Source organism: Scleropages formosus, chromosome 3 (genome assembly GCF_900964775.1).
Source record: "Scleropages formosus chromosome 3, fSclFor1.1, whole genome shotgun sequence".
Classification (NCBI taxonomy): domain Eukaryota; kingdom Metazoa; phylum Chordata; class Actinopteri; order Osteoglossiformes; family Osteoglossidae; genus Scleropages; species Scleropages formosus.
Window position 1 is genome coordinate 27077571 of NC_041808.1, and position 288358 is coordinate 27365928.

Sequence of the window (288358 nt, forward strand, 5' to 3'; positions counted from 1 at the left end):
AGCCTCAGCAGCACAGAGCCGCAGCTTTGGCGGCATGCTGAGCGAGCGCACGCGTGGCCCCTGGTTCGAGCTGGACGGAGACTGCCATTTGCTGGCAGTGGGTCCGGTCTCTCTGGTTTCAGCGGTCCTGACTTCTCAGATGACTTCTGAGCAGCTGCAAACTCTACCACTGCACCCCTTGTGAATCTCCTTCGAAGATTTTTACTTGCGAACAAATCAATTTTCTGCAGAGGAGTCCCTGCAGACTCATGTGTATGAAGGTTTTTATTTAATTAATTTCTTCATTCTTTCTTTAATTTTTTTTTCTTTTTTTTTTTTTTTTTCGCTTCCACTGACATATTTTTTAGTTTATGGTATAATTGGGTGATCTTAAGCAGATCGTAACTGACAGCTCCAAAACATCATGATCTTATGGAAAATGAAATATATATTTACCCCACCCGTGGCCCACAAGTGGAATTGAGGGGGACATTTTACGTGCCATGATGTTTGCCAGTATGAAATGAAAGAAACATTTCGAGATCAAATCCCTGGGTGTACATTTTATGAATAGTGCACACTGTGTTGGTTGGTTCACTTTGTTTTATTCTATTTTATCTTTGTACAGAGCAACCAAACAGGGTGATTCAAAACTACATTGTAAATAATACACTAAATATGCGGGATTTAAGTAGATCATGTGTACTTTTATGTAGATATTTATATTTTCTATATATTAGAAGTACATAAGTTATACTCAGTTTTACATTTGCTCATTTTGGCATCTTCATCACTTCAGCTGTTGTTCAGCTGTTATCGTTGGGGGCTGAAGAACCACTGCTTTACTGAGGACGCCACGACTAACCCCCGAGGGTAACGGTAAAATGAGTAAGTTTTGTGGAGACAGGGAGGCTCAGGGTAGCGGCAGCGGAGGCTCAAGAAGCGCCGCGCTCGTCGGGTGGTCCTCAGATGCGCATCATTCGTCACAGTGGAAGTGTCGCCCGTGGATGACCCCCAAATTATCACCAACGGCGGTGCACACGCTCATCGGACTCTGGGGGGAGGGGGTGGTGGGGGGGGTCACCAGCTTCTCAGCCGAGAAAGGGGGCTTGTTTTTGTAGGATTTGGCAGGAAGAAGGTGCGGGGCGAGCAGCGAGTGCGAGAGAGCAGCGAGACGCACCTGGTTGACGCGCGTCAAGCGGCGTTGCGTAAAACATCGCGCCGTCGGCGGCGTTTTAAAACCGGGAGCGCGCGCGGCGCGCGACGTCCCTCCCCCCATTTCTGCGCGCCGCGGCTCGTTGGTAGGGTCCTCGGCGGTTGGCACATGTGTGGCTGTCACATCTCCGCATCGCCCAAATCTCCCCTTTCCCCCCCTGGAGTCCTCCTCGCTGTCTGTTTTTGTTTTGAAGCGCGCCGGGTCGCGTCCACGCGTTTTTGCGCACCGCTGCCCGCGTGCACCTTAACGCACACGTTTGCGGAGCTCTTCCTCCGCCCTCCCCCTCCTCCGTCCTTGGTCCGCGAGCAGTTCTCTGGCCCCCACCAACTAAGAAGTGAAGCCTGTGCCCTGCGCTGCGGGGAAAAGTCCGCTCGGCTGCAGAACATCGGCTGAGAAGCGCTTTTCGTGCTTGAAAGAAGTTGGAGCCGCTGCCGTGAAGTTGTGGCAGGACCGGGAGCTGGAATGCTCAACGCCACCGCGTAAGGTAGGGAACTGGGAAGGAAGGGAAGGGCCCTCCGCTGGAACGCGAACCACTTTTTACCACATTTATATTTACGTGCCACACTGTTGCATTGTTACATGGGATGTTACACTGTCACTGTGTTACGGCGCTTTGCGGCGCAAACCTGGCTCACGTCGGAAATTCGGAATTCAGTTCAATTTTATTATTCCCCGGCGGCACCGCGAGCACTTCAGTTATTTTTGAGCTCTGTCTGTGGAATAAAGTTTATTGTGATTTTTGGAGCTGCTCGCTTCCATACTGGCGGTGAAGCCGTACGCGGTAAATCATGAATGACTGCAGCCGCAGATCGCGAAGCAGATGCCGTGGCATGATGATGATGATCATCATCATGATGTTGGGGGAATTTCGTTAATATTCATCATGATTCTCCCGTCCCGGTGCCGGCGTCGGGCGAAGTTTGGGTGACGAGGTCGTGTGAGGAAGAGGAGTGCCGTGGAGTCGCGTGTGACACATGTCCACGCTGGTCCTCCGCGAGATGGACAATTCATTTTGTGTTCGTGATCCAACGCGCGCGAAGTAAGGTCGGGCGGCGGAAACTTAGTTAGGGAGAAAAAGTGCGAAGCGCTGCGCCGCGCGTCGGAAGAGCCACGCTCGCTGACTGACCCTCCTCCTGAACGGGACACAATTCGTTCCTTCCTTCGCCGCGAAACGAAACAAGCGCCTCTTTTTTTTTTTTTTTCCCCGTACAGCGCGTACAGCGCGTACAGCCGCGACAGCATCTTCGCGGGAAAGAAAGCAAGGGCCGCGATTCCCATCCATTTTGGGTGGGTTAGGGTTTAGTCCGCGGGAAGGTGCCGCCTCGATCACGCGATAATAAAATGTACCATAGTAACGACTTTCGGCGGCGCGGTACAAGAAGAAGTCAGGTGGCGATTTCGACAGCGGCGCCAACAAGGGCATGTGGGCACTAGTAGATTATATGTCACATATATATATATTATATGTACAGTAACAAGCAGAAAAGCTATTTATGTGGGAGAGTTTGCTGACCAGCAATAATAATAATACTAATAATAATAATTGATAATACTGTCTGTGCACCACGCATATTCACTGTCGGAAGGACTTTTGCACGCGAAGAAACGGAGTAGTTTTCGGGAAAATGTGGTGCTGATGGTTACAGTTAAATGAAAATAATAAGGTAACACGAAGCACTAGGTCGCTCGACCGATGGTTACGTGTGTTGACACCGTTGAACAGGCTGTTTGTTTTCATAAGTATATTGTTACGTAAATTATATTTAGGAGCATATTCTGTATATACTTATATTATTAGCTGGAGTCTCAGCCAGATGCGAAATAATAAATCATGGCAGTTTGGTTGAAGTTGCGCCACTCGTGGGTACAAGAGAAGGACTCCCGTGGAGCAGAGGTGCCTTTTCTTTCACTACTACTGCAGTAATTTGTTGTATTATTATGACTTGTAGCGGTTCCTTCCATGCCAGCTGACAGCATATGGTGTGAGAATATTTATGCACGTGTTTGACAGGGATGCTTTTTGTGCGTGTGTTTGCTCTTATAACTGGAAATATAATTTTAGGTATGAAAGAAAGACACTGACAATTGAATTTCACAAAACGTTTGAATGCGGTTCTCAAAATGCTCTTTAAGTAGCTGGCCATATATTTTTTTTTTTGCTTAAAATATTATGATGCTTTCAGGTTATTGTTTCCTCACACCCAAAGCTGTTAAACCATTCAGTTAACAACTGAGTGTAATTTTAGTGTAATTTTCCCAAAAGATAACCTTGAGGTTTTATCTTGAAAGGTAACTGAAACTTTACAAATGTGCTTTTGTAACTTAACTTGCAAGACAAAGAAATGAACGATAGTAAGATTTCATCTACGGCACAAGGATGCTTGTTTAAAACATGATAGTCTTCTTTTAATCGTAATAGTCTTCTTAGAATAATCGAATTGCAAAGGGTGTGTGCGTTAAAGCTGAAGAGTGGCGCTTGCTCTCAGTGCTTTTCGTGCAGGGGTCCGCTACACCACTTCTAGCCCATTTTCGGTGGGTTACACAACTCCTGACCTTGATAGATTCCATCGTTCCAGGCTGTTTGTCTTTCAGCGTAGCATTCAACCTCTTGGCATCTGCATTACTGTCATCAAGGGGGATAAATAAAAACACAGCATGTCAAATTTGCAACCATATACCATATTGGTTGACATGCAAAATACGCCTGTCATTTAGGTGTAGATGGATGATTTAAAAGGGCTGTTAGTTTTAATAGCTAGTAGAACTATTTTAAAAAGCTATTAGATGTACCGAAAAATTAGGGTGTTAAGTTTCAAAGCAGTGTGGGGGAGCAAGTCTGTAGGGAAATGAAGCACCAAATATAGTGTTTCTTTGTTACATTTTTACATATGATTAATACAGCACTGTATGAAATCTGTCACATTTCTGTATAAAACATTACAATTATGAAGTTCTCAAAACTGAGATGAATGCTCCCGTGTGAATAAATGGAGGGTGCGATTTATTTTTAGTGCAGCAGAAATCAATTTCTCTTGTTGCCTTGCACTGGGGCTGTGTAATTTTGAATGAACTTATTGATGAGTGATAGGACCTCTTTAGGCCTGGAAAGTCATTTGTTTCACAATAGGAACAGTGAGTTCTGGCCCAGACCTTTGTCAAAATGAAAAAAAACGGAGGCAGGATCATTTATTTATAAGTGCATGCAAGCAACCTTCCGGTATTTTCACTTAGAAATGGTTCACAGGTGCGAACAGGTTGGATAATTTGTATACTCATAGCATTGAACCGTTTTGCTGCCTTTCTGCATTTTAGTAGCATCTACACTAGAATCAGCATCCTGAGGTACAGGCATTGACTCTCAGTTAACATGCAGCGATATTCATATTCATGCAATTATCAAACCCTCTGGGTTGTGGTGTTGCTATGAAGTAATGGGAAATAGATGTTATCGAAACCATGTAACCAAGATACATTTTCTTAAACTAATGCAACCATTAAACCAATGCAGACCAACCATTTGTTTTACCATCATGAATTATAGTGTTTTTTTTCTACGCCAACTGGCAATAATTAGGCAAATATTAAATTTTTAGCATGTAGATTTATATGAAGAGGCATTGTGAAAGCTAAGCTACTGTGCTTGGTTTTTTGGCTGCTATGATGGAGCTTTGGAATCTTATTATGCAAATGAACTTATTGGTTTGTATGTCAGATATAGTGTATGAATAATAGTCCAAAACGTTGCACTGAAAATGTCCTCTGTGAAAATAAAAAATGCAGTTTCTGGAGATTGCACGCAGTTGGTTCTTTTCGGTCAACAACATGGTAATATAACCCGAGAGCATGAATCAAACTAAAGAGTAACAACACAAAAATCAATACTTTGAATGCACAAAACAGATAAAAGAGACGGTTTGGGCATGATGAAAATGATCAGTAACTCAAGTCTAAATGCAGAGAAGGACTGAATTGTACCTGTGATATTACATAAACTGGATGAAACTTTGCAGTGACTCTTTTTTTCTTTCTCTGAATTTCAGATGTGAAAATATGTTTATATTCTGGGTTTTTAGTTACTAGTAAAATATTTGGTGGGGCGATCCCTTAACTTTATTTTGCTTTTTCCCGAAGCTCTGTTAAACAGTTTCCACCCTTTAATGCAGGTTGTAGAACTGACCTTGAAACCGATCTCTGTTCTACATTATTTATTTTCCATTGTATCATTCAACTTCTCCAATCATTAGGTGGGCTAAATAAAGACATTTTGTGAATAGCTCATTAAAATGAAAGAAAAAACCATGGTATTTTTCGCCACATGTAGATTCATATTTCAGAAGAAAAATTGATTTATACTCTATTGTACAGTTCAGTGCAAGTTTTGATGGAATTGTTGAAAAATGTGCACATACAGTAGAGTAAATAAATGGAAATTGTAATCTGTAACCTCAGAGCCAGCTATTGCAGATATGGGTTGATCGTTTTATTTGCATACTTCCCTTCCTTGTATGTGGTTCTTATGCCCTCAAATTAATTCGGCAGCGTGGGGAAAAAACTGGCAAACTGAGATTCGGTGCCTGGGGAAGCAGAGACTGCAGTTTCCAGTAATAACATTTTTATTTCACTATGGAAAAAAATCAATTAACTGACAGTAAAATGTCATGGTGAGTTCGTATACAATTAGTCTACAATAAAAGCATTGGAATCTTGACTTTGCCTCAGATGCAACACATTTAAAATATAAATACATCTAGTGTTGAACATTTTCTTGCTATTTTTTAAGATTTTGAAAGAGCTGAGCAACAGCTGTAATACTATACTCTCACTACTACTACCGTTACTATTACTTCTGTTATTAGTAGTAGTGGTAGTAATAATAATAATAATAATAATAATAATAATAAAAATAATAATAATAAAGTATTATTGTTATTATATGAACAATCATTAAAAAAATTACAATAAAGACATTTTTTTAAAAATCCAGAGGTAAAACTCCTATGTACTGAAAGTCCATTGTGGCAGAGTGAAGCTAGTAGAACATTTCTTACCTTTTAACGAAAGTGGTGTGGTAAAATTCAGAGTGACGTCAGGCACGTAAGAAGTTACATGACCAAGGTGTGATTCTAAGGTTGTGAAAGCAAGGGTTCTGGAATGTAACAGGCTGCCATCTTGGCTTTATTGAAAAAATATGTTCACCATCAGCTGGTGTTCATCCAGTAATTGGTCCACAAGTCCAGGGACCTTGGGAAGAGTCTGTCAAATCCTGGGGCTGACAGCGATGGGTAATAAATGACCGCACAGTGGTATTCCCAGGGGGGCACTGGATTGGCTGCGAACAGAACAGAAGGATCCACGCGCGGGTGGAAGCGAGGAGGTGTGCTGGCCCCGGCAAAGCCTGTGTGATACCTGTATTTCCAGTAGCTGGCAGTGGAGCTTTTTCCATCGGAGTAGATGGGATCGGACCTAGGACTGTACCAGTGGAGAAATGGCATGTTGAAAACTGAATGAATAGAACTAGCTTATTAGTGTGACTGAAGTTAAGGCAGCAGTAACTGTGGTTTTGGGAAGACTGAGCTCTGGCTGCTTAAAAGTGGAGTACAAGGCAGAGACTTGTCATAAAGGCTGAATGTCATGATCTCAGTGACCCGGTTAGCTTAAAGGCTAGCAGTTACTAGCAGACCTATATTCTTGTGGAGAAGAGGTTAAATGTGTTTATGAGAGTATATAGCCTGTGCACAAGCTGGAGGATTTTTATTGAAGCTGTGGATTGTCTGTTAAGCAAAGCCTTGCATTAGTCTCTACTGTTGTGCATCTTTCATAGCAACATTGTATTTTGAGTTTACATAAAACCTCTTTAGCCCGTTGTTGATAATTACCCTTAATTTTACAGTTAATGAATGCATATGAACATATGTCAACTAGCAATAATACAATGTAAATATAATTATTGACAGCCATCCTTAATGGGCTAGTTTTCAATTAAAGTCAGTCTAAGAGGAGAAAATTAACTAGTCTAGTGGTTTGGACCAACAGTAAAGAAAATTGTATTGTTGCAGTGGGTGACTGAGTAGCTAGTGCAGAATAGTTCCCACAAGTGATGGGGCACGGTACTCCAATTAGTGCCTATTGTTAATTTTATTTCTATTCAAGCGTTCCTTGAATGATGAAGGCTCTTTTTATGAGAATTCTGAGTTAAGAGCAAATGTAATTTCTACCATAAACTTACCATACCAAGCTGTTAGGTTATCGTAATAATAAATGCCTCATCAGAAGAGAAATTTTCATTCAAAATACACGCCTTGGTGACGTTGACTGCAACACAGGGTGAGCACCCCCCACTCAGAATATTTCTCTTCCTGCGCATCTCCATTGTCAAGTACCCATGGTGGCTCAAAAGCATCTCAGAAATGTCATGACTCCTTATAACTATAACGAGGCATAAAGCAAAAAACACTTGAAGTGATAAAACGTGAAAAGGCAAAGAAAAGCCTCATATAAAACCTGACAAAACACATTGCATTCTCTTTAAAGTCATCATCATTATTATTGACTTCATGCGATTTTATTTGCTAATTTATCGTAAATGATGCTTTACTATACTTCAGCATAGAGGGGATATGCACATTACGAGTGGTTACAGCAACATCACGAGTATTGCTAGAATGTCCTATTTCGGTAGTGTTGTAATAATAATAAAATGTAAATATATATACTATATATAATGGAAAAAATATAAATAACAACACAGCACATAAAAAGCAACTTATCAAAGTACTTAATAAAGAAGACAACTGGATACAGCTCTAACGCAGTTTACAATACATATCAGAATAAAAAGAAGGGCAAAATAAAAGAACAACAAAAAACAAATAAATAGAATTATTAAAGAAGAACAGATTCCATCTTTTATTAATAACCGCTTGACCAGTGCAGGGCTGTTGTTGTTCGGAAGCATAGAGCCTGAGGCAGGGTACACCCTGGAAAGGATGGCAGTCCACAGATTTGAATTCACACACACAGACACACAGGTACACATTCTCACACTCGTTCAGTCGCACACTGAGGGAAATTTAGAGTCACCGATCCACCCGAAACACGTTTTTGGACTTTTGGCGGAAAAAAAACACACAGATCAAAACCTGTCTCTGAACCTGCCACTATCCCACCATGTTATGGAACGTCAATAAAATGAAACATTAAAATAATAAATGAAACTAATCGACTAATAATAGAAAGAGGGAAAGGGGATAAGAAAGAGCATTCAGGTGTCTTATGTTATGTGATTTTGACTGTCATCCAACCCAACAATGGAATGTATTAGGGCAGTGTTTTTGCTCAGAATATGTGTTTCTGAAGTATACATAATTTATTTTTTTTTTAAATTATGAAAATGTACATGAATATTCACATATATGTGTTCCTAAAAAAGCCCAAATAAATAAAATAAAATTAAATTAAAAAACCCAATGTATATCAGGCGCTGCAAAACACATGCAAACAAGAGCCTGCTTTAGTAACTTTGGAAGGGGGAAACACTTGAGTGTGAGTCATGTTCTAGGCCTGCACCGATTGGATGATGTAACATGAGCTGTGATTTTGGGAAGACTGAGCTCTGGCTGCTACCTAAACATGTAAATCTTCTGAAGGTGCGTTTTGCAAATGTTCGCTTGCACATGCAGGTATGTGGGTATGTGCATTACAATGTATGTGTGTATGCATGATTAAAATAGTTTCTAAATTGTCATTTTTTTGTGTGTGTTTTTTTATATTTTAATTTTTAAATTAGGATTTATCTATTTATTTATTTATGTGCTTCTATGTTTATGAAAAATTTAAAAGAATTTTTTTCTCTACAGCCTTTATCTGTTCCAAAAAATTCGTTGTACTGCTGTATGTTGTTCCATGGATGCGCTGTAGGTGGATCTTAAAGCTGGATTTTAAGGTGCCCAGAGTAGTTCTAATATGTCATTTTTTGCCTTTGTCCCTTTTCTTTTAACAAATACTTGTATGGGGCTCCTATTAGTCAGTACAGACAGAAGGAGTGGCTTTCTCCAGTGCAGCCCTGTTTTTGTATCCATATTTGGTTTGGTTGAAAAAGAGCATTCATTTTTTTGCAGCAATATGTTTTGAATAGGACATGTTATATAATTTATGCATAATTAAATACAATTATATGTAGTTGATGAAGATCACTGGAAATGGGGTCTGGCAGCACAGACTGAATTTCTTACTGTACAATGAAATAAATAAACTAACTTTCATTAAGGTAAATGATATTTACGATTTTGAGACATAATTAAAATGGATTAACTGACTGTATCCTGTTTTCTGCACACACAGTATGTCACAAAATGATTTATAGGTGTTAATATGGAATTTGTAGTTGACTCACATATTAAAATGGCAAGTCTTTTTTTTGGTTGAATGAATATAACTCTTCATCTGTAAAGTTAATTGTATCCATGGACTCTTAAAAGTAATGTATATGGAGCTCTGCTTCTGTGAGACAGTCTGATCACTCGTAGAACATGTAACAGTCTAATTTAGAGTTACTTTAGTGTGTGTGTGTGTGTGTGTGTGTGTGTGTGTGTGTGTGTGTGTGAAAGAGGGAGAGAAAAAGAGAGATGGAATTACTCTGCTGCACCATCCTCTGTCCTTTGTAGAGTATTTTAGAAATCTGAAAGATATGTACTGTGTATGATTAGTAACAAAGAGCTATAGGACACATGAGGCAATTCCATTTTATATTTGCTGTTTGAGAGTTAAGAAAGACATTTGCATACAGATATTCTTTGCTTATTATAGGATATTATAATCTTATAATCTATATCATATCACTTAGTTTATCATGTTTCATTTCCACAGAATGTAAAGTGTGATGATTACAGCAAATAAAAGTTTTCCCCATATTTATAAATAGGATTTCCAAGAGATACTTATAAAATTATACTCTAACGGCAACGTTTTACCCAGTGAGTCCAATGGTCATGATATAAATAAAGAAACTAAGTAACAAATAAACAAATATTTTCTGTGATATTCATTCTTTGTTGGTTGCCTAAATTACACATAATTTTTCTGTTACTATGGTGCTTTGCAGAGCTGCCTTGATTGATTGCGATCAGTTTGCTGCAATAAATTTTATTTGGCAAACAGTTTTGTAATTACACTGATTGAAACATGAGTTTCATTATTTTCATTTTCCTCAGTTATAACTAACAACTGTAAAATTAATTTTATCAAAGGAATAAATGGTTTATAGGATATTTATCTATTTTTTAACCCTGCTAATATGTAACAGTTAAACTACTGTTTTCATGGTCAGTGTTACAACTCTTTGTGACATTATTAATATACACTGTCCTTATTAAGCTTTGGTTGAGTATTTGTATATTTAATGTTCTTTAAATATTAATTCATCTTTAGATGCTTCAGATTTTCTTATGGGTGTTTGAAAGGTACATTATTCCTGATATAAGCAGAAATGAGCAAACTTCAGTTTGATAAGGAAATAAAATGTGTGAGTGAATGTGGAGCTAACAGTATGCTGATCAAGACCACCCACTGCTCGTTTATGGAGAGGTTTATAGAGAAGGTTGGGGGTAAGGGCTAAAACATACTTCTGTAGAACTTGCAGTTTTTCGCTGCAAGCAAACAGCTTCCATTGCATTTTTATGTGTAATTTTGGCTTTCATATGAGCATATCTGCAATTTTGCTTTTTAATGTTCAGACTGTGACCTTTAGGTAACTTTTCAACATTACCATGTTATGGATGAAAAATATTTTCACTGAAGCAGCATTACAAAATCATGTTTTTCTTCTTCTCCTCATGTTGACTTACCTTATTAAATAGACGAATTAGATAAAGCCTTTACTCTTGAGATCAGCTTCTCTTGCATATGACTGGAAATGATACAGCGTGATACATATGTTACTTCCCTATGAATACCTGGCTATGCTGTTTTTTGTTCAGCTAAGGTAATAATTGTGTTGACTGAGAAAGTATTTCTATAGGGTGTTGAATTCAAATCAGTGAAACTAAATGTGTTAGTTGAAAAAATTTCCATCACGTTAAATAGAATTAATGTTGAGGAACATCCGTTTTAGTGAAGGCAATTGAAAACTGCTGCAGGTGCATTCATGTTAATAAATAATTTATTTGAACATTTCTGAAAATTACATTGGATAAATTAGTATTGAACTTACATAAAGGACTGATTAATCTAAATCATACAACACATTCATTTCATTTTACAAGGCAAAAAAGAAATATAAACATATTTCCCATTTCTGTTTATCATTCGTAAAGGCAAATTATAGCAAGCTCTCAGGTCACACTTTTAATCTGACATGTTTGAATCCTTGCACTCATTCTATGAGCAGCTCAGTGGAGAAAAGTCTGAACAAAATTCAGTATACACATGTTGTCTCAGGGTTGGAAGAACTGTTGTCTTATCCACATACAAAGGGATATCTTTACCTGAAATCCTTTTCCAATTTAAATGTATATATATTTCCCACTTTTACATGTTTAATGCATATGAAATATCCATCTTCCCTAGTAAATGTGCACATTTTCTACTTTCGCACATTTTATACATAGGAAGTATACATATAAAATAAGGTAATGTAGCTACATTTACACAGTATAATCTACCTGTTTTGTGTGTCATCATTCCCTACAAAAGTACTGTCCATTGAAGAGATACTGTCATATTTTAGGGAGAGATACTGGAGTAAATAGAGTATAGATTTAATGCGGCCAAGTGAGAGGAATGTATAAGTAAGGAGACCAGCATCCACATAGCCCGTGTGGAATGGAGTCCGACACCCCTGGGTTATATGGTTTGGTCTGATAGAGCAAACATCAAAGAGGGAATACCAATATGTTTTTAAAGGTAGCAAGCAGCACACTGCATTCTCCATGAAATGCTCCAGTAACTGTGCTGTGATTGACAGCGGCGGGAAGGCTCCGGCCAGTGTGACGGCTAAATGAGGTCCCTTGATCGCACTGAAGGCGACGTAAGGGTTCTGCGCCTCCCAGCGATGGCACGGGCACTTGACCCCCCTGTGCCACAGCACTGACACGTGTACGGCAGTCAGGAAACACCGCAGGAAGCATAGCACTGCAGCCTATTTAACTTCGCCATTCACAGCTTTGGGGAAGAATGATATACGATGTCTCTGTCTGAGTCTGGGAGGGTGGAAAATCTTGAATTGCTTGCAACTTGTACCCTGAAGTTAGTGGAAGATTCTGTTGTTACACATGTTGCAGCATGTGTTTCGGAAATTACTGCTGGGTACTCGTACTTTTGATTTAGCCATACTCACTCACTCACTCACTCACTCACTCACTCACTTTCGTTAACTGCTTGTCCTTGCCAGGGTCATGGTGGCCTGGAGCCTGTCCCAGATTCACTGGGTACTGGGCCAAGAGAGGTGCGACCTGGATGTGACGCCAGTCCATCACAGGTTCAGCAGTACTGTCCAAATAATAAGTATGTTATATTCAATAGTCATAGTTGACTGTCAGTTATTTTTACTATGTTTCAGTTTTTTTTTTAAGTGGAAGACATATAAAGGGAAAAAAGTTGATACACTGAAAGGACCCTGGTTTGAATCTCACTAATATAGGTTTAGTACTGTAGTTCTGCTGTAGTACCCTTTAATGAAGGTACTTACCCTGAATTGGTACAGCAAAAATTACCCAGCTGTATAAATGTGTAAATCACTGTAAGTAGCTCAAAAATGTAAGTTACTTTGGAAAAAAGCATCAGCTCAACAAATGAATATAAATGCAATAGGATGTTCGTAATGAATGATTATAAACACATTGAAAACATTTATTGAAAGTTTGAATATCTGACTGATGTAGAAAAATAGGTAAATATATTTAATTCCTTCCTTTCACAACATTAGTATGTTCCATTAGTTTTTTTTGTTTCACGGGAGGGAAATTTTTTAATACTGGAAGAGATTGTATGTATTGTCAAGAGAAAAATCTTATTGGATTCCTATACTCCAATATTTCTCAACCACTATACTTAGCTGACAGTTTCAAAAATCACTTTAAAGGCTTAATGTATTTAATCCATTGGTCTTCTTCCACATATGTTTTGCTCAAATGTAGCTAATTTAGATTGCAAAGATTTTTTTTGTGTGTGTTCCTTCGCATTTGCCAGCCGTAGCATTTTGGGCTTCTGTTCATCTAGCTACTGAGAATTTGCTTAAATGACCCTGGTGAATATAGAATGTCTGCCATAAGCATAACTCTTAACGTGATCAATGCTCGATTAAGTATTTATTGGAAACCCAGCTGTGCAGTTTCCTGGATGTGAACACAGTAGACTTTGTTAACATATGAAAACCAGATGATTTGGGGTTCTGTTGGGAATCTGTATTGGGAAATTAGGTTTGTGAAATTAAAGAAATCATTTAATTGTTTACAGCCATCACTGAAATGTCTGTGCCCATAGTGACATGGAGAAATATATTGAGTAGAACCGCACACATTGTGTGCCTGCGTTTTTATACTTAGCATGATGCAGCTTCACGACAGCGTAAATAAGCCATCAGAAAGATTGATGGGCCTTCAGTTGGACAACTTTTCTGACTCACTCATCCATTACGAGATTGACAGGAACATCTCAGAAGAACAGTCAAGGACCCCTCTAAGTCAGTCATTATTGCTACCTATGATATCTGTGTCAAGATTTTGATATGGAAGCAGTGTTATGATACAGAAGGCAGGAGATTTCATCTCTTGTGGCCTGTTTTATGTAGAGCAGTGTGTGCAGCTCTGGTTTTAACGTGGTAGTCCAGCTGAAATATATGTTTCGCTTGTCCCTTCTACTTGAATCTGAATGTTTTGGTCACAAGTTTACTTCCTAGGCTTCTGCTTTTCCAGAATAACGTTGTGTGACATGTGAGCTTTTTCACGCACGTTTGCATGTATAAGAATGTCATTCTTTTTATCAGCATGGAACACTGGCAGGTTCTGTACTCTGAATAACAGTAATGATAATGATGAAGGTTATAAATTAAGATGGATGCTAGCAGATGTACAGTATCTCAGGGTTTACCTTCATTGATTTCATTATTATTTTAATATTTCTATTACTGGGGTGCAGCAGGTTTGGCCGGGGCTTGCTGTGTGGCGGGTTTGGGGTTCAAGTCCTGCTTTGGGTGCCTTCCGGCAGACTGGCATCCTGTCCGGGATGTGTCCCCTCCAGCCTCGTGTCCTGTGTTGCCGGGTTAGGCTCCAGTTTGCCGTGACCCCGCTCGGGATAAGCGGTTGTACACATTGTGTGTGTGCATTTCCATTATTTGCCCCATTTTTGGAATATAAACACATTGTAGTATTTTGTTCACTTTTAGATTGCTGGAGTAAGTGCAGCTATAGTTCAGAAAAAACACTCAATTTTTTAATATATATATATTTTAGTTTTGTTGGAGAATTGTGAATTTGATCTTTTGAAATTATTGGATCAGTGCATAAGTGCCATAAATCACTCAGTAGTAACCTGTCAGACATGTTATATATTACATTTTAAATATGGTTTTCTTCACTTTAAGGGGAAATAACCAGAAAAGCAATTGAAAAAGTGTCTAATTAAAGAAAAGTGCAGTTCTTTTTTATTTTCACTGATACTGAACTAATGCCAGTGTCACGGTGGTGTTGCTAATTCAGCCACGCTCTTGATTACAAAGATGAAAACAACATATCTGACCCCTCCAGGGTGAGTATTTTCACGATTCCGGGAAGAGGGTCTTGGGCATTAAAGCTAAAAAATAGGCCAGAAAATAACCAACACCACTTCTTGACTTCAAAACCACACAAGAGAAGGCATGGCCTGCTTGGGAAGTGTACAGTATACATGAAAGCTGTAAATGGTACTGTGCTTATGCTTATTTATTGGGGGGGCAGTGTTCTTCCGGAACAATCACATCCTACAACAGAGTTTATGTAGGCATTGAGAGAAGGCTATCTGTTACGCTTCTTTCCTCTCATCCTTTCCTTGCTTTTATTTTGTCCCTGCAATTATTTTATTTAATTAATTGATCAAACTATACAGTTTACGTTTCTCAAGTGTGGGATTCGTTATAGCAGCAGTGCATGAGTACTAGAACAGTCTTGCAAGGATATTTATTTAAGTCTTTTCTTTTGGATGGTTTCTGTTTACCCCAACAGTTACACATTTTACAGTCGTTAAAATTATAGTCTTAGATGAGATTTAATGGATACTGTGTGTATGAGTAGATTCTGGCAAAATGAAAATCAATATTGATGCTGGAAATAAAGAAGGATATTCTATGGTATTTTGGAGTCTGTTGGGAAATTTCAGTTAAATATTTCAGGTTCTTTGCTTGTTTATTTATTGTTTTATTTGCTTAGCTTTTTATGTGATGCTTCATAGTAGTTTTGGTGTCATTTGTTATCTGTGTATATAAAATAAGCTCCTTCTTAATTTTTCTCCAAATCATTTAATTAAATCAAGCTTTTTCTCATTATAAAGAAATATTTGAGAGGTAGAAGTTCCATTGTGTATGCACTTGAATTTTACAGCGTTGAAACACAAGTTAAGGTCACGTTTATATACTTTTGAAAGAGTATGCAATTTGCACACTGAATAGTTCAGCCAGTCTAAATTATAGAAACAAGTAATTAAAAAAGCAAACTTTTCTTTTTAAGTGCTTCTTTTCGTTTCAGTGTTCCGAGATGCCTGTCTTTCATGCTCCCTCAGTCTTGGTTTGAGACACTGGGACAAAACAGGCCCACCTTGCTCACAATGGCCCTGAATGGTTTCCAGTGTCTTTATTGAACATTTTGATAAGGTCATGGCTCAGAATTAGTTCTGGCAGCAGTGCCGCGGATGTTTGGCTGCCTGTTTGTGCCCCTTTGTGCACGTCCATCATTGATCCCCAAGCTGAAAGGTTGCTGTAAACATGCTCTTTGTTTGAAGTCGCAGGCAGGCGCAGAATGCACACATTTAAGCGCCCAGTTTTCTACTCTCCTTGGCCCTTTGAAAATCCATCATCCTCCTCAAGCTCACATTCAGCTTGACGGTCGAGGCAGAATTAATATAGATGAAAGAGAAATGTAAGCACCGGTTATACTTTGGAAAACAGTCTTATTCATTATTTAAAACTCAAGTTGATGAATAAACCACAATGTTAGTGATGGTATGACAACTGGACATTATCCAACTGTACACAGGTAAATTCACCAGCATAGTATTTTTACATACAATTTAAATTTTGAAAGATCTCTTTGTGAGGAAAATATATACCCTTTGGGAATCTTTGTTGGGCAGAACACAGGGCCACGTTACGAAATCTCGGCAGGGGACAGCATGTGGCAGTATGGGGCACTGACAGAAAATCCGTTTAAAACCCAGGCCATTGTCCACACGTTCAATCGCTATCAAACGGCGAGCTTTTTAGGATTTAACAGTCCTCAAGAAGCAGACACATGAGTGGGAGGATGAGTGGGAAAGCCTAACATAGAATTGAGACAAAGAGAAACCACAGACTGCGACAGCAACATGAATTATGTTTGTAATCACTGCCTATTGTTCTAAATAACCTCTTAACTATTGTTATTGGCCAAATAAAAATCAGAATAAAGGAAGTCATTTGAGATCTTAGTTAAAATTGCTAAAAGTCGTCTTCTCAGCTAATCCTTATTTTGTGTCTTTATAATTTAGTCTGCAACAATATTCCAGATATATATCTGTCTACATTTATTATGTATATAGAATATTCAGATATTTTATCTATTTTTTTTCCCTTGAGGTATTCCAAGTTTGGCTTTTTTTTTTTTTTTTTTTTTACTTTTTAAACACTGCTTTTCTATACTGAGCACTTAAACATTTTGAAACAGTTTTGATTTTCACAGCTCTTGTTTTGACTGTAATGTGTAAGGGTGACTCCAGTGAAGCACCTGAGCTCTTGTTGCATTTCGTTGGAAATTTGGAAACCTTGTTACACAATGATTGAGTTTGCATGAGTTATCAGTTAAGTTATTATCATGTAGTTACAAACAAAAAACTAACATAAACACTGACCCTGATTCTTTATACCATATACCTCACATTTATATAGTTACAGGATTTTAATGTAACATGTATATAATATATGTATATACACACGCACACATATACATTCATACAGTGTCATACTTCTTGGGCTTCCATTTGAAGCATGCAGGTTTGAATCCCTTGTACTTAAGCTGAACTGGAAAAAAATGTGAGCTTTGTAGAAGGTTGTTACATAAATGAATAAATGTAAATGTAGACACGAAGAAAGAGTAACTGACCCAGCTAGCCCAAATAAATGCTATTGACAAGTGATATTGTGCTGATCAAATGCTGGGTGAAATGGCGATGGTGACTGAGCATTTGCTGATTTGACTGAGCACCAACATATACATGTAATAAATAATGGAAGAAGCCAATCAGTTAACTGGATATTGAAAAATGTCAAGTATAAAAAAATCTGATTGTGTTGAGTCAGAATAAATGTAAATCTGCTGGAGATGATCCAGTTCTGCAGGGTTTATACATTATTATACAGACACTATGCATACATATATATGTATACATGTAGTATATATTTTTTTCTTGTAAACTCTGTTTTCTGTTGGCTCTAGGTTCATGACAGAACAGAGTGCATAATCATAAATTTGTGTGATTGCGACAAGTTTCAACCTCCTGCTTGTGCAACATCCCGCAGGAGCCTGGGTGAGCAAGATGCACAAGGTGCTACCATCAGTGTAGGAGTGGTGTTTCTGAAGTGGGGGCGTAATGGATATTCTGCAGGAGGTGTGCAAGTCTCATTTAAAAAAAAACACAATCTGCTACTGCTTGTAGAAACAATTTAAAATTGGGAAAATGGCATTGAGCATACAGTTTATACACTGCAAGCTGAATAGATATTCCTGTTTGGACAAAGTAGTTTCAATGATAATTCATTTTAAAATATTTTTTTCTGTTACCGTAGATGTTTTATTTTTAATTTTTTTTTAAAATCCTTTTTCCCATTTCTGGCATTTAATTGCTTATTTTTCTCCATGGGTTGTTTTTCTATTTTGTGAAACCAGTAGTTGGGAAAATTTGAAAAAATGTCTTCTTGGTTCATTATTGTTACTCCATTATCAAATAAAAGAAAACCTATTTTAAATAAGAAAATATTTGCTCATAACTTTTTCAGAAATCAATGATTTCTTATTTAAGTGGTGTATCAGCTTCACAAACTGAATGTTACTACGAAAGACAAATTTTATAATGCAAGATTTTAAAATATTAGTAAAGGTTTTTAAAAAACTCTGTCAAAATTACTATGTAACTACTCTGAAATTCTGGGTCCACTACATCAGTCTGCTCTGTGAAGCTCTAGATCATCACCTGACTTCTTGGCAAATCGGCCTGGTATCCCTGGCCATGAATTTTAAAGGGCGAAACATGGTTGTTATGATTGGTTGGACCTAACCGACACCCGTATCATGCCCAGAAATAATTAGCTTGCTGTGTGTTTGATGAAATTAACTCTAGCATGTCTAATTTTGAAGCTCAAAGTGTTTTGAGCTGCTGCTGCTAAGGTTGCTTTTTGTTAAAATATTAGTTCTTTGCATATCGTTTACAGTACAGTACACTGGAGTCAACGGGGATTTTTTTGTTAATGACAGGAAAAATATTAATCCCACACTATGATTCCATGCCCCTTGAATAGTGGATTTCTGAGTTTTTGATTTAATTTATGTACTTTTTTGATTTCCTGGTTGTTTTTATGTTCATCCCAGAAAGAAGGAACTAATTATCTAAGACATTTGAAAAGATCTGACCGAAGAGTGACACCAGCATAGTTTCTGCTCATATTTTTCTTTCTCATGTATAAACAATATCTTTGAGGATTTTTTTTGAATATTTTTGAAATTAATTGAATCACAAAAAAAGTAGTCTAATCTGTTACTGAAATACAACCCATCAGTTGTACTTAAAACAATGACCCACAAGTGGCCAATGTTTTGAACTCTTAGACAGATGTAAATTAGCAAAAACATGGCTGTTCGACAGCCTCCAATGTTTAATTCATGTTTGAAGCATTGGGTTTTTTTTTTTTTTTTTTTTTTTTTTTGAAAAATGTAAGGCTATCTTTTCCTTCCTTTGATGCTTGTAATCATGCTGTCCCAGTCAAGGCTTCATTCCATGTTCAAAGTAAATTTTTCATCCTATAATTAGGCTCTTCTTTGTATGGTTCACACAGAAAATGAATTCATCATTTGTTTCTTGGAGGAATGGTTATACGATTATACGAACCATCCCAGAAGGTTGTCTTCTGCAGCCAGAGGCATCAGCCACGTTTTGACTGATATGGACCCTTAGGGAAGGTGTGTCGTTCCATCCGGGAGCAGGAAGTGCAACAGGAATCCGTGCTTCCTTCACTCTGGGCATTCTTCTAATCCAACCAAATTTGTAGAGTAAATAAACAAATGAATATATATTGCTTCATGCAAGGAGGCAAAGTGTAGTGGTTGGGGCTATTGCTTCGTATTATGAAGGGGTGCTCCTTCAAATCCCACTTTTCTTGCTGAAGTAATATTGATCAAGCTACTTATCCAAATGTTGTAAGAATAGCCATCTCTCACAAAATAGGGTTAGTTCCTTTCCTGAAATCACCCTGTTAGGGAACGTCCTATTTCCTTAATGGGAAAAACTTATCGGACACAAGCTCACATTTATCCATTTGACAAATAATATGTGACCTAAAATTAATTAAAATCAAAAGTTGTGTTTTAACAAAATCGCTATTTCTATCTTGCATTGATTCACTCAGCTGACGCTTTCGTGCAAAACGACTTATAATGTTAAGCTTACAATTATTACAAGCTCACAGCTATTTACCCATTTATAGAGCTGGGTGATTTTTACTGGGGAATTTATGGTAAGTATCTTGCTCAAGGCAAAAACAGCAGGAGATTGGACCTGAAGCCTTTGGACCCAAAGGCAGTAGCTGTAGCCACTGCACCACCAGCTGTCATTTTCATTCCCTTCTCTTCTCTTCTAAATCTTCTATTTCACCATTATATTTTCATTCATTCATTCATTCAGCTTCCTGTTCAGTGCAAGGTTGAGGTTGTAGGGGTATGAGACATGCCATGCCCTAGACAGGGACATTCTGATAATTTGGGTTATGGATGTTAGTAATATAAAGAGATAAAGTTCACAGAATCACTGTCTCATGTTTTTAATTGTGCAAAACAAATGTCTGATGTTGGATGATCTTTGTTTGTTTGTTCAAGACTTTATTTACACTACTGTAAGCGTATTCTTGTTATTAAAGCCATTTCTGTGACTGAAGCAGTTAATGAATATAGATTTACAATTTCTTTCTCTAAAGACTGAAAGGTCACAGTTTCAAATACCTCTCTGCTGTAGAACCCTTTATCAAGATACTTACCCATAATTCCTCCAACAAAAATTATCAATCTGTATAAATTAATAAATAATTGTAAGAATCTTAAAATTTTGTTTTGGAAAGCCGAGTGAGAAAAATTAAATAATAATAATAATAGTACTTTTGGTGCTAATTCTGGTAGTTTATTCAAAAACTTAGACAATGCACAATGGAAAAAGTAATTATTAAAAATGATTTACGTGAGGTGGTGGCGCAGCGGCGCAGTGGGTTGGACCGGGTCCTGCTCTCAGGTGGGTCTGGGGTTCGAGTCCCGCTTGGGGTGCCTTGTGATGGACTGGCGTCCCATCCTGGGTGTGTCCTCTCCCCCTCCGGCCTTACGCCCTGTGTTACTGGGTTAGGCTCCGGTTCCCCGCAACCCCGTATGGGACAAGCGGTTCTGAAGATGTGTGTGTGTGTGATTTACGTGAGTATGCTGATGGTACTAATAAATAAATCAGAATTTTTGTCTTTTCACTTCCACTTCATGGTTGGATGAAAAGTCTGCAATGTTTTGCCCAGGTATGCTCTCTCTTTCTGTTTAGCCATACTTTGTAAAAATTTCTTCGTTTTAGAAGAGTCTGTGACCTTTCACAACTTTCGCAATACTGTTGGAAAGTTAAGAGCATAATAATGTGTAACAGTTATGATTTTTTCTAAGAATGCAGTTATGTGCCCTTGACGCCTAGTTCTCATTTTGGTATGTTTGTATAATTTATATGACAGTTATACAGCATACAGAGCACTGATCGTTTGGAATTGCTGAATATATTTACATTAATATATGCTGGCTTCCTGTACCAACTGTACTAGGCCTTGTGTAGTCAGGCTGGAAAACTATGCTTTTTGAAGTTTCTAATGTTAGACTTGTCGTTTCAAAAGTGCAATATAAAAAAAGTGAATTTCATATATTGTATGTACAATACAGGGGAACTGTCCCTTGTACAATACTCCATCAAAGTTAAGTAGAGGCTCAGTGCAGACAAAGATTTATGCCCGACTATTTCTAAGTGAGTGCTCTATAAGCGGTCATCCTCTTATAATTGACAAAACATTTGCAATTTATATCCATAACGTACCATTTATACAGCAAAAGTGAACCAAGAAAATCTTTTAGATCAGCTTTGGAATTTAGTCTTTTTTTCAATCTCATTTGCACCCTTTTGAAACATGAATAAATAAGTGAATGGATCATAAAGCGTGGTTGACAGTAAGGGAATTTGTCTTTGTGTAAGAGACCATTTTGTTGTTGGATGTACGCAGTCTTTTGTTGTGCTCATTTTCACTTAGTTCTCTTTTCTTTCGTTTATTTACTGGCAATCAACTTTTTAACCTTTATATCACAGCGGAGTCAATGTTCTGTCAGTTCTTATAATGTCATTTACTAGAAATCTCTGCCTTTAATCCATTTTTGTGAAAATAAGCTATCTTCTGTACTTGCCTGTGGACCTGGGTCTTTTCATGGGCCATAATCAAAGCTGTCATTAACTGATCAACATTTTTGTTGAATTAATCATGAAAATGTGTGTCATTATTATATTCATTATGTTGTCTTCATCTATTTCCTCCCCTCAGTATAGTGTAGAGAAACAAATGTGCTCTTATTTCCAGAAACTAAATGAAAGGCTGGCTCATGGGCAACTCTGGAGAATAAGGAGGCACCTGAGAATCAGACTTGCTGACAGCATTTAGGTAATTTAATCTGACCATCTGGATGAAAACAAACTTTTTTTAATGCTAGTGAAAAATGGAATGCGCTCATGGGCACTTCTGGAGGCTGGAATATGAGTTTGTCGCAGTCGTCCTTACACCGATTGAAATGAGCTGCGGTCTTGTGGATACTCTATGAAGTGCTGAAGTACTGTGAGATCGCGCTTGACCGGCAGCTTCGTGTTTTCGTGGTCCACACACTGTTCCAAGTGGGTGGATTTTTATTTTTTATTTCTTTTTGTATGGCCTAGAACATGTATAATGCAAATATTTGACTCACTCACAGTCCATGGCATTTTCTCCCTCAATATGGCATTACCGGTAAAACGGAGCGTAAGATAATTATATTTGAGTTTGTTTTTTTTAAATAACTAAATATATTGTGAATTGAGGAATTCAAGGGTTTATTGAGGAAATTGCATGGTGTACACACCAATGTGTCGTAATTATACGTGTAATGAATACCATAATTGTTGGAGCCATGCAAAGGATTTTCAGAGCGCTGCACTCTCACTAATGAGTTGCTAAGTAATTAATTGAGAACCTCATTAGAATATTGTTTTGTAATTATATACTTTATCTGTCATGATGGATAGCGTCTTTGAAGTATAAAGGCAACATGCATATTGTTATGCACTAAAAGATCTTGATGATCAGCATGACTTGATCTGAATTGCAGTATAACATTTGAGCTGGCTTGTTTGCTGTATGCCATTAAGTATTTGTTTGCAATCCAACTTTGGACGTTACAAAATAGATTAAAAAGTCAGAGCAATATAACCTCCAGGCACTGAGAATATATACTCTTTAGGGGCTGTTTTACTCTGGCATGTACTTGAAAATGTTCATTTGTCATACCTTCAAAGTTAAACTTTCTGTGTACTATTCGAAAGCAGAAAAAAAAGAAAGGGTTCTCATTATGAGATGTCTATGCTTTAAAAAAGTCATGGTATTACACTCCCCAGGGTCCGTGCAGCATTCTGCTCTATTCTCCTCTTCTGGCATCCGTATTCTTGTATCCGGTGCCTGACAGTGGTGTATAACGCAGACAGGGGTGTCCTGAATATCTGTGCCTTCTTCATCATTTGTGTACCAGGCAGGGAAGGATTAGTCCTCCGTACTCGGGTGCGTTCCGTCAGTACTGCCTGTTTCCAGTTTACATCAGCGCACTGTTCCAGCCTCCCACAATGCCAAGCTCCATCGGTAATGTGGGCTGTTTCTTTACCATACACACTACAAAACAACTCGACTTCAAAAATGCCCAGGTTGGAGCAGGTTGCATAGAGGATAGAACTGCTGCCATCCACTGGTTTTAATCCTCCATCTAGCTGTAGTACCCTTGATCATGGTACTTACCCTTAATAGATACAGTAAAAATTTCCCAGCTGCATAAATGAGTAAATCATTAACGATAAAGCTTAGCATTTAACTTGCTTTGCTTAAAAGTGTCAGATGAAAAAGTAAATGTCCTAATGCGAATAAATACATGTTGTTTGTCCAGGTGTCGGCTCAATTTAGGGAGCTGTAAGAGTTAAACCTGAAAGTTAAAGAAGACATTAGTCTGATGTAGCATGTTGCAGACGTTGTCCTTTTGATGTCGTCGGTGATTTTCGTGATTATGTTGAATGGTTCAGTACATTAATTTCACTTGATATGTGTCACATTTCAGAAGTGATGGTGTGAAACTCAAATATGCGAACAGCATATTTATGTTGCTATAACTTCCTTTGCACTTATGACGGCTGGATAAACAATGACATGTCTGATGTTAGTCACAGGCTCTTCTTGTTTCTCCCCCAGAGTTTTGGTTAAACGTACATGAGAACTTCTGCTCGGTCAGGCGGAAAGAGATGCACTACTGAGTAAAAGGGTGAAGGTTAAACCCTCTTTACCAGCCAGAATCACCATGTACAAGTCCCCTGATGGAGGTAGTGGTTGTACGTCATTTAAATAACATGCATGTTGCTCACTGTCTCTTGCCATGGACATACAGTACGAGCACTTTATAGTTGCGTGATAGACACGCGATTTAATTCTGACCAAAGGAGAGCAACGGTATTCAGTCCCCGTCGCCAATTGTTTTGCTGATTTATTTAATCTACGTGTTCAAAAATCAAAATGCTTAACACATGTGCTGGAAACCGACTCACTTGTGTGCTTGACATGTCCATGCCTGACATTAATTGTTTGTGTTTGGTTGTCCACAGGAAGGTACGTTTTACATTTAAACTGTCTAATTAAATTCTGCACCTGTCCAATTATGGAAAATATCAGAAAGACAAAAATAAAAAAATGTCTGAGTTAGAATACCCTCGTAAATTGCAAAATGAGGCAATCAGTATCATGTGCAAGGAAGTGCTACTTATAAAGAAGCTCTGCCATAAAGTCATTACCCAAAGTAGGAAGTTATTGGGGATCTTTTGTATTTATGACAAATCTCGGTTCTTTCTAGCAAGTAGGGGTTTTCAAGATGAAATTGCTGATGAGTTTGTGAAGTTGCACACTTTCTTTATAATGATGGCCGTCATTTCTTAATATTTTACCTTAATTTACTGTCCACCCGTCCGTTGGACAGGTATCAGAACAATTCTGCCGTTCGAATATGAAAGTTTAATTAAAAAATTAATTATTCTGCCTTGGAAAGTAGGTTGATATCAAGCCCTGTTTGCCTTCCCTGTTGTTGATGTAGCAGAAGTTAAAAAAAAAAATGAAAAGCTTTTTTGCTTCAGTCACTGAGCAACAAGGTATAGCAGCAGCTCCTGTAGGAGTCACATTTTGAGTGGTTCTTGGTCAACGGTTGAACACATTGAAGCTGTTTGAAGGCACCTCTTTTAGCATTCATAGCTTCAGCCCTGCGTGATCACCTGAGAGAGGGATACACCCACTGGTCTAGCAGTTTCTGCACCAGAGGCCTTTTTTGGAGGGGAAAGAAATGGACCTTTTGGAGCACCCGGGGCCTGGCAAGACCCAGCCTGAGCCTATTTTATGAGGCACAGTTTATTGTCTCGGCCCAGTTCTTCATTCCACTCCTTGTTCTTTCTGCTCAAGGGTACAGGAGTTGTGCCAGGTTGTAAAAGAATTCACAAACGTCCCTTTTTTACACGAACCACACTGAAATTAAGATCAGATTATAACTGGAACAACTTTCCCGAAGCTCCTGAGCCGAACCCCCTGCCTCTCTCCCCTTCACTCTCTCTCACTCTCTTTCTCGAACCATGGCAAAAGCCGGTTCTAAGGAGGCTGCTTTAATTTTCAGAGACCTTCTGGGGCCCCTTGCAAATTCCCCTGGTGGTCCCTAGAAAGCCAGGTGTCTGGGATTGTCTGCAAAGGCCTCTCTCCCCTTTCCTAACAAGCTCCCCAGGCTTTGCTGTGGCGCTCTCCAGCGCTGCCGCTGCCATAATGCCATTTCATTACCTCTCAGCTGGAGCGCACAAGTGATTTGGAGCGAGCTGCGCTTTTGTGAAAACATTTTATTAGACACCATTCACCAATCAGCTAATCAGGATTTTTTTCTCCCCTTCTTTCTTTTTGCTGTATGTTTGAATATCCGCTCTCGCCTAGTTGAACTTCTAAGATGACATGCAGACAGAATGTACCTTTTTTTTTTACCAGAAGACTATGGAGTTTGCCGGTGGTGTTAGTGGAAAATGAAGTGTGTTTTGCGGTATTCCGTTTTGCTTTGATACTCAGGAATTCACACAGCTGGTTCCTTGGGTTGCTGCAATAAGAAGAAAAGATTCCATGAACATTAATTAATTTTTTAGCAGAAGTGACTGCCTGTAGGCATTATTTTTAATGAGCAGAAGCTTACTATACTATACTCTGCTGTGGAACTTGCTGTACAAATTTGTCAAACGTTTTTGCATGAAACACTGATGATATGCAGTTCTATTTTTGAAAACGAAACCATCTAACCATAATTTACAAATCTGGTTCATCTGAGATGCATGGCTATGTTGCATTTGTCAGATATGAATTGTATTTTGAATCATTAATTTAATGAGCAGAAACTAACTTTTGTCTGCTATGGAACTTACTGCATGGATTTCATTTCATGAAACACTGATTATGTAAGAGTTGTGTCGCTGGATATGAACCAATGCAACCAGAATATTTTTAATGTGGTCCATGGTCTGACACCAACAGATATTGAATTTTGAAGCATATATTTACTGAACAGAAGCTAACTGTCTTCTGCTATGAAGTTCATTGCATAAATTTATAGAAATTTACTGTATTCTTTTAATTTGAAGATTCACAGCAATTACGTAGTGGAGTTATGTTCTGCTTTTGAAAATAAACTCATCAAACCAGGACTTATTGATCTGGTCCATGGTCTGAAACCTACAGATACGTTGCATTTGTCAAATATACATTATATTCTGAAGTATTTATTTATTTATTTTTTTTATTGACAATAGACATTTATTAAGTGAAGCTTGTCAGAAGCAAGACACCATATTTTGGAACACATTTGGATGGCGATAGTGGATTGGTTCTCACTGCAGCTTCTGTTCGAGCCGAGGATAAATCAAGGTGGGAAAACCTTTTCCCTTCAAGTAATTTCCCTGGACAATACGCGCAAGTCTGCAAGGCTCACAAATTTTTCATTCACTCTGTACACGTATCGATTCTTTTGTGGGCTTGTTTCATTCACTGAATCACAAGGCGCATCATTTAGGAGCAGCGAGTTTCCGCGTTTGATCGAGGGCAAATAATAGCATCCTGACTCGGGCGCCCAGGGTCCTCTCAGGGCTGCTGGTTTTAATCTGGGCTTCGCTCACCTTTGTAGCTTCTGGAACCTGCTTTGAGCTGTTGACTTAATTAAACAGGATGTTCCAAATAACTTCTTTTATCTGCTGCTGGACAAGAATCCAAATGAGTAAATCTAGAGGTTTCTGCGGGAAAGAGGTGCACAGTACTGGGTCGGGATGGTGTAACCACTGCTTTGTGAGTGTTTCACATTTAAGGAGCACCTGATGTAAGAAAGACCAAATATAACTTCATATCAGTCATAGGTTGATTTGAATATATATGTGCTTTGAGAGTTTTGATTCTTTACGATCCCCATTGCGAGACAGAAATAGCTGACTGTATGTAAAATATGTCAACTACTGTGACAAGATGTCATTTTTACATTTATTTGACACTGTTCTCCAAAACACGTTACGGTGGTAAGCTACTTAGAGATTTACTCATTTATAAAGCAAGGGTGCTACAACAAGAGGTGGGATTTTAACCTTCAAGGTGAAAGGTAACAGCACTAACCACTACAGTCCCTGCTGTCCTTGTGAAGCACATTGACACCTTAACCATGCTCATGTAAAGCAGGATTACCGTTACAGTTCTAATGGTGGTGCCTGTACTTGTAGAACATCATGACTGTTATATTTCATACAGATGTAGCATGTTGGAAATACATGTCATGCATTTATATTGTAACATACAGATGTGAGGGAGTGCAGTGAAGACGCCACAACTTTCAGGTCCAGGCAACGTAAGTGCTGATTTAATATTTCCAGTTTTTTTTTCTTTATTTCCTCACAGTAATAAAGGGCCAAACCAGCAAGGCAGTTATAAAATCTACAAACCCTGTTATGTATGATTTGACTAAATGTATTAATGTTATTTACTCAGTAGGGTTATAATGATATATTTCTCTGGATACAATGAGCAAAGATAACTGAAGATTCATTGGATCTTTATACAAAGATGAGAATATGTATTTAATAATATTTTAAAACATTACTAGAATTTAAAACAATAAATTAATAATAATATTAGGAATTCAAAAGGAATTGGAGCCAATTTTTACCACATTTCTTTCTTAAGTGCAACATAGACTTATATTTACAATTTATGTTCGTTCTGCATTGCATCAACATCCAAAGCACACATATCCAACTCTACTGCTCACATTTATTTTTAATATTCTTATCCATGTCAATACCACTGAATATTCGTTACTGTGGCTGATGGTCAAAGGAGCCCAAGAATGAATGAACACTAACAAATTTTTTTTTTACCTACATCATCAGTGTAGTTTTATTTTTTGCTTAAGACTTGTGGATGATCCTCATTTTACTTACATTTACATACATTTATTCATTTAGCAGATGCTTTTCTCCAAAGCAACATACATCTCAGAGAAATACAATTTCGGCATTACATTAGGAGAAAGAACCGTAGCGATTCTTAAATAAACTTGGTTTCTTTCTTTCAACTTTATGCACCAGTGTTCATCGCACAAGTAGGTGCATAAAACTCAGAATAGACAATATAGTTAAATAAAATTTGAGAAAACAACAAAAAAAGAAAAATTTGTTGAGGCGCTTACTTTTTCTGTTTTACGATAGAATCAACTAAAATGTCAATGTTTAGCATATTAATATGAACAGCTGTTTTGCCTTCTTTAGTCTGAAGATAAAAATTAGTTTGGGTGTTTTATAACTCGTGTTTAAGCAGTTATTTCACATTCATTAATTTTTCACTAGGTTATGACTGTATTTTTTAAAATTCATCACACAACATTAATTGCATTAAACTGAATGCATTAATTGACTAAATGTTTTCAACTAAAACAGATTTTCATAAAAAAGCCATTAGAGATATAACGGTGTTACATTACAAGTTGTGTAAAATATGTTCATTTTATTTTATCTGGAAACCTCAAACAGAACAGTAAATTATTTGCTTCGATACTCAATTTTTCAAGGTTGAAGAGCACAAAGTTTTAGTTATTTGAGATTACTTATGAATTTCAGGGGAAAAAATAACAGTGTATTCTGTATTCATAAGAACCAAGGTTGCTCTGATTTAATATTTACTGAAATAATTTCAAAATAAGCCCATTTAACTTGAACTGCAATCCTATGACTGATGATGAACCAAATCAAATTGCTAGTACACCATTAAATAATAAAAAATTAACTACAGGGATGTAAATTTTTCTAAGCATTTATTTGTTCAGCTGACGATTACCTCTAAATCAGCTTACAGTGTTAAGCTCCCTACAGTTACTTACCGATTCAAATAGGTGAGTAATGTTATGGGAGCAACTTAGAGTAACCATGTTGCTCAACACTACTTCAGAAGTTCTCAGAAATTAAACCTGTAACTTCTTGTTCTGAAGGTAACAGCTCTGAACCACTAGACTGTCACGTTTCCTAGGTAACAAGGTAACATTTTTTAAAGTCTCATGAATGGATATAATGAATGTAATCATGATAAATAAGAATGCAGATCAGTTATCAAACAATAAATGTTTGCATTTCTGACATGCAGTAGACTACACTCATACACAGATATTACACAGATTACATTACACAGATATTACTTTGATATTACAGAATATGCATTCATCATGAACCACTTACAGTACCCATGTAGGGCTCTGATATGGTCACTGTTCCAGAGAATTGCGGTTAATGAAAGTAATCTGAGGAATCAGAGACAAAATGAACTCTCGTACAGCTGATTTAACACAAGGGGTCTTATGTTGAGAGTGTGTAAGCTACTGTACCCCCAGGGTGTTACTCAAATCCTTCCGAAGGCTGACGCACATTCGCAGAGCTCATTCGCACATGAAGGCAAGTTCAGAGTCTCCAGTTGTGGAAGGAAACCAGAGTAAAGACACTTGCAAACATGGATGACATACAATCTCTGCACACAGGCCTAGGACCAGATTCAAACTTGTAACGATGCTTCACTGAGACTGCAGCAGGTGGCGTAGCGGTTAGCACTTTTGGCTTGCATTTAGGGACCCGCATTTGAATCCCACCTCCTGCTGTCGTACCCTCAGCCAAGGCACTTACCCTGAATAAAAGTTATCCAGCTGTATAAATGGATAAAAAATTGTGAGTAGCTTAACATTATGAGTCGCTTTGGAGAAACGTATTGAGTAAATATTTATACTACTCTACTGTTTCCCTTGTTATTTAAAGCTGGTTGTTTCTGTGAGCTTCAGGGTATTTTTGCTGCAAAAGAATCCAAATGTGTAGACATTAATTTTCGTAAGAAAGCTATATGAAGGTCAGTTCACTAGTTCAAGTTATTCACATGCAGCAATGCATCTGGTCACATACTGCCCACAATTAATTTTTCATTTCTCAATTAATTTTTCACTTGAAAGTGATGCATCGCAGGCTTTCTCTTATTAATACACTTGAGTAAATGAACATTTCTGCTCTATATGTCGCTGCTTTTATTTTCATTACAGGTAGTAGACTTAAGGATGTATGTAAAGGTATACAATGAGTGTACTGGGACATCTGGTACATTCGTGCAGGGAAAAAGAATAAATAAGGAATGATGTTAATACTAGTGGTTACTTAAAGGAATGAAAGTGAACTGAAAAAATGAGGAGGCTTGAATAGAACGGATGGCCTACATCTTTGAGGCAAAACATAATGTTCTAGTGGGAGATGAATCCCACACAGGGTGCGACACGACTCCACCCCAGTCTTCAAAACAAACGCTCTGATCGCAGCCAAAAAAAGCACATATTCCCAACCAAACGTGCTGTAAGTTAAAACTTCCGTCTATTGTCTCTGATTTGCTAGCTGTGGGGAGGCTATTATTTCGCCGGTTTTTCAGAGAATTGCCCAGAATCAAGGCTTTTGTTACACTTTGTATCAATTCAAAGGGTTTAAATTAAAAATAGCGTGCCATCGGAAGGCTAATTTGTGACTGACTTTCACTCGGCGTTTGTGATCCTTTGCCACTGATTGCCTCGGTTCCAGATACACGCAAAAATGCCAGAAAAAGCGGCCATCTTTCCCACCCGAGCCGCCAACCTTCGGATCATAATGAGCGTTTGCTCTGCACCAGCCCTGCTTTGCTGCATCCTTGCTTTCTGAGCAATTTGGGAGCCTCAGACTGAGAGCAGAGTTAGTTTTGATTGCTTTTTATTTTATGATATGCATGGAGCGCTCTGGATGTGGATAAACCTGAGTGCAAATTGAATCTTAGGCATGGCGAAAGTTAGTCATTTAGAGAGAAGCGCACAAATTTGAATATTGGCAAGCCAGTCCTGTCCTTTTAGTCATATGGAAAACTGTATATTATTTCTTAATGAAACAAGTTTCTTCATTCTTTTTTTGTGTATGACCTCCAATTTCCTCATAAAGAAAACTCTCTTTATTGTAGTCACATATTAAGCAACACTGACAGTAGCATCACATCACACTGCAGTGTCAAGCTGGGGCTTTTGACTTTGGTTTGTGCACCTGCAGAGCTGCACAACAAACAGCAGGTGGAGTAGCAGTTAGAGCTACTACCTTCGGGCTCAAAGGACCCAACAAGAAATCCCACTCCTCTTTTAGTACCCTTGTATATTAAGTTATTACAATCAATATGCTGAATAGATTGTAATAACTTAATATACAAATAAATGTAAGTTAGGGCCTCATCTCTGTGCTTTAAATGTCTGTATGTAAAGCTCTTTCTGTTATGTTGCACTTTTATTTACCCTGAACTTTTCGTTGCTTGGGAGAAAGTCATCTGCTAAATGAGCAACCATAAAATGTAATTGCAGGGCATTTTGCGCTGCTGCAACTTTTTTGTGCCCTTAGAACTCAAAGAATGAAAAAGGATGTGTGTCAGTGTTGAACACTCAATCTACACTGTGAAACAAATGTTTTAGGGTTATTGGTCAGTAACTCATTTAATTTCTTGCATGTATTTTTCAAGAAATAGGGCTTTTAAAGTCAGTACACAGTAAAATATTTTTAATCCAAAAACCTACATTCATAAAAGCACTTACAAAGTCCATCTGATTATGGCAGCTCTCTGTGCTTCACAATAAATAAGTAGTGTATGCTATCGAAATGGATTTTGGACAAAACCATAGATGATCATATTGGGCTGGTTAGGCAGAGGAAAGGGTTATAATGGGATAGAAAGCAAAGTTTGAGATGCCAGTTTTACAGTGACAATTGAGTGCAGTAAAAATGTGGTCAGTAAGTGGTAAAACCAGAGGTTTAGTTTATCAGCTGACCTACATATGGAGAATGTGAGACAGCATTGCCTTCAGCTACAAAATATCTGTTCTTTTCCATAGACAGGAAATTGCGAACAAAGCATGTTCAAGGACACACAACGGTCTCTGGACAAGAATAACTTTTAAGTGTTGCAAAAAATTACATAAATTTGATTGTCATTATAATATGTAAGATTTTTACCCTGCAGCATCTAGGTTCACAACAGTTCTTGTGTTTGAAAGTTTGAAATTCTGAGTGGTTTAATATAGATGTACAATATGTGCACAGCCTTTCTAAACAGCTTGCCTGTACAGTTATTCGGAGAGTAATTAAAAAAAGATGAATGTTTGAGATTTTGCCCTATTGAGGAGTTTATCGGGTCACTGTCTAGACATGGAGCTTGCTCCATTTTGTTTTTTGGACCTAAAAGGAGCACTTCTTGTTTAAGAATAATGTCAAGTGATATCCCAGAATGCATAGTGTTGATGCCCTGGATGTGTATGAATCTGAGCAAGATGCTATAACCACCAGTGTTTCTTTTTTTTTTCCCCCCCTTGGTCTCAGTCATTTTGAAAAATTGGTCTAGGATGTATGCTATTATTTATTCATTCATGGTTTTCTTTAAAGCAAGTTAGAGTGTTACGTTTCTATACTAAGCTACTTATAGTAACAGTATTTACCCATTTATATAGCTGGCTTTTTTTGCTGGAGTGATTCAGGGAAAGTACCTCGATCAAGGGTTCGAACCTTGGTGTCTCAAGTCCAAAGCACAAGGTTCTTGGCTTATTCACTGATGAAATTTGAACGTATTTATGATTGCTTCATTTTTTTATTTCTTTGCCACTCCGTTCAGGGAATTGACATTAGTTACACTTTAAGTGACTGCTAATGATGCTTTTGTGTAAACAAGTCATCTGTTTATGTTCCAATTCCTGGGTGGGACTATTGCTTCTTCATAATCCATGATACTTTCCAGTCTATTCCCTGGACCTAAATAGCAGATCTTCCTGGTATTTCCTTTTTTGTTTTCAAGGCAGTATCCATTTAATCTCCTCTCATGTTGTCTTTGGTTTAAGTTTGGTTTGGGGTTAAAACTTTTAGCCTTGCCTGTCGACACACCCAGTGTCCCTACTTTTTTGTTTCTTGTTGACCGTGAAGCTCAGGTGTCCAGGAAATTCAGAAAGGGCCTTTTCTCCATCGTCATCATTACCATAAAAGTAGTTTATTTTTCGAAATAACTGTGTATTTTTTGTAATCAATATGCAGTATTTATGGGGGAATATGCATGACCTTTGGTGAGGGACTTGATTTAATCATTTTTAAATTTCATGAGCACTCACATTCTGACATTCTTCAAAGACATGCTTAAAAAAACAAAAACATAAGATTAACATCTGAAAGATCGGATCTGTTTCTCATGCAGATACCTTCTCCAATGTTGTAACTTTTATTTTTGGGAGCACGACAAATGTTTGTTGCGTTAAGGTCACCAAATGTGGCGTTTAATTGAAACTGGATTTAAAATCTATTTGAAAAACAAGCTCTTGCTTTATTCAATGTCCAGACATTCCCAGCTGTCAGTAAATATGCCACTCATCTCAGAAAATATTCCAGCAATCTGTTAAGTGCTTTTAACTAGTGAGCACTTCATTTTCTAAATAATTACATTTATTTTTCCGCAGCATTTACAATGTGTCACTGTTCTTTGACATAGACTATAACATTTAAATTCACTTACATGTAAAATATAATTTACATTCTTAACGCACAAAAAGCGTTCAGTGTGTGTTTCGTAGTAAAAGGTTTTTAAAATTACTTATAGCTCTTCCACACATTACTGGACCTCAGGTTTCAGGACATTGCAATCACCGGACACTTCAGTGCATATTATTTAAAAAATTGTCTTATTAATTATTGTCTTATTTTGTGATGTTTTTTTTATTTTCTTAAACTAAAACAAAAATTATGCATATGTAACAAAATCACTATTGTCTCAGAATAATTTTAAAACATTAACATATATGATACTTGGAATGACTGGCCAGTGGCATGGTTGGGCCTGTCTCCCCCCCAACATTTGTCTAGCCATGCGAGAATGGACTGTAGTAAAATGTAACTGCTGGTAAATTTGAAAAATGGAGGTGTGGCCCTTAATATGTAGGATGTGAATGCTCTGCATGTACATAAGGCACATTTTTTCTTTCCTACTGGGTGACGAAAGCAGCCAATGATGTAGATTAAGTCCATGTGCTAAAAACCTCAGTTGAAGGATTCATAAGGAGGTGCGAATGCTATACTTGGCACTTGGATTTGGGAGTGTTCCCATTATCAGCTGTCGAGCTTGAGTGAAAAGCCTTTTGTTTCAACACATATGTGCAAAGTATCAGAGGAATAGTGAAAACATTGAAAGTGTGTTGAGAGGAGAGTGTGGGCTCACATCTCGAGAGCTCACCTCCGCCATGCAGTCTGTAATGTAAAGAGGGCCCTCTCAAGAAGGTGGCGAAGGCCACATCTTGGGCTGTCCAATTAAGAAAAAAATGGTCCAAAGCTCGATTTCAAGTGCATCAAAGCTGGGGAATCTTGCTGGCATTGTGAGATTAGTGCTGCTGTTTTTGAGATGGAGAACAAAGCAGGAATTTCCTGGTGTCCTTCAGTGGGATATCCCGCTTTAGTGGAAAAGAAGGACTTGGAGCTCAGGCCTCCGAGCTGTGTACTTATGGTAAACCGCAATCAGACAGTGAGACCCTGCTGAGATGCACTGCATGGCCTTTCCGTTCAGAGTAACGTACGCTGGAGATCGCTGTGTCCCAGCCTTGTGTGGTTCTCTATTAAGCAGTAGAACATTAGGCAACGATAGGCAGTTTCCTTTTTAAGAAGTCAACCTTTTGAGTGCATATGGTATGTAAGTATTCAGAATTTGTGTTTGTCTTAAAAAATACATTGACATTTATTCGTTAAGCAGAGGTTTTTGTCCAAAGCAACATACAGTTCTGACCAAATAGCAGATGAAGAGTTTTAGATGAAGTCACTCAATTGTCAAAACATAGTCAGGTTGTCCAATACATACAGTATGTAAATATAAATGTTATTGTAAATGGCCAATTCTCCATTTTATGTCAGTACACCTTACACTAGTAGCTGTATATAGAACTTATAAGAAATACACGTGGTACCTGAGTTACAATCGGATTACATTGGCAAAACCCATTGTAAATCAAAAATATTGTGAGTTTTAAATGCATTTAATACAGCTAACATATACCTCTGTGTGGTGGACTGGGAGGTGCGGATTTCTGCCACTGCACAGCATCACAAGAGAGTATTGTTCTTCATATTGCTTGCCCAGAGAAAAATCAAAATTCAAAATTTGAAGTATGCTTTCTACTGAATGTCTGTCGCGAGCTCACCATCGTAAAGCCAAAAAATTGTAAGTCGAAACACCCTAAATCAAGGACCACCTGTACAGAGGTGATCGTGACAGATGGTGTATGTTTATGGAGCAGTTAGGACATCAAGAGAGACGTGGATGTTACAGAAGGGGGTTTTTATATTAACATTTATTAATTTAGCGATTTCTTTTCTCCAAAGCGACTTACATTGTTAAGCTAATGCGAATTATTTACCTATTTATACATACACACACACATTGTCTGAACCGCTTGTCCCATGCGGGGTCGCAGGGAGCCAGAGCCCAACCTGGCAACACAGGGCATAAGGCTGGAGGGGGAGGGGACACACCCAGGACGGGACACCAGTCCGTCGCAAGGCACCCCAAGCAGGACTCAAACCCCACACCCACTGGAGAGCAGGACTCAGTCCAACCCACTGCACCACTGCGCCCCCCCCATATATACGGCCGGGTAATTTTTACTGGAGCTATTTAGGGTAAGTACTTTGTTCAAGGGCACTACAGCTGGAGGTGGGATTGAAACCTGCTTCATTTCGGGCCAGCTGGTTTAGTCACCAACTTGGCTTTAAGACCTTTCTCGAATGTTGAAAGGGGTTCAAAAGCTCTGGACAGAGGGAGCTCATTCCACAACATCAGAGCCAAAACAAAGGAACCTACAGATTTTCAGTTGGTTACCTTCAATTCTGAGATGGTTCTTGAAAGTTAAAAGGGACTCTGTAGCTCATTCTGCCACAGAGTGAAAAACTGAGTGAAAAAAATGAAGCCTACAGACTTTTAAATTTAGACTCCTTGTGAGTGAAATCACCAAGTAGCCAGAAGTGGAGGAGCTCAGCACCCTTGCTTGGGTGTAGGGAGTTATCAGATCCTGTACATATCAGCTCTTTTGACCACCTCGTAGGTTATAACCAAAGTCTTGATATTATTCACTGACAAAGTGATAATAAATAGCTTAAACAGCGTGTAAATTGTGTATTTTCTGACAAATATATTTTGGGGATCTGTAGCAAACACTATTTAATTATAGCTGTGTCAAACAGAATTTGGAACTCAAGATCTAATATCATTTTTTTCATGAAGATAAAACCCTTTTTTTAAGCTTCTGATTAATGACAAAAGTATTGATTTAAGATGAAAAGGAATAATATTTAATCTGTCTTTCTTCCTAAATTATATGAGAAATGAATAGGACCTCAGCGACAAGAAGGGTAGTTAGTTATGACAGCTGGTTGGTTTGTGTGAGAAGGCATTTAGAAGATGGAGATGGAAAGTACGGCTTACATCGCCTTACCTCAGACTACGTAACATCACCTTCTGTTACACGGAACACATAGTCTGTCTCTTCTCAATGAGCTGTATAGCCACAGTCATTGTCAGCTACAGAAGTGTGCTGGAATCTTACCTTCACTTCTGCCTACGAGTCCTCCAACAATAAGCTGATAGTCTACCTTGGTCAGATGTTCCCTCAGCACAAAGGGTATTCACTGCTGCCCATGCTGTTGTGAAGAACAATAGCCAGGAATTATGTAATATATTACCTTTTATTTAGATAAAAATCAATTTTACGTAGAATAGGCCATTCAGAGGATGGAATATTGGAAACATTTTATAGTAATATGTCAGAGCAGCATCTGTCTATGATGTTAACTATTTGCATTTGATTCATAGCTATGCTGTGCTTTTTCTTTTTACATTCTGTTGTGTTTTTTAGTAGTTATAAACGATTCCTCCAAACCAGTTTTTTGCCTTTTTTTTTCTTTTTTCTCAGCGTACAGAACAGTAATGTCCCAAATGGCACATGTGAAAAACAGGTGATAACAATAATTGTGTTTTCAGAGAAAAAAGAAGTGTGGAACACCAAGGAGTTTCTTTGAAGCACTGGACTCCCTTTGTCTGATCATGTTACAACACTTAGAGTATATACATGGAGACCACTACCCTGCGTTTTTATACACCTTTCTACTCTTGAAGTCCAGTAAATGCTGTTGCAGTGCTTTACTTGAGTTGTGTAAAAGGCATTTTACACTGCGATACCACAGTAGGTGGCATAGTGCTTAGAGTCACTGCCTTTATACTCAAAGGAGCCAGGTTTGAATCTAACCTCCGTCTCTAGTGTCCTTGATCAAGATACTTACCCTGAACTTATTCAATAAAAATTGACAGGATGTAAAAATGGGAAAAAATAGTGAGGAGCTTATAAGTATAATTTACTTTAGAAAGGGTAAATATGCATACTGTGTATATATGTAATAAATCATATAAATCATGCATTTATATAAATTTATATATATAAGTTGTGTGTATATATGTTATATATACATACACACACACACACACACACACACACACACACATAAATATATATACACACACACACACACACACACACACACACTGCACTATATATGTATACATACATATGTAGTGAAATTAAACATGTCAGTCATTTGTAATAAAGAATTGAAAAAGACAGGATGTTCCAACCTGGAATTAAATGTACAACCTCCATCAGCATGATTTAGCCAAAATATTGCAAGTTTTAGGCACTCAGTTGTCTGCAAAGAACTATTTTTGTGCTCTTTTCTTTTTAGCCTACTGGTCCCAAGGGAGCCGTGCATTAAGCACAGTGCTTCTCAAATGACCTGTGCAGGTGTGCTTCAGAAGGGGGGGTCGCACGTCGACAATTCCCCGCGTGGCTTTAACAGCGCCCTCCCCAGAATTTCACTTCAGAAGGAGTTTGATAATTGAACAGGATTCCATTTAATTTCCTTGGGAACAGATTGCGGCCAATTTGCCTTGATTGCACCCCATTCGCCGCGCGATTTTCTTGGACCTTTCACGTCGTGCCGAGCGCATTGTAATGTGGCACATGTGTGAGGAGTGTGATTGCGCGGCGATGATCAATTACCAATCATGCAATCATGCCGTACCCTGGGTCGGGGGGTTGTAACCCCAGCGATATTAACTGGTAAATGACGTGCAGGTTTTGGCTCAAGAAGTTCTTACTTGGTAGTCGGTAGGTATTTTGTAAGCCGTGTGAGTCTCCCAAATAGTCCTCGTAAGACCTTACCTTCTTGAGAAATTTTTTGTCAGACCAAAGGTCAAAAATATCTATCTGCTGAAACTTCTTCTCTTTACAAAATGTGTAATTTGGGTAAAATAATTGGAGAAAAATCCAAAAAACTCAAAGTATGGACCTTTTTAAAGTAACTTTAATGGTCAAGTACATTTGCATGTATAAGGAATTTGACATGGAGGATGCGCCTTCAATGTGCAGAGCAATACTAAAATGGTTGGGTCATGTTAGAGTCACAAATTTTGAAGGTCCAGTAAATAAATAATATAGAATCAGCGTAAATGCTCTTACTCATTATCATTAACTTCTTGTCGAAGTCAGGGGCACAGTGGTGCAGAGCCTATCCTGGAAGTACAAGGCGCAAGCAGTGCAATATAATTACTAATAGGAATGTGAATGAGCATATCTAAGTGAAATGGAATAAAAATACAGCAGTACTGTGTGTCTGATACTGAAGAGTGTTTTTCAGGTTTAAAGCCGATTCTGTTTGGATCGCCTGAAAAAAAAACCACTAACACGAAAACAACTACAGAAACAAACGAAACAGATCAGAGTGACAAACGGTAGCTGTCGTTCGGGGTGCCGTCTTAATGTCACACTGTGCCAAATATTGGTATGATGAAGGCTGGTTTGTTTTGTCACGCTTTAATAATGCGCTCAAATGATTCTACTCCTTTTATTTATTTATTTTGTTAAGCTGGTTGCTTTCTGTCAACCTCTGCTCCTCTGTTCTTCATTACTCCACCTCCCGTGGCATAGGAGGGACCCTCTTGAGATCCGTGTAGCACTGCTTGTCTGTTTTGGTGCATTTACAGATGATGTTTATTTTTGTCCTACAGATTAGTCTGCCAGTCATGGCCTGTGTAAACATCAACATGGGGGAATTTCTGACTGCAGTATTTACGTGGTGCCACGGTGATTTATTTGGTTGGCTAGAGGTCAACCAAAAGAAGAAAAAAAGGGACACTTGTTATCCATCTGTATGCAATTGCCAGTACTTAGTGCCTTGAATAAATATGGCACGAGAAAATATGTAGCAAAGATGTCAGGTATTTTGGCACAAATATAAAACAGACAGAGTGGATTTTGAAAAGTTAAACTTACTGGGAATGAAAAGAGCAGAAAGTAGAATTTTTGAAAATGTTTTTTTTATTTAGGGAATCATTCATTGGAGGCATTGGTTGACGGTTAAATTTGCTGAAACTTTCCAGTGCTCAGTTTTGTTATGATTTCATGAAGTAATAGATAATAGACAACATATCAAATTTTTTCATCTTAGCCAAAAAGCACTTGAGATACTTTTTACTCAGATGATGTTTGCCTTTCCTGTATTAAAAGTGCATGTAGTTTATCATCACAATATGATGTTTCATGACATTAGAACATCTATTATCTTCTTTATTATCATAAGCTTTTGAGTAAAATTACATTTACGTTCATTTGTTGAGGTGAAATTGTCTACAAAGCAGTTTACAGTGATTATCCATTTATACAGCTGCATAACTTGTAGTGTATCAATTCATGGAAAGTACCATGATTAAGGGTAGTACTGAAGGAGGTGGGATTCGAACCTGAGTCCTTCAAGTCTTTTGCGTGATGGAATTTTATCATATGAATAATTTATTCACTGTTCTGGTTTCCAACCCACCTTCTACACCTAACAAAGGACTCTTGAAACACACTTCACCTAGCACAGCATTGTGCTACACTAAATGCAGGACATTTACATGAATTTAACTGAATTCAGGAATTTGCATTATATTAAATTGTCAAGTGCTGGAAAACCAGAATGTGGGAGTTACAAACATACATCCATCCGCTGTCAACAAGTGCTTGCCCCGAACGGGGTCACGGAAAACCGGAGCCTTACCTGGCAACACAGGGTGCAGGGCTGAGGAGGGAGGAGACACACCCAGGACAGCATGCCAGTCTGTCGCCAGGCACTCCAAGCAGGGCTTGAACCCCAAACCCACTACACAGCAGGCATAGTCCAAACTCCCCACACCACTGCACCCCCTTACAAACATGCAAATTCATATTTAAGCAAACAGAGAAGCACCAGATGAGTTATTAGAGCTGCTGCCTTTAGATTTGGAGATCCCAGGATTGAATCCCACTTCGTACTGTACTACCCTTGATCAAGACACATACCCTGAACTGACACAGTAAAAATTACCCTGCTGTAAAAATGGATAAACTCCTCTCAGTTGTGTAATGCTGCTTTGGAGAAATTTATTAGCTGAGTGAGTCAACTTAGGACATGATGATCCATTGGTCAGCACTGATTTATCAAATACCTGCACTTTGTCCTTCTGCTGTATTGCTGTAATTGAGAAGTGAAGAACGCATGTCATCTACATGAACCACAGCTATAATGTGGCTGAGGTGGTGAGTGGGTGCGCGCTGTTCTTGCTTCCACAGACATGAGGGCAGAAGTCACTCCAGTTTCAGGAGAGCATCCCGTGAAAACCCCAAGCGGAGCAGGAAGGCAGCCATGCATACTGTATGGGCCATGGCTTTCGCTATGGCTGCTCATGTAATTAGGCCAGGAAGAGCAAATCGCACTCACTTTCTGTCTATTTTCTCTTTTCCACCTCCTTAAAATGCCTCCTACCTCTCTGACTGGCCCCAACCGTGCCAAGACCGGTGGATGCTGCCCAGCTGGCAGAGAATAGCTCTTTCTGAGCAAAACGTGCTCGTACAGATGTTCACCAGCATATAAAGGTTACACTCCCAGTTTGGGGTGCAGGAAAAAAGACAAGAGGAGTCTTTTCAAAATGTACTCACCTTTCTTCATTTGATTAACAGTTTATGACCTGGTAAACACAGCCTTTCCTTTATTGATGTAGCCAACACTTTTCTTGAAAGCAACATGCAGTTATTATTCACTATTTCTTACTTTTAAAGGGGCAGCTGGCATAACAGCTATAGCTGCTGGTTTGTTTTCCAGGAACTGGGCTTTGAATCGCACGTCCTCCCGTAGTACGCTTGAGCAAGGTATTTACGGGGAGCTAATAAAGTAAAAATTAGGGCTGTCACTATTTTGGTAATCGAGTAATTGGACAATTCTTTTGGCGAATAATCGAGTCTTACTTTCGATTATTTTGGTAATCAAGTAATCAGACAATAATTTTGGCGAGTACTTGAGTAATTGTTTTTTATTCGCAATAAAAATAGAATCAAGTGAACAATAACATATCATGCTTTGCATTTCAAAATTGAAAATTAAACCATGGTTAGCTTTTGTAAGGGTTATAATTCCTTGATTTGTGTGATTAGTAACCATCAAACGTGCTAACCCAAGCGGGAGTTTATGAGTTATGAAATCGCGATGAAAAATAATGTGAACATTTTGAAACATGGATATATTTACGTCTTAACTTCACATTTCGTCAGAGTTTATTATCATCTACATTCCATTAAATTGTGCTCTCTGACGGGTGTTTAAGTGGTGAAACTCTTTATAATGCAAATATATCATACATATATCATGTTCGGTCTTGTGTTTAAAACGGCGTGCAAATTAAGAGTATTCAAAATGATTAAAGTAAAGCTAGTAGTGAACTTACCGTGCTGGCGGAGCATCTGTTATGCCTGGATGTCGCCTTTTCAGGTGCTGTAGCATTGCAGATGTGCTGTTATTGTATTTAGGTTGCTTTTTGCATAGACCGCAGGCAACTATGTTATTCTTCTAAGTACTTCTAACATGAAGTGCTCCCACACCGTTGACATTTTTTGCCTTTTTTTGCACGGAACCTCGTCTGTTCACCGCCGCCTTTCCGCCATTTTGCCGAGTACTCGACATGGCAAATTGTACTCGAGGGTTTTTTTAAACCGGGTACTCGAAATTAATCGAGTAATCGTGACAGCCCTAGTAAAAATTACCCAACTGTACAAACGTGTAATTAAGTGTAACAGTTCCCTTTGATGAAAAAAGCATCTGGTTGGTAAATAAATGGAAATTATTAATTGGTATCTATCTGATACCTTTTGTCCAAGGTGACCTACCATTCTAAATATACTAAATTACCAACTGTCATTCATTAATTTACGCACAGCAGTGTAGCACACACACCAGGGGCAATTTAGAGTTACCAGTACACCTCGCAGTTGGAGGAAACATCTGGAGGATACCCACACAAACATGGAGAGAACATGCAAACTCCACACAGACTGAGCCGCATTCAAGAACAGCTCGTACCCTCAGCCCAGTAGCTGTATGGCACCAGCACTACCCACCGTGTCCCCACCGTGCCCCCGTTTTGCCCCTCCTTAGTGCAGCTACTTTATCGTGCAGTCGGAGGACAAGGAAGACATGCCTGTATTGACGTAGAAGGGATACGAGCAGAAACTGGAGGCGGGACGTGCCGACCGTCGCACATGTAGCAGTGTGCAGGGAGGCAGACCTTCGGTGTGGCTTGAAACATGACACACGAGAAGTGTGCTGTGGCTGTACTATGGGCGCGGTGCCTCTTAGTGACTTTAAATGATTTTCCTCGTGCTTTAAACGGGTTTCCGCGAAGAGTTGCATGCGCAGCTATTTTGCCCTATTTACTTATCCCACCCGACTCGCTACCCCCAGCCCCTCGGTGCTCCTGCAGTGTGTTTGTGCACCTCGCTGGGAGTGTTATAGGCTTAGCTCCTCACTTCCACCCCTGCTGTGGCCGCGGCGGGCCCGCGATTAGCCACAGGCTAGCAGCTCGCTGACCAGGCCCCAGGGACTTCTGGGACCTGTTTCTGGGACTGAAAGATTTTCACATACGGTCCTCCCAGGGGTCTGTGCCAATGCTATCTTGACTGCCCCACCCCAGACACGCACACACACCCACACACACACACACGCAGTCCCAGGCCAACAATGCACTGTTGAAATGATTCGGCCACCTGCAAGGCGATCCCACCAAAGGACTATACTCACAGGCCGACACCGTTAAGAAACTAAGACAATGGCTTTCAGAAAAGTGCACCGACTCTCACACGCGGTGCCTCTGTTTTGGCGAGGCCCATTGTGTTCCCCCTCGGCGCAGCGGGACGCTGGGGGAGGCGCTCACAAGAGCCGGGCTACGTGCGGAGATGAAACTGTTTGACGATTGGCTTAGATAATCGAAATGACACAGGCAGCGCAGTGCGAAAGCAGGGGCCATGGCTGGCGGGAGCAGTCCACGGTGCCCCCCACTGCTCCTGAGCGCTCCTGGGACACAAGCGTGTGCCCGCCCTGCACACATGGTACTCGGTTTCGCCTCGAATGTGGGAGGGGCAAGAATAAAATAGATGCGGGTTTCACCTACAGAAATCCTTTCGCCAATTTGTGCAGCAGAGGGTTCTTATAAAATAAGCAATAAAATAAAGTTGCCGACCTGGAGGGGTGAAAAGGTGCTGCTGGATGAAACAGGCTGTTTTAAAGCAGTTGCATGACTCTGTGAGACAGTACCTTGATTATTCACACAGGATGCTGGTTGGACTTGGGTTTGTCGAACTCGGTATCAGGCTTTATTTTCCAGAATGCAGAACTGAAAGGTGGAAGGGCAAACAAGAATTGAGCTGTGGTCTCTAGTTGCTCTATTTCCCTGTCTAGATCAATCAGCACCTTCTCGCAGTGCACTGGGCGAATAATAAGAAATAGGAGTCATAGGAAGTCATGATAGCTGTGCATTTGTTTAGTGCCACTTGTTTTATTTAAAAGTAAATAACACAAGCGAGTTAAAGATATAGTAAACAAAATCTATTGGAACCCTTCCATGAAAAAGAACTTCAGTACAAGAAATAACAAGGTAACCGGTGTGGTAACCACGTGTAAGTGTTGGTGTGTGTTCATGTGTGTTTATGTGTATTTGTGTTTTACCGCATCATCATTCCACCACATGAGATGCACTTGTTACAGTAATGGTAACCCTAGGGCTGCTTGCTAAGCGAAGTCACTACGCTGGCAACAGCTGCACATGGCGACTCCACTCCATGATTGCCTCCTGAGCATCAGCCCCTCCGAACCACGTGGCTCACCGGATTCCGCGTTCATATTTTCTAGCCATGAATTAAAAAAGCACGCTGTATCAGTATTGCAGGAATTTCAGATTAATGTTTCTTTAATAAGGCCTGTGACCCCTGTTTATTCAAATACCATGCTCCCCTGACCTAGATTTGCCTCGGAGCTGCTGACACCAGAAAAACAGGGAGCCTCCAGCAAAATTTAATTCAGACCATGTCGTTTTTTAAGTGAACAATAATGCACATTGCACTTCTTTCAGTAAAAAGCAGACATCAGATTTTGGTTAAATGTGCATGTGCATGCTGTGTTTATTTGTCCAGAATATGGCTCAGAACAAAGAAGCCGTGAGAGCGAAATCAAACACCCTCTGAAGTTCATGCAGCAGTTTGTAGACCATATTACATGTCATAATATTTTCTTAAATTAAATACATCCGATAAGAGAGCAATCATGTTTGCTCACAATTGGCTTGACACAAAAAACTTGTTGGTACATTTTAAAATTCTTTTTCTAGAATTTTTATACATAAAATTAAATTTGATGCCCTAACAGCAATAATAAACTAAAATTAAAAGCCACTTTTTACGTTCATGTGTACCATGTAAAATTTGACATTTACTCATTCAGTTAACCCTTCTCCAAAGAAACTTATGATGTTAGGATACTTACAGTTATCTACTCACTTATACAGCTGAGTAATTGTACTGGAGCAATTTAGGGTTCCTTATTCAAGCGTACAGCTTGAGGTGAGACTCAGACCTTCAATCTGTAGATCCAAAGGCAGTAGCTCTAACCACTACGCTACCAGCTGACAGAACCAGGCAGTGTGTTCTCTGGCATTTAAAAGAGACTTCCTAGTGGTGGCGCTCTCCCAAGCTGGAACACTGATGTTTGCCATGCTTCTATTTGAAAAGCTCTCACAATCCCCCACGACTGGAAATAGATGCTTTAAGGCTGGGTGTCTTGCTTTTCTCTAATGGCTCCTGGCTTATGGGTTCGAATCCAGATCGCATGTTCTCCTCATGTTAGCGTGGGTTTCCACCAGGTGCTGGGTTTCCTCCCATGTTACAAAGACGTATCTGAGGTGAATTGGTGACTCCGAGTTGCCTACAGAGTCAGTGTGTGTTTCAGTGCTCTGCTATGTAGATGTGTGACAGACTGCAGGCAGTTCAGTGCAGTGAATCCAGCACTGTAAACTCCTTTGGGCAAAAGTGTCAGCTAAATATTCGTTAGTAATCATTGTATGCCACCTTGGAGAAAAGTATCTCATCAATGATGAAATGTGAATGTCTGCAAAACAAATCTATGCTGGATCTCCATTTGCCTCAGAAAAAGGCCGCTGGTGTCCATATAGCCCAGCTGTAGACACAAGACACATCTGGGATATACCATCCAGTTGTGTCACAGATGCTGAAACCCTGCTACTCACATGCTGGCCTTCTGGCACCAACCTTTAGGAGAACTGGTAGTGTGGTGGTTCGAGCTCCTGCCTTTAGACACAAAGGTTGCAGCTTGGAATCCTGCCTTCTCCTGCAGTACCCTTTCGCAGGTGTATAAATGGGTAAAGAAGTTTAAATAACTTCGCATTACAAGTCACCTTGGAGAAAAGCATCAGCTCAATGAATACATGTAAGTTAACTATAGGACTAGAGAAGGAGGTCCAGAAGACGAAATCTTCTTGGTCTGTGGGGGGGGGTTACCCAAAACAGGCTGATGTAGGCCCCCTGTCCCTTCATACGAGTTGGCATGCTGCTTTCTCCTCATGAGTGAACTCCAGACGTCCTTCTCGGAGTGCGCTGCACAATTGCACAGTCACCAGAATAATACGGGTCAAGTGTGCTTTGCTTGTCTCTTATAGCACAGCCACCTTGGGTCTAGGGTCCCTAGCGCAGAGTGGTGCCGGTTGTCAGTGCGCGCCGCAATTCGGATGTTGAAGAGGAGCGCGAGGCACAGGTAGATGGGGAAAGAGGCAACAGCAGAGACACTTCTCTGCTGCGTGTCGACTGGTAACACAAAGTGCTTTTGTCATGACTGCTGTCAAGTGGTGCTGCTCTCTCGAATTTAAATATGGCCTTCAAACTGCGTACTTATAACTGTTTCAGGTTATTTGCCATAGTTCGGGGAGGGAGTGCTGTGACTGAGCAGGTTTGTTATTGACAGCCCAGCTTCCACAATTGAGACTTTATTGTTCTGGATGTTTCTGAGTGCCACTGAGCCAGTGTTGGCTTTTTGTGCCCACACAGTGTGTCTCCAGAAACGTCTGTCTTCCACTCGTGTCCTTAGTCCATCTTTCCCAACCATTAGTCTTTTCAGTCCACTCTTTGCATGATGTGTCCAAAGTATGAAAACCTCAGTCTCATCATTCGTGCTTCTAATGAGAGTTCCAACCTGATTTGATCCAGCAGCCATCTGTTTGTGGTCCTGGCTGTCAGTAGTGTTTTTAAGTCTCCTCCTGCACTACAGGTGAGTTCACAATTTTCCTATCCTGCTTTTTAGTGTTAACTTTCACGCCTGTTATTGTTATCGAAAGTACCATTAACTTGACAGCACTCACTTGTGTTCTTGTGAACATGTTGGCACCTTTGAAGACCTTCTCTAGGTCTGTCACTGCAGTTCTGCCAAGTGCTAGTCTTCATTGTGTCTCTTGATTATGGATCCCTTGTTTATTGTTGATCCCAAGAGGCAGAACAATATGGCTATGTTGTTATTGACATGGCAAACAGAGGACACAGAGGAGGCTGGACCCAAGTGCAAGATCGTTTATCCGGTACCAACAGACTAGGCTTGTTCTCGTGGTCGGATAAATGGTCAGTCGATTGGCGAACTGGACAGAGGCGAGGAACTGATGTTGTGGTCGAGGGACAAGGCGAGCAGTTGCAACCAAGGAGATATGAGACAGGACTTGGGATAAGGAAAACAAGGCAGGTTTGAAAGCGCGGAAGGACCAGTTGTCTCAAGTGAGATTCCGGAAGTGGTAGAGTGGTGCTTTTTATAGCCAGGTGCTTCTGGTTGAGGTGTGGGCGTGGTCATGACAGTTATTATAATTACTATATTAACTGCTATTATTGTTTCAGCTTTTAGTTTTTATAGCTGACGCCTTTATCCAATGTGCCTTACTCAATAGGTAGTACAAGCCAAAACGGTGCTTACAAGGTCGCAAAATCACTGACAGATGACAGTCCAGGGTGAAATTATGTTTATAACAACAAAATCAGTCAGTCTGGCGCAGAAGGTGTCATTAGACAATTCAATACATATTTCAAATGGTATTCATTACTGCATAACACACCGTAGTCAGCATGGTGGAAAAAACTAAAGGCAGCTGCTAATAATTTACACTGAAATAAGCCATCTGGCTACTGAGGAAACGAAAACAAAAAGACTTGCTGACCAAGGAAAAAAGAGAAGCTGCAGTGAATTTTGTCCAGTATTTTAGTCCTGAATTGAACCGTGGTGGAATCGTGACCCATGTTTGACCCTACACTGTGGAAACCTAATACTCTCCCACTATCTGCTGTTCAAATGCTGTATCGGATAACCACATCTACAAGAAACACCAAACCACTGTTTCACATTTAGTGCAGTTCCTGTTGTTATCCTGGAAAACAATATCAGTGATTGATTTCACTGCTACCCTGTTGGAAACGGCATTCTTCACAGCAGTCAGTAGCCATCAAGTCAGGCAAATTGAACTTTTGGCCAATTAAGAAATTTGATAATATAAAGATTAATGAACATCCCTGACATTAAGCTTAAATTAATTATTTTTCTAGCCTGATCACACCAGGGGGAGGACAATAAAGCCTGTTATGTATTTTTTAATCTGTCGGTCTATCATTCAGTCAGTACCACTGGTGAATGAGAATTTCCAGCTGATAGGCAAATGTTTATTGACTCTTATTCCCCCTTTAACTCAGAGCAGTGCAGGGACCAGAAGTAAGGCACTGCTGTCTGCAAGATATAAGTAACCTACTTTCCTGTTGGTTAGATTTATTTATTTAACTTTTTTAAAGAAACAAGTTTAATGCATGTGAGTTCTGGCTCACACATTTCGATATGAAAATGTCAGTTTATTGACTTCACTAACGATAATGACTAGACAGAAAACAGAATTATTTTTATAAAGTAACTGTGATGAGGCTTTGCGTAGTTAATTTTTCTACTATGGGAGATGCATTATAAGGGGGGTGCGGTGGCGCAGCAGGTCCTCCGGCGGGTCTGGGGTTCAAGTCTTGGTTGGGGTGCTTTGCGGCAGACTGGCGTCCCGTCCTTTGTGTGTCCCCTCCTCTTCCACTCTTGCTCCCTGTGTTGCTGGGTTAGGCTCCAGTTTGCTGCAATCCTGCTAGGGATAAGCGGTTTCAGACAGCGTGTGTCTGAAGATGCATAGTTATTATAACTGGAGGTGAAAAAGTTATTCTTAATCCAAGATTACCAGATTTTACAACACATCCAGAACTGGGATGATCCAACCAAAATTCAGTTTTCCAGTGGATTAGCTTCATGTTCATTGTCATTGAAATGACTAATGACCTGATGGCATTGTCTCGGTTTCTTGCGATACACATCAGGCGATGTGGTCATACCCCAGACCAGTAGGAGAACAAGGAACAGAGCTTGTTAAGCATGACTGAAATTATTAAATCGCCCTGAGTTGTTTGTTTTTTGACATAGATAATTTGAGAAAGGAAATTCCATCCGTTCCATGCCATGTTTCTTTAAGCTTCAGGTGCTTTATTTATAAAGGGAGAATGGAGAGCAGTGAGGATGTCCTGCCCTGCAGCAAGCTGCTTCTCTCCTATTAGCTTGTTAAAAGTCTGGTTTGCTGACACCTGTAAGGGAGGGTAATGGAGGAAAGCAGCAGCAGAGTCTCTCCATTGGTCCACCCATGGGCCTGCGGTATTCACTGCAGTGTCTTGGTGATGAGATCTTGACTGTACCGCAGGGAGCTCATGAACCACAGAGTATGCTGGATTTTTGCCATATTTCAGCTCTTAATTGCTTAGTCGAAGTAATTATTTGGATAGAGGATCACTTCGGCTGGGGTTTCAGGTGCAGATCAGGCCTTAATTGAAATTTATTCTCTAAAACCTACAGGGTTTGGGCTCTTGGGGACCGGGTTGGTCTTGCCTTCTGCACATACTCATTGACCAGCTGAAGGGTAAATCAGAGTAAGAAGCTTTGTATAAGTGGGTAAATCAGTGTAAGTCGTTTTGGAGAAAGGCATTGGCTAAATGAATTAATAACTAGCATTTACTCTGCTTACCGTTACCTTCACCAGTGCCACGGAGTACACCAACAAGTGGCCATTTCCACCTGAAACACCACACAAAGTCTGCAAAACACCGACCCGTTTTCCACACTGAAGTGATGTTAAGTGATTTATGGGCACAAGACGGGTCTGCTAATTAAATAAAGCCATATGATGGATTGTGTTTTGTTGTCCTTAAATGAACGCCGATAATGAATGCCAGCAAAACCGTACATAGAGCAAAGTAACTCCACTGGATTCTTGATTTTTTTGTGCAGGAAGTGTGGAACTTAGGGTTTTATTTTTTTTATTTTATTTTTTTTTTTGGGTGGTAGGCCTTCGTAAACAGGGAGTGTCTCAGCCATCTGGAAACAACTTGTGCTCCAAGGTCTCCATCTGACTGTAAGTTAGAAGATTGAAGGCCAGTTTATTGTGGCCTTGTGCAACGTGCCAGAGTGTCTTGTTTCCAGACAAATGGAGCTGGATCATCAGCAGAAGGACCAAGGGGCCCATGAGGCCAAGGAAGACTGGGATAGAATAGAGCGATTCGCTGACCGGGCAATATGACTACATGGGGTTCTGTTGCGATCTGGGGAAGACCAGGGACATTCATTTGTCACAGAGTAATACTGCAGCCACTCACACAGGTCCACTTTGCTGTCCATTCTGTCATTTAAAGAACACTGAGATGTTCAACTTGAACCTTTCTGAGAACCTCGCTGTCCCATGTGATACTTTGAGTTTTATTTAAAATTTTTGTTTAAAGAATTAGAGCTTATATTTACATCTACTACATTTACTCACTTTGTACACAAACGTTCATTTCATAGCAGGCAAAGAGCTTTGGACGCAGACAAGGGATTGCTGAAGCACAATTTATTTGTCCAATACCACTGTTTTGCTGATGCAAATTACACGAGTATGTATTTGGAAACAGAGAGGTGATTGTGACAAATGACAAATTTTGTGATGCAAGTTTATGGAATAGATAGGAGGTGAGGAGTGAGATGAGTCTCTTGTGATGGGTTTTGAGACCTTTCTTGAATGTTGAAAGGGATTCAGCAGATCTGATGAACAGATGGAGCTTATTTCAACAAATTGGAGCCATAGTTGAAGACCATCATGCTTTCAAATTTGGGCCATTGTGAGTAGGCCCACCAAGCACCCAAATGATGTGTGGGAGCACATCATTCTTGCTGGGGAGTAGAGAGTGATCAGGTCCTGTAGGTGTCAGGTTGCAGATTCTTTCTTTGTCCTGTAGGCCATAACCAAAGTGTTGAACTTGAAACATGTTAAAACAGGAAGAAAATGGAGAAGGAAAAGGAGGTAGATTTAAAAAAAAAAGAATAAAAAAAAGGAATAAAAAAAATCACAATTTGGTTAGCTTTTTTTATTCCTTTGAACGGAAAGCGCACATTTAAAAATTATTGTAAAAGAATGAGAGATGCAAGTTTTTGTGTTTAAATTTTTGTGTACATTTGCCAGGAAAACATTGACCTTTCATTGAAATTAATGTAAAAGCTTTATTGGTCAGTGATAGACGCAGAAATGATGACTTGTGACACTACAGCATTATTGAGGAAATGTAACACTGGCATCCATATCAATGTTGAAACCCAAAAATTTCCTTTATAAATACAAATTCATCAGCCAATGTCGTTTTAATGTTTCGACTGCATACTCTTGGTATTTTGCTCAATGCAGATTAAAAGAGGAGATTCGTGTTGACGAAACAACAGATATGCTGGCTTTAGTTTTGGCCAGATAATATAGGCACTGATCCACTTCTGTTACAAGTTCCTCTTTTATAAGCCACAGGGAAAGTCTCAATGCCTTTGGATATCATTTGAATGTGTTATACGGTGGGTGGTCAGCAGTGTTTACATTTTACTGGGAACATTTTTTGTGTCTGAGTCAATTTCTCTGATCTGTGTAAACAATTTATGTGCCTTTTCTGTTTTTTTTCTCTGCAATGCCTCATGTTTATGTATATTTATTGCACGTTTATCCAGTGCAACACCCATAAACATGCATGTACATTTTAGTCATGTGTTATGCATCAAGGTTAATGGCTCACAAAACTAGTGTGTGTGGACCCCAAAGGTGGGGCATGGAGATGTAAATAAAGCTGTATTTTTATGATGCTTTTAATCCTTCGTAAAATCAAATAAAATTCATTAAGTGACTGGTGAGATAAATACGGAAGTTTCCAATGACTGCATTAAGGAAACTCTTCCGAGAAAGAAGTTGCCCTAATGTGGTTGATGCTCACAAACTGAAGTGGTTTAAGTGGTTTAGACAGAATTTACTTTCTTTGGTGGTATTGACTTGCATGCAGAGTCTATTTTTTTAAGCCTAATCCAAGTTGATCTGCTGAATGCCGGATGAGCTCACGTGACGTGCATTGGCTGCCCGCTGTATTCTGCGTTTGGGTGGATTGAGGCCCAATAGGGTGTCAGAATGGATCAAGTCCTTTACAACACAGTACACAAACACGGTCAGTGTTTCAGTGAAAATGTTCCTGTGCTTGTGCTTTCTGATCCACAGTTTCGAAGAAAAAGAAAAAAAAAAACACCATTTTTGTTTTTAACAAAAAATAAGAAAAACCCATCAACTAGCTCTGGTAATGAATGTGAATAAATAAAAAAGTAAAAAGTGATTTGATCCCCAGTTCATAGCTGTGCCTGTGACGATGGGGTGCTGGAAACAAATGTGTTGTCGAGTCAAGATTTGCGTGGGACAATGGGGTGTGTATTCTCTGAGCCTGGTGTCAGGGTGCAAAAGGCATCGGCTAATGAAAAAAAGATGTCCTCCACCCCGCACACAACTGCCACCCCCCCAACCGGCGTTACCGACAACTCAGAACAACAGGCGAGCCCAGTGTGGTGAATTATTCAGCACCATGAAAGCCTGCTATTGTTGGAGGTGGTGGCAGCGCCGCCACAGACACGTTCGAGCCGCCGTGCGATTTCACCTCGGCTGATCTCTCCAGGAGCCCGCCTGGGTCCGAACCCCACAGCAAGGCTGGCACGGGCTGGGGAGGGCGCGACCGCAGCATGCCATCTGATCGCAGCGGACTTTTGCTTTCACCACCTCTGTTTACGTGCACTGCGGCCAGAGTGGGTCTCCGGGTAATGTTTAGAGCTCGTCTTCAGAAATCTAATTACCCGAAAAAGAATCGCGACGCGGAAGATCTGCAGTTTCAGCAGGTAAATCTCCAGTGGGAGGTTCTTCCGCAAAATGCACAATTCATGTCGAAGAATATGGGTCACTTCATTTGGGGTGGGGGCTGCTCAGCTTGAAAGGAGTCTTTTGTCTGCAAGTGGTTGGAAGTCTGAAGGACCGGTGTCGTCACGTCGGTTTGATCAATCTGTCCAGCAAGTCACAGTGGTGCTTGTCCTCCTCCGGATTGGACCATCCTTTCTTGTATTATAGTTATTGATGAATGTGAATCATGAATGAAATCAATTATTTCTGCCTGAGCAGAGCACTAATTCCTCGATGACCTCTCGGTACAGAGTAGCGGAGCTCTTTTTCTACATTGCAAATGAGAGCCACAAACTGCCTTCTGTGGAAATGAGAATGAAGCAGCAGAACAAAATAAATAAAAAAAAAAACATTCTGAGCGCTTTGATGTCCTGCCTCCGTAGAGCTCGAAACTGGGTGAAAATAGTCCGCAGCTGAATAAGGAAACACATACGTACAAATTTTCATAAAAAGGCGAAGCCTAAAGTGTAATATATAATATTTACCATTATACGTGTCCTGTGTTTACTGTTGTATCTTTGGTTTCTATGTTGTTGATTAAAAATAAATTCAGTAAAAATAATATTTGGAAATATCAGTTTTAGGAATTTCCATCGAAGTTGTGTATCAGATCTGGGCTGTGCGTTTTTTTTTTTTTTTTTTCTTTTCTTGTAAGAACGGGAAATGGCTGCTGAGGTAGTGCTGGTCTTTTGCAGTCTATCCATGAGGTTATCCAGGGCCCGAATGAAGACCGCAGGGGGGTGGTGACCCACCGCTTGACCAGGTAGCAGGACTAATCAGGCCGAGTAGCTAAGAGCTGCGGCTGTGGACCAGCCAGGGCCGCCACCCCACCAAGTGGAACTTTTCTGCCTGACTTACCCCCCGATGGATCTCAGCGCATCCAGCCACTGTCACTTCTGCAGCTCTTGCTTTTAATACGTTTCACGGGTGACTGGGCCCTTGAGTAGCCCGTGCTATTTCAGGAGAGAGGGCGGCTCCGTTCACTCAGATTGCAGCTCAGGGCTGATAGAAAAGCATACAGGCAAGAGGCGGCAGCTGGTCCTGCCTGCGTATCATGGGTCACGTACACTCCTGTGTGACACGGCATCATTTTTTTGAGCAGATGCAGTTTTACTTCACCAGATGAAATCTTTCCCCACATTTAATTACTGTTACTCCATCAAACTCCGATTTAGATGCTATAAAATAGGGTCCTTTAAAGAGGTTCAAAAATAACAGACCGTTAGATATTTGTTTTTCGAGAGGAGAAAAGAACACGCAAGCATTAAAGCTGAGCAGAGGGAAAAAAGTGATTTTTACTGAAACGTTTAAATGGTTTAGACAGAATATGCTGCAGTCAAACTGCTTTTTCGGTGAGTCATGTAGAGTTATTAATTATGAGAAATGTGCAGCGATTTTTGAGTGTTTCTGTAAGAATGTGTCCTTTGATTTTTACGTAGGCTTAATAGAACATTTTATTATTGTTGCTGTTCTTTTATTAGGTTTTTTTGTTATGTAGTAGGCCAAATATCTATCTATCTATCTATCTATCTATCTATCTATCTATCTATCTATCTATCTGTCTCTGTTTGTATTTTATATTCCACTACTTTTTTTCTTAATGGTCCTTGAAACTCGAAACATTCTTTTGTTTCACTCGATCCTACTGGTAATATGCTGTATGAATGTGGAAGGCGACTGGAACTGGCCCTCTGTCCATTAGTCCTACGTGTGTAATGTCGCTCCTGACAGGTCGCCTGCTTCACACGCTAATCTTATTTCCGCATAAGCACTTCTCACAGCTGGGGCGATTCGCACTCGCCAGGCCTCAACAGCTCCTGTAAATGTTTACAAGCCTGTGAAGAGAGGGGGCAGCTTCCGGGGGTTATAGCTGATCAGGGTTGTGCCAGAGGGGGGGCGCGGTGTTTGGATAGAAAATAAATAAAGAAGGAATGGAATGCGTGGGTATGTCTGGAGTCGGGGCTTGAATCCGAGGCTACCACGGCATCATAAACCCATTAACGCATGTGCTGTAGCTATGAAGGGGCCTGAGGCCGACACACGCCACTTTATCACTGTAGTGTGATTGCCCTACAGCAGTGCGGCTGCCCTGCAGCGCTGTTTTTTTCTTCTGGGTCACTTTCAAGTCCGACCAAAAAAATATGCCTGCAACGGACCTGTCTTTTCTCATTTCTGTAAAATATCATTCGCATCTCTCCAAAGAGTTTGGGGGAGTTGGACTTGCCTGTACCTTTATGTAATGCACATGGAATTTAGCCCCCGCAGGAAGCATTTAAGAACGCTACTTCAAAGCCCGCTATTGCTAATACTACTATTAAGTGCAGATGTTGTAAAACACTGATAAAAAGTGAGCTAGAAAGGGAATGATTTTTGTGGTTGCTGCTGATTTTATTGTTCATGTTATCGATGCTTGTATGTTACAACAGTTGGTGCGGTAGGCTATACATTCCCCCACGAGCCGAGGCTACGTTAGCATTAGAAAAGCTACATGAAAGGACCTCAAAGTTTCAATATTCTTCTTTCTTTCTTTCTTTCTTTCTTTCTTTCTTTCTTTTTCTTTCTTTATCTTAAGTGTTCTTTCTTTCTACTGCTGCTGTTCTGAGGGCCGCCACACAAAATTTCGTTGTATTGCATACAATGACATTAAAGTATCTAATCATCATCATTACATTGTAAAGCATTTAAGAGCATTATTACCAGATGAGTGCTACTTCAGAGCCTGCTGTTGGACGTGATACTATTAAGTGCAGATATTATAGAATTTTTCTTATTTATCGTAGATGTATCATTATTGCTGAATTTATTAGTGATGTTATTGTTTTTATTTTGCTCCATTATAAAGATATTGGATGTTGAAGACTTTGAGAGCTATCCATTTTGTTGCATGTCATATCAGTCATTTCTTTCCTGTGAAATTAAAAATAATAATTTAAAAAAAACAGAGTAAAACTGTGGTGTCTGTCCACCTCGGGATTTCAGTCTTTTGAACACTTGCACATATGTCTCCAGAGGGATTTGTGAATCCTTGAAGATTAAGTGCCCAGATTAGTGCTATCTGACCGCCGCCTGCTTTCTGTTTGACCAGGTAGACCCCTGAGCGGAGCGAGCAGCAGGCGGAGCCTCCAGTGAGCCCCAGAGCGCCCTTGACCACAGCATGAACGCAGCATGGACGTGAAAGAGCGCAGGCCCTACTGCTCACTGACAAAGAGCCGGCGGGACAAGGAGCGCCGTTACACGAGCTCATCAGCCGAGAGCGACGAGTGCCGCGTCCCCACGCAGAAATCCTACAGCTCTAGCGAGACTCTCAAAGCCTTCGATCATGACTCCTCACGCCTCCTCTATAGCAGCCGCGTGAAGGAGATGGTTCACAGGGAGGCGGACGAGTACAGCCGGCAAGGTGAGTGCTCTGGTCCCGAATTCACGTGCCACTTTCTCTGACCACGCTGTATCCCTGACCTATATTCTCACATCTTTATTCAAAGCAAACTGAAAAAAAAAAAAAAAAAATTATAGCGACTCAGGTTATTTATTTGTCCATGTATTTCAGTTACAGTGAGAATTATGTTTTTTTTTTGCCTTCCTTTTTTGCCCCTGAACGAGCTGAATGAATTATAGGAATATATAATACGGCAGGTAGAATGTTAGAAAGGGATTATGTGCAGCCTGCTGTATAAAAGTCTTTCATTCATGCTGAAGCTCTGCTTAATGGGGGCAGCCAGTTTTGTCTGATGGAGGGAGGGGGATCCCTCTTCTTTTTGAGAGCTCGCCCCTTTATTCTTTTTAGTTCCTTTACTCTTACTGATACTAAACGAATATGTTCGGCCTCGGAAAGCTCATATTATACATTCAGAGATTACTTTACTCTCGCTGATAGTATGCATATACATTGAATTTCATAATACTGATATTATACATTCATTCTCCAAATATTTTACACAGTGATATACAGATAAATCCAGTATCTGAATAATTTTCACTCTATGATATTATAAATATGCTTTCAGCCTCTGAATAGTTTACCCTCAGTGATATTATACATACACATTAAGAATACTGTCTGACATATTATTATGACTAATTGATAAACCTGATTATTATTTGACTCAAGTTAATTGCAGCTCTTTGAGTTATGTCTCAGCCTTAAAAGCTGTGAAAAATATAAACCTACTTGTATTTCAAAGTTAATATGCTGTCACTTTTAAGATGCAGATGTGCACATCTGCACTTCAGTTCTGGTTTGGTGTCAGTTTTTTTTTTTTTTTTTTTTTTTACAAGCATCATTTCACATGTATTTCATTGGAAAAAGTCTACTTACAGAATACTGAACTGAAAGCATTTAAAACTAAGATATTCAGCATTTAAGAGTAATTATCTTTTTGTGAGACAATGCTGTGCTATCTGAAGTCAAGGAAGCTTTAATAACTTATGAAGATGTAGGGAGAAGTTGGGGTCATATCACTGAATGTATGCTTTACCAACAGTAATTAAAAGTGGAATTATACAACCAGCTTTCTGTTAGTTCAGAATTATTCATACTTTTCCACAAATTGTTTTTACAAAGTACATATAATTATGGTATTATGTTTACATGAAACCTAATGTTATCCTTACTTAAACACTCTATACAGTATATACAAAATAATATGGATATGGGTTCATTTTACTAGTTGGGAGAAATCGATTTTGCATTTGATTTTGCATCTGGCCTAGGAAATGTCGTAAAAGATTAATTTAATAATTTTAATCCCTTTCTGTTATGGAGTACTTTGCAGTTTCTTCTTCTTGTGTTAAAGATAAATTTGGGATTAGGCTTTTAAAATATATTATTATTATTATTATTATTATTATTATACATGCTATTATTTTATTCTGTTATTTTACTGTTAATTTTAAGCCTGGACAAACCACTAGAAATCCCTTTATTATTGGGTGAATAGAGTGAAAATAATAAAAATAATTGTGAATTTCAATCTTCCTATAATTATAAGCTAACAGAAGCGCTTTAACGGCTTCTTAATGTAACCTGGTGAATGTCATGTAACATAATGATTTATGACCACGATTAACAAACTTTTAGTAAAAAGAAGATATATTTAAGGAGTATATAACTAAATTCAACAATATGAGTTGTATACACAATTTTGCTATGTGCTATAATTTTGAATATAAACTAAATTTAAAAGTGAGATATTTCAGTAATTAACAATTACATTAACTCTTATAATTATAAGTTATAAATTATATTATAACTTACAATTACTGTGTTAGTAACAGTAATAAACCAGGGTCATCATATTTTTAGAATTATAAGGGGAAACAATTTTTATGTCAGTTCTAATAAGATTTTATTTAGAAGCATTTGTAAAAGTACTGAATTCTCTTTACAAAGGCTCAATTTAAAATTTTGGCATTTCAGATATTTTTACTATCACATGACTATGTTGAATGTAATTTCTATGATTATGGTTATGGTTGCTCTTCTAACTGATAATGGTATTACCAATACTGGTATTATTGCTTTTGTGTATTTTGAGTCAGAATATATTTCAGAACATTCATGTTGCATGACAATGTACAACCATACCTATAAAACATATCTTTCCATTTGAAAACATTTTTTCAAAACAATGAAGAGCCTCAAAGCAAAGATGTGTTTCTGAAAACATTAAATAAACACAAATGAATAAACCAGCAGCCTTACATTATTGTTGGCACTCAGTTTTGAGTTGAAGGCCATTTTTACCTCCTGCACAATGTGATGCTCTGGAGTGTGTCACACGGCTGTGTGTTTGCATTATTTATGGTTCAGTACAGTTAGTTGTATTGTTTGGAAAAATTCTACTATTTAACATAAATAAGTAATTTTACTTTCTTCTTTAAAAATTTTGAATACGAAATTCAGGCATAATCTTTTATGCAAACGTGTTAAATGCCAGCGTTTGCCACAGTGCTGCAGCGAGAACTCCTGCCTGAATGGACTTCATTTGTCTTTCTTCAAATAAGCTGCACAAAATCATCACGATGAGTCATGGAGTGCTTTAAACATCTTCCTGAAGCATTTTTTATTTTTTTTTTTTACCTTGAGCTCCTTTGAAGAAGACACTGAACTTTCACGTAACCTATGCATTTTTTTTTAATAATAATTAAATAATATTGTAATTATTTTAACGCTCAGCAGACACAAATCTGGTTTTAAAAGAAAGAAAGAAATGTTCTAAATGTACTGTACAAAGTGAATTCATTGGCTTTGTGTTTTGTATTCTTTGTAGGGTTTCTCTCCAAAGTGCAAAAACAGGTGATGAAAAGACATGTAATCCGTAGCAGAGTGCAAGAATCTCTCTTTTTGAAATTACCAGTGTTAAAACGGAACGGGGCTTTTCTCTCGCAGGGACAATGACGACTCACCCAGGTATTCAGATGTCTGTCTTTCTCAAAGCCTCTTTTCTTCTGCCTCTACAAGAGTCATTACGTTGGAATTCTGTTTACAGAAGCTGGGCCTCCACTTCAGTTTTCGGCCTAGTTGAGATAATCCGGGAAAATTGGAAGGTCTATCAGTTTACAACTCCGCTGCAACGCGAGGATTTTCTCATCAGTGGAAACTCAAAAGAATAATATGCTGTTGCCCCATTTACCTGTCAACTTGCATTTTTCAACAACTCAAGCGGATTTTGTAAATAGCTAACAAATCAGGGTGGCTTGCCGTGCACGTTGACAAAGGTTAGTCTGAGACGATGAAAAAAGGCCATTGGGGGATCTGTGTTGTTTCTTTCCTCGAACCATCAGAATATTGAGCAGCATGTGATCACCACACCCCTCAGAGGAAGCACTACTGCATTTTCATGAGCAGAATGCCTTTGCAGCATCTGCCTTTTTACATTTATTCTCAAATCACATTACAGTGACACTTATTTATAATACATGCATCATGTATGAACCACAATAGCTGTAGTGTGTTCTAAGGACCTCAGTATACATATTATGACCAACTGAGTGAAGGCTGGCACTACCTCAGAGGTGAGTGACTGACTGGTGTCATCTTATTTGGGTTTGTTATTATACCTAAATTGGTATCTCTATGTGCGAACTGTGGTTACTATGTGGCGTGGCAGTAGGCTAACTAATGTCACACTTGATCTTGCACAAACTATATTTTGTTTCTGCTGTTCACCCATGTGTAGGGAAATGACAATAAACATCGAGATATATGGATATAGACAAGCGCCAAAAATGTGGAAAATTAACTTCCTGCACGTTGGATCTTGCAGTAAATTTACTTCTGCTTAGCTGATTGTTTTCTCCAAAGCGACTTACAGTGCCAAGATCCTTAAATAACCATTTGTACAGCTGGGTATCAGTTTAGTGGCAGTTGGTTAGTTAGCGCTGCTGCCTTTGCACCCAGCGATCACAGGTTTGAATCTCGCCTCCAACTGCAGTGCACATTAGCAAGCTATTTACCCTGAATCTCTCCAGAAAAATTACCCAGCTATATAAATGGGTAATTAATTCTAAGCTTCTTTGGAAAAAAAGTGTCAGCTGAATGAATAAATGTAAATTCAGGGTAAGTCCCTTGATCAAGGGGCCCGCCACAGGAGGTGGGACTTGAACCTGGGTCCATCAAGTTGGAAAAATTTCCTAAATGAGTGAAACGCTGGCTCATCTGATTGCACTTAAATGGGGAGATGATTGGGAATTACAATAAGTGTAAATGAAGTGAACAGATGCTCATTGTGCATGTGGGATTAACAAAGTTTTTATTGCTTTGTCCGTTCGTTCATTCATTTTTTTATTCATGTTGATGACAAGTGTATTCTGTACAAGTGGTTTTAGAAGTGAGTAAGGAATTAGGCACTGTATGACCCCCCTGTCTTTCCACAGGGCAGAACTTCACTCTGAGGCAGCTGGGAATAACTGGACCAGCTGCACGCAGGGGCCTGGCCTTCTGCGCTGAGATGGGCCTCCCTCACCACGGCTATTCGGACACGAATGCTGAGGATCGGGGGGTTGTGTCCCCGGGGCGCACTGTGCACCCGTGGGTCGGCGGCGCCCGGTCGGGCCGGAGCTCATGTCTGTCGAGCCGCTCCAACTCGGCCCTCACGCTGACCGACACGGAGCACGAGAACAAGTCGGACAGTGAGAATGGTGAGTCCGCTGCTCTCTTTATCCCCTAATCCCATTGCGTCCCCCCTTGGCACGTCGTGGGATTTTCACGGAGATTTCCGCACGCGCCCGGACCTGTAACCTGATAATTGACAGCGATTAGGGAACCTTCCAGATTAAAGTGCCGGTTTCACCACCTGGCCCATATTGTTGCGGCAAGCTTGAAATTTGCAATCTTGTTAAGCGCATCAGTATTTTTTGAACATGTGATTGGAATTGATAGAACGCGTTTCTCCTAGCTGTCACGGGGTGAAAGGGGCACCGTGTGCAAGTAAGAGGACTTTTATTGGTATCCTCTGAAGAAGAAGCACACATTTTAAATGGCCCCTTCCCAGTAACCTATTACTCGGCATAGGGTTAGGTAGCGACTTTCGATAAAGTTTGGGCCCTGGGTGCAAACGTAATCACGATGCAATCAAACGCTTTGTGCGTCTCACTCCTAGATTCTTCCGAGAAATTACAGCATGTGGAGGTGGAGGGGTGGTGGCACACAATAGCTGATTAGTTGGGTTCACTGGTTTGAAGTGCAAATTTCCTCTTCCTTGAACCTTGGAAGGCTGTGTGTGTGTGTGTGTGTGTGTGTGTGTGTGTGTGTGTGTGTGTGCACGCACGTGCACATCTGTGAAAAACTGCAGTATTAGGGGAGGGTACTGGTTTCCTACTGAAAGGTCAGTTTTGCCACTCAGTGAGCCTTCAAGCATTGCATTGTTGGTCATACATTGATTTTTCTAATTTTATTTTAGCAATTTCTTGTTAGAAGGTCGTTCTTTGGAATGTGCACCGAACGTATGTATCTTTTCTTGGCGTTACTGTAACAGCTATTATTATATAAGTAATGTGTTTTTGTCCTAGCACTTTACACTTACGTTAAATTTTACTCTTATTACCAAACAGAAAACTGTACAAATTAAGGAAACTGAAAAGGGGTATATTTTAAGAAATTAGAAGCATTTTATTTAAAAAAAAAAAAAAAAAACGAGTATTACCTTTGATTTAGATAGTGTGTTGGGGGGTTTTTTTGCATTTCATAGGTATTATGCAAAAAATGAACACAATTTTGCTTGTGTGTTTTGATGTTCTGACTTCTCTGTAATTAAGTATATGCAGTGCTTTTGCAAGAGCTGCTCAAAAACATAAAATGCCTTGTTTTTAATTGTCAGGGTGCACATTGTTCATCTTGAAGGGGAATTTTCTTAATGAGCTCCTGTTAAGGGTCTCCAGACATGTTTACCATGTAAACTGCAGACAGGTGTTTGTGAATAAGAGGAATCTAATGAATTAATGAATGTGAATTTATACTTAGTACTTAAACATGAACTTTGAATAAACAGTACTTTGTTTCAGCTAATTACTTTCACTTAAGAGTCAATAGAATATAGCACTGTTTTTTTGTGAAGGCAATTTTAACTAAAGTTGATGCGGAAGTACAGTGTTTTAATAAGTTTTAATAAGTTTAGCTTGTTTTGATTTTCAGGTCATGTTGTTATGTTGTCTTTCATAACCTATTTAGTTCTGACTACCTTCTAGCATTTTCTATAGCTGAGGTTCTGGGCCAGGCATCCTTTGCCGTTAGATCAGACGGGGAAGACCTTAGTGAAGAAGCACCTGTATCTTTGAAACAGTGCTAACATACGTCCCACTGATTTCATGGAGATCCTGTCGTATACTTCTGGGGCTGAATTGATTCCGTCCCGCATCAATAAATCTTTTCCACAAATGTTTTTCCATGGCGTGTGGTTGACATGCCAAATACAGTCATGGCGTTGCAATGATCTGGTCAGATGCAGGTATGAGTGGACTGAAAGGAGGGACTTGGGTGCTCATTGCAATTACACATCTGGGAAGAAGATCTCACTATAAGTGCAAAAGCCTGTAATATTTATGCCAACCTCTGCTAGGAAGTGAATGGTATGTCTGGGGCAGCCATTACACGTTTGAGGAAATGCATTTCTTCATTTCAAAGCTACCTGTTGAGTGTTTCGGCAGCTGCCTCTTGGTTTCGATTTTCTGAAATGGAGGTGAATAGAAGTGACCTGCGCTTGTTGTGCCTTTACTCTGCTGGTAGGACTTATAAGGCACTGTGCTTCAAGACATGTGCTTCAGTTACTCATTTTATTTTGTCTTTCTGCAGTAGGGCTTAAACAGCACAGTAAATCACTGTAATTCCACAAAACTCTTTTGACTGACCACTAAAAACTGCCTGGTGTCACCACCTGTACTAGCTTGTCAGGGCTCAACATTAATTTTTTTGTTTGGTTGTCCCATTTTGTACATTTAACTGTCTCATCAAATTTTGGGCTGTCCAGCTCTGGATCACATCAGAAAGACAAAAATAGGTGAATGTCTTTATTTAAAATGTCCTTTAAACTTTTATTGTTCAAAAGTTTACCAGTTTCTTTTTTATTGTAGTTCAATTTTAAACCAAAATTAATTTCACACAATAAAATTTAAATGACTGAATTTAAATTTAAATGATGCACAAAAATAGAGCTCACACAGCACTACTAACAGAGCAACAGTAAACAGTACTGTTTACTTAAAAGAAATCACTACAAATAGCAAGATCTAGGGGGTTTTTGAGCACAGTGGCACAGCAGGTAAAGCCGATGCCTCACAGTTCTTGAGCGGCTTGGTGGGCACGGTTTGAGTGCAGCTCAGAGTGTGTCGAGTCTGCACGTTTCTCCCCATGTTTGCACCCCGCGGAGCAGCACAGAGGAAGACACTACTAAACCACTTCTGTTCCTCAAAAACAATTTTGAAAGAAAAATTGTAATCAAAGCAAAATGATCAAGGAAAGGAAGCATAGTTACAAAATAGTTATAGCTGTCCGATCACGTGAGAGGAAGCATAGTTACAAAAGGCTTCAACACAGAGAAATTGCATAAAATAACAAGATATTGGGGCTGTTTTCCTTCATTTTTGACAAATATGGGTGCTTTGTTGTGGGAAAATTATTCAAATCTGTCTGACAGTTTTCTCCAAAGTGACTTGCAATGTTAATCTACCTAAAAGCATTTACCCATTTATACAGCTGGATAATTTTACGGTAACTACCTTGTTCAAGGGTACTATAGCCAGAGGCAGAAATCAAGCCTGCAATCTTTGGGTCAAAAGCAGGAGTGCTAACCTCTATGCTACCAGCTCTCCCTGATCTCAGCTGGGAAATGCAGATGATGGATTATACATCGAATTTAGTATTTACCTTTCTTTGTTGTTAGTCTATCTTTGGGACAGGTATTGGAATGATTCTACCTGTCCAACCATGACAAAGTAACCTTTTCTGGATCGCTGGGCAACTGCTAATGCTGAGTCCTGCTTATGAAGAATCTTGTTGGCAGTGTTTGCTTTCAGCTCTTTTTTTAGGGCTCGTGCAGTGTGTTCATGTAGTCTGCAATGCCTTTGGACCTCTCTTTTCAAAGGTGCGAAGCTGTGCGCTGACCTCTTTTAGACCCCTCCCCAACTACTTATCATCTTAATTCCTTTTGAGTCATTTTAGGCAGATCTGCAGGGCTGCAGTTGGTTTGGGCATCTTATTAGCAGGGTTCCCCACTGTGGCTTTTTTATCTCCTCAGTTTTTTAACTTGTAATTTTAATTACTGAAAAAAAAAAACATGGTCTATGCAAAAAAGTTTGAGTGTTTGGACATGCTTTTTTGGTTAGTCTACCTTCCCCACACCAATGATTATGGTATAACCATATACGAAGGGTAAGCACTCTTAGCATTTATCACTCCACATTTATGGGACTCCAAGTCATACAGTGTTATGCAGAATAACAAGAACCAACTGGACAAGAGATTCACAACTGTAACCCAGACACCTGCAGATACCTGGTACTCCAGTTGGAGGTCTTAATGAAGTAGTTCATATTCCACCGAAGCAAGCAGTTAGGAGCTCTTTCATAGCCCACCTGCAAATGGAAAAATTGAGATAATCTTTCTTTATCATTAAGGCATACCTCATGATTTCCTGCTCTATTACCAGCAGGTCTGCTCTTAAAGCGTTACTTCAACCAAGTCGTCTCCTTCAATGGATTATTTTGGGACGTTTGTGTCACGTCCACGCCCACACCACAATCGACAGCACCTGACGCAGATCAAGCACCGAATGATAATCAAGGCACTCTTCTTTAAAAGACCCTCCTCAGCCCCTTCGCGCTCGTGGAATCTAACTGAGACAACTATCCCCTTTGCGCTTATGTCCCGATCTCCTTCACTCTTCATCCCTATTCTTCGTTCCCCGGCTTCTGACCATTCGCCTCATCTCCTGACTACGTCCATGGATCCTCGCTTCCACTCTGACCGCCACTTGACCGACTCTTTGCCCATCCCCAACAACGAGAACTCGCCTGACCCCTCGGTTCCTGATAAACGATCCTACATTTGGGTCCAGCCATCCCCACGTCCTCAGGTCTGCGTGACAATTTGTCGATTTGACTAGAATTCTCTGTATATTATTAATACCCTCAAATCTAGCAAAACATTCCATGCTCATTAATGCTGTGCTGAGCTAGCAGGTCAAGAAAAAGGTGTCACTTCCTCTCTACCTTTAATCACCGTCTCCACACTTTTTGTCCACAACTCACCGTACCTCTTGACTCTCATTATTAAATGAAGCTGCCAAGAGAAATGGCTGCCCCGTGACTTCTTCCATTTTCAGCCATTACATCGGCATGTTCAGCTCCACTTCCTCTTAAATTATGTCAATATTTTATTCCAAAGCTGGGCCATTTTGAAGTCGTCCACTGGCAGAAAACGGCCGGGTTTCTCTAAGCACTCAACTTTCCCTCCAAGAGCGAGCATTGTACATAGTAATCTGTTTAAAATTATCCAAACCAGCAATAGTTCATTAGGCCTTTGTAGAGAACGACACAATCAGAAATGAAGCAAAATGATTAAATGGGGGCAGGCAGCTGAGTCTTTGTGAGAGGGTGGTGCCTCATAACTGGGACAGTAATTCCTGGCATAGCTGGAGAGATCTGGTCAGCTGCATCTTGTCTGTCTAAAGTTTATCCTCATTGCATTCATGGTGGTTGGTCAACAAATAATTAGCACCACTTTGTTGTTTAGTACAACAAAATAGCTGAAATATGTCTAAAAGTCCACAGTCTAATTCCTAATTAGATTACACATAATGTGTCAACACATCTCTAAACCCTTAAAGTGTCTTAACCAGATTTGCCAACTGTTAAACAAGTTTTACTCTTAGGCTTGTTGATGTGCACAAAATGAATATTGGACATATGGCAGGAGAACAATATGGAGTCAAAAGATCTATTATGTGCCACAAATTGGAAATTGTAATTTTAATAATTCCTGAAAAATACATAGGGATGGCTCTGCTGAGTAGGCCCAGGTCACCAGAAGTCAAATAATAGAAATTTCTCTGACAACCTGTAGTTTTGACATTGAACAGTTTTTCCCGTTCATACTAATTTTTATTGATTCCTTTTATTTCTGTCCTGAAATTACTCGGTATGTGGCTACGAAGATGAACAGTTTGAACTTAATTGGATGTCAGTTAGGCAACTGGCCAATCTTATACCCAGAGGATGGAGAAATATGTGCTGTGCACAGGAAGAGGGACAAAAAAGCAGTCAATTTGCAGACTAATATTATCATACATTACAGTTCATTAGAAATGTTCAAAACCAAGTGATTATTTTGCAGGGCTCTGCCATGTATCACCTGTCACTTTGTACAAATTTCATAGTGCTGCTGATCTCACAGTCTGCCTTCTGTGTCCAGGATACACACACACACACACACACACACACACACACACACAAACCGCTTGTCCCATACGGGGTCGCAGGGAACCGGAGCCTACCCGGTAACACAGGGCGCAAGGCCGGAGGGGAAGGGGACACACCCAGGACGGGACACCAGTTCGCCGCAAGGCACCCCAAGCGGGACTCGAACCCCAGACCCACCGGAGAGCAGGACTGTGGTCCAACCCACTGCGCCACCGCACCCCCTGTGTCCAGGATAGTGATGCACATTTTTTCTGCACATGCATGTGCAGTGGCATATTTGGGGCTTGGCAATTTTTCAAAGGATATTTAATGAATTGACCATGTCAGTAGGGTCTCCAACCTGTGATACTATTTTTACATTAATGCAAGGCAGTGTATTTATGAAATATAGTAATTATGATATATCAGATACAGTAATTGTGAACTCTGAAATTATTATTCCTCTAGTTTTTTAAAACTAAGTTTTCCACTTGTGTCCAAAGCTTTTATTAAATAAGTAAAACACTCTTTGGTTGCTTTTCATTTTAAGTAATTAATGAAAATTTAATTTAATGCACTACAAATTAATTGTGTAAAGTGAGTAATTAGTCATATTGAATCACTCACATATTCACTGTCCTTAATGGCTTGCCTTGGTTAGGAGCCTATCCTTGAATCACTGCAAGGTAAAGGGGGGTATACCCTGGGTGCGGTGCCAGTCCATTGTAGGGTAGCCACACGTTACAGGCAGTGTAAACTGTCCAGTCCGCCTGAACTGTGTATTTGTGAGAGGAAACCCACACAGATATGGGGAGAACATGTAAACTATACATAGACTAAGCTTGATTCTAACCTATGTTAGAGCAGCACATGCGCTGTGAGACAGCAGCACTACCTCAGGTTTAAATTTGACTATGAAGTGTGCTGTGGACATTAGATACTTGGACAAACATTGGACTACCTGTTCTATTTTCTTTGATTATTGTTATCATATATTATAATTATAATAATATGACAAAATGCAGCAGATCTTTGTCACCACTATCTATACCTTGAGACATGACAACAACCTTTCAGTTCGATGAAATTGAAATTATTAAAATTAGTTCTGAACAAACAAACACACTCATGCTTAAGGACGCACGCAAGCAGATGCACGTACTCATGAATGCTAATAACGCACGGGCGCGTGTACAGCTACCTGGGATACACTCACCGGAAATGTGAATTGAGTGGTTTTTGGAGAGAGTAAAAGAGACTGAGTATTCAGGCAGCAATGATCTTTTGACAAACTCACCTTTTATTCATAATTGCTATTATGTCATGGTGCTCTTACCCCTCGCTGGGTGTACTGGATAACTCACTAATGGATATGCATTATGTAAACTGGAATGAAGTGAATATATTATAATGCACATAGTCACCGTGTTGTTGCTTGAAAGGAATTGTTGTCGGGCACATTTACAAACCCTTTATTGACTGCTGCTTCGATCTATAACTGCAGCTTTGGATCTCTTCAGCTCTCCCCCCGCAAGCAGATGAAAACCACATGCAGCTTTTTTCTTTTTTTTGTCTCTGAATTCCTGTGTACTGCTCTTTAGAATACCTATGTTGGCATACAGTGGAATTTTTCAGAACATTTACAATGCACCACAAAGAATGGATTATACTAATTGTCAGGCTGGAGAGGAAATTTGTAGTAAAACCTTGGTCGTGCAGGATAACATTTATAAAAGTTAAATACAGTTTTCAGACTGACAGTTTGTGGGTATATTTGTTGTATATTTGTTTAGTGCTTATCAAAAGTCTGAGTGCACGTGGGTAACCCGGTCACTAGCTGTAGGGATGAACTAGACAGAAGGATGAAAATGAAGTGTCCAACATCTCCGGAAATTGCTGTTAACGTTGATGTTTTTCTCCAAGTAATGTTAAGCTCTTTACAGCTAATGAGTCACCCATTTATACAGTTGGATAATTTTCACTCTGTCAATTCAGGATACCTTGCTTAAGGGTTCTACACCAGGAAGGGGTGTTTGAGCCTCCGTGCGCTCCCCAAGTTTGATCACCTGTTTAATCACATTAACCAGATGATTCCTAGAGAGAAACTAGTTCCCAGGAAGCATAGTCAAACTTTCGACAGCTGCCGGAGACTTTGCAGCATTTGTGCCCTAAGCATAAGACAAAGGAGGAGGGTAACAATGACACATTTTTACTGCAGTCTTTGTCGGAGTGATTTTACACGGACAGGACACGCCACCTGAATGTCACTCGATTTTTCCCGGGTACGCCATCACGGGGTGCTCACCGACCCATATCAGGTACAGCTGGCCGAAGGGAACACTGGCGCCTGTGTCCCAGTGCCATATTTCTTCATGCCGCACTAACCTCAGCACAGCAGAGAATGGGGTCATAAAGAAGAACAAAGCCATTAAAATATCACTTTAAGATGCAATGACCAGTGAAAATATCCTCAGCATCAGTTTGGGTTGCTCATGCAGAACCCATGAATTACGCAAATATCTGAGTTATTTACTGCTGATTTTATAGTCATGCTTTCGGCGTAGCTTGCGGTGTGACGGACGGATTTTCATTATTCTCAGAGATGAACAGAGGCAACAAGGTCCGATTGTTTGTGCACAGATTTGCGTTAATCCTCGAAGCCTGAAATCCCCTTGTACGTAACCAGAAAGCTGACGACACAGGCGGACACATCCGCCCCAAACTTCATGCCCCCAGGGACAACGGCAAATATTTACAGTACCGAACGAAAAGGTGCTTCCTTTTTCAAACACAACACTCCATTTGAGGGAAACTCGTCCAGGCTTGACTGCTGTGACCGTTTCAAGGTTAGACATTTCGGTATAGATAGTGCTGGCAATCTGTATGTACTTTTGAAGTTGGACTTTGAAAAGACACCGTTTTCTAAAGAGGGAAGGACAGGCTTCTCTCGGTTGACCTGATCAGACAAGGTCTTTGTTGGTCATTAATTGTGGCTGGTTAAATCCTCCGTTTGGTATTGATAATATGAAAAGCGGATGATGAAAGCAAGGGACACACTTCTGATTTCTGGCTACTGGCAGCGTTGTTACATTTTATGGCAGGACTTAAAAAGGTTAATAGCAGGTCTCCATGATGATTGGTTGCAAACCGTGTTCCATTTGTCTAATGTGCCTTTTCAAACAGTCTCCAGCATTATCACTGAAGGTATTTCCCATACTTTTTTTGTTTGTTAGACAGAGTTATGCTGGGATATTAATGTCTCGGTCGAAATGTATGAATGTATAGCAAACATTATATTCACCTAACACTTTTCTAGAAAGGATCTAACAGTGATTTAACCCTATTTATTGCTGGGTAGTGTTTACTCTAGTTCAGTATAAATGATCGTGGGTACTACAGTAGTACGTGGGATGTGAACGTACATGATTGAGTTCTATAAGCAGTAATTCAAAGCACTATGCTAACAGCTGCCCCATGTAGGCTTGGAGCTAGGGGACAGCCCAATGCTGCAATGTGCCTCCAGACCATCTTTTGGGACCATAAACATACACGTAAATGCTCACATTAGTCCATAGCAGCAGTTTAGCACCTCCAGATGCCCAAAGCAGTATGTCTCCGGGAAGTGTGAGGCAACACAAGCACTTGCTTGAATCTCAGATGCACAAGGAGAACAAGTAAACTCCATCCAGAGCCCAGGATCCATCTCCCCTGGTGATGACAGACACTCTCCATTTGTGAGGAGGATGCAGCCCAGCGATTACTCGAAATAGAAACGTACTAATGTTCTGCTGTATACATCACTCATATATGCCTCAGATTTTTGTATATATATATATATATGTATATATATATATATATATATATATATACACATCACACTGCATTTACATTTATGCGTTTAGCAAACCCTTTTCTCCAAAGCAGTGCACAACTCAGTGTAAATAAAAGTGCATTTCACAGCAGATAAAGAACTTTAAAGAAATTGAGCCACCTGTTTTCTCTCCTCACTGGACCCCTGAAGAGAAATCATCAGGGGTTTTGCTTCCTCTCCTCATTGGTTCAAATTTGCACAACAGTATGAGTTCTGTTTGTTATGCTGCACTCAAAAAGAAGTGTCTTGAAAGGTAATGTATTGGGGCTTTATTGGCCACACCTGGTACTCATCATTTCCGTAGATGTGGCTGATTTTTAATTTATATTTACATGTATTCAACAAGCAGATGCTTTTCTTCCAAGTGCAAACAGTGCATTTCACAGATAATTAAAAGCTTTAGATAGTGAGTTTGTCCAATACCAACCTTTTTGCCCGCACACATTGTATGAGCAGCTGCCTGTAGAACTGGTAGAAAATACAAAGGTGACCATGACAGGTGGTGTGATGCAAATTTATGGAGCAGTTTATGGAGCAGTTATTAGATCAGGAGAGAAATGGGTGTGACAGAGATGGGTTTTGAGGCCCTTCTTGAATGTTGAAAGGCAGTCAATAGCTCTCGACGAAAGGAGCTCATTCCATCACATCGGAGCCAAAACAGAGAATCGACAGACTTTCAGCTGTGGACCTTGTGAGTGGGATTACCAAGCAACCAGTGTTACAGAAACACAGTGGTCTGTAAGGAATTTGTAGAACAATTTCTTTTTCCACAGTTGAAGCAGACAGTTAACAATTGTACAGTATGTCAGGGGACGGTTGACAGGGTGTTAATGTACTTATTATATCCTGATCTGTCTCTAGAAGTCTACGGTTGCATTTCATGTTGTCTTCTGTTTTCAGTGCAGAAAGCTTAATTGTAGCATATTTTGTATTCCTTATATATTTTTATGTAAGGACATTGCTGTCCGAATATTCAGCGGTTAAACACATCTGAATGGCAACAGCAATTAGAGGTACTCGATTTTCAGTCGTGTTCTGTTGGGTTGAGCCTTCATCTCTAAATATTATGCAAAGACATTTTTCTTACTATTAAATAACAGCCTGGCACAGCAGGGGGTTGTGAACAAGGGCCTTCTAACAATTCCAGTTGATTCTGCATGTTGAATGTGCTCTGGGGTTTGCTTCTTGGGAGATGGCCCAAGCCTGGCCAGTGCAGGCAGTTTTATTTAAGACTTACAAATAAATGACAAAGCCCCTTACAGGACCTCATTTTCTTCAAAAGATAGCATTTTTTGTTGTCGTTCAACAGACTGTTTAGTTGTATAACCGTATTAATTAGGGGCCAATCAAACTGCCGGAAAAGCTGCTTGAAGTTGTGTCCAAAAATAAAAATAAGGTCTTCCAACATGTTTGTTTACTTTGAAACCTCAATGCTTTGTTGTTGTTTTGAAGTAGATCGAATACAAATTACATTAACACGTCCAGCGTATCAACGCAAACGTACAAAGATGCTGTCTGGCTGCCTGTTTGAGAGGGATTGTGTTGGAAACAGCTACCTTTTGCGTTATTTTTCTGAATGCTCCAGTAAAATTACCATGACAGAATGTATTTCTCCAAAGAGAAAAATGCTGCTGTTTCTGTAGATCTGAGTTTATTGGAGTTATTAAGTACAAAGCACAAGATGGCATAACATTTGACCTTTAGGGCAGGTTTTCAGGACTTTTATTATTTACTTATTTATTTAACGTCACACTTTTTGACAAAGCGACTTACGCTGATATACCCATTTATACATGGGCAACACGTACTGTACTGTGCTATATAGCAAGTATCACGATCAAGGGTACTACAGCAAGAAGTAGCATATGAACCTGGGGCCTTCAGGTGTAAGGCAGTAGCTCAGACCTCTACACCACACACTGCCCTCTAAGCACACACTCTTTCTCTTGACCTAAATTACACTGTCGTAGAGCTTCACCATTGAAAATCCTTTTGTATATACACACAAAATCTCTTAAAGCCATCTGTTGTCATTACCACTCTGACTCATCTGCAACAGGAAGTGTCTTAAGCAGAGTGTGTGTGTGTGTGTGTGTGTGTGTGTGTGTGTGAGTGTGTGTGTGTGTGTGTGTTTGTGTGTGTGTGTGTGTGTGTGTGTGCGCGCGCGCACCTCCCCAGCATACAGCACTGTCAGCTGCTTGCTTTTCATCACACTGCATGAAGCGCAGAGCCGAGTGGGACGGCTGGACCTCGACCATATGAGGAGCTCATTTCTCAGCGCAGAAGATCAGCAGCCAGCAGGTGTGCGACACAAGGTGATGCTTATACAGCTGTTAGTGGAGATACCCAAAGTGCTCCTCCCTGCCGTTGACTGATTACACTCGGTTAGCTGACGGGACACTCTTCTCCATGTTGCCTGAAACATGCACACGTCAACGTCTCCCTTCAAACTATTTGTTGATCCTCCAAAATCAAAGTCTACTCAATAGCATCACATGGAACAGATTTGATTCAAAATGTGAACTTGGAGTTGCTGGGTCCTCCAAAGCCCTACCGACCACTCACCTTTGTGCTGACATGTGGCACACCAGTCCTTCAGCTGGCTTTGATTGCACTTTACGCATTTTCTCTAAATAGTTCATCCTCACATGATTGCAGTAATTGTAGGGGAGGGTGGTCTTTTCATGCCATTCATCAGTCATTCCCATGTTCATCCCTCCATCCATTTTTATTAACCACTTGTTCTGGTCAGGTTCGTGGTGGTCCAGAGCCTATGCCAGAATTACTGGGCGCAAGGCCAGGTTGGGGGTACACCCTGGACAGGACACCTGTCCATCACTTGGTTTCAGGGATTTTAAACAAGATTTTTCTTAAAGTCATTTTGACATTACAGTGATTTTTTTTTATGTCTACAAAAAATGTTTTATTTAACATTTAAGAATTGCATGCTTGAAAGTCTTTAGTCTTTTGAAATATTTCAACTCTCAGCTTTAAATAGTTATGGTTTCATTTCACCAGTCAAGAAACCGCTCAAGAGAAAAATGATGAACGATCATTGGGCCATGTTGGAAAATGGCTTAGCGCAACATGCCCTTACCAAATTGGCACTTGTAATAAAGTATTATGTCATTATTAAAAGGTTTATGCAAGTAAATCACTTGAATAATTTAAATAATGAATAAATAAAGAAATGAAGAAATGGAGAAATACATATTATTATTTTTACAATTCGTGTTTCACTTGGCCAGTAGTGGATTTTTCCTTATTTTTTCAAAAAAACCAGTTGCCCAAAGTCCAGCTATGTATCATCAGTGTCAGTGGCTGGGATAGAGCTCTTCACTCATATATTCTGTACAAAGAAAGGTCACATAAGTGCCACCGAGGAAGACATTCGCCGTGAAGAAACATCAGGACCAGAAGACTTTACCTGGCTCCAGGTAATATCAGACTCAGGTAAACTAGCTTCCTAACTGCACGACATCTGTCACTACAGATGTTTAATGCTCTCCTTCTGACGCTAGACTCTGGAATTATAACATGTATGTGAAAAATATTCTAGCCATTGTATTTTTATTTCTCATGTAAAAACAGCTCAGCATGATAATGATGATCCAGGGACTGGTTCGAACAGTGCTGTTTTTCACAGAAATAGAATGTAAACCTCTTATGGGTTGTACAGAAACAGAATGAAGTATTGTATTGCAGGAATGAGTGTGAACATCTAATTAAGTTCCTAGTTTAATTTGCCCTGAAATTAAATTAACTCAAGAAACGACATGCAATATGCCAGCAATTGTGGAACACAGAATTTAATGAATCTGTTGGATGCTCAGGTTTGATTCCATGCTATATTGTACTGTTTTAAACAGCCTTGCTCCTTCTGATTTTCACTTGGCTGAATGTAATCATGATTTTTTCCTTTGTGCTGTTTGAACTTCCTTCTAATTTACTTCTTCATTCATCAGTTCTGCATAATTTATTTCAGTGGTGGCAGCAGGTGGTGTAGTGGTTAAAGCTGCTGCATTCAGGTTGAAGGACCCAGGTTCAAATCCCTCCTCCTGGTGTAGAACCCTTGATCAAGATACTTACCCTGAATTGATACAGTAAAAGTTGCCCTGCTGTGTGAATGGGTAAATCGCTGTAGATAGCTTAGCTCCATGAGTTTAGAAAGAAAGCACTAGCTACTATTAAATATAAATCCAATAAAGAGACCCATTTGCTTTGGCCTAATATTTTTTAATTACATTTCCCATCTTTTGAACTTTAAGTTATTATCGGTAGGAAAAGTGGGGCAGCCGAAAGCAGCGTTACAGCCGAAAATGGGTTTTTAAAATAGACTCAACACATTTGTAGTGTGACTGTATATGAAAACACTTGGGACCACTGAGGGGCCGCAGCATACACCCCTTGATGGGGCAGTATAATAATGGAGGCTACCCACCCGCACCCCGGGTCTCGCTGGCACTGTGATGCGAGGCTGGCGGCGACCGGCCTCTGCGGTGCCCATTGCTGACTTTGTAAGGGGACAAACAGAATCCGCATTCATAATTAATTTGCCGCTGCGTCTCCCATGGGCTCCGTCAGCGGGATGTCGTACAGTCGGAAAACCGTGGTGAGGAAACAAAAGGAGCACAGCTGCATGCTGTCAGCGGCTGGAGCGCGCTGTGTGCAAACTGGATGACATTGCATTGCGTCAAATTAGAACTGCAAGTCAGGGTTTGTTAACAGCTCTCTGTTTGTTCTACTACAGCAGTGCAGAGATTAAATAAGGTTCCTGTCAATAGCTGGCAATCCTGAACCCTTACTGTTTTCTCCGCTTTTTTCCCCTCTCTTTTAAGTTCTTGATTTTAACAAAGGAGACATACACACAAACACACGTGTGCGTGCATGTGTGTGTACACATACGTGTAAATGTCTTTTTTTAAGAAATATTAAAAATAATAATAGAAAAAGTAATATTTGGACATGAACTACATAACCGTTTACGTATAGAGTATATTAACATTACATTTAGCTGATGCTTTTTCCCAAAGTGACTTACTTAAGTGTTAAATTACTTGCAGTTATTTATCCATTTATACAGCTGGGTAACTTTACTGGAGCAATTTATAGTAAGGAGCTTGATCAACGCTGCTACAGCAGGAGGCAGGATTTGGACCTTTGACCTTTGTCTCCAAAGGCAGCTGCCCCCCCACAATACATGTATAAACTCAAACGAAATATGCATACACACACACACACACACACATACACACATTGCTATTGCTGTTGCACTACTCACTGTCATTGTCATTGTTTTGCTTGTGCAGTATTTTTATTGTCTCTGTCTTTGTCCATAGTCTGTGGAGAAGCATTCAGGAAGAATTTCATGATACTTGTACATGGTACTTGTACCTATGACAATAAACTTGAACTTGAAGTTGAACACACACTCACACAGACACAAACATATGCAAATGAAATATGCTTATTATATATACTGTATATAATATACATATAATATATATATTATATATATATACACACACATACATACGTACAAACGAAATATATGTGTGCGTATATATGAGGAATCATGTATATCATAGGTATATGTGTATATCAGCAACTTAAATGAGAAGAAGGTCTGTGTCTTCACAACATCACCCGGTTTCTGTCGATTTTTTTCTACCAAATTCATTCTGCTAATATCACGTTCTGCTATATTCCAGAGATGCTCTATTCACTTGAAAGGTGAGGACTGTGTCAGTCATTGCAGTAAAGCAAAGGCACAGTCATCTCAGGATCATGTGTACTTTGTGATAAGGCACATTATCACACGCATACACACCGTCTGAAGCGGCTTGGCACAGGCAAGCCAGAGCCTAATCCGGCAACGCAGGGTGTAGGACTGGAGGGGGAGGGGACACACCCAGGACAGGATGCCAGTCTGTCGCAGGGCACCCCAAGTGGGACTCGAACCCCAGACCCACCGGAGAGAGCAGGCCTTGGCCAAACCCACCGCGCCCCCTAGGCACATTACCCTTTGGAATTATTTGTATGAGAAAGGCTATACTGCCATGAAGGTTTTGGAACTTTGTGACATTAAAAATATTCTGTTTGTCCTAAAAACATAACATGTGCCAAGAAAATATCCCCCCGCACCCCTGAACCTCCACCACCATCATCACCACTGGTCTGTACTTGCCAGGTGTATATATTTAAATATATGCTGGAAATTCAAATTTTGCATTAAAATCCATAAATATAATTAAAATATTGTAAAAAACTGTAATTATTGTTAAAATAATTTTAGAAAACAATACATGGGTAACATACATCTTTAAATCAAGGATGCTGGCACCCTTGAATCCTGTAATTTAAAATAATGTCAGTTTTGAAAAAGGGGATCAAATACATGCTGCAGCCTCCTGTAAGTATCGATTTGCTCCCGCATGTGGGCTTAGTACTGTATTAGCAAAGTACGGGCTCCGAAATCTGCCGGTGTAATTACTATGGGTCGCGTCCATGAGGGATATTCAATCGACTGTCTGCTCTCGGTGCAATTTATCACATTACCAATGCCAGCATCAGCAGCTTGTGGTTAAACTTAGATTCAAGCACTATATATAAAATTTCATATTCACTAGCACTAATTTCTGGGAAGATCCATTGCTTTTTGTCAATAGAAAAGATATCTTTACATTGTGTTATTCCATATTGTTAAGTCCTATTCCCACTTATCGAGAGCATGCCCCCAATGGTCAATGATCGAAGGCGCTAGAGATTTTTGTATACTACAGAGTTTTCATATATAGTTATTGTTATAAAATACACACACACTTCTGAATAATTGATTATTTTCATAAAATGAGTTTATGAAAGCAGTCGGGTGGCAGTAATGTCAGGTGTTTTTGTCAGGGTGCTTGTTAAAGCCTTTTTTACTGTTAGCTTGCTGGTGGTGTCAGAACCGTGCCATGTCTACACCTGGGTTCCGTACCCCTGCGGCATCAATCTGGAATGCAGAAGCGGGAGTCGGCAGTACAGGTCACTTGGATAAATGGTTTAGGTTGTCTTTCTGCAGGTCTGAGGTCAGAATCCATTCGTCTTATTGCTTGGCTGTATCCTCTTAGCAGCCGCAGCTGGAGGATTAAATGTCGAATAGCAGCAGGTCATTGAAAAGCACGCCGCCCCCCACTCGCATCCCCCACGAGCGCTTAGAGTGCAGCATATAAACCGTCCACGGCAGCGAAGCAGTGGACAAATCACGGTGATGGTACATTCTACGTGACTGTATACTTTTCATAATTGGACCCGATGGGGTCGGCTCTGCCTGTTTTTTTTTTTAACCAAGTTATTTGGTTTGGGTTTTAATTTCAGCGTGGATAATAAAATGGGTGTTTTTCAAATTGAACAGCTAAAGAAGTGTTGTTATGAATAAATAAGTGCTGTGCTTTCAAGTTGCGCGCAATCTTAGACTACCACAAGCTAAGAATGAAAAAATAGCGATAATGTTTAGAATAAAGAATGTGACCTCCATTGATTTTTCTTTCGGGATGGTCAGGCTGGGTTCAGACTCTAAACGGACCGGAGTGCACAGGTGGCTACAAAGCAGCCTGGCCAGGAGCTCTCAAATTTGACACGATTAATTCATTGGAAGGCCAGTCGTCACTGCTTCCTTGTCGCAGAGTTTCGCCTGTTTATCTTGGATGTTCTTCAGAACATGTAAACCGATAAAAAGACACCGCAAGGTCGTGTCACTTTGGAGGCGTTACCGAACACGTGTTTGTGCTGTCGGAGTGTGATGTGGACTGATGAATTGTCCCTCGCCACATTTCTGATCAGTGGATGGATGTGGTGAGAGGTCTTGGGACTCAACACCCCCCATTTCATTAGTAACGTGTCCAAATTGCTGCATGGTGGGGGCACCTTCTGTTGGACCGGCCCAGTTCAGTAGAAAGCACCGTGATCATACTGCACTTGCTGGTCTTCTGCAATCCTCACATGTGGGGGTAGCAAGTCTTTCAAGAACATACTGCTCTCATGTGAAGTGTTAGCAGGTCTGAAGTTCGTCCACACCTTGGGTGGCCGGAAGTTGTAATGACAAGACAGTCCAGTGCGTGACAGTATTATTTTCTTAATATATTTTCCAGAATTTTCAAAAGAAAAAATAAATGGATGAAGGTGTTTTTCAACCAAGAAACTCACACACACACACACATTTTCAGAACCGCTTGTCCCATACAGGGTCACAGAGCCAACCCAGTAACACAGGGCGTAAGGCCAGAGGGGACACACCCAGGACAGGACGCCAGTCCGTCGCAAGGCACCCCAAGCAGGACTCGAACTCCAGACCCACCAGAGAGCAGGACTGCGGTCCAACCCACTGCACCACCACACCCCCTATACCAAGAAACTCATGACATAAAAATATGTTTATTCTAGTTTTTTTTGGAAATGTTGAATTGGAAGAAATTGTCTTATTCTTATTCTAGGGGGGTGCGGTGGTGCAGCGGGCTTGGCCGGGTCCTGCTTACTGGCGGGTCTGGGGTTCGAGTCCTACGTGAGGTGCCTTGTGACGCACTGGCGTCCTGTCCTAGGTGTGTCCCCTCCCCCCTTCAAGCTTGCGCCCTGTGTTGCCGGGTTAGGCTCAGGACAAGCAGCTTCAGCCAGTGTGTCTGTGTCTTATTCTTTGCACCACCTCTCATTAAGGTGGTAATTATTTTTTTTAGTGTTAGAATACTGTGTCAAATTAAAGAAAATTTCTTTAAAAAAATTACTTAATTTCAGTATTTCATGTGATTTCCAGTATACAGCACACGGACCTTTTCATTTGTTTAAAATATGTGGTAAAACAAAGTTCTATTTACTGCAAAAAAATTACTATCATGTTGAAATGGTTTAAAAATAAAATCCCATATTTGGTACAAGGCATGGACCCAATGGACGCCCACTGGTTTTCTCTGTGAAGACGAACCGTACCTACAATTCGCGTGTCGTTCACGGCTCTGCCCGTCTCCTGACATGAAATCCAGAAAACACTGAATGTGGGCTGTGCCTTCAGCTGCGTTTTCCATGTGCGCCACGCCGTTGTTAGCTCGTCGGGGGGTTCTTCTTATGATGACGAGGTCTACATCGCTCACTGTGGACCCCGTGGACACTTTGGTCAGACCGCCAGAGGGACCGAGTGACATTATGTTGGCATTCCCACTATTTGATCATCAGCCTGTGTATTGAAGTGTTAAAGTTCAGTCGAATAGTAGGGTGCAAGTGCTAACGAAGGTCAATTAGCACATGATTGTAATATGCTTATGAGCAAACTCTGCGGCTCCTGTGGGCTGCTATGCGAGAGAGCCACAGATGTCTTGACTAATTGATGCGAATTTTACAGGAACAAATTTGCATTTAGAAAACCCAGGTTCTACAGTACCAATCAAGACATTTAGTCTCCATTCCATGAATATAAAATCAGACACTGGTTGTAGTCATTCTGAATATTTAAGTGTTCTCGGTTTTATTGCACTGTATCGTATTATTTATATACGTTTTGTTTTGATTTGTTTGACTTTTTTCCATCATCTCAATAGAAAACACCCCGGTAGACCGAGGCAAAAGCTTGATTTAAAAAATGCAAACCCCTTGCACTGAAACAGCAGTATTTGATGTCAATGAATAGAAAACAAACTGCCAAAAAAAGAGTGATGAATAATTATATATCAATTATTGAAAGGAAAAGGAAAATATTTTTATGGGAACTTGTGCAGTAGCTCTCCTCAGCTGACGGGCTGGCGTGGGACAGGGTGCGATGCGTCATCCTGGCATGGTAAAGGTTTCACACCTTGTCCCGCATGCATCACTTTCCCACGGAAGTGGCACTGCGGCAGAGGTGGCAAACAGAGGGTGCAGAGGTGGAGCCAGGATACATGACTAACGTTTCCTTGCATACAACATTTAAAAAATAAATAAAGAAATAAATCAATCAATAAGTAAATAAATAAATAAGCAGTTAAATAATTAATTAACTCAATCAATAAAGTAGTAAAACTAAGATAGATAGATAGATAGATAGATAGATAGATAGATAATGTAACACTGGCCATCATGTGTTTCGCATACATTAATGAACACCAGTGATGGTCTTACTTATACTCTGATATCCCGCAGTTATTTCACATGTGATGAGGGTCTCTTACCAGCCTGCTGCTGAGACATGAGATGCGTAAGGTCTGAACTCTTCTGCTTGTTTAGGAGCCATGTGGTCCAGAGGGAGGACACTGGTCATTTTCTAGGACCAAACCAGGAAAGAAATCCATTGTGCACATTCTGTCGTCTCTAGTATCTCTGGTCTTTATAAACTAGCATGCAAAACTTATCAAACTTGCTGGATCTCGAATCCTGCATGGAAATAGATGTTTGTGCTTCATGATAACATAATTAATGTGCTTGTTTTTGCAGTCCTTCCAAAGGATTCCTTTGTGGGCTCGTCTAACCGAACAGGTGTCGTGAGACAGATAGACTGGGATTGTTTCTGCTCTGGCGAGTTTGTTTCTTCAGCTTCATTTTGTGTGTGTGTGTTTCTGGTCTTGGGGAACAGCTTGAATTATTTAAGTTCTTCTGCCATAGTGCATGTAGTGCAAAGGTGCATCAGAATGAGAGACCAACCTCCGTATGTCAGTGCCTACATGCAATGTAATTGTCAGTGAGGCGTCTGGAGGTCAGGCAAGAGGGTCAGTACCATGTGCCTTTTTTTGGCCATCACAGAATGTGTGCTCATGTTGGTGTACACACAATACCTAAAAATTTCTGTTTTTTTAGTCTGCGAAGAAAGACACATTCTTGGACTATGGGAGGAAACCAGAGCACCTGGACGAAACCCACGCAAACACAACATGTGAACTCCACACAGGCCAAATGATGCTCAAACACACATGCAGCTGCACGATCCCAGCATTCCAAGGTTCCAGCACTACATGTGTCCCCCCGCCAAACTGAAACACTTCCATTTACTTCTTTTTTGGAAGGCAAAATATACAGGTGATGTTTGTTTAACTTGAAGTGAATGGATCAGCATGGCTTATTCCTCTGATAACTCACTGTTAAAGATCTGAACTAACAGCTACTGGCACCTGGAATGTGGGAACACGGGATCTGCGAAGATTTTTTTACCCACACCTTGTCAGGCAGCGTTGTTTCTGAGTCAGCTGCAGTCTTGGACGTCTGTGGCTGGGAGACAGAACAAGATATTGGCCTCTTTGCCTGTGCTGGTCTCCTCCATAATAATGGAAATCGGACACGTCTTCGTCTCTGCACTAGACCAGTCATCTGCGAGCATATTTAATGAACTGTTGCATGGTTGCTGTATGATGGTCGTTGTTACCGGCAAGAGAGATTTCATTCTTTTAATTTCAGCAACAAAAAAAAGAATAAAACTCCTACATATCATAATACACATTGTGTCCTCAGAATGTACTTGCACAGCTTTGAATGGTTGCTCAGGGCAGATTCATTATAACACAGTAAAACATTTACATTTACACTGGTGCATTTGGCAGATGCTTTTCTCCAAAGCAATAAACAACTCAGAGTAAACAAAGGGCCATCAGCAACAGGCAGAGGGCTTAGATATACATATAAGATGATTGAAACACACTTTGTTTCTTTGGTACTGCTCTCATCATAGCGCTCATGCTCCCCTAGCTACCTATTGATGTGACACTGGAACAGGAAAACGAGTAGATAAAATGTGACGGATAATGACAGACTGACTTACAAAGGGTTCAGGAGCCTGGGAGGGAAATGGGTTGGGAAGAAAGCAGTTTTGAGACCCTTCTTGAACTTTGAAAGGGATTCAGCAGCTGTGAGGGATAGCGGTAGCTCACTCCACCACTCATCACAGCCAAAACGGAGAACCTGCTGTTTTTAGATTCTAGGCCCCTTGTGAAGAGGATGTAACAGATTGTAACTGTACGCATTAATGCAGTGTGACAGAAATTGATCTCTGGTACAGGATCTCAGGCAGCACTATCGGTGTTTAATTGGAGCTGCTGTACAGAGAACATATTTAATACAGGAGAGACAATGTCTTATCACAGGAACAGCCCCTTGTAAGTCCTTAATTTTTTAATTTGGTGTATTATCTGAGGGGGTTATTTGCATCAATGCAAATTTTGAAAAAAATATTGCATTAGAGACTAGAATAAGGAATGTTAAAAGTCCCATGGTGGGCTTTGTAAGATGCGGGAGGCGGTGGACAATTCAAATTCTCAGCCATGAGTAGAAGCCCAGGGGAAAATGCCTTTCAGCCATCTGTTGTTCTACTAGAATTTGTACAGATGCTGTATATTGTATTTTTTTAATTGAATATGAGACCGCCAAGTAAAACAATATAAATAATTTGTTCCTTGGAATTGAAATGTTTTTCTTCACAGGAGTTATGGTATTGTTTTGCCTTGTGGAATAATTTGATATTTTGAAATGAAGATGGCACTATTGAGTCTCACTAAGAAGAAATTTAAGATGGGCAAAAAAAATCCTATTTCTACGTTTAAGTATTTAGCTGATGCCTGTCTCTGAAGCAGCTTACAGTTATTTACTCATTTATACAGCTGGGTAATTTTTCCTCTTTCAGTTCAGGGTAAGTACCGTGCTCAAAGGTAATAAAGCAGGGGATATGATTTGTACTGGTTCTTTTTAGTGCAAGGCGGCAGCGCTAACCACTGCACCACATGCTGCCCAATATGCCTCCCTGCCTCAGATCTATCCGAAGCCTAGAGAGCGGGGGCCAACCAAGAACCTCCAGAACCACAGAGATGTAAAAGATGGACAGATGCAGGTCAAGCCACCAGCTCCAGCTGTTATAGCGCCGTGTTCTTCGTATGCATAATAAATTTAGTATGCACACATACATATTAGATGCAGCGCTTTGCTCAGTTCATTGCTTAAAGAGAACGCCTTAGAGATCATGACATAAAACGCGTTATTATTTTAATATATAAGATAACCTCACGCAGTCTCACGTCCATGTTTCTTCAATGTGTGGAGAAACATATATATAAATAATAGATAAGTACATGTGTTTATGTGTATATTTTATTATTTACAAATATCGAGATAGACACGGTCTCAGCTACGCTTACCTGCAATTAAAGACTGAGGATATTAAATCACTGCAACTGATAATTCATTTGCAGCTGCCTTTCTTGGTATTCAGTGATGTAAACTCCAAAGAATAATGCGTGGCATAATGTGGAAGTGATAAGCTGCAGAAGAATGCTGAAGAAAATTAGGATGGCGCTTGGCAGGATGCCTCGAGCTTTATCAAAGCAACCTGAACAGTTACATTTGAAGTGATGCCAGAACAATTCATTTGTCATCTGAAATGAGCTTTCAGATGAGTGGCAAGAAGCATTAAAAAAAACAGGTGGTTGCATTAATTGCACATAACCTTTTTTCTTAAGTGCATGTTGTGTGGCTGGTTTAATCAACCCCTTAAAGCCATCCAAGTCAAAGTAAGCCTTAAATATAGTAATTAAAGTTTTATTTAAACTCTAATTGCTTTTATATATTATATATGAGCTTAAGACTCTGTTGGAGGGTTGAACACATAACTACCAAACAGATAATGGGAACATCTTTTGTCCTGTATGTGATGTTCCAAAGAGATAGCAAAGTTATTTGCTAAACCATATAAAGTCCTCATTTTTCTTTACAAATTGCATTGTCAAAGTTAATTTTTTTTAGATTATTTTTATTTAGTCTGTTTTTAATAGACTTATTCATCTGACTGAAAAAGCTTTTATTATAATTTTAAGTATAATTGTGTGATTATAATTGTGAGTACCACTCACTATTGTTTCTCTCAGTATTGTTTTCAGTGATTTGTTTCTTATTTTGAAGAATGTCAGTTTCACTTTTAAACTCAACCTGTGACAGAGTTGGGACAAATACAATTTTTAAATGTTGTGATATGTCCCCCCCCCATTTTCCTCACTAGAACTTTTTTAAAATTTAGAATAAGCGGTGGCATTAAGTTTTCTTTTTGGACTTAATAAAAATACTGTCCTGTCAGGTCGTCCTGAAACATGACCATAGTCTTTTCATGAAACATTGATGTGTTCAGATACATGTTTTATCCTGTGTACATTTATGTATTACTAATACAGGCAAGAGTTTACCATATATTTCTTGGCCCATAAGTAATTTTATAATAACTGACACTAGCTATCACAACTTTAGAGAAGCTTTGTATTTTAATTAAAGCGTACCACTGTTGGTTTTCGTGGATTTAATACCATCCATAAATCAAAATGCGAACTCTCATGGCATTTACATTATGGTGTGTAGCAGGAAGATTAATGAACAAGATGAAGAAGGTATGACTAAATAACTAGTTTCTGCTCTTCCACCACTACATAAGTAAAATAGAAATGAAAGAAGTTAACAATTCACGCTGCACCCCATAACCTTTAAGAGCCCACTGTGGATGATGATGGGTAAATCACAGTCAGCAGGCATTTGCTCGAGGTGTATTTCACAGCTGAGCTGAAACTGCATAGCAATGCAGATTACCATCTATTAATATGAATACTTGTTTGTTGTGCTTCATTTATATAATAACTGATGCAGCAAATGAAACAAAGACATTTCCATGTCTTGATATTGATCAAAATTCTGCTCCTATGACAATATTTGTGAAGTTTTTGTCTGGATGCAGTACCATATGTGTAAACTGAGGGCCTGTCACTGGTAGAGTACCCATATTTTTAATGTTTAATTGAAAATAATCAATTCAAACTGGTCAACAGTCTTTGCATAATTGTTGGACACCAGTATAGAGCAGGGGTGTGGTTGTAATGTGGGTTTGGCTGGTGCCTGCTGTGTGACGGGTCTAGGGTTTGAGCTCTGCTTGGGCTGCCTTTTGACAGACTGGCGCTCCGTACTGGGTGTGTCCTCTCCCCCTTCAGCCTCGTGTCCTGCGTTGCTGAGTAAGGCTCTGGCTTGCCGTGAACCCCAACTCCGGACAAGCGGTTGTTGATGATGGAAGGATAGTATACAGCAGCCTGTTGATTTATGAAATTAATCGTTTCCTCAGGATGGATATCAAAATTTTGGCAGCTGAAAGCCTATTTCCTATTTTAAATGGGTAAAATAATGTGTTCCCAGCTCATTTGAAAACTCAAAACCAACTATCACCCAAATATATACCCAGAAAGTACTAAAACACTGTAAAACTCCCATTTAATTATCAATATATGATTTTAGCGTGATGTAGAACACTTACATTTATTTATGCATTTATCAACTCTAAAGCAATGCACATCGCAGAAAACAATACAAAAGTGCATCATGTCAACAGATGGAGAGATCTAAATGCAGACACGTGAATCACTTCATGATTATGAAACACTTACTGAGGTAATTAATGGGTTTGTTTTTAGGCAGTACATTTCAGAAATGAATTGTGTTTTCCATATATTCTGTAAACAACATCAATCATTCAATAATGAAATTTATGTTTAAAAATGAGCACAGAGAATAATTTAAAATAAACAAGGCAATTTACTGTAATGAACTGTTACTGTGCTCAGCAAGTGAAGGCAAGAAAAGTTGATTGAGTTGTGGCTGGAGGAGGGAGGGAGCTTGGCAGTCATTCTTGCACTCGAACTGCAGAAGTGAGTTGAAGCAAAGTGGACACGAGACGGGAAACCAACAGGAAACACTAATAGATTAGTACAAGTAAACTAGTGCCAACTGCAGTGCATTACTGCATTTTGACCTCGCTTGCGTGACTTTTAGTTTTTATTCTGATAAATTTCTTTTTACTTATTTTTTGTTTCAGTAATCAAAAACTGACATCAAAACCCAGATCGCTATACTGAAATTTTGAATAAAGAGACTTCATAAATCAAGGGATGCCTGAACTATATGTTTTGTTTTATTCTGTACTGGGACCAGAATTACTGGTGGGCAGCAATAGTTTAGTGCTCTATAATTTTTTTTTAACAAAACTAAAGAGTTTTGCACCCAGACCTGATAGGGTAAAACTAGTGCAAAAGTAACATGTTCCCCATTTACTATGTGCCACATTTTCAGTGAAAACGTGTTTCTGCATCAGGTAAGAACACCAAAAAAAAAAAAAAACATTTTTCAGTAGTCTTATTCTTCTGCAAAGCATAAGATAAGATAGCACTTTATTAGTCCTGGCTGGGAAATTCACAATTCAGTATTCGGCATTGTGAAATAGTTATGCACCACAGTGAAAATAATATTTCATTCTTGAGGAGAAAAATCCACTGGATGAACTTACATTGAAAAGGCTACCTGCACCCCCATATGATTTAAAACTGACGGAAATAGCCTTTTTCCAAATTGTTTAGTTGGTGTGATTTGGCTCTGTGAATAATGTTCATTGTCTGATAACTTTAATGAAGTGAAATTGTGGATATGAACTTCGAGTTAAAGCTGAGATGTGGACGGATTTCAAACATGCCTGCTCTCTTGGTCTCACTGAATTTTTTGGATGATTAAAATGCGTTTTTTTTTTTTGCATTATATCCAGTATTAGGAACGGTTTGTGAATTAAGTAATTTAAGCAAATTTGTTTTTTTCTCTTGTCAATTAAGGAATTTTAGGGTTTTTTTAATAAAATGTTATCAACCACACTGGTGACTGGAATCAAAGTCCTGTCGCTGACATGAGCTTATAAATGCCTTTTATTACATTTATTATTTATTTCCATGACTTTTTAAAGTGTGGTGCTCCAGCACCGCATGATCTTTCCAGTGTCATTTGGGAAATCTTGCTCTATCATTCAGTTACAGAAGTTGAATAATAATGGAATAGCTATGTGGAAGATTCTTTAGTTGTGTTTGTTTGGTGTATTTTTAAATATTACATTTTTTTTCAGATTTGATACTAAATTGCATTTCTTCTTCTTAATTGACTTAAATTAAAATGTGCCATTAATAAATTAATTAAACATTTTCCTTTGCCTGTAATGAAACCTGGCAAAACTATATTTTGATTTACAGTAGCCCAGTGCAATTGACAAAAAGAGAGCTATGGAATATAGTATGAAAAAAAGCTACAAGACAAATGCGGTCTATATAAAGTGGCCAAGTTTGTACTGAAAGACTGTGTGTGTCCGTCTGGAAATGTGTGGTAACGATGGGGTCAGGTGCAGTGTTGGATCAGTGTTGGATCAGCAAGGGATCCACTCTCTTTTTCTGTTTTATTACAATGAAAAATGGGCAAGACGCCCCCACTGGGCCCCCGGGTGACAGTTGAATTGATAATTCCCCCCACACCCCCCGCACATGGGTGGAGGTTGGAGGGGCAAGCCTGGTGAGCGAAACCAGACTCCAGGACCCTCCATTAATACCAGTGTCCACTCTTTCGGGGTATTCTGCTGACATTTTACTCTGTTTGTAATAGAGACCTAACCTTTAAGTGCCATGTGGAGGATGCCATTTTTCATTTTACTGCTTCCATCTTAAAAGGATTCTGGGCTTATAGATTCAGTAACCACAAGATGCAAGACTCAAAATCGGGATACACAATGTTCTCATCTCAAAACTTTGATGCAGGAGCAAAACTGAAGTATACTTAAGAGTTTTAGATCATGGAAAAACATAGAGAAATTAATATTTTTAAAAAAAAATGTTTGGTTGTAAATAAGAAAAACTGGCATTGTCTCTGAAACTGGTTACTTTGAGGACATTATGTGTTGGAAAGTGAAAACTGTTATTGTAAGGTCAAGTAGCTGCTGACAAGTCTTACACCAGGTGGTGTAATGGTTTCAGCTTCTCCCCTGCACTCAGAGGATAACATCTACATCAGCTAGAAAATCTGCGTCCATTTACCAGCTGCTTTGTTTTCTGATGCCAAAAGCATAAAGCCTCTTGGTTCTTTGTTTCACTTTTGTTCTGAAGCACCTTTTATTGCAGCATACTGGCTGATGGAATTTGAAGAACTTGATCTTCATAGACACCAGACGAGAGCGGGGGTTCTGGGTCCTTGTACAGGTCTCTTCTAACCGGATTACTGAAACGACAGCAGGAATACATGGCATCTCATGAGAGCCACTTCAGTCACTGTGCCATTAATACAAGTATATATGCTGCCTGGCCTTGCTGTTGTACCCTTGAGTGTGGTACTTAACCTCAGCTCCTTCAGTTACAATATCCTGCTATAAATGGGTGACGATGTAGGATGCCGAAGCCACTCCGATTGAAACGGTCTTTTAAGGAGTAGAAGAAAAGCACAAACTCTGCAAACCCTGTCACCGTACAGTTCCGTATTTTATCTTTACTCTGAAGTTGAACTTTGGCTGGTGCTGAATGCAGCTGGGTACATTTTATTCTGAAGCGCGTAACAGTGAATTTGAAGAACCCGAGTGTTAAGCGACATGTAACACAAAGCGATCTCCACGTGTTTGTGTGATGTCAGGTTAAGCACAACCCTTTGTCTTGTGGGGCTGTGTTGTACCGTGTCACGGGGGTATTTTCCCACTCCCATTCCCTCGCTGCAGTCCTGTTTCTTATCATTTTTAATTGTTAATTCCTTGTTATAAAAGTTAACATATCAATAATGTATAACTGCAGTCCAATTTTTTTAAAAAAAGAAATGTATTCTTTTTTCTTCAGTTTTGACATTGTTACCAGGAAATATGGATTGCACACTATAAATGGCCTGTACATTTAGCTTGATGTTTATAGCTTGATGTCGGTCCCCATAAAAAGCTTTGTTATGATGATTGAATTACATTTGTCAGTGGGTGGGGGGGTGGGGGTTCGTTTGAGTTATTCACATATAAAATGTTCTGCAAATGTAATATGGCCAATAATAGAAATAGTATGAATATTTCATTTATCTGAGTCTGACAAGAACGATTTGGTTAATAAGCTGTGTGGGTGAGAGTCGTTGAACGGCTGTGCAATTTTTGTGTGTGCTGAAAATTTTGAGGTTTTACCTCCACATTTGGACACATTTAGTTGGGTAATTTCACTAGGATTCTCTGTTGGCAGTTTTACCAGTGTATTTGTGTCCCATAATGTCATTGGCAAAGCAAATGGGAGCAGATGGGGCAGTAATTAAGGTTTTGGACTTGTAACCAGCAGGTTGCTTGGTTAAATCCTTTGATTGTGGCACAGTACCCTTGAGAATGTACTTAAACCGAATTGCTTCAGAATATAACCAGCTATGTCAATACTCTGTAAGTGTATAATTCTCAGGAATGCAAATCTGAAATAAATGGGAATAAATATTTTTTTTAAAATAATGTATAATAAATAATGATGTGAAAATAAAGTGTCTAATATTCTATTCCAGGCAGAAATAGTGGATAGATTTATTAAAAAGTGTAGGGAGATGATGTCAACTGACTTACATAATCCTCCTTAGGGGCAGAACCATCTGGTTTGTGAATTTGAACAAAATTAAGTAACTGAAGTTTCATTCATATTTATTCCATGGGCAAGATGGGTTTGGGGAGGGGTTGTGCTGATGGAACACTGTGAATTTGGAGGGAACAGTATCCATTTACCATGCTCAGCTACAGGTACTAGGAGTTAAGTAAGAACTGCGTTTGTGGTCTTCTGGTTTTAAAGAGAATTTGGACCCTTTTCTGTAAGGAAAATGTGCAATACAAGGACAAGATTTCAGGAGGTTTAGACAAAGAATAAACCTGAATTCATTTCCTGTAACTCTTGCATACAAATTGCATACGCAGTAAAGTAAGTTAAGTAATTAGTGTGTTGTAATTTTCTTGATCCTTGTGCAGTAACATGAAGCACCGAGAAGGACGAAACATTATACCTTCATCGCATCTTTAGACTCCTCGGAATGACCTTTGACCCACATGGATAATGACTGATAAAGAGAGCCAGATTGCTCTTAGTGGTATTTCATGTTCATGCTATTTGCTATTTCATGTTCACGCTGTATTTTGTTGCTGCCGATGTTTAGGTTTTTCCAAGTCGGCGTTATCCAAAACCTTGCAGGCATTCTGAAGTAAGGATAATACACACGTGTGGTTTTAAGGCCAATCAAGTGTTTGTTTTCAGGCGGGAGTTTGGTCACGTGTGTAACTCCTTAGCTCTTTCAGTCCAGTTGCTCCAAGGATCATATTGTCGAGATTCCACATGGCCAAACAAAGACAAACGACCATAGAGAGTTGTCCTGTTCGCTTGTAGTGATGATTGCTTGCAATCAATGTATTGATTCCCAATCAGTCAAAGAAATGCTGAGTCTCAGAGGAAACTTGTTGAACTGTCACGTCCATGCATATTGAGCAGATCGGCTGTGCGCAAGGACTTCCGAGGACAGGCCTCCACAGGGGGCTGAATATTTCTCCGTGTTATGCTTAGACCATGTGAAATGTTGAAAAGTAACATGGCTCATTCTCTGCTCTCTGAAATGTTCACTCCGTTGACTGCACCTTGTTTCCATGCTGATTCTTTACTAAGAGAACACTATTTTAAAATAGTTCACTTTTATTCCAGCTGCCATGTAATGATTGAAGCTATCTTAGGTCCACATTTTTACCCTAGTTGCTTGCCTCTTTTGCTTTGCTTTCTTGCCTATATACCCATGACAGACATGATTTTTTTATTTGGATAGAAATTTTCTGTGCCTTTGTGTCCCTGCTGAAGCCTGCAGACATTTTAAGTGCAGTGAGCAGCATATTTGTTAATTTTTTTTTTTTTTTCCACAGAAATTCTTACTTTGTCAGTTGTAATCTACTTTTCTGTCTAGGTAGCACTTCTCTTAAATAAAACAATAAATAAAAAAATGTAATGAGAAAGATGCGTTCAGGACTGCGGGATATAGACGTGAGTGTATATTTGCGAAAATTAATTCTGTTTGTCAAAACTGAAAGCCCCAACGTGTGTCGTGTGTGACCATGGATATGTTTGAATCGTGGCTGCGTGCTGCTCTCAGACGGTTCATTGTCTCAGCAGCAGCAGGTGGCACAGTGGTTAAAGCTGCTGCCCCTGGATTCCCCAAAATAGCTCCGTTTGCCTTAATAACAGCTTCACAAACATAAGGCATTTAGTTAACAAGACTCAGCAGGTGCACCCAAACTGCTGTTGTGTACTTGAGGATGTTCGCTGTGTTATCGGACTCGTTCTGCACCGAGCCTGTAGAAAAATGCTGCTTTTCCAATTCAGGTTCCTTGTGGAGACCCCATCAGCAGTAAAAAAAAAGCAGCCAGTGAGGCAGCAGGTGGCGTATCAGTTAGAGTTCTCTTCTCCCAGTTGCAAGACCAAGGTTCATATCCCTGCTCCTGCTGTAGTAGCCTTGAGCAAAGTCCTTACCCTCAGTTGATACAGTAGAAATTATCGTGCTATATAAATGGGTAAATAATTGTCAGTACTTTAGCACTGCAGGCCGCTTTGGAAAAATGTGTTAGCTAAATAAATAGACATAAATGTGTGTAATACTTGACAGACAAGGGACATCCTTGTGATAGTGTCCCCGGAGTCCATCAGAGCTGCTGCTGCTGTACCCTAGAGCAGGAATTCCCTTGTTTGACTTCAATTAGAACTCCAACTCTTGTCCATCTTCTGTTTTTTTTTTACAATTATTTAAATGCTTTTGAAAGGTGCTGCATGACTTTTTTTTTAGAATATTTTACTTTATTTTCTTTTTTTTTTTGTTTTATTTTAACAGGATGACAGTTATCCTCAGATTGGCAGCAGAGCAGAAGCAAATTGGGATTGAATCCCTTTTTTGTTGTGTTTATCCTTTTCATTCTGTCTCTCGCTCCCTCGCTCTCTTTCTCTTCGGTCGTCCTCTTTTTTTTCTGTCCTTTCCATGCGGGAAACCAGTGAAGATCTAAATAGCACTGCTTATTGGATGCGGGGGTTTCCTGCATAGTCCCCCTGCCACCACACACACACACACACAAGGCTCACCGCAGGGGGTCTACCAAAATCCTCCCTAGAGCCCCCATGCTGCTCTTCCCACTGCCCAGATAATCCATACGTGAAGGGCAGCTGGAGAAACACCAAAGAGCCATTGTAGGAAAGATAAGCAGCGCTCTGCCGAAATCCACCTCCGTTGACTTTCTCCATACATGGAATTATCCAAGGATAAACATCAAGAGTCAAAAAACGGCACTTTCACTGAACCCTGTTTAAAGTAAATAGAGTTTGGGATGGCAAATCTTTGCACTCTGTAAATGATTGCTTTTGCATCTTTCACTAAATATGCTATAGAAGTTTTATTTTTTTCCATATTTTCAAAAATAGTAGGGAGTTGGTGCTCTTTATTACCTACGACGATATTCTAAATCAACACCTTAAGATTGTGTAAATATTGTTTGTTTAAAAGTCTCTATGCCACTAAATTGCAGGGTCATTGCCTCCAAACTCATTTTCTCCTCTTCCAAATCAGGTTTACTCGTTAAATTAGGGACTTTCCTCTTTAAATCTCAATATATATGCTATCCTTACAGTTATCAGGCTATTCCACTGATTGGAGATACAGAACCATTAGTTTAGATTCCAGATGCTTTTTACTCTGTTACAGCCACAAAGGTAATAAATGCAGAGAGATAACACATGCACTGTGCAATATTTTGTAGGAATATTTTAGCAAAATTAAAAGTTAACGACATTCAAGAGCATGACTTCACCTATTTTTGTGCCATTGTGACCTCATTCTTTCTGAAACTATAAGTTTGATGCTGTCAGGCTACTTTTGATTCTCTCAGAAGTGTTTGTAGGCCCTTCAGAAGCTGTGTTCTTGCTCAGAGGCTCATCAATTATATTGGCAGTCAGCACTGATGACGCAGAGAATGGAAAGCTGATCACAAAGGCATTTACCGGGGTAAAATGTAATTTCAGGAAACCTTAAGTATTTTTCAGTTACAGACAGGGCAAAGAACTGTCATATGTATTTTAATATGTTTATAGCAAGGGGAATATAATGGACCCATCTCTCTGAGAGTCACTTACTCTCATCTCTCTTAGTGAAACTTTGAAAAGAATGAGAAATCCATCCTACCAAACCAGGCAAACTCAAACATACGTATAAATTGACTGAAAAGCTACAGTTTATGCCGTGGACCCAATCTGCCCTTATAAGCATTATTTTAGCCATCTGTGCCTTTGTAATAAAACAATATGAACACCTACTATGGCCAGATACATTTCTGAAAGACATTCTTATTAGAAACAGGTAAAATACTATAGGGGAATGTTTGGAGGATGTTGTGTGCAACACACCGCAGTTGTGCTTGTGGAAACTTGTGCAAACAGAATGTAATTAAATTAGGAACATTAAATATTAATATTAATTATATAGTGGCCAGGGAGTAGGCAGGTACTGCTTCATACTTGGATATGCACAAATAATTTATGTATGCAAAGTAATAGATAGGGAAAAGACCACTGGAGTTTTTTTTATTTTTTAAATTATTTGCCTGAAATATTCATGTGAAAATGGAACTAATCATCTCACTTCACAAGTGGCAACAGGCTGGCTTTGTGTGTGCTAGTAAGTGTGTGTGAACATCCATCCAAAGTGACCACACTCGGCTCAGGGTGGTAACGACGAGCTCCGAAATGCAAGGTGCAGCAGTCCTAAATTCCACTGCTTTAGATTTGCGTTGTGTTTTTTTTTTTTTTTTTTTTTTTTTTTTTTTTTGGCAGGCGCACGTCCGGCGCTTTGTTAACAGGGTGGAAAAAGTGTGCGCCATCAAGCGCCGGCCGGTTGGACTCAGGGTTTCTCTGTCGCGGAGTGCGTCGAGGCGAGGTACAGGGTGCGGGGACACGGTTTGAAGACAAACACAGGACTCCCAGCGGTTAAAGGAGGTAGTTTCCACCCCCAGCCCTCTCGACTCCGGTCCACCCACACAACCCCCTCCCCCCTCTGGCTCCCTCCCCTGCTGGGTGTAAACAGACGCAGCTCAGCCTATCCAGTGCGAGTGCCGCTCTCTCCTTGCGCCGCACCGAGGACCGCGCTCCGCAACGCGATACGCGACACAGCGGTTCAACTGGCCAGCACCGGGCACGCCGTCTCGTCTCACGCGGGCAGGCGGGAAGAAAGGAGAAGAGCAGCCCTTGGAGGAGAGGGGCGCGAAAGCTCTGCCGACCAGCGTGACGCCCCCACCAACGCTCCTGTCCACCCAGGATGCGCTCCCTGTCGTGCCAGTTTGTGAGGTGCACCGCGTAGCCACTGAAAGAGAGGGGAAAAAAGTGTGAGCCCCCTTCTTTTCCCCTGCAGCGAGGGTGTGTGTGTGTGTGTGTGTGTGTGTGAGAGAGAGAGAGAGAGAGCGAAAAAAGGAGGAGGAGGAGGAGGAGGAGGAGGAGGAGGAGGAGGAGGAGGAGGGACGCGGAGCTTCTGAAAGGAACGCAGCAACTTCACAGCCGCGTGAGCCGCTTGCACTTAACGGCACTCAACCAAGGTAACGGCACAACTTTTCTCACGCTCTTTCCAGGCATCGAGAAAAACCACCGTGGACATTTGTAGGCGATACATTTAAAGCAGCATCGTTCCCATGCTGGGAATCCCTCCCAATGCATGAAACACAGTGCATCGAAGAGAAAAACTAACCACTGTGAATGGAGACTCCTGCTTTGGAGCTTCTCTGCAAATAGTCTGAAAGATACAGTGATTTATACTTTGCCTTTTTCTGGACAGTATTCGTTTTGCCAACATGCAGGTGTTGTTCTCGGAGGCCTCAATTTATATCTTGCAGCCATCTGCTGCAGATGTGTTCTCAGCCAGTGCTGAAAGGGGAATTTTTAAATATGAGTATTTTTAAACGTGTAATGACCGATTGATATAAGAAAAAAAAAAATCCTTTGGGGTTTACAAAGGTTTTTTTTTTCTTTTTGGTCTTCTAAATGAAGTGTGTGTAGCCATTCATACCACACCTGAAAGACTTCAGAGTGCTTGTAATTGGAAACAGATTGAGGCTAAAATGTTCCTGTCCTGCATTTTGAAATGAACAGCTTTTTTTTTTTTTTCTTTTTTTTTTTTTTAAATCTGAAAGTTATTGAAAAGTTGTCGAGTCCTTTTCTTTCAGAAGTTCCGATAAACATTTACTGGAAATACATATATAATTACGTTACAAGACAGGAGAGAGATGTTTTTAAATATGAAAGCGAGCCAGATTTAATATGTTTCGAGAGATCATGGATAACAGAACACGGCACAGTATATCCGTATTGTAATAACGGGTACTGGGCCGTTTTGAAAATGTTTTAAGTGTATTGCTTCTCCATACGTGATTTTTCTCACACACAGCTACATGCGTGAACAGTGCTCTAAGAGTTGATCCGCTCCAAACGTGCGTGTTTTAGGTGAATGAATGTGCATTACAGCTGCATTGTGCTTGATACCTGCAGAATGTTCATGTGCTGGAAATACGGCCTGTGCTGCACTTCGCTCGCGTCTTTGACCCCAGACACAGGCGTAAATTGCCGCTATTAGCGATAGAGCCGAATATGAATGCATGTTAACATCAGCATAAGTTGCTGTGTAAATTTCATTTCAAGATGTGCGCTGTACGAAGGTGCCGTGTGATTTATAACAGCCTCTCCAATCATCAGAAGGTTAACTTGATCTGGCCTGAGCGATACCTTTGAATTTTGGAAATACAGAACAGAGTCAGCACATTTGGGCTGTGCTTTCTATAAATGGCAGGAGATTGCCTAGCAACCAAATACTTCAATTCGTGATCTACTAAGGTGGAATGCGAGCGGTAATCATCACAAGGAAGCATAAGATCTCCTGGAGGAACTATTACTTCCATTCAAAGTTTCTGGCTTGTTGCTAAAGTGGAATGCACATGGGATTATTGGAAGTGGGGTTATTAGTTTTGTGTTTTTTACTGATTTTTTTTTCCTCATCTTGTTATGCTTCCATTTTTGAAAGCAGTACAGGCTGTTTTTTTTTTAGTTTTGATGTCTCCACTTTGAATATGGAAAACAGGCCACTAGACAAGATACAGACCGAATTTATGCTTAAACAAGTCTTAACCCATATTTCCACTTGTACCGGAAGTCTTTATACCTTTATAGCGTCATCAGCTCTCGGAAGTTATTTTTATGTGTTCTGCTGGAAAATTAGATGCAATTCCATACAGATCTGGATGAATGAGGACAAAGTTTTACAGTTTTTTTGTGATCTGTATGCCTAATAGAGCACTTATTACTGAAACATATTTTGTTTTCCTCTATTTCGTTCCGGTTGCAGTAATTAATTGTTTCCTGAGCAATACTTTGCAGAAAAGGGATTTAAAAAACTAATTAATTTTAAATGTCTACCAGGTGGATTTTATACAGTGGATATACACAATGTTTCTGGGAATATAATTGAGGATAATTGAAATTCCTGTCATCTTTCTCCTTGTGGAAATGGAGTTAGTAAAATCTTGCTTACAATTAAGAAAAATTGCACTTTTAAAAAATTCTTCTGTGTCATTTTTATGTCACATGATGGCAAAATGACACTTCTGTTTTATCTTACTGAAGCAATGAAAGAGGAACTGGAGAAATTCTCTTGGGGTCTCCCTCCGATTAATTTTGGAGACTAACTCCAAAATGTAAAATTAATGTCATTAGGAAATCTGAAGCATAAAAGTGAATTAGAATAGTGTGATTACAGTAAGTTAGGCCTTACATTCATGTTGTAAGAGGAAGGATTTATTAAAAACAAAAATGTATATTTAAAAAAAATGAAGGTTTTTAAAAAATAATTTCTTACTGACACTTCATTTGTAAAGCAGTTTAGATTTACATTTACGTTTAGATCTATTCATTTAGCACACGCTTTTCTCCAAAGTGACGTACATATCAGAGAAAAATGTCATGTATTTTTGATGTAATGAGTCCATTACATGAACACAAGTAGAGACTTGGAGACAGACATGTGATTCTGAAGTACAGTTAATTTGTCACAATCCACCATATGAACCAGGATACATCACATGAGGAGCTGCATAAAGATTTATCCATTATTCAACACATTCTAATCACAAAATTATTAAACATAAACCTTGACACTTATAGCAACAAGGTATGAATGAATGAATGAGTTAGATGTGTCAAAAATAAATTGTTATAAGTGTCTTCAGTGGTGTGACAGTACAACTAACAGTAGAATATTGTAAAGTAAATTCATTTGTTGTCGGTGAACATGTTTGTGCGACCTGCTGAAACAAAAATGAGGTAAATTAGGATCATACTCATACTTATCATCATACTTTTATCCTCCTTTCTGCAGCACTTGCCGAAGGCCTGGGATTGGGGAGATACATCACTAGTTAACGTCTCGATGACGCAGATACCACAGGCAGTACAAGGAAGAGGCTCTTTGTTGCTTGGATGACCCCGCTGCACATGTACAGCAGTCATTGCTGTTGGCTCGTGCACTGGGTGTCTGGATCCACTGCCTTAAACCCTCTGAGAATAGCGCCATCCTTTCCCCCTTCCCGGCCACAGTAACAAAAGGAAGAACACTCTTTTACCTCATTTATTAAGTGTCAATGGATATACGGTAGCTGCACGGGATCCAGTATTTTGTTCTTTGATGTAAAATGCAGAGGTTACATCTTTGTGTGCCGGACAGAGACGGATGCGCCACCTTAGCACAACACCGCTTTGAAGACAATGAGTAATCCGCGGAGCAAGTAGCCGCCGCAGTAAGCAGCACAAATACATTGAGCGGAATTAATGTCGCACGGGGTCACGTGGCGCCAACCGCAGGTACGGAACGCCTCAAATCCGGAGAAGTAATTCCCAGCGTGTTGCCTACGGCCCTCCCCTCCCACGCTAGGAGCTGTGATTTATGGCCAAAGCCACAAGGTGTGCAGCGGTGCGGTTAAAGTGGCTTTTGTCTAAACATACAGACGTGTCGCTTGTTCTCCATCTCTCCTTAAACCTAAAATAAAAATTAAAAAAAAAAAAAACTGGAATAATCCATTTTGGTTTTGGCACGAGAGGCTTCCATGCGGGCTGACATCTCGGCCGTGTGCGCGAACTCACTCGGTTAGCGTAGCGCACATTCGTTCTAGTTCCCAGGAAAGATCTGAAAGGAGCAAAGCCAGTAAAACTGCACTAATATCAAAGGCGTTCGGAGGCATCGACTTCTGTAATCCAATGCAGGCTTCACAACCGACTTCTAAACGGCCAGTGGCGACTTTAAATTATTCATAGCGTCGAGAAGAGCCTGGCTTTAATCTGTTGAAAAATCATCTTAGGGGATCACTTTTGGCATTACAAAGCATAATTATTCGAGGTTCACGTACTGCAGGAGGAACTCGGTTAATTGTGTGCGGAGCGACTCCTTAAGTCAAACTTTTATTCCTAGTTTTTTTTTGGAAATGTCCATTCTGTCGTTCACGTTGTGGAATGAGGTAAGACTTGATAGGGGTTGTACTTCTCCCCAGGCGGGTTGATTTTCAGGCAAAATCATGTTAATTCTGTCCTTAGAAATGACCTTGTTTCAAATCCCCCGGATCTGTATGGCAGGTATTGAGTCATCAATAAATCTCCTGTCCCATCTTTTTTGTATTTGCCAATTAATGGATCAGACTACAGAAGCGGAAACCGTAATTTGAAAAGATGCTTTTCTCCCGTCTCATTAAGCACTTCACCGAAAGCATGCTTGACAGTCGTTTTAGTAGGCATCATTTCAGCATCGGATTAGGAAAGGTGACACCGGTGCCTCTTCGGTTTGTCAGCCTGGACACGTCGATTGTGTTACAGGATGGAGCATCGTGGTCTCGGCGCGACATCTTGACAGCAGATCAAATCCATCACTTTCATAAGATTCCGTGGCTATTTGAGATCAACGCATGAACACAACGAGCTCTTGCGGATTTTTGTTTTCTTATTTTCAGTTATTTGCTAGTTGTATTAATGTATTCATTTCTACAAAGCCTTTTGGATTTGAATATGAATATATTTAAATATATACAAACCATCTGGAAGAGTGTGTCATGTGAAGGAATCACTGCCATGGTCATTGCGCTTTAAGGATGGATAGGTCGGTGCCAAATGTTTAAACGTGCCCTTTTTTTTGAACGGGGGCGATGGGGTTAGCACACTGCGTGCACCCCCGCTGTCGGCTGCGCGACCGCCATCTTTCTCCTCAAGATGCCAGCAGCGGGGGTGTGCCCTTGGCGGAGGTGGACAAGGCCGTTTGGCTACTTTAACAGCCCCTACACACACACACACACACACACACACAACACACACTTCTCTTTCCTTTTTCTCACCCAAGATGTTAAAGATTACTAATCACACATCCCTCAATATCCTTTCCTTGCTAAACCTGAAGCTGCAGCTTTAATTTACCTTGATGCATTTTAATTTTTACTCATGTCTTCTGTAGCTAGCATTGTCCAGTTCTGTACATTTAAACTACCCATCCCCCAAACACAGACAGAAAAAAATTGATCAGAAATACATCTCCTCTGAATTTTTAAAAATTCCAGGCAGTTTCATTTTATGTCTAATAGCGTAATGGTTCTGCTATTAGTGAAATATTACTAAATGTTCTCGACTTTTGGTGCACAACAAGGCTTGATGGGCTTTAAGTTATGGCTTTTTGCATTTCTCCTTGGCCACAGGCTGATGAGAATTGAACACGTAATGTGCTTAATGTGCAGTTAGCATTACAGTCCCGTAGCGCACGGGTCCGTGTTTGGTCCCTGTCGCGCCATGCCAATGTTGTCCCTACCGCGGTACAGTCCATGTCCACCTGACTCCAGTGGAGTAAAGCAGCAGCGGTGTGAGGATTCGTGTTCGTGATCGGCCCTTCTGATCCCCCGATAAAAGGCCACTCCTGCAGTGTCATCTTTCGCCATGTTTTCTCTGGGCCGACATGAAGGAATTCGGTGAAGGAACGCAGCGCTTAATTAGGCCGCATTGCAGAAATTCCCTTTTCTGTGGTTCTCTGGCTCAGCGGTGCCAGTCTCCGTTACACCGTGACATGTGTTTGCTGTGACACCTTCAGAAATAGCAGCCCACTGCCCTTTGATGCACCCGTCAAAAGAAAGCAAGGAGAATTTGGGAAGCTTAATCTGGATATTGTATGATAAACGATTAAAGAGCTTTAACCTTTTTTGTTCTGAGCACGCTAAACAAATCCCCCTATTTATTTATTTTGTCTTTTTGTTTGTTTGGTGCCTTCTTACTCACATGGGTTAACGGCTGTTTCGTGCTCATTTTTTGTCCTGAAAACTGACTTGCCTGATAGGTGGCAAAAATGTTAGTGCTACCATCGTGCACTCAAAGGACTCGGGTTTCAATCATACCTCCTGCGGGAGTGTCCTTGATTAGGGTACAGTAAAAGTTACCTAACTCTATAAATGGGTAAAACATTGTAAGTATCTTAACAGTGTAAGTCGCTTTAGTGAAAGGCAGTTGCTAAATAGCTAGCAGACACATATACACTGACTGAAACCGCTTGTCCCGAACGGGGTCGCGGCAAGCCGAAGCCTAACCCGGCACGCAAGGTGCAGGGCGGGACACATCCAGGACAGGACACCAGTCCGTCAAAAGGCGCCCCAGGCGGGACTGGAACCCCAGACCCGCCAAAGAGCAGGAGCCAGCCAAGCTTTATTAATATATTCTAACGATCCGCGTTACTGATTCAGTGTAAATAGTTGCATTATGGGAAATAATGTTAAATGTGTGTGTAACCACTGGGGGCACTTAAGGGGAAAATGGTAGGGTGACCGTGTCTCCCAGGGTGTTGGGGAGAATTTAGGGGTGCTAGGCTGGCTGGCTGTAAGCGCAGGTCCTGGAGGAAACGGGGTCCTCGGACCAAGAGCATCATTTCCATTGTGCTGGTATTTGAATAAATCGTTCGTTATGACCGCTGCCTCTGTGTCCTTCTTCACCCCATCCAAACCCATGGCGCTCTGTGCCATAATATTTCTGGAAATGGTTCTGCATTGGTGGGCGATGCTCTCTGTTGTGTTTGGTAAGCATTTGTTGATGTAAACTTCTAAGGCCACATCCCCACTATTCTTCTGAACTGAAGAATTGAAGACTCAGAAAGGTTGTGGTGCTATCAGTTTCTCTGAATAGGCCGAGATGTGTGTAAAAGCTTTACTGGAAGTGTGTATATTGCACACAGCCATGTCGTGATCAAATGATGCCTTTTATGAATGCCTGCGGTGAAGAGGAATCTGCCCTGTGCCGTGCTGTAAATCTGTTTATTGCACAATGACCCTGAAGAGTTAACTAGTAAAAATAATACTAATGTGCCCTTTCACTTTGTTGTTGTATAAAAACACATTCATAGCTGCCATTTTTTTTTTCGATAATGCAGAAATCACTTTTTTATCCCACCAAACTGCAAACTTATTGTGCGTAATAGCTGGCTTTGAGTAGTAAAACTAAGGGGGATGGGCCCTTGGAAATTCAGTGGTGTGCAGCTCAGTGTTTTTCAGTTTCAAACCCGTGGGCAGGGTCGCTTTTATAATAAGATGCACCTACTTGCACCAAAATTGGTGGATGGCAAATTTTGCTACTAAAATCAAAAATAACGTGTAATTATTAAACTTGGAAAAAAAGTTTTTTTTAGAAAGTTAAAATTATCTGCATAATATAGTATAACTGTATATTTATAACATAATATATATAAATATAACATGTATTATGTTTACATGACAATTACTCTCGTGATTACTCTCCCTTATCATAAATATTGCATAAATTCGAATTGTATTACCCTTTCTTTATTGTCTCTATGCATTTGTGTCTAAAATTTTTTTTTTTTTTTGGAATATATATGTAGGTGGTAGGTGGGGGCATCTGGTAGTGGCTAGAGCTGCTGCCTTCGGATTTAAAGGTTGCCAGTTTTACTCTCATCTGTTGTTGTAGTGCCCTTGATCAATTACTTACCCTAAACAGTTTCAGTAAAATTACCCAGCTGTATAAATGGGTAATTTTATACTTATAAGTAGCTTAATGTTATAAGTTGCTTTGGAGAAAAGCGTCAACTAAATGTAAATGTGTACCTTTTTTCAATGTAGAGCTGGAATTCTAAGGGCTGCCAGACTGATTCTTGCCCAAGGGTCCCAGAAACACCAACCCCTGCTCAAGAGTGAGAAAGATTACATTTAAACAACACATCACAGCCCTAATGGTTACATTCATAAGAGCATATAAACGCAGGGAAATCTTCATACAAACTAAAACTTTGTGTCCATTAAGAAAGAAGTGCTTTTCCATAAAGGATTCAACACTAAATGGCTTGTTTGAGGTGATTCATGTTAACACAGATGGATTTGTCGTCCCAGACACACATTGCTCAGTATCTTTACATGCTTAACTGGATGGGTTACAGTAAGAAACAGCTGCTATCTGTCTGCTTTATGTAACAAGCAAACTTGTCTCTGTCTTCTGGTTGGTGTAGTAATACAGTTGAATAGCTTTTGTTAAATAATTCCTTTTCAGGTCATCATGAGTTTCTCTGTTCTGTATTAGATGTATTTGACACATATATTAATGCTGGCACCACTGGTCTTTTTACCACTATTTTACAGATACAGTATTAATGAGTTGCTAACTCTGATCTGAGGTCCTCTAACTCTTCTAATGTGAATGCCCATTTACTATATTTTAATTGAATATAAAGATAGTTTTTGTAGTTAGTTTGCAGATATTGCAGGCACCAATTACTTCTGCAGTTGGCTTTTAATGTATAAACTCATTTACATATACAATAATTTTTTTTTTGACACACTGAATGCCCCAAGTGTCATTGTTTATTTCCCTGTAGCTGCTGTTTTTAGACAGATCTTTGTGAATTCCTTTGACAGTTCAAGTGTTGGACTGGGTGTTTGAAAATAAAGGGGTCTTTGGGGACCGCTCTATAGTGGTCTCTTTCAGACCTGATGTCTCAGGCACTGCTGCCTTGAACTGCATACATGGCCACTTTGACCACCTTGGATTACAGACTCAGATCTTTGTTGGATTTGTACATTTGGACTGTATTTATGTAAGTGGGAATGGTGTTTAAATGTTCTGGTCGGATGCCTCATGCTGCCAGCTGGGATGAAGATTACAACATTCTCTGTTGTCTTGCAGTCAGCTTTTTTTTTTCCCATTTATATGAAACTTTTCCCCAATGTTACTTACAGTGATTTACCCATTTATACACAGAGTCATTTATAATGTATCAGTTCAGGGTATGTGCCTTTGCTAAGGGTACTGTAGCAGAAGGTGGGATTCAAATTTGGACCCTTCAAGCATGAGGGAGCGGCTCAAACCACTGAGCCACTGCTACCCCGAAGTGGTGATGTTTAATAAACTTCATCTAGTTGTTCATGAAATCAGATGGAGCGCTTGGAGACTAGTTTTCAAAGAAACACTACAGTACTCGCACGGCAATAAAATGCCTAAGTATTCCCATTAGGGCGGTCTAGTACAGTGTACGGTATGCAGAAGAGTGTGATTGCATTTCACTGCTTACAGCATGAATTAAATTTGTCCAATCTGCTGACTGATTGTTTAAAGCTGAATTATGTAGTTAAAGCCAGATGGCTAGTGTTTGTCAGAGTGCAGTGAATGTTTTATTTGCACAAGCTCAATTATACATTTCATCTTAAGATCTTCTTCCGGAAAAAAGTTTGTCTCATAGTCATAATGGCATTTGGATCTATTCATTTATCTGACACTTTTCTCCAAAGTGATTTACGGTGTTAATCCGCTGACAGTTGACTACTCATTTATTCAGTTGGGTCATTTTCAGTAGAGCAGTATAAGTGGAGTACCTTAATCAGTGGTACTACAGCAGTAGGTAGGATTTGAATCAGAATTCTTCAGGTGGAACGTAGGGGTTCTAAACACTACGCCACCTGCTGTACAATCCACTTCTGTAATGTTGCAGGTTTACTTTTTATTTTGTAGAGTCGTAGGTTTAAGGCATATCGCTGATGGTAGACCTTGTTCCTTATTTTTTCCTTTCAAAACTGTCTGTTGACTTTGCGGGACTTCAAAAAAGCTTATTCCACAGTTGTCTAAGAACGCGAAGGAAAAGTAGAACACGCTTTCTAATGGACACGGAAAATGAAACCGCTGTGTTTCTGTGCTTTCACGCACTGTTGTGCATGCAGCACATGCTTGCTCTCGGGAGCAGCCTTCGCACGTCTTGACATCGGTTTTTACACTTTGCTAAAGTGACTTCTCTGACGTGCTGCACTGTTCTATTTACGTGCTGGAAGATTCCCGCAAATAGCTGAGTATCCATTATTCATCTAACTGGCGAGAAACGAGGTGGTGGCATAGACAGTGGTGAAGAGCTGCTGCATGCTCTCCGCAAGAGGGGCAGGAAGGAAGAGTTGCGCATTTGTGTCTGAACGGAAGACAACTCTGGTGACGGGTTGGATCAGAGCCGTAGCTGTGGGGGAAAGGAGAATCGAAATGTCAAAAAACAGGATCGCGGCGTTCTGAAGCGTGAGATCGGTGACTTCCGTACTCTCTAGAGAACTGCGATGGGGGATGCTGCGGCCCTGTTTCAAGATCATAATTTTCCCAGGATCACCTTGGCGTGCGGGCGATAGAGAACGGAAAGCTAGGGGGCTTCCGTTGCTTCAGTGAGGTACCTAAATTATTGCAATAAAAATTACCTTGCTACATAAATGGATAAATCCCTGTGAGTAACTTAATATTCTAAGTTGCTTTGTCTTCCCACGTGCCACAGGCTCTTTGGAAAAAGGTCAAATAATTGTAGTAATAATAAAAGCTTTCATTCAACTCAAGTGTAAGCAAAAAAAAAAAAAGGAAATATATATTGTGGTCGAAGGACCCAGGTTTGAATCCTACCCCTTGCTGTAATACCCTGTGAATCAAAGTACTTATCCTTAATAAAGTAAAAATTACCCAGTTACATAAGTGGGTAAATAAGTGTAAGTGGCTTAACATTGTGAGCTGCTTTGATTAAGTGTTTGCTAGTTAAACAAATAAATAATATGTTAATGAGTCCATAACAAAGTTTCCCATTCACATGGACTGTCGTAGTTAGTGCAACTCTGCAAGCAACTGTACCCTGTGGGCAGCAGATAGTGCAGTAATTAGAGCTTCTGCGTTGCACTTCAGTCACACCTCCTACTCCCGTTGTACCCTTGATCAATGTGCTCATTCTGAAAATTAGCCAGATATATAAATGGATAAATCACTGTAAATACCTTAATTTCAAAGAAATGTATCAGCTAAGTGAATTTATTATAATAATAATAATAATACCCTTGTGAGGCTGTTGTCATGGCGAAGGACAAGGAGAACAAAAATAGGGTGAGAACGCAGAGTACATTCCTCCCGTGTATAAAGATGCAGTGGGTCCATGAGATCCGTGGCCAAGTTTGTCCGCACAGTGACGGTTATCTGATGCTGTGGCTTTTATCTGCCCTGGAGGTGATGAAGTGTTTCCGTCTGTATTCTTTCCCCTCAGAGTGGATTTAGTTCAGTAATGCGATCTGGTCAAACATATGCTCAGTTTGTTATCGCGGCGGTGGAGAAAAGGAGGAAACGTGAATTCCCTCGCAGGAGCCTGTTTGAACTGCAGATCAGGTTAGTCTTAATCCCAGAACTGCGCTGAACATAAAACGCTGACCGATTAAAGTTATTAAAAAAGGACTCTTTTTTTTTTTTTAAGGTTCGTGAACTTTATATCACATATTAGGTTCCTCCAGGCATCTCTGTTGTGCTCTCCAGGATCAACAGGGATTTAATTTTGCATGCAGACATCGATGCCAACAATGAGCATTAGTATTATTGTTTTGTGTGCTGCTGCTAGGTGAAGTCAACGCTGCATATTTCCCCCCGAAAATATTCCGCACATCTTTTGGTTCATGACTCTTTTTCCGAGATACATACCGCACCTCACCTCTGAGCAGTCTGATGCTGATTCTTTCTGATTTTGCAAAGTGCCGTGTCAGAGATTTCTGCATTTCAAAGAATAACTCTGACCAAAAGATGCTTACGTTTTATTATGGAACAGCCACAGATAAGTGAATCAGTAATGTCTTTTGTGTTGAGATATGAACCGCTGGGCTGTGAGCCTTTTTGGGAGGTATGACATGGTAAAAAAAGAAAATATATATATATATATTTATTTTATATATGTATATATATATTTTTTACCATGGAATCACGCATTACTGCTATATATTTATATATATATGGAATTCCATGGTCTTTCTAGACTGATGGATGCCAATGATGATATATATATATAGTTTCTGTCTACATTATGGAAAATGGAATGAATATCATAGTCCTGGGCTTATTCTAACTTAGACGGAGGAGGTCTGTCATGCAGGAGACAGTTTTATTTTGCAGATTTGATTTACTTGATTCTGCTGTGTGTCACCTGCGGCCTCGCGAACCAAGAGGTTGACACAACCGCTAACAGATGCCTGAGCTTGACCCATGGTGCAAGGAGGCTAATCTCAGGTCCTCCCAGTCAGCCTGAGACTCCCAGAAGGGCTCTCAAGCCTTCATACAACTTCTGCCCGACCTAAATTATTCATTGCATTTGATTTTATTAGCATTGCCATTGTGGAGAGCATAAAGAGAGCTTATATAATTAAAGTGGGTGGGTTATGGGAACACGCAGGCCAGGGTGTGAGATGCCTTTCAAGCACTGATATTCCAGTTGGTTGGTGACCAGACTCTGAAGTTTCGAGTGTCATCCACCAGCAGCAGTTACTGTGGGAATGTAAAGAGGTTGTCCTTATCTTTCTATTAAAATGCTAATAGACTTAAACTGTCCCAGTGCTGTACGCTTTCCTAATTTACTGCACTCCACAAAACGTACCACGGATCTCCACTGAGCGACGGGCGCGGACACACGGATACGCTCGGCACGGGGCTTTGAAATTCCCTTTTTTATAAACCAGCAGTTGACTTAGTATTCTTCGCTGGCAAAGGATTGTTTTCCAGGCTAGTGGTAATACCGTGTTTAGTGCTCAAAAAGGGAAAAAAGGGCCATTGTCCGCAGCGCTATTAGCCGTCCGTCTGTTTGTGCATTTGGAAACCTTTTCTGCTTGGCTGTGTAACACGGCCGGAGGGATATTTCAGTCAATAGGCCTTTTCCAGTGTCCCGAAGCACTAACCTCTGACGGGTCGGCTTAGCTGAGAGTGGAACGTCCGTGCCTTTTTACTGCCACAGACAGCGGCCAGATAATGCAGCCCCATGTTACTTATTTAATGTGCCGTTCCCAGAGGGCGTCCCGTGTTCGTCAGCCCGGAGACGGGTCCCGAGTGCATTCGCTGTGAGTGCGGGAAGCGTCACGCGTGTGCTACTCGGGAGCCTCTGCTTACGCTTGTGGAGGAGGCAGCATTTGTCTAGTAACAGCGCTGCTTGTGCGCATGCAGACATAGGAAAAATGTTTGTTTGTAGTTACAGTGGTGCATGTTTCCACACTTAGATACAGACAAAATGTTTCTAGTAGCAGTGATACGTGATTCCACAGTGCAGCTGACAAAATGTTTGTTTTTCACAACACTACTTACATTTGGGGGGGTGGGCTTGCCCTGTACCTGCTGTGTAGCGGGTCTGGGGTTCAAACCCTGCTCAGGGTGCCTTGCGACAGGCTGGCATCCCATTCTGGGCGTGTCGCTAGGCCCTGTTGCAGGGTTAGACTCCAGCCGTTGTAGACGTTGGTTGGTTGGTACTTGTGTTTAGACACAGATATTGACCAAATATCGGTAATAATATTATTGCACATTTGCACTGTCAGATATAGACACAGATACAGCTGTTTTTTTTTTTTTTTTTCCTCTAGTAAGACTTCTTATGTTTGCACAGTCAGATACAAGAAAAAGGTTTATCTCTAAATTACTGCAGTTTCTCTCAATAATAACATCTAAAAATGACTCGTGTTTGCAGATACTCAAGTTCAGACAATTTTTCTACTTACGTTTGCTCACTCGGATACATATACAGTGTTTGTAGTAACAGTGCTTGTGTTTGTTTATAGATACAGACAAAATGTTTGTAGCAACAATAATGCTCAATTCCACAGTCCGGCAGATATAGACACAGATACTGTTTAGCTGTTTCTTTTTTTTTTCTGTAGTAAGACTCCTTATGCTTCCACACTGAGATATAGACAGAATGTTTATAGTAGCAGTAATGCGTGATTCCATGCTGCAGCAGACAAAATGTTTGTTTTTAGCAACACTACTTACGTTTAGACACAGATATTGACCAAATGTCGGTGGTAACATTATCTCATGTTTGCACTGTCAGATATAGACACGGATATAGCTTTTTTTTTTAATTTTCTCTAGTAAGACTACTTACGTTCTTACAGTCAAATACAAGCAAAATGTTTGTCTCTAAGTTACTGCAGTTTCTCTCAGTAATAATTTCTAAAAACAACTCGTGTTTGCAGATAATGTATATACCGAAAAAAAATATTCTGCAGTAACAATACTGTGTGTTTGTAAAATGAAATACATTGTTTATAGTATCTGTAGCTGCAGTTCTGCGTTTTTACTCGGTTGAATTGACCAAACTCTTGTCGTAACGAAATATGTTTGCACAAAGTTAGATGACAGCTCAGAGTTTGTAGCTATAGTGCTGTATTCTCCTTCATAGATACAACAGTGCTTATTTTAAAATGTTTGTTGATACAGAGTATATATGCTATAGCTGTCTCTTGGAAGCTTCATACATGAAGTGTAATGGGATTTTAAGTCTGTTTTTGTTTGCAAATGCAGCATGTACAACAATGGTACAGAGGGACTTTCTTGGCATGTTCGCATGAACAATGAAGAGCAAATTGTCCAAATTCCCAGAGTTCTGCACAAGAACAATGCTACCATGGTGTACGGGTTCTCCGCTGTACCCTGTTGTCTCGTTCAATTACCGCAGTGACTGATAAGCCCCCGTGCCGGATGCGCTCTGTCTTGGGACACTACTGTGAAGCAAGAAAAGAGCCTCTTGAAAAGGTTGCCGGCTGATGTGTCCAGCAGACAACCGCAGTGCCTCCACTGTGGCGCCCCCTATTCAATCCAAAGCCCACGATGGGCTTTCTGGGCCCTGGCTTTGGTTAGCGGTAACACAGAGCTGGCACTCGTCCTTCCAGCCCCAGCAAGACGTTGTTTGGAGCCTCAGTCCCATGTCTGTTTCGTGGGACCGTCCCGTATGGTGCCGGGAATAATGCTCGGCGCCGATGCCATTGCTGAACTACCGGAGGAGTTGTGTGTCAAGACAAGCCCTGAGCGACGCTGCTGGCATGAGCTGTGGAACCGGTGCCAAATAACTCCAATTTGTTAAGCTGCTCATAATGAATACAGATGTTCCTGCTTTGTGGGGCACGCATTGAATTATGCGTGGCTGCTCCTTGCAGACGTCACAGAGAAACGAGGTCCACATGCGTCGGTTTAGCGCCGTGCTCCAATGGCATTTCGTTTGGATTTATTTCCATTCCGGATCCATTATGGAAGCAGGATTTACAACGTGTTGGTTTACATGGGGAAATGGAGTGACACCTCCCATGTGTCAGCTCGCCCGGTTCTTACTGTTACAAATCAGCCGAATAAGAACATCCTCTCCAGGCTGGGGAATAATAAGCTCATAGGGGATGGGGAACAGGCCTAGCAGTGTTATCACTAATCTGCATTAAGCGTGATCTTTCATGTACTCTGGTTATTTATTTCTTTAGGCTATCTATCGGTCTGTCCGTCTATCTATCTGTCTATCTATCTATCTATCTAGTTAGTTAGTTAGTTGGTTTTTTCTGCTGCTCCAAATACATACAACGTAAAAATTGTTTCTCCCCTTGCTTTCCCTTTCTCAACTGTGAAGTAAATCATTTATTCCCTCCTAACTGTTCTGCAGCTGACCCTCTCACAAAAAAAAAAAAAATAATAATTGAAAAGCTATCCTTAATATTCAGGAGAGCAAAGACTCCCTTTTAACAGAGCACCCTTCATTATGAGGGCCTTCTCGGGGAGGCGGCCCATGGTCGCACGCCGCTCTGCACCCCACAGCTTTCAGGCACTCTCATTAGCGCAGTGGAGGTCCAGCCGGAGTCGCCACGCTCACCGGCCGACCCATTTCCGCCACGTTATCGCACACTCGTCACAGGCGCTCGCGGTGGGGGCCGGTCGTCTTGTTTTCCCCACGCCCCCTGCCTCTCTGCCCCCTGTGAGCCCCAGGCGGAATACTGATTCCTGTTAATAGGCCATTAATCATCGTCGGGCGGCAGGGAGGGAGTGCTGTCCCCGTGGCCCATCTCGGTTACCGTCCTGGCCGATCCACATGTGACAAGCTAGGGGTGGGGGTTAGTGGAGGTAGATGGTTCCCACAACAGGCTTTTAACACAAGACTGTGTGTGTGTGTTTCCTCCCAGCCAGCATCCAGTGTAACTCAGTTGAATCTCATTGTGGACTCTCTGGAACTTCTTCTTTCATTCAGTTCCATTTATATATTTATTCATTTATCAGATGTTCATTCAGGTTCACCAGAGATGCACATTGATTATTAACTAGTATTTCTCTGACACCTTTATCCAAGGTGACTTACACACATATACACACGCATGCACTCACTATGGGCAACTTAGAGTCACCAGCTTACTGAAACACATGTCTTTGAATTGTGGGAGGAGATCCTGAAACAGGGTGAGAACACACAAACTCGCAGTGACTGAGCACGATTCAAACCCGCATCCAGATGCACATCCCAGGCACTGTGACATACCAGCATCACAGTGTTGCCACGTTCCACAAATGTAAATGTTCTCCAGCTGAGTTGCATTTATTTAATTTATGAGCAGTTACACTGTCTAGGGCCATTCATAGGACCTTCGTATTACCTTTAGGTATTATTTTTGCTGGTGCTTTTCTCCAGAGCAACTTACAATAGTGAGTGAATTACACTGATTTATCCATTTATACAGCGGGTAATTTTTACTGCATCCATTCAGGGCGAGGATTTTCCTCAAGGGTCCTACAGCAGGAGGTGGGATTTCAACCCGTGTCCTTTAGGTGTGAGGCAGCAGCTCTGACAACTACACTACCTGCTGGATCTTATGAAAATGTATTTGCTGCTTTGAAACATCTGACATAGGAAATCTGTGAAGGTATCTGTGCATTACTTTAAGTTTAATTTACTCATCAGGGTTGGAAACCGTTTTGTTCCTTTGTTTTGTATGAAGCCAGGTTCCAGCAAGCACAGAGAACAGACTGCGTTTGCTCAGGCGCTCTCACGCCACGTACACAGCTAAACTACTGCACCGATTGCATCCGATTTTTTCCTTTTCACTTCCTGCCCGGTTTGTTAGCACCGAGGGGGCGAACAAATGACTTGCGAGTGCCTCTGAGACTCGGGGGCTACCGCACAAGACTGTTCCTCACCCGGCCCCCCTCCGCTGGGGTCCAAGAATGCACAAAAGCCATTTGTTTCAAATTGCGGCGTTACCAGGAAATTGGTTACCGAGACAGTGATGTCTAATTTCCAGCATCCCAGTGAACACGGCCGGGAACAGAAGGGCGTTTGTCTCTGCTAGGGCGCCCCCCCTCCCCTCCCCGCCCCCCATCAGGCTATTACAGGCAAAGGATCCACTCCAGGTGTGGACGGCATCGATCCCTGCAGATGGTAAATCTCCCCCATTCTATAAAGCAGACAAAAAGGGGGCAATTGTCTCCAGTGGGGGAATTTAAGTCACTGGAAACACAGCGAACGCAGACTAACTCAATCTTTAAGTAATTTAACTGCAATGAAGAGAGGGGAAAAATGTTGTCGAGCTCCATTTGTGTCGTCGCGGAAATAAAAGGAGGCTTTTTTCACTTGATTGTAACCTGAGCTAGGCGAAGGGTGCGGCGGGAGAAGGAAGCGACATGAGGGCAGATCACAGGGCAGGTCTGCCGCGACGCCGTCACGAGGCACCGCTGCCGGGCAGCTGTAGCAGTTTGAACGCAAATTTGGCCGAATTGTCGTAAAGCAGCGGAGAAAATGAGCGCTGAAATGAGGGCTTTTCCACAGCTTGAACAGTCAAAGCTACAGTTCATCTGAGGGCCGTTTTAAGGACATTCTAAATATTTGAACAATCTTGAGTCAAGATTGATTTTTAATTAGTAACTCACGACCAATGTGTAGAATAGCACAGCTTCACTGGGGAAAATTTACAAGCTATCTCTCTTTTTTTATTATTTTCTGAATCAACATGTATTTCTCTTGTTTTATTTATTTATGTTTGTTCATTTGTTTTTATCGGTTTAAGAATTATTTAACATGCGGTCGAGCAGAGCGCCGAGTGCCACGCGATCAGCAGCCTACGCGGTTGCGAGCCATACGCTGTTATTTAAGGATGCAGCAATCAGTGTGGGGTGAACATGCAGAGCAGGTGGGTTACGTGTTTCTCTTTGTTACCGGCTGTACGTGAAGGCGGCGCGCCCGCGCCTCGTGGCCTTGGCCTGCCGATGCAAGGGCACCGTTGAGAGTGCGCAGGGGCCCGCGGAGCACCGCTCTCCTGATATGTATCAGCTACAAAGTAAACAGGGCCCCGGGCGCCGCCTCGCGCCTGCATCTGCACGGCATTATGGAAGGGGGGCTCCGATCTTTATCTGCAGGCTGTGAGTAACATCTGCCCTGCTACTTTTTCACTCTTTCTCGCCTTTGGCTGCTCGGAATGTGCTGCATAATATCTGTCTGCTATGTGTCTACTCATTGTTTGTCTGTTTGTTCGGTTGGCTTGTTTTATTTCGTTCTCGCGTGCTTCTATGCTGCAGTGCTCATGTGCCGTATTCCAGTTACACAACCAGTTGTGGCCCACAGTGCCCATACCATTTTTCCAGGGCTGCATCACATGGCTTATTTTTTGGGATCTCAGCTTCTGTTTTCACTCTCTTTTAAAGGCAGGAGAAGGTTGTTTATCAGCTTTGGCCTCCACTGACTCGGTTTTTTTGTGCTCTAAGCTTAGACGTACCAGGATGGAGAGACAGACAGAAGGGTTTGCCACTCCTGATACTGCCATTCCTGCATCACGATGGCATATTATCCGGGTTAGGTGTCCTCTACGGCCGTTAAGGCGTCCCTTTCCTCAGCTGCAGCGGCTTCCCGTACAGAACAGCTCACGGGGCACGACGCCAGAGTTCAGTCGGCCTGTCAAGATCTAGCAAGCTTTTTTTCTCTTTTTTTAGACTTGTGAGAGATCATTTCTATTTGTTGGCGTTCATGGTTGCTCAGCGGCGCGCGATCGGGGAAGATTAATGCACTCCCAGGCTGCGGCGGCGTTCTTTTCCTGCTACGCTCCTCCACACCGGAGTGCCTCTTCCCCGAATGGCTCCTCGCATGTTGGAACGACTCTGAGATGGATGGCGGCGCACAGCGTCCACTGGGATGGACAGCCATTTGGAATCCTGGCCGCCGCGGTGCTCATTTAACACTTCGCAAAGGGGCAAATGTGGTTACGGACTCTATGCATTTATACAGCTTCCTAAACACTGGTTTATGTCTCACGTATTTATTGCTCAGAGCTTACAGCCCTCGGATACGCTTAGTGTGCGTTGTTTCTTCAAGCACTATTTACATTTACATATTTAACTGGCTTTTCAACGCTACCTACAATGATTTACGCACTTGTACAGCTGGGTAATTTTTACTGTATCAGTTCAGGATCAGTACCTTTATCAAGGGTACGATAGCAGGAGATGGGATTTGAACCTCAGTCCAAGAATAAAGTAGCAGCTCTAATGACTATGCAAGCTGCCCCCCCCCTCCCCCCCCAAACAGAGCTTTATAAATAAGACACTGCTGTTATGTATGCATTTCTCTATGAAATAATAAAACCAATTAAATAAGAATACTAATTCATATAACTTTTTAATGTAAAAATTTTTTTGAGGTGCACTATGAATATTAAAAAAAAACATTTTATGACAGAGTGAGTTGAAATACCAATTTAATGAACCATATAATAATTTCTCCCCATTTTAAAGGAAAGGCAAGCGAGTCGCTTCTCTTGTTTTGCTCTCCGTTACACGCGTGCGCAGTTCCTTTTGTGAAGCTGATAGTGGACATATTTTTACCACCTCACAGCTTTTCAGTGGCAATTGTTTCCACTTCGTATTGACAGCCAAAAATAGTTACTTCGGTTTCAAGTCCGTTTAAAATGAGCTGGTTGCAAATAATAATTATTATTAAACATTTATGGTATGTTTGCTGTAGAGAGTGCCTGGGATAGCCTCGATCTCAGAAAGGAGGGTTTGAAACCACTTACATGGAAAGCGATACCCTTCATTTGAGTTACACTGTCACCGCGGTGCAATGTTCGTCTAGCTGAGCTCACGTTCGTATACAAAGGATGTAAAGGCCATTAATTTTTCTTCCCGATTCGTCTGACGGCTGACAGTTTATTTGCCATATGTCTTTAGTCCCCAGCTTTGACTGTTCGGAGAGATTTAGCATTTAGATTGGTTGGTCCTAAGCCTTGGGAGTTTGTTAAACATCTCCGAGGCATTATGCGGATGAAAGTAACTAATCTCTCTGCTTATGACCTCATCTGAATATACACCTGAAAGTTGAAGGGTTGCCCAACTGCCTACGGTGGGGACGTGGCACCTCAAAGGGCATACTTACTTGCATGTGGAAAAATGCCGTTTTTGCATTCAGAGTAAAAGTGGAAAAATATTTTAATGTGTCTCTCCGTGTGTGTGTGTGCGAAGAAGCCTCTGCTGAGTGTGTTTTTCTAAGGGTAGGCCTGTACACGTGCCAAGGATAGTTGGCCGATTGGATAATATGTTTCTTTTTTTTTTCAAAAAGAATGTAAAAGATCAGTTTTCATTAGAAAATATCTGCTTCTGTTGGTGTTTAGTGTGGCAGTAGAGTTACTGACATGCACTGTTTGGAAGAGTATCTCATGTCATATAATTAAATACATTTACTTAGCTGACGTTTTTCTCCAAAAAGCAACCTACAATAAGCTGCTTACACCAATTTTCCCAGGTATGCAGCAGGGTAACTTTTACTGTATCAGTTCAAAGTAAGCACCTTCGTCAAGGGTACTACAGCACGATGTGTCAGAGTCCTTCAAGTGGAAGCGAGCAGTTTTAGACACTGCACCACTTACTGACCCACTATGGGTTCAACAATATTGCATATATATTGCTTGAGTCGTTTCTTTTGTTTCCAGTGTACATATATTATATTTGCATATGACATAGTCTTTGTTGGGGGTTTCTCTGTTGGTTTATGAAATTCTCAATACCTTTCCTTATTTTCATGAGCCTCGCTAGACGGAGGTGCGAAGTGGGAGCCCACTGTGAGCGTGCGGTCTGCAGTGGAAGCGCCGTGCCTGTGCTAACAGGAGGTTTCTACCTCCCACTGTTCTCATTTGCCAAACAGGAAGAGTCTGGGAAGCCTGAACAGCTTATAATAGCGCATGTGTTAATTAAGACTTTCGGATTTTGAGCAAACAAACAAAGCCCAATTAAGGCAATAGATAGACCGCAGATCCATGGCGAAGGAGAGCTGGTGCACAGTGTCTCCTGTGTCCGACATGGTGTGGAAATAATTACTGCTCCGCCATGGCTGCTAGTGGGCAATTTATGGCAGCGCTTCCATTTAAAAGAGCAAAGGGTTAAGGCTGGCGACAGCCTAATAGCTACTAAGTCCAGCTGTGCATGAGCTCTTCTCCTGGTCCTAGGAACCTGTTTCCCATTCACACAGTTCCTTCAAAAAAGGAGAGTAATTGCCTTTTAGGAAAGGAGAGTATAATGTGTCTTTATTGAGTACATTCAGTATGGAAATGTGGAGCATATAATCCCTGGAGAAATAGAATTATGATGATAATATTTATAACTGGTATGCAGTGTAACAGGCTTTCCTAATAGTTTTGTGCAGTGATTTAATATATTGATCAATATTTTAAGCAGCTGTTCTTTCCAGGAATGGTTTCTTTAATGCTTCATACTTTGACATGCCATAGAGGTTTACTTGTTTATTATTATTATTATTATTATTATTATTATTATTATATAGTTTTTGTTTATATAGTACACACAATATTCTAGCTGATGAATATTCACCGTTACTTATTGTGAGAATAAATTCACTATTAATTATTATAAAAGATTGTAGTAACAGTTATCCATCTCCAGGCAGATGTTGCAAATTAGCATCAGCTGGTACAGATTTTTGCTGCTGCTAGTTTTAATTTAGCCCTGAGAGGGTTAAAAGTAAGAACTTTTTGTTGTATTTGCTGTGTCCTATAATTTTTATTTTTCACTCTTTTCAGCCTTATTAGCACAATTCTCAGCTGTTAAAAGTTCTCTTAGATGACTTACACTGGTGTGGTGGTTGCTGATACAGTGTTTTATAAAGCATTTATTTGTTTAAATTTATTTTGTGTTACCACACTGCTACTTAGCACCGTGAGTGTGCAGCTAGTTTTATTTTTTTTTTACATATACATATCATAAACTACTGTACACAATGCACCACATAATTCATAGCGCCTGCTTTCTGTTTATACCTTGTTCTCATTTTCACAATCCATTTAACATTATCCTACAAATTTATTGTGTAATCCATCATTAACAATTTAATTAAAGAAGTTGTAACACCATCCAGTTCAAAAACAGGAGTGTTAATAATTCAGAATACTCATTAAAGCTCTTGTTCAAGTGAATCTGTTTATACTGTTGGTTTAAATATACAGTAAAAGAAAAAATAAGACTCAGTAAAACAGTGAAAAATAGAATAAAGTAAAACAGCAAGATCATAGAGATCAACCTTTTTGCTTATTGACAGAAGATCAGTGTTGAGTGGGCAAGGAATGGCTGGCATATACAGTACCGGTCAAAAGTGGTTTGCTGGAAACTAATTTGTTTTCACGATGAACTTGGTTAACAACTTTTTATCAGGAAACCAACCAGCATGTCTCCTCAGGTCTTTTGCAGCAGTTCCCAGAAATGTAAGATACTTATTGCTATTCTTTGACTCTTCTGTCCAGTTCATCTCATGCAGGGATTGCTCAGCTGTACTCAGACTTTTCCCTGGTACTGTGGAGATGTCAACAGTTAAGAAAAGTTTACTATATTTCTTACTGTATGTAGAAGGATGCTTAGAGTGAAGTAATTTTACAGCATCTAACTACACTTCAGCAAGATCACTTTGCTTCTCCACATCTGGCTGCTTGGTAGATCCACTCACAAGGAGTCCAAAATGGACACTTTGTATGTTCTCGCTTCTTGCTCTGGTGGAATGAGCTCCCTCTGTCCTTCAGAACTGTTGAATCCGTTTGAACGTTCAAGGTGGGTCTCAAAACCTTTTGGATGTGACTTACACTATTGTTTATTCCGAGTTGTGTGTCACTTTGAAGTGTTTACTAAATGCGTAAACGTACATGTAAGGAGAGATTTGGTGCCATTCTGATCTAAAAAAGGCCAGATATGGTAATATGCAATCCCATGTTTTAGGTAATCTGAGATTTCTTGTTTTCCTTCTTAACTTTTTTTATGAGTGTTTGCATATGTGTGCTTATACATCATAAAACCATATCCAAATGAACAGCATTAAATATGAATGGTAAATAAAAGGAAATATTTTACATTATTCAATTTTAGCTAAATTATGAACACAGGATATAAAATAATCTACCCCAAAAGGCCACTTTCTTGCTTTCATGGGTGGATGCAGACTAGCTTTAAAATTTAATTTTCATTGTGAATTTTGCTTTCTTATTCATATGTGTTGAATTCAAAGAGCTTTGATCTCATTATTAGGGAATAAAAGAAGTGACAGCAGTGCAGAAATTCCTTCACTATTTCTTTCTGTTGACTCTGTCAGGGTGGGAATGTACGTAGGTTTGTTCTGGTCAGGCATGGGACACAACTGCTGCCAAAACACAAAGGGCAAAAATCAATGACTGACAAAACAAAAAAATGCTTGGTTCCTGCTGTTACATGAAAGATTACGTAGGAGGGAATATTTTCTTCAGGAAACAACATAAGTTTTACAAAGGATGCTTTTGGAGGCTGTCAGTGTGTGTTAAGTGGCAAGATACTGGTGGAAAAAAAAACGCAGGGTAGCGTATTTGATTTTTTGCTTGGAGTTTTTTGTTTGCATTTTATGACATTTTCATCCACTGGTGGTGAGAACATTTTTCATTCTTTAGTTTGACATTTTCACCCAACAGCTGGCAAGAAAGCAGCTTTGAAAAGTGGAGCAAAATCCAACGCAAACAAATAGGAGGCCATACCCACCGCAGCGGATCCATGGCAGTCGGCATTCAGGAACGGTGCCTTTCGGCACGTCACAAGCCCCTGCGAGCAGTTTCTCATTCATGCTGCTTTTCTCCTGTATCAGCAGAGGCGGACTCTTTATTCTTTTTGCAAGCCATGCTCTGTTTTTCTTACCCCAGTATGAATTGCCCTCTGTTTCTTGTTCGTTGTATCTGGCACGCATCCTTCCCCAACACACACTGCACTCCCAGAAGCCCACCTTGTGTGGCCTGTTTCTCTTTGGATGTAACACACAGGCCATGTCAGAGGGTGTTTCGACAGAACAGCAAGTGTGTATTTTTCTCTTCTCTGACAGTCGCAAGAATACAGGCTCCTGTTCTGTTTACCCAGGGAGTTTTAATTAAGCGATAACTGTCACTGCGGGATGTAAATGCCAGGAGCAGGGCTCTCAGGACGGCGGGGGCGGGGTCGTCCTGTGCTCTTTTCAGCAAACGGGAGTCAAAAACCACATGGAAGAGAGCTGTGCTTTGGGTGATGGGGTTGCCAGTTAAACTGAAAGTGATCTCCTGTCCTTTATGGATACCACAATGCACTGGATTTGCCTTACCACCTGGCATTATTTATTGCTTGTTCATTTAGCTGACAATTTTTTTACAATGTCATCGGACTTACAACCATTTTACTCATTTATAAGACAGGGTAATTGTTTTGCTCAAGCATACTATAACAGGAAATGGGATTTAAACCAGGAACCTCTGTTTCCAAAGGCAGTAGCTTAAACCACTGTGGCTTGCACCAATGCCATTAGGGAGTGTTGGCAAGTGTTGGTTTACACTGATTTACCCATTTACGTTCAACAGTTTTTGTTTTCAAGTTCAAATTTTCACAGGATGTTTTTGCATGCGTTCGTCCATTCCTGATTTCTTCTAGTCTTACGCTGCAAACATTGGTTCACGTCTTCCATTTAGAAGAAATCACCATCTTTAAAGTTCTTTGGAGTGTTACTGTGGTGCAATGGGTTCAGCTAGGCTCTGGGTTCAGACTTGCGTTCGAATGAAGTTCATTCTGTATGGGGTTTGCATGTTTTGTCTGTGTCAGTCTCGGTTTCCCTCAGGTGTGCCATGCTTCTCCTGTTCCTATTCCTCCAAGACAAACTGTGGATCAGAACAATCCTGTACTGGACAAGCAGTTATTGATAATGAATGAGTAAATACATGAACATCTTCTAAAACAGAACTAACCCACTTTGGGCGACCCGTTAGTATTTCTGTGAATCATGTGAGTTCACATGTGCGGATATCTCACAGCATTCAATTTGACCTGCTTCCACTGAGGTCCTCCTGACTGCACAGAATGCGGTAGAGAAAGCAGGGTAAGAGGTCAGCTCAGGGTCACATGGTTAGGGTTTGGAGATGAAGACAGTCTCCAGGAGCAGTAAGAGGTCTCATCGTACCATGTCTTCAGACTGCACCGCAAGAAGAAGATGTCGCACCAACTATATACTCCTTCCCCCTTTCTTCCCACATTCTACGCACACTCTTAGCGGTTATTAATTACCCCGTGCTTCTGCACCACCCCTTGCCAGTCTCCATTCACCCCCGCGGTGCCCAGGCATACAGCAAAGGGTAATGTAACAGTTGGAAGGCAATTTATAGCATCTCTCTACCTATGAGCCTTCCCAGCGTGCCTTGTGGAGAGGGGGCCATATCAGGCTCTCTGCTGTCAAAATAAGCGCACTATAGAGGGTAATAACATGGAGTTAGAAATAATCTGAGAAGATTTAGATTGACTTTCATTTACTCCTTTTTTGTTGGTGCTTTCTGGTTCTCCCTGTGAAAGTGTCAAATTTTATCCTGCCTACTGCGTTCTCTTCCATTTCTTTTAATTAAAAGAGAATGGTTTCAGAAACTGCTGAAATGATGGATGACATGTTATACCATCTACAGTCCTCAAGTGATGAAGAGATGTCACGTTTTATAGGCTATGGATGTATTTAAGGTATAATGATAGTTGCTGGGTTTTTAACAGCTGTGTTTATTTAAATCATCTGTTTCCTTTATCCTGGTGCAGTTTAATATTCATATCAAAGTTTTTCAGGTTTTCTGTTTTTAATCTCTCCTACAATGGCACCTGTACAGGCCATTGAAGGGCTTAGTATCTGTGCCAAGGAAAATCTCTCTCTCACACACACACACACACACACACACACACACACACACACACAGAGTCTAAAACCACTTGCACCAAGCAGGGTCACGGCGAGCCGGAGCCTAACCCGACAGCGCAGGGCACAAGGCTGGAGGGAGACGGGACGCACCTAGGATGGGATGCCGGTCCATCACAAGGCACCCCAAGCAGGACTTGAACCCCAGACCTACCAGAGAGCAGGTCCCAGCCAAACCTACTGCACCACCACACCCCCTGCACCAAGGAAAATGAACTGCTCAAATGCTCATTGTTAAACTTTCTTCGTTGAATCTCGATGAGCTTCCCCTCCTTTTCTTGAGTGTTTTACTGCCGGTTATGCCTTGCAAATAATTGGAATTTCTCTTTTTTTCCTCCGTTATCTGATATGAGCAGGATATTAAAGTACTTATGTCTCCTTGGGGATTAAATACAGTGACACAAAACGGGGACACTTTTGGCAGTGACTTTATGAACTAATTATTGGGGTGTGTGGTGGAGAACTCAGCTGGGACTCCTGTGTAGGTCAGCATTGTGAATCCAAATAGAACATAGCCTGCAGTGTGCTTTTATTTTCACTTTGACTGCTAAATGTATACATTATACTGCTTCAACTTCTTTACATTAAGTTGCATAATGAAAATAACACAGAATAACACAGGCGCGGTACTTATTGGTGTGGACTCATAGTGTGGCTTTCATCGCATGTCACATGTTGTACCTGCTCTCCCATACAGTTTTACTTGCCCCTGTACCTTACTGTAAGCAAGCACAACTGTACGCTCCTTTGGATAAATGAGTTGGATCTGAACACCGTTACCTACAGGGCCTGATCAGTCCCTACCTTTCAGCAAGAGCACTGTGCTCCTCCACAGCTGGCCTCTTGGTGGTCCTTCTCACAAGGATCATAAATCAAAAGTTCATAGGATCTCAGTTTTGGCTTTAATGTGGTGGGATGAGCTCTGTCTGTGCCTCGGAGTTGCTGAATCCCTTCCAGCATTCAAGAGGGGTCTCAAAACACATCTCTCAGCCCCACTACTTTCCTGAAGCCCTGAAATTTCTGTATTTTCTATCTAGCTTTTTTCCCCGTTCATTAGTGTTTGAGAAACCTTAAGTGTAAATGCATTGCATGGCACAAACAGCATTCTGTACACCACGCCGTAAATGAGTTGCATCCACCATTGTGTTTAAATAAATGTGAACCACTGAAGTGGTTGGTGCTGTTTGTGGTTTGCGGCTCGCATATTTCAGTTCCTGAGCGAACGCTTCTGGTCGAGTGCTTTTTGGTCGCCGCCCACTGAAAGCTTTCCACTTCATCCAGCGCTGCGGGCTGATGGATTTCCGGCTTATAGGCAAAGTTTAGATGCTCCTTTCTCAGACATTCTTTTACGATCCTGGCTGAGAGATAAAGGCTCGAGAAAGAGAAAGATCAGCAAACAGGCAAAACTGCAATAACACTCAGCGTCTGCCGCTCTTATCGCACACCGAACAACTTATTTCAGAGGACAGGTTGGATTCTGGGCTATGAATAGGACGGTGTGGCATCCAGACGCCGCACATGTGGAACGCATTAAGTGTGTGTGCTTTTCATATCGTGTCAAATTTGTTTGGAGGCCTCCACCATCAGGCTGTAATTATGAAGTCCTCCCCAGAGAGCCGCGTGATGAGCATAGTTCAGTGGTGATGATGGCGATGATGATGATGTGTGACTGTAAACACCAGAGAGGTGCTGATGATTCTCATATCCGTCCTTCTGCAGCACTAACACAAATGAAGCCTGGCTGTTATACATAGCAGTGATGTGTTGAACCGTTGCTGGAATGCATCGCAAGTAAACATCTATTTGTTTATTATTACACCTAGATCATGTTCATGTTTCAATTGTACTATGGCAGCTAAGGGGGCGCTGCAGCAATTTGGTCTTTAACTATTTAAATGGTTCACATGTGTTTATTTATTTTATTTTATTTATTAGACATGCGTACTCAAGTTTATTTATAATGTTAGGTTAACATACCCATTTGTACAGCTGGGTAGTGTTTACTGGAATAATTCAGGGTAAGCACCTCGATCAGAGATCCTGCAGCGGGAACAGGATTTGAACAAATAGCCATAAGATTGCATGGCAGCAGTCCCAGAGATGACAGTGTTTGCTGCTCCTAATCTAATTGTGTTATATATTCATGTTGAAATATTAAGCTAAATGTGAGATTCACTAACTGTAAACAAACTGGAAGTTTTTTGACTTAACATCTTCTGTCGTGTGTACGTTCACTGTGCGTTGTGTTGTGATAGCTGATAATATTCATCATAAGAACTTGTAATCTGTTTTTGACAAGGAGACAAATTTGCAGAATATAAAAAAAAAAATTGGGAAGGAATCGTTTGTTCAGGGTTGTATGTCGCTTTGGTCTGCTAAATTTAATAAATGTGAATGTAACAGATTTGTACCTTTTTTTGGGTCTGTTTGTTCAGGGGGAACCTCAGTAACACATTCAACAATATTTTTAACAATCTTAGAATTTTTTTTTTGTTTTTTCTTCTAATGACTTTTCACTTTGAATATTTATTTGCCTTCTTTCTTCCCCCCACAGTTCACAACGTTTTTTGCCATTATTTTAATACTGCCATAAATTCTTTAAGTTGCCATTAATTACCTTTGCTGTTTCTTTGGACTGTTTGCTTTTACTTTTCATTTTATTTCATTTATGGTTGTTTCCTTTTCTTTAGGTTCTCCCATGCCATCGTCTTTATCCAGTCCATCAGTCATTGAGCATTCACATTCCCAGCCTCCATCACCCAATCTCCATGACAACCAGAGGCAGTTGATAAATACTGACACTGCCCAGCCAGTTCATGAGTCAGATGATGAATACACTCCCAGCCCGTATTTACCAGTAGTGCACGATGGCCAAGTTTCTACTTGTGAGGGTAAGATATTGCTCACATTCCCTGGTTTGTTGCAGTAAATGCTTTTTACATTTCATCATTGTGTTTCCTTTAACTACATTTTTTTTCTTAGGTAAGAAACATAATAGTCATAACATTTTATTGGTTTAATGTTTTTCTTTTTAATTCTTCTGAAAGCAAAACAACAACCATTTAATTCACATTCATGAAAGCAATGAGATATGATTAGTTTATCTAGTGTGCAATTATGGCTTTTTATGATTTTGTGCAGTACATAGGGAATTGTGTTAAATAGTCACAGGATCATAACATAATGAAATATGTTTTTACAGACACATAACCTGCAATGAAAGCAATACCCACTCTTCAAGTTCTGTGACAAGATGTGAACTCTATTATTTTATAACAGAAAGGGGGTCGATTCAGTTATCCTCTCCCACTTTTGCACACATACATGCTCTTTGTTTTCTGTACACCTAAAACTCAGTCTTGCTCTCATGCCTTCTACCCCTCCTGGGCCACAGGCCGCCAACAGGGGTTCTTCAGGTATCCCTAAGAGCTGAGATGTCATGAAGTTTCCTTGTTGGCGTTTTTGTAGCTGGCAAGGTTTTTACAGTGTGGGGTAGCTAACCCCACGCCCAGCCCTCCTCCTTTCTCAGCCAGGCTTGAGATCGTCCATGGCAGAGTTCCATCACCCCACATTTACATTTTTTTATCTGATGCTTTTCTCCAAAGCAATTTCTAATACAAAGATACTTACGATTTACCCATTTATAAAGATTGGTCATTTTTACTCTACTAATTGAGGGATAAGTACCTTGCTCAAGAACACTACAGCAAGAGGGGAGCTTCAGACATGGAACCTTCTAACTGACATTAGAAGCTTTAACCACTACGTCACCTGCTCCAGAACTTAATGACCCTGCACACCTCTGATCTCTAGATATCCACAGTGCTTTGTTTTTAGGGACAAAGTGAGAAAAATTCCCTTTGCCAAGTCCCAGTGGCCTCTGAAAGACGCCACTATGAGCTGGGACATTCAGTGTGTAGAACCAGACTGAAGAATAGGTACAGCTGACTTTGATTGGGGATGAAATGCACAATCAAAAACGTTTGCTTAATGCAAAGGATGGTGCCGTCCTTGAAACGGTCTTTGACATGCAAATGAGATGTATTTTATCTGTACACAGCTATTAGCGTATTCATATTGAATATCAATAGTCATTAATTGACTGTATGACAGTTTTCATTAGCCCTTCGTTCAATGCTTTAAAGAACAGCCTGGCTGACATTTGTCATTTACTTACGATGAGAAAATTAAATATCTTTGGCATTGCTTTTCATGTCTAGCCCGTCGATTTCTTCGGTTTGAAACCACCTTTAATTGTGCACCAATTATGAGATTATCATCTACATTTCACTAGTCGTTAACGCTGAGAGAAATGTAATAAGCACATGCTTTTATGAGGGTGGGGTGGGGGGGGGGGGGGGACTGCTGTCGCGTTCCATTACAACACAAACATTTCAAGGTTCAGTTACAACGCAAACATTTCCGGCCGTCCCAAGATGACATCAGAGTCCCGCTGGGCCACACGGCAGATGTGCGCCAACAGCCGTAAACCGATCGGCCATAAATCTGATTGCAAAAACCAGAGCGTTTTTCAGGGATTTGTTCTACAGGTGCTGCACTGAAGTTTCAGGAGCCGTGTACGATATCCAGTCTCCCCGACGGGGCCCGGATTTAGTGGTTATTTATATAAGCAAATGAAACAGTGTGTTTTTAATATGACACAAATGACTAAAAGATGCAAATGCTTTGTCAAATTATGGCTTACAAGTCATTAATCTTTTTGGCAGAACTCATGCTAGAACTCATGCAAAGGAAAAAGGAATTCTAAATACGTTGCAGAAGTCTTCTCATTTCTGCCAAGTATGCATAGCCAATTCTCAGGCCACTGGGTGGTGCAGTGGCTAGAGCTGTCACCTAACATTCAGAGAACCTGGGAGTGAATCCCCTCCAATGCTGTAGTAACCCTGATCGAGGTACTTGCTTCTAGATTTATACAGTAAAAGTTACCCTGGAGTATAAATGGGCAAATCAGTGTCAGAAGCCTAACATGGTTACTAAGTGAGTATGTAATACATGTTGTGTATTTAATGTAATGAACTGTGCTGTCTAGTGTTTAGAATTGTTTTGATTAATTTCAGTTCAGCAACACTGTCATCTATAATGAGACCATGGAGGCGTCAGGGAGTTTACCTCTATAGATCCTAAACATCCGAATCTGATAATCTGGTGGTGACTGTTGCTGATTCCCACAAATGTCTCGGTCTGAGATCATGGCAGAAAACCTCAATCCTTCAGAAAAATGTGACTGACCTCTGAGACTGATCTGGTCGAGATCCAGGCTGCATCTGTGCATGTCAGAATCCAGCCATTCTGCGCCACGAGAGGTATCTTGTCAAAGCACTAGACGTGAGTCTGCTGGCATATCCTTCCCACACATCTATTTGGAGTGCTTTTCACTTTGCTTCACCAAAGTGGATACTCTTAACATATATTAATTTATCTGACACTCTTCTCCAAAGTAACATGCAGTGTTAAGCTACTTACACTAATTTATACATTATTCCAGTTGGGTAATTTTTACTGTGTCAATTCAGAGTAAGTGCATTGATCAAGGGTCCTACTGCAGGAGGTGACATTTAAATCTTGGTCCTTTGATTGCAGTTTAACAGCTCTAATCACTATGCCCCCTGCTGTTTTCACACTTTACATTTTTTACACTTTTTTCACTCTTCTCTTGACATGTATACTACTGTCAATTACCCTATTAGGGGCTCAGCCGGGTACTGACCCTATTGTACGGGAGACCCCAGATTGGCACGTCGGCCCACCGCCCTCTATCCTCGCTGAGGATTACTACTGTCAGAAGCAGTGGGCATGAAAGCAGCAATTTTACAGCACAAAAGTTCCAATAACATTTACTGTGGCCGGCTGAGATTGAAACACACACGGGCGCTCCTCGGTTTCGGTTGCTTAAGCACCAGCCTCTCTGGCAGTCGTCCAGCTCCCGCTATTTTTTTCTCCTAGAAATCCGGTTATTCTGAGGAGGGGAAAAAAAAACAATGTTTTTTTTAAACAACATGTAAAGTTCTTATGCCATGGCGTAGACTGAGCATCGGAGTTCTGCTCTTGCTCCCGACACCTTAAAATAGGTGTCGCAGCAGCTAGAGCTGTGATCTTTCAGTCAAAAGTCCCAGGTTCGATTGCCACCTCTTGCTGTAGGACCCTTGATCGAGGTAGTTACCCTGAATTAATACAGTAAGAACTAACCTGCTGTGTCACTGTAAGAAGCTTAAGAACTCACTCTGCAGAAAAGTGTCAGATTAAGGATACTAAATTTCATGCCAAAAATGCTAAAATATTATCATATTTTTTCTTCAAAATGATCGTTATGCTGTTAAAGCACAGGTAGATTGCTAATCATGGTTTTAAGAGGTCCATAAATCAAGATGATCAGGAATTACATCGGATAAAGGTATTAGAATGAAAATGTTGTTTTTCTTTCATCTAAAATGGATTTTCCAGATAATGTTGCATTATGGGTAATACTTTTTCTTTCGTTTCATGTGATGTTTCTGTGTTGAGCTACTTCTGTGCAATAGTGCGTTTCTCTCCCAGTTGTATATTTTTGGTTTAGTTTTTCACAGCATGATTTTGTGTCATTACGGTATTTATTTTTTTAGCAATCAGCTTAATTCGTAGTGTGCATGTTGAACTTTAAATGTTTGTACAGCCGAACGAATTTAGGGACACAGTTCAGGTTAAGTGCCTGGCTCACTCAAGGGTACAACAGCATTTACATTTATTCATTTAGCAGATGCTTTTCTCCAAAGTGACGTACATCTTAGAGAAAAATACAAAGAGTACATTACACCGATAGAAGGAGAGATTTGGATGCAAACACATCATTCTTGAGTACAGTCAATTTGTCACATTCCACCATATGAGCCAGCATGCATCACATGAGTAGCTACATATAGGCTATTCCATTATTAAACAAATCATTTTAAAATTACTAAAAACATAAACGTGCGTGTTTATTGAGCACGTATGAGTTCAGGGGAGAAGTTAGTCCAAAAGAAGTAAGGTTTGAGACCCATCGTAAATGTTGAGCAAGATTCAGCAGTTCTGAGTGAGAGTGGGACAGCATTCCACCACATTAGAGCCTGCATTTACAGGATCCAATCCAGTGAGCCTGTAGCGATGGGTTCAGTAGGTGCCTGGATCAGGCAGCTGAAGATCAGTGTCTATTTAATCTTTAAGTGTTTTCTGCAGTGCTGGAGAGCAGAATACGAAAAGCTTTAGGTTCGTGAATAATGGATTGCCATTTCACACTCTGTCGTTGTTTTGAACCGGCTTCACTCTTTTACAAAGTGGAACGGTTTGATGCATTGATTACGTTAAAACCATACGTCAGCACAGTTGTCCCTGTGTCATAAAGACCTGTGGTCTTACTGTGCTTTTTCACGTTTCAGTGAAGATTTCAGACTCTTGATTAGAATGATTGGTTTGGAATTCTAAGAAGGGCGTGATTCATTTTTAAATTCATGCCTTTTTAAATATATGTAGAGATGGCTTGGGAGGGCATGGTAGCTCACTGGGTTAAGGTAGTGTTTCATAGCTCCTGATGCATGGGGTGGGTATGGGGTTTGAGTGTAGCTCAGAGTGTGTGCAGTTTCCATATTTCTCTCTCTGTTTGCACCCACCAGCCATGCGCAGAAGAAGACTTTGACAAGACACTTCCATTCCTCCCTTGCCTTAGAAACCACGGGAGTGGCTGCTATGAGTCACACTTGACTCAATGCTGCTTCCCTCCATACTTTGTGTCTATATTGCAGCAGGCAGCATCATAGGACCAGACAGGACAAAAAAAGAATGCATAAGCAGCATTCATTACAATTGATTTATTTGAACACCAGCACCAGAAAAATAATGCTCTTAACCCAAGGACCCCAGTTTCACTGGAACCTGCACCTACAGCCAGCCTTGCCAGCACCCTTAGGCTCTCCCCAACACAGTCACCCCATCATTTCCCTTAGAAGTGCCCCCAGTGGTTGCACACCCACATTTCACATTATTCCCCATAATGCAACTATTTATATTTAGGACTTTCCCTCCTAAAACAGTAACAGGGGGTCGTTACAGTATATTTGATGTTGAACCTTATGTAGTGGTGTTAGTTCTTGCTAAAACTTGTCACTGCAGCTATCTATTAAAAGGCCTCATTCCCCTGTCTCAAAACTACACCAGCTCCTCAACTTATGAGCACAATCAGAAGTAAATTCATAAATAATTTGTCAATCAATTTGTTTGTACCGCCCAATTCACTTTTATGATTAATTTAAGCAATAAGCAAAAGCTTAGTAATGTAGACAGCCTTCAGTTTATTTATGTGTTTGGATCTGTAAAAGTCTTGGATACAGCTATAATATATTGCATTCATGTATTTGTTTACATTTATTTGTTTGGGGGGGGGATGCAGTGGGTTGGACCTCAGTCCTGCTCTCCGGTGGGTTTGGGGTTCAAGTCCCGCTTGGGGTGCCTTGCGACGGACTAGCGTCCCGTCCTGGGTGTGTCCCCTTCCCCCTCCGGCCTTACACCCTGTGTTGCCGGGTTGGGCTCCGGTTCCCCGCGACCCCGTATGGGACAAGCGGTTCAGAAAGTGTGTGTGTGTATGTATGTATGTATATATATGTATTTGTTTAGAGGAGAGCACGGTGGTGCAGCAGGCTTGGCTGGGTCCTGCTCTCTGGTGGGTTGGGGTTCGAGTCATGCTTGGGGTGCCTTTCAACGGACTGGTGTCCCGTCCTGAGTGTGTCCCCTCCGGCCTTGCGCCCTGTGCTGCCGGATTAGGCTCCGGCTCACTGCGACTCCTCTTGGGACAAGCGGCTTCAGTCTGTGTGTGCATGTATTTGTTTAGCAGATGCTTTTCTCCAAAACAACATACAACTCAAGAGTAAATGAAGCGCTTTGCACGACATATTAATAGCTTTAAACATGACACATGACTGTCAAAGCACTCAGTTTCTTATTCCGCCATTTTCTGCCAGCTCACATTGCTGTCTGTAGAATTGAATAATTGCCTATAGAATTGATGACAAATATAAAAGTGATTGTGAGACCTTTCAACTAATTTTTTAATTTATTCCATAAATATGCACAAAGCACAGAAATATTACAGAATTTCTCGGGGAAGAAAATTAAATTTAAAATAAATAAAGACAAAATTATTTGTATCTCTGAAAATTCATAAGTTGATTGTTCCCAACACGAGGAGCCATTATGTAAAATAATTGGGCAGAAAGCCTTCAGTGTGTGTCAGAGACAGGTGTGTTCAACTGTGTCCTTTACACTTCAGCTAAAGGTCCCACTGAATTCTTCCGCCCGCTCTGCCCTTGTAGCGATCTCGATTTTAATGAGGGAGAGTGTGTGGCGAGCTCTCTAGCAGGGCTTCGTATTGGGCCACTGGCACACGCTCTGATTCTCGCTGTGTGAGGGCAAACATCACACGCAAACAGCCAGCGTGACGTGTCTTTTGCTGCCCCGTGTACTCGGCACCCTGACCCGCCTGCACCGTGACCGCAAACGTAACAAGTCCGGGAAAACTGGCTCTCAAGTAATGTGTTCACTCTTTCGGTCAGAGGTAGAACCTCATGAATAATATGAGCACCAGTAAATGTAAGATCTCAGATGCTTTGATGTTGACTAAAACAACTTGACAAATAAATGGACGGCAATAGTCTGTAGGTGGCACAGTGGTTAGAGCTGCTACCTTACAGTCAAAGCTACCAGGACTGAATCCAAGTCTCTGCTGTATTACTACTCTGCAGTTTCCATGCCACTATCTTAATGTTTTTAGTCTAATAGCTATTGTTTGTTTCCCAGCAGGTGGTGTAATAGTTAGAACTGTTACTCAATAGGAAGCTGGGATCAGTCTTCATAGAACATAGGCACTATGCTCTTAGGGGCGCTCTGTCATGTTACTAACAAATGTTTGATGCTATACGATCTTCATCTGACTGCAAGATTTTGGATGGATGGATGGATGGATGGATGGATGGATTAGATCTTTATTGATACAGGAGGAAATTAAGGCCTTTTTCCTCACTTGTAGTCATTGTTCGTAGGGTAATGTACATTTACATTACATTGACATTTATTCATTTAACGGACGCTTTTGTCCAAAGCGACGTACACCTCAGCAAAAGTACAGTTTATGCATTACATTGAGAGAAGGAGACATAGCTTCAGGCATGAAAGTCTCAAGCAAACCTAGTTTGTTCCCTACCACTTGCTGCACCGAGGTTCATCGTTCGAGTGGGTTTATAAGACACAGGATTGACAAATCCCGATACCCTCCCACCAACTGTAATGTAGAGGTTAATACAGGAGATTTAGGCAGAAAACAGCCATCTCCTAACTTTTCCGCCACGGTACAGAAACCTTTGTAGTATATCAATAACTAGACGGCATTGCTTAACTGTAAATCACTTTGCCTCAATCCTTGGGTTTAACATCATAATTAAGCACAATGGCAGCAAGGGGTTTCCTCCAGGTGCTCCAGTTTCCTCCCCACAGTCCAAAGACATGCTGTTCAGGTTCCCCCATAGCGTGTGAGTGACAGAGAGATTGTGTTCCACTGATATATGGATGAGTGACCCCTTGTAAGTAGTGTATCTAGCAGTGTAAGTCACCACGGTGAATAGGGTGTGTGGGCTGATAACACTACATGGAGTTCATTGGAAGTTGCTTTGGAGAAAAGCATCTGCTAAATAAATAAATGTAAATGTAAGGATATGATGGTGATTAGAGCAATGGAAGATATGGATTATGTAAATCATATTCTAGGTTCATCTGAGACGTGTTTAATGTCCAAAGTGTGTGTGGGGGTTGTCATTAAGTACGGAAATGGACCAGAGTGTGCAGAATTAATGTGAACATGTAAAGACTCCTCTGCATTAAGCAAATTAATTATTTAGTAGGAATTTTGTAAACCAGGAAATGTTCATACCAGCGTGATGTACGACATGTTATCACTTATATCTTTTGGTGGTATGTGAAACCTCTTCCTCTCTGCCTGGTGTACTGAATAGCATAATCACAGTATTATCTGCATTACATGACAGGTATGTGACATTATGGTATTAGCTTGTAGTTGTATGTTCAATCGATGTAAAATAATGAGTGTGTCGGTATTCAGGAAGCATTCCGCAGAAAGAATATGGACTGTTCAGCTAATAAATGTCATACCCTTGTGATATTTAGCTATTATAAATAGCAAAGTGCCCATATATTTGCGAAATATAGATCCCTTTTGAAAGGCAATGAATTCAGTTATAATTTTATGAGGTGTGGATTATACAGTACTGCCTTTTACTCCTAAAATGTGAATAATTTCCGTAATTATTCAAGGAGAAATAAAAAATATATAGTTGAGTGCCATACAAGATTTTGATTGATTGACTGGTGTTTTAAACTGTGAGGTCTTCATTCCGTGCACACGGAGCAGATAAATGAGTAATCAAATGAGTGTTGTTTGTTTGTTTGTTTGTCTCCCAAGCGTCACTCCTATCTGTCAGCTAATGAGGCATTTTCAGTCCCGCTAGTGTCTCTGACCAGCAGATAGTCCGCTTCTTCGAGCATGGAGACTGCATCTCCGTGCCTCGGTCCAACAAAAGAAGATTCCGTGTTTCTCTCAGTGACAGTTTTTAAGGGCCCCATCCGAACATCATGTCCCAGGCACCGAACCCATGGCCAGTTGTTGCTGGCGGGTTGTAACCGCCTGCTCTGTGGCCCTCTGGATGTAACCTCAGCTTTCCCCACTGACTTGAAAGCACCTACCGTATGGCAGCCTGATCCAGCAACACAGCCCTGCGACTTGCAGTCAGGAACAGCTGAGTGTAAACTGGATAAATGTGGGAAAAGCCCGGTAAAAGAGGGCTTTGCACTCTCTTTAGATCACGATCATGATGAGGCAGCAGGTGGTGTAGGGGTTAGAACTGCTAGCCTCTTTGCAAAAAGAGTTTATTCCTTTTTGAGTAAGGCAATACCAGCCAACGATACATATGTTTTATCCACACAATACCTGTTTAAAATCACTTTAATTGTTATGTTCACAAAGATGAAAGCTTTGTTTTTTGAGTAGTAAGGGGAGTATATTTTTTCATACCTAACATGATCAGTACACAGTGTCATATAGATGATTGTGTGTATGTGTGGTGCACGTGTGTGTGAATGAATGTGTAATTTTCTATATAATTTTGAATTTATTCATTTAGCTGTTACTTTTCTTCATTTGACACCAGTGCAGTGACCTCGGTCAGGTGTTTTCTGCTGTTTTTTTGTGCTGATCTCCTCAAGCGGTATGCAGCTCACTGTTTTCAGTGTGCAGTGTAGAGTTACTGTGAAAAATTCAATGCGGTGTGAAGAAAAGCTCTCATAAAATGTACATACAGCTGTGCACTTTGAAAGCTTTATTTCTACCATGTTTTTCATTTGCACAGTGACTTTGAGGCAGAGCAAGGTGGACCGCATCCATCTCGTGACTGATAAAACCAGCACCAAAGTGGAACGCGGCATTTTAGCGCCACGCTCCATTAATAACCTTTAGCCACTGTACTAGATTAATGACCTTTTCTAAAAATTCTGTCAGACCGGACTCGAGACCAGATGGAGAGCGTGTTACGAAAATTCAATTCTGCATCTTGACATATTATTGATAGCACGTCAGGCATTCATGGCTTAACAGTAACGAGGTTTTTTTTTTTTTTTCTTTTCTTTTCTCTCAATTTTCCTCTTGAATGTTAAGCATGCGTTCTTCAAGGTGTCGGATCAGTAGGAATTAATGCGGACCGCGTGATTGTCCTGTACAGTTACAGCGTGTTTCTTGGATGTCGTTGACACGGCACTGTGCAACGTGCCCTTCATGCTTTGGCATGTAATACAACATGCAGGACAGGTGGCACAGTGGTTAGTGCTACCTTCTTGCACGGGAAGTACCCAGCTTTGAGTTCCATCTCCTGCTGTAATACCCTTGAGCGAGTTACTTACGCTGAATTGAAATGGTAGAAATTATCCAGCTGTGTAAATAAGTTGCTTCGGAGAAAAGTATCAACTAAATGAATTAGTGTGTGTAAATAACAGTTAGCTGAATGTGTTTTCTTTTTTTCTTCTTCTTTTTTTCACAAACAGCTTCTTTTGTTTTAATTACTTTCAAGGACGTGGTTGTAATGTATGTTAAGTATGTGAGTATGAGCTCTGCTCTTAGCTTTGGGGTCCAGCAGTAGCTTGTTTTCTCAAGGGGGCTTAATTAGTGTCTTAGAATTAAAGAAAAATTAAAATTGTCCCTCGTGGTAATTTAGCTCCAGTGGAGAGACGGTATGTGTGTTTGTGTGTGGTTGTGTGGAGGCTCGATTGTGTCAACTTCATTTCATTGTTTCAGATTATTTTTTTTCTCTGTTCAATTGCCTTCTCAAAATGTGGTCTTCAGGCTTCCTTGCAGAAGAGCGCTCGTGTCGACAGGCATCGGTCCAAGCAGAGGTGCGGTTTACGGGACACCAGAGACAGTACCCTAATCTGTGCCGTCTCTTCCGCCCACACTTATTTATACATTTATTTATTTGTGGATCTGAGATTTCCATAGAAACTAATCAGCTAAAAACATGTCCACAGAGCCACAGCGCCACAGCGCAAGGGAGCCCATATCTGCTTCGGTTGCAGTGCCCCGGTGAGCTCTTGTGTCCATAACGTGGACGAAAGGGTTTCAGCAACTGGCGGAACAATCGTGTGGCTTAGCTGACTTTACAGTCTTTGAGTGAAAGGAGGGATTTGGGCGGAAAGCGGCTGGGTGCAGTGGCCCTTCTGTGAAAGTTTAATGTCATCCTGTAGGTTGCTTTCACTGTTAGAATACCGGAGTGCCATTTTCAGCTGTGAACAGCACTTTTCCTCAAACCTTCAGGCCTGTGTTTAGACCTACTTACAGTGTAATCACAGTAAACTGGCTGAAAGAAACCTCAGGTATAAATACCAGACACACGTTGCTTAAAATATTGATTTTTTTAACTTAAAATTCTCTCCAGCAGCACTTAGACCATTGCACCCATTTAGAAAGCGGGGTAAGTTTAACTGTGTCAGTTCTGGGTGAATGCCATACACAAGGGTACGACAGGAGGAGACGGGATTCAAACCTGGGTTTTTCAAATGACAGGCAGTAGCTCAAAACGCTACAGCAACTGCCACCAGCTGCAACAGTTCTAATTGCTCTTAACCTTGATCAATGAAGCTATACATATATATATGTGTGTATATATATATATAGATATATATAAAATAATCATTAAAGAAGTGCAATAAAGTCAACAGTCAAGAAGTGTGCAGCAAGAGTTGAGACTGAACCCTCACCTCCTGGGCTGTGTCTTTCAGACCACTTCTCTCTTGACTTCCTAACTTTTCCACAAACTTCCATCACACCATGTGAAGATCACCTTTGTCCCTCCAATCAATTATGTATGCACCTACCTGCGTAATGTGTGCTGACAAACAGTGTAGCACTGGACAAATGAACTGTGTTTTTTCAGCAATCGTGTGTCTGTACCTAACGCTTTTCATGTACTGTGAAATACCATTTTGACTACTCAGAGCTGAACATCGCTTTGGAGAAGCACATCTGTTAATGAATACATGTGAGTTATCAACTGCACGTAGGGTTGAGGCGAGTGCCAGGGAGGCCAATGAATTTCCAATACTCTACCTTATAGTACACTACTTTTTGGGTGCAGCATAACATATCGCATGCAAATTGTTGTGTAAAGTGAAACCAATGAAGAGTGGAGCAAAAAGCCTGATGAATCCCTTTCGGACATGTCCAGTGAGCAGAGAGAACAGGTGACTCAAATTCCGGCCTGGACGGCATTTGTAGAAACAGCCTAGTGATAAAACTGCACACGCGCTACAAGACCACACTCGATACACACGACTTGCGCCATTAAGAGCTAAACGAGAAAGGATGTAATTTCAGCTCTCCCATGCAATATTAATCAAGAGGCCACTAAAACACGGCGTTGATGGCAGGCGTGACAAGTTGACATTTGAAGAGTTGCGTGATGGAGCCATCCATCTCGCTCTGATTTCAAAGTAAACTCCATAAAATACGCAGCTGTTGCATCCGTCTCGGCATCTCGCCGCAGGTCTGACATGACAGTGAAATTGCGAGAGCGACAGCCTCTCCGAGACAGATTGTTGAACGCCCCCTCGCTGCATTATGGATGGCCACAGGCCCGGGTAGTCTGTTTTTATTAGGGGTGTCATATTTATTCAGCCTGTTAGTACATAAGTCAGTGTTAAGTGTGGTGTCGGGAGCGGGGATGAAGTACACTGGAGACGAATACACAAAAACCTGTACAACCCATCATGTTCGATATCAGTCTCACGGCCTGACGTGTGCATCCATAAAGCTATGGATATGAAGTCGTATTTTGGAATTTAATGTAAGTTGTCATTAGAGAAAAGCAATGCTGAAGGGCGTGCAATTTAATTCTGAGGGTGAAGTGCTTCAGCGTGAGCAAAGCCAATGAAAGGCAGCTTTGCCTTTTGTTTTGAGTCAGAGCGGCCTTCCTAAATCTGTGCTCATCTTTCTGTGTGACCCCTTATGGTAAAGCCCCCCCAGAAAAATTATAAATAATAATATGCCATTTTTTTTTTTTTGTCTACCCAAGCCAAACTCTTTTTTCTAATGTACAATTGCACCTTTTTTTTAAGATTAGTTTATTTTCCACAGGGGCATGAACATACCACTTTGTGACTGCGCACTTTTAGCATATTGATGTTTTTATCATTGAAAAGCAGAGTGCATCAGACTACAGAATCGAAATACTAAACAGTTTGGAGCACTTCTGCTAAGTCGGTGATCCGTGATTATGCCATTCGCATGGAGCCCCCGTCTTCGGCTCACGTTCCCCAGCGCAGAACTTGCTCAGACTCTGCATTACTCGTCGCTACGGAAACCGTGAAAATCAGACGAAAACCACCCCAGGTGAATACAGAAATCATTTTTATTTGTGAAGACCAATACCTATGGTGTGGTTCAGCAGTTATGTACTTCCACTTTTTATGCTTTGCTTCCACTTTTTGTAGGTGTGGATCTTATTATTGCAGTTATTTTTTGACTTGAAGAAGAGGCAATTCAGGAACTGGATGATGTGTATGTGGTGTAGTCCCTATACGTATTGTTCGTACTTTGGGGTTATTTCCCAGAGTGCTTTCTGAGCTCAGGGACCCATTAAGAAGCCGTAGGCCATATGTGAAAACACCCATTAAATGCACCCGGACACGTCAGATGAATAGTCAAACAGCTCGGAAGTGGAGGACCCCGTTTCGCCCTCGTCCGGCGCGTAGGTCGAGTCCGTCCCACAGACGGACATTTGACAGCTTATGTGCCCTCGGGTCCCGCTCGCCAAGAGCAGACAGCACCCCAGAGCTCCGCAAACTGTGTTTTACCTGCCGGGATGGGCATCTGATTGATTGTCCCTCTGAGACCAGGCAACCGCGTAGAATAAATCTAAATAATGAGCGCACACGCGCTTGGCCTCACTTAGGGAGACACTTGTGTGTACAGCCCACGTCTGCACAGCAAAGAGGGTATGGAGGTATGGGGAAAGGAGGGGTGCTGTCACAAGGACGATATGAACATTGGATAAGAAGGCAGCGCCACCAGCGTGGCAGATCTTGTCCTTTAAAAAATTATCTTGGCTTCAACATCCCCCCACCCCCCACACTTGATGTATTGCAGGGTGCTCACCTGTTTTTCTTATTTTGAAAAGGGCAGAGACAAATCACCTCCCTAACACACACTTTCTGTAGCTATTTCCCAGTGTTCACAAGGTACTCAATTTACAAACACAACTGTGGCCAGAAAGTTTGTCCGTAACTCTTTTTTTTTTTGTTTTTTTTTTTTGGGGGGGGGGGGGGGGGGTAAATCCAGGCACTATATGACTTTCATAAAAGCTTAATAGTACAGACGTCCCTTGATTTATTCATGGGTTGCATTCTGCAAAGGCCTCAGATAAAGTTAGAATTATTGACTCTTGTGCTTGTGTTACAGATCGTCTCTGGCACTTCTCATCATTTCCCATCATGTACCTTTGAAAGCAAAAGCATAAGCGGCTGTAAATGAAGCCACTTCATGCTTTGAAACAGTCCAGATTCCTATTGATCTTCCGATCTGGCTGCGTGTCCCCACATGGCTGAATGGATGAGCGGTTCCTGACAATAGACACGTGGAGGATGGGCGTTTGGAGAAGCTGCAGATGGTCACAGGGAGATTAGGGAGCTCTTAAGTACTATGCAACAGGCCTGACTGTGCAACACTTTTACTAACAGTACAATCAAATTTATATACTGTATATAAATTTGACTGTATGGGCACGGTGGCACAGCGGGTTTGGCCAGAGACTGCTCTCTGATGAGTCTGGGGTTCAAGTACTGCTTGGGGTGCCTTGTGATGGACTGGCGTCCCGTCCAGGGTGTGTCCCCTCCCCCTTCAGCCATGCACCCTGTGTTGCCAGGTTAGGCTCCGGCTCGCTGCAGCCCTGCTCAGGACATGCGGTTTCAGGCAGTGTGTGTGTGTGTATGTATACATGTTGTATATGTAAGCTGCATTTATAGCTTAGTGAAAGGCAGTTACTCAATAGTGAAGAGCAACACCTTAGCGTACCTTTTTTCGGATATGGAGTTATGACTGACATCCATTCATTTATCGGATGCTTTTCACCCAAGTGACTTTTAATGTTAAGCTGCTTTCAAGAGTTATCCATTGATACAACAAGGTAATTTTAACAGTATCAGTTCAAGGTAAGCACTTTGATTAAAGGCACTACAGCAGGAGGTGGGATGTAAACCTGCGTCCTTCCAGGTGCAAGGCAGCAGCTCTAAACAGTACACCACATGCTGCCCACAAGGCAGAGACGTACAATACAAATTGCAGTGTCGTATTTCACTGCAAAGCCCTTGCTGGGCAATGTATGCAGCACAGGAAGAGCGCTGTATGTATGCCACTCGGCAGGAAAAATGGGGTCAGTTGTCACAATGACACAAGAAAGACAATTGAGCGCAGCGGCCGAGTGAAAAGAGTGTGTACGGATTGTTTTCTAAATTGAAATGGACAGCCAGCTGATGACTAATTCAAGAAACTCCTTGTTACCGTGTAACCTCAGTTTATATGATTAAACCCATCAGTTCAGAAGCACTCCTGTGTTCATCATACTGAAGTAAAAGACTTATCCATGCATTCACCATTTTGCCCCAAAAAAAGAGAAGATTTAAGCGATAATGATAGGGAGTCGTTCTAGGAGGTAATTACACAGATATGTGTGAAATTGAAAAACCTGTTCTTTCTGTGGCCCAGTGGCTGATAAGGTCATTAGTTATATGATTCTTCTTGTGCCGTAATTAGATGTGAAACGTTCTGTTAAGGGCCATAAAGAAACATCTGTTTCACCAAATTACCTTCTGGTAAAGAAGGCAAAGCATTCATTCTGTGGATGTTACTTAATATAGTGTTCGCTGCATCTGCTCTGTAAAGCGAGATTGAAGCATTGTCTAATTTTAAAGTTTTACCATGAAAGGAAATGGCAGAGTCGTTATGTTTTCAATAGATGTAGCTAGTGTCTTTCCTGCACCTTGGGGTGGGGCAATTAAATAGACTTGTAGTTTCAACAAAGTGTTGGGGTGTAATAATATTAATGTGCATCCAAGAAGGTTTACTCCATAGGAGGGCTTAAAAACTCAAAGGAAAAGGCTTTGCTGGGGTCCTCATGTTAAGGAGAAAAACATTTTTATGCTTTTATTGATTGCATAGATAATAAAACAGATTGAAAATGGCCGGATGCTGATGAATGCCGCAAAAGTTGTTTCAAGTTAATAAAAGTCATGTCCTCAGTGTTCCCTTCCTTACGCCCTGTGTTTCAGGATAAGTGGGATGACAGTTCATGAAAGTAGAGTGAAGTCTTACAAAAAAATTGAAATTTAAATTACTTTTTTTCTTTATTTCTTTTATCAGACCTGCCCCATGAATGTCAATTACCGGTTGTGACACAGTAGCCGAATTTATGAAGAAACTGAGTTACAAGCAAATAGTCGATCCAGACTGCGTTCATAAGTTGAGGACCTGCTATGCATATTTTTTGTGCTTTAAGACATCGCCTAATAATCTGCGTCCCCTTTCCTCTCTTCCTCCCAATGACAGAACTGCCATCCAATCAGCAAGGCCAATCCACCCTGCAGCCAGCTCCGCCCACCCACGCACAGCACACGTCCATCACCTCAGTCAACCGCAACTCCCTGACCAATCGCAGGAACCATAGTCCGGCCCCGCCGGCCGCCCTGCCCGCCGAGCTGCAAACCACACCCGAATCAGTCCAGCTGCAGGACAGCTGGGTCCTGGGCAGCAATGTGCCGCTGGAGAGCAGGTGAGTGTCACCATTTCCCTCCGAAAGAAGCACAACAGTGGGTGCAAGTGAATTACCCGTTTGGTCAAAGGTGTGAAAGAAAAACACCACAAAGATTTGTGCAGAACAGGAAGTAATTTTTTCAATTGTCACTTAATGAATAAATTACTTTCTTAAAGCATGAATATTAGAAAACTAGGATCGGTTCATAAAATGCCAAGGAATAAAGCCTAATGAGAACCGAGGATATGCTTTACAGGACAGTCGGGAAACCGTTTCGAGAAAAAAAGATCATACTATTCTTCATTTAGGAAGGGAGATCTCAAAACAATGGAAGGAAAATTTATAGGTTTACATTTATTCCTTTAAGAGAGATATCTCTATCAATATCCTTAAACAGTAGAAACAAAATGTATACATGTATTTATTTATTTATTTTTTAACCAAGTATTTTATCCAAATAACATACACTGAATAGTAGCCAGTGTTTATGTGGCATATTTTCTCAAAGGTGACTTGCAATCCTATATATATTACACTAAAATCTCTGCAGCCGTTCTCTCATTTATATAGCTGAACTGTGTTAAACACGGACACATATTCGCTTTGAAGACTTTAAAGTCACAAGTTTACTGAAAACACGTGTCTTTGGACTCTTGGAGGAATCCAGAGGACTCGGAGGAAACCTATGTGAATACAGGGAGAAAGTGCAAACTCTACTCAGATCTGGACTAAAACCCATGTCCAGATGCACAACCGAGGTGGTGTGCAGCACCAGCAGTACCTGGTGAGCCACTCAACAAAGTGTGGCTTGACCCGTTTCTGCTGTTTCTCCATTGTTAGACTTGGGAAAATCCACAAGCTCCTAAAATCATGATTTTTTTTCCAGCTGCTTTATTTACTTTAGCGACAGGAGCAGTCCAGCAGCTGAGAAACAGGGCTTTTTATCCAGAATCCTAGCTGTGATATTGACTGTCACAGCAGTATTGATATACATCACAATATGTAGGCTTAGAAAGACAACACACACTCGTTTCACCTATACACAACTCTTAAATCAACTGATAAGCATGGAAGAAAGGCAAAAGATGGTTTATCGAATTTTTCAATATTTCCTCGCCATGTTTCTTCGTATAAAATTCTTTCGAATGAAATGTGTTGCAACCTTCAGTAAAAAGTGAAAATGAGTAATGATGAAACTAGGATATGCGTAGCTGGTGGGTTCCAGCACAAAATCTCCTATATGGTATATTTACTATACTTAATGTTTTCCAACAAGGCCATAACCAATAGAAAGAATTCCCAACGAGATGCAATAATGACTAGCTATCAGGAGTGTGTGTAGAGCAGGATTTCAGTATATCTATTTCTGATAAAAAAGCTTCACACTGCATACAATGAATTATTCAATAAGGGCAAAGTGGAGTTCTTTTTTATTCATATTCACATCATTTACAAATAGCAGTTTCCAATTTGGCCAAAGTTGTACTGGCTGTTTATGGCCCAGACTTAACTTTTTATTGTAGTTTTGATGATAAGAAAGAATAAAATGATGGAAGATGAGATAGCATAGAATAAGGTAACACATTTGTTAGCCTAGAACATGTATACAACATTCAAGTAATGGAGTTAGTAAGTGACAAAATTTGAAGAGAGTGCAATAAATAATAATATTATTATTTGTCATAATATATACTGTTGTTACAATGAACTGTACTTCATCATCTCCATCAGCAGTTTTTTTACTCAGAAAATTCTAGCACTTCAACTTCATTTTTATTTTTAAAGATAATTAAATCATGAAATTGAAGCCAGCATTTTTTGAATAAGATATAACCAGCAATTAAGGAAAAATGTGTCTTATAAACTGTGAGAAGTTGAAATAAAATGCATCTGCTGTACCAGTTCTAGGACATAAAGGTCTTTTTATTTATTTTCTGTAAGTTATAATCAGTCAAAGCCATTACTATTTTCAATAATTTACATAGCCATTGGAGGTTCTAGATTCACTGTCCACTATTCATGCTACAGCATAACGTTCATCCTTTTTTTTCTTTTAATGCCATAATTTCCTTTCGTCCTTAACACTTTTTCAGCAGAAGTAAATGGTTTTGCTTGCTCCACTTGTGCATATTATTAATAAATTTTTTGTTCAGTCCTTCCATGACCCTCTAACTGAGAGCCACAACCTGTGATTAGGGCAAAGGGACACTTTGTCTCTCTCCTGTAGCTCCCAACATATTGAGTGCATTGCAGAGATTTGAAGTTTAGCTCTTTCCATTTGCTGCACTTCTGCTTTTTTTAACACTTTCTCGCATGTTTACAGATCAGCTTTCTACACAGACCATTCAATATCAATATTATAAATGAAACAGTCATCGTACAGGTGCCTAAGAACACTTAAGTACTCTTTTTCCTTTTTCCTTGTGGAGTATTTGATACACTGAATCCTTATGTAATGAACATTCAAGTTAAAGACTGATGAGTTACACTTTAAAATTTGGAGTTTGGGAATAGTTTTTTTTCCCCACTCATTGAAATTAATTTTAATGTAGTTCAAAGTTAATAAAAATGTTAAAATAAAAAGCTATGTTTTTTGTTTTTAAATAGCATTTTAAAAGGGTCTCAGACTTCATGTCCTAAGATGTATTTAACTCCTGATCTCTTAACAGCTCCAAAAATCTTCATCACACCATCTGTCATGATCACGTTTTATTTCTGTGTATTTCCTTTCAGTTCTAGGCATAGGTATTTGTGAAATGTGCACCAGCAAAAATGGCGATATTTAACAAACTGACTGTGCTTTGACAGTCATGTGTCTCTATCTAAAACTCTTTTGCTGTTGACACACTGTTGTTTATATTGAGTTGTATATCACTTTGGAGAAAACCATCTTCAGAATGAATATGAACGTAATGTTTTATAGCCTTATCTGAGACTCTTAAAGAACCTAACCCGTAAATAACTCACAAATAAACTGGATGGGTGGGTTTAATTGATCATGACTTAGTGGTAAAAGGGATTTATGAACAGTTACAATGGAGGTACTAACAGACTTAGTTTCAGTTGGTTTTATAGTGCCAGTACATATTCTGTAAAACAGTAAATTATGTAAAAACAAAAAAAAAAGTTTCTAAAAATCAAATATTAAGCTTTATTGATAACTATATTCCTGTTTTCAACGGCACGAACAGATTCATATTATTATTATTATTATTATTATTATTATTATTGTTACTGACGGTCCCCAACTTACGATGGGGTTACGTTCTGATAAACCCATCGTAAGTCGAAAATGCATTTAATACACCTAACCTACCGAACACCATCGCTTTTTATCCTTTAAGATGGTCGAGACGTTGGTTGCGAAAGTCCCAAGTTCACGTTTGATGGCCGCTACGGGCTTGCAGCCTTCATGCTGGGCAGTTATCTTGAGTTTCTCCTCAAGAGTAATTGCCTTCCTCTTCTTCTTCTCACCAGTAGCGGGAGACACAGATGGACATTTTGTAGACATGATGGATGCACAGGGGGTATCCGAAAAAACGCTGGTAAAACAGAACACTGTAGAGTATCGGTTGTGTACACTAGCGACCACGTGACACACTGGCAGATGCGGATCACTTGCGCTGCCCAGCATCACGAGAGAGTATCGTACCACATATCACTTGCCCGGGAAAAAAAATCAAAATTCTAAGTACTGTCTCTACTGAATGCGTATCGTTATCACACCATCGTAAAGTCAAAAAATCGTAAGTCAGACCGTCGTAACTCAGGGACCATCTGTATTATTATTATTATGGTGATTACAAAAATTGTCATTATTGTTCCTGTTGTTGTTTGTAATAATACTGAACACATACTTTCCATCACTTTGTGATTACATGTTGTTGAATGCAGCATTGAGCTTTCTCTCCAGCTTCTCCATAGTCTCACTGTCCATCTAAAAGCTGAGAGACAGGAATAGGTCGACTGTGACTCTGACCTCTCACTCACCAGACCATCTACAGGAATCTCATCATTATCTGAGCAACAGCACAGCCACACAAGGGGATGGTCTAAATTCACGGCCTTGTGGGCAAGATACCACGTTGCCAGGTGCCTAGAAAGAGTGCTGCAGCATTTTGGGGGAATAGAGTGGTACTGGACTTGTGTGGTGGACACGAACAATTGTTGTTGGTCATTTCTTCTCCAATCTGTGGGATGAACAAAGGAGAGGGCAACGTCAGGCCAGCGGTCATTTATGGTCACAGCCATATACACACTCTCAGCGTATCACCGGTTGTGACTGCTGAAACCAGCAGAAAATGACAGGCGTCATTTTGGTTTAACCTATTTTTCTTCACATTTTTGAGTGAAGAAGTACAATGTCCGTCACATATTTCTAGAAAACTGAGCAAAAGGAATAAAATTACACACGGAGTTTAATTAATAAAATAATAATGCATAAAATGATTGATTAATTAGCATAACATAGCGAAGTATACCCTCAGTTGGAACTCATGTGGCTCACCTCTGGCATGCTTTGCGTTGTAGATTGTCAGAATAAAATCCTTCTTGCTACAAGAGGAGGCAGGGGCCCCGATTCACAGGGGCCACGGAGGCCCATAGAGGCTGGCCTCGCACTTAATGCTAATAATGCATTTAATCCAGCTGCTAATTATCATCTTACAAGGGGCTTTTTCAAATTTTGTTACTTACGCAGAGCCTCACCTGTGAGATAATCTGCTTAAATCCCTTGGCAAAGTGGGCGTCTCGAAGCCATTTAAAGCCCTTTCCTGTGGCCCCCTCTCTTGCCACGTGAACGGCAGAGTTTCGAACATGGCCGCACAACAGTGCCACAGAGTGACATTCGTGGCGGTGAATGGGGAGATGCGCGGATTAGCATAGTAATTTGCCGCTCTGCGTTACCCCACCTCTAATCAATTAGCACGGCTATCGGCTGCATTTGGCCTCAGAAGTTTACACTGTGACCACATTTGTTCTTCATGTCCAGGAAAAGTGTACAGCTGCCAGAAGCAGGTTTGTCCTAGGGGCGAGAGTTTGTACCGTCATTGACTCCAGCGCGAAATCCGGCCTCTGCAAGGGATTCATACATAATCTAACAGTAAACCTGCAAACTTTTTTTCACCTGAAATGCATTGTTTTCTTTATTCTGTGGAAGTCTTTTCCTTGTGCAGTTTGTACTGTTTATCATGGAGCTAGCTTTGCTGTGTAAATTTACATTGATTCCTTTAGCTGACGCTTTCTTCGAAGCAGCTTAATCAGTTCTTTCTATGCGCCCATCGTATGGCCTCCTTCCACATTATAAAGACAAGTAAGATGTCCAGTACTTTTCTATGCATATATTTGAGTGTGCATTCATTTGTCTGACACTCCTCCAAAGTAATTTACCTTGATTTACTCATCCATGCAGTTGGGTATTTTTTACCCTATGAATTTGGGGTAAGAACCTTGCTCAAGTGAATTACAGCACGGGATGTGATTTAAATCTGCTTCCTTCAAGTTAGTGGTTCCAACCACTATGTTCCTCGCTACCCTCCTGCTGCCATCCAATTTAGCATATCGTTCTTACTGAACCCACTGAACTCCCTTTCTGAGTTGCATTGTTGTAAGCAGAGCTGGAAAACCTGTTGGACCTTCTAAGACCACAGCTGACCAGGTCACATATACAGTCACACAATTACGTAATGCAATAAACTTTGTAACAGAACAGGCCCATATCGAAATCCAAATACTTCATAGTGCTGTCGTCTTTAATAACTAAATTATTCACATTTACATAAATGAAGACATGGAATGAAAAACTTATTAACGCTCCATGAAAGCTGGCCATTACAATGAGTTGTATAATACACATGACATATGATACCGAGGACGGATTCATTCTTGAGCTCTAAAATGAAGGCACTAGCAAAAAACAACTGGAGAATTCTGGAATCGACATAATAATGATAAAGATTGAACTTAAAATTTATACCTTTTTTCCCAAAAGTGCTTAACTTTTTCCTTGTGTGTGTTTGATTTATTTATGATACTGTATTTTGCAAAGGCCTTTTCACCACTACATTCTGTGTTCTGGTGTACCTGCCCTCCAGGTGTTCTTTCTCTTCGCATGTGTGGTCGTCATTAAAATGCATACTTAGAATATTTAAATGATTTCTGGAATTTTTAATGTGAACATATTGTGGTAGGAAAGAACAAGCTCAACTTCTCTCTCTCAGGTTACAGAAGCCTTTAATGCAATATGTGCGCACAGGTGAGCCTCCTGGGAGAGTCACACCGAGGCCGGCAAGCAGGCAGATGTTTATACGCACAGGGGCGACGTTGTTACTTCTACCCCAAGCTTGTCTGTAGATGTAGGTGCAAAAGACATCCTTTTATCACAACATACCAGTCACGTTTAGTCACGTATGCAGGTCCTCATTTTCAGACACTCTAACCCTATTCTAAGCACACATGCCCTTAACCGAAAACCGTTGCGATTTCTGGTCTCGCGCTAGGGCGTTTTCGTACAAGCACATGCTTCCTTATCTTTGAGGAACAGTCTCCATACAAACAACGGCTCAGAAACGTGTACAAAGTTCACATGATTACTGCACAGCAACCTAATGTTACAGAGCAGAATAAGTAAAACAGAATTTCATTCCACGATATGTAGAATATCTTTATGTATTTTTTTCTTTTTTTCTGTCTCTGTGTTGCTGTGTCCCAGTGCTGTTCTGTTAATCTGCACGTGTATACAGACAAGCCTCTGCTTACATAGATTTGACATACGTAAATCCGAATTTACGTAAAAAATTCCCGGCATACACATTATTTATGGATAGCTCTTACGCAAAACGTCTGAAGTGCGAGTCGGCATAACCACACAAGGCAGGAAACTGCATCTTCTCCGTTCTTGCGTCTTTTGAGCCGTGAACGCATCTCCTCTTGTTGGTGTAGTGCTTTTTTCACATATTTTCTGCCCATTTCATTATTCACAATGTCTGGTAGTAAACACTTGAAAGAAAACGAGAACTGTCTCGCGAACGTACAGCCATCGATTTGGAGATGAAATTGAAAATAATAAGGAAGTGTGAAGGTGGACAAAGATTATCGTCTATAGCACGGGAACAAGGTTTAGCCGTATCGACTGTGAATACTACAGTGAAGGTTGCTGCACGTATAAAGGAGCATGCGGTGATGCTGAATGGTGGAGGTGGAGGGGGACTCTGATATACGAAACTTTTGACTTACGTAAGGGCTTGAAGAACGGTTTATTTGCGTAAGCTGAGGTCTGTCTGAATATACATGCATGTATGCATACATACACATCGAAAAAGCACACTTGATTTACTTCACCGCTGAAGGTTATTGTCCAGTGACCCTAATAAGTTCAGATGTGAAAATCTTTTTTACACCAAGTGTAATGCAGGGGTTTTCATTTCATGGTGCAAGTCCAACAGGTTTTCCCTTATTCCTCAGAACAGAAGTTAAATGGGTGGTTCTGTGATAACAAGGAGTTGAATCTAGCAACTCACTGATAAAACCTCCTGCGGTGAGCTACATTCACTAACAATCTCGCACAGATACCCCCAGCAATCTAGTTTAGTTACATAACCTAATATTTCACATACCTAACTGGTGCTGCATTTGAAAGGCCCACGCGCTCGGTTTGAGGGGGTGTGTTAAAGGGCATTGTTGTGCTTTAGTGTGTTTAGTGTACATGTGATTGGGAAGCACACTTGCTTCCCCGCGGATCCTTCAGTCTTTTGATGCTGAGATCAGGCTGACCCAGATATCACCATCTTTCCATTTTCTTCATGTCGAGATCTGATTAATTCCTGCAGCCCAGCCCATCCAGGCAGCCTTCAGTAACGTGCTCATAGAATCAGTGTGTTCGCTTTAGTACCGATTCCTGTTATTGCACTTCAAGCAGTCATGTTGGCAAGGACACCAGTGGTCAATGTTTTATATGACGTTATAATTTATTTGTTTCGCAGACTTTTTTTGCCCATTGGCCTAACATTTAAGGCTCTGACTTAACACTTTATACAGCTGAGTGTTTTTTATCATATGACTATCTATCTATCTATCTATCTATCTATCTATCTATCTATCTATCTATCAGCAGTGTGAAAAGGAGTCAGAAAAGACATCACTATTTATTTGATTGACCGTTTCCCTGGTGCCAAGAGAAGAAAATGGTAGCAATGTATCTTAGCTGCTTTTAGTGAATATTAAAAAAAACATGAATTGGTAGTAACAACATCAATGTGCTTTAAATTCATTGCTTACAGTTAAAAAGATAATTAAAGAAAAATAAAGTTAGCTTGTTATGACTCATTGAATGCTACGGTATGGTAGATTTTTATAAAGAAACTTTTTATGAAAAAAGTCATGTGATAGGTCCAAAAAATGCTTCCCAAATGTAATCTGTTCTGTATTTATTCTTATACTTTGTAATAAAAGTCGAGGCTTGTTTCATTACGTCAGTTGAGTGGATTCCTACACATCATCAGAGCTCAACTCTGTTCATTTGGGTTTTTTTAATATTAACATTCTTTTGGAGGAGTAAGGCTTCTTATTTAGATTAGTAAGGATAACATATGTGGCAATCTAGATTTATTCATAAAGCCCATAAATACAATGTGTGTGTCCCAGAAGCATTACATAACATTGTCTCAGCACTTTAATAGTCCTGTTTGAACAGTATTTTTCCTATGTTCTAAAATTATACCATTTTAATGTGCAGTTTGAGAAAAGCCTGACTTTTTTTCTGCAAACATCCCAATACATTTTCATACTACTGCTAAAATTAAATACACTGTATGTGCAAAAACTGAAATAACGGTCTTCTATTTGTTTGTCTTTATATCTCGTCCCCACATGTAGAAAATTAGCAAAGCAAGCAGTTCTCGAAAATGGGCATGACAACCTAATAGAGATGGACGTATTCACTCCAGTGTGCCACGATGGTGACTTTGGGGATGGGTATGTTCTCCTGTGCATTCACATGATCCTGGCTGCGGATACCAACTCCATCACTGAGCAGACTCGAACCTCCTGACTGACCCAGAACGGGCAGTCGTTATAATGGACTAACAATGTGTCTGCTCTTGCTTGCCCCCTTTTCCCAGTCTCCAGAGACTGACATTCTTCCTGAGCCCTGTATCCCACGGAGAGGATTTTATCAGTTGGCAGTGCAACTACCATCTCCTTTAACTCACTGGACTGAGGATAATTGAATTATCAAATATTATTGGGCTGTGATAATTCCTGTGGACTGTCTTTGGACAAACACTGATAGCTGTGTTTTAGTGGCGGTGCATTTGTAGCATCGTTACTTCCTAAATCTGACTTAGAACTGCAGCAGTGATGTTGACTCCACCCCAAATGGGTCGTGACTTAAATGAGTTATTAAAATCAGTGCATCCTTCAGAAGGAAATCAGTCAGGTTTTAACAGATTTATTCAGTATATTTAAGCATAATAAATAACATCATAATCGGACATTATTGTGTCATACATTGAAGTGCTTTCAGCAATAACACTATATAAATTTTAAATATTGTTAACTCTTGTTTTGCATAATTATGCACTGACAGCACTGACAAAAATGGCGTTTCTTCCACGTGATGGTCATTAAATTTTCCATTTGAATCTTTAGTTTAAAAAAATAGATTTAATTCAAATATGAATAATTCTTTTCCTTGCAAAAAATTGATATTATTTATCTGTATTATATCTGTATATATTGGATACAGTGCTCAGTTGGGTTTGATATCTCAGCTATGATCAGTTTTGTTTGTTGCATTGTTCAGTGTTCTCGTGGTTCATTTTTAATGTTTACAACTAAATTCTGTTTTGGAGAATTGCTTAACTTTGCAAGATGTTTTTCTTTTCTTATTTTCTATGACTTTGTTTCCCAATCAAAGGAAGCCTTAGTTTGGAACATCAAAAGAAAATTAACTCGAAATGAGCTGACTCCACAAGTTCTTGCTCCTAAATGTATTCTTATGGGAATAACTCACATTTAAAGCAGGTCGGAGTCATAAAATTAAACTGTCTCCTCGTGTTTAAACCGGTAGAAAATGAAGCCCAATCAGTGGTGTTAGTAATTAGGTCTGCGTTCTTACGTTGTTTCGCTGCAAAGCATCGCACTGTTACTGACAATCAGTGTTGTGTCACAGCTGATGACGAACAATTATAGAATGGGCTCCAGTCCTCGCTAGAGTATTAGAGTGTTGCTGTATGACATCGAAGGCTGAGGGAAAGGTTTTTTCTTTTCTTCATTTAATTCATCAACTGAAAAGATTTTCTATGGGTGCAAAAGTTAATAAAGGCAAGTCAGTCATTGCATTTGATTAAATAGCTCACCTAGTCAATTACCCTGGTTCACTGGTCCATTAGTGAGTCAAAGTTCCTTCGGAGTACAATGGGGACATTATTTAGGGTTAGAGCTTTCTCTGATGTATTTTTATGACTCTTATCTGAAGAGAAGGTCCACTTTCACCCTCTGTGTGCTTCATGAATAGCCGGTCAGGAATGTCTGTTCTGTCTGTGTTCATTTGACTGCGCCGCTCAACCACCGTGTTTAGTCTTTTTTTTTTTTTGTTGTTAGTCTGTCATACCTTCGAGCCCTTTTTCTAAGCTGTTTTTTATTTATTTTGTATCTCCAGGCACTTCCTCTTTAAGACAGGCACAGGCACTACCCCTCTGTTCAGCACGGCCACCCCAGGCTACACCATGGCGACTGGGGCTGTCTACTCGCCTCCAACACGGCCCCTGCCCAGGAATACACTCTCCAGAAGTGCGTTTAAGTTCAAGAAGTCATCCAAGCACTGCTCCTGGAGGTGCACAGCCCTGACCGCCCTGGCCGTCTCCGTCCTATTGTCCATCCTGCTTTGCTACTGCATAGGTAACTATCGCCACCATGTCCTGCACCCACATTGGGTTAAATTGCCCAGTTCAGCATGGTTTGAGATGAGATGTGGAAGGTTGAGGACAGTGAGAATGGTGTACAAAGTGACGGATGGTTTACTGTAAAATCATCCACTTTTTACAAACACTAAGTGGCCACTTTATTAGGTACAAACAACTTGCTCCTCCGACATGTGGTTTCTTGCATGCATACATGCCTTTAAACATAAAACATGCACTGAAAGCACTGGAAAAAAGGACGTTTCTTCCAAGTGATGTTCATGACAAGGTCAGAAGAGACTTTTTTACTAAGCATTAGGTTGGATCTAAACATCTACTTAGCAGAACTTTGATAGGCAGAAACCCATGGATAAATAAAGAGTGAGAAAACGTCCTTTGGTCTGACAAATCTTGGTTTCTTTTCCAACATGCTGGTGATGGGTTTGGAATTCGGCATCAAAAGCATGAATCTATGGATCTGTCCTGTCTTGTGTTGAAGGTACACGTTGGTGGTGGTAGTGGTGTAATGGTGTTGGAATATTTTCTTGGCACACATTAAGCCCCCTAATACCAATTGAGGGAGAACATTCCTAGGCATAGCTGCAGAAAAGATGAATCTCTTCATGGCTGCAATGTAATTTTTTTCACATGGATACTTCCAGCAAAATGCACCATGTTACAAAGAATGTGTTAACTCAAGGTGGTTCCAGGAACATAAACTGAGTTCAGTTTACTCCAGTCGCCTGCACAGTCCCCAGACCTCGGCTCAGTCAGGTGCCCTTGATATGAGGTGGAACGGAAGGTTCACAGCATGAATGTGTGGTCAAAATATCTGCAGGAACTGCATGATGCTATCGAGTCAGTATGGATTATAAGGAATGATTCCAGCACCATACTGAACCCATGCTTCAAAGAATTCAAACTGTTCTGGGGGCAAATGGGGTATTTAACCCAGTACTAGGCAAGTGTATGCAATTAAATAGCATCTGAGGGTAAGCCATTGTAAGGTTTGCTTCAGAATATTCCTTTGCTTTTTAGAAACATTTAGGGTAAAGCTGCCTGTTTACTTTATGCCCCAGTGACTTGTGCCCGATGACTTGCGCTCAGTGTTTTGGCTGTACATTTCAATCTCAAGGTTTCACTCTGTGCTCATACATTAGTCAAGCAGTGAAACGTGAGTCAAACACTTCCCAAGGATACATTACCTCAGCCCAGGTTCAGGGCACTCTTTTGTCTTGGGTTTATCACCTACTTAATGGCTGTTGGCTGTGATTGTCCTCCTCACATCTCGAATCATATCAGAGAACAAGACTCTGTGACAGAAAAGTTGTGAGAATTTCCATGTATGGCTAAGCACTGGAGGTGTGCTGGAAGTCCTACAGAGAACAGGGCTGTCGGGGACTCATAATGAGTCATTCTTTGCTCTCAAAGCCAAAAAGACATCTTCGGTGATTCACTGATTCAGGGGCCAAATCAGTCTTCGAAGATAAGTGTTTTTTTTCTGCCTTCGGTAAAGGGTGTGACCATGAGTGTAAACCGCAAACTGGGTAAAATAACTGCTCTTGCTTTAACTTGCCAGCTGTTATTGACACAGATGTCCTTAAACACCTCCTGTTATATTATTTCGATCTGCGTGGCAAATGACCCTCTATTTTGAATGCCACATGCATTCAGGTGAAAATCCGCACTGGCGCGTGAATTAACATATTCAGTTTCTGATAAGGGTGGAGCCCTCAGCTACACTGTTCCAAGATTCTTTTAAATTACATTTAAATTTCATATTTAAGCCTTAGTAAACACGTGGTAGGGGGGCGTGGTGGCGCAGTGGGTTGGACCGGATCCTGCTCTCCGGTGGGTCTAGGGTTCAAGTCCTGCTTGGGGTGCCTTGTGACAGACTGGCATCCCGTCCTGGGTGTGTCCCCTCCCCCTCCAGCCTTACGCCCTGAGTGGCTGGGTTAGGCTCCGGCTCCCCACGACCCTGTATGGGACAAGCGGTTCGGAAAAAGTGTGTGTGTGTGTGTAAACACGTGGTAGTAATGTATGTTTTTTGTTCCTTTCACAATCTATTATAGCAGAGGGACAAATCATCACTCCTTTGTAAGTAGTGAGATGGGCTGTTTCTGTGTGTGTGTGTGTGTGTGCGTATTAGGAAGCGAGGACTGTTCTACCGCTTCACACTTGTATTTTTAACCAGTAACCAACAGTGCTTATGCACAAGGTGTGAAAACAGTTTTTTTTTTAATTTTTTTTTTTTTTAACGGTCTGTACTGGAAATGTGTTTCAGCTGAAGTGCTCTGCTGTCTGGGCACGAAGACATGATGCGTGCGCTAATGATTCTCTGAGCTGCTTACTCCCCATTAGCCACTAGCATGTGAGCACAGCAGGCTACACATGAAAAAAAACACTCATTTATGGAGGAACCATGGGTTTGTAATCACAGACATTGCACTGTAGGGGACAGTTTATTATTATGCATTGTTAGGATTACTGGCTTTTATTTTTTTTTCTTTTTGGTGTTATTTTGTCTGTGTGTCTTCAGTCCATGTTTGGTGCAGCATGTGTTTTGTGGACCTGATATCCACATGAAAAGGCCAGGAGTTTGTAGATAATTTTTCCAGGTGGAAGAAATGGGATGTTCCTTTCCTTGATGAAAAGAATAACCTGCGCCCTTCTTTCAATTAAGGTGGCCAGACTCACATTTCTGAATTTCACCTTTTTGTTTTTGGCTTTATTTTTCCAAATGGAAATGCCTGTCTCGGAAGGTGATATGAACAGTATCCAGGCCAATGTGACTTTCGCTGTCCCTTTCACAAAATCTTGCTAATTGGACCTCAGTGTCTTATCATTAATTTTCCTGAAAATGTCCGGTACTGGTAAACATTGTGCACACAAAGGTAGTCTTGAACTTTGAATATAACTGTAATACATCTCATTCTCTATATATATATATGCCTCTATTTATTGCATAGCAAATATATATATATATATATATATATATATATATATATATATATCAATGAAATTAATGGATTTTAAAAATTACAGTCAAAAGTTGCCTTGTAGTAAAATGTTATTTTTAGACAAAGTTAGTATGTTTGCTTTTGCTTAAGATATTCAGTTCCAGCTGACTGATTTGATCAATAAATTCATTTGATACTAGCTTTTGTGGTCGAAAAATGTAGCTGTTGCATCCAGACATTAGTACGACATGGACGCGTGTTGCTGTAACGTCCAAACACGACGAAAAGTATAATGACCCCATACGCGGAATGTATTTAGAAGTGCACAGTGCCAGCTGTAAAGCACAGAGTAATGGTGAAAGGATGAACACAGGACAAAATGACGCAGTGTATTTTCACAAAGGTGAAAAGTGAACCACAAGTCTGAGAGTGGAACAAGAATACAGAGGTGTGATGAAATACTGGACTGAAACACTGGACCTGGACTGGAGCACAAAAGGCAGGAGTAGATGGGCCATCACTCGGGACTGGAACATAAACACCTATGGAACAAGACTGGGGAAACGGGTGAATCACTAAGGTTCGCATGGAAATTGCAGTAAAATATTGATTTATAATCCACAACCGTCCCTCACTTACTTGTTCCTGTTGTATTTGACTCCTTAACAAATTGTGAACAGGTGCTGAGGTCTGGACTAATAGAACCAAGTGACACCTCCTCTGGTCACTAGGGATATTGTCCCTCCGGGTCATGACAGTAACCAAATACACACACACATCTTCTGAACCGCTTGTCCCACACGGGGTCGCGGGGAACCGGAGCCTACCCGGCAACACAGGGCATAAGGCCGGAGGGGGAGGGGACACACCCAGGACGAGACACCAGTCCATCGCAAGGCACCCCAAGCGGGACTTGAACCCCAGACCTACTGGAGAGCAGGACCTGGTCCAACCCACTGCGCCACCACGCCCCCTTAGTAACCAAATACTGATCTGCTTTTTAAGTTTTTTCTGAAGCAGGCTAACAGAGTATACTGCCTCCTCGACATCTTAGTGTTCCTCCTTTTGACCTATCAGTTTGCTAAAAGTGGATTTTAAAAGTCTAGAGTGAAAAATTTTAGTGTCTGCCAAAAATATCATATCTGACAAACTGGATGAGGTAAAGTCAGATTCTGCTCTGATAACATACATTGTGCCTTTATTGCTTGACCATCACATTCCTTTAGATGCTGCTGATGTACTGTTATACCTGAATAATCCGGAAATATCAGTCCTGCCAGTTGCACAGGTTATATCCTATTATAGTAAAATTTAAGGGTATAAAATTAATCTCTCTAAATCTCTGGTTGTAAAACTGAATATTCATCTTAATTAATTTGGTTCCCCCCATGTTCTCCCTAAAAAATGGCAAATTTTAGTTTGGAAATACCTTTTTGTTTTGACTTTTTGTGACTCCTCACCTGGTCACCTTCTAGACGGTAACTTTTCACCACTAATTAAGAAGATTAAAGGGGATCTGTCTTTGGGCCTCTTTACCTGTTTCAGTATTTGGGAGGATTTATGTTGCCTAGATGAATGTTTTTGCTCGTTTGCTATCCTTATTCCGAGAACTGCCCTATCATCTTTCAGATGATTTTTTTTTTAATTAGACACCTTGATCTAGGTTTATCTAGATTTATCTGGCACTGTGAAATACCCGGAATTAAACTTTGCAAACGTTGTCAACCGAAGGACAAAGGTGGGGCTTCTGTGTTTCTGTACTGTTTCCTACAATATATTCTGTTCTGCAATGTAAGGTTTTACTACTGGGCTCCATAAATGAAACAAATGACTAACTGGTTCCAGGCTAAACCAGATTCTCTTTGTGTAGGAATGGACTCTGTTTCGTGTTACCCAAGATTAAGACATCCGCCTTTCATTCAGAGGTTTCATAAGTTTCCACCTTTTTCCAAAAATTTTCTCATATTCAACACACTTCTTGTTTGGAGAGATATTAAAGGATACCTGGCAACCTTGAAAAGACTGTCATTATGGTGTCCCGTTGCCCTCAACCCAGATTTCCCCTCAACTATTCCTCAAATTGGGCTCCAGTAATAGCTGTCTAAAGGGGTCCTGGATATCTCATTTTTATTTGCAGATTAATCAGTGGCAAGTTTCAGCCTCCCAAGAAATAATTTAGACCTACTGAATGCGGACTTCTATAAATATCTACAACTATATCAATTTATTCCAGCCCTTGAAAGTATGGACAGTATTAACTGAAGCAGTGAAACAGCTCATTACACCAAACAACTCCAGGGTCATGATTTCTGTGTTATACACTGTTTTATCAAGTGCTGGTACTACCTCTTTCAATGCATTGACGGAGAGTAGAGAACAGGACCTTGACTTGTCTTCTCGTGATCATAAATGGTTGTCAGTATGTGCTAAAGTCTTCCCTGCACCTGCCTCAACATCCAGAAAGAAAACTTCAGCTTCATTTATAGAATTTGTCTCACTCCAGTGCACATTCACATGATGATCCCAGGGACATCTCAGCTGTGTTTTACATGCAAAGCCTCTCTGCACATTTTGACACATTTGTTCTGAGAATATGATATGGGATTCGCGCAATCTCTCAGAAAACCAATAACAAAAGTTTTGATTTGTCTGTCTATTTTGTTGTTAAATCATGAACCAATCATAAATGAGTTTTTTTTTATTTATTTTTGATGATTTTATGCTATGTAGGATAATTAGTATTACATAATTAGCAAGGAAATTATTATATCGTTATGGTTTGCACCAGAAGTTTCTCTGTAAATATGTGAATGACTGAAGTGTTTAAATTTCATCCACTTGAAAAACTGAAATTTGATTTGCAGGACAATTCTGATCAATTCTGCAATGTTTGGACACCCTTCTGAAAGTTATTAGAAAGTGCTGCATGGTCATACCTGTGATATATTGTAGGCTTTTGTCCTTGAGCCCTTGTTCTATTTGCGTCTAATAGAAACTGCGTTCTATTTGCAGTTTCTTGGTAGACCGTGTCTACTTCTAAGTTCTTCTGACCCTGAGCTGTTCATAAAGCAAATAACTTGAATGAATGAATGAATGAATGAATGAATGAATGAATGATCTGAGAAAGGAATGTTTGTAACTAGAACAAAAAAGAGCCAATGTACAAAGCATAGAAAGGTAAGGTGCTACTGAAAGCACTGCAGGGGTTGTGTATTTTATTCTTCGTGGAAGGGTGATATTCTCTGAGCTCTCTTTGTGTCATGCAGTGTGTTCCGTGCTCATGTCACTTCTCCGAGTTATTTGGTGCATTCAGTCTTGGGGGGAATTGGAAGCCAACTGAATTACTACTCGGGTTCACAGGCAGTTACGATCACTCCACCATCTGACTATCCGCTTGGTATAACATAGCTAATCTGAATAACTGCCGACCCAGCTGACAGCCTCGCCTTCATTTGCATTCGAGCAGGTCCACTTCCTGCACAATTCTTTCCCTTGTCCGTCACTCCATTTCATGACTTTTAAGAGCTCCCGTAGTGACAGACCTGCTCCATCTTCGCCTCCCAGCTAAGGCTGAGTTTGTCCATCGCTTCCTTGTCAGTCTACCAGTGTGGAGTTTTTCTGTCCTCCCCTGTTCCTTCCATTCCAGAGCAGCCGCCGAGCCTAGACTATTGGACATGATTACATAGAAAATATGCGGTACCGTAAACACACACACGTATACACCAGTGCACATTGAAAATTGTAAAGAGACTTGTAACGGTATAAAATATTTTCCTTCAGCTGAATTGTCTGCAGCTGCTGGTTTTTTTATGAACCTTTGAAACCAAAGCAAAACTTTTAACCAAAGGCCTATAAGAACGGTTTGGAGAAAAAACATAATTTGCCAGTTACTGTAAGTGAGACATGCTATATTTATTGCTTGACGCTACAGGAACAAACTTCATTCACAGTCGGATGAGTTGCAGGTATTTGCATTCTGTCTCTACAGGCAGCATTGTATTGCAGGTATGTTTTTGTTTGTTTACCCCAGTGCCCTCACTGTATAAGGCAGTAACCTTGGCAGTGTTTTGTGGCTACTTTCTTTCTTCCATCTTTTCTTTGACTGCATATTTATTTACATTTATTAATTTTTCTGACATTTTTTTTCACCAGAATACCTTAAAGTTTTAAGCTGCTGAAAGTAATTTACCCATTTAAACTGTTGGGCCATTTTTACCGTACAAGTTCAGTGTAGGCCCCTTGATCAAGGATACTAGAGCAGGAGATTTGATTTAAATCTGTGTCCTTTCAGTGGAAGACAGCAGCTCTAACCACTGCACCATCTGTTCAATTCATTATTAACTGTACAAATTCAGTATAATTACAGATATTTATTAATACATTTTCATTGCTGCACAGGTGAAGTTGGAGACGTTTTTGTTCAAATAACTAAGAACTAACAACTACACCCCCTCTGCTACCAATAAAAAAATAATTAATCATTTTAACTTAACAATTCTGAAAGTATGCCTTATAACTTACTACTTAAATAATTTGGACGACAACTTCAGAAACACTAAAGTCCTGTCATGAATTCAGAGGGGTAAAAGGTTTTTATTTCTTATTATTTTTTCTTTACACTCATTCTCCCTTTTTGATTTCTGTTACATTTTTCATTCCATGTGATTCTTTGGTATTGTCACCCTCAGTGTATTATTTGCTTTAGTCAGCTACTCGACTTTCACAGAAGCTTTTTCAAAAGATCCCCAAAAAGTCACAAGGGACGAGCACAAATGGAAGGAGTCCGCTGCAGCAGGACACCCTTTCCACAGTGTCTTTGAAGGAGACTTCTCACAAACATGGCTCTCACAATACCGCAACTTCACACAGGGATTAAACGTTTCCTAAGAACAACAAAGAATGTCTCCATTACTTATCTAAAGGGAAAAAAAAACATAAAACACCAGTAAGAAGCTTGTATTTTACATTTTTTCTCTTTTGATTGTAAAGATTAGCCTTTTCCACGTTTGCTTACCTGATTTCACCAGCACCTTCTGTTACATTACATCAGGGGCTCTTAACCTTTTCTAGAGTACTGGCCTCTTTAAGAATGTGACCTCCTAGAAAAATTTCCATAAATAAACTTGAAAATTTTTATTTATTTATTTACTTATTTGTTTTTTTGTTTGTTTTATACAATTAAGTAACATCTAGTTTGACAGGGATTTTTAAACGAACGCCTGGTGACTCTGAATTGGCTATAATGTGTGACCGTGTATGTGTGATGGTTGTGTCCTGCCTCACACCTTATGTGTCCGGGATAGGCTGTGGACCACCGTCTCCTTGCCCTGGGCAAATAGTTATTGATAATGAATGGATGGATGAATAATGTAAACAGACCAATATTAAGTACAGAATTGCACTTATGTAGTTTGTCATCAGTGCATACTTGGGATGCATTGATTTTGGCACTCTGCTACTGAATTCATCTGAGATCAGCTTTTGCCACCTGATTACTTTTACTTATCATAGAGCCATCTTTTCTCAGTCATACTTTGATCATCCAGTAGCAAAGCTCTCTTCCTGATGCATCGGAGGTCAACACTCATCTGAAACTCAGTATCACGTGATGATGACGAAGATGTTCCTCGTCATCACCCAGCATTACAAAATGTCACATGGGATCTGAACATAGATGATCATTATACCTGAGTCTCGAAGATGGCAAATCCTTTACCACATGGAGCTGACATCTTATTCACACTCTGCATTCTCTGGTTGTCAGCTTGTGGCTTATAGTATGTACTTGGGCTCACACAAAACGATGTATAATTTTTCATCTTGGCTGTTTGTGACAAGGTGCAGAATAGGCTGAGCTGATTGAACCTGATCTTATTTAACACTGCAGCTCTATGCGTGAAATCTCTGTAGTTATAACATTTATATGAAACGAGTGGAGCCACAGAACAATTTGATTGCTCTACATTTACTGGACTTTATTGCTATCATAATGTAGTACTTACATATTGGGGTTTTGTCACAGATTTTAGCCCTGCATGAGTGTATAAAAGTTGTTCTTTGCAAACTGAGATCCCTGTACTTGTTAGTTCCTATGGGTCCTCTGAAAGGATGCATGGTAACTTTATGAACTCTGTATGAATATTCATAATCTTGGCATAGTTGGGGCAATGTGTTGGTTTCAGTAGGGTATTAACCAGTATTTTTCATCAGTCTTCTACCTTCGCTTTTATGTGAATCGGGAACAAGTCCAGTTATATGAATTACTTCTCTTTACTGTAAATTGCAGCCATTGACGTTCATGCCGTGGAGTTTATCCCAGTAACCTGATTAAACATTCAGTGAATGATCCCTTCCCTGCTTGTTCAGGGACAGATAAGGGCTGCTGGTCCTGCGTGGTGTTCCAGGTTTGATCATCATGGAGCTTCCGTTGAACTCGTGGCACCAGAAATCAGAAGCTCACAGAGCTTATATTTCATTTGTGCGTGTAACATACTCCCAACTGTTATTTGCCCTTTTCTTTAACAGATGCTTCAGAAATGTGCTGTGAAGCATCACATTTGGATGACTTTGCCTTTTGAATATTATGTGAAAGGGACTATTCTAAAGGTGTCTTGGGATTTTTTTCTGCATTTTTGGGGAAGTTGGGGTTATTGGAGACGGATTTTTCTCATAAAAGTTCTTTACGCAGTGGTAACCAGAGGTGCCATTTGTGCAATCTAAGATCTGAAATGAATTCTTACGAAAAACAAATAATGTTTCTTTCAGGGTCATAACACAGACCAAGACCCATCGGCTTCTGTGATATAATGCCCCCTTTAAAAGCATTTGTTTGATTTGGAGGGCCTGTGATGAATCTGAATCCTGTATATTAGGCATGGAGAAAAAAAACTAGTCAATAAATTGTAATGGTTGAGTACAGCAGCAATACATATCAGTAGTCACATATTTTTCATATATAATTTAATGCACCACTTCAGTGGGAAAAATTTTGTCACCTGACTAATTCATGTCTGTACACACCTTTTATATAGCCGACAAGTCCAGAAAACAGAGTGTCAGACAAGAGGTAGAACATGCAAAAAGCAAATGACAAAGCAGACTGAAATTGGCCAGATGCTGACAAAAGTTGCACATATTGTTTCAAGATAATGAAAGATGACAAAATAGAAGTCCAGTGACAGACTGGCACCCTGTCCACAGTGTCCCCTTTGTTATCTCTTTTTCCACGATAGGCTCTGGAACACAGCGACCTGAACTCAATGAGCAGTTGATGAAAATAAATTAAATATAGTTTATGGTGAATTTTTTAATTTATCACAGTTTCGTGAGATTTTTACTGAACCCAACTTGTGAATAAATTGAGGGGTATCTATTATTAAGCCTCCACTGATTGTTACATAGTGGTTGGAATTACGAACAAGTCAAATTATGAACAGGCTTCCAGTCCTAAATGTGTTTATAAGCTGAGGATCCAGTGTACTGTACTGTGGTTTCAGAAAGCTTGTCATACTTTTCTCGTGCAACCCCGTCTCGTAGTACCCTATATGCCCCAGTCACGTGGTGCCCTACTGGGTACCTAGGTGCCCAAGGGTTGTGTGTAGTAGTGCCACATGTCCCGGACTGCGCCTAGAGGAAGGACTTCTTTCCGGGGCCAAATGCGGACGTCGGCCCTCTAATTGGGCTCTCGGAGCCCATCCACCACGATCAAGCTCTGTCCTCCTCCTCCTCTGCCTTCTTTATATCACCATCTGGGGGCCACTAAACGTTTCTGTTGCATTATGTAATGAAGTCTGTTAGTTATTTTAATGCACACACATATGGTTTGATTTATATAGTTTCCTTTTTTCCTCTGTCTCAGGATCAGACCAGAGGGCTCTAAATTAACGTTATTAGGTTTCATGTCTACAGTGCTGGAGCAACGTAACTGAGAAAGCCGAGGCCGTGTGCTCCGGCAGCTGGAGCTACGTATGATTCTGTTACTCCTGAGTCATGCAGAATAGGGGCCGCTGGGAGCCACTTTACAGGTGTGCCGGTACCAGCCAGAAATCGTATCATGCTCCGGTGAAAGCCTCAGCTATTCCTTTGGTTCCACCAACCATAAATTATAATACAGGCTGTAGTGACCTCACTATTTTATGGCACATTTGGACATTTGTACATTGCTTTTTATAACTTCTCTAAATGATTATACCTGCAATGTTTTACTCGAAAGCTTGTTAGAACTAAAAGGACGCCCTTCTCCCAATTCCACATTCTTGATGTCCCTGTGGTGGTTTTCCTCCATGTTACCAAGGCAGAAAGTTCAGGACTTCTTATTTACATGATTGTTTACACATTTACATGACACTTTTCTCCAAAGTAACTTACATGATTTAGGCATTTATACAGCTGGGTAAGTACTATGAGAACTAAAGGAGTACTAAAACAGGAGGTGGGATTGAAACCCAGCTTCTCCAACGCAAGATAAGGGGGTCTAACCACTACACTTCCTCAGTGTGTGCGGTTGTGTCTGTGGGTGTATCTGTGTGCCTTTATGTCCTGCCAAAGAATTTTTTCACCCTCCAGCCTGTTCTTTTGTCGCCTTGGATAAGGCGTCAACTAAATACCCGTTAATAATTGTACGTCACTTTGGAGGAAAGCGTCTGCTAAATGACTAAACATAAATGTAAATGTGAATGACCTGATGGTAAAGTGTACGCCATTATACAGTACACTGGGCATAATGCAATGAAATATTTGTTGTAAACATGCCATGAGAATTGATTCACAAAATTTGTTCATTATTGCATATTTAAACTTGACACCAATATATACAGAAAATAAGTATGACATCACAGCTTTCATGGTGTTGAGAATCTTTTTCGCCACATAATATGCTGAGTGTTCTTGTACTTTGTGAGGAGGGGTTCAGAGGCAATGAAAAGCAGGTGGGGAAACATAAATGTAACAGAGAAATAAGCAATCATTTGTTGGGCAAACATCATTTTCCAAAGGCACATTAGTTTTTAAAAAACACCTTGTTCAAATCTCCTCCTTTTGTAGTGTTCTTGGTCAAGGTACTTAGCCTGAATTGATATAGTAAAAATTGCCCAGCTGTTTAATTGACTAAACCAATCTACAGAGTTAACACTGTCTGTAACTTTGGAAAAAACTGTCAGATAAATATAAATACTCTTCCTTGCTCCTTGCAGCCATGCATTTCTTCGGTCTTAACTGGCAGCTCCAGGAGACGGACAGCTACGCATTCGAAAATGGACAGGTGAAGTCGGAGGCTACGCCAACACACGCCGTGACGGCACTCTCCGCTGACAATGGTGAGGGGAGACATACTCCATCAGTTACCATTTCTATAGCAAAAGAACTTCAACAGGCTCAATCAGTTGCTTAAATTCAAGTAGAAAAGGACCAAAAATGGAAGTAATTTACGTTTGGTCTTTTTACTTGTTTTTTTTCTGTATATGTACCGCTGTAGCAGGTAAATGAGTCTGTATTTTTGTTTAATTATCATTTTTTTTTAGCAGCAGGACTAGATCCAAATGTTATAGAAACATAATCAATATATTAAGAAAATGCAAATACATACGAGTACGGGGAACGAGTCAAAGGAAAAGGGTTATGTCACATCCACGCCCGCACAACAGTCGACAGCACCTGACTGAGCGCTCGCCTTTGAAAGACCCTCCTCAGCTCCCGTACACTTGGTAATCTCGCTGAGACAACCGTCCCTCCTGCGCTATGTCTAGTTCTTCCTCGACCCTTGCTTCCTGTCTCCGTTTCCTGGCTTTCGACCCTTCGCTTCGTCCCCTGACCACGTCCTTGGATCCTCGCTCTCACTCTGACCGCCGATAGACCGACTCTTCACCCAACAACGAGAACTTCCCTGATCCCTTGGTTCCTGACGACCTATCCTGCGCTTGGATCCAGCCTCCCCCGCGTCCTTGGTTCCGCGTGACAGGTTACAGTAGTTGGCAACAGTTGTATTAAATCCTGTTAATGTCTGAAAGAGCTACTCCTTTTTCTGTGTGCATTTTAAAACCACTGAGGTAACTTAATCATTACGGTTCAGTCTCACCCATCACACCAAAATGACAATATGAGAATAATTAAATAGCTTTAATCAATAGTTTCGTTGTTTTTTCTGTGAATGGGAACCGTTGAGTGATTTTGCGGTAATGAAAAACTAATTGGAATGAGGACAATAGTATTGGCAAGAGGAACAAATAAACAAAAGAAACAGAAGCATTTTGGTTATATAGTTATAAGCACAAATGGCAAACTCTGCTGTAAAATTAAGGTAAGTCAAATCACAATCATAGTTCAATCAAAATTTTGATTGAGTTTAATTAATAAGTGTTGGAACAGAAAGTGTACACAGTGGGTAGCCCAGGCCCGCACAGAAAACCTCTAAACCATGGCTGCGTTTTGCTAATTAAAAGTTCATGGACAAAAATATCAGCATAGCCAAAAAAAATCTTAACCTGAATCATACTGAATTGCTTCGTGTTCTATCATTTTTTTCTAGTATGTTCTTCATGTCATTATTTTTCGAATACTGAATATTCCGCTTTATTATAAGTCCACCTTGAATAGGTTTAATAATCGACCAATACTGAATAGCTTTAATAACTTCATTTACTGTAAATTGGATTAGGGCAATTTGGATGAGGACATTGTAATCATTTTAGGAATAATTGCTATAATTAAGTGCGTTTAGTTTTTAACAAAGGATGATCCACAGTGGAAGAAAATGGCAGATTTGCTTGTTGATGGGTGAATGTAAAATAAAAAGAAAGTAAGCATGCTTTTTTATAAGTCCTTTACTTCATAGTCCTTCTCAGCTCAGCTCATGTAAAAACATGCTAGAAATTACTGCAGTCTTTGATTTCAGATGTAGCCATCCTTTCCCAGAAAATAACATATTCAATACATATTCATCAAACCCCTCTTGCCAGGAATATGGAGTTTCATGGAAACTGGTCAAGTCCCATATGTGAACAATGAATATGCAAGGGAGACCAACAAGCTTATTGTGGCTTGGAAGCTCAATAAACTTGAAAAGTGGCCCTCTGTCTGCTGTAGAAATATGAGGTAGTGCTTAAGATCTTTTACAGCCATTTCAAAGGAGGCTTTAAAGGTCAGGTTCAGCGATGGGTCGTGAACGCACATCCCGGAGACCCACTGTGCAGCTAGTTTTACATTTCACCCCATAACAATGGAGTGTCTGCAGAATTGGGAATATGGAGATGTTTTTTTTTTTTTTTTTTTTCTGTATGTAAATTAGTCACTATGTTCATCAGTTTTATTCTCGGTGCTTAATTGGCTGCATTGATAGTGGCCAACCCGGTGCTTGTAATTTTCCAAAAAAATACTTTAACGCCACACCATAATACCAATAAACTTTTACACCGCAGACTTTGTGTACCCTCCCGTAGCCGAACACATGTTTATGGTACAGTTTTTAATATTCCGAGAAAAGAAAAAAAACACAGTGCTGCCATTGTTTTGTGTGTTCAGGCAGGAAAGGACTTTACAGTAAGCGCGTGAATTTTAAAAGCATTCAAGAAGCTGCCTGTCCTGTGCCCAGACTGGTTGCCACACTCTGTTACAGATGGTGTTATAGAGGCTGAGAAAGGATGGATGGTTCCAGCAGAGTCGGGTCCGTAGCCAGAGAGGAATTTCCACTGAAGTCGAGTTTTTCATGCCACTTAACGGATTATTGTAATGCCTTATAATTTGTGTCGTTGCTGTTGATGCGGTCATGAGGGCAACGCATGCTAAGTGCCTTCTACTGTCGGGGTCATATTTAGTGGAGAGCAACCTACTGACATCCTGAAGTACAGTTTGTCTGTACATAACCAGACCTCATCGACCGCATACTGGAATGACCGGGAAGTCCAGTGCATTACAATATTGCTTTTTAAATATATTTTCCTTTCCTACAATGGACTGGAATTTTGTCAGAGTGTACCCTCTTTCGCCTCACATCCTGTGCTTCCCAGATAGACCTCAGACCAGCCTGACTCTAAAGTAAAGAATTTTGCAAGCAAACAGCTCTCAATATATGACATAAAAATACTTTTTTTGTAAATGTAGAACTATGGAGTAGGACATTAAGCAAAATGATACATAGTTTGTTTAAAAAAAAACTTTATATCAACATTTCAGGTCATCTATCCATCCATTGTCAGCAACCACCAGTCCCGAGCGGGGTCACGGTGGGCCGGGGCCTTGCCCGGCGGTGCGGGGCACGCGGCCGGGCGGGGGGAGGGAGGGGCACACCCAGGGGCGGGACTCCAGTCATTTGAAAGGAAATGCAGAATAACAGCACAAGTAATAAAAACAGAGAGAATTTTGTTCAAATAAAGTCTTTTATGTAGAGATGGGACAATTATATAGCAGCCGGTACTGCAGTGGTAAAGACTGCTGTCTCTGAAGGTAAAAGTCATGGGTTCAAGTCTTGCTTTGGGCTGCAGTACCTTTTAGCAAGGTACTTACCCTAAATTGATCCGGTAAAAATTACCCAAATGGGTAAATCAGTGTAAGCAGATTTTTTATTTTTATTCTTAGTCAATTTGAAGAAAAGCATCAGCTAAATGAATAAATGTAAATGATTACTGTACTGTCAAACTGATTTTAAAAAGTCATGTATACGACACATTAAAATGACCAGTACGTGAGTGTGACCACACCCCTTCCCTCCGCTGGTCCAGTCATGCAAGGACAGACTGTATTTGGACATTACCCACAGGTGCATTAGTATTTACCAGCAGTGGAATCCCAGTGCTCTTGCTCACTGCTCTGACAAGTCCCGTCGTGTGTCACCCCAGGGAAGCTGGGCGTGTTCCTGCAGGAGAACAACACCATCGACACGGGCGAGGTGGACGTGGGCCGCCGTGCAGCTCAGGAGGTGCCGCCGGGGATCTTCTGGCGTTCACAGCTCTTCATCGACCAGCCGCAGTTCCTCAAGTTCAACATCTCTGTGCAGAAGGACGCGCTGATCGGGGTCTACGGCAGGAAGGGCCTGCCGCCATCACACACACAGGTACAGCCGAGGTCCCGGTCGGGTGGTCTGTGACCCCCACATAAGTGTGTTTCCTAAACTCCTGACACCTCGAACCCCGTGCACGCAGGGCTGGCAATGCAGTGCTCGTCCACCGCCAACATATTTTGGCCCTTAACCCGTCACTCACAGGGGTCGCCAGTCCACTTCGTTGCCATTCCTTTCCCATCATCACCAAGCCCACATGAAGCGAGTGGGCGCAACGACCGCTCTGCCTCTGTGCATTAAAAATGCATTTCATGGGTTTTTTATTTTTTCTGCGTTTTTTTGACGCTTTAACATTTCCTGCATTAGAATTTTTTTCTACTTCTCAGAAATGTCTTGCAGTTATTGTCAGCAGTAATTCTTGTGGCCAAATCACTTGGCACCAGCAAGGTCGTGAGGGCAGTGACCTTATTCTCAATCGTTGTGGGTTACGAACATGTAGCCTCAGCTTGTATAAATTATTTTACTCTTAGTGTAGACACTTTGCTTCGAATCCAAAGTGCATGTCGTGAATTTTTCGAGTGCATCAGCTGTACTCTTGCAGGTTTTCTTTTACTTTTCAACTGTCTTCAATTTTTAATCTTCTTTGTTTCTTATTGCCTTTTTCTCCTATTGTTCCCTGAGGTTAAAAAAAAAAAAAAAAACATTAAAATGTTAATGAAAACTGAGAGCTGAACTTGACACAAAGCGGTTTGAACATTAAAGTGTAAAGAACATGGTCACTTGTGAATTAATGTATCAAAGTCCCTTATTAATATCTCTTTCACCCTCCAGTAGAACGTAACTAGTGTCGGGTCTCCAATCGCCAGGCTAATAATCAATATTGGAAGTTCATAATCAAAGGTTTTATATATAATCAGATGATAGTTCCCTTTACTTTTTTTCTTCACCAGCTGGTGTAAGAAAGAACTGTTGGCTCTTTGTAAATGAAAGTTATCTGGTGGAGAAACGGATATGATATGGATAAAAGCAATTGCTTTGATGTTTTTAGATATAAATTTTTTTCAGATTTTTTTACATTTTTTTGCAAGTTCCTTTTGCAGGCTTTTGAAAACCTAAGCATGTTTGTGCTAGGTAGGAAAAGTATCTTGCAGTTTTTAAATATCCTGGTATCACGTTGCGTCCTAGATCAAGACACTTATCCTTAAATTGCAATAATAAATAATAATAACAGTAACCACGGCAACCTTTTTAGTGAAAATACAATGGCCACACACTTTTATTAGCATAGTGAAAGTGCTGCAGCTTTTACACAAGATTTGAAGAACTTCATATTTTTGATTTCCTTTTTTATATTTTCAGTGAAAACTACGTGTCTAACGAAATGCAGGTTATTCCTGTTTTTCGAGTGTCGCTTTGGAGAAAAGCATCTGCTAAATGAACAAATGTAAACGTATGAAGCTTTTGCAGACTGTGTCCTGTCTCCACGTGTCCAGTATGACTTTGTGGAGCTGGTGGACGGCAGCCGCCTCATCGCCAAAGAGAAGCGCAGCGTGACGGAGCCGGAGCTGGCGGGGAGGAGGCCGCGCTCGGTGGCCGTGCACGAGGCCGGCTTCATTCAGTACCTGGACACGGGCCTCTGGCACCTGGCCTTCTACAATGATGGGCGCAACTCCGAGCAGGTGTCCTACAACACCATTGTTGTCGGTGAGTGCTGTGCCGCGGGCTGCCTGCCCCCACTGAGACACAAAGTCTGTACACTCTCAGAACAGTCCTTTTGTGTAATACATTAAAGCTGGGTGAATGGGGGCAGGAGGTGGTGTAGAAGTTACAGCTCTCACCTCACAACTGGAGGACACATCTTGAAATCCCACCTGCTGTTGTAGTAGCCTTAATCAAAGTACGTTCCCAGGACAGATACATTGAAAATTGCCCAGCTATACAGATGAGTCAGTGCGCGTAGCTTGGTATCGTGTGTCGCTTTGGAGACAATCTGCTTCCAGAAGTTGGACGTAATTCCGCTGTGTTTGTAATCACATCACACGCGTGCAGTCAACCCACATGCAGATTAGATAACGTATGCAATCGCTGAAGCACTTTGCATGATTTCCACACTGAATTTGAGCAGAGCCCATAACTGGTAATTGGGTGTGATAATATGATGCTTTGTTCACTACCGCCAGCAAGAGAAAATATGATAAAGTATGATGGAAATGCATTATACTTACTCAAAATTAAAGCCGGAGTAGCTTTATTGAGGAAGGGCCTCTTTAATTGGCATTACCTATTAATGCAATCGCTGTTGTTCAAGTATGCCGTTTCTAATATCCGCACAGAATCCATCATGGAGTGTCCATACAATTGCCATGGAAACGGAGAGTGTCTTTCTGGAACGTGTCATTGTTTCCCGGGGTTCCTTGGACCTGACTGCTCAAGAGGTACGTCAGCCTTGCACACACATTCAGAGTTTCCAGCTGCCATATATTTTTTAACATTCCACCATAAATTTTTCAGCACTGCAAATATTTATCTGTTCAATTTTCGCGTTGCCTTAATGAAAGTAGTAATTGGTTAACAGCTGTTTGTCACTCAAGTTCAAATATTACTCGGCATTACACTTTGATAACACTTTGAGCTTTAGGGACCCCCCACACCGCATAAAGAAAAGCAAGTAATTGCAGGAAAAATCTGAAAATTATTTAATGATTCCCTCACTTCTTGCTGGAAGGCATGTAAGGAGAATTTGTAGATTTTCCTTGTAGTAGTCATTGTTCGCCTGTGATCGTTATGCTCGTGCAAATATACATGCCCTTTGTAAATGCTAAGTCTACACAACGATGAGCAGTGGAGCGTTGTGTGGTTGCCGTAATTGCGCATGGCTCATTACTCCGCGCAGCCGCCTGCCCCGTGCTGTGCAGCGGGAACGGTCAGTATTCCAGGGGGCGGTGCCAGTGCTTCAGCGGGTGGAAGGGCACGGAGTGCGACGTGCCCAACAGCCAGTGCATCGACATCCAGTGCGGAGGCCACGGCATCTGTGTCATGGGCTCCTGTGTCTGCAACACCGGCTACAAGGGAGACAACTGCGAAGAAGGTAGTGTGAAGGAGGAGGGATTCATGGAGAAGGATAGGAGAATGGTGTGTACCTGGATGGATGGATGGATGGATGGATGGATGGATGGATGGATGGACAAACAAGGAACTGGGCACTATCAAAAAAAATCATGTTTCATATCAAGATATTTCTCTTTCTGCTACTTTTATTCTGTTTATAGTAAAGAAATCCTTGCTTCCAAAGCATGGCTTCTTGTACAGGTTGAGTTCATTCTGGGTTTTACAGTACATCAGCCTTACAACCGGCTGTTGTTGATGAACGGCCATTGATTGCTCAGCCTCTCAGTAATCGCTTACTGTCGGGGAATTTATGAAGTGAGCTGTGGGTTTCGCTCGCCAAAGACCGTTGCTGTTTTCAACTTCACAGAGCAAATAATTGCCTTAATGTGGTTGCTGATACAGAAATCCCTGTCTAACGCAAGCCTTACTGCAATTTATGCGGGAATGGACGCCTTCAGCCGGAAGGTGTTCTCCTTTGTCCACCACCTTGTCACTTGTGTGTGTTCTCATATGGCTCTAATGGCCCCCGAACATGCATATGGGCTTTACCACACTGTTCTTTAACACGCCGCTGTATTCAGCGTAATTGATTTTAATGATTCTTGGCCAGAGTGTAATACAATCACTTGATGGAATTACCTTTTGAGGACGGTGACCCCATGTTTAAAATACTATGGAGCTGAATGTGTAATTAAATCTCATCATCTCTCAGCATATTAGGGAGAATTAGAAGGAACAGAACCCCAGGGTTTTCCTCGCTGTCCCATGTAGGGTCCCGCTCGTCTCGGCCTGTCTCAGTAGCCCCGTTGGGAGTGCGTTTTCCAGCTTGATGCCGCAAATTATCAGGTGCATAAAAACCACACGGCAGAATTCGCTTTCCAGAAGATTCAAAGGTGGCTAGGCTGTGGCATTTTCACCGAGACAATTCGACATTTTCTGACGCAATTCAGATAGAGACTGTATCAGGTAGCGGGTTTGACTGTAGGGAGATATCGTCGCGTTCGACCGCAATGACCTTTCCGTTTGGTTTAATGCGGATGTCAGTTGGAATAAAGAAAAGACATAGGAGTTATATCACACGTCTCCAAAATCGACAGAATGCAAATGGATTTCTTCAGTAACCAAACTGTAACTACACCCATAGTTCATTGTGTTTTGTTATACAAGTCACTAGATACTGCAGTATAAAGGGCTTCAGCAAAGGCATTTAACCAATGTGTCATACTAATGCCATTTACGTATATTCTTTTAGCGCACTCTTTTCTCCAAAGGGCGTACAACTCGGAATAAACAAAAGTGCATTTCACTAACAGATGAAGAGCTCTAGACCGGCACTCTGTTGTCAGAGCAAAGTCAGTTTGTTCAACACCATCAATTTCGCCAACGCACATTGCAGGTAGCTGCATGTAGAATTGATAGTGTACAAAACTGCAGAATATAAAAGTGATTGCGAAAGATGCTGTGATGCAAGTTTATGGAGCACATTGGAGATCGGCAGAAAAATTGGAACTGAAGAGTTGCCTTTTGAGACCCTTGTTGAATGTTGAAATGGATTCAGCACCTCTGAGTGAGAGAGGCAGCTCATTTCACCGCATCCGAGCTAAAACCAAACACACGTTAGCCTTCTATTTTAGAGGCCCTATGAGCGAGACCGCTTCTCTTTCCGGGTGTAGGTAGTGATCAGGTCCCGTAGGTGTCAGATCAAGATCGTTCTGGTTCCTTTTACTAATGATTTAGTATGAGCAGGGTTTTTAGTGTGATGAGCGTGCCCAGAACGTTGATGGGAGAATTTAGTATGACTGTGCCATTTCTTACTGACCCCACAGCGGACTGCTTGGACCCAACATGCTCTTCCCATGGCGTGTGTCTCCATGGGGAGTGTCACTGCAGCCCTGGCTGGGGGGGTGTGAGCTGCGAGATTCTGAAGACCATGTGCCCGGACCAGTGCTCGGGTCACGGCACCTACCAGGCCGAGAGCGGGACGTGCGCTTGCGATAGTAACTGGACAGGGCCCGACTGCGCCATGGGTAAGTACCTCCACCAAAAAAAAACAGTTTTATTTGTGGTTTATGTCGAATTTATAGGGGTAGAAACTTAGCAAGTTGTTGTTAAATACTAGTTATTATCCAGCCATGATTATCACCTCTTTTGCTGTGTAGCTTTAATGCACACAGCACAGTCTCCAGACAGGCAGAGAAAACTCGACTCTGTCTTCAAGTCATCGTGGATTCTGAAGATGTTCAGACGCACTGCTTTTCCTAACTGTAGTACCTGTTTTTCTCATATTTGGAAGACGGGCCGTGATGTCGTCCCACTTAAATTTGGTCGCATCCGTGTCCCACCAGCGCCGGCTTTTCTATTAATTAGCTCTGCATTAGAGTTGAGTTTAACACACTTTAATTAATAAATGCATGGCGTGAATCGACACCGCCCTGCAGGAAGCCAGTGTGCTAAAGGCAGATAAACACCTTTGCACTAATGAAAAATTGATTACATTGATTCTCGTGGAAAAAGGGACCCTTAGAATCAAATGCTCCTCTCTCAGGGCCTGTTAATACTCTGGAGGACCGAGGTTAATCAGACCGTTCCAGCGTCTCTCAATCGAGGGGGGGAAAAAAAATCCTCATTCGGAAGGGCATGAAAATTGTCCTTTAGAAGAGCGAGAGAGACAAAACAGTGAAAAAAAAGGAAACGGTGTTTGGTACAAATTCAGATTCTCAGTCTACCATGTACCTTTACTTCTGTTTCTATTCCTGGGTATTCTAATCCTCAGTAAACCGGCTGACCTTTCTGAGGTGGTGTTTGTCTTTGCAGCATTAGTAGAAATTCGATGCAACGCACGGAAGAAATTATAGCGTTACGCACAAAGTAAGGGGGCGCCAACACCTCACCTGGTTTGCATGCCTCCATAAACGCATAAACCTAGGTAGAGTAAGCAAACACCTACTAGTTACACCTCCCACTTTTTGTATTTGTACCCCTGTTTGACGGTACGAAGGTGCTGACTCATGTGAACAAAGAATGGGAGTCGGTGGGACTGCATTTATGTATTATTTATTCTATATACATATAGATTTTTTTATAGTCTCACCCGTTCATGCCCTGTGACCAGTCAGGTCTGACACATAAAATTCAGCAAAACTGCTGATCATTAACTACTTGTGTTCAGTTGACTAGTGTGAAACATGTCAGGAAGCCTTATGCCATTCAGATTAAGGAAACCGTATTTATGTTAGATAATGGTGTAAATGGGTCAATATAGAGCAAAGAGTATGAAATGTGAGAAAAACAGATGACTGTCTCAGACTCAGCCCAAGGGTTAAAATGATGTTTTTTGCGACTGAAATCAGTGTAAAGATCATAATCTCTAGACTCCTAAGTGTAGAGGCAGGACTGTGGAAGCACAGTACCGGTCTGGGGTTTCACAAGCTACCATGTTTCTCCGCTGGCTTTTTTTTTCCAGTTCATACAATATTCCCTCCACAAGCACAAAGAGGTAGCTGTCACACATGCAATGTTTCATGTAAGTGCTGTGTCACATTTTTAATTTATCATCCATGCTTGTCTTTTGTTTTCGACTGCCCCCTCCGCTGCTGGAGGGTGCATTACGCCCACTCTGCCCTTTCTGCGCGGGACGTGGGCTGGGCCTCGCTTGCACTTACACGGATTTCCCGGCACTATAATTACATTCCTGCAGCAGCCGCACTTATTGGCTGCGGAGCCCAGGTCCACTCTCTGATTGTAATGCGCACCAAGTGCCGTAATGTGTCGGAGGCTTTCAGCACGGGCACAGATCCAGCGTACACCCGCTCTCAGAGAGACAGGCCCTGCTCACCTGCAAACACCCCCATGTCTGCACACATTTTCATAAGCCCCTTATACTTGCTTTAATCAAAAGAGGGTTTTTTGATATATGACAGAAGCCCACACCCACAATGTTGAGGATGATGGGAGTTACCATTTTTTTCTTTAAAGGGCCCTTTGTTCTAGGATGATGGCTTTTTTTGACAGTGATGAATCCAGCCAGGAACGAAGAAAAAACACTGAGTCAGCTAGATCTCTGTCTTTTTACCATAGCATCCATTTTGGTTTACGCTGGAGGGAATCGTTTTACTGGAATTTAACCACGATTGCTAAGTAGACGCTGTTGCCCTTAAGGAACCATGTTATTGGAACCACCCATGATTGCAAAGTAGATGCTTTTAAAGCGGTGTACACTTTTCCAGTTTTATCCCTCCTCACACCCGAGTGAATCCTGGTCCTCCTGCTTTCTGTCCCTTCCGGCAGAGGTGTGCACGGTGGACTGCGGCTCCCACGGCGTTTGTGTGGGCGGGGCTTGCCGCTGCGAGGAAGGCTGGACGGGTGCGGCCTGTGACCAGCGGGCGTGTCACCCGCGCTGCGCCGAGCACGGCACCTGCAGGGACGGGAAGTGCGAGTGCAGCCAGGGCTGGAACGGGGAACACTGCACCATAGGTAAGGTCTGCTGGGGGCTGAACTGTCTGTAAGGTCTACAGAGGGTTCCGGGGGGGGGGGGTTTACATTTACGTTTACATTTACACTTATGCATTTGGCCAACACAGTTTGCCAAAACGGAGTACTGCTTAGAGTAAACAGAAGTACCGGAAAATAGAGGGCTTAGATGCATACACCCGATTATTCTGGCACTGCTTGTTTGTTCAGTACAGCCACGAGCCCTTGTCGTGGCTGGCACACATACTCCAGCAGCTGTTTACTGAAGTGACATACAAATAGGAAAATAGGTAGATAATTAATGGCGAGGGACTAACTTCTGAAGGTTCCAGGAGATCAGCAGAGAAGTGAGTCCAAAACAAATGAGCTCCGAGACAGTTCTCGAATGCTGGAAGGGATGCAGCAGCTCCGAGGAACCGAGGGAGGTCATGTCAGCGCGTTAGGGAAGAAATGAGAAACCATGCACTTTGGATTTTGGACCCTTTTGAGTGGGACCACCAGGCAGCCAGAGGTGGAGGAGCACAGCGCTCTTGCTGGGGTTTAGGGAATTATCAGGTCCTCTGGGTGTTGGGGTGCAGGTCTTTTGACCATCTTTTAGGCCCCAATCAGCGTTGACCTTGATACAAATGGCTATAGGAGGCCAACAGAGAGAGATGAGCAAAGGGACACACATAGAAGATTAGGAAATTGGTGCTGTAAACCTGAACCTCAGATGACTAATACCCTTTCTCATCTGTGGAATGTCCAACGTGGTGGTTAGCTGCCCGCGGCGCTGGACCATTTTGAGATATCCCATTAAAGTCACGGAACACCTCATTATATGTGTTATGAACAGGCAGAAACACTGGCAAATAAGTGGTTGTGTATCCCATTCCCATGGCGAAACTCTTCATGGGACGTTTCAGCTGGAGAGAGTATTGATTGCAGAGCCTCGCTCTTCAGGTCATTGCCAAAGCCCGATGGTTATTTAGTGTGTATACATGAGTGTGTGTAGCTGTGTGCGCATGACTGGAATGCATTCTTTGTTCCAGTTTAATTCTCAGCAGGGCGGCGGGTACGAATGTAAGCGCGCACTGCTTAGTCGACAAAAATAATGGTCTCGTTCTCGGAAATAGATTAGCTTGCAGTGGCAAACCTCTGCTGAATCCTTCTGTTATTTTACATGTGATCTTTTCTGTCCAGCAGATTAGGCATTGTCTCCTCATTAGAATCTCTAAATTATTAAAGTGTGTGCGTTTGGACGGTAGAGATTCGGTTCAAGGGAAACGCGTGGTTTAAACTAGCACGTATCGTAGCTGGTGACGACGACAAATTTTTATGATATGGAATTTCTGTGAACAAAGAACACCACTTTGTGATTTGGGCATTTGAATAAATTTGCACCTGCACTTATCTGACATGGGTGTTTTATTTTGTATTTATTGATCGAATGTTTCTTATGTTGCGCTTCCTTTATCTGTTGTTTGATGTTTGCACCTAGAACGCTTTTTAATAGAAAATTTGAAGAGTGGAGATTGTTTCAGTGCAGTGTCTGTAAGGAATGTAGCTGCCAGGATTCTTCCAACTCTAAAGAATGGAACTGGGAGGCTTAAAGGCCCAACATGATGACATTCCTGAATGTATTAATCTCTATTGTGTCAAAAATGGCTCAAAGAAGCAAAAAGATAATAATGTGCACCCTTTTCAACCTGAACAAAGATAGCATATTGTTTTAAGGCTAAAATAAATTCCACTTTGACAGAGCAGCTTTAATCCCATTTCATGGCATGTGAAGGGACAGCTCAGTGCGGTCATTTTACCCGCACAGCAGACACTTTAATCCACAGTGATTAACAGCACTGTCATGGCGATGCCGCTTATGTAACGTACATTTGTTATAGTTACAAAACTTAACTGATTTTCCAGTCTGAATATTTAATGTTTTAAAAAGATCTAGGTACAAATGTCTTCACAGACGCTGGGATTCATTTCAGGAATTAATATTCATAAGGTTCATTTGTATCGCTGCAAAATGAGATGTTTCAAACATCATCGCTGTACGACGGCATAAATCACAGCACATAATGTATCGGTGAATGGTATCAGCGTCCATCATGCTCTCATTGCCAGGCACACGAGTCCACTGCTTGAGCTAAAATGCAGAGTATTTGCTTAAGGCATCTCACTTGAAATTTGTAGGCACGAGTTTTAAAATGTCAAACGATCTGTTCGTCTTCGGTGTACTTTAGTTTCTGGTTTCCTTTAAGCAAGCAAGGTTTACTACTGCCCTTTTGTTTTTCTGTCTGCTGCTCTATCCGGCTTTGTGCTCAAAAGCGTATTAACACAAAGAGTACATTGTGCCTTATTGGCAAAGAGAATTGAAGGGGACATTTATAGTGCACTGCAGTAATGCAGCAAGAGGACGGTGGAGGAGCAGGTAACTGCAGATCTGTCATTGGAGTCCATCCTTCTGTTAATGGTGATTTAACTGTGTATTTACCTTCAGCTAAAGGGCAGTTACACACTTCAATTCTAAGTGGCAATTAAGATACTGTAAATCAGAGCATTGCCTTCTCCTTGGAGGGAGAGCTGGTAGGACATGATAGACGTGTGTCATTTCTAATAGATTAATGTCACTTGTCCTCATGTGGCTATAGAATGTGGCCAATCACGTCTGTAAAGGGCAATTCATTCTCCTGTTCTGTGTGTGGAGGTCAATCTAGATGGATAACTGTGGCACCCCAGTGGCTACTTCAGTGCCAGGGTCTTGGGCCGATGGCTGGTTTTTTTATTAGTGATATTCTTTATGTATCATAAACGAGTCTTTCAAAGCAACATGCACTGTTAGGTGTGTATACTGACCTGCGTACACTGATTTACCCACTTATAGAGCAGGGTGATTTTTAGTGGAGCAGCTCAGGGTCAGTACCTTGATCAAGGGTGCTATAGCTGGAGGGTGGATTCAAACCCGAGGTCTTCCCTCTGCACAGAGTCAGTCTAAATCACTAGTTTTCATACTGCACCACGCCTTGCAATGCCATATGGTGTGGTTAATGTCAGCATTGACCAGAATGGGTTTCATGTGTAACTGCGTTAAACAACCCCACGCACTCTGCACTCTCCCAGTAAGTCAGAAACTTATAATTTTTTGGGGGATAAAACATTTTTTTTTTTTTTTTTTGTTGGGACCGGTGTCTGAATGACTGCTGTTTAGACTGTCAGCACGTTCGGGAAGAAAATTCACAGTTACGTTAAATGTAGGGACAGTGTGCAATTTATTTACAGAGTTTCTTGGATTGGTGTGTAGTCTGTAGAGCCAGTGAGAAGTTTGAAGGTACTTCCTAGAACATTTTATTCATTTTTCTCCACAAAATACTCAATAAACAAGGTTGATCAGGAAATGACACCATGTCCGTGCAGCTCTTCTGCTACAGTTCCCAAAGGTGAAGAACGCTTGTGTGTTGCTTTTCTCTCGCTCTTATATGCAGTTCATCCCCCTCAAACTTTGGACTGGTGCTGTACAAGTGATATGAGTTTCAAAAAAATCATGCTTATTTCATAGATACAGTTCTCAACTTAGCAACAGTTAATGTTCCCAGTAGTGCCGGGAGGCTGAGAAATGCAGTGATATTTTGCACTTGTCACTTCCCAACATCAGGTGTGAGTTCATATCACAAATACACCTTCACAGAGAACAGCAGATGCATTAAACTTGGTCTCATTTATTTATTTCGCTGACACAAAGCAACTTACAATAGTAAGATACGTGCACTGATTTACTCATTTATGCAGCAGGTTTTTTTTTTTTTTTTTTCAATCAGTTTAGGGCTAGGACCTTCATTAAGGGTACCGCAGTATTGGGAGGAGGTGTGAGTCCAAAATAGATTCCGAGACAGTTCTTGCATGCTGGAAGGGACTCAGTAGCACCGAGGCACGGACGGGGCTCGTTCCAGGAGGTGGGAGTCAAACATGGCTCTTTCGAGTGTTAGGTGGTAACTCTAACCGGAACGCCCCTGCTGCGCCGCAATAAAGCATTGCAGTAGCTGTAGCCGCGTCTGTGATTGCTTTTCCGAAAATGCTGCTCGAATCCCATCTTACTGGTTTCCGTTGACTTTCTAATGCAACATTCAGAGCTGTTTCTGTGAAATGCAACATGCAGAAATGGAAGTCATTAAGTAAGATTAACACATTTCGTCGCCTTGCGCATTATTATTGTTCACACATGTGCGCAGATGGTGCCCTTAAGTGGGCCCTCTGAAGCCACTGTCAGTGGGCTAAGAGGAAATGTAATTTCCTCGGTGAAGATGTCCCCCTGGCCTTCCTGGGTATGTCAGCTCTCTTCAGCTTATTTGTATGTCATGTTAGGGAATTTACTGTCGTGTGAAAACACTGCTCTGAGATGTCTGTTCTCTTTCTCCTTTTAATCTCTCAAGCTCACTATCTGGATAAGATAGTACAAGGTACTGTGCTTTCCCTCTCTTTCACCGTGTGCTTTCCTTGTAATTCCTGTAACGCTGCCGATTTTTCTAACGGCCCTTCCCTTTTCAGTGTCCGTTTCTTTTATTGACTATTGCAATCAAGTGTCATCTCATTATTTAACCCAGAACCATAGAATAAAACATCCAAATGCCTTTTTTTTTTTGTATAACGTTAATGTTCTTGTCGGAAGTGACGTTAATGGATAAGTCGTCATGAACTGACAAAATAACTGTGAAGCTAACTGTAAAGGGGCGTCAGTCCAGCCAGACGTCCCTCCAAATTCGGTTTCCGACGGAAGCCGTCATGTCGCCGCGATCTTCGGAGATGTCATCGCGCATCATGGCGAAAGTCTTAATCTGCAATCGAAACACACAACGATTTATGAAATTCTGTGTCAGCCACTATCTGGTGTTCTGCTTTTCCATTTTTTTCCCCCCTTTGCCTATTTTGTTCCTACATGTTTGTCAGTCTAAAGCATCCTTCAGAGATAAGTATTTTAATTTTCTTTCCCCAACTTTCCTTCTCCTCACCAATAATGGCAGACAAGATAGGATATAAAGGTAATGGAACCAAAGCCCCAGGGAGATTGTCGCAAACAATCCCTCCCGGCTCTCTGTCTTGAAGCACGGCATCAAACGTGTCTCTGTTTAGTCTATAAATGTTTTATTGTGGTCCTTCTATCGTATCTCATTCCTGTCCGTCCCGACTGGTCAGCGCGCACACGCGCGCGCGCACACGCACACACACACACACACACACACACACACACACACACACACACATTCACACACAGCTGTTACGCTTGTTGGGGAACCTGTTGGTCTCGTTTCATCTGTTTGCGGCCTGAACACCAATGTTTTGTTAGAATAGATGCTAAGCTGCTTTAATTATTTCCCGGGCTTTGCATAATCTGTGAAAAGGAATGTAATACTGGCATAAAGTATAGACGTGGAAATAAACGAAAAAAGTCCCCTATACTTTGTGCTTTTATTTTGAGTCTGCTGTAACTTCACATGAATGATGCGAGAGACTGTTCATCTTCTTCTGGGATCAAATTTGGATTTTATGTAAAACGCCAAGTTGCGCAACAACCATTTCAGTGCAATAAAAATCTTGAAATTTTTCATTTTAAAAATTTCAATTAAAAAGTTTATTTTTTTAAAAAAACAAATCAGTTAATTAAAAATATTTCTCCGAACATAACAGGCTAGATACCGAACAGCGATATTGGCAGGAAATATGATAAGTTAAACCATCCCAGGTTTTAAAGCATTTTATTGGACCTGGTTCTCATCATTAGTGAAAATCTGCTTCTACTGTGATTTTCCACAATGCATCCCTCAGTGGAGGAATAAGGGAATGTGTTTTTTGAAAGCCACCTTTGCATTCAGGTGAAATTACAGTGTCTGTGCATTTCTCGAGGCCTGTCTCCAGTTCATGTCGGTATATGTCCACCGGATGTTATTTTTCTTTTTATATTATTGTACCTCTTTTGTTTGTTTGGAATGAAGATGTCCACCGTGCCCTCTATTCCCCACTTCCACCCGCTGTCCCAACACGCACGCACACACACGTACTCACACACACACACACACACACACTCACTGAAACACTAGCGCCGTAGTGCTGGACGCCACCGATCTGCAACGAGGTTTGACCGATACCGTTGTCTTGACAGAGGGATGCCCTGGTTTGTGCAACAGCAACGGGAGATGCACCCTGGACCAGAACGGCTGGCATTGTGTCTGCCAGTCCGGCTGGAGAGGGGCCGGGTGCGATGTTGCCATGGAGACCGTCTGCACTGACTCCAAGGACAACGAGGGAGGTAAGGGTTGCTCCCCGGAGCACGACGACCCTGCCCATTTCCTCTTCGGTTTCTGTACACGGTCCTGTGTGTGCGTCCTTGTGTCCATCCAGGCTCAAACAGAATTATAACACAAAATTCATGCAACAATCAGCTGCCCATAGCTGATGAGGACGGTTCAGCGGGACATAACCGTGTGAAGTTCTCAGAAACAGCGCGGTCAGACGGAGCCGAACATCTGCCTGCCATCGGTCGCCGCTGACCGCTTACTGTCAAATTTTTCTACAATTGGCTGAATGAAAAAGGCAGACTTGCTTGAACCATGGTTAAAGTGTGTGGAAAGAGCTGTATTTGCGTTGCTGCACAAATTCATCATCAGTAGATTGACATGTATTCATTTATAGCTGATGCTTTTCTCCATCGTGACTTAGTACTGCTTACACTGATTTACCCATTTATACACCTGCGTAATTTCCACTGTATCAGTTCGGGAAAGCGCCTCACTCAAACACATCACGATTATTAATATGTGTTTAGTCAATACCTTCATCCAAGGTAAATTACAGTGCTAAATTTACTGCACTAAGCTCCCTGCAGCCATTTCTCCATTTATACAGCTGAGTGGTGCAACACACACGCACACACACATACACACACACACCAGGCAGATTTTTTTTAGATTCACCAAATTCACCGGAAAAACATGTCGTTGGACCGTGGGAGAACACCCTCATGAAAATGGGGAGAACGTTCAGTCTGCACACAGACTGAGCTGGATTCAAGCCCACATCTGAATGCACAGCTCAGGAGCTGGGGGCACCATTTCTCCCAATCAATGAGTATTCTGTCACACAACACAAACCATTCCCACTGCTGCCACTCCTTCCGCCATTTGTCACCAGACCCGCTTCCTCTTCCAGAGCACCTGGCGCGTGAGCGCTTGGCTAACCCCACCCCCCTTGCAGCAGCCTGGCGGGGGGCACCAGTGGTAAATGAATATGTAGCACAGGGCAGCAGCACCTACCTTCCCTGCTGTCTTTTCTCATTACAGCACATTGCTTGTCTGGCTGCTGGTGCGCTCTAATATCGCAGGCCGGACACATGTTGGAGGAATGGAGGGAAAAGATTAGTAGTGGCCATTTGAGTGTAAAACAAATGAACCGAGCATTCTTTTATTTATCTGACACTTTTCTTCACTTTTAAGCTACTTGCAGTGATTTACTGATTAATACAGATGGGGAACTTTTACCGTGTCGGTCCAGTGCAAGTACCTTGATCAAGGCTACTGCAGCAGGAAGTGAGATTTGAACTTGGGTCTTTTAGATGTAAGATGACACCTCTAACCGCTGTGCCACCTGCTGGCCTAGTCTCAAAGTAAGAAAGTTCCACATTTCCAAACATGCGCAACTCCCCAAGGCAGGGAGGTGTGTCTCTCTGTCCCCTGAAGAGGTGTCTTTTTTCATGCAAATAAGTCAGGCTTGAAGGCATGCGTAAACATCTTAAAACCGTAAACAAAGCAAGAAAAAGTGCCTTCTGTGATCGGAAGCGGGGAACCTTCCACAGTGCTGGCGAAGCGCCAGCCGAGCCCTCGACCCCCAGCCAAACAGACAGGAAAAAATGTTCTCCTCATGTTCCGAGGGACGGCTCTCATCACCATCATTGACTTAGCACGGGCGACCCGTCGGTAAACTCGGGGTGAAAAATACCTCCTTTGTTCCACATTCCAGGCAGTCGAGCCGAGAGCCGAGCTCTGATGGATGTTCGCGCAGGGGCACCTAAAGTAACATTTCCCTCCGACTTGTTTGGAAAGTGTCAATCACGTCATTTTTTATGACTCCCCTCCCAGCACCCCGCTACCCGAGACGACGAGCCAGGTGTTCATAAGCTTCCTTAAACTAACAGAGATGAGTGATTAAACTTCCGACTATATCTTGCCTTTGGGAGACCAGATCTCTGCACAGAACATTAACACTTTATCTGCCAATAGAGTTTGTAGAGCATTCGGTGTGGCCTGTATCATCAGGGTTATGTGTTTTAGATCTAACATTACATGTATTATTATTTTTTTATTTTTTCTATGTCTCACTTTCATTCAGAGTGACTTACAGTGTTGAGCTACTTACGGTGATGTACCCCTTCATACAACAGAGTAATATTTACTGTATCAATTCGGGAATAATATCTTGTTCATAGGTAACACAGCCGAAGGTGAGGTTTGCCCCTGAGACCTTTAGGTGGAATGCATTTTTATAGTTTAACAAGTCATTTTTGAATGTCCACATCCACCTTGCAGTTTGTTCTGTCGATTGTTTTTTGTATCAAAAGCTGAAATAATGCTTGGACACTTAGCATCATATGTGTGTGTGTCTTGTTTGCGAACGTTTATTAAGCGTACAGTACATAATAGCCTCAACAGAGCTGAACGAGCACAGGTACACAGTCATGCAATATTGTAGAGTAATTCATGAAGGGAAACTACCTTGTTATGTTGTGTAATGATAGCTAATGTTGAGTATTGAATTAACTGTGTGTTTTAATGGGATTTGGTGGTGTTTCAGTACAAATTGGTGCCAGGTGGGGCTTTGGGATGCCACTGAAACAAATGGTAATTAGGCCTTCAGTTTATGGGACTGCACCTTACAAAGGGATTTTCAGAAGCCTTCATGAGTCAGGGAACATTGCACTCTGCTTGGTTGTTGGTACAATCTGTCCAGGCTCCGTTTCCCAAAACCGTCTTTGTCTTACAACTGCACGTTCGATAACTTTCGGATGAACCGAGGTCATTATGATGTTCCGGTGCTTCCAGGCTCTTGCCGGGAGCTTGGCTCGCACCCACGCTGTTGCACTTGGCGCTTTCCCTGTGGCTGCAGATGGACTGGTGGACTGCATGGACCCCGACTGCTGCTTGCAGAGCTCGTGCCAGAACCAGCCCTACTGCCATGGATCCCCGGACCCTAGCGACGTCATCAGCCAGAGCCAGCAGCCGACCTCCCAGCAGGCCGCCAGGTCCTTCTACGAGCGCATCAGCTTCCTGCTGGGACCGGAGAGCACCCACGTCGTGTATGGGGAGAACCCATTCAACAGGAGGTGAGACGCGCTCCAATCTGAGGCCTCTGGGACTACCGGTGCGCAAACTTGGCTCGGTTTAATAGTTACATTTATTTATTGTTATATATGGCTAGGAAACTGCCTATTTCATTAGATGATTCCCTCTCTGTTGTATTTTCCTGGATTTGAAGAAGTACAGATTTTTCCGACTCTATTATCAGTGTTAGACGTCTGTTTGTGATTCTGTTTAGAAACCTTTCATTTATATTTATTTATCTGTCCGACACTTTTCTCCAGAACAGCTTGCTGTGTTGAACTGCTTACAGTGATTTTACGGATTTAAAAAGGGTAACTTTTGCTGTGCAAGTTCAGGGTAAGTGCCTTGATTGTGGCTACTACCGCAGTAGGGGGGATTCTACCCTGGTCCTTTGAGAGGAATGAATTTTTTTTTTTTTTTTACTGTTTGGCGAGTCATTTTTCAAGGAGGTCATTAGAATTGAAGGGTGAGGGACTTTTTCTTTTTATAATCCATAGTCACTATTTTCTTTAATTTCTTGCACCTTGCAATGTCATCTCGGGGGAAATGCTGGCAGACTGCGTTGCTGGAACTCCCTAAAACATGAGCATTTCTTCTGGAGCTCTCAGTGAACAAGGGTCATTTGTTTAGCTGAGTTTATGCTCTGTGTTTTTAAGTTCTTGCTGTATCATTTGAGTACAACATAAGTCGTGTTTAACCTCAGGGCACACAGTCGCTTCCTTGCCTTTAAAAGCAGGGTTGAAGGATGGTTTTTTTTACCGCACTGTAGAGTGGGCAGCAGAGATGTGTTTATCTGAGTGGCATATCTGGGTAGCCGGCAGCACTGTGCCTCCACTCGTCCATTTAGAAGGTCAGCCGTTTGAAAGCAGTTACAATAAAGGCACATTTGATCATTACCAGCTATTTCGGAGGAGTCCACAGACATTTTCACAGTGGGTCACTAATGAACTCTGGCAGGAGTCTCACTTTGAGCTGCATTCGCAGACTCACACGATTCAGTTTACGGAGGCTGCCTCGCAGCACCTGGGATGTTCAGGCATAGGTTCGAATCCAGCTCACTCTGTGTGGAGTCTGCACGTTGTCCCAGGGTCTGTGTGGGTTTCTGTTGGGTGCTCTGGTTTCCTCCCACAGTCCAAAGACTTGCTGTTTAGGTGAACTGGACACTGTAATTAGTGTGTGAATTTGTGTGACTCTGTGTGGGTGGCTACATAAGCTACATAAACATAAGCGATGAGCTTATGTCTCATCGAGGGTCCCATCGAGGGTGTCCCCTGCAGCCTTGTGCTCATTGATTCCTGGATGGGCTACACCCTAGCCAGGAGAAGCCGTTATACATATGTATGTACTGTATGATCTCGAGTGGTGAGATACTGGAGTGACAGTCCAGTGCATCGTAGTATTTTTTAAAATATATTTCCCAGAATTTTCAAAAAAATCTGAAAAAAAATAAGTAAGAAGGAGCAAGGGATACAAATTGTTTTTTTAAAAAATAACTTTTGGAGTAATTTATATGCAAAAAGTTTTTAATAGTAATTTAAAAAAATATTTTATTATAAATGTAGGTTTCGTAAGGAAGTGACAAAATGATGTTCCGTATTCCAGCGTGGCATCAAGATCGTTATTAATTTTTCTCTTCAGCGGCTGGAAAACAAAATCCAAGTTGTTAAAATAACCACTTACTGTACCGTCTTGTCAGAATGATTTAAAAAATTACATGTGCGATACATTGGAATAACCGGGACCTTTCAAATATAAGTTGAATGATGTGCATGAAAAGTAGGTTAGTCTACCAAAGGTGCTGTAAAACTTGGAAAATATCACCTAAACATCACTGTTTCCTTGAATTTGAGAAATATGTAATCAGTCCCCAGCTAAAGATGTATGAGAATAAACATGTAAAAATAGACTTCCTCACAATTGTTCTCAGCTACCTGGTGTAAACACAATCAGTATTTTGTGTTTGCCAGGAACCCGAGTTGCGGATCGAAAAGAGAAGAAAAAATGAGGCCTTCTCAGCTTGTGAGAATAATTATTGTCACTGTAAGTGCTGCAATCAGTATCAACGTGCTGTTTTATGAAAGACACCATGTGTAAGAACTTTAATTCCTGTCTTTTGAATGTGTCTCCAGAACTTGTGGGAACTGTAGTTGAACAGAGGTATACATTTCCCATCTCTTAAGTCACGATATACCATATTATAGGCAGGCCGGATGTTTTGTCTGGAAATGTGGTCCATCTGCGTCTTTATGTTAGGCCACATTTATATCTGTCGCTAAGCCAGGCTTTAAACCGCAGCCAAGCCACAAACAAAAAACACTCTTCGTTTGACGACTGTATTTCATTTCAACGGGAACGCCTCTGTTTTAAACAGCTCTGCGCTCATTTCGAGGGCCGTTGCCTCGCCTATGTATCTGTGAATTGCATCATGCTGCTGAGCACCCTTGTAGGGGAAAAAACAGTGCTGTGGCAGTGACTGCTATTGTTTTATGGTAAGGCGAAAGAAATACATAAATTATGAATGCATTTATGCTACGCCGAGTAATTTATGCAATGTTTACTTTGAGGTCAGCCCATGTTGGGTCAGACAGACTGTGGGAGATTAATGGCACGGAAGGGAGAGTAAACCCAGCGAGCTTTTAAAGCAGCCTGATTCCCTGAAACCGGAATAAGTGATGAGGTGATGTCGTACGTTGACGTGGCAGCGGCGAAGCCCAGCTGCCGGTCGCCTCGGACACGGCTTTTAATGACCTGGAAGTAATCAACCAGCAGGCTAAGAGTGCGAAGGTGTCCCGTAAACAGGCAAAATTTTTCCCGAAGTACGTGCCCTTGTTGGTTCGCTGCACTGAAGCACACCGGCTGATCAAATGTTAAAGCGGAAATTTAGTCATACTAATTCATTTATCAGTGATTATTCATGACTCACGTGCTCATAGTACTTCGTACATACATAGCTGACACCTTTGGCCAAAGCAATTTGCGTATAAGTCCAGGTACCCTACGTTCACATTTACCACAGACACTTTTCTATGAAGAAACTTATATTGATTAACTCGTTTATACAGCAGGGTAATTTTTACTGTTTCAATTCAAGGTAAGTACCTTGATCAAGAGTAATACAGCAGAAGATGGGATTTGGACCTGGGTCCTTCGAGTACAACCACCCCGCCCCCTGGTGTCCCACCATAGAGTCTCGACAGTCATTAATCCGTTTATCCAGGGCAGCAATGTAACACACCCTCAGTCACACACACTGGAGGCAATTTAGAGTCACCAAAAGGCTCTGTCTGAAACACGGAGAGAGCAATCCACACAGATTGATCTGTATTTGAACCCAAGACTAAATGCACAGCCCCGGCACAGTGAGGCACCAGCCCTACTCACTGTGCCATTGTGCCACCTCTTACCCTTCCAACTATGTCACTTCCCAACTGTTCTTGTATCTCTCCAGTGAAGTGGACTGGCAAGTTGTTTGGCGAGCAAGTGTCGCAATGGTGATGTTTATACTGTGCGTGATTAATCTCAGACCAGAGCAAACTGAATCTCATCCGTAGAAAGACGAACGAAGGAGCGGAAAGAGGTGTTAAATTGGGATTTTATGAATAACAATGGCCTGAGTGCTTTATCGAAATGAAAAAAATGCGTGTAAATAATAGAGGTGGCTGGAGCCAAGTGACGGTTCTGTTATCTCCTTTCCCATGCAGCCTGGTGTCTATCATCCGAGGGCAGGTGATGACGGCGGATGGGACCCCGCTCATTGGGGTGAACGTGTCCTTCATGCACTACCCTTCCCATGGATTCACCATCACGCGCCAGGATGGCATGTAGGCAACCCGGCCACCCACGCCACCACTCCGCTTGGGTTTGGGGGGGTATCAGGTTACCAGTCCCCAGGGTCCACTGATTACATGGGGTCTTGTGGTGCTGCGGGCATCCCGCCAGGGAGTCATGTTGTAAAGTGTGTTTGGTTGTCCACAGGTACATTTCAATTTTACCTCACACACACACTTTCTGAACCGCTTGTCCCATACGGGGTCGCGGGGAACCGGAGCCTACCATTGAAATATTACACCTGTCTAATTATGACCAGAAAAATAAGAAATAAGTAGGCTTAGAATGTCCTTGTAAATTGAAAGGGAACAAAGGAAATCTTGGTGTCTTGTGAAACGAGGCATAAAACAATGAATTAGTGGCTGTGTTCATATACTATTATTCTGAAAGGCTTTATTATGCTCCCTGAAATAATGGGGGGAAGATCACACCCTGTTTTCCTGTGCACAGTTCCACTATGGACCAGCAGCGTGGTGTGCTATCATAATTTTCTTCAAAATACCTAGTTAGATTACTGTATAGTATGCCCTATTTTTAACAAGACAGTTGCTGCAATTGTCTCAAAATGTACACATTGTTGAACTGTGGTAATGGACGGGATGGAAAGCTCCAAATCCACGGCGAGTCGGGGCGGTTCGTCTCTGACATGAGGCGCCGGGGAAGCTTGGACCCCCAGCAATGGAAGGAATGTCAGATCACGAAATTGCATCAAACCTGGTGGACTTCCATGTCATTTCCTTAAAAAGCCAGGGCATGGGAGCTGGGGGGAAGTGCAGTACGAAAGAGTGAAAGCCAACACACACAGCTGTCCACATCTCACGAGTGCTAGGAATAGTGTGTTTCCAGTCCGCAGCTCCTCTACTAAGAACAAACTGTGTGTAAATAAATGTTTTTCCTTGATTGAAAATGGACCCAGAAGGATGGGGATCCCTAAAAATATATTTTCACCTATGATTTGTAAGTGACTAACCTCACTTAAATGTGATCTCTGAGATTTGTTGCAGGGAGGGCATTTATTGCATCAGTGTAGAGTCCCCACAGTGATATGCAAAGAAATGTCTGTTGTGTGTATTATTACACTTGCCCTGTAATCCAGTCCATTCCAGTGTTAGGTTACCCAGTCCAGTCACGACGTGCTGCTTAAGACCGGTCCTGAGATCCAAAAATACACTTTCATCCGGTGCCATGTGTTGCTGAGCGAAAGTAAGTTTGCGGAGCTGATGGGACTAATAGGATCTAAGTGCGCAGGAAGTGTAGACACATTACCTGGTGAACCACGTGAAAGTGTCTGGCAGCAGATTATCCGAAAGAAAATACGGCGTCTAAGTTGCGAGGAGGCTGGAGAATTGATCACTGTGCTCGGGAGGAGGCTCTCCGTGAAAGCGCCCTCACTGCGAAGTTTCCGGAATGTTCTGCTCAATCTGAAGGGTGAGACAAGGGCACATTGTGAGAGACTGTCTGCTTTGGGTGGTAATCGGGCACAGGTTTGACCTGCTGGCCAACGGAGGTGCCTCGCTGACCCTGAGCTTCGAGCGGGCCCCCTTCCTGACACAGCACCGCACCGTGTGGATCCCGTGGAACGTGTTCCACGTCATGGATACGCTGGTGATGAAGAAGGAGGAGAATGACATCCCCAGCTGTGACCTGAGCGGCTTTGTGCGGCCCGTCCCGTCCATCGTGTCCTCCCCGCTGTCCACCTTCTTTCGCTCGTCCCCAGAGGACGGCCCCATCATACCCGAAACACAGGTGAGCGGAGCTACTAGCCGCCTACCTCAGACCACGCCCACAGAGGGAGGAGTCTCTTATAAACAAACTATACATGTAGCAGCAGGTGGTGTAGCGTTGCACAGGAAAGATCTAGGATCGAATCCCAGGTTCTGCCGTGGTACATCTGAGCAAACTAATTACCCTGAAATGACTCAGTAAAAATTACCCTTCTCTATACATGCATAAATCAGTGTAAGTAGGTCACTTGGAGAACAGCGACAGAAAAATAAATTCTGTACATGTAGTATACGCTAAATATATGCAGTCTTTCAAGTGTTCGTTTCTTTATAGATGAGGTTAAGTTTTTAGCGTCTGGCTGAACTCTCACAGCAGTCGGCTGACGTTGTCATGTTGATGTAATGCACTCATTGCCTTTTTCTGCGAGATGTACGTCGCTTTGGAGAAAAGCGTCCGCTAAATGAATAACTGTAATATGGTCAACGGACTCTTTTCTTGCTAGGAGGCTTGGCAGGAAGGTGTGCACCGATTTTGATTTTCGCAAAACTGACTTGCAGAAAAAAGCCGAAGGACTCTGCCAGAACTCTGCTTTTATTCTCATTGTTTCTGTAAAGGCCATCGTTTTCAAGAAGAGATGAACTCCTACAAAAGTGTTTCTTTATGTTTCCTATTAAAAAAAAGTGCTGTATGCCAGAATGCAATTATGACCCACCCAGAAGTTGCCGATGGAGGAGCAGGCAGTCATAATGCTTTTTCCTGTGTTTGTTTTATGCCGGAGGGAACTTAGCATTATTTCTGCACGTGTAATTATTTCATTTCCCTGCAACGTGGGAGGGAGGGTCAGAGTGTCTGATTATTCTGTCCTCCTCCTCCATCCTTAAAAACACTTGTAGGAAGAAACGAGAGTGTGATAATAAAGGTTTGTCTACTGTGATTATAATGGCAGTTTGATGAATGGGAATTACAAATTAGACCCCACCAACTGTGACACAATCACAATTATTCTGTCACAATCGGACTGCGGTAGACCAGAACTGCAGGCTCAAGAGTTGGCCTCAGAGTAGAATTATTTTATTTTTTCTTGTTGCTTTCTTTGTCAATGCATATGACACGGTGTATTTCAGCCGTCTAAGTGTTACCAGCCTAATCATGTATATTTATTTATGTAGCCCACATTTCTCCAGAGCAGCTGAGATTTTGTGGTTTGTACACTAAGGTACCTAGAGTGACTTACCCATTTGTTCAGCAGGGTAATTCTTACTGTATCAATTCAGGGTAAGGACCTTGATCAAGGGCACTCCAGCAGGGATTTGAACCTGGCTCTCTCAATTGTATGGCAACAGCTCTAAGCATTGCAGTACCTGCTGCCCCCAGTTACTGACCCACTTTAAACATGTTTCATATTTAAACCATCATAGTCATGATACTTCACAAGACCCTAAATGGCTCTTGGCTGCTGTGCATTTTCAGAAGCATCTGCCTCAGTGCAAGGAAAACACAGCTCTATTTATTCATTTATCACGTTTCTCCAAAAGCAACTTACAGTATTAAACGACTTGAAATGATTTACCCATTGATCCTGTTGGATGATTTTTTTGCCGTATCAATTCAGAGTGAGTACCTTGATCAAGGGTACCATAGCAGGAGGTGGGATTTGAATTTGGGCCTTTTGGGAGCAAGTTGACACCTCCAATCACTACACCCCTTGCTCTCCCTGTCATGAAGTGGCAAGAATCATTTGTGGTGTTGAGACTCACGTGACAATTTACCTGGACTAATGACTCTTCTGGCAGCTTTCTTGAGGAATCTGGTTTCAAAGACATTGAGGTTTGGGTTCCTGTGCCCTCACGCTTTGGGATCCTGTTTGAATTGAAGGTCCTTCATGAGGAAACAGCGATCCCGGGAAGTGACCTCCATCTCTTCTACCTGAGCTCCCGGGCTGCCGGCTACAAACCCATCCTCAAAGTGACCATGACTCAGGCCACCATTCCCTTCAACCTAATGAAGGTCCACCTCATGGTGGCAGTGGTTGGCCGCCTCTTTCAGAAGTGGTTCCCAGCATCTCCTGATCTGTCCTACACCTTCATATGGGACAAGACTGATGCCTACAACCAGAAGGTCTATGGCTTGTCAGAAGCAGTTGGTGAGTTGAACTGTCTTCATGTGAATGAAGCCTGTTGAGAAAATGGCCTTGGTGTGAACTCTGCTCTTTAGAGTCTGTTGTGACCTAGATGTAGGTTTTTGTGGCTATAAAGGATTTTATTTCTTTTGGAATATTCTGCTGAAAACTACATTAAAAAACAGTTATCCTGCATATTTGAAGGCCAGTATTTGTTTGCTGACTGGAGGTTCTTACATATAATTACTCTCCACAGAAGCTTCTGGAAGAAAAACAAATCTGCTGAAGGTCACTTTACTGCTGTAGCCTTTTCTAAATTTAATGCTCATTGCTCATCTGTGAATGTTCTACCAATAAACAAAATGCTAAGCATTTCAGAAGTTAGGCAGAAAGGTCATGTTGATTTAACTTTCTTGATAGCGGTCTATTTACTGAGCGAAAATACCATGTTTATAAGCACCGTACCCTATATTAAATGATAAAGATCCTACATGTTTAACAAATTCTTTTGTTTTCTTGGAGGATTATGAGCCCTGTGCAATGACTTTTGACTTCTCCCTGCTTTATTTGCATTAGATTACATCAGATCATTCATCAGTCAAATGTAAATTCTAATATTGATTTGGCTGTTGGATGAGAAAAGATGTTAACGCAATGACAATATGAAGGCAATGGAAACTGTAGAACTTGGAAGCTGTAAACTGTAGAATTGAGGAGATAATTTTAAGGTTTTTAACTTATGAAGAGACACTACTGTCTTACTGAGTTTTGATCCAACATGCAAAAGTCCTGGTGGAATTTTCCTTCTCAAGTGTGTTTTTTTGTTTGTTTGCTTCTTTTCAGTGTCTGTAGGGTTTGAATATGAATCTTGCCTGGATTTGATTCTCTGGGAGAAAAGAACTGCTCTCTTACAAGGATATGAATTAGACGCCTCCAATATGGGCAGCTGGACACTGGGAAAACACCATGTGTTAGATGTGCAGAATGGTAAGAACTTTTCTGAAGTTTTTCCTGTAATTAAAATACACAAATAGGGAAGAAATTAATTATCTGTAAATACACATCTTTTTATCTTTCAAAAATGTTCTCACAATAAAAACAGGGGTGACATAATCCTTCTTTTGGAGGAGATTCTCCATTGAAAAATGAACAGCGGTGTTAAGGGCCAATGGTTAACGTGCCCATTGACCTCAGAGTCAGTCCTGCGTAGGACAATAATGTATTCGGAATGAATATTACAAAAATGTTAAACAAAAAGACAATGCTTGGAATGTCTGAATGTTGTAAATGCATGGACTCAAATTATAAATTACGACTAGGGTGGGAGTCTGACCGGCAGAGGCTCCTCAGAACGACAGAGGCCTAATTGAATAAACGAACCGATTAGTTGTAATGACAAGCCGGACGACGTGGGGGTATTCATCATGGCAGGAGAAGGTGGACAGTGACAGGTGGAGGCACCGGGTTCCCTGAAATGCTGCAATAAATATTCTAATGAAGATGAAATATTGCTCGTCATTCTATTTGGAGAATAATAGAGGAAAGTTGCAAAGAAGCAATCTTTCAGGGTAATGACTGAATAAATCAGGGATAGGGACTCAGCATGTGGGGAGAGACGAAGACAAGCGTTTTAGTCTGGATTAGGGTCAGGTTATGAAGGATGAACCCTGAGCAGAGAGAACATTCTGGAAATGGCCTCTGAATAACCCTGACATAGTCTGGCTTTTCTCTTCTTTTGTACATTCACACACAGCGAGTGATCTGGAACCAAAGGGGCTAAGTTAACGAACACATAATTAAACATCTGGTTGTCACTTGTGATAGTCCTCAACTGGACTGCTATGGATAGGACCGGCACTTTTTTTTAAGATAGCCACCTTGTGAGTGACACTAAGCCCTCTTTAACCTTTCGGACTTAGTATCAGTTGTCTTGGTGAATTTGTGACCCTTTCATCTCGAGGCTCACTGGAGCCGACCAAACTTCCCCTCCCGGCAGCCCCTGCCCCACCCCCTCCCCTTCTGTGTCTTAGCGTTTTAACTGCTTTGTGTGCGCTTTGTGCCAAGAAGCTTACCAAAAACTAAGCATTGCTGTCATTCCTCACAGAGATGGTGCTGTAGACTCAGTGGGTGTCAGGGTTTCTGCCCATTTTGCTCTACGCCGTAGTTGTTGCTGGTGATGGACTGGTGATTGTGGTGGACTCGCGTGCTGCGGTTATTTATGGTGATGAAAGTGGGAACGCAAACACCAGGCTAATGCAAACGAGGCTGGGGTGTGGAATCATTCAGAATTTGGAGGCAAGCAAGGTTTCTGTCAGCTCCATTGGCAGGATGACACGGGCCAAGATTCAGTGCCTCTCTTTCGGCTTCCCTTTTGAAGGGCCCCACGATGGGTTGATGTAAAGACACCAATCCGAAGTGCAGTTTTGTTGTTGTCCAGAGGTTTGTTAGAGTCGTACTCCATTACCCAAGTGTCTCCATGCCTTTAGTAGACACAGGTACTCATGTACAGACAGCGATTACAGGCATGGCCTGCGACAGGAGCAGTACGACACTCCCCCTCCCCACCCCCAACAGACAGCTGTGAGAGATCCGGCATTGTCAGACAGCCGGCTTCTGGAAGAGAACATCTGAAATGGTCATTTTCACACTTGGCATGTATTCTGCGGAGGGAAACTGCTATCTGGCACTATTTTTTTCTCCAAAAAAGGAACCAAGTAATGATATGCATACACTGAATACTTAGCTGTAAATTATTGTGTCAAGTGAGCCAGGCTGGGCTGATGGATATCTTTAATAATACTGGCAGTGGCGTGGATCACACGTATTTTTAAATTTTTTGTATTAATTTCAGTAGTCAGATTGGACCACCGTGGCCGACTACATTTTAATGTTTATAATGTTGCAACTGTGATTATAAAGATGCTGGATGCTGCAATTCGTGGATGCTTTCTTATGCTTGGTTACTCCTCACCATGTGTAATTGAAAAGGATAAAGAGAAACTTACTGATGGGGTGCACCAGGTGGTATAGTGGTTAGTGCAGCTGCCTTGTACCTGATGGACCTGATGGAGTGCAAATCCCATATCCTGCTGCAGTACCCTTGATCAAAGTATTTACCCTAAATCGTTCCAGTAAAGATCACCCAGCTGTATAAACCGGTAAACAATTGTAAGTAGCTTAACACTGTAAATTGGGAGTTTGGAGAAAAACGCCACCTAAATATGTAAATGTTGTCTCTTTACATGCCATTGTTGCTCAACACTTTATGTAATTTATCTTTATGTAATTTATCTGTACAGATAACACTTTATGTAATTTTTTCTGTACAGATTTCCCATTAGTAAAGCTGATTAGTTTCACTCTGTTTTCCTGATGCAGAAAAGGTCCCAATTTCTTCTGCATGCTGTGAACAAAACTTTCCGCACTGCCGAAATTGGTCAATCCAGCTTTTAAGGTCCTCAGCCTTTCTCATTCTTGCATATTTAAAAGTACAGTAGCAAGAGAAATGGTGAACATAGCAAAGTTTGTATTCAATATTTATGCATATATTGCATCATGCGGTACTCATCGGAGATCTGTTGCTTTTAAGTTCCGTTTCACAGATCCAAAGAGTAGCCTTTTGCTTTTTGAAGCTTGAAACGTCTTTGAATTTCGCTGGCATGTCAGGCGCAAATCACAGCTTCAGCAGCGAGTTTTCCTACCCGCCTCCTGCCATTAGTCGTCAGCGCAAACCCGCCTTTTGGAGAAGTACTTAACACATGGAAAAGGAGACCAGAAGAGTCAAAAACTGTCTGTGGTGGACAGGAAAGCAGACCACTAGTCGCGTGAAGGCATGCGTTCCGACCTCATCCTGGTTATGCTGATACATGACTTCTAAGAGCTTCCCTACGAAGGGTGTTTTAAAGATCAAGTCATTCATCCCCATCGTCCAGTGTGGCACCTTTGTACGGCCAGGCCGGATACGGTGTACCGCAGCCCCCTTTCATGTCACGGCTACAGCCGTCGTCGTCTTGCATCCCGTGCCGCCGCAGGTCGTCTCATGTTGGCAGGGGAGAGCCTCCGGGGCCCCCGTTCAATGGTAATCTTTAAAACAACATCTTTGGCTAATCCGCGCAAGTCTATCGCAGAGGCCCCTTGGTGAAAGCCCACTGGAAAAGGCTTTCTAGTTTCCAGTACTGAAGCTCCTCACATTTTTAAGCCACTCTTTGCCCAAGGAGTCCAACTGGAAGTTTCATCATTAGAGCAGGGGGTAAAGAAGGATTTTCTCTGTGTAACGGAAATACATTAACCTTGAAACCCTTCGAAACCTTCCGAACTGACGGAGGCACTCTGAAGATCCACGGTCGGGCAGCAGCAGGAAATCTGCCCATGCTGTCACCTTTGTTGATGCTCCAGACTGTCAGATGTTTTTCTGCAAATCACCAGGTATTCCTTCTCCCCCATCCCACTATCCAAACAGTCATTTTTAATGTCTCTCCTTAGTCACCTTACTCAGGAGACACAGAGGACAGTTGGCTGTCAACAGTAGCAAAGATGGGCCTAACTAAGAAGGTGCCGCCTTTCCTCAGTCCAGACGTTATCATCATCATCATCATCATCATCACCACCATCATCATCACAGCTGTGCTTTGGGAGTTTTGCTGGGAACCGGTTCAGTTGCAACGGCTCACTCGAGAAGGGTGCTCTATGCTAGGGCTCCCGATGGAAACCTAATTCCCAGCTCATTGACTTCAGATGGGTACAATGTGTGGTGGACAACTTCCACTCAGCTTTTTGTTCATGTGCCGGGATGTGTGTCTTTTAATTAGCTATGAAAGAGTGTTACCTGAAGAAATGGCATGGAAACCAAAATAAAACAGGAAACAAAGGCCACAGGCCACATTTTTGACCTTTCTGAAAGTACAGCACAACATTTCCAACTGTTTTATTTGGCCAAATTCAGGTTTTCTTTTGGAAAAGGAGAGGAGACATTTTATCCATTGCATGTGTTTTTAGTTTATTTCTGCAATGTGAAAATATGTATTTTAAAATGGGCCTGCACCATTCCAGTGATAGAAAACAGGAAAGAGGTGGAAGGGTTAAGCTGGCTGACTTTTACATTTATCATAACTTTGCACAATGGGTATAGGGGGGTGCGGTGGCGCAGTGGGTTGGCCCACAGTCCTGCTGTCCGGTGGGTCTGGGGTTCAAGTCCCGCTTGGGGTGCCTTGCGACGGACTGGCGTCCCGTCCTGGGTGTGTTCCCTCCCCCTCTGGCCTTATGCCCCTGTGTTCCCGGGTAGGCTCCGGTTCCCCGTGACCCCGTATGGGACAAGCGGTTCTGAAAATGTGTGTGTGTGTGCACAATGGGTCCTCAACTTATGAACACGGTTAGGGCAGGAACTCTGTTTGTAACTCAGTTTGTTTATGACTCCAACCACTCAGTTTATTTATCCCTCAATTTATTCACAGGTTAAGTTTTGTGAAAACCTCACATAAAGTTTTAATGAATTTAAAAATCACTGTAAGATTTTTCTTTTTTCACTGATTGTGCTATGTGGGGTCACTGTGTTCCTGAACCAACACTGATAACAAAGTGCATGAGGCAGGGAAAAACCACAGACAGGTTACCAGTTCACCGCAGAACTTTTATCTTTTTTTATTAATTTAAAACAACAGGAATTTGTTTTTATTTTAAAATGACTGAAAAATGCATATTCAGCACAAACTGCTATTCACAGTGGACAGTTGCAATATTTTCCATCTTGTTATCGATCACCAACCTCAGAAATGGGCTGTAAGCATTGTGGAAGCAAGTTGAGTGAAGGTGGTCCTACACTCGTTTTCTAGGATGTTCTTTACTGTTGAATAATCTCTGCTCACAGAAAAGTAGGTGAATTTTAATGCACAATAAGCACGTTATTGAAATAGTTAAGTGAAAATGTATATTTACATTTATTTGTTTAGCAGACACTTTCGCAGAGAAAAATACAAAGAATGCATTACACCAAAAGAGGGAGATATTTGGATGCAGACACGTGATTCCAGAGTACAGTCAATTTGTTACTGCAGTATAAACCAGTACATTATACAATTAACTGCATAATGGTTTACCCATTATTCAAAGACTTATTAAAAATTATTAAATATAAACACTTAGATGTTTATTGAGCACTTATGAGATCGGGAAAAAGCGAGTCCAAAAAAGGAATTTTGAGACCCTTCTTAAATGTGGAGCGAGATTCAGCAGTTCTGAGTAGAACGGGGATATCGTTCCACCACATTGGAGCGAGAACCAAAAACCTTTGTGCTTTTCATTTTGGACCTTTTGTGCATGGGACCGGCAAGCGGGCAGAGGTGGAGGAGTATAGCAGTCTGGGTGGGGTGTAGTGGGTGATCAGGTCTTGTAGATGTCAGGGAGCAGTTCCATTGATGGTTTTGTAGGCTATAAACAGAGTCTTGAATTTGATCCAGGCAGCTATAGAAAGCAATGCATAGAACCAAGAAGGGGGGATACATAGAAACGCTTTGGTAAGTCAAATACAACTCAGCAATGTTTTGTATCAGCTGTAGGGGTTTGATGGCAAGTAGCAGGAAGGCCAGATAGGAGAGACTTGCAGTATTCCAGATGGGATATCACCAGGGCCTGGACTGGGAGTTGCGTGGAGAATTAAAGAGAAACTTAAAAGTGGCTGCATTTTCAAAAATGTGTAACTTGAACGTACCTAGGGTACTGTTACTAGCTCATGCAAAGGTTTTGCTGCCTCGCTGGGTGGCCCGTCTGGAGGCTGTAAATTCTTCTGGAGAACTGGAAGTGAACTGGGCTGTGCAGCAGACACACCTCCCCTCTATACCCTGACTTATTTGCATTCTGCTCCAGTCCGCCTGGTCACCCCTCTGATCTTTCAGAAATTCCATCATCTCTGAATGGGAGCGAGGAGAGAGTGCTTCATGCCAAATTGGTTGTGGAGAGGTTTTTCTCCCCCTCCATCTTCTTTTTTTGTACTTAAGGGTGGTACAATCAAAGCATTTTCCACACCTGTGTCAACTGTATGCATTATTTATTAGGGTAATTGCTGTTTGTGTTTCTGGTTGGAGCTTCCATGGAAACAAAGGCACCTTATTTGCGTGATGCATCGGGACGGGTGCTCTGAAAGTCAAAATCACGGCTGAACTGACGTCAAAGTCGCCCACTCCATCTTTCCCCCCTATATTTTCCTCTGGCCTCTTGGATTAGTTCATCTTTATTAATAATTTCTAAAAGGAGCCCTGTTTGGATAGCCCCATTGCCAGCCGTAACCATGTCCTTGTGCCGATCCTGCTTCGATGGATGAATCAATGAAGGGACCTAATCAGAGCGGAGTCGGCCGGTTTTAAAAGGCATGCTGAGATTTATAGCAAATAAGAAACGTATTTTCCTGGCTGCTTGGCACGAGGACACTGATGGCCTCATTGATCTGCACAGTAAATAGGACAGGCCGCATGTCGAAATTCTAGCGCAGCTCAGCGTGAATAATTTAAGACACGCTTGCGTGTAATCGTCCTTTGATATTCTTTGAAGCCCCTCAACACAACTTGTATTTGCGCAATACTTAAAATATATATGTTTAATCGCTTGGGTGTTTTTGTGCACTCCAGTTAGAGCAATATTTTAATTTTAAATTTCATATTTTAATGTTTTATTTTATCCCTTTCAATGGTCTGTGTAATTTCTGCTTTGGAATTTTTCTTATTGTGAAGTACACAACCTTTGGCAAGGCCACGGTCTGTTGTACAGTGTGTTGTGAAGCACCTCTGTGCAGTTTGCATCTGACATTCTGTGTGACACAGCCATTTTTTTTACAACCTCAAAGTTTGCCCATGACATAAAATCAGAGAATAAACTCTTTTAACATTGCAGTTGAAGTTTTCAGTTTGAAGCTCATTTAACAAACAAAACAATTTAATGATCTTTGCCATGTGAAAGGTTGAATTTTATCTTGTTTTCAGACTTTTTATTTAGAATAATTTTATCTCCAATCTAATTTTTAAGATAAGACTAAAGTACTCTTGGTTTATTATTGTTTATTTTTTCACTCTTCTCCAAAACCGCTTACAATATTAAGCTCCTTGGTTATTGTCTCTTTAGAGAGCTGGACAATTTTTAACGTATCAGTTCATGTTAAGTACCTTGATCAAGGGTACTACAGCAAAAGGTAAAATTTAAACGTGTGTTTCAAGTGCAGGGGGGCGCGGTGGCACAGGTCCTGCTCTCCGGTGGGTCTGGGGTTCGAGTCCCGCTTGGGGTGCCTTGCAGCGGACTGGTGTCCTGTCCTGGGTGTGTCCCCTCCCCCTCCAACCTTCCGCCCTGTGTTGCCAGGTTAGCCTCTGGCTGCCCGCGACCCCAAATGGGACAAGCGGTTCAGAAAATGTGTGTGTGTGTTTCAGGTGCAGGATGGCAGTGCAAACTGATATGGCCTCTGCTGTACCTGGCGCTTCTTTTATTTGGAATTTCAGTCCCCCTTTGCAAGTCTTTAAAAAATGGCACGTCTTCAGAAAGTTTGGTGGCAATGATTCACTAGCATCGAGAAAAGATCCAAATGGGTCTTTGCAAAAATAAAAAAAATGCCTTTTAAAATCTTTACGTGATCTTGAAAAGACTAGCATTACATGTTTGTTTAGTCATGAAGTTATGATGATTTAAGTCCTTGGCTCAGCCAAACCTGTGGCCTGAATATGAAAGCATGTATCATTTGAAACGTCTCTATTCGTTATCATCTTGTAATTTATTCTAAGCATAAAATTAATATCCACATGAAAGTATGGCAGTATGAGAACAATAATTGGAAGGCTTTTTTGGGGGCAGAGCTGTATGGGGGCTGGTTTACGTTACATTAAAGCATAAGAAATCATTATGGCATGCCCTATGCAATGTTTGACTGATGAACACGACTGACCTTTTATTTTCTTTATTTTTTCTTTAAAAAAAAAAAAAAACGGTCTCTGTTGGCCGTCTCAAGTCCATATCAGCACATTGGCCCTCAGTGATTAAATCCAGAGAGGGAAGAACCTTCAGCAAAAAAAAGGCCAAAAGGATATCATCAAAGAAATTAGTTGTGATATCGGTGCGACGGCAGGTAAATCTGACCATGTGCATCGTTGGCCGCAGGCGTTCCGCAGTTGCAGTATTTCAGACTGCGGTATTTTACTGTGCCTGACACATTTCTCAAGAGGCTGGCTCAAGGTGCAGCCCGTGGGATTTATGCGCTATTTTCGGAAATTGCAGAAGACAGACGCAGACCCGGGTCCCACTGCATAGTAATGTCTGATATGTCTTTCGGAGTCTAATGTATTAAAATAAATCCAGCTGCATATAAAGACACTTGCAATAAAGTCTTGAATCCTATTTTTATCAAATACATCATTATCATTATTATTATTATTATTATTATATGTAAGCAACTTCTAAGTAATTACTCTAAGTAAATTATTATATGTAACTAATGTGTAACTTTCTGAAATAAGATGCGCTTTTGATATAACGTATAACTTTTGTAAAAGAAAATCACAGATTTATTTTTATTTATGCATTATTATTATTATTAGTCATTTATTTTAAGATTTATTTTAGTAATGATACTAATAATACACACTGTTGCTATAACCTGAACTGTGTAACATGTGTAATGGTTATAAAAATAAGTACAGTGTGTTAGGGGTGGTTTGTTATTGTTCTTTAGTTTTTCATTACTGTTGGTGGTGACTGTGGTGATGGTACGAATTTTATTGTTGTTGTTGCAACTGCAACTCATTTCCATTCCTTGCAAGCCGTTCAGAATAGATTCTGCCTGTGGGCTGTGTTTTATCCGCCAGTTCTGGGAGAGGCTCGTGTGGAAACTCTAAATGTGGGTTACAGTACAAATTGAAAGTGATAGAATACGCAAATGAGCCGCGCTGCCACTGAGTTTCTTTATCCTTAAACAAGACTTTCCTTTCAAGATAAACTCCCGCAACAATGAATTACTAAGGAGCCGCACTTTGTTAATTACTAAAGAGGTTGCGATGTTCAGAAATAAAATCTGAAGCAAGAAATAAGCGATCAACCTTTTCTGAAATTGAGAATGATCCATGTATCAGTCACTGTGGTATTAGCAAGCGGAGTAATTACTTTTTTGAAATGCTTACAAATGCCAGATATTTGATGGCCTGTCAGATGTGTTTCAGATACGCTTGTTTCCAACAGCTATCAAAAACTAAATAAAAACACTGACTTAAAAAAAAATCAATTCAGTTTTCAATTAATGTGTGATTTTATTTTTCTTTCCCCAGGCATCGTGTACAAGGGGATTGGCGAGAACCAGTTTATTTCTCAGCAGCCGCCAGTGATCAACACCATCATGGGGAACGGGCGGAGGCGCAGCATCTCCTGCCCCAGCTGCAATGGCCAGGCGGACGGGAACAAGCTGCTCGCACCCGTGGCCCTGGCCAGCGGCAGCGATGGCAGCCTCTTTGTGGGCGACTTTAATTACATCCGACGCATCTTCCCTTCGGGGAACGTGACCAGTGTCATGGAGCTCAGGTCAGTCAGATCACCTTCAGCTTTTCTCCATTTCCATGGACCTTTTGTTGTGCTTTTGCCTTCTTCTACCTTGCTGGTGTAGATAGGTAAACTTCCTTACAGTTTTGAGGAACAAACAAATTACCCTCATTTACCACAATGTTAAAAGTGCAGCCACTCCAAGGAGAATTAAGAATTTTGTGTTTTTTTGACTCTGCTTAGAGAAATCTTCATTTTTATTCTCAGTATAACTGAGGTAGAAGCCTTTGGATGGCCTTCCACAAATTAAAGTGATGAAAGTGTAACACTTCGATAAAAAAAACCCTATATAGGACCATCACAGCGCCTTAATAAGCATCCACCCTGACTTTATTACAAAATAAACATTAATAGGCTTATTAATAGGAGCTGCAAGTGTGAAGGGCCACTTTAATACCCGTGAAACTGTTGTAGACAAAGGCAGCATTTGTTTTCAGAGAGGCATGGCCTGGTTTGTTTTGGGGTAAGTAATATAACCAACTGCAAGTAAAGTGGCCAGAAAAGTGTAATATGTACGCTGAAAGCTATCCCAGGTAGCAACATCATCACCATCATCATCTATTAGCATGAAACTTCTGGCAGTATATATCATGCGACAATGGTGCCATGTGTTGTTTCCGTCTTTGAGAAAAGCAATTTCTCCTGCACAACTTTGAAAGGAAAGGTCAAAAACTGAAATTCACCTTCCTTATATACCTCTTAAAATGCATGATAAAAAATCCCAGCAAAAATGACAAACTGTCTCCAATTAGACTCCCTCCAATCTCTGAACAAGTGGCGGCTGCAGTTTGTTTATTTCTAATTATACCGTACATCACTTATTAAAACCGCCCTTTTATTTACTGCATTGTGGATTTCATAGCTTCTAATGCAATTTCATAAAGGTAAAAATGCCTTAACGTTGTAGCTATGTGGAGATAATATATCCCCCAGTGGCTGCACTTCCTTCCTTCTGCTGTTGTCAGTAACGTGCAGTGAAAACACACAACTGTGTACACCGAAGTGTGTCCTCACATACACAAATCATTTTGAATATTGGTATCACAATTGTGTATATTTGGAAGCACTTATGACATTATTTGAATTGTTTATAAAATAAGACCAATAGCTTTTGTAGCACGTGTACATCATACGAGTGATTTTGAGGCGTTTCTTATTGACGATGGTACAATCAGTATCCGATTATAAATCCATTAACATAGATATAAGCTGAGATGTAAAGCACTGGTGAACCCCTTAGGGTAAAATCGGTGCCTCCCCACATTTTAAGAATTATGGCGTAAACTTTGCGGTCTGATGGAGCTCAGAAGAAACCATCAGTAGGAACCACGTTCCGCTGGTAACAAATCATCAGCTTCTGCCAGCTTTATGTGTGTTTTCCTTGTAACTGTAATTCACACTCTTTTATTCTCTCCCTGCCTCCTCTCTCCTAAGAAATAAAGATTTCAGACATAGGTAAGCCACTGAATCCCTGAACATCTTGTGCTGTATTGTCGTTTTTCACGGCATTTGACCGCTCGGTTGGCTCCCAGCCTCTTTGTAGTCATTGCGTGTGTTTTTTTTATTTCTTTCTTTGTTTATTCAGTTTGTGTCGTGAATCCTTTCAGAACCTCATTTCTAAATAGATGGGTAATTGAAATGAAGCTTTTTCCTTTCCCATTTGATTTGTAACCCGTTGCCTTATGAAGCATGTGAAGATATTTGTCGTATTGTATACGAAGGCAAGCTGGGGGGTGGAATAAAAGGACATTCAGGATAGACAAAGACTCAATCGAAAACGGGAAAATTATGTAAATATTTATGTTCTTGTGAATTAGATGTCCCATTCATGAAGTTTCCTTCAATAGTGTGCCATCTTTATATAGCTGGGCAGCAAGTGGCGAAGTGGTTATAAGCTGCTGCCTTGTTGCCCCCATCCGGGGTGTGTCCCCTCCCCCTCCAGCCTTGCGCCCTGTGTTGCCGGGTTAGGCTCTGGTTCACCGCGACCTTGCTTGGGGCAAGCAGTTTCAGGCAGCGTGTGTGTGTGTGTGTATGCCTTGTTGCTGAAAGAACTGGATTCAAGTCCCATCTCCTGCTGTTGTACCCTTGAGAAGGGTACTTACTCTGAACAAGTCAAGTAAAAATTGCCCAGCTATATAAATGAGTAAATCAGTGTAAGTAGCTTAACGTTGTAAGTCGCTTTGGACCATGATATAAATTAATACGTAACATTCACTTATTTATTTAACATGGTGGGCTTGAGATATTCTGCATTGTTCAAATAGAAGTAGATGCATTTTCTGGCATTCTACTGATGCACAATTAAAATTCATATAAATTGCCTTGAATTTAATAAAGCAAAGTGCAAATGGACCAGAAGGTCAATATGTATTATGTATTATAATATGCATCCTCCGAACAATATCTCTAGTTACAACACATTATCTGATTACATATTAATGATGTATCGTAAGCCAAGACTGCTGGATTTCTCGGACTCAACACTTACAAAGCAGAGAGGTCTTTCCCGTATTCATTTTAGCACATTGTGCTTTATTTGAAAGTGTCATAAAGACAAGTAATATTGACTAATGTACCGCAGAGCCTCATAAACATTAGCAAGTATCGACCTGCCTCCCCAATGAGGCCGTCTTCATCGCTGCATGGTTAACCATGTTGTTATTGCCTCTATATACACCTCTTCAGACTTGTGTCTTTTACTTGTTTCGTTACGTTTCATGTCTTCCGCGCTTTGTGACCACTCTTTCAAATTTTTTGTTTCCGCTCTCATTTTCTTTTAGAGTATATGTAAATTTGCTCACAGTCCTGCATATGAGGAAACAAGGAAGAGCGCAAATTCATATCTGCGTGTTAGAAGTTCCTCTTTGCAATCACTTCTTATCAGTCTAATTACATGTGAAGAGGCTTTGAGGTTGTGATTTCAGGCAGGTTTAATACATTCTAATAAACATGACCTGAGCAAATGCCATCTGTTGTTGACTTTCAATTAACATATGCATATCAGTCCTTTAAGTCCAAATTGATCCCACTTGCAAACAAGAATATGATTAAATGATCTGATCATTTCTGAAGGTGGCATTACTGCCAGGATGATTTTTGCCTCAATTATGACATCATATTGCTCTATTTGACAGATACCGTCTTTTCTTTAGGGTCCTGCTTATCTGTTATTCAAAATGACATCTCGTCTTATAAATATGACAGATAGTATTGATGGCCCGTTTACTGATGGCACCTTTAGGTTCCACATTGTCATGGTGGCCACTTGATGAACAGGGTTCAGACTTCCAACAATAACATCTCTCCACAGCAACAACCCAGCTCATAGGTATTACCTGGCCACGGACCCGGTCACAGGCCAGCTCTACGTCTCTGACACCAACTCCCGACGGATCTACCGGCCCAAGGTGCTGTCGGGGACCAAGGACCTGCTGCAGAACGGCGAGGTCGTGGCTGGGACAGGCGAACACTGCCTGCCCTTCGATGAAGCCCGCTGCGGGGACGGGGGGAAAGCTACTGAGGCTCTGCTAATGGGCCCCAAAGGTACAGGATGGACCCCTGAAACTCTGAAACTCACATCACATTCTCATACTTTGCTGAAGTTCCTGGGCACATCTTGTTGGCCTAATTTCCATGTGTTTTCATACCTCAAATTACAAACGCGTTTGGGACCGGAAGTCTCTTCGGGGTCTTCGGGGCCAGCTGGTAGTGTAGCTGTCAGAGCAGCTACCTTTGGACAAAGATGTCATCAGTCTGAATCCCACCTCCTGCTCCAGTACCTCTGAGCAAGGTACTTACTCTGAGTTGCTCCAGTAAAGTTTCCCAGCTTTGTAAATGGGTAAATAATCGTCAAGTAGCTTAACACTGGAAGCTGCTTTGGAGAAAAGCATCAGATAAATGAAAATATGTAAACTTAGATTATTCATAGCTGTTTGTCTGTTCTAAGTGCATTTTGCTGCCCACTAATGGCAGAACCTGGAAACACACGTCGTTTCTGCTCTGCGACAGAGAAATTTCAGAAAATAAAACTGAGAAGAAAATGCAATGAAAAATGAAGTGGGAATCTTCATATGTTCAAACACTCAGATGTTCCTAATGCAGGTACATGTATAGTTGAACTGGTGAGGAAACCGGTTTCCGTACCTTGGTCAGTAGCTATGAAAGCGTGGTGGTTGCAGATGCAGACTTGTTAAATCCCAAGAGGACGTCTGCTTGAGAAGGCACTTAATTTGAATTGCTTCAGTCCAGAATGTAAATGTAGCCTTTCAAGAGGGTAAAAATTGTACGTTGCTTTGGATAAAGCTTCAACTAAGCTGTTATTATGAAATAATAACAGAGAAGGCCTTTTCATTTATTTCCGCAACAGATATTTACGAATGTTGCACCAGCGCCACTTTAGAGTACCTGGAAATTTGTCACTTGGCGAAAAAGTCCTTCCTTGTCATTCTGAAAACTCACCCAGAATATCACTAATACTGATCAAAACTGTAACGGTGGATACGAGCGCCATCACTCAGCACTGAAATTAACACACACGCCTCCAGTCAAAAGTTTGAGCACACTCACTGGAATAGTCTCCTTCCAAGAACTTTACTTTGAACAAGTTCCCATAAATACTTGAAAATGTGCAAAACATCAACAAAAGTAGTCTCTCAAAACCTAGTCTGGACAGGTCTCTTTTAGAGCTAATTTTATATTGCAATTCTCGGAAGTTATTAGCGAACATCAGGGGAGAATTCGGCAGCAGCAGATGGCCAGAACGCTCCTGCTCCTGATGGTCAGACCACTTGTGCAGGAGTGATACATATTCCCATCCATATTTTCAGGAGATTTTCTTTTTTTTAAGCCAGCTGTCCAGAATTTATCTTTGCATGCCCATCCTCCCCCACCCACCCGACCACTTCTACCGTCTTATCGCTGGAGCTGAGACCATTTGTCACGTCCCGCCCTGGCAACTGGCCACGTGTCAAAAGAAAATTCTTGCGGTTCATAACAAGCTTTAAGTTATAATTTATTTCCTGGAGTGCTTGTAGCCCCCGTTGGAATGTGAGATGAAGGAGTGGCCCCGCTGTGATAATCTTGGGATAAAAGTGGCGTGTTGCTGGGTGATAATGTGTATTCCTGAGGGGAAGCGGGACTGCTGCGGCGGGCTGCCACCGCCGGGTCTGGCACCGCACAACTGCTGGCCTTGCTCTATCAGGTTACCTTTTTTTAAAAAAAAAAAAAAAAAAAAAAAAAAATGTTGTAACCATAGCAACGGACTGTCGTTCATCCGTTTCATTTAAAAACGATCAAAGCTGTAATTTCACCCTCACGGGAATAAAGGAGTTTGTTGTTTTTTCTGCCTTTTTAAATAGCCTTTTTAATGGACTATTTCAATAGCATTGTTCTTCAGAGCCTGCTTTTTCGACTTTGGTTTTTGCGATATGGACCCAGCTATAGGCCTCTCTACTTTGCTTCAAATAATTAAGTTCTAGAAAGCACCACATGAATTTACTCTCAGGGTTTTTTTAACCAGTGATCTGGATAATGCTGAGCTGAATTTGACTTGTGTTTTGAAGGAAATTAGGGAAGAATTGGCTCTTCGTGTCTTCTGCATCTGTTTTATCGTTTGTTTGTGTGTTTGTTTGTTTGTTTTTCCATCTTGCTTCCAGGTATTGTTGTCGATAAGAATGGGGTCATTTACTTTGTGGATGGGACCATGATCCGAAAAGTGGATCAGAACGGCATCATTTCGACCTTGCTCGGCTCCAACGACCTCACTTCGGCCCGTCCGTTGACCTGTGACACCAGCATGCACATCCGACAGGTGACAGTCCTGCCCCTGCGCAAAGTTAGGGATAACAACATTATGGAGATGGATGGACACGGACCTGCCACCCGAAGCTTGTCTGCTGTAGAAGCATTTAGTCCGGTATCCCAGCTGTATAAAGGTTAAAATATTGTAAATAAATTTGGACAAAAGCCTGCCTAAGTGGCAACAGAGGCACTCGTGAACACTCGCGATACCCAAAGGCACACGGCACCCCCTGCTGGAACCCGGTCCGCAGTGGGTCTGGTCATTGTGTGCGATTACTGCAGAACACCGAGCTATCACACAGAAGTCATTACCGGCGTTTAATGAGACACCTGTTTTACACTCGGCACAGGGGTCGGCACCTCCGGCCCCGGGAGCCGCGGTCCTGCAGCTCTCGGAGCGCATTTTAATTAGCGCCTGATTTGCACCTGAAACAGCAGATGAGGCGACTTACTATCTGAGTAATTAACTTCAACACAGCAGTCAAGAGCTGAGGCAGAGCGGGAGCAGGCACACCCTGCCGCTCTCAAAGCCTGTCGCTGCCCAGCTTGCTCCCATGCCACCTTGGGTGGAGAGGATGCCCCACCAGTTACAGGGAGCAACAGATGAGCCCCGCCGTGGAGCATGGCATACTGTGCAGTATGTATTGCAGCCATGTGAAATACACAAGTATGGATCTGGAGTCTGAACGCAGCTCAGTCTACAGAGTTTCCATGTTCTGATCCTGTTGTCATGTGTCTCCTGCCACTCTTCAAACACATTGATTCCAAGTGAATTGGTGACTCTAAATTGCCCGTTGTGTCTGTGTGTGAGTGTCGTGCTGCTGTATAAATGTGTGAATGATTGTAGTTTAGTGCAGTGTGTCTAGCTCTGTAAGTCACCTTCAAAAAATATGCCCGCTAAATGATAGTTAATAACAGTTATTAAGCTGATTTACAGAAAAGAATCTTCCATACATGTTTCTTCACTAAGCTGCCACTTTTCTCCAGAGCAGCTTGCGGTGATTCACCTTTTTATACAGCTGGATAGTTTTTACTGCATCAATTTAATGTATGCACTCTGCTCAAGGGTACTATGGCAGAAGGTGGGATTTAAACCCGTAACCTACAAGTCCAGAGGCAGCAGCTTTAAGCCATATGCCCCTTGCTGCTGCTTGAAAAATAATGCTATGTATAAATATTATATGAACAACAGTAGTGCCACAAGTTGGTATGTTTGGACTTTGAATTATGAAAATTTACTTGGGAGGAGCCTTGGCCCGGCTGCTTATCTTCCATAACATTTTCTTTGTGTTTCTTTTGAACAGATTTGTTAGTCTAAGGTACTTTCTGGGAGCAGAAGGCAAAGATGCAGGGAATCAACCTAACTGCACGCGTCCTCCAGTGGCAAGTCTGCCTCTGCAAGAGGCTGCGGTGCCAGATCAATGAGTAATCAGCGAGTGAGAATTACTCTCTATTTCCTCCCTAATGTCATTTTGGATCCTTAAACCGCAGGCAGACCATTTTGCTGAGCCTCCGCTGAGTGGTCGAGGGTTTCGGAGCCCTAGAGCCTTTCAAAGCAGGCCCCTTCTCCACTGCTGCCCTTTAGCGAAAAACAAGGGGCCACCAGCCATTCAGACTTCATCTCCTCTTGACCTTTTCCACCGTTCGCTAAGGACTCTGAGGTTCAGTCTGATTCTTTCTCATAGGATCACAATATCTCTTGACAAGCACTAAACATATCACGTATAGCCTAGTGGTTAGAGCTGCTGTCTTCCACTCGAACGATCCAGGTGTAGTACTCTTGAGCAAGTTACTCACCCTGAACTGAACAGTAAAAATGACCCAGCTGTATAAATCTGTAAATCATTGCAAGGAGCTCAATTCTGCAAGTCACTTTGGAGAGAACAGTCAGATGAATGTAAATGACTATTCTCTCCAAAGTGACTTATGGTGTTGAGTGCTATGTGCTGCAAATTTATGTAGACTACTATTAGGACACTCTGTGCTTTGTAGTACTGCTTTGTTGCCTTTTGTACATGCTGTATCGTGTAATAATGTTCAGAGACATTCTCTCCATGAAGCAGTTCATGAAAATCTTAAATAGTCCCCTCAGAGCTGCTGAATCCCTTTGAACACTGAGGTGTTTCAGAACACATCTCTTTCAGACCTACTTGTTTCCTAAACTCACAATGCCATAAACTCATCATCTGTCATGATCACCTTTTTATTTCCTATAAGTTCTATACGAGACTCCTTGTATAATGTGCAGTGGCAAAAACGGTTGCAGATGGACTTAGAGAAGAAGTTTGGACAGTGGACTAAATGTACTTTGAGAATCACATGTCTGTATGTGTATCAGTATCTCTGTGTTTTATGGTACTTTGGAGAAGCCTCTGCTACATGAATAAATGTAAATATCAATGCATACAGAAATGTTGCTTTGCCTCAGAAAGAACTTTTATTGGGAACCAGAACTGAAACAAACTGGGCCTTAAAATAGTTGGTACCCAAACACAAGCAGAGTGTCCATTTCTCCTCTGTCCAAAAGTTCACCATCAGGGAGAGGTCACTCGTTGGCCTTGATAGTTAGGGGGCATGCAGCCAAGGACAGTGGCCAGGTGCATTGTGGTCCAGCAGAGCAGAAACAAACAAAGATGGAAGTTGTGACAGATTTAATTGCAAGCAAAACCAGGATTCATTCTCCAAATGGACCCTTGACATGCAAAGTGCGGAACCCGCAGAGGGAACTGAGCACAAGTATGCTCTTGCCTGGCTCAACCACGTGCAAACGTAGCGTGAAAAATGCCGTGGAAACAATCATCTGTAGTGACATTAAACATGGCACCATATGGATAAGAGTATGTGTCTAAGTGCTTACAAAATCTCATCCACAGTAACTCGAGTTCCCTGAGGATAAATTAAGCAAAAGAAAGATTGAGGGTGCAAGTTGTTTACAATTTCACTGTGTGCTGCAAGGGCTCGAAATCAAACAGTCTTTTTAATGAGGGACAGCTTTTATTGTGTCCAAATGGCAGATAAGCCCTGCATTACATACTCATTCATACCCCTTTAGGGGTTTGACTCTGGGAGTCACCCCATGTTGGCCAGGGCTTTGTTCCTCTTGTGGACAGCAGGGACTTTGCTCTATGTTATCACCACTTCTGCAGCACCACGGTATTACGAAAAGGTCCGAAGTAAACCCGATTAAGAAGGGCTGGCTTTGTTAATTAATGTACTAAGATACTTGAAGTCAATACAGACGTTGGCTGAGCATTACACATTCATAAGCCTCTAAATGTAAAGTGTCTTTTGTTATTGGTGTACGGCTAAAATGCTGCCTATTGGCATGGATTACTGTAGGGTTATTTCTTCGTGTTCTAGGTTCGACTGGAGTGGCCTACTGATCTCGCAATCAACCCGATGGACAACTCCCTCTATGTGCTAGACAACAATGTTGTTCTCCAGATCACAGAAAACAGGCAGGTCCGCATTGCAGCTGGAAGGCCAATGCATTGCCAGGTCCCTGGCGTTGAATACGCTCTAGGCAAGAGGGCGGTCCAGACCACCCTGGAGTCGGCTAGCGCAATCGCCGTGTCCTACAACGGCATGCTCTATATTGCCGAGACAGATGAGAAGAAGATCAACCGCATCCGGCAGGTTTCCACAGATGGTGAGATCTCCCACCTGGCAGGCATGCCGTCTGAATGTGACTGCAAAAATGACGCCAATTGCGACTGCTACCAGACGGGCGACGGTTACGCCAAGGATGCCAAGCTCAATGCACCGTCCTCACTTGCAGTGTCCCCCGACGGCACTCTGTACATAGCCGATTTGGGCAACATCCGCATCCGTGCCATTTCTAGGAACCAACCCCCACTCAACTCCATGAACTTCTACGAGGTTGCATCCCCCACGGACCAGGAGCTGTACGTTTTTGATGTCAACGGCACGCACCAGTACACCATGAGCCTGATCACCGGGGACTACTTGTACAACTTCAGCTATAGCAATGAGAACGACGTGACAGCTGTGACAGACAGCAATGGCAACACGCTGCGCATCCGCAGGGACCCCAGCCGCATGCCTGTCCGCATCGTCTCTCCAGATAACCAGGTCATCTGGCTCACCGTAGGCACCAACGGCGGCCTAAAAACCCTGACTGCCCAGGGACAGGAGCTGGTCCACTTCACCTACCATGGCAGCAGCGGTCTCTTGGCCACAAAGAGCACAGAAATCGGATGGACAACCTTCTATGAGTGAGTTTCATCTAGTCTGTGACCCCCTGTTCCTTATCTATGTCATTGCTGAAAGTTTAGAGATGGCAGGTGGCTGGAAAGCTATGTGATTTCAGCTTGGTCTCATGTTAAATACTCTATTTTGCAGCTGGTTTCGCCACGCCTCAGCTGCAGAACATATTATTTTACCCTCGTCATCTCTTTAGCTCAGTGATAGTCGTACACGCGAATGTACACTGGGAGGCCCCACTGGCAAGCCCGATGCCTGCCAATTTCGGCACCCGTGCCCCGTTATTGTGGCCGCCGGGAGGAAATTGGGGGGAGATTGGGCACAGGGAGGCCCAAAATGAATCCCCACAATTGCGCCTCTGGCTTGAGTCCAAAAGCAGCCTGTAGCACTAAGAGCCATCACTCACAAGTCCAGTAGAGCGTAGCAGCACCCAGGGAGATGGTGGACGCTTGAGCTCTGGTTGGGGCCCCTCCCACACAAGGCCAACACTAGATACAGTTATCATGGTGGAGCAGATAGCAAGCCTCTGAAGTGATATTCACAGGTACCCCGCTGTTCACTAAGCCTTTATTCCGCGACTGTGTCCAGTGCTGTGATTTCCAGGGCCGACTCCGTCTCCTGAAATGCCAACTGGCAAAAAAAAAAAAACCCTAAACACACAAATTTAGCTTAAAAGCACTGTGAGGCCATCACAGCCCTGTAACTGATTTGTTCTTGCATCGAGCTTGTAATCAGTATATTAAAGCCACAGCAAGGAACCACTTTGTTGTAAAGATGGTTCATCTGCATTGGTTATCTTCTGCAAACTGATAAAATTGTTTGAACATTGGTTCATACGTGCGAAATAGCGCTGATTTTGATCGACTTTTTAATACTCCATTTTTGTTTCATTTTCTTCGTTTTGCTGAAGCCTTTTTCAAAGTTACTAATGATGATTTATCCATTTATACAGCAGAATTATTTTTAATATATCAGTTTAGGGTAAATACCTTGATCAAGAATTTCTCTTGAGCAGCAGGAGGTGGGATTTGGACCTCGCTCATTTGAGTCCGAAGGTGGCAGTCTTAACTACTGCACCTGCTGCCCCATCTTAAAAATTGTTATAGATCGTTATAAATTGATTCAAAATGGTATCAGTTAGGAAAGAATCAGAAGCATTTATAAATCAATTTTTATTGCAACAGGGGAGAACTTGAAAAAGTTTGTGTTCAAAAAAGCAGTCAGTGTGTGCAACAGTGTCCGAAAATTGAAAGGTTACCAATGAAAGATGAGCAGTTCTCAAAAGTCATCTTGACTTTTTGGATTTAATCCACTGGGTTGCTTCTTTCTGAGCCACACAGCACATGTCTTTTTTTTTTTGTGTCATCTCTCTCACAGCTACGACAGCGAGGGTCGGCTCACGAATGTGACTTTCCCAACTGGGGTGGTGACCAGTCTGCATGGAGAAATGCAAGGGGCAATTACGGTGGACATTGAGACCTCTGGGAGGGACGAGGACGTCAGTATCACCACCAACCTCTCGTCCATCGACTCTTTCTATACTCTGGTGCAAGGTAGGCCCCAGCGAGCAGCGGACTGATGCAATGGACGAATTTCTAAGATGTTATTTCTGTGGGGACATCGGGGTCAGTGCAGGCCAACCCTCAGCTATTCATCATTGTCAGGACAAGCTACGTGGCCAACAGGGCACTAATGGAAACTTCTCAGTGCACTTCCTCTTTCAAATTTGGGAGAAAATAACAGCCTTTGTGACTTAATCTTTGCTGCGCATGCTTTGCGACGGTCATGGAGCCCGGCTGCGGTATAATTATAACATCGTACTACCTGCATTACAATTACAGCCCTGATTTACACGCTCGGCTGTTACAGTCATGCTTTAGCCGAGTGTGGGCTCAAATCAATTTGGCAAATAGCAGGCCTGACACACAAAGCGTATACCATTAGTAATAGACCAAATGCAATTGATCCAAGGTCTATTGTTAAAAGGTTTGGGAAATTAAGGCACAGGAGTTGGTGAAATCAACACTCCGAGACGAGGCTGCATCAGGGAAGACAGGCGATGTTTCAGGAGAAGCTTTTTGGTATGCTGTCGGCGGCTCGTGGATATGTCGCGGCTCCTTGCAAGCAAAAGGCTCCCAGAAGCAGTGATCTGTCAACGCAGATTGAAAATGAGAGTGTATATTTCTTGCTACAATGCACAACACATGACAGAAACTTGTAAGAGAAGAATAGAGCTCATTTTCTGAAACATTCGCTGGTAATAGTTCTTTAATGTTCACATGCTAATTGGCTGCTTGCGAAGGCCAAGCGTATGGGCACTTTGACCCTTTCTTCACCACTTGTGCTTCTCCAGACCAGCTGAGGAACAGCTATCAGGTGGGCCACGACAACTCGCTGAGGATCGTCTTTGCCAACGGGATGGACACACACTACCAGACAGAGCCACACATCCTGGCGGGTGCGGCCAACCCCACGGTGGCACGGCGCAACATGACGCTGCCTGGGGAGAATGGCCAGAACTTGGTGGAGTGGCGCTTCCGGAAGGAACAGACGCGGGGGCGCGTCATCGTGTTCGGCCGCAAGCTCAGGGTAGGCGGCGCTATAATGGCACAGACAGAGTCAGAAATCCTGTGGAGTCTGCTATTTAAGCATTGCCCATTCTGTCTTTCCATCAGAATTGGGGCAGTTTAAAGAAAAAGTTCAAATATCAGACTTTTTTTTTTAGTGTTGAGAGCATATTAGTCTTTCCTCACCTTATAGAGTAAATTCCTTCCTGTGCAACCCTTTGAGGTGCATTCTCAAACTGAAGACATTACAGTCCATCCGCTGGTCAATGGACACTGGAACAATGGATTTCAGGAGCAGCAAAAAACATGAACATTGTCATTTTCTTAGTTTTGGGAAAGAAATTATTTCTTGAAAAAAGTGTAAAATAAAAAATGATTAAAACTTTCCAGAAAACAAACACACAAAATAGCTATTAAAAACAATACAAATCTGTAAATACAGAGAAATGTACATACATGCATAAAAATGTACATACACACATACCTGTACGTGTACAAATGCACCTGTAGAAGAACCATGCTTTTAGGCCAATCACAGCATGCATTACATATCAGCTAATCAGAGCAACCCTAGTGCAGGAGCCGAGCTCAGTGCCTTCTTCTCTCAAAGACCAGTTTTGCAGCACTCGCTATTCATTGGTTTTTTTTTTTTTTTTTTTGTCTTTTTTAAATTTGACTTGTATTGTTTTTTTTTCAGGAACATTTGGTACATCTGTGCATATTTATTTACATTTTTATATAACATGTTGCATAAATACACACACACACACACACACACACACACAGAGTATTCAAAAATGATAGGTTTTCAGAGCAATGGACACTGCCTGTCACCAGTGTAGTCTGTTCTGAGGATGGACTGTAAAACTATAATAATTCTGGTCTTGTGCCTCAAAACTGACATCTATTTATAGTAAAATATCAAATTCAATTAAATTAAAATGGACACAGTTACCTCGGTAGTTAACATTAGTCATAACACATCATAAAAAGGTAGTCTACAGCGGTTGTTCAGTACTTTCGTAACTATTTTATAGCATATACTTAAATGTGTACAATCAAAACATACTTAGAATATTCAGAATTTATATGTTAATGTCAGATGTTAAACATTCATATCTGGCTTTGTTAAAAATCATAATTCTTCACAGACAGGAAATTAAACCGTTTTAAAAGCCTTAAACCTGCAGAACACTTTCCAGGAACATAAGTTATGAGAATCAGATACTCCCAAAGTATCAATAAAGCAGCACTGTTTCCTCTTTATGTGGAATCCATAGGACATGGGACAGGCTATGATTTCTGTAGCTTCCACCTCTAAAGTTCATTATATAAAAATAAATGACACTTTTTACTGGCCTCTAAATTCATAGGAGTTTCCTTTAAGAGTTGACCAAATATCGGAATTCTTTTTTTTTTGCACTAAGTTAAACCATCTGAACTTGTTAATCTTGTACTTCTCCTACTCTGAGAACTGAATTTGCTCTGATAGAGAATCAAACACACAAAACACAATAGTAAATTGTTGGGGTACCATCAAACTGACACCAGCAGGATTCTGTATAATGTTTTTTCCCTAAAGGTGAATGGCAGAAACCTTCTCTCCGTTGACTATGACCGAACATTGCGCACGGAGAAAATATACGACGACCACCGCAAGTTCCTGTTGAAGATCATCTACGACACTTCCGGCCATCCCATGCTGTGGGTGCCAAGCAGCAAGTTGATGTCAGTCAACCTGACTTACTCGTCTACGGGCCAGGTCACCAGCATCCAGCGGGGGACCACCTTTGAGAGGGTAGAGTACGACAGCCAGGGCCGGCTGGTGTCTCGTGTGTTTGCCGACAGCAAGACATGGAGCTACACCTACTTAGAGAAGGTAAGCGTCCTTCTGCATCCATGGATGAGCTTGCAAGAATCTCTCAAGCTTTGGTGCCATGAGTATATTTTCTTCAATCGCATGTATGAAAAAAATCCATTATTTACACTACAGTTTATTTTGGAATCTCCAATGTCTAGAGCAGAGGTGTTTGAGTTTTTTGGCAAAGGGCCACAATTATTACCATGAACTGGTCTGAGGTCCACACATACAGCAAGTCATAGTAAGTGACATACTGAATCTTCTGTGTCGAAATTGAAAAGAATACTAGTGAAGACTGACTTTTGCTCCATGTAGAAAGGATATGCCTGCTTTTTATGTCAAAAACAGACATTTCTTAAAAACAACTGCAACCAATCATTATGCCATATCCTTCGGTAGATGAGATGCCAGAAGAAGTTTTTAACAGTGTCATACGGCCATAAAAATAAGCTCTGTGAAAATAACAACACAGTAAAACAGAGGTATCTGGAAAGTTGCCATAGTGCCAGGGGGATATTTGGAAGGGAATATATTGGTGTGAAGAACTCTTGCTGCAAACTCATCAGGATTCCGTTTTGGTCGGAAATGAGATAAATGGAGGCCTATTCTTGGCAGCTGTGAGGTGTGAGTTGGAAAGAATAACTGATATTGTCTACTGATGCGTGTGCATGCGGCAGTGGCTAGCAAGTTTTTCTAAAAGTGTAAGGCAGAAATCTGGCTGTAAGACAGCATAGGAGCAGTGACATTGCCATTAGAGTCAAATCCTATAATGTGTGGAAAAACCAGATTGGTGTTGTATTTAGTACAAACTGTTTTGAGTAATTGTCACTTATCACCAGTTCTGTTGGGGGGGGCAACAGGTTGCATAGTGGGTAGAGCTGTTGTCTTGCACCCAGATTCAAATCCTGCTCTTGCTGCAGTACCCTTAAGCAAGTGTACCCTGAACTGATACAGTAGCAGGACTCGGCATCTATTTATTTGTTTTTCCATAGGAAGGTACGTTTTATATTTACATTTATAAAAGACAATTACTTTGTGTTTTTCTCTGAAATGTATGCCACTTCGGAGAAAAAAACGTATGCTTAATGAATAAATTTACCTATTCTATCAAATTCTGCACCTGTTCATTTTTTGGAACATATTTGAAAGACAAAAATAAATTAATATCTAGGTGTAAATTATCTTTGCAAATTGTAATCAAAAGTGATAAAGAAATCACTCAAAGTAGCAAAATATAGGGCAGATTTTGCTTCGTTGACATATCTTACTATTTTACTTTAATTTATTGCCTAACTTTCCATTGGACAGCTGTCAGAATGATTGTGCCTCTCCAGCTATGAAAACATAAGAAAATAACCTTTCCTCAACAGTTGGACAAGCATTAATGTCAAACCCTGAATACTGACAACGTATCTGTCAAAAATGGGAAAACCATTATAAGCTGCTTTGGAGAAAAGTTTCAACTAAATGAATAAATATAGTAACAATGTCCTGAAGCAGATACAAGCAGGTGTCATCAAGAGGGTATAGAGAACAAGCATAGTGTCTGTCCAAGTGCAGGCAACAAGGTAACAATTCCTTGCAGAGGAAGGGTTCAAATTGAAATTCACATAACAGGGCTCCGTACATCTGCTCCTTGGAGAGTGCAGAGAAAAATGGACGAAAAGAAACAGTGCCTTCAAATGAGGGCAAACAGTGAGAGCTTGCTCTGTTACTAATCCAACATTGAAAGCAAAAATTTTTTTTTGACGTTCATTACTGGTTGTAACGTCCAGACGTAGAACAAACGCAGACATGTTTTACCGTACCGTCCAGACATGGATGTAGAGTGCAATGATCTCATCTGCAGAATGTAAATACAAGTGCACAATGCTAACCAGGAATTAAAGTGCATGGGTAGTAATATAGACACAGAGTGAAAAGATTCACGTGGGGTGTTATACAATAAGTGAAACAGTAATGCGTGAAGGGAGCTAATACAATGAGGCGTAACAAAGATGGAGTGGTACACAGGACCTGGACAGGGTCACGATGGACTGGCGTAGACAGGACAGGAGCTCAGGAGTGGAACAGAAACACACTAGAAGATTATCGTGAGCAACAGGTCATTGAACAACAGTTGCCAGTTAATCATAGAGGAAAGCCATGAGGGGCTGACCAAGAATCCACAAACTAGTTTGTGTCTTGAACCCCTTTATAGGGCTGGGAATTGATCAGGTTCATTGACAGCAGCTGTATGTCGGCTTAATTACATGGATCAGGTTGGTGCATCAGGTGGACCTTGGAGTTTTTTTTTTTTTTTTTTTTTTTTTTATATTAACCTCCTGGGGTTGTGATACTGGTTCTTATTTTTCCTGTTAAGCATGCCATGCCCTGTTTTTATTCCACCATAAAACCATTCTCCACATAAACAATAGTAAACAGGAGTGTAACAGCAGTTTTTTGAAAATATAACATAGTTTTGTTTGAATGTTATAATGCTCTCTCACTTTTTCCCCATTAACATAAAATCTACGAACCTTATGACAGTGTTTAAAATGCTTGACAAGGTGCTGTTTTGTAAAATGATTGTGACTTTAAATATAGTCCAACTTATAACATAAGTACTAGAGAGCTAATAATTGCAAAACCCTTCAGAATTATGCATTTGAGTTCACAAAGAAGGGCAGCATTAGAGGCTTGTGGGTCAAGGATAACTCAATTAAAATAAGGAAGTCATTGCTGAAATGGAATGTTAATACCTGCTGTCATTTGCATTTTAATGCTTATTAATATAATTATGCTGTCTCCATTCACTCCCTTCAGTCCATGGTGCTGCTGCTGCACAGTCAACGGCAGTACATCTTCGACTATGATTCGGGAGATCATCTGTCAGCTGTAACGATGCCTAGCGTTGCACGCCACACCATGCAAACCATCCGCTCTGTCGGCTACTACCGAAATATCTACCACCCACCGGAGAGCAATGCCTCAGTCATCGTGGACTACAGCGAGGATGGTCAGCTGCTGAAGGTGGCCCATTTGGGGACAGGCAGACGTGTTCTGTACAAGTACAGACGGCAGACAAAGCTCTCGGAGATCTTGTACGACAGCACACGGGTCAGTTTCACCTACGATGAAACGGCGGGAGTCCTCAAGACTGTCAATCTGCAGAGTGAAGGATTCATCTGCACTATTAGGTACCGTCAGATCGGGCCCCTGATTGACCGGCAGATCTTCCGTTTCAGCGAGGACGGCATGGTGAATGCCCGTTTTGACTACACATATGACAACAGCTTCCGTGTGACGAGCATGCAGGGGGTCATCAATGAGACACCACTCCCAATTGACCTCTATCAGTTTGATGACATCTCAGGGAAGGTCGAGCAGTTTGGAAAGTTTGGCGTCATCTACTACGACATCAATCAGATCATTTCTACTGCTGTCATGACCTACACCAAGCACTTTGATGTTCATGGCAGAATCAAGGAAATCCAGTATGAAATATTCAGATCATTGATGTATTGGATAACAATACAGTATGACAACATGAGCAGGGTGACAAAGAGGGAAATTAAAATTGGCCCATTTGCCAACACCACAAAGTACAGCTACGAGTATGATGTCGACGGCCAACTCCAGACAGTCTATTTGAACGAGAAGATTATGTGGCGCTACAATTATGACCTGAATGGAAACCTTCACCTACTGAACCCAAGCAACAGCGCTCGCCTCACTCCCCTCCGCTACGACCTCAGGGACCGAATAACGAGGCTGGGAGATGTTCAGTACCGCATGGATGAAGACGGCTTCCTACGGCAGAGGGGAGCTGAGATCTTTGAGTACAACTCCAAGGGCCTCCTGGTGCGGGTTTACAGCAAGGGCAATAGTTGGACGATCCAGTACCGCTACGATGGCCTTGGTCGGAGGGTCTCCACACGGACGAGCCTTGGGCAACACCTCCAATTCTTCTATGCTGACCTGAACTACCCCACGAGGATCACCCATGTGTATAATCACTCCAGTTCAGAGATCACCTCACTTTACTACGACCTGCAAGGCCACCTCTTCGCCATGGAGATTAGCAGTGGAGAGGAATACTACATTGCCTGTGACAACACAGGAACACCGCTGGCTGTCTTCAGCAGCAACGGACTCATGATCAAGCAGATTCAGTACACGGCCTATGGAGAGATTTACTTTGATTCCAACCCAGACTTTCAGCTGGTGATTGGCTTCCATGGAGGCCTCTATGACCCCCTGACCAAACTGCTCCATTTCGGGGAACGGGACTATGACATCTTGGCTGGCCGTTGGACCATACCTGACATTACCACATGGAAAAGGGTTGGGAAGGATCCTGCTCCCTTTAACCTCTACATGTTCCGGAACAACAATCCTATAAGCAAAGTGCATGAAATGAAAGAGTATGTGACAGGTAAGGTAGAAATCCAAAGACTCCTTTGTATGAAAACCATAGGAGGTCTTTTTGCTGTATTATCTGTAGACTGTAGAAGTTTAAAGTGTAGGACTACCAACAAAAAATATAGTCAGTTTCTCATTTAATATTTTTGTATATTTCACACTTTTTCTCCAAAGCGACTTACAGTGTTAAGGAGCTTTAGTTATTTACCCATGTATACAGGTGTTTCACTAAAGCAGTTCTAGATAAATTATTGTAATTACTTCAAACATCCAATAATAAACAAAGATATCCACCAGCAAACTCAGGGGTGCAGAGCTCCACCAGTTTTTTGAGCATATATTTTAATCAGCACCTTGCTGACAACTAAAGCATCAGTATAAGTGACATTTTATCCCTGTTAACTACTTCAGTGAAGGAATGAAGGGATGACCCTGTGGTCTTCAAGGAATGGAGTTGTACATTATGGACTAATTTAAGCTTTAGAGCAGAGTTGCCAGCAGTGGTTCTAGAGGCCCACAATGCAACAGCTTCTTGAAAAAACATTTTAATTATTGCCTGGTTTATAGTTTGCAGCATCAGTTTAGATGGCACTTGCCACTATGCTACCTACTGCTGAAAACTCAGTGGCCACCATAATATATAGGAAAATACAGTACATGTCAGTTCTGTCATGCAAAACTTGTTGTCTTTTTACCTTCAGTTTAGGAAGGAGCTGATGGAAGACCAATGTAGTTTTGTCTAGGACATTATACATAGATGGACTTCACATAATACATGAAAGTTTTAACTTCTCTGCCCTTCCCAGATGTGAACAGCTGGCTTGTGACGTTTGGATTCCATCTACACAATGTCATACCTGGGTTTCCCATCCCCAGATTCGACTTGATGATACCTTCTTTCGAGCTCAAGAAGAGTCAGCTTTGGAATGACCTGCCGGTAAGGCCAGTGTATAAGATAGCTTGCTTCGCTGTTTCCTTTTTCATGTTAATTCTGTATTTAAAGAGGTAAAACAACAGGCTCAGTATTGAAAGTATCTATCATTTTGTTAAGTCAGCATCTGTATTTCTGGAAAAAGCCTATGCTCAGAGATTTATATTACTGTATGCCAAAAGCACACTCAAAAGTGAAAACTGCATCATCTTTATAAAGATTTTTGGCACCTCAGGACCACAAAGCAAAGAATATTTTTCAGCACATCTCAAGTAAAATTTTATGTGAAAAGTTTTCAAATTCTTTGTGACTGTGAAATATTTAACAAGCCAGAAGATCCGAAAAATCAAACCTTACAAAGATATTTTGTCCTACTCCTCTCCTCCCCACAATGTATGTATCCTCCAGGCTTTCCTTTAAAGTCTTGATGCTTCTAAATTGGCTGCACCTAGTGCTCAGTTCCTCCTAACAAGCCCACATCAGATATGACTGCTCAGGAGGGGAATGGGTGAGGTCAGGCTCCTGGTTGCCATAATGTTGTGCCAACAGCTCACATCAAGGTCATTTGTGACTAAATCAAAAAGATCTTATTAACATTGTACTGCCTTGCACGATTATAAAACGAATGCTTTCAAAAATTTGAAACAGATTGACAGTATAATTTATGTCTTGTATACATGATAATTTATATGATATGCCATCCATAAACACTGTTCTGCAATAGATATTGTAACAAAAGTCCTGAGCTGGGAAAAAGTGACGGGAGAATAAATATAGATGGGAATAAATAGAGATCATAAAAATTCTTCTTGATTCCTGATGGATTATGCTTTCTCTTACTTCAGTTAGATATATGGAAAGACTTAGGCAAGGAGGTTTAAAATCAGCGCTTAGAATCATGACTTAGAGGTAGATGCTGGGTTTGATCATGGTGAGTCACCGATGCTTTAACGCAATACATGTGTTGAACCTCATGAATTAAGATGAATAACACTTAACGTTTAAAGTAGACATGGTGCTTTTATTAGGCAGATTTGTGCCTGGATTACTGTGGATTATGCACAAACAAAGATTACTGCGGTGGAGAACTGAACATTTTAGAAGAGAATTTGTAGAAATAAAACATGTTCAAGCAAGATGTCTAGCGCATTGAGTTTGGCTGTACGTTAGGGTACATACTTATGTACATCTGTGATGTGTTCTTATCGATTCAGTCCATGTCTGGTGTCCAGCAAGAAGTATTGAGACAAGCAAAGGCCTTCCTGTCATTTGAGAAGATGCCAGAGATACAGCTCACCAGGCCACGGATCAAAAGGGAGAAGTCATGGCTGTGGTTTGCAATGGTCAAGTCCCTCATCGGGAAAGGCGTCATGCTGGCAATCAGCCAGGGACGGGTGACCACAAATGTGCTTAACATTGCCAGCGAGGACTGTGTCAAAGTTGCAGGGGTCCTCAACAATGCCTTCTACCTGGAAAACCTGCACTTCACTGTCGAGGGCCGTGACACACACTACTTCATCAAGACCACGCTGCCAGAGAGCGACCTGGGGGCGCTGCGCCTGACCAGCGGGCGCAAGGCCTTGGAGAATGGCGTCAACGTGACCGTGTCGCAGTCCACCACGGTGGTCAACGGCAGGACTCGCAGGTTCGCCGACGTCGAGCTGCAGCACGGCGCCCTGGTGCTGCACGTGCGCTACGGTATGACATTAGACGAGGAGAAGGCCCGCGTGCTGGAGCAGGCACGACAGAGGGCGCTGGCAGCCGCCTGGGCGCGGGAGCAGCAGCGCGTGCGAGACGGTGAGGAGGGCGCCCGCCTTTGGACTGAGGGTGAGAAGAGGCAGCTCCTGAGCAGCGGCAAAGTGCTGGGCTACGACGGGTACTATGTACTCTCTATCGAGCAATACCCCGAGTTAGCCGACAGCGCCAACAACATCCAGTTCTTAAAGCAAAGCGAAATAGGGAAGAGGTAACAAACTGTGTATCACAGACCGCCAAAGAACCCGGCCGTCCCAGGGGAACGTGTGTGCGAGAGGGGTGTGAGCAATGCCGCGTGATACGAACACATTTTACAGTCAGCGTAGGGATGGAATTGCTTTCCCGGCCTCGTGAATTCTGTGCTGCAGACCACCGCTGTCTGCAACGGAAAACTTGACCAGACTGGACTCTCTCCACAGAGAAGGAAACAAGGCAAAGAGCAGTAGTTTATAATAAGACGTTTTTACTAATGACCTTAAAAGGTTATCTGCTTTAAAAGAAATCAAAAGAAGAAAAAAAAGAAATGTGTTTACATATGCATATCACTGCACTCAACTGGACTAATATGTATAATGCCTATCAGTTTTTTTTCCAGGCAATTTCTGTAACGTTTGTTTTCATTATGAATGGTTGACCTTTGCTTCTTGAAGACTAGTTGCGCTCTTAATGATAAATAAATAAAAAATACACAAGTCTCAGTAACAAGGCAAGTGGGAGAAACTGCTGTCAATAATTCCAGCCATCCATGCTGCTTTTATATTTTAATTTTTTTAAGGACTTTAGCACCAATGAAAATGGTTGGACTTTCAGTGTGTCGTTCATTTTATTGCAGTATCGTGTTTTGCCTTGGGTGAGAAAAATTCAAGGTGAGTACAGAGATTATTGAAACAAGATATACACAACAAAATATCCTACAAAGCAAAGGAAAACAACACTTTTGTAAATGATGTAAAACAGGTTCTTAATGGATTTTTTCTATGAATTACAATTAACTGTTCATCAAATATTAGTCTCAGAGGAAGTAATTTATGTAAAGTGTTTATACATTACAAATAAAATCTTTAAAATTCTTTTGTGATCATGCATTGTTAATACTCTCCATACATTCTAAAGTTTTTTTATTCTGTATATTTTGCTCATAGTGAAGCAAATTCAAAATAAAATACAAATGTACTGTTGATTTATACAGATTTTTTTGTTTTGTAAGACAGCTTGGTTTTAGACAGACAGTTTTTAATGATCGTAGGAGTTTTTAGTTTCATTTTTTACTGCAAAAAAGTTTTTGAATCAGCAGTTGGTTGTGTTTCGTGCAGTGCGTACAAACACATGCAATGAATTGATTAAAATGTTCCCTTTGGATTCAAAGTGCAAGGTGAGTTTACATCACAGTTGCATAGGCAATCTGTTTTTGATTAGTGATACATAAAAGTGAAGAGAAATTAAGTTCACAACTTTACATTTTTATCAGAATTGAAAATATAAAAGATGATTTCACCTTATTGACAAAGTATGTTTCCTCACACAAAGAATTTGACTTCAGGGGAGCCTATTCCCTCTCAAAAAAGAATACAATGTGACAACATTTAGTAGCAATATGGTAAGAAAACATGACAAAGTTCGAAGAATTATTTACAGCAGTTTGTGTGAGCATATCTAAGTACTGTATATGAGATTAGTAGTGGAAATGGCAGTGGGAGTAAATATAAACTGACATAATAGGTGACGAATATATTACTTTCAGAAGTAGATAGATAGATAGATAGATAGATAGCCTTTATCATGTCATATTTATGCAGATAATTTTAATGACCAAGTATGTTTGTACATACAAGGAATTTGACATGGTGGATGCTCCTTCAGACACAATCAACATACAGATAAAAAAATTTTAAAGGAGGTGCCATGAATAAATAGGGAGCAATTCGTGCAAACGCGCACACGCGCACGCGCACACACACACACTGTCCGAAAGCGGGGTTACAGTTAAACAGTGCAACAGTACAGTACAATTACTTTCAAGGATGCATATGAGCACATCTAGCTAAAACACAAACATAATAAAATTAAACTATAAACTTAGAGAGAATAGAGATTAGACAGAGGAAGTGGCAGCAATGTTAAATAAAGAATAGGTACATTAAATCTGTTTGTCACTAAATACTGAGAGTGGTATCAATGTATCTTAATATTCATCCTGACCTTACAGTAGAGGTAGTACCAAAGTCCTGTCAAGAACTTTGTAGCTTCTGAGGACCTAACTGTCCAGCTTTGTGTCTTTCCATGCCTTTGTCTCATTTTTGTGATGGTGAGAGTTGCATTTCTGGTCTATAGTAGCTTCCCAAAGGAACCAGTGCCAGGACAGCACTGTTTCAATTCCTCTCCCTTGAGGAAGGAGGTGGCGCTAGAAGCAATTCAATCAATCAGAAAGCAAAATTGCCCAAGTGAACATAAAAGTCCAACTCATTGCGATGGCGTCGCCTCCAGTTACAGGAACTAAGGACTCCCTGGTTCCAACCAAGCCCATTTCAAATGTGAAGTTAGTGGTTGTGTCTGGGGTCTTGTTTGTCCTGATAAATGACCACATTTTTGGCTTCCCACAAATTCTCGGTTGCCTGCCTGTGGATCGATGTCAGCTACATTGTGACAAAAAGCCATTGGTCACCAGAACACCTCCTCCCTCTTTGCCCATTCCCACACTTAATGGTCCACATAGTTGCACCTCATTGTGCCTGTGGAAACTTCTGTATGTACTGGGAGGGGTGGAGAAGGACTAGTCACTCGCAACCGATGTGTGAAAGCCAGTCAAACCGAGAAGTGCATCCACTTCATCCAGTCTCTAAAGAATCATTGGAGTTAACGTCAGTAAATAATTATGCACTTTGGATTAGAATTGGCACCCTGAACAACAGCCTGGCAGTACTTCTCGGAGAAATAGGAAGAAATAAAAGATTTTGATAGCACAAGTGATGGCAAAGCGTTGGATGCTTGCATGCAACAAAAGCCTTTTAACAATGAAACGTACAATTTCCCTCCGTGAGACGGACAGAGTCGACAAAGGAGAGGACAGACTCCTCTGAGGAAAGCGACTGGCAATGAGTCTGACTTCACAGCAGATGATGAGCAAGGATGGTATTTTACTGCATCTGAATATGACTTTTTTGGGATGCAGCTGAACATCTCAATCGAAGTCCTTAAAAGAGTGAAGATATTCTATTTTCTGTAGTTTAGGCTGTGTGCATGTGTGGGTAATTTAAATTTTTTTCCCAAACAACAAAGCACATTGACAACAAAGATTGCTGGCAGGCTATTTTGACCACAGTCCTCATAAACCAGGTGAAAGTCGGTGTCTCCTTGGAGCAGTACTTCACAGACCAAGCAACGAGAGCCAGTTGTACTCCAAACATAATAGCACTGCACTACAAAAGATAGACCAGGCAGCCACATTATGCAGAGTATCAAAGAGGGGAAAGCAAAGGAGAACTTGAGCCGAGAAGTGTTTGAATAACCATATTTACAAAGTAATCCATATCTGAAAGGAATATCTGGGGGGAAGGCAAATGAGCTTGTAGGGACGTAGCAGTCAATGCTCCTGCAGCTGCAAAGCTCAATGTCGGTCGGAGACTGAAAAAAAACTGATGGGGACGTCTGTCTAGGGGATACAAGATTTAATTGTTTTGGTCTGAACTGAGCATCCAAAGATAAAATCAAAACTGCACTTCTCCAAGGCCTTGATTGGAGCACCACAAGTGCTTACATGTGAATTAAGGATACACTATTAACCATACACAATGACCAGCTAGCTTTCTGTAACTGATGTTCAAGACTCTGGTTATGGTCCACAGGGTGGTCAAATGACCTACACCCAAATACCTTGAGGACCTGATCACTCCCAGGAAGAGCACTGTGCTCTGGCACCATTGGATGCTTGGAGGTGACCTAATAAGGGCCCAAAATCTAAAGACTATAGATTTGCTGTTTTGGCTTCGTTGCAGTGGAATGAGTTCCCTTTGTCCCTAAAACCTATTGAAACTGTGTCGACATCAAAGAAGGCTCTCAAAATCCATCTTCTTCACTCTCACGTCTGTTCTGATCGCTCTATAAACTCAGACCACACAATCTATCACAATCAGCTCTATACTCCCTATAAAATCGGTATGCAGCTATTTACATAATGTTGGTACCAGCTTCCTGCTTCCACAGTCATGTCCACATCTAAAGATTTTACTATGTTGTGACATGCACTTTTGTTTACTCTGAGTTCTATGTCACTTTTGAGAAGTGCTAAATGAATAAATGTAAATCTTTCTTAATAAACATAAATCCTGCAAAATGTCTGCAACAAAGCAGCCTCAGTAAAACAGTGCCACAAAGCGACAATAATTGGTAACGCTTTGATTCGTGATTACCCACATTGCTATGTCTTAGATCAGAATAAGAAAATTCATGGTCAAATGTCCCATTTTAATTGATTCGAGAAATTCAAATTGCATTCAGTTTGAGAATTTCTCTGCAGAAAAACAATACCTGTTCTGACTACCTGTGAATAATGTGATTACCGTCTGTTGTCGGGTTACGCTCCTGCTATACTTGTTTCTGAATGCAGCGTGTCGCCTTCCCAGTCTCTTCCAGCAAACCATGCAGCTTTGACGTTAATGAGAGCTGAGAGATGGGATTATAGGATGTTCAGTGTTCTGCTGTAGCATCCAACAGGTCCTTTGGAAACAAGAGCGATCACAATGAGGTAGAGACCCCAGTGGATTGACAACACTGACGCTGGCTTCACGTGTTTAGGCTTCGCAGGTGGCTGAGGAGGTGCGACGGGAACATGGCAAGGCTGCACTGCGGTAATGAAATAAGCTGTTCTTCTGTGAGAAAGACGCCACTTCAGAGCATCTCGCTGTCAATCAGCGCCACGTCAAATAACCTCCAGCTAAAAGCCAGAAACGCAGCCTTTTTGCTCGGGTTCTGAGGGTTCAGCCAAGTTTGTTTTTCACCTGATTTAGCAGACAGGTTTGTTTTCCACACAACTTCCACTGACTCAACTGATTCTTCTAAATGGCCCATCAGTGTCAGACTGAAGAGCTCTTGGAGCAAAATAATATGCAGCAAAACCCAGAAAATATAAACTGGAAAAGCAATATATCTATTCAGCTGTTGCTTTTTCTCTAGGGTAACTTACAATGTTAAACTACTTACACTTATTTACCCATTTATACAGCTGGATAATTTTTACACACACACACTGTCTGAAGCCGCTTGTCCTGGGGCTCGAACCCTGGACCCATCACAGAGCAAGCCCTGGCTAAACCTGCTGCACCACTGCGCCCCCCCAGATTATTTTTATTGTGGGTTAAATAAACAGTTAATAATTATAATTCCGATGTCCTTTTTTAATGTCAGCTGAAGCTTCTGAGTTCAGTTCAGGATTCCATCCATCCCTTCAATTTAAATGGCAACTTTATCCTCATTAGGGTTGCAGTGAACCAGAGCCTATTCAATATATACATGATTCCATTCCAAAAAAGGGAAACCCAAGCTAAAAAACCTTTGCAGGCTCATTGCTGCTCTTCATTATTTCCCTGCCGCACCATCAGACCATCAGTGGGATCCTAAAGGTGGAGGCTGAATTCTGGAAGTGAATAAGTACTGGGGGCCCTCCCATGTACTGTAGAGCAGAGCTTTTCCTTGGCGTCCTTTGGGCAGACAGTCTCTAATATTGATTTGCACTGATAGGGTGAGGGGAAAAAAATAAAGGCTTGAGGCAATGAAATCTATAACATCACTAAGGATGCTGTAGCACCTCTCATACAATGATAGCTGGCATTTAGTTGACACTGAGTTGAAAAATGAGCATCACTGAAAGCCAGGAGTGCTTTGTTAGATTTTTTTGTGGGTGGTTCATTTTGCCTTTATATTTAGGTAGCTATGTATAAAGTTACAAAAGAAGACAACTCCAAGAATGTTAAACAATTCCAATCCTCCAATCCCAATACATGCTGTTATTGTTCCTCATTGATAAGTACGAAACCCACATGTGCAGGTAGATTCTGAGTTACAGAACTGCTCGTTAAAAACACACTGCATGGTTTATGAACATGGTGATTTTTTTTTTTAGTCTCCTAGATATTGTCAAGGAACCACAGAGGCTTCCTCTTTAGTTGGAGTGTGCAAAAAGAAATATTTTTGAAGGGAAGTATTGCAAACACCTGACCGCACCCATAAGTCAATCATGTTCAAGGGTACATAAAACATATACATAACCTTTCATACTTCACTGTAGGAATGTGAAGGCTATGTGCAACTTTTATGTACTTAAAGGTATATATATATATATATATATATATAAAACCTTAATAATTCCGCATTTATAAATCTATCTCTAGAAAAAGGCTCAACAACCTCACTCGGCAGCAGGTGCAAGCCCTTCAGCAGACTCAAAGACTGAAAGTATTCTAAGCATTTGCTCAAACATATAATCACAGTGTTATACTTACAACTGTGGAAGCTTTTAGAGACATATAGAAAGGAATGAAAGGGTACTGAAGACATATTAAACTGAAAAATGTAAGCTGGTAGTGGGCAGTAGGTGATGCAGTGGTTAGATTTGCTGCCTTGTACTCAAAGGAACCACATTTGAATCCCATTACCTTCTGCATTACCCTTGATCAAGGTACTTTCCCTGAGCTGATACAGTAAAAACCGTATTCTATGAATATACTGTACAAATAGGTAAATCAGTCTGAGGTTAACATTGGAGAAATGTGTCAGCTAAATAAATAATAAATAAAAATAATAAAGATGTGTAAGAGGTAAAAATGATTTCAATTACAGCAGTTTGGCAGCAGATGGTTATAGCTGTCAGCTTGTAATTGAAAGTCCTGGGTTTCAATCCAATGTGCTGCTGTAATACTAATTGATGAAGGTAGTTACCCTGACTTTGCAGAGTAAAAATTCCCCAGCTGTATAAATGGGTGAAGCTTTGTAAGCTTCTTTGGCGAAAAACAATGGATTAATGAATAAATGTAAAAGTAGTACTTCAATGAGATCTTGAGATGGAGTGCAAAAAGAAGGGCAGCTCTAAAGAGACAGTAACAACATGTTTGTTTTAATAAGACACGAAATCAGTGAAGATGTGGAGGCGGATGGAGGTCAAAATGGATGTGTGGGAGCTGTGGAGACATCATCAGCAGATGGCCCATAAACAACACTTGGGGGTGCCGCAGCAGTGACAGCGGGTCCAAGGTAGACTGCAAACCAGACAGCGTTCCAGGGAATTACGTCGTTGTATTTGTGTTTCTCCTGACTAGGATATAACTGTTCTTCTATGGCACCAAGCCAAGACACCAAGGGCCTCGTTTATAAAAATCACTTTGGTTTCATACTAAACATGGACATACAATCACATTCCAAAGTGCAGCTGCGAAATATTTTCCCACATCTGAAAACATTGAGTGTTGAACCTACAGTAAATCAAGGAATCGTTTGTACAGATGGTCTCGCATATGGTTGAGTACATTTTCCTGTTTTAGAAACCTTAACAGTGGTGTAGAATTGAGCATAAGAAAAAAATCTGAGTGCAAACATTAACGAATGTGGTCCCACGTATCTCTCGCTACAATGTAAAGAAAGCAGAAACATTTTAAACAATCTGTTTTATCCCTCCGTCAGTTTCCATCCCGTCACAGTCATATTACATGTGCATTACTTTTTTTCTCAAAAATCAAAACATAATGGCTTTTTAAAACATTTTTAAAGAAGGTTAATATAAAATGTGTTCTCACAAACAGTTGCTATAAATCATAACGTGTGCAACATATTTTGAAGTAGCACAAATGCAGACCAATAAAACTAGATAATGGCACAACAAAAACCAGTTTGACAATTGCACAATGAGTGAGTATCGTTTAAAAGAGTGTAAAAAGAAGAAAGTCGGCCATCGTGCTGTAAAAAATGCAATTAGAGGAACATCAAGGCATTGCTATTGATAGAAAGCAACAATAGCATGTGTCACCACGTTTATCGGCTACATGCAGATGCAGATGTTTGGTGTCCCTGCTACAGTATTGAGAGGAACCCATTCTCTGCACAGCTTTGAAATTTGTCACATTTTTTCCCATCTGACATGCTCCTAACATGTTTTCTTTGTACCTGCTACGATTATGCTGGGTAGCTGATGCTTTTATCCAAAGCCATTTACAGTGTTTTGTCAATTTTTACAGCTAGATGTATTTTTTGGAAGGTAAAGTACCTTGCTGAAGGATGCTATAACTGAGGCTCCATCTGAGTTTTCATAGGAAACCTTCAGGAGTCACATTAGAAACATCCTTAACTCACTCCTGGCAGATGTTGAAAACTCACATCAGATGGTGCAGATTTTTCCTACTGCTAGTATTAATTTGGCGCTGAGAGTGTTAAACTAAATAAATTTGGGATCTGTTTATTGCTGCATTTGTTTGTGGCTCTAAAGTAACTTTTACTACTCAGCCACAATCAGTAAAAGCTGAATAATACATATGTCTTTCCATTTGTTAACAGATTAGGTTCTGTAAAAACATCACTCAAAGTCATAATACACACACACACACACACACACACACACACTGTCTGAAACCGATTGTCCCAAGCAGGGTCGTGGCGAACTGGAGCCTAACCCAGCAACACGGCGCAAGGCTGAAGGGGGAGGAACACACCATGGATGGGACGCCAGTTCGCTGCAAGGCACCCCAAGCAGGACTCAAACTCCAGACCCGCCAGAGAGCAGGCCCCAGCCAAACCCTCTGTGTGACTGCACCCCTTGAAGTCATAATATTTACAAAAACAAAAACTCTTGTCCTTTGTCAGGACATGGTCGTCTGCTTTGTCTTGGAAACAAGGTGTGAGACAGAGAACATCATGGACACAGCACCACTACAGTGTGCCATTGACTGTCCTGTATCTCTATAATCACCTCACATGTTTGTCAGCTTTGGGCCACTTCCAACTTTATTATCCATAAAAGCAATAAATGCTTTATAAAACAGCTGTCCAGTTTATTTGAGTAAGGTTTCTGTAAAAGTATTGTATCTGTCATGGTGTCACAACAGAAGGAAGCCGTTGGACCCAAGTGCGGAGTGTCGGGGTTCAAAAGGGGAATCCAAAAGCCATGGTCAAAAGACAATCCAAGGGTAGCCGATGCACAAACGTTACCAGAGGGACAATCAGAAAGCCGTAATCCGTGAGACAAGCAGGAGTTTGTGGAAACCGAGAGATCCAGAGGGAGAATGGAAAGGAGACGAGAGAACAGGGTTGAGGACGGGTGGAACAGGAAAGGTAAGAAATCAAGGAGTACACTAGAGTGATGATCAATGCTGAACAAGGTTCCACGTCTGAGTGTTCGCCCTTTATGCGGTCGTTCCCTGATCCACCGCAGGTGATCCTTCTTGCGCCGAGTAGGGCGTGACAATATCAGTATAGTAAATAAATATACTTTTCAAGAATTTGGTTTTAACTGTTTTATTAACAGTGAGCTACATTCAAATTGAAACATTTAAAATGACAATCCATTGAATACTGGTTTCTTGGCGAAGTTGTCATGTCGGATATCTCACCTTGCTAGTGTGGCTATACCATGATGTTCTTCATGTGGAACTTTAACTAGACTGAAGCCAGGTATCTTCACCTGATCATCGAAGTTGGTGCATGTTTCTTGAAGCAAGATTGCAACTGTGTTGTGTTCAGTAGCAGGTTGCTTGATGATGTCACATTTGAAAAGTGTCAGTCCTTCAACGTGAAGTTGTAGAGCTGTTGGGCCAGTCAAGTCTTGAAAGGCTTTTCTCAGCAAAGTTCCTTTTTGTAAAGTTACTTGCATGGTAGTAGTGAGACCAGTTTGATCAATTTTAAAAGCACTTAGCCATCAGGGGTGTTGCCCAGGGTCCACCACGGGGAGGTAGCACATATTGATGGAGTCAAATTTGGGAATGTGTACAAACCAGCAAAAGCGGTTTTTACATCTTTCCCAGTTTTTAGCCATCCAGCTATATATGCTGGCGACTTTAATTGTGAACATGTCAACTGGTGCTACAGCAATAATTCAGCCAATGGAAAAGAACTAGTCAGCTGGGCGTCAAATGCCGACCTGCAACTTCTTTATGACAACAAGCAACCAGCCAAGTTTCACTCAGGAAGATGGAATAGTGGCACAAATCCACACTGGCTTTCACTACAATATGTGACAACCCACAAACCATCAGTCCAACAAGAATAGTGTTGGGTATTTTTCCAAGATTGCAACATAGACCATCTATAATACAATACCCCGCACTGATCACGCCCACGCCAAGCTACCCAGTTAAACGTTGGAATCTGCGGAAAGCCAACTGGAACAACTTTGCCAAGGACACCAAAGATGCTATAAGCAGTCTTGAAGAACCAACTGAAGATACTTTAAATGAATTAAATAATAACTTCACCAAAATTATTATGAAAAAAAGCCAAAAAGCACATTCCTAGAGGTATCGGAAAACTCTTTGTTCCTGGGTAGGACGAAGAATGTCAAGAACAATACAAAAAAACCAAAGCACTGAAACTAATGAAGAATCACAAAGCGCAGCTACCAAGCTAATTGAGCACCTAGATAAAAGTAGACAAGAACGCTGGAGAGAAGCAATGGAAAGCGCGGATTTCACATATTCTAGTAAGAAAGCATGAACAGCTATCCAGACTTACTGGCACAAGGAAAAGGACAAAAACTAACAACAATCTGTCAAAGCTATAGATTTGGTCACATATTTCATCAAAAGTGGCAAATTTGCAGAACGCAGTAAAATGTTTACCTATGTAGAGCCACCCTCCGTCATCCTGACTATCAGGGCAGTGCCCTGGGTTCTGTTCTAAGAGCTAAAGTGTTATAACCCAAAACGCAAATAGTTAGGTAACAGAACAAACAATAAATTTATTCATTTTCCCAAACTGGTAAATAGAAAAACCAAAGAAATATTCACCCTAGGATTGTGTTGTTCAATACACCAATGTTAACCCAAAGCCCCTTCTACAAATTACTGAAATAAATGCAAACAAATAAAACAGTATCAAAAAAAAAGGCTTCACAGCAAGTACTTCACTATTAGACACAAGTAACCTCACAGTTACACCTTCACACAAAACATAAGACTCTATTAACTTTAAGTAAAAAGTAAAACACCCTACGTTGCAGGCCTGATCTAAGCTTGTGCACATTGAGACCAAAAAAAAATATATAATGACCGTTTCACTCTCACAAGCAAGGACAAAAAAACCTGCGCTTTACCTCATCTGCTGTCCATGTAACAACCAGGCAAGTCAGGATCATCCACTTGAAATTCAAGAGCAGATGAACACTCCCAAAAGGTCCAAGGAACTTCAAGTGTTGCCAGTAGCACAAAGCTCATTGAGGTTCTCTTCCTCTGTGGTAGCTCAACATAATGGCTGAAAGCCTCACAGTTTCCTAACACAATGTCTCGTTGGACACAAACGAGTACATTTACATTGATTCATTTAGCTGACACTTTTCTCCAAAGTAACTTATAATGTTAAGGTCACAATTTTTACATGCTTACAAACATTTGCACAGCTGGGTAATTTTACTGGAGCAATTTCGGGTACTACAGCAAAAGGTGGGGACCAAACCTGTAACCTTCGGATCCAAAGGCAGCAATTCTAACCACTATGGTGCCAGCTGTCCCTGAGCACATACAGAAATGTATCTTCCTCAACTTTCCAAACAAAATACAATCAAAATAAAAACGATATTCTCTCTTTGTTTACTTCGGAGCAACCAGAAAACACAAACTCCCCTCTCCTCACACCTCGAACACTCCAGAACTCACTTCTAGAAGAATCTCGAAGCTTTACCCCAGTGCATTCCATCCCTCTTTTCTCTAATCGGTTTCCCTTAAACCAAAACCCAATGCAAACCAAATGCAAAACTGACAACATCACGCATAGGTTGTACCCGTTTCAGCACATGTTGGTGCGGCTTCAAACAAATTGTGTGTTGAAATCATGAATTTTATTTAAACCCTCAATAAAAAATGAACAAACAAACTAGGCACCATGGGGCTACACCTATAAAGCGCTCAATGAATTAAAAGAAGAGCAAAACAAACCTTCAGCAGATATGGGCCTATATCAAGAATTTTCACCTCAAGAAATGGATACTGCAATCAAATACCTCAAACCTGGTACAGCTCCAGGCCTGGACAACATACACCCAGAATTCATCATAAATGTTAACAAACAGACCATCAGTCGGATCTTCTGTAACATATGTCTTAAAGAAAACAAAATTCTGAAAATATAGCAACATGCAAAAGTGATTTTCTGGTTCTTGCTCCCCTGCTGTTCAATGTATATACTGCCAATATGCTAACAACACTGTCCAAGAAGTTAATCTATGTAGACAATATTGCTTTATTAATTGCAGCAAAAACCTTCAAAGAAATAGAAGTGACATTAAGTTCTGATTTAAACAAACTGACTACTTTCAAAACGGGAGACTTAAACTCAATGTCAGTAAGACTGCATGTAGCTGCTTCCACCTCACTAATGCCTTAGCAAACTACAAACTGAAAGTTACACGCAAAGGGAATGCCATTCCTTCAAACAATTTCCAAAAATATCTTGGAGAAACACTTGACAGAACATTTTCTTACAAACACCGTCTATACCAACTGTCAAAGAAAGTAAATGCAAGGAACAACTAATTGAGAAAACCAGCTGGCTTCTCACGGGGAGCAAACTTCAAAGTGCTACAAATAACCTCAACAGCACTCATATACTCTGCAGCAGAATACTGTGCACCTGTATGGGCTACAAGTGCCCACATCAAGAAAGTAGACTGCACTTTGAACACCACAATGAGAATAGTATCTGGCTGCATCGGCTCCACACCAACAAATTACCTACCTATTATAAGCGGTATACCTCCTCCTGATAGAAGAAATGCACAATGCAGATCACTAGCAAAACACTCCCTAAACAATAAAAGCTCATTGCTTTACAATCATCCCTTCCTGGGCGTGTCCCCTCCTCTTTCGTCCTTGCGACCTCTGTTGCCGGGTAGGCTCCGGCTTGCCGCGACCCTGCCTGGGATAAGTGGTTGTAGATGTTGGTTAGTTGGCAGTTTTAATACAGGAGGGTGTAGTGGCGTGGCAGATTTGGCCAGTGTCTGCTGCATGGCAGGTCTTGGGTTCAAGCTCTGCAGTGGACGGATGTCCTGTCCAGGGTGTGTCCTCTCTCTCCTTGGTCTTGTGCCCTGTGTTGCCGGGTGGACTCCAGCTTGCCACCACCCTGCTGGTTGTAGATGTTGGTTGCTTTACAGTGAACTAACTGCTATTACCTCTGGCCAACAAAAGCAACTCTGCCTGAGAGCTTGAAGACTATTCAATCAGTGCGTGATTGACACCAGCGATGTCACATCATGAAAGGCCTGGGTGGAAGGCAAGTGGCAAAAGCAATAGACAAAGACTGGCAACTCATGGATACACAGATTGATCCCACTGCCATCCTCTGAACCACCTTGAAGCCAGCTACAGCGACACTGCTGGGAACGCTTAAACCGATTGCGCATCGGGCAAAGCCTATTCAGGGCACACATATATAAATGGGACGAGCAGACAGCCCTAGATGCCCATGTGGAGAGTAGGAACAAACCGCAAAACATTTGCTGCATCACTGCCCCACGTACATGATTACACTAGTGGATTTGATGAACATCGACAATACAGATGTTAAACTTTGGCTACATGAAGCCAGTTTTACAGCTTGAAGCTTGCCATATGCTGCTCTAGATCTATTTTTGATCATACGATAAATAATAATTTAAAATGACTAAATACTATAACATGCATTCTTCATAAACCCCTATTCAATGCCGACTCCGAAACAATCCATCCAATAAACATACGCAACAGACATCTCGTTATTGCGCATGTTGAACAGAAGTGATTCTGCACTCCTACTGTATTTTTTATTCCGTGTGCTTTACTGTGCTTTAACGAATTGCAGCATTCAGGTAAAAATATTAGTAAGAAACACATTTAAAACACACACACACACACACACACACACACACACACACACACACATTTTCAGAACCGCTTGTCCCATACGGGGTCACGGGGAACCGGAGCCTACCCGGTAACACGGCGTAAGGCCGGAAGGGGAGGGGACACACCCAGGGTGGGACAAAAGTGTTTCTATCTTTGAATGTTTATTACATGAGTATCCAGTGTATAGTATATGTTCTGTATACAAGAAGCAGTGTGTTACTTTCACTTCCACTTTAATTTCCTAAATGTATAAGCAGAAGGATGACATCACCGCTTCAGAAATCTTGAAGCTGGATTTTAGTTTGCACAGCAAATACCCGGAAAACCCAGCAGCACTGTGTCTGAAAACAGCTCGAGCCCCAAACACACAGTGGAAACAATCAGCAGCTCTAGCATTAAATTATGCCATTCTGGGTGTATTGGCATTTTTCTTGCATGCTTTCAAGCCGCATGTTAATTACAGTTCAATTTATGTCTGTATTTGCTTAACCGTGCAGCAGAGTCCCTGCTCCTTCGGCGTAAATATTTCTTCAACTTCTCTCAAGAGTCACCAAGAGATGTATGTGCAAGTTTGTTCATATTTTTGCTAAATTTAATCCTTTGGCCAGTGAAGACAATTTATACATGGCTGAACATCAGGATTATGATTATGCAAATCATTACTCCCAAATATGAATTACTACAGGGAGAGCTGTTAAATGAAAAAAGCAGTGTTTTCCAAAGCAAAACAATAATCCAGATGCATTTTTTTTAAAAAAAAAAAAAAAAAAAAAACTGAAACTCGTGAGTTGGGCATTTAATTCCAGGGGAGAATCAGGTCTGGAGGTGAGGAGGTCAAGTGTGCGATGCAAAGCAGGAAGCATCATTTCTGTCCATAAATGACAGACAGCAGATAGGCACGGTAAAAATAACCTGAGATTAAAAAGCAGAGTGATGGATTCAAAACAGATGTGGCCCGCAACCCCGCGGCCAACATCCCGAGGCGCTGCACCAACAAACAGCAGAGGATTCTGGGAAACGGATGTAAGAGATGCTTCTTCATTAACTTCAGTGGGGTCTTTAAGCCTCCTGCTTTCTCGCTGATATCACTTACCAGTCGTTCATGCCACAACCAGCCAAACGGTGCAGTAATGTTGAAAAAAAGTGTGACCGCAGGCAGAAATTATGGAAAAATTATAGGGAAAAAACATTGATGAAAAATGTAACTTTCAGTCTGATGTTACTTGCAGGATTGAGGTCTGCTGAATGTTTGCTCAGCATTTCCACTAAAAGTTTTTTTAGCGAGGCATCAGTAAACAACTGTATGAGTAAACATTGTTCTCCGTCCATCCATCCATCCATCTTCCTCCGCTTTTATCCGGGGCCGGGTCGCAGGGGCAGCAGTCCGAGCAGAGTACTCCAGACCTCCCTCTCCCCGCACACCTCCTCCAGTTCCTCTGGGGGAACCCCAAGACATTGTTCTCCGCTTTTTCATTTTTATTATTTAATGTCATGGTTCTTCTGAGATTTCGGGCAGAACGCAAGATCGTTGTCCGAAGCGTCATAGTCGTGGTCCGGAGAACTGGCGTTCGCATGCGAAGATGGCAGTCCGAAAACTTGTGCTCGTGGTTTGAAGAGCAAAGGTGGTTATCCGAAGAACAATTAACGAGGAGTAAAGAGCAAAGGCGGACACAAGGTAAGGCGGAGTTTCTCAGTGAGGTTCCGTTAACCCTGCAGGTAGGTCTTCTCCTTTTAGAGAGTGTTTTAATGAGGCGCAGGTGTTTCTCATGTATGTGGCATTCACTCGGATGACCTTCTCCTGTGGTCCTCTGGTGTGATCTCCCTAAGGTCGTGACATTTCAAACATTTTTTAGTACATGTTATGCTACAAAGGAGGCAGCTGAGGGAGACAGCATAAGAAAAAAACTGCTGAATATCTACAAAGTCTGAACTATGGACTATGAATATGGTAACTATTTTGGTGTGGCAGTAAATGTAAAAAAAAATAATTAACGATAAACATAAAATTAATGTTTGGGGAACCCTGGCATTTTGTTACATCTGTGCAGTCACCAGAGGCTAATTTAGGCCTTGAAAACAAGACAACCATCACTGTTCAGACACCGTTGGAAAAATCCTAACAAAATGTTTCCTGTCATTTCATCCTCACACCACTTGATTCTGAGATTTTTAAGTATGATTTAGTGATTCTTATTTAAAAAATAAATATAATTTAGTCTCTCTTCCATGACTTATGCTTGTCCTCATCAGGGTCGTGGTGGTCCTGAGCCTATCCAAGAAGCTGCCAGACCATGAAGGATATATCCTGGATGGGACACTAGTCTACCACAGTAATTTATCATTTCATTGTGTACAAATACAATTTTTAAAAATTTTTTCTAATTTCAATAAGTTTTCAGTATTTTAAATTTTTTCCTTCCCTCTGTTTGTGTTGGTGTAGAGACGAAGCACCGGTGACTCTGTGTGTCTTTGCCAAGCTGTCCGGCTGGTGCTGCTGTACCATTTCCACCACTCCAGTTGTATGTGCCCCCAGAACTGGGCAAAAAAAAAAAAAAAAAAAAAGAAAAACATGGTGCTAGTTCCATGATCCGGTGGCACACAGACAAAGAAATGACATCAAAGACCCCCCCTCGCTTGCCGAATCTCGAAGAACCAGCCATAATGGGACATCACACGCTCCAGCGTGTTCTTCTGTATACATTGGCTGTCCTCAAAGTCACTTCCTCCATTTATTTTCATTTCCTCTTTTGTTTAAAAGACAGATGGATTTGGCATTTTCCTTGGCTGTTGACACAGACGGGCGCCCCTCTGCTGTGTGCCCTGAAGGGAGCAGGAGTAGTACAGCTACAGGCCCTGCAGCTCTCTGCATGGGCATCTACACACAGCTCGCAGCCTTCAGAGATGGAATGGCATAAGAAATAATATATTTTTATACTGGACCACTCAAAGATTTGAGTACATTTGCTGGAAACTTTTTTTTTGCTATGCATTTGGGGAAACAAGTTTGGGTCAGCAGGGGGTGCAGCAGTTAGAGTTGCTCCCTTGCACTCGGAAGACCCAGGTTTGAATGTCACTTTCTGATGTAGTACTCTTGATCACGGTACTTATCACAGAACTGGTACAGTGAAAATTATCCCTATGTATAAATGGGCAACTTATTATAAGATGGACATCTTCGGAAAGTGTTAATAATGAATGAATGAATGAATGAAATTTTCAGTAGGAAAGGCAGCACCATGTCTTCCCAGCTCTTCTACAGCAGTTTCTATGAACATTTAGCAATGTGTGTGTTGCGTTGCCTTCGTTCTTCTGTCCAGGTCCTCCCATATAAGCGCTGCTCAGGTTTCCCAGGTGTACTCGAACTTTTGACAGCACTGTGTATTTTCAAAACATAAACTACTTGTGAAGGTAACTACATAATTTACATGAAACTAGGCAGTGTTTCTCATCTTTTCCAAGAAGAAAGTGATTCATACTGACTTTTGTTATTAAATACTGCTCCCAGCTATTTACAGAACTTGATCAACCGCTACACCCCAGCCAGACCCCTTCGCTCGTCTACTTCTGCTCGCTTGGTGGTCCCGCACACGAAAGGTAAAGCACGGAGGTTCTCGGTTATGGCTCCGTTGTGGTGGAATGACCTTCTCCTCTCACTCAGAACTGCGGAAACTCTGTCTTCATTCAAGAAGGGTCTGAAAACTCACCTTTTCCGGACCCATTTCCCCCAAGATCTCTCCAGCTCATGTATGGTGTAAATGTTCATGCACCGTAACTTCATGAGCATCCCCAGATAAACCTTTATAACTCTGGCATTGTATGTGACTGTTTGTGTATCTTATAATGTTTTTTAAAAAAAAATTTAAAAATGGTAGGAGGGTATCAGGATTAGTCTATCCTGTGTTTTATGCACCTACCTGAACGATGAACATCGGTGCAGCAAGCAAAAGCTAACAAACTAGGTTTACTTGAGTCACATGTCTGCAGCCATGTCTCTTTCTCTTGATGTAATGCATAAGTTGTACTTTTCCCGAGATGTACGTCGCTTTGGACAAAAGCGTCTGCTAAATGAATAAATGTAAATGTATAGATATGAATGATGCACAATTTGGACTACACATAAATAGAGAAACAATTGTTGTGCAACAGGAGACAAGGAAAAGGAGAAATTCGAGGAGGAAACCATACTTTCTGTGTTCTCCAAAGGAAAACAATCTTGTACACATGTATTTCTGTGACCTTTCTGAAAGAAGAAAGGAAAAAACAAAGGAGAGGATCAGCTAAGTGCTCCAACTGAGGGGTTTTTTTCCAAAGGGTTTTTTCAAATCCTCAGGAAACGCATCTAATCAAGAGAGACATTTGCAGATGTTGCAACATAAGCACCTTTATATGAAAGATAAATGCAATTAAGAAATGTTTTTAGTATAACTGCTTTCAGATGACCTGTCCCGGTCTTAGTGCCGCTGGGCCCACACAAGTGCTTGCTTCCACTGTAACTTATTATTAAATCAGTTATTTTATGTGAGTAATTTACCACTTTAGGCCCTTGAAAAATATATTAATAGAATTACACTGAATTAATATTACCTAATTTGTTTGGCTACATGATGGAAAAAGAAAGCCAATTGCTTTCATCTCTGTATTTACACACATCTAATACAGTCGTTCCACAAAGAATCTGTAACAGATGCGTACAGACCCCGCTCGCTGTGCTTGAAATAGTAAGACTAACTGGTATTGAATAATTTAGGTTATTTTATAAATAAACCATATTAGGCCTTGAAAATGTTGTAATTGAATGACAAGAAATTAATCAAATCTAATTTTTTGGCCACACAATGAATAAATCACTTTAATCTCCTGACTTAGACACATCCAACGCAGTTGTTCCACAGAAAATTGCAATGTGGATATACGGTGCAAAAACAAGAACGAAACATGAGTACTTAAATAACCACCCAATGAGCCATAATTTAAGAGCACAGCTGGTGTCAAACTAATGTTCAGCTTTTATTACTGACCTTAATTTAACTGCAGCCAACGTCCAAGGTAACTTACTGTTAAAGAGGCACCTTCACAGGGATTTACCCATTCATTCAGCAAAGTATTGTTACTGTATCAATACCGGGTTAAGTTCCTTGATCCATTGTGCTACATCAACAGGGGGCTTGAACCTGAAAAGTGATAGCCTTAACCATTTCACAACCTACTGGGTCAACTTTACATCATTATTAACGCTTCATTATTAATTCTCATACTCATGTACATATACTTGTACTATTTGTGCACAAATGAAAAATAGTTGTAGTAGTTGTTCTAGAACTCTGGATGATAAGAGGACAACTTTGTTTACATTTCTGTACCACAGTGTATGTAAGCAACCCAACTCAATAACATCTTATGTTGAACATTTTGAAATTCTCTGTAGAGAACAGCTAATAAACTCTATAGAGTGAACAGCTGAAACAGTTACTTCACTATATATATTTATAACAATATGTATATAGTGATAGCAAATGTTTATGTAACGTCATGATGTAATGACCATTTATGAGAATAACAACATTGTGAATATGTTTCTAAAGCTCTATTTGTTATGTAACAGGAGGAAACAAACAAACACCTTACTTTGGGTAAAGAAAAAAGCAGCTTGACGACCTAGACGGTAAAAGAAAAAATTGGGTGAATTTGCGTTCTTTAGGTACTATCAGGTAGAATCCATTTGGGGAATGGATGGCAGAAGCAGACTAACTGATATTGTGTTGTTATTTGAATTAAATTGGAAAAATAGGAATTTTCTACTGTGTAAAATGATATTGATATTGTGTTTTACTTAAATGGAAGAAGTGCAGATAAGTATTACTACTAAGACAGTGTTAACTAGTGGAAGTCTTATGCCTGTATATAAATATAACTGTATGTAGGTATTGAGTCCATTAAGGTCAACTAGTTTTTTTTGAGTTCCTAAGAATATTTCTTAAAAAAGTACCTATATTCCAAGACAATAACTGCTCCATTCACACTTCTAAACACACATAAAAGTGGTTCCAAGAACATTACCATGAGGTTAAGCACCTTTCATAGCTTCCCACTATGAAGATCTGAACATCACTGAACCTTTGGGGGAACTTCTGGACCAGGTAGTGCAGGGCAGATTTCCATCACATTCATCCTTCAAAGACCTGCAAGGTTTTCTTCTTGAAGGATGATCCAATGTCCCTCTGCTCACAGTTCAATCCAAGGAGAACTGAAGGTCTTCTGAAGGCTCAGAGCAGGCCTTTTCCCAACTAATTACTTGATATTCATATATTGCGTGTGTTTTCACTATTTTGTGTGACTGACACTCTGAGACTGAAGGAAAGTTTTATTGAAAGTGTAATTTCGATACAAAGACAGGGACACATATCTGGTCTTGCTCGTTGACTTTGCCTCCACAATCCCTGTTCAAATTGTGCTGAGGCTGTGAAATTTACTTTTAAATAGTCGATGTAAAAAGCCCCAAGAGTCTTCTTTAATTTAAGCTCTCATTGGTGTCAGCGGTGTGTATAGTTTTGGAGATATAAAGGTTTAATTAAGACAAAGGAAAAGTAGGCCGAAACAGAATTCCTAAGACTCTGACAAAAGGGGTCTAAAGGTACAATAATACTCTAATATCCTCCAATGCAGATTTTTTATGTCTGAACTTGGTATTAATTAGCCTTGATTGAGCTGTTGTCGAACGAATGAAGAGAGCAGTGCATGTTATTGCTGGGATAATGTGGCTGAATGTGTGTGGGAAATAGGCCTTAGGGTCAGCAGTATTCCGAATTTCTGAATCAGCCATGCGAATTCACCAAGTTCAGTAGACGTTCTTATGGGAAATCATTGTTTAACCCAACTGCAACATTCACTTCGTTCCACATTCTTCGCTCGACGTTGCACAGTCACAAGCCTCAGAGAGCGTTCGGTATTCTCAGACTTCACTCCAAACTTTTAAAATTCATTCAATGTACACAAAGAACTTTATGCCCAGTCAAGGTTTCTTCAGACTCAAACTCAAATCAATCATCAATCCGCTATCAATATTGATATGACAGTCCTAAACTTCAGTGAATATAGAAGAGTACGTACTGGTTGTCCTGGGGCACCGCAGCAGTATATTTTCTTGTTCTTTCTTTCCTGTTATCTTTCTTTATTCAACAGGTGTTTATTATTAGTAACATTCTTTAGTGTCTTTTTTTCATTTCTTTTGTTATACTCTCTGTTTTAATGCACAATTACACCAATGGACTTTTCTATTTACCTTAATTTCTTTAGCTGATGCTTTTCTCCAAAGCAATACAATGCGATGGTACTTCATTTTTTTTTTCCCCCACATTTATCCATGTGTGTAAGTTTTACTGGAACAATTCAAGATAAGTACTTTGCTCAAGGGTACTACAGCCAAAAGTGGGACCCAAACTCATGACCTTTGGCTGCAAAGGCAGTAGCGCTTTACACTATGCTACTAGCTGTGCCTTTGTATTTTATTTTGCTTTTGTTTTTTGTGAAATTTGTTTAAGGATAAATTCATGTATGTATGTATGTATGCATGCATGTATGTATGTATCCATCTGTCTATCTATCTGTGTAATTCTGTGGTGTAGCATTTTAACACCCTTAAAAACACAAGTCATTACTCTTCACTCCCAGCATCCCTAAGCACATCGAGAAAGCCAGCGATATATCACGCCATAATACGAAGTGAAATTGGTCTCATGTTCTGGCAAATCCATTGTTTCTCCCCCTTTATTGCAACTGGAAGCAGTATTTTTATTGCTACAAACAAATTTGTATTCTGAACTCAGGACAACCCTTGACAATTTTTGAGTCTCAGACTTCAAAATTGGTGCAAACCAACTCTTTCCCTTAAAAAAATGTACTTCAAATAGAGCAAAACACTTTAACAAAGATGGAGAGTCCCCATCTTGTACTGTGTGGAGGCTGTGGCAGTGGATGGCACTTAATAATGTAATCTGTTAGATTCCTCACCACCTGTCTCACAAAAAAAAAAAAAAAAAAAAACTGCTGACGAAAGAACAAAAACAGGTGGCGCTTTTCCACAGCAAGACCAAAACGGGAACACCACAAAGAAAAGAGAAGAAAATGTCTTTCTTCTTCCTAGTTTTAACGTGTACGATGGCAATGTGCGGCAGGCCTCGCCATTTACCCCCTGGCCAACACTGGTTTCCATTTGCGAAACATGGAGGAGGGCCCATTAGAGGCTTCGGAGTCCTGGCCAGGAAAGGCTGCTGTCGTTCCAAAGCAATTAGAAATCACATCGAACAATGAATCACAGGAAACGCAGCAAACATTTCCTACAGCACACAATACCTTAGCTTTCTGAATATAGCGCAGCCAAGGGAGAAGGTGTGCAGCTTCTTAATTGACAAACAATGTATTTTTCCGCCGCAGCAACATGGCTCCGCCAGATTAGTGTGAGTCAATTAAGAGTGGCTTGAAATGTTATGAACGGTCAACAAAAAACGCCTTCAAACTGAACAATGGCAAAAGAAACAGAAAAATGTGTTATGCTTAACAGCTGAAACAAAGCAAATGAAAAAGTTAACTGACAGAAATTTAAATTTTCACTACTTTTTCCCCTGTTCTAAAAAATATAAATAAATTTATATTGTCACTGTGAGGGCTTGAAGAATATCTACAGTATAATAACACTGGTACATAGTAGAGTTAGAAATTTAATTAAAAAAAAACACCTTTTAAACTATCTATCTATCTATCTATCTATCTATCTATCTATCTATCTATCTATCACACACTTCTTTAAAGTGACTTACAATGTTAAGCTACTTAAGTAATTTACCAGTTTATACAGTTAGGTCATTTTTACTGGAGCAATATAGGGTAACAAACTTAATCAAGGGTACTACAGCAGGATGTGGGATTTATACCTGGGCCCTTCAAACCCAAAAGCAGTGGCTCTAATCACTATATCCCCTGCTACCCAAAATAAGGAGAGAAACTGCAAGATGTGCAACTTCAGTTGACAGTGCAGAAGAGAACAATGAATTCAGTTTTTATTGCAAAATTTCCTAAAAATATGGATTGGATATAAAGAATGTTGACTCATTTAGTGCAAAGTATAAAACATAGCAAAGTATAAAAAGCATAAAAACATATCCACACAATTATTTTTTAAAATTCACAGTAAAAAAAAAAAAAAACTAAAATCATTCTTCCATTTCCCCAAGTTTAAACTGAAACGGTAGTGGAACACTCATAGCATAGGGACAAGTGATCTGGGACATTTTACATCACTTTTTTCCACTAGTGGTTCTATCACTACATCTCCTCACCTCTCAACACCCCATAGCCTCACATAAAGAGCCATTCAGAGTTACTTCAAAGTCCCAGAGTAATATTTGGCCACTTCAGAATATGTTTCCATTTGAAAGTATTTGACTTTGACATGACAGTCAGTGAGGCAGACAGTTTTTCCTCGGAAACTCTGCGAAGGCCTTTGTTTGACTTCAATAAGACCAGTGACCCACTCAGCTACCGCTGACGTGCTGAAGCAACCACTCCTCCAAAGCTCTCAAGGACGTCATGGTATGATGCACTAGTCCACTTATTGAATGGTTTAATCAAAAAGTTTATGCAGGTAAAAAAAAATCCTTGTAAATCCCAGAAGTCTCACAAATAAGAACTTGCCCATTGTTCAAGTAGGTCAATATAATAGCTGTCTGTGTAAGGCTTTAAACTGAGCTGCAGCCAATAGAAAATGATTGACGTCCGGAGCCTTAAAGTCAGACAGTTACAAAGGTCACAAAAATAAAAACTCGTCTTTAGCTTCCTGGATGAAACCATGAATTTCTTTTGGAAGAAGAGCTGTAGATCCTGGAAATAGTGGTTTCTCAGTGCTGGTGTCTAGTAGCAATACTGATCAGCCATCCATGGATTGATGATTCTTAGGAGGAACCTGAATATCAGGCTTTAAATGACTGTCTAGGTTTAGTTTTTTATCGATACAGACCGTTTATTGCAAAGTACGACGCGGGAACGCACAAGACGGCTTCTAGTAAGAAATGTCTCGTGATGAAGTATTGTTTACGTAGAGTCCTGTGAAGATCTAATAAAAATAAAATGAATTGAATTAAAAAATTGAGCTGCAGATGGTACTTCAAAGTTGGATCCCAATCAACAACACCAGAGCCCACTCAGCAATAAAAAAATTGTATGATCGCCACATTATTCCTTACTCCTTATTCCTGAGAAACGCTGAAGTTGTTTTCTGCAACTGGTGAGTATAGCCGCTCTAATATGTTTTCTGCAAGGACAGTTTGTGGAGTGAGTCAAAAAGCATACAGTGCTCTCAGGAATTAATCAAAGTATTTGTAAATTTCTCTTCTGTTTGCTCTTCCTTGGTCTACAGCATAGAACATCCTTGTGTCGCACCCTCTCAACAGTATAGCCGCTATTTGTCTATATTTGCTAAGAGCATCTGCAAACTGTCAAGATCTTGGCAAGAGCTTCTAATAACACATCAAATTTTAACACAGACAAGGAGAGGCTGAGGAATGTAATACTTATATTACTAGCTGTTGACCTGTAATTATGAAATGATCATTATTATTTTTTCCCCTAATCATTATAGAGTTATATGGTTTGTGTCACTTTTTTGGTGTCATCAATGGGCAAATTTTTTGATCCATAAGTATCTTCCAGAAATACGGTCAACAACCCGTTGACCACTGTTAAATAACCAATTAGCATAATGAATCAGCTGTAATTAAAGCTGGGTTTTTCTTTACATATAAATGAGATGATTTATCTAATATGTTATTACCTTCTTTCTAATCACTGAGTACAATTCATCCTGATGTTGAACTTGAGCAAAGTACTTACCGTAAATTGCCCGAGTAAGAATTCTCAGCTGTTTATAAAGGGGTAAATTGCTGTAAATTTGTTAAAACCAATTAGACAAAGGTGTTGGCTAAATAAATGATGTTAATAACTCATAAGTGTCCAAGAAGGACTGTGCATGTGCAGGTTTTCATCTTTTTCAGCACTGAGCTGATTAATGACATTTGTTGTTTGGATAGAAACTACCTGGTTTTACAGGTGAAACTGGTGATTGGGAAGCATCTCAAAAACGTTCTTCAGGCCTGAAGAAGAAAGGTGACATTAAAGATATTACATGGATAGAATGTAATGAATTAAAGGTGCTGGAAAAGAACAGAATCCGATCTCTGTAGGGCAGAATTGGGGTTGTAGAGAATTGTATATTTTCACGTATAAAGCTGTTTCAGGGAAAATTCTTGCAGCACACTACAGATGTTTGGTAAATGTCTTTCCAAACTCTGGAAGGTATAAAAGAATTAAGAGTTAGAGAGAAGGTCTTTGGAGCACTCAGCCCCTGAGCAAACTCGAAACAAGCTTAACATAATCAAGGTTTTTTTTTTTTTTTTAAATAGAACAGTTAATAACAGGGATTGAAACTGGTTCCAACTACAAATTATGGACAAAACTTAGACAAAAGTACTTTGGGTTATATAAATGTAAGTGCTTCACCCCCCAAAGAAAGGAACAAAGGAAAAACTTACCAACAGATAGTTCATATAATTAATCATACATCATTCTTGGTTTATGGTCTATTTTTATATCTCATTTTCGCTGCTTTTCCCAATAGTACAAACGTCTGCCATTTCAAAAGGTCTTAACTTTAATATAATTTCAAAATTGGAGAAATTCATACCAGGGCATAATGGTCAAGGCCCAAACCAACCAAGCCGCAATCATGCCTGCATCCAGTCTGTACCCTGATTTATGAAACAAGGGAGTCTATTCAGTTACTTGTCCCTGTGTAACTTGGGTCAAACCCTGATGTTAACAAAAAAAAAAATTATTTCAGATAGCTAATTTTAAAAAGACATCACAATATCCTTGTAAAAATTAATTATCTTTTGTTCAAAGAAAAATGCACGTCCTCTTAATAGCCTATTATGTGCTTAGGTGTCACACAATGGGATACGCCACTGCTGGCACCATTTGTGGCTTCATTGGAGGGCAAACAAGCCAGATGTCCTTCTTCCATATTTCATACAGGGAACTCTGATAAGTCGAGCAGGACACGAAGCATGCCAGAAAACATCATTCTCCATTTTCGCATACATTCTCCAGAAAGCTAGAGCAGACCAGGACAAGAGGGAAGAAATGCTGACGTTTCATTTTCGGAATGCCATATTGCTGTAAACTTTCAAAGAGCGTTTGTGAATCTTGGACACCTGACAATGCAAAGTGCCCTCACTCATATTTCAATTTTTTTTTTTTTTGGACAGCAAACTGACCAGATGTCTTGCGTCAGCTGTAGTAAAACCACATTTACAGGCATCTCTTCAGTGAATCACGCAGCCAAAAGGGATCACTCAACCATTAGAAAGCCGGTAAAACGAGTAACACCTACACACAACGGACGAGCTCGGTCACACAGTCATTGAGACATTTAGTCTCTCAAACACTTTGAAATAAATATACACTGGCTCTTCTTGTTATGTACATTACAAATGAATTTTTGAAGACAAAGATTATTTTTCCCACCTTATTTTTAATCGCAATGCAGTTTGTATGATCAATGAGATGAGGAACGCTGTACAAGTTTATGGAATGAATCGGAGTTTGTGGGAAAAAGCTATTCTTATTTTCCCTCATTTTGAATTAGTTTTAATATACATTTACATACAATATTAATATACAGTATTTCAATTCAATCAGTTCCATAAGCACCTAGTTGTGTAATGTAAGCCAGCAAAAATTGTGGTTTTCATAAAACTGTTTGTGCTTTGACAGCTGTGTCTGCATTGAAAACTCAATCTGTGGTGAATTGCACTTCGTTTACTCTGATATGTGCACTGGTTTGGAGAAAAGTGTCAGCTAAATGAATAAACGTACATGTAATGCATTATTACAGCTTTATCTGAGACTTTTACAGAGCCTAACCTGTCAATGAATCAAGGGTATTGCTAAACTTTGACTGTGACATAGTGAAAAAGGACTTTTGATTGACAAAGCGAGTTATAAAATAACTTTTGGTCGCCATTGTGTTCATAACCTGAAGGGCCAGCATACACTTGACTTGTTCCCTTTTGAAAAACTAATTTGCAAAGACTTTAAAAACCAAAATAATAGGCAGCTCCCAAATTTTATATGAACATTTGTAGCAGTATAGAACGTAAGGTACAAGTGTTTCAACTTCTTCCGTTTAGTAATTAGCAGAAATATGGAGACACTCTTGGCTGGTTGAGGTCAAAACGAAAACCGGCTGCAATTTATTTCTGACTTTACACAACTCGGCCGAGACAGTACCTATTGTTAGTCCTTTCATTTGCTTAATCACAGCGGCTGAACGCTTTCTACAATAAGCCATTGAGGAGGACATCTGAATAGACGGTGGCCCTTTGTGCACTCTGCGTATGTGCGTGAGGACAGGAGGTTTTCAGTACAAGAAGCCGAGGACATTGAAGAGAGCGAAAGACAAGATCTGAGAAAGTAGCAAAAAAGGAAATCAGGAGGGGGAAGAAAAAAGTCTGAGGGCAACTTCTTAGAGCTTTCACAACTCTGAAGCCTCAACATATTAAGTCTCAAGATAACAGACACTGACAATTGATTATTTTATCACTCCTTCCAGGAATGTGGGGGGGAAAAGGGCAAAATCCTCCTTTAAGAAGCTAGACTTGGCAGGTCTCTGCGAGGCACGTGTTGATCGTTCTCCCTCTTCCCCGCTTTGAAATTCAAATGTGTAACATCCTTATGGAGTCGGAGGACACGAGAGTCTTACAGGTGTCACAAATGAGCCTTGCAACCACCGAGAACCGTCACAAATGTTTCCTCACCTGCTTTCTGCTGAACCTCTTTATTACCACTGGCGAAGCAGGAGACATTGTGCATCTTCTGAGCTTTAAGTGTCCATGCAACAGCTTTTATTCAAGTTGAGAAAAATGGAGCTGAAACCAGCCAGGATTTAATATTGCCAAGGCATAAGTGAGAGTGGCACTCGTGTCCCAACCTGAGGTCAGACTGTATACAACCAGAGAGGATTTTCTGGCTTCATCTCATTAGACAACTTCATTCCCCACTCAGCTGGTGAAAAACCGGTCGGTGAAGAATTGAAGCTGTGTCTTTCTTGTAAATACATCTTTCTCCCATGCTAACAGAAGCAGGCATCATTAAAATCAAGTTTCCCCCCCCACCACTTTAATTTAAAAAAATTCAAGAAATTTTTAATATTTAAAAAAATCCTGAAAAACAATTATTCATTTAAATTTATTTAAGGAATTACACAAAGTAAAGATACATTCAAAAAGAAAAAGTACACATACAGGAACTTGAAAACATGACTATCACGCTTTTCAATATGCCAAAGCAGGGCAGGAAAGAGAGAGGAGGAGGGGAAAAAAAAAAAAAAAAAAAAAAATCTACCTTTACTTTAACCCACCAATTATTTCTACTTTTCAAGCTATTAAAAATATGTACAACATCTATCCAAAGTGATAAAGGGTCTTTAGAATTAGTCATGTGTAACACTATGGTTTCTTTGCCAAAAGCTGCCAAAGTAATCCCACAAAGTAACAGAATCCTGAAATGAAAATGTCTTAAATGTTCTATAAAGAGATTTGATGTAATTTTTTCTGCAGATGAGAGGGTGAAACGAAAGCATTGGTCATTTAAGGTGAGTGGACTGATCCGGTCATACTGCCCATTCCTGGGTGGTTAATTGAATTGAAGTCAATGACGATCATGTTGTGTTTTGGCTTAAACTCCCTGGAACACACAGAAAAAGAAGTGAAATTAGTCATTTTTGCTATTACATTTTCCTTCTTCTTAACTGGTTTCAATTTCTTTGCCAAACAGATGACAAATGTTTGTAAAATTTCTTATCCTCTCACCTTCATGTCCTCCAGCGTATTGCATCTGTGAAAGAACCAATTACCAGGCAACATGCTGGGGAATGGGAGGGATTTGAGGACACGCAATCTCCTGGAATTAATCATCGGGGTCATGCTGCTCAACATCGAGTCAACACCATTACAGCGCTGGCTCACTCGCTGCCAAGCTGCCAGACGTGGAGGGCCTTGCCCAGCCCTGTCCACCGATTCCTGGCTCTGGATCAGTCTTCTCTGAGGGCTACATTTACATTTATTCTTTTAGCACACACTTTCTCCAAAGCAACGTGCAGTATCATGCACGACAAGTTCAAAATCAGAAGTCCAGAAGTTCTTGGTTTTGGCAGCAATCTGGAGGAATGAGCACCCTCTATTCCTCAGAGCTGCTGAATCAATCTGAGCACTCAAAACTTATTTTTTTCAGACACACTTCTCTCCTGATCTCCTAACTGCTTCATAAATTTGTCTCACACCATCTGTCTGTACCTCCTGTCAATGGTACATGTAGCTACTCGTGTAATGCGTGCCAGTAAAAACTATGGTATTGGACAAACTTATTGTGCTTCGACAACTGTGTCTGCATTAAAACTATCTGTTGAGAAATCCACGTTTTTTTTTTTTTTTTTTTTTACTCCTGAGTTGTACATTGTTGTGGAGAAAAGCATCTATTAATTCTGTATGTAGTTTATTATAGACTTTCACAGAGCCTAAGCTGTAAATACAGGTTGGTACTATTAAATCGAGCTGTATTAGAGAAAAGCTTCTGCTAAATAACAAATGCAAATGTATACGAGTCACCATACCCATGCTTTAGCTATATACCACATAACATCTCAACCACAAAGATGCCCATGAGCTATGAGTGGATTTGCCCCAAGCTATAGCAGATGTGCTCAGTGGTTGTCAATGGCTTTGAGCATCATTTGTTTCGGCCTCAGGAAGACCTGGTGTGTCATATTTGCTTTGAATATGTGATTCAGAACAGGAGGCCTTGAGCCAATAAGCCTGATTCCCAGTAGGCTGTTCTAGATCACCTTAGTGCTAGACCTACCACTTCTATTAATATGAAGGATAAGGTGGGGTACAGTGCTGTTTGTCACAAAAAGAGAACAATCTGGAAATAACTCTGCAGAGTATTATGTGCCTTAGCACCCTTTGTGTCATGAAAATGAAAAAGGGACTTGACATAAACATGAAATTCACTATTTAAAAAAATTATTATAATACAGATAAATTGTAGCGAGAGAGAGAATTTAGGAACTGATTACAGTTTTTAATTTTTTCCCCCACACAAAAACAAGAGACATTTGCTATTCTGAATTGTTTGAGAGTTACTTGCATTTACCAATAGTCACTGCACAAATGCTAATGTCCCCGAGTACTGGCATAGTATCCGACTGGACGAATGATGTTGAAAAATACTGACAGAAATACTGTGACAGCTTTCTAAAAAAAATTTTTTAAAAAAAGTCTACATTCTAGTGCTGGCTGTGGAGCGTATCCTAGATCTTCACAAACATCTTGATTTCCGGCTTGGAGTCAAAACCGCCCTGCCCCAGACTGCTCAAAGGGGAAAGAGGAGCAGAACCGTCTGCCTTGTCCCCGTGTCGGGTCACAGCTGGGTATCACTTCAAAGACAGGAAGTCCTACTTTGGCACAGTTCTTTTGGTGTGCAGGCATCTCCTTGGCCTAGTTAGACTTTAAATGATGAAAAACAAACAAAACTCCAACAAGTTCCTTTTGGAGACACACTATCAATGGCTGGTTGGTGGGAAATCTCGAAAGAAAAAGAAAAAAAAAAAAAAAAAAAAAAAAAAAAAAAAAAAAGACAGAAGATGCCTTATGTCTGGGTCCAAAACCGCTCTTGCTGATAAGAATACTTCCTCGATAAATATGTCAGCAGCTTGATCTAGGCAGTCTTCCAGGAGTCAAAGGGGGCCAGTAAGAAGAGACGCTGATGAAACAAACTCCCGATAGCTAAACAATGCCTAATGCACGAAGAGAACGAGAGAATAAACCATTTAATATCAAGACAGTTGCTGGCCTGAGCTGTTCAACAGAAAATAATCTCCACATCAAAGAAAAGTGGGAAGAGCACGAGGTGCTCGCGAGTACATTATCCTCCCCCCGTCGAGGCGGACGCGCACGCTGGGACAGCAACCCTGCCGTGACACCAGGGGAACACGAGATTGCTTTTCCGCAAAAGCACGGCGATCATTCCAGCTGCCCTTCCCCACGTGAGTAATGGCTCTAATGCAGGTCTTTCTGAGCTCTTGAACTATTCATTAGCGGTCCGATCGCGACCCGAGACAGCTGAGTTTCAGGCAGGGACAGCATTTGTTTATATCCTAAGTACATGCTTCATGTCCAGCTCGTTTGCACGACTGATGGGTATATATCAAGCTTTGACAGATGTAAATTAAGCCATCTTAAATGGCCTCCGTGCTCACCTGTATGTGATCCCAACCAAGTTAAACAGCCGTCTGGAGGCGGTCATTTCAGGGGTATCATGATACTTGTCTGATAAATAAATCACCTCCTTTATACCTGCAGGCAGAGACAGAGAAACATCAATTACCTTTCTGATGGGCTAAAAGGCAGCAGCAGGCTGGGGGCCGTTAAATAGAGGCAAACATCTCGGAGATGGAAGACTGAGCGGGAGGCAAAAACAAGAAAGATAAAGAGAAACAGAGACGTGGACAGTAATGCAACAGCGGTCTGTCGATGTCTTCCTTAAAGCGCAAGTCCGCTTCCCAAAATCGGGGAGAAGCCGAACGTTGCATAAGCACAGTCCGTTAAGAGGTGCCGAGCGCTCATCTTCGCCGCTGGGTGTGCGGGAACGGTGCGGCGAGACACTCGTTCGCCGAAGGTCAAACAGCGGGTCACCGCCGTACCTGACATTTTCCAGCTGCTGGGGACTTCAGCAGAGCCAGCCTGTTCTGTTAGCTGCTGTCGCCTGTGCGTGAATAAACTACCGGAGACACACTGACGAGCCCAACACCAATAACCACAAAGACTGATGTTCTTTCAATGCATAAAGAAATCGTAAATATAAAATGAATTTCTTTTGGGGGCTGTGGGTGGCATCTGAGGAGACGGGGTGCTCTTTCTGAACCACCGTGCCTAAAAAAGGGTCGATCCCCACGGTGTCTGCAGAAAAGGACAGTTATTGTTCAACATTAAAAAAACATATGCGCTCAAGTACAAAGCAATGGCACTTTGATGATGAAATGAGCGAGCAATGTGTTCAAATAAGAGTTGGTGTTTGGAGAGCCTGAGCAGGGCACGGATTTGCAGGAAGACCTGCACGTCATTGTCCAAGTGACCGTGTTCGTCCATCCCAACACAGGCGACACAGGGCATTGGACGGCTCAGGTGTGACCAAAAACACAGCATGTCCGGTTCCCACAGGAGACAGAGCACCCTTTAAGGGTACGACCAAGCTTTTCCAACTTTCTAAGGAAGTGCAAAATGAAGATCGCTATGCCAGAGGTTTGGGAAAGGATCAGTTGAAATCACCAGAGTGTGTCACGTAAACAGACTTTCGCTCTACAGTGGTATGCACACTTGGCAGTGGGATGGACACTGACCCGCATCGTCACTTATTGAGTAGAAGATGAGTGAAGAAACCGCTTCATCAGAGGTTTAGCTCGCTTGAAACAAGTTATTACAAATACTGAATACTGGCATTTAACAAGTTCTTGGTATTGAGCCATGAAGACTTTGTGAATGAGGTATATAATCTGAATAAAAATCCTCCACACATTCTGCTGTGAAACTACCATCATAGCATCATGGACACAATATGTATAGGAAAAATCCCTCAGAACAGAGACCGGGATGAGAAAGGTGTCTCCAGCAGCAGGGTCACAAAAGCCCCCAAACAGACTCTCTGACAGAGGACTGAAGAAAACTGTGAATGGATTTATATCTTTTTATTATGGAATGTGGAAAAAGGACAACTCCCGGTTGGTCAGGAGCAGAGGAATGCATCATAACAGCAGGGAGTCTGCACTGCAGAAAGGGAGAGGAAAAATGCACTGTTGAATAAATCCAAAAAATTTGGAGGGAAACCATGATTCCGTAAAAACGGAGCGCGAGAAACAATGGCAAAGGAGGGGAGCCACCATCTGTCGGGCTTCTCATGTGCCGGTGTGGGTGCCGCGCTGAGGTCAACAAAGAAAGCAACAGTTAGGGTAGCAAACAGAAAGAGACAACTGTTGAAATTTCAAAGGGCGAGGATTAGCATAAACAAAAGCGGCAGATTAGCTAATGGGCGTGCGCCAAAAAAGGTGGCGGGGACCGCGAGGGCACCGCCACAAAAGGCGACGGGGAGGACGTGAAATGAGATGTGAAAGCAAACCGAGCCGAAGTCAAACAACTTGGGGATGCAATCAGAGCTTCATGCACACTTCAAGCCTGGGCGCAACCCTGTAATTTCCCATAATTCTTTTCCCTGAATGCCGGAGCCCACCTCAGCCGTAATAAAGCCAGTACATATGGAGCTCTCGGTTCAATGAGGGTTTAGGAGCTCGCCAAGATTTATCATTTTGCCAGGCTAATTACTCTGTGGCCCCTTTTGAGTATAATGATTCACTAAATGATTTTGACAGGATGTGATTATCAATCCCATCAACATAAGATGAAATAAAACCCAAAGACAGAGTAAGTAAAGCATTTAAATAACCAAGAGAAGAGAAATGAGTGGTACTGGATGTGGAGAGCAGGGTAATCAGACTGGACTTGGGGATGGATGGATGGATGGATGGATGGTCTTGTATGACAGGAACAGTCCATTTCTTTTCCCACCTCAGCATAACAAAAAAATTGATGTTATATTTAGAGGCAGGCATATTTTCAAAACGATTACAAAGAACGGAGTCCGTAATTAACCAAGATCCCGTTTGCCAGGTCACTCACTGGAGACCCTGCTGAATGCTGCATAACTTAAGCCCTAAACAAGTCGTTTGAGGCAGCAGCTTTTTCTGGCCCCAAAAGCCAGCTTGATCCTGCTCCAGGCAATAGGCATATGCCTTCTTGCGGGATAAATCCACAGCGCCCTCTAAAGTACACTGAAGTCCTTCCAAAGTGCGAGCTGAGAGGACAGGAAAGTGCCTGCCTGAGTCCAAATGCTTTACACAGCTTTGTTACAATGTCACTCGTTGATTATTAATGCCTCTTGAGTAATTTAATGACTAACACTTCATAAGTGTACAACAAAACTAACTGAGAAAAACATTTTTTTTGTTCTTCAATATCAAATATGAACTATGATATCAATTCATTGGAAATATCAAAACAGACCCAAAAAAAATTCAGTATTCCAGTATTCAGCAACTGCAGGAAAACCTGTCTGCCAGCTAGCCAAGCTTCTGTCATCATCATTCATCGGAGGGTAAGACACTCCGATACAGATCCAAAATTACTTATTGGTTGGTTTTCCTGGAAAACAGTTTTGGAACACAGATGCAAGAAGAAAATTACCATTAAATTAGTACCTTGAAAATATGGTTTAATATAGTGAAGAGGAATTTCAGTAGGGGAGAAGAAAAAAAAAAAAAAAAAAAACACTTCAGTGAGGAAAAAAAAAAAAAAGTGAATTTCAGTGACCCTCAAAAGCCCACAAAATGTACTATACATTTATTCATATAGCAGATGCTTTTCTCCAAAGCAACACACAGTAAGCTACTTACAGTCATCCACCCATTTACCCAGCTGGGTCATTTTTACTGTTTGGTTAACAGGGTTTAGACAGCTGGTAGCACAGCAGTTAGAGCTGCTCCAGTATGAAACAGACAAATAGCTGTAGTAACTTAACATTGCATGTCGCTTTGGAGAATAGCGTCAGCTAAATGAATAAACGTAAACATGTCAGTTCAGGGCAAATACTTCAATCAAGGGTACTGCTTAAACCTGGGCTCTTCCAGCACAAGGCAGCAGCCCTAAGCACTGTGCTGCCTGCTTCCCAATAAAAAAAAAAAATAAATAAAAAAAAAAGTTTGAAAGATCAATAATAGAGTACCAAACTGTTGTTAGTATGAGTGCAAAGAGGATGTAAGAATGACAGAGGAAAAGCAGTTTTACTCCTACCCACATCAGAGCCTTTCTTCTGCCACAGCAAACCACATTTTAAATAACATTTCTGAAAATGTGCCCTTTCACACCAACACCTGGCAAGGAGCACTCATAATGGGTGTCACGGTCACGAAATCAGAAGAGAAGGGTCTGAGATGGAGATGCAAAGAAGTTTAAAAGACAGTGAGTTGTGGCAAGACGCTTCCTAACAAAGTGAGAGCCCTGAGCTGGAGCTTACGCTCCCACTGTGCGGGGAGGTAGCTGCGCGACCTTCCCCGCCATCAGAGAGGGAGCCTTCGATCCCATTTCAATACGCAGCTCTGGGATGCCTCTGAAAGAGCGGTGGGAGACCAGGAGAGAAAATGAAAGGGAAGGAGGAGTTTGCGGGGGGGGGAGCTGAAACTGCGAATATGCTAACAGGTTAGGAAAAAGCTGAAACGTCAAAACGATGGCTTTGTTGGGGATGGAATAAGAGAGGAAAAAAAAAAAAGGGAAAGAAAAGATGGGATGGGGAGGCTCAGCACTGTGGGAGACAGTGATGGTGCTGAAACCCCCCCCCCAACATATAATCTGTTCTGGGTAAACAGAGTGCCCAAAAAACAGCTCTAGCACACTGACAGCCATCACACACATCGTGCATCTTCTACACTGTCTCCAGCCTGGAGGAATAAAATAAAATAATGGATGGCATCCAAAGAGTCCTCAGTTGAAGGAATTAGACTGATGGGTTATGTCACAATATAGGCAGAAGAGGCTTTAAAAAGTATTCTATACCTTTTAATGTGTCTGGTGAGAAGCAGCAGCAAGGGACATACCAGTTAGAGCTACCACCTCTGGATGATAGTGACATTGGTTCGAGTCCCATCTCCTGTTGTAGTACCCTTGAGTAAAGTACTGACCCCCTGAACTGATAGAGTAAAAATTATCCAGCTGTACAAATAGGTAAATCAGCATAAGCAGCTTAACATTGTTAAGTCACTTTGTAGAAAAGGGTCAATGGATGAGCGTAAATGCAGGACAGCTGGAACGGATGGAGGTGGACGCGTCTCACCTGCCTGGATGATGAGCTTGGCGCACTCGTTGCAGGGGAACAGGGCCACGTACATGGTGCAGCCCTTCACATCTGCCGAGTTCTTGTTCATAATGGCGTTCAACTCCGCATGACACACTGTGGGGGGGGGAACGCGAAACACCATTCTTAAACAAATACAGCAATGTATATTTAAAAGGGTACGGACGGCCACAGACAGCATAATACGATTGAGATAAATAACATTAAAGAGCTTTGAAGGCAATGCGGTCACACACTCCCAAGACGGTTCTTGCTGAACCAGATTGCTCTGTGAACACAGCAGGCTTGTGCTCACAAGTGTGACAATCCCACACAAAGACAGTCAGGCCACCATGCCAATCTGTCAAACATACTGTTCTCGCCTTTCACCACGAACTAACAAATTAGCATGTTTCAACCCAACCCGACACCGATTTTACACCGTTTTTCTCTACTCGCAAACACAAATGGGACCAGAAGTCTTGTTGGTAACTTGATTTGATCATAATTCCAACCACAATGTTACAGCCCATAAAATACAGCCCATTTATTCATGTTTAGCTTCTGGAAAAAACCTCAGCTAAATTTATTAATCGATTAAAAATTCGCCGTAGATCTTTACTCAATTGTCATCAACCGCTCATCTTATGCCTGATTGCCATGTTCCACAAACTATCCTGGAAACAGAGCATGAGGCAGGAAGAACCACAGATGGGATGCCAGTCTCAGAACTGTGATTTATTCACCTTCCAATAACTTGAAACGACATGTTTAACACTTATCAGTATCTAACCACTTTCAATTTGATTTATTATGGGTACAATTAATACAAGAGAGACATACCTTGATTTATTCTCTGGGGAGGTCTAAGACAAAAAAAAACCCACCATTTGAAACATGAGGACCATATGTGTTAAGAATATCCAGCCAGGAAGAAAATGGCACTAATAAAAGCCTGAAAAAAGTGCATCTCAGAAAAAGCATAAACAAAATTAAACTATTATGTTAAACTTGATGCGAACAAAGATCAAAAAGAGAGAAAAAGAATTTCACTACACTACATTTCATTAAATACAAAGCTGTTTCAGATAATACACTCACAAAACACACACTGGGAGGACAAAAAAACGATTACTTTTAACAGACTTTTTTTTAAGGCAGAAACAAAGATTCTTGAGGGGAGTGTGAGCACTTTTCATTTTCAGTTCTATTCAGGCATATATTCACACAGAAACAAACAAGCACAAAAGGTTAATAAAGAGCTTCTCCAGTGCCCAACAATTCAGGAAACACCAAAACAGTTCCATATCTTGACTCTGAAGTGTTATTTAAAAATGCGATTTTGGGGGTCGTAGAGATTTACTTTAAATGCGACAATATTTGCAGCGTAACAACAAGCATCTCTTTAGTTAACATCAGTCCCCAGTGTTCTGTAGGCGTCCAAATGAGGCAAGTTCTCCGACCCAGCAAGCACTGAAGACCAAAGGAGCTGTGGGCAGGATACCACAGGGATGCAGACAAGACACCACAGGTACCGGGAAGGGCTGTTGTGTGGTTGCCATAGCTACCTGTTAAAAACCACAAGCTTCTATCTATTGCAAAATGCAGCCTGCCAGGTCAGTACTATTGAGATGCCAGACAAAGTGAAATCAGCCTTTCAAGAGAGTGACACTAAAAATAAGAAAACTATTTTAAAATAATAAAATTCTAATCAATAAGTTCAGAAAATCTAAAAAAAAAAAAAAAATATATATAGTTATATTACGAGTGCTGAGGGGGTAAAAAGACGTGTAGGATGAAGAATGACACTAACCTAAATACTAGTCTAATCTGGTTTATCATTTCATGTGTTGGTCAGCAGATATTAAAGTGGTGGTGGGAGCATAATTGGGTGGGACACCAGTGGACATGAGTCCAGGTATGTTCTCCTGGACCAGGGCAAGAAGGCTGCAGGGCTGGGGGGATAATCGCTATGCTCAGTAACTCTTCTCAAGTGGGTCAAAGAGTACACCGCATTTTAATAATTTGCTCCAGGGGGGCTGTCCAGCGACATGATGAGGCCGCCAACAAGGTCTGAAGGCCAGACGAGGTTGGACTAGACTGGAACAAATAGGGGCCAGGTGGAAACATGAGCCAAATCAAACAGTAGAGACCAGGCAGGGTGAAAGCAAAACGCTAATGAGCCATCCTGACAGCCAACACAAATGAAACGGACTGCACTAGTTCACAACCATCCAGGAAACAGCAAAGGAATTCTGCTCAGGTGAAAGCATAACACCTTGCCCATTATACCCAATGAATCCAGCATTAAGCTGGTTTCCATCTATAGAAGGATGGTTTGTAAGGCTGAGGCCACCTCCTGTAAGAGCATGAAATTAGCACAAACACAAAAGCTTTTTATTTTAAATTAAAAAAGAAAAAAAAATTAAAAAAAAACACACATTTGTTACAGTTAAGATCTGCAATTCAGATTCTGCGGCTGCGGTACCAGGAGGAAGCCAAGAAAAATTTAACTAAATTCTAGCATTCAGTGGCTGACATTCTTTTTACACTGTGAAAAGGATTAGGTGGTTTTAAAAGTGTCACCTGGGAAACCAACGGCCAGACCTACGGATGCCGAGCCACAATGAGAAAAACGCTTAAGACCATCAGTAACTCAGTAAGGAAAATGTATCCCATCTGTGAAAGCACAGACATTTCTAAGGAGGACATTATTCATCTAAAGCCTCCCCTACCATTCTGCGAAGAACAAGGACTTGATTCCTTTGTTAAAGGAATCGTGAACGGTTTCCAAATCGTAAAACCCATCCTCTAAATTGTAGGCCGGGGCAGATACAGTTAACTTTTTAATAGGCACAAATTTATTGTTTTTATCATTTACAAGGACAGGAGGTCATTCTCTGTGGTTTCAGAGAGCAGGACGGCCACAAACAGCTGGCTTGCTGACCTACCTGATCTGCCTTCAATTACAAATCAGAAGCTTTCTATATTTAAGAGCCCAACATTACCAAGGCCAACAAGAGGTGCTGCCCTTCTATTATAATTAAAAAAATAAAAAAATAAAAAAAAAATTTCAAAAAAAGAGACAGCTTTTTGTTGCAAATTTCAGGCTACCCATTTATCCAGCTCTAGTCATTTCTAAGTGGCACGCTGCCTCCCAGCCAATTCTCAGGGTGAAAAGGCGAGAGAGCGAATAAGGTGGCAGCTGTAGTACTTTTGGCTTTCCTCTACGTGTTGACATGGCGCAGACATGGCAGCTCTGGGTGAGGAGTGATTTCACACCAGTCAGATGTATTGCAGAACATCGTTATTATTATTATTTTTAATCACTAATCTGACACTTTCTCCAAAATGAGTTCAGCGTTAAAATTCTTACAATTATTTACCCATTTATACAACCGGGCAATTTTTACCGTATAAATTAAGGGCAAGTACTACAGCAGGGTTCTACAAGAGGAGGTGAGATTCAAACCAGGGTCCTTCCAGTCCAAGGCAGCAGCTCTAACCACTGCACCACTTGCTGTGGATGGTACTGAAGCCAACTCAGAGCAGCGTGTCAAACTCATAGATCTTTACAGCGCAGGTGTCAGGCAGGGCCTCGCGCGCACACACTCGACTGGATGTACGTGGACTTTGTGCCAGTTTGGCAAACTCAAACACCACACACAACAGCAAGAGATCATCCCACACAGACCCAGCGATAATACCACCGGGCACCAGTCAGACTGCTAGGGAAGGACACTCCAGGGTCAGCTGAAGCTTTCCATTTCCGGTCCAAGGACAGGCCTTGCTGTGCTGCTACTGAAAAGGGTACTTTACCCGAATGGTCAGTTATTTTGGATGAAACCCATCTGAGATACAAATTAATACTCACAAGAAACAAGTAACTGAATATGAACCCGATCTTCACAGATCGGCCAAGGCTTCTGCTCCTCCCACAGCCTGCGACTGTGCGCAAGCTCTTCAAACAGCGAACCGGGACATGACTTGCACTTGACTTCAAGTTGCAGTGAATCCCGACATTCAACGTCCGGGCGTCTGGACTGGAGCGCTGCCAATCCTGGGGGCCCGGTTGCTGACTGCAACAAATAGCGTCATTAACTTTGCACCGCGGTCAGGGCTATTTCATTACTCCTTTGCGTTCACTTAGACTGCAGTGAAACCAAGAACCATGGTCTGAACACAAAATGAACCCTGAAGAATCCTAAATTTGATCCAAATGTTACTATACTGTATAATTTCGAGTAATCAAAGTAACCTTCTAAGTCAAACATCAGAATTTCCCCTCATCACCTCTCTCCTTTTGCTTCCTGTAGCATCTTGTATCAGGGTTTACAAAATGGTCAAAACATGTGCACCTTAGCACCTTCTGGACTTGATCACTCCAACATTCCTGCAGCAACACTGCACTCCTCTACTTTTGGCCACTTGGTGGTCCCACTGAAAAGACATCTAAAATCAAAACCCTGTAGGTTCTCAGTTCTGCCTCCGATGTGGTAGAATGACCTCCCCCTGTCCCTCGGAGCTGCTGAATCCCTCTCAACATTCAAGAAGGGTCTCTTTCCCCATTTCTCCTCTGATCTCCTCACAGTTGCACAAATTCGTACAGATCTGTGGAACTGTGATCTGTAACGACTGCCTTTAAAACGGTGGCGTTAAAGTATGCTTCGATAATCATGTAGCTAAAACTGTTCACTGCTACATGCACCTTTGTTAGCCCAAATCTGAAGAAAACTAAATAAATGCAATCAGATGACATTCAATCATTTGTATTATTTAGCTGGCAAGACAAATAAATTAACAAACAGGAAGAGGAAAGAAATAAGACAGTGAGATAAGTTGCATTGTGGTTAGAATCGTTGCCTTTAATCTGAATGTTGTTGGTCTGAATCCCCTGGCACTGCAGTACCCCTGACCAAGGTACTGACCCTGAATTAATACAGTAAGAATGCCCTGTTGTATAAATGAGTGAATCATTGTGAAGATAACTGTGTAGCACTGTAAATCACCATGGACGGAGTCGTCAGCTAAATAAAAAGTTACCGCAAAACAGAGCCGTGGAAATTTTACATTCCACAGTAGGACAAATGATGTGGAAGAACCGCCTTCTCTCTCCTCCTCACACGTCAGCAGGACACCGTTAAAAGTCCGTCAGCCAACAAACAGCTGTTTACCTGAGAATCGGGCGCGTTGTTCAGCATAAGCCTTTCGAATCATCAACTTGCCCACATGCTGCTAATGTTCGTGTACTCAAATTACCATGCTGCTCCGCTAACAGCGACGCAGGCCAGAAATTTTAGAGAGCAGCGCCCTCTACGGGCCGCCACGTCAGCTTCATTTGGGAGCGGAAAGCCATTGTTCAAGAGGCGCGTTACACCCGTCCCACTCGACACCCCGCAAAACACGTTAAACAAATACTCAGAGTTAATGCAGAATAAACGATTTTACATTTCTGCACCGAACGTGTAACATGCGACAACAGTGGTACAATGCACCAGGTAAGGACACCAAAGGCTTTTGCAGGAAAACCTGCATTTAGTGCTGCATTTAAAAACGAGAGATTCCAAAAATACAAACCGAGTTCATTTGTCAGGAAAACAAATGAGCCGCTGCTCCGTTTTCAATCACTTTGTAAGGAGAGTCTCGGAAAGCGCAGCTACCCACGCCAGCCACCAGCCGTCAACCGCCAGCCGCCCCGTGTTCCCGCTACAAAAGACTCCCCTTGCAGTTAATCAGCCTCTCCTCCCCAGCCTTCATTTTCCTTTGCCTGTAACCTCCCCAGATGACAGATTTTTGTTTTAATCAGCCGATTTATTTACACGGGAAGCGTACTTACGCTCAGCCTCTGCCATCGGACTACAACGAGGACAAGAAGTCAGGCGTTTGCCGTAATGTATCCGCATCCATGATCGGACGACGAGCACCCGAAATATCAGATGGGACACATGCTGGGAGTGGGAGCTGCCCCAGGCAGCCGACGGATGGATACCCACCGTAAGGGTACTTGGTGTCTAGCCTGTCGGGCGCCTCGCGACTCCAGGGCAGCAGATCATCATCGCAGCCGTTGGGCATCCCGTTGTAGCCGATGCCGACTATCTTGTTCTCTGGGTTTACAATGCATGCGCCAACCTGAAGGAAAGGAAACATTTTCATGCATTTTTAACAAGAAAGCAGGGGGCAGCAGGTGGCATAATGGTTAGCACTTCCATCTTAAAATCCAAAGACCAAAGACCTGGGTTCAAATCCTACCTCCTGCTTTAGTACCCTTGAGCAAGGTATTTGTCCTGAACTGACACAGTAAAAATACCCTGTTGCATAAATGGGTAAAACAGTGTATCCAGTTATGTTTCAAACTTAACGCTCCGAGTCACTTTGGAGAAAAGCCTCGGCAGCTGGGTAATTGTGTGTCAATTCATGGTAAGTAGCTTGCTGAAGGGAACTACAGGAGGAGGTGAAATATGAACTTGCATCTTTCAGGTGCAAGGCAGGAGCTCTAACTACTACGCCACCTGCTGCTCCTAAATAATAATTCAAAACACAAAAGCAGATCTATAAATAAAAGCACAGCAAGAATAAATTAAATTAAAAACTAAATGAACAAGAGGGAAAAGCACTTCATTTTGTGTAACTTCAATCTATTGCCTTTCTTGGATGAACGCAGCACAGCCACCGAACAATTATGTTCCTGGGTGTTTCTTAGGCATTACTGATACATGTACTCTGTCATTGCACATGGTGCCAAGGCTCAGTGGTCCAGAGTAGATGCGTAAAAAACACGAGTTATCATGGTAAGACTGAAGTGGGGGGAAAGTGCACCTTTCTTCTGAACATCAAGCCAATCGAATAAAGAAACATGTCCCAAGACATCAGGTTCTTGTAACAAATGCTCTTATATCACATGCTATAGGATGAAATGGCCCATACCATATCCCCAAAATCTTATCAGCTACACAAGAGTACCAAATAATGGGAAGGTAAGGGGGGAGGGGGCGGGTAGTAATAGTCGAAGTCTGAAGCAACGACACTATGGTTACAAAGATGACTGTGCAGGTGAGTCATATTAATATGAATACAATTTACCAAAGTGTGATCAGTGCAAGAGCCCTGACAACCAGCATTTTAATATCTGAGTTTCTAAAGCAACATGAGACAGATATGATCTTACAAGAGGCCAAAAGGTCACTGCCTGCATTGCATCAGTAACAAAAACAGTAAGTGTATCGTGGCAAGGGGACAGCGTGCATTGAACAGGATCAAGCCGCGTTTGAAAAGAGGAGCAGCGGTCCAAGTCGAAGCACGCAGGCAAGATCGGAAGGATACGCAACAGGACGGTTGGTAAAAGCCGCAAAAACAGCTCTAAAAACTACCACAGGACTGAATACAGACCTCTGCCGCACAATCTGGGCCAGAGCGTACTTTGTCAACTTCACAAAGCTGCCATTTAAGGTTGGTCGGTCATTCGGAAACCTCACGTATCCAAGACCGCTGCACACAAACACGTAACCCTGCAGTGATGAGCCCAGTGTGGGCACCTCTGAGCACTGGAGTCAATATGGTCTGATGAGTCATCTAGTACTTTTTACTTGTATTTACAGGTACCTGTTGGTAAAATCCAAATCGATTCCTTTATCCCGTTACCCGTTGGACAACAAACACGGTGCTGAACCTATGACAGCACGCTCTACGACTCATAGGGGGTCGTACGAATCAACATGAATGCAATTTAGCTTACCTGATGCACCTTATGCACCCAAACACTCTGTTTTTACTATAGTCTCCTTCACACTACTAAACAGATTCAAGAATGGCTTTAGGTGGCTTCGGCAGCGACTACGTCCAAACGTCACTAAACTTTCAGGGGATATTCCGGAAGGAAAATTATAAAGCAAGTTTCCATCTTTGAATCTCTAAGAATAGGTCAGCAGGCAGCACAGTGCATAGAGCCATCAACATAGAAGTGAGGGACCAGCTTTCAATCCTGCTCCTGATGTTGTACCCTTGAACAAGGTACTTACCTTGAATCGACACAGTTAAAAAAAAAAAAAAAAAAAAAAAAAAAAACCCCAACCACACAGCTGTATTAATGGTTTAATCCCACTAAGAAGCTTAGCATGTAAATCCAAGATTGCCAGTCACCTCAAGCAAAGGCACAGAGCTAAATAATTATTTATTCCTTTAACTTACGCTTTTCTCGAAATCACCTTAAAACTTTTCATCTATACGATTGAGTTAGTAATAATAATGACAGCAACAGCAGCCCTCCTTCCCGACATGACCAGTACCATACTAAACACTGCTCACAACCTGTATAAGAGTGTTCCAAGAAGGATGGAAAGTACTCTGCACTTCTCCTCCTTAGTTATATGATTTTATAACTTGTTTGGGGTTTCCTTTGTTTTATGCACTCTGTCTCTTACATGCGTAAAAGACAAAGTGATGCTCTCTCTTCATTCACAGTGATTTTCATATTCAGCATTCGCCATAATGCTCTTTCATGGATCAAAAAAAAAAAAAAAAAACCCCACTCTATTCTTACCTGACATTACAAGTCTGTGAATATTTTTTTTCCTCCACCCACATTACAATGTGCCTTAGTGTCAGCTCAAGTGGTGTTGGTATCAATGTTTTTCCTGATCTATCTGCAAAGAGCAATTTCTCACAACACACTGTTACAGAGCAAAGCAAGATTTGCCTTGGAGTTTAAAAAAAAAAAAAAAAAAGTTATTCAAACTTGTTTTTCCATATCATAAAAAAAGAAAAATCACAGACAGAGAGAAGAAAAGTCTTCCTTTCATGAGTAACTTGTATCTTGTTTTTTTTTTTTTTCTTCCCCGTCAATTTCCTCTGCAAGGTCATCGGATACTGAGCAGCGAGCATCCTGCCCTGGTCCCCTACTGCGATGCATAAACAATCGACCTTCACGGCAACTTACGGCAGATACCAATTCTCTTGTTCCCGAGAAAGAAAGCGGTCGCCTTTCATCTTTACTTTAAATCAAGCCCGCTACCCCCCCCTCCCAATTTTAGCATGTGCTTGTGGGAGGGGATCAGGGCTTCCATCTACAAAAGATCCAACGGCACATGGAAATCAAGCTGCCACGCTGGGAAAAAGTCACTCCTGGCCTTTCGGGCAAACTTTGTGTGGAAGGGTTGACCTCCTCAGTACCCCAGTTTGATGCAAGTGTAGGAGAAAACTCTGCAGACCAACTATCCCTACTTCACCTTCACTTCCCCACACTGAGATGTAAAAATATCCATGAAATTTACATATCTGTCATCTCATTATGCTTTTTACATCAACCTTACCATCATTACAGCTGGGGGTCCAGTCATAAGACTAAACGGTCATGCGTTATTTTAATAATAAAATCTTTTACTTAATACATGTTAAAAGTTGCACGCTTGGAAATCCCTTTTTTAGAAATGTGGGTTTCATTGGAGTCGATTAAGGAACAACTTTAGAAAAAAGTTACCGTGATGTCATGTCGGAAGATGGCGCAACATTTGCAGCGCTTCCTTAATAGATCTGCATATACAATATTAATGACAGTTTTACAGAAGTAAATCACTCGAAACAAAGTGATTTTTGACTGATTCAATGTTTTGTTTCGAACTTCCTGGGAAATCATATTTAAATAGAATATTGCGATTCACTGGACTACCCAGTCGTTCTGAAACACGGGCATACGTGGATAAACGACCACCAGCAAAGCGAGTCCCATACGTTCACGAGGCTTAATTGTGGTAAACTGTCATTTTCGGCAAAAACAAGAATGGCACGACCTGCGGCCTCTGAATTATGCCTTGAAATAGATGTGGAGCAAGTCCACTCAGCCGAGAGAGTTAGCGCACTTCTCCAACGGCGACCTCAGATTTCTGCCAACCTTTACGAGTCCTCGAGACTTGGCATTCGAGATTCAATAATTAAATAATAAAAATAAAGAATGGAAAGTTCAGAGCACTGCATCAAATGCAAACTGACTGGAGGACAAAGTTACCCACAATCCCTGCCATACCCCTTGTTGCTTCGCGAGCCTCGGCGCGGCAGCAGGGCTCAAAAAGGGGCCGGTGATTTATTAGCCGTGCGATGCCGGATTGAGAGACTTGATGCAAGTGTGTCAGCTTGGTTAATATTTAATGTCAGGGCTCATATTAAAAACAGAGCCAGCAGGCAACTCTCAGGGTGGTAAAAGGAGAGGGGAGCTCCGATCGATCAAGGGTGGGGTGTGTGTGGAGGGGGTGGCGTACCTGCGAGCTTGGATCCTTGCTTCTTTGAGCTGACAGGAAGGCAACCGCCATGAAATATTCAGGCCACTCCAGGTAGTCCTCTCTCTTCTTGCTCTGAGGCCTGCTCTCAGCCCTGGGAGAGACAGGGAGTGTTACACAAAGCCAGGAGGAGGCCACACTCGGGCTCGAACCACACGCGCACCCTGGCCCCGCAACAGCCCGACACGATCCGGCTCCTTCTGCGCTGCTGCAAAGACGCGTGGGAACCCAAGACGCCTCCGGCGACAGTCTTTACATACTCTTTACATACCTTCACGTCGAAAAAGCAGAAGATGCCGGACATCGTGAAATATTTTAATCACACTTCTATGGCGATATCATCTCACCTGCGCACGGCTGAACATCCGGATGCACGAGTATTGGAACATGCAGTCCGGTACATCACAATATTGTTTTTCCAATATATCTTACAGACTTAAAGGAAGAAAAAAAAAAAAAAAATCGTATTTTCCTGAAAAATGGGGAAAGTGGAACACCCAGAGCAACAAACTTTAAACATCAGCTTTGTGCAGTTCACAAGGTATACTTTGGTGCACACTGGGTGACAGAGGTGTGGATTCAATTTTTAAAAGCTGTGTTTGCAGCCTTTACCAGCCCCATCCTGTTGAGTCTTTCTGTTTTTTTTTTTTTTTTAAATTTAAGGAAAAAAACAAGAAAAAAATTTTTTTAAAGTGATCTACTTGCATAGAACTTAAAAAATATCAAAAAAAAAAAAAAACTATTTAAAAACTGCACCATCTTCCAACATAGCATCATGGTCAGCAGGAATTTCCGTCTTCAGTCGTTAAAACGAAACCCAAATTGTTTTTTAAAACGTTTTGATTGAAACATTTAAGGTGATTTTCAACCAACCACCCAATGCACAACATAAAAACTGGAAGGAATCATCATACTCGTTGCAGTGCCCTCCTCCCTCTATTTAAGATCAATTTAAAAAGAAAAACGTACACGATACACTGGAATGAGTGTCAATCGCACGACTCAATTGCCCCCATTTGTTGTGGTCATGCAAGGATGAACTGTAGGAACACAGCTCTGCCATGCAGCCGGTTCCCTCCTGTCTTGCCCCCGATTCCAGACAAAATGCCGTCAGCGTACCGCTTCCCTTAAATGAGGCATGGCTCCGCGTGGCATCTGGAATCTCTTCACGCAGCGAGTGCCTGCAATTAAAACGAGACCACCTGCCGCTTAATGAATCGGAACGAAAGGGCGAGCCTCTACAGCCAAGGCCCGTTTAGCGACCCCGGAAGACTGCGGAGGCACGCTAGGGAGCTGTCATCTGCGCGTCCGTGCTGCTCGCCCAAACGCATCCATAGCCGAAATGCTTTGAACTTGCCCTTGATTCTGATCAAAATTGGTGCCAAAGTCAGCTAATGGTACATCTTTATAAGCACCAGAAGGTAGGACTGCGAGAAAAACGCCGTCTGACCTCCGTTACATCCATCCGTCCATCCATCTCTCATCCACACACATTGTAGGGTTTCTCTACATATCTAGGGCATCTCTAGGAATCCATCCTTCCACCCAACCAATATCAATAAGTCCCTGTTCAACGCAGGGCTGCAGTGATTCAGAGTCTCTCTCGGTAGCACAGAGCATGAGGCACAATACACCTTGGATGGGATGACGGTCCATATCTCTTTTCAGATTTTCATACATGTATTTTTTTTTATTAGTTTGCCCTTTTCATAGCACAAAAATCCATCGCCGCTGTGGAAAACTTAAGCAGTAGAGCTACTTGCATCACTTTGCCGTGGTCGCAGTCCACATCACGCGTCAAGCAAACAAAACCCTCGTCATAAGAGTACCGGGGTGGGGGCAGCAGGCAGCCCTGGGTCACCTGTAAGAGGTTTAGGAGAAGAACAAGGAGAGTATGAGAGCCACCGGGAGCCGCAGAGAGGATGAGGGACAAGTGGTTCCGGTGAACAGGCCGCCGCCATCACCGGGTCCCGCAAAGCCCCAAGAGCTCTTCAGGGGCACGATGGCTGCTTGAAGGGGATGTCGATGTGCTCTAAAAGCGGAAGCTGCCCTCCGCCTTGCCCCTTTTCCCTTCACTGCTACTCATGCCATTGGCTCATAACTTTCACATTAATTTGTCTCGACTGCTCCAAAGCCTCACACGCAGGAAGGTATGGAAAGACGACCAGAAAGCAACCAGGAACCGAGTACCTGTTCATAAACGTAACCACAGAAGCAGAGTTCACCCTGACATGGCTGGACTAATAGTGCGGGAGGGGACTGGAGTCATATGACTGACCCCTCATTGCAGTTATCTCACACACACACACACACACACACACACACACACACACACACACACTGAAACCACTTGTCCCGAGGGGGGTCACAGCAAACCGGAGCCTAACCCGGGCAATACAGGGAACAAGGCTGGAGGGGGACGGGACACCAGTCCGTTGTAAGGCATCCCAAGCAGGGCTCGAACCCCAGACCCACCAGATAGCAGGACTCGGCTAAGCCTGCTGTGCCACCGCGCCCCCAAGTCGTCATATACGTAACAAAAATTTCTGATCCATTTTAAAGAATATTACAAAATGCCTGGAAATCACTTGAAATATTAACTTGTGTATTTCTAACATCCTACCACAGGGGAAAAAATAATTACCAATTAGGTTTCTGCATTTACAAAGAATTATTTGTAGATTATGGATTCACTGGTGTATGCTTTAAAATCACTGTAAATGCTGAAGTTTTTTTTTTTCCCCTCCACAAACAATTTTCCTCAGACAATTAGGGTTTTATTTTACGTATGCACCAACAAAATTACTAATGATTACGATGGCAGGTTGGAAGTCGACACAGCATTTAACACGTCCTTAGAAAATCTGCTATTATCATTAAAGAAAATGAAAGTTTTATGCAAGTCACCTGATACACGAATTATTAAAAATCATTTTATTGGTGTGTATCTGCTTCCCCCATTGTTGAAAATTCTGGATATTTAAAAAATAAACAGAACTCTGATGCACTGCACTGTCCAGTCATGTGCAGATGAACTGAACCCACTCAAAGGCCAGACCTGTGATGTTACTGTCAAGTAATAAACACACAACTAAAACACATCTCATCATGAGCACCCACTGCTGGATTTCTCTTATGCTAAATTTCTTTCACAGATCAAAGTCCCACATGGAGTAAAATCATGGCGAGCCATCAAACATTCATCCTGAAACAGACAGCGGAGCTGCATGAGACTGCACCGCTCACCCAGCGGCCTCAATGCATCCAAGCCCTCAAACCTGGTTTGGTTTTTATTTCTTTCTTTTTTCTTTCAGTCTAAGTGCACCTTAACCCCACACACGGGTTCCACCTCCAGTAGTCTGTAGCTTCAGACTTAATCACCTCGAACGTCAGTCTTCTCCGCCGCAATCCAGCTCCCTGCGTCACTTTCTCCTACATCCCGCTTCAAACTGCTCCCGAGGGAGCACGGGGGGCTCAAGACCCCTTGCAGCTTGTTGCGTAAAACGTGAGGTAAATAAAAGAACAAAGTTGCGGGCGCTGCCGTGGTCTGCTTAGACACGATGGGGGACAGCCTGGACGCAGGATCAGAGGGACGCAGCTCATGCTTGTATGGGCACTCTTCGATCCCCAGCACCCTGGAATGCACGAGCACATCCGGAACATCTCAAGGGGTAGAAGTATGTTGAAACAATAAAGCAATTTGGGTAGAAGCATTCTGGGAGGGGGGGGAAAAAAAAAAAAATGTATCTGGAAAATATTATAAAACCTCATAACAGAGCAAGAATGTGCAACTGCAATCCTCAAGGGCTGAAGGCTACACTGGTTTTTATGCTGCCTATTATTACAATAACAACAAGAAGAAGAAGAGAGAAAAAGAAAAAAAAAAACCACACAACAATGAAGAAGAAAAAGGTAGGAGTGATTACAACTGGTACCATCCAACTGAATGACCCTGGTTCGAGTCCCACCTCCTGAACTGATGCACTAAAAATCCCCCAGCAGCAAAAAAAAAAAAAAAAAAAAAAAAAAAAAAAAAAAAAAAGGTAAAACACTGGAGGAAAGCATCAGATAAATAAATAAATATACTGCAAAGGTAATAAGTGACCTTACCTTGCCGTTCAGATGTTTGAAAAGCAAACAAGAAAAAAGAGAAACGACCGATAATCGTGATCATTCCCTATAAGACGAGGCCCGAGGAGGCCGGCGGGCCGCGATACAAGCGCCCCATGCTGACTGAAGCTGACGACCGCCTGCAACGATGGACGAGATGTACCTATGTGAACTGGGCCATCAAGTTAACACTCGGCAACAATGTTATTAGTTGTAAATTAATTAATTTGCTGAGATTTACATCGCTTTGGACAAGAGCATCTGCTGAATGAATAAACCTAAATGTAAATTACCTTAGAAATCTTTATTAATCTAGAATGTCCAGGAGGGGTGGGCAGCCAGGACTGGACTCCTACAGATTTTTTTTTTTTTTTTTTTTTTATAAAAACCCCCCCTTGACTTTTAGTTAAGAGGTTTTCATTCCTTTCCTCCATGGGGCCAGTAGGCATACTTATAGATTTAATAACTCTGTAGATAGTGCAGTAATTTAATATATTGTCTACCTATTTGTCGACTCGTCTTACACGTGTGTCACTGTGTGAGAAGAGGGCTCTAAAAAAGAAAAATGATTTGAATTGACAGGAACTGTGTACCACAAACTGACAAGCTTGAAAAATGTTAAATAAATGCAATAAGCTTCATCCAGCGTCATTCCAATGATTAGGCAATATGCAACAATACCCATTGATGACTATGAAAACAGAGTAAAACCCAAACTATCTGAATTTAAACCACCGGAATGGAGTTTGAAAATTTAGTCTTAAGTCTGAAAAGTTTTCAAAATAAAAACTTGAATTCAAGTTTTTTTGCCACTGATCTGAGCCATATGGATGGGTTATGCCTTAAAACACACACAGCTTATGCTCATTTCTATTGATCGCTTCTAGGTGTCAGTGTGAGAAGAGCACAGTGTTAGTTACACAAGAAAACACATCGACACTGAATTCAATGTATCCACAGACTAAAAGGGTAAACTGATCGATCATCCCATCACTTTTTTACTGATCCGAGCGCTGTGATCGATCACCCTGATCACCGTTTTTCCCGATCTAGTGACCGAAGATCCTGATCACCCTCACAGACGACCAACCGAAACTCGGAAAACTTTACAACATACTAGTGCGATCCGAGAGAGAGGTGCCCGCGCCACCCGTGACAGTGTCGCACAGTTAAGATCACTCATTTAAAATCGCAGCTCACAAGCTGCACGGATTTGCATTTCAAATGCGGCACAAACAAGAACAAATGAAAACTAACTACCCGTCCGTGGCCCTTTGCGCGCTTTTCTCGCCAAACACCTCGGAGCTCATTCTCACCCAGCGGCTGAGGACTCGGTGCACGCACCACGTGTACAGCCTTGCGTCAGAAGGCCGCGGTTGCCAGATGGTGGGTGAGATTTAAAGTCTAATTCGCCTCAGGGAGCTATATGCCGCAATAATGTAATTGTTAAAATGGTTAAAATATTACAAAAATTAAATTAAATTCATTAAATATTATACTTATTTTCTAAGAGATAGTTAACGTTTACAACGGCTCTTTGCAGACTGAAAATTTTTTTTCTACTAGCAAATCATAATTTGAAATGACCTCTGAACTATAAATTAAAACATTAAATTCTGCATCCGATAATGAGCCGATAAGTTGTGCACTATAATGAGCAGGGAAAGCTCGCATAACAAGTGACGTATACATAGTTCACGTCATATACGTATAGCTACAACTCCTGAAACTTCGAGAGAATGGTGGTTTCTGGCAACCTCGTGCGTATTTTTCCCGCGTTCGGATTGCGGAAGTGAAGCACGAGAACGCCAGAAATGGGCATAGTTGATGTTGCAGAAATAGTTCTTTAATTTTAATGAAACTATGGTTATCTGGTTCATACGAACAGCTAACAACAAGAAATGGCACATATTTCTCAGTATTGACAGTAGGATGTACATAAATAGTTGCACGCTGACTGTGAAGTTATAGCAACGTGTTTTATACATTTATGCGAAGTACATTATGATTATCATGCTTATAATGCATTTAATAAATCATTTCATGCATGAGCACCCTATCGTCAGAGAAGGGAAAAGTGAATACAACAGCAAAAGGGTAGCTTGAAGAGACAGAAGATGTATACACAAGTCAACATCACAAGTTCATTCATTCATTCATTCATTCATTCATCCAGCACATCTCTGAGTTTTGGTACCACATTACTGTACCCATAAATACAGTCACATGCATTTTCTGTCGTAGAGATGTACAGCTGTATACATTACACCCTCTAAATTTGCATCTGTTTTTTGCTTCAAACTAAAATATTTTTGGGAAAAAAAAAGAGAAATAATAAAATGAATTCAATAATAATAACAACAGTAATTTAAAAAATCAGTGGTCTTCCTTGTTTTATTTACCGAGGTGAAACTGCTTTATTGTTATTATTGTAGTCACTGATAGATGTGCACTGAGCGAAGGCCTTCGGCTAAGCATCACCTTTATTTATGAAAAATATTCCTGAGCTGCTCTCAGTTCTACTTCCCCATAATATTTTTGTTCATATGGAAAAAAACTATAGAATATCTGTCACATACAGTATTTTACACAATATTCCTTATACACTCATCACTCATACAGTATAATGGGATGAAGTACAATGGAATACCACTTCAACACTTTACCACTTCAAAACTTCAACAGTTTATGAAAACATTTCGTTTCATTTAAATGGATTTTTATTTTGCACAACGACATTTTTTCCGTTACATTGTCATTTTCTTTCCACATCGCTACTTGAATCAAACATTTTGCGATGAACGCAGAGATCTCACAGAGATACACACTTCTCCAGTGTCTCCAGCCCAAAGGTTTGGTCCCTCCATGGTGTCAGTCTGACTATTTTCTGGTTAAATTACTGTAGCGCATTAACCTCTATGTTACCCTGCTATAGTAAATAAATCCCTAGTCATGACTACATGAAGATCAGCTATCCTGAAATTCATTAGTAACACTGCACAACTACTCTAATGGCATGGTGTCTACATGCAGAGCGATACTCACAGGCAGTGCCCTTTTCAGCTTTATTTCTTTAGATCATCAGTGCTGTAAATTATCAAAATGGCTCCTAAAAGGCTGAAAAATGCAAAAGACATTAGGAAGGGCTGTAAAAGCAGAAAAAGATTAATTGAAAAGGAAAATATAAAATTATGCTCTGTAGTGGGTCAGTGACCAATTGAATATGTACCCTGCCTCATACCCTGTGCTTTCAGGTTAGGCACCGGACTTCCATGACTCTGCACTTGACAAATATATCAGTGAAAAGTTAATTAATATAGAACATTAAAAGATAAGCTAGGAATAATTTCTATTATACATATAAAATATGTTGATGTTATCATTGCCATGCACACAAATACCTTTTATTAAGTATCCATCAATCCATTTTAATTAATAGTTTCCCTTGTAGGAGCGGGGGCAGTGGCACAGCAGGCTTGGCTGGGTCCTGCTCTCTGGTGGGTCTGGGGCTTGAGTCCTGCTTGGGGTGCCTTGTGATGGACTGGCATCCCCTCCTGGGTGTGTCCCCTCCCACTCCGGCCTTGCACCCTGCATTACCGGGTTAGGCTCCAGCTCGGCGCAACCCCGCTTAGGACAAGCGGCTTCAGCCAGTGTGTGTGTGTGTGTGTGTGTGTGTGTGTGTGTGTGTGTGTGTGATTAATTTTTATTTGGTATTTTTTTCTTTCAGGAAAAAAATTCCGTAATTTTTCAGAATTGTCCATAAGAAATAATAGTAGTTCAATACTCTCACAACAGGAACTCAGTAAACGGAGTGATAACATGGAACACATTTACCTTGTTATGTGTGGAATGAATGTATAGGTGTTCTGAAACTTATTTGCTCACTTCCTTCTGTTCTATCATTTGTACCTCTAGATGGTGTTTTTTTTTTGTTATTTCATAAAATTCAGTGATCTTTTCTAAAGCCCTGTAAGCTTAAGGAACAGCATTAAGTTCTGAGCCTCACGTCTGATGTTTGGTGAACACAGCAGTGAAAAACAGACAAATGTCCCTCCCAAGACTGGTTAACATGTTTGTAAGCCAAAGACGTCTCTCCGGTGATTCTCAAAGTAGGCGAACTTTCACAAGTCCTAAAGCTGCACTTTTCACTCCAAGCGAAGGTCGTATGAGAGAGGATTGATGAGTATGAATGTGCAAGTCTGGGCAAACATGCTTTAACCCGCATCAGTTCTTCTCATGCCAAATATACAGATTTTTCTTGTCAGAATATTGACAGGCCGAGAAAATCTCTGAATGAATTAATTTATTTATGAGTACAAACACAGCGTTTGAACATTTGTCTGCAACAACGAAAGGCTGGTCACCTTTCAGCTCCTCTTGGCCTCCTCTTCTGTCATCATCAATCAATCAATCAATAAAAAAACAATTCAATCAGTCAAATTTGGTTTCGCATAAGATATTTTGACAGGCAGGTGCAAAAGCATCTTGAGGCTGATTCTCAAGAGGGAACCAAAAAATATACACTGAATCTGGCAAAATGTAGAAAAAAACCAGCACATCGTAATTCTGGGAAAAGGTTTTCTTGAAAGCGTTCATCTAACATTTGTAAAGTACAGGAAAGCTTGTTGATCCCACCCGATGCTCGGTGGTGTTATGGATGCCACAGGTTGGATCAGGAGACCATCGGGTCAAGGCGCTGAATTGCCTCGCAGCTGACCTGCTGCGTTCCCGTCTCTCCGGCTTCTGTTTTCGTCTTTCCGCTGTGATCTCATTACACAGGCCGACGTGGCCTATGGCTCGCGCCTCCAGCAGCCTCCAATCTGCTCCTCTGGTCCGACCTTCTTCGCGCACACTCTGACCTCTGGCGCCGTGTGCCTCCATTCCTCCCTTCTCAGCTCCGCTCCCTAGCCGTGTCAGCTCTGCGGCACCATCCTCAACAACATCTCACACATTCCAAAATATTCTGACTCTGCATCATTCTAGTCTCTCAAAATCCATCCTCTGGACCAACCGTGCTTTCCTCCGCAATGCTGGCAAGATGGTCTCCGACTGAACTAGAGTACTGCTTAAAATGCCCTGCTGACAAGTGGTCATGTAAGATCTGTCTCCTGACTCTGATACAACCAATATTAATATTTTGAGTTCAGCTACATCCATCTAGTGGCTCCACAATACCAACTCCACCAAAATATTTCTTCTACCAAAGAGCTAGATAGGTAGTCTTTAGAGACCACAATGTGTCCATAAGTACTTTTCATTAAATATGACTTCATTAAACTGTACTCCAGCTCTCCTTCCATGCCCTTCCCTGTGGCTTACAAGCAGATAGGTTCTTTGGAGAAATTAAAATATATTAAACCACTTTTTACTGTTCGGCACAGGGCAGCAGGAGAGAAGATTATGAGCTGAGGTAGAGGAATATTGAGTGTAGCCAGCCAGGTACTGAAGATGTCCCAAGAGAGACAGAATCTCATCCACATGTGTGTGAGATGATCCTTGGAGTCCCAGCACACTGGAAGAGCATTTAAAAAACAGACAGATTCTAACTGCAAAGAGGGCAATCTGTGCTGCCCTCTGCTTTATTATCGCATCGCAAACCGGTGGAGTTAATCTCTGCTTTGTAACACTGACTAATGCTCGTGTGCCAAGGGAATATCCAGAATGCAAGCGGCCTCTGCAAGTAACACACAAGAGCTTCCTCTGACTGCTAATGCAGTTCAGACATATTTTCATGCCTTAAAATCCAAAATGTATCATACAATAAGCATAACTCCAACCCTAACCGAAACCCTATGGCAACCATAGCCATGACCCTAACCCTAGATCCTTAAACCTAACCCTAGAAGATAAAAGTTGCTTAGTGAGAATAAAAATATTGCTTCTAAATAGCCTTTGAAGGTGCACAGCAAGAACATGATTTAAACTGCCCAAGTAAAGCATCTAGGTGCGATCAGGATCTGAATTCATGGCAGGGCCTTTAATGAAACCAAGATTTGTGAAAGCCAACACAAATGAAAGAAAATACCAGCATTTGATAAAGCCATTGTCTAGAAGGATGAGATTAGAAATTAACATGCTCTCCGTTACACTGACAGCAAGCCATCATAGTCACAGCTCTTCGCATTTTTAAATATTCATGAGTCGCACTCTTCCTCCTCCATAGATGGCATCTCGCACATCAGGAAGACAGCCCTATGGGCAAGAGCTCCTGACAACGTGAGACCCACCGTTGGCACGCAGAGTTAACAACCATGCGTTCCGATCCACTCCGGAGGGCCGTCGGAGGCTGGGGTTTTACAGCCTTATTACATGCAGATAATGGTAATGGGACATCTCTGATGGCACAGCAGACTCTAAAATCCCGGAGCCTGGGGCATCCGTCTCAGCGGAGGACCACGTCTGTTCACCCAGGGATGTAGCTCAGGGTCACAACATTCGCTTGCTCGCCAGCCCCGGATGGGAGTGGGTGCCAAGCTGTCTGTTCCCACAGCTTATAAATCCACCCAAGGGCTGCACATTGTTTGAAAAATAGACACCCAGCTGGAAATAAAACGATTAAATTTTGATGGGTTTGTGTGCCATGCGCATAAAAAAATTTAAAAAAAAAAAAACCCATTTCAAAATGCGTAAAGAGAGGCAACGCAAGCAAAAACAAAGTCAGGAAGCAATCAAGGCATATTTACTTTCATGCAACTGGCGTAATATTTCTCACAAAAATAGTCTGCAAGGTAAAATGAATAAAGTTAGCACTGCTTCTATTGAACTAATATGACTGCAGTGAATTCAATCCATAAATGACCTAAAGTGCTAAAATGGTTATGAATATATTTTGTTATCATAATGCAATTAAAGGAAAGAATTGCAGAACTGGGCCATGCTGGACATTCTTGCAAAGTCGCTTATGGCTGGATTATTTTTTTACTGGCACGCAAAACGAAACATGGATCTAAGAGGATCTGTAGTTTCTGTCATGTTGTGTTTGCTACTTGTCCTGTTGTGCTAAATTTAGCTGCCAACTTTTTCAGTTTTGACTCTTGTTTGAAAACAGCACTTTGATTCCAACCGCATCGTGTTTCCCTCTCGGAAAAGTGTGTGTCGGTTTCAGTTTTCACGTTCTTGCTGCTGCCAAATCGGTCAGACGTGTGTGAAAATGTTCACCACTTTCTAATAGGTGGCTGGGAATGTTGCAGAGCACATGGATTTACTTGAAATAATAAAGAAGACAAAAGAGGATGACGCTCGAGAGCTGGTATTGGGTATGACGTTTCACTCCAGCAGGCTGTGTTAAATGACATTTCAGAAGACAATAACAACAACCTGTAAAGGATGAGGATGAATGAGAGACCTAAGGAAGCACAACGTCTTCACCAGCACCTTACGATACGCTGGAGGAAAACAACTTTACCGTCACTCACAAAAAAAAAAAAAAAAAATTAAGAGGATCGATGAAAGCACAGCCCATCCCGAGACATCCTTGATTGCCCCATCGTGGGGATTTTGTTGTTGTTCTTTGGTGTTGATTGCTCTCCTCTTAGCAGACCGAGATTTCGGTCTTTATCGTCTTATCTGAGTTAAACTGTCACAGCTTGTGAATCCGTCAGCGGTGATTTCACACTCTGCCTCTTACTGGGCAATGTTTGCCGAAGACATGCAGCTTGATCAGTCGCCGGGCCTCCCTCGGCTGCCTCTGTTTCAGCGCTTGGCATCGGCTCATGCGTGACACCAGCCCCACCTTGTCGGCACTGAGGGCTCAGCCGGTATTATCATCATCATCATCATCATCATCATCGTCATCATTTTGTTTGTTTTTATTCGGTTAGTTGACATCTTCGTCCAAGGTGACTCACATGGATAGGTTATATAAGCCAAAACGATGATTGCAACATTGTAAGGTGACTGCTGATGACTCCATAATGTTGCAACCAACACAATCAAGCAACGCAGCACAGAAGTCAATAATCGTTTTTCAGTTCAACACTTTTTAAAATCGTGGTGATTATGGGGGAGTCGCTGCATAATTAGCAGGAAAAATTAAACTGAAGGCGGTTGCTTATGACTGACTCTGAAGTAAACCACATGGCAACTGAAGACAGGAAAATAAAAAACTCCCAGGCCAAGGAAATGGGAGAAATTGTTCGACCCACAGTCGTATCAGCTGGGTAAAATATTGCAGGCGGAAGTACGCAAGGAGTGAAGAAGAATGGCTGGGGCTCGAGAGGACTTTCTAGGGACTTCCTAAAGAACCAGGATAGACTTTCTCATTAAGTCTATGTGGCCATTGTCATTGGCTCATTTAAAGTCCTCCTACCAAAAACTTTACCGTTCTTTAAATACTCAGGTGAACAGTATTTTAGCGTGAAATATTTCCACTGAAGCTTGAAACTGTCTTTTTATTGCTCCTCACTGGCTGCAATTAGTATGTAGTTTTCTCAACCTTTTAACTTCTCTTTGTCAGATATATCTTATTCCGCATCACGGTGGGTGGAAGTAGGCCTGCATACTCTAGGAACCGACGACTCGCAGAAAATATAACTTTGCATACAGACCATAACGTCTGTACTATAACAACTGAAAACCTGTACTGAAAAATCACGCTGAGGATTATATTACATTTTGTTCTTTCGTTTTAATACAGTACGTCTGCACGTCTTTGTGGTTCGCTTACGCTTATTCAGGCTTCTCTGGAAATTCTGTTTTTATACATGGCTTCTTCTTCTCTAGACAGAATAAAGGAAGGTTTATTTCTTTAAGGGGGAGAACTTCTTCATCGCTCAGAATGTGGTTTCAGAACACTACAAAACAGTAAGTCCCTTTTACTGTACCAGGGGTTTGGGTACACCACACTCTCCTGTGTACCGGCATTAAAAAGGGATCCTCTAGTTTTCCCGCAGTTTCTCTCTAAACACCAAGTAATAATGAGGTCCCAGCACGGCAAATGCCATCAGTTAATATGTGGATGAAAGCGAGCTGTGTGATTATAGGAACATACTCCCAGTTGCAGATCATTGATCCTGGCGTGAAGTCAGCTGTAAATCAGAGCTAGCTGCACTGCCACGGGCACCTCAACTGGCATATTATTTAATGGCCAGAAGTTGTCGCCCCTGTGAGGGGTTTTATTGATCAGAAGAAAAGCCGCTCACAGTGCAACGAGTCAGCGCACACCAGGCCCGGGACCTTACGTTTCCTTATTCCCATGCACTGTCTTTAGTGACCCTGCAGCTCAGGCTGTTTTCAGTTTAAGAAAGTCCAATTGCCCACAGCTCCCAAGTTGTCACAATGGGCATTTGGCAAAATGAGACTTCAGTCAGTGACCTGTCGGGGTGTTGTATGTGAGCTATTGTATAAGGAGAGATTTCACATTACAGGCTTGGAAAATCGACAGCAGCGATGTATTACGGCAAGCGGGGGGTGTCGCTTCCGAAGGGACTTTGACATTAACTAAAAATCTTGACTCAGGTTTCGCTCTACTTGTTTCATTGCTCAGGTTACTTCCAGACTGACACATTCACGCAGCTGGAGATTTTTCAATTTTTTGTCCTTGGTGTGGGTATTGTTCAATTCAGGTGGTGGTGGTGGTGGTGGTGGATCCAAGTTCTTTGGAGACACAGTGACAGATCTAGAGACTTGCACTCAGGAGACATTTATTGCATAGTCTTTTTCCAAGATGTTACCCTTCTACTCTGAACTGACAAGTCCCAGGCGCACCTCAGTCACACTCGTCTCTTATAGCCTCTTGTTGCTGGGGGCTTTGTCTATCTGAAACTCGTACTTCTTGCACCCCCCTTTTACATGGACCCTCAGTTTTTACAACATCTTGCAGAAATGCAGGAAAAACATTATTATTATGGTGTGTGTGTGCACTGTACAGTATATACTGTATATTTACAATATATATGTAATTATATAATATCATATATTTTACATTATATAAAATTATATTTCAGCAATATGTCCATCAATACAAGCATATATGCATGTAGTTGTTTACCAAGTAGTAACCAGCCACCAACTGATGGTATTGTTGCAGTTTTCATGGAAATGCAGATCAACATGCACTGCGTAAAATTTTTGACCGCGTCAACCCAAATTGCATCTCGCAGTTGTTTTACTTTTTCCCAGACGAGGTGCATCAGGAATGGAATTGATGAGTTTGGTCGCTTTGTCTCTGGAGCATCTCTCCCTTAGACCTGAAACTTCTGCTGCCTATTTCAAATATAAAGTTGTGGTGTTTGGTGAGCAAAGCTTACGAAGCACTAACATAGAAAGTAGAAAGTAGAAAGTAATGAAGAAGACCAGGTTTTTAACATGGATTTTACCATGGTTTCTAAAAATGTATTAATTATTTTGCCGATTTCTCCTTTAAGGTAGTAGTTCCGGACACAGCCGTCCGCTGTTGCACTTTAAGTTTTGAAACGGTATTAAGTTTTCAAGACAGTATCAAGTTTTCTTACAACCTTTTCTCTCATATTCTTCCAAAAGAAGAAATTCTCAATTCAACAGTGTACGAAAGCCCGGATGATGAAAGTCTGAAGTCCTTTCCTCTCCTCCTGTGAGGAAAAGCAGTACCTGTACCATCTGTCTGTACCATCATCTGCCCGAAAGATCCATGGAGCACAGTTTTCTTTACAGGAATGCATCTGACCTCCAGGCCATGTGACACAAAACATGACGCAGTGTGAGGTATTGCCCTTGATCACCTGCAGAGCTCCTTCTTCACATCTCTGCAACACTCATACCTGTTTATGAAGTGTGATGCATTTCATGTCAGCTCTTCGTTTCTACCACCTCTCACCAAAGCTGCTCTGCTTGCTGCCACATCACATCATCCACACTGTCAAAGGAACATCGTGCTCCTTGGTCCAGTCTGTCCACACTCTTCAGATGTGGAGGAAAGCGAACAGACTGCTGACAATGACTCACCACAAATATGACCGCAAGTTCCGCTGCTATATCTCTACACCGCATGTCACCCCCCTCGCCATCCTGTTTCAGCAGGCTCCATGACCAGTCATTCCAAGAATCATACAGATGATTTTTACGTAAATCTTGTGCTTAAAACAATTTAACATTTTAACAATTTTTAAACGTTTTAATGTTTTTGGGTTGAGTATTTAAAGTTAAAAATCACACAAAATGTTTAACATAACTTTTTGAAAAATTGTTTAATTTTTCCCAATATCCTACCACAACGGAGGACATATTATTTATGATGTTAAGGAGAGGGAGTAACCAGTGTAAAAAATAAAAGGGACCACTGGGGACTACTAGTAGCACAGTGGTTAGGGCTGCTGCTATTTGACCTAAAGGTCACAGGTTCTATTCCTATCTTCAGCTGTTGTACTCTTGAGCAAGGTACTTACCCAAATTGCTCCCCTGAAATTACCCAGCTGTATAAATAGGCAAATAATTCTAAGTAGCTTAATGTTATAAGTTGCTTTGGAGAAAAGCATCAGCTAAATGTAAAAGGTTTCTTCAGATGCCTCATTTCCAAAATGAAACAGAGTTGTATGCCTGAAAAATTACTATAAGTATTGAAATACAGTGATTTTTTTTTTTTGATTTCTGTAAAATATGTTTAAAAATATATTGCAAAATCCATTCACCCATGGTCCATGCATGGATGAACTGTATGGGAATTTGACAAACTTTATATATAATATGTAACGCTTGTAGGTACACATATCAGTAAAAAAATCTGTTTAGAGGCATACAGGCACTGAGCACGGTGTGCTTCCGCTAACCCTCAGCCAGCGAATCCCAGCATTGGGACAGTCTGCCAGGAGTATGGTAAAGCAACTCTGAAAAGCCCCACCGATTACTTGAGTCAGAAAGGTTCATTTCTGAGTCACCAGTGCAGGAAACTGATTAAGGGGCCGTAAGATCCAATTTGCATAATTCAGTTGTGTGACAAACCCTTCCTTTCCATTTCCCTGGCTTGAAGTATGAGTTGCTGTATGGAGAAGAACAGACAGCATTAAAGGATTGCTGGTGCATGCAGCTATTTGTTGCTCAGTAGGCTAATGCTCTGTAATGGGGACTACGGGGTGATTAATTTTGATGTTTATCGATATATAGACAAAAACATGGCTGTGACACCAGATGGAATAGATTAGATGCTGGTGTCAGAGCAAAGTTATGTTCACAGGGTATGATGGCAGTTAATTAATTAATTTGCGTTTTAATGATGTCTGCATGAAACAAACAGAGTCATATCCAAATGCATTGGAAAGCGGGGTCTATACCTAGGAGAAGAAGTATTTGAAACTTAGCTGGCAGATGTTCATTGTCGGGTAATTAGGCAATCATAAAGCAGTTGGGAGCATCCTATCAAGCTGTCACCTTCACCTCAATTCATGGCTGAAGGACAAAAAAACTTTCTGCTCAAGAAAAGTGGCCAATTTTTGTGAAAAAAGAACATAAACTCAGTGAGTGCAGTAGCACATGCCAAAATCCACTATGGATTAGAGGAACAAGACACAGGTATAATTACCAATAAGGCGACACTGCCAAGAGAAACATCTGAAGATGATGACAGAAAAATAAGCAGAAGGCTCCATGGAACACCCTAAAATCAACCTCCAGAGTGCTTCTGTTCTGGTGAGGATGTTGAAAACTGATGTAAGACTGAAATAGGTTGTCACAGTCTGCGCCGTATGCTGCAAACCACTCATCAGTGCCAAAAATGGAAAGGCCACATTAAAAGACCTCGAAATAAGGAAAGAAGAGAGAAATGTAAGGGAAACGGAGATGGTCTAAGAAACAGTAGAATGGATATACCGTCACGGCTGGAGTCGTTGCCTCCGGAACTGGCTTCCTGGTTATTAGTGATAATGTCAACGATCAGCAGCAGCGGGTGGAATATTGAGGGTGCCTTCTGTCTTCTTGCTTTGAGTAATTAGAAATTATTCTGTTATACTTTCTCTGCCAGTGACGGTCATGTAACCTGAAGGTTGTCAGCTCAGCTCCTAGATGGCGCCTTGCTCCCGAGCCTTGAACGAGTTACTTACCCCGAACTGATACCGTAAGAATACCCTGCTGTATAAATGAGTCATTGTAAAGTTACTTGTCTAACATTGTGGGTTGCCTTGGACAAAACTGTCGGCTGAAAAAATGTTAACAAAATTATTAATGCAATGCTGTAACAGCTAATAGAATCTTAATTCATTATAGCTATCTCACTGGGACGGTCAGTAGCGTAGTGGTTAGAGCTACTGGATCCCAAGGCTGCAGGTTTGATCCCCACCTCCAGCTGTAGTACCCTTGAGCAAGGTACTTACCCTAAGTTGCTCCAGTAAAATTACTATAAATGTATAAATGGGTAAATAATTGTAACCTTAACACTGTAAGTCGCTTTGAAGAAAAGGGTCAGCTAAATGAATAAATGTAAATCTCACTACCTGTTCTTCTGTGATCATCACAGTACCCTCTACAAACCTACTTTCCCACACTTCACTCAGACCCCAGTTACATGTCAGTCTCTGGCTTTCTGAAGTCCCTCAAC

At 41.3% G+C, this 288358-nt stretch overlaps 2 protein-coding genes across 4 annotated transcripts; one reads left to right on the forward strand and one right to left on the reverse strand.

Moving 5' to 3' along the window:
• Positions 1-1249: 1249 nt before the first annotated feature.
• Positions 1250-225306, forward strand: LOC108926009 (teneurin-3). 3 transcript variants are annotated; one of them, XM_029250391.1, is made up of 33 exons: positions 1250-1679; positions 56407-56718; positions 61197-61460; positions 124146-124346; positions 140633-140855; positions 149709-149807; positions 151495-151733; positions 163887-164009; positions 167523-167737; positions 169177-169387; positions 170017-170118; positions 170577-170771; positions 172618-172818; positions 175079-175264; positions 179674-179700; positions 180262-180279; positions 181398-181544; positions 184394-184610; positions 188310-188429; positions 189921-190182; positions 192037-192304; positions 193124-193267; positions 202567-202816; positions 204269-204289; positions 206145-206377; positions 208489-208643; positions 211994-212868; positions 214235-214410; positions 215211-215446; positions 217007-217303; positions 220091-221702; positions 222496-222626; positions 223835-225306. In XM_029250391.1, the coding sequence occupies exons 2-33, from the start codon at positions 56487-56489 to the stop codon at positions 224588-224590; spliced, it is 8436 nt and encodes a 2811-aa protein (XP_029106224.1). In that variant the 5' UTR covers positions 1250-1679; positions 56407-56486; the 3' UTR covers positions 224591-225306. The 3 variants fall into 3 exon arrangements, with proteins under 3 accessions (XP_029106224.1, XP_029106225.1, XP_029106226.1); XM_029250393.1 differs by lacking the exons at positions 1250-1679; positions 56407-56718; positions 61197-61460; positions 124146-124346 and adding an exon at positions 95406-95473; XM_029250392.1 differs by lacking the exons at positions 149709-149807; positions 179674-179700; positions 180262-180279; positions 204269-204289.
• Positions 225307-252717: 27411 nt separating this feature from the next.
• Positions 252718-276201, reverse strand: dctd (dCMP deaminase). The gene is made up of 6 exons (XM_018738375.2): positions 276118-276201; positions 270730-270841; positions 266476-266611; positions 260483-260599; positions 255807-255903; positions 252718-253234 (listed from the first exon to the last, which is right to left on the reverse strand). Exons 1-6 carry the CDS (start codon positions 276165-276167, stop codon positions 253138-253140), a joined length of 609 nt encoding a protein of 202 aa, XP_018593891.1. The 5' UTR covers positions 276168-276201; the 3' UTR covers positions 252718-253137.
• Positions 276202-288358: the final 12157 nt, after the last annotated feature.

Coding starts and splice junctions, on each gene's coding strand:
- dctd (XM_018738375.2), bottom strand. CDS start 276,167: ATGAGCTCCGAGGTGTTTGGCGAGAAAAGCGCGCAAAGGGCCACGGAC. Junction 260,600..266,475: donor AGACACCAAGTACCCTTACG/GTGGGTATCCAT, acceptor CCCCCCCCACAG/TGTGTCATGCGGAGTTGAAC. Junction 255,904..260,482: donor CAAGCTCATCATCCAGGCAG/GTGAGACGCGTC, acceptor CTCTGCCTGCAG/GTATAAAGGAGGTGATTTAT.
- LOC108926009 (XM_029250391.1), top strand. CDS start 56,487: ATGGACGTGAAAGAGCGCAGGCCCTACTGCTCACTGACAAAGAGCCGG. Junction 56,719..61,196: donor GGACGAGTACAGCCGGCAAG/GTGAGTGCTCTG, acceptor GTCTTTCCACAG/GGCAGAACTTCACTCTGAGG. Junction 149,808..151,494: donor GATGGTGACTTTGGGGATGG/GTATGTTCTCCT, acceptor TTGTATCTCCAG/GCACTTCCTCTTTAAGACAG.